The sequence below is a fragment of the Mastacembelus armatus genome, chromosome 10 (genome assembly GCF_900324485.2).
Source record: "Mastacembelus armatus chromosome 10, fMasArm1.2, whole genome shotgun sequence".
Taxonomy (NCBI): domain Eukaryota; kingdom Metazoa; phylum Chordata; class Actinopteri; order Synbranchiformes; family Mastacembelidae; genus Mastacembelus; species Mastacembelus armatus.
In genome coordinates, this window is record NC_046642.1 from 3,633,377 (window position 1) to 3,880,055 (window position 246,679).

At 41.0% G+C, this 246,679-nt stretch overlaps 6 protein-coding genes across 9 annotated transcripts; 2 read left to right on the forward strand and 4 right to left on the reverse strand.

Annotated features, from left to right (window-relative positions):
* Positions 1-109,845: 109,845 nt before the first annotated feature.
* spry1 (sprouty homolog 1, antagonist of FGF signaling (Drosophila)) lies at positions 109,846-114,353 on the reverse strand. Its single transcript, XM_026330660.1, has 2 exons — positions 113,287-114,353; positions 109,846-111,875 (listed from the first exon to the last, which is right to left on the reverse strand). Exon 2 carries the CDS (start codon positions 111,818-111,820, stop codon positions 110,732-110,734), a length of 1,089 nt encoding a protein of 362 aa, XP_026186445.1. The 5' UTR covers positions 111,821-111,875; positions 113,287-114,353; the 3' UTR covers positions 109,846-110,731.
* Positions 114,354-114,966: 613 nt separating this feature from the next.
* Positions 114,967-202,498, reverse strand: afg2a (AFG2 AAA ATPase homolog A). 3 transcript variants are annotated; one of them, XR_003297185.1, is made up of 18 exons: positions 202,287-202,498; positions 201,561-201,685; positions 201,171-201,328; positions 200,418-200,476; positions 199,519-200,166; positions 199,264-199,393; positions 199,058-199,114; positions 198,610-198,733; positions 197,514-197,615; positions 197,058-197,211; positions 187,218-187,372; positions 181,753-181,962; positions 179,918-179,971; positions 179,570-179,649; positions 175,478-175,604; positions 132,594-132,758; positions 115,574-116,415; positions 114,967-115,462 (listed from the first exon to the last, which is right to left on the reverse strand). XR_003297185.1 is itself a non-coding variant. In XM_026330895.1 (17 exons), the coding sequence occupies exons 1-17, from the start codon at positions 202,447-202,449 to the stop codon at positions 116,245-116,247; spliced, it is 2,682 nt and encodes an 893-aa protein (XP_026186680.1). In that variant the 5' UTR covers positions 202,450-202,498; the 3' UTR covers positions 114,967-116,244. The 3 variants fall into 3 exon arrangements, 2 of the variants coding, with proteins under 2 accessions (XP_026186680.1, XP_026186681.1); XM_026330895.1 differs by having other exon boundaries at positions 114,967-116,415; XM_026330896.2 differs by lacking the exons at positions 114,967-115,462; positions 115,574-116,415; positions 132,594-132,758; ... (1 more) ...; positions 179,570-179,649; positions 179,918-179,971 and adding an exon at positions 181,428-181,668.
* Positions 202,499-203,147: 649 nt separating this feature from the next.
* On the forward strand, positions 203,148-212,024 carry nudt6 (nudix (nucleoside diphosphate linked moiety X)-type motif 6). 2 transcript variants are annotated; one of them, XM_026330146.1, is made up of 6 exons: positions 203,148-203,419; positions 204,461-204,664; positions 207,656-207,711; positions 209,281-209,556; positions 210,335-210,389; positions 210,780-212,024. In XM_026330146.1, the coding sequence occupies exons 1-6, from the start codon at positions 203,170-203,172 to the stop codon at positions 211,151-211,153; spliced, it is 1,215 nt and encodes a 404-aa protein (XP_026185931.1). In that variant the 5' UTR covers positions 203,148-203,169; the 3' UTR covers positions 211,154-212,024. The 2 variants fall into 2 exon arrangements, with proteins under 2 accessions (XP_026185931.1, XP_026185932.1); XM_026330147.1 differs by lacking the exon at positions 209,281-209,556.
* fgf2 (fibroblast growth factor 2) lies at positions 209,741-217,863 on the reverse strand. Its single transcript, XM_026330148.2, has 3 exons — positions 217,235-217,863; positions 214,614-214,717; positions 209,741-212,323 (listed from the first exon to the last, which is right to left on the reverse strand). Exons 1-3 carry the CDS (start codon positions 217,410-217,412, stop codon positions 212,138-212,140), a joined length of 468 nt encoding a protein of 155 aa, XP_026185933.1. The 5' UTR covers positions 217,413-217,863; the 3' UTR covers positions 209,741-212,137.
* A 3,129-nt stretch (positions 217,864-220,992) lies between these two features.
* Positions 220,993-225,026, reverse strand: bbs12 (Bardet-Biedl syndrome 12). The gene is made up of 2 exons (XM_026330145.1): positions 224,956-225,026; positions 220,993-223,176 (listed from the first exon to the last, which is right to left on the reverse strand). The coding sequence occupies exon 2, from the start codon at positions 223,160-223,162 to the stop codon at positions 221,261-221,263; it is 1,902 nt and encodes a 633-aa protein (XP_026185930.1). The 5' UTR covers positions 223,163-223,176; positions 224,956-225,026; the 3' UTR covers positions 220,993-221,260.
* A 115-nt stretch (positions 225,027-225,141) lies between these two features.
* Positions 225,142-227,406, forward strand: cetn4 (centrin 4). Its single transcript, XM_026330354.1, has 5 exons — positions 225,142-225,283; positions 225,534-225,689; positions 225,793-225,921; positions 226,209-226,346; positions 227,132-227,406. The coding sequence occupies exons 1-5, from the start codon at positions 225,281-225,283 to the stop codon at positions 227,219-227,221; spliced, it is 516 nt and encodes a 171-aa protein (XP_026186139.1). The 5' UTR covers positions 225,142-225,280; the 3' UTR covers positions 227,222-227,406.
* Positions 227,407-246,679: the final 19,273 nt, after the last annotated feature.

Consider the following 246,679-nt stretch of genomic DNA (forward strand, 5'->3'; position numbering starts at 1 on the left):
AAACGGTGAAGATGAAACAAATACATTCTCTGAGTTTAAGTGATGTCAAGTAAGAGATCTTAAAATGAAAGAGACAGGCTAAGACTGCCACATTATATCCGGAGTGTATGCTGTTCAGCTGCGTTCTGCACATGAACACGTGGAGAAAACTGGCACACACTCTACCCTTTCAGCTCTGTCTGGCTTCTGCCAGTATTTAAATTTGTTTTGTAAAGAGTGCCTAACAGATTTGACCTGGTTCCACTTTGCAGCAGATGTTAATCGGCATTTACTGGTACGATATCCAGACCTCACTGGATATCAGTTTTCATAACGTATACCGCACAACAGAGTTGGATATTGATGGATCAAATTCTAGGTGGCAGCTCTGGGTCAAATCAATCATTTTTATTCATCCAGCACTAAAATGAGATAAAAAGAAATCACTGTTAGGGGAAATCAGCAGTGCTGCCAGAAAGAACCTTTGGCTCCAAATACTAAAATTTAACACAAGTGAGATTAGCCACGCTAGCCGAATTTCTCTGAGGACATCCCAGTGTAACAACACTGTTAAATTCCAATAGTGAAATTATTTTAAAGTTTAAATGTAGGATATTTAATCCAAATAAATACAAAAGAAAGAGATTGGATGCAACATGACCCCACACGGTAAGGAAATGTCTGAATAAGCAGAGAACTCAGAACATGCACATCAGTACCAGCAGTGAAAAACAATGGGTCAGTGCTTCTGACTTGGCACAAGCATCATCTATGGAAACTGGTCTTTTAGTGACAGATCAGACTCTGGAAGAAGTTGACCTTAGACAGTCCATGATGAAAACCACTGCTCACAAAACTACAAGACTAAACTTTGCTAAAGGGCAGGAAAAAAGCAGCAGGACTACTGGCTGTACATTCACTGGTCAGATGAAACCTAAATAAATAATATTTGTTTGGATCAGATGGATTCATGTGTGCCATTGATCTGGCCAGAACCACCACCAATGACCTCATAGTGCCAGCTATGAAACATGGAGCTGCAGATGACATGAAACTGTATGAGTGTCAAAGGTGGAGGATAGAGATCAATAGGGGGCAGGTGAAGTCAAATTCATATAAGATCGATAAAATAAAATCGTGAAAAGATCGCTCCCACTTTTAGCAGCAGAGGAATTTTCCAACATGATGATAATCTTGAAAGAGCTTTTAAAGAAAAAAAGATTAGGAACATATGACTCCGGACCTGAATCCAGTGAAACACCTTTGTGGTATTTAGAAACAGTAGGAAAACAAAACCCCTCCAGCAAGGAGCTGCTGAAAAGAAACATCTGTGAAGAACAGCAGAACATCTCTCCACAGATTTGTGGACTGAGATCATTCATGTCTAGAACTGACCGTCATCAACGCTAAAGGTAGAAGTAGAGCGTGTTAGCATGCATTAACTCAAATAAGATCAACCACAGATCTGCTAGCATCGCTGCAAAGTTGTTGGAAAATATGCAGCAAGGTCGTAAAAAAACAAACAAAAAGTTTCCTCTCAGTTTTTTCTTTCTTTTGCAGCCTAATGAGCATCACAGCTTTGTTAGCATGGACTTCTTGTCTTGTGTTAATTTACCTCAGAGACACATTTGCAACTGAAACTCCAAGTTGCTACACAGTTGCTACAGTATTAGTAATGGCTGCTGGCTCGGGAGTCTTGTTGTAGACATTCACCTAGCAGCATTCAAATCACTGGCCGAGCTTTTGTGTGTCACACTAAATCCTAAAAGTAGCTGCTATTCAGCACAACCAGTGCATGACTCTTCAAATCTGGACTGCCCTAAATGTGAATTCAGCCTGACCTGGCAACCCTGAACTTCTCCTCACATCTCTTTGTCTTCCTCTCTCCTCATTAGCACCGAGCCTACTCGTTATTGAGAGAGACACACTTCGTTCTGTTTTCTTCGAAGTCAGGCGCACTCTGTCTTTATGCCTGTTTCTGCCATGCACAGACAAATAATGACACACATGTTGCTAAACAGGCAGGCAGGAGTCTGACCTCATTAGAAACCATGGCAGCCAGCCAGGGGAGAATCTGTCGATGAATGACCAAGATGAACTGCTGAGGGAGCAGGGTGGACTGATCTGCAGAGTGGCACGAGGACACCTAAGAGTTCATCCCTGCTGTGTTAGAGCTATACTTCATTCACACAAGGCCTAGGATGGATATAAATATTATATAAATTACAGCATCAACAGTGGAAGACAACTTTAACTCCTGTCTTGTTTTGTCTACAGCTGCCTTGCTATGTCTGATTTCAGGTAGGATGATACAGTTATTTTGACCCAAACTCAAATACAACAGCTCTGTCTTTTATTTGGTGCATGCATTCATGGTCCCCAGAGGATACATCTGCAAAGTAAGTCTGCAGTCCCCTGACATGAGGCTATCATTTGAGGTTTATGTGAAATGTCTCAATAACAAATGAATGGATCGCTATGAAATTGAGTTCAGATATGCATGTGACCCTGTGATCAGACTGGGGGATCCCTAAGCTTCAAATGTGGCTTGTGACTAAATATCTGGAAAAATAACAGCAGTCCCATCAGGCTGCAGTGGAAAATTCTGCGTTTAGAATAAATATTAGCATGCTAACAGGTGAAGCTAAGATGATTAGCATGTGAATCCTGGTAAACATCAGTATGTTCACATTGTGATTGTCAGCGTGTTAGTATTTAGCTGAAAGCCTTGTTGTTTTGTCTCTTTAAAATCTGCCTTTTGAACATCGGTGAGAGAGATTTCTATGTAAACAGAAATAAATATCAAAGGACAGCTCAACACAAAAACTACAAAAATACAAATGAAGCAATAAAAACCATGAAGTGCAATTAAAGGCAAATGCAAAATTTCCCTCCTTCCTTTACTTACTTCCACAAATGTAGTAACATAATGTTTTATGTTGTCCATCCTCTATCTTATCAATGTTGTTCCCGTTCAGCACTAAAACCTTTGTTAATATGCAACATGCTCAAAACAACAAACACCAAAACCGAAGGCCCCTCTGTCAGACTCTAGCTTCCATCCATGTCACCACTCTTTTCATGGCTTTCAACAGGAGCGTGTACACATTAGCAGCTTGTGAAAAATATTGTTTCCGTCTTTCTTCCCCCCATTTGCCATTTTCAGTTTGCAAGTTACTGAATGTTATAGTCAATCATTCACAGGCAAATAATTTCTGTGTTGTTTTCCGGATTTATGACAGAAGTTGCCCTCAGCGGTGCGGCTGTGCTATATTCAACAGATATTTTACAAGTCCTCTTCTAAATAAATAGAACAGTTATGGAGTCTGGAGGGTCAACATGCTGCTAGACATCGCAAATGATAGATTACATTTGCACTACAAGGATGTATTGGCTTTTCACTGCTGTCAGAATATGTCCAGCTGAATGCATTACAAAGCCTTATGGTGAAATCACTCAAATTCCAGCCAAGGTCCACAGACAGATTAACATATAAATGAAACTACAGGCAAGATCCTGCCCTTCATTTCCTTCCTGATTATGCCATTGAGGTGCAGTCAGAGAGGTTTGGGGGAGGAGACAGCCCAGTGTCTCCTGGAATGGCTTTAAAGAATTGGTCTCATTGACAACAGAGAACATTGTGCTAAATTTGTGGGATGAATCACATATTTATGGCTGATAATTTATGAAAACACTTGTTTACTTCCTAAATAAACTCTTTCAGGTGGTTTTCATTTTATTTAAATGCCTTTTGGAATTAAAGATATTTTACAAGTGAAAGAGATGAACATGCAGTGTCTGAAAAAAAATCTCCCATTAGACAAACTCATTTAATCAGTTATCACCAGACCTAATTAGTCTGCCCATACACCAGCTTTTAAACTCACACACATTCGTTCCTCAACCAAAGTTGACTCAACCAGTAACCTCCAAAAATGCGGTGCTGTAAACAGCGAGCACATCCAGCAAACCTGCTGTGTACTGTAATTGCATCTTACACTAAAAGAGATGTTGCTATTTTCATCAGCACACTTGTGTAAGTAAACAATGTTTAGCAGATCTACATAAAACAACAATATCATGGTATGTGTTAAGTAAAATATGGGGTGTTTGACTGGTAGTAATCCAATCCCAAATGAGAAACACAGGTCACAGGCCTGTCGGAGACACAAACCAACAGGTTCAATGACTCGTTGGTCAAAAAATAGGACAGTAAAACTCACACAGCAGATTTTGACCTCGGCTGAGGCCTTGTCTCTTTCCAACAGCCATCTTGTTTTTCTTCTTGTGTTTTTCCTAATCCCAACCATAGGTCCTAACCTTAAATAAATAGTTTTAAAGCATCAGTGCAAAGCATAATATATTTTACAAAAAAAAAAAAAAATCAACTATATCACTGACTTATTTTCAATATTTTCAAAGCTTGTTTTGGCACAGACAGAGCAAGGAATTTGGAAAATATGAGATTTCTGCCACACTGCCACACACACACACACACACACACACACACACGTTTGTTTCTGGAATTGTTATATGGGTAATTTTGGACGACGGTACCAAACAATCGTGTCCGGACACGTGCAGTATGGTGCCTATCAGATTCCTCTGTTCTTCTGGCTACAAGCTGATACTTAGCCTGATAAATAATCAGTCTGGAAAAAAGAGCTGGGAGTAAATCTGGCAGGGTCCTGACATGTTGGCAACTAAAGTCAAAGAACTTGCTTGGAAAAGAAAGGAAATTGCTAAAGACATTGGAAAAGAAGAAGAAACTTTCACTCCTTTGGTCCATTCAGCAAATAGGCACCACTGGTTCCAGTCAGCAGCTGCCTGTTTTAAAGGCCAATGACAATAATAACAAAAATTACATATCAAAAATGGTGTAATTGCACCAAAAACATCTCCAGGTGGTGGTAATCTTCCTGGCTTTTGAGATCAGGGTCGAAGGCAGAGATCATGATAAAAGGTTTAGAAAAGACTCTGTAAGCCCATTTTGGTCATGTTCAATACCTTGCAGAACCAGCAAAGAGCAGAGTGACCAAGCTGCACTGAATGAGTCACTGGATAAAGGTAAGGGGCTGCAGAAGGCCCTCAGAGAGCGGACCACCCACTCATGCCCCCCATTAAGACAGCTCGGTCTTCTTGCACATCAACACCCCCACAGCAATTTACTGCTCGGCTCGCATGGAGGGAGAATGAATAGTGAATGGCAGAGAATCCTTAATGAGATGCGGGTCAATGAAATGTCAAAACAGGACAAAGAATGAAAAAATGAACAAATGAGCGGCCTAAAAATGCCCCCTCCTTTGACACCGTCAGAGAGAAAATATGAACTACATGAAACTACCCACATACTTTTTTGTTCTGTTCATCTCCTTTTCAAATCTCAAACTCCATTATGTGTTTTTATATTTGCATGTAAGAAAATGTGTTTTTTTAAATGGAGATGTGCTGGATGTGTATCTGCACCAGTGGGGGATTTTATTTATTTTGTTCTTATTTGTGTGGGACATTTTCATTTAAAATGGCTTTTTAATATTCAACTTATGTGTTAAAATAAGAACATGGATAGAGATCATCCATACATTCCTAATTAGGGTCACAGGGATCTTGCTGGATCCTATCCCAGCTCTCTCTGGGTGAAAGGCAGGGGTACACCCTGGACAGTCACTCAGATACAGTATCCATTCATTCACAGCCTATATAACCTACAGTATGTGAGTTCTGAGTGCACAGAAAGCCCACTGGGCCATGATCACACCTCATTTATTCAACTCAGTGACCTGTGTCAGAGTTACGTCTGTCACACAATGTGTCCTTGTTTAATTCATTGCACCTTCACCATTGTGTTTCCTTCTGGCATGAGAGAGCTTGGCAAGAGAGAGCAGATAGAATATAGGTCACGCTGTACAATGAGATGAGTTTAGAGCATCCTATGAGACAAACGCAGCATTCAGCCGGCCTTGTACTACCACCGGAAATCATTACGGGGCACATCAGCACCCACCTGTGTGTTAGCCTACATCCACTTCCTGTTATGTGACAATACTGTGAGAAAATCTGATGACAGGTAATTAAACTGCATTTTTCATTGCTATGCAAGAGAGATTTTAAAGACATTTTATAAAAAAGATAAATTGTAACGTTCTTGGTAACCAATCGTCTCATGCACCATTACATAGGAACAGTTGGTGTTGAGCTACTTAACTGCAGGAGTAATTCATTGTTGAGCTTTTGCATCTTTAACGTGTATTTAAAATTGAATAAAGACACTAAAAAAAAAAAAAAAACATTTCTACAATTTCATCAACCTCTTGTTTGTTGTACTACATCTCTAATTTATAACCACCTCCAGGTTATGTATTTAGTACCTCTTAAAGTATTAATTTCAACATGGTAATAAAGAACTTACTGCCAGAGGCCTTAAAAACAGCTCATCTATTTAGTAAAAAATTAAAAACCATCAGCAGTCAGCTGGGGCAATTTAACTGCAAGCTGCTGAATGTCTTTAGTAACCTGCTCTTTATTTTCTACTTGTTTTATATCACATTTGGTCTACCTTTTGTTCAACCTGAGTCTCAGTTTAATTTTAACAACACATGTGATACCTGAGTTAACTTGCAATTTCCCTGAGCTCATGCACATTAAACCACATAGTAATAGCAGGTTATATATATATATATATATATATATATTATATATATATATTATATATATATATATATATATATATATATGATCATGACTTTCTATATTCCCTCTTTAAAACTGAAAGTCTAAACTCACTACATCCTGACATTAGTAGCTTTGTTTTCTAACTGATACTAAAATAATAAGCAATGCAAAATGTATGAAACTGGTGAGCTCTCAACAAATACCTGATGTTGACTGTATTTTTCAATTATTTTTTTTATTTCTTCGTAAATATACATGCTCAGATCATTTAGTAGTCAGTTTGTTAAGCTCTTAAAATCCCCAACTGGCCTGGAAAACATTAAAACCAATAATAAATCTATGTACAGACATAACATTGTTGTTGTCTTCAGCTATTGGAAAGCTTGAACATGTTTATGGACTTTTCTTGAGAATTGATTGGAAAAACAGAACAACACCATCTTCATCCTCTAAAGGAATTCCATCCAAAGCTTCTGGCTTTATGGATCAGTGTCAGATAACACCGAATGTATTTAGGACAAATCCACATGTGAACAGCACACATCTGCAAGAATGGACAAACGCTGATTGTGTTAGAGGTTTTACCTGTTTCCTGGAGCTCTGAAATAAATCTGGAACATCTTTGAAGCTACAACCTGTATTTTCAAAATAAAACCCACAGTAACTTGACAGATTAGTGTCAGTCTGATGAAGATACTCTGCTGCTAGAGTAAAGTGATGGCACTAACACTTCAACTTTGAACACTGTTGACAGTATGCTGTATGCTGACCTCTGTAGTATACTGTTTTGGTTGATGGGAACCATTTTATCCACTGGCCTTGCAAATTGAATTTCCCTCAGGACAATAACTGGTATTGCCTCTTGTAGCTGATGAGCACGCAGGCTGACTCTGGAGGCACGAACTGATCTGTGCGCTCCACTGATCATTGATTTCTGTTTTGCTGAGTCTTTCCTGAGAAGCTTTTACAGTTTTCTTCAAGGAGATTGTTTCCATCATTTTGCCCGTCACAGTGAAATAAGAATTTAAGACTAAAATGTCAATACTGCGTCCCATTACGTCCACATGTGGATGAATCACTTCCAGACGCACAATTCGCATTAGAGTTTTATATCTGTCTTTACAGCTTTAATCGCTTTTTATTGCTTTGTCTGTATTTTTATACTGCTACAAAGTCTCTTTCTTTTTATGTATTAATCTCATTTTAATTTCTCAATTCTCTTCTTTTAAACAGTCTAAGTGCCAATAAAGCCCCAGTACAGCTGACATCTGTCAGGATGTACATAGTCTGATGAAGTGGGTGTGAGCAGCACCACCTCACTTCCTACAGTGAGTCAGTCTGGGGTGAAAAATGTCAGTAAACTGTTTCACATGGTTTGTTTTCCTCTCAGAGTGTGACTGAGGCCACAGATCACAGGGTAGGCTTAAACAGCAGCATGTGGCTCCACAGCTTCATTGCTGGAAAGTCTCATCATAAACCTGATGGTTTACTTTTAATTAATAATATGTATTATTAATAGTAATATTATAGTGATATTTCCTCTTTTGCTAAAGCAGAAAACAGTATGCTAATGGGAGAATGCTAACGTTGATTGCTCTGGGTGTGTCTCATTCATTCATCTACCGCTTCCTTTCTCTGTCGGATCATTACGGCTCGTTAAAGACGGGGGTAGGGATGGAGGCTCAGGATGGGGGTGGGGTTCACAGGTGCAGCCAAACTGGGCTGTGCCTTGGTTAATGGTGTCCTCTGATCAATTATGGCCCGGCTGAGGCATGGTGTCTATACATATTTCATGACCATCAGCGGATGCGAGCCAGGCTGCCTAAACCTCTCACCCTCCACCCACACCCACACCCACACACACACACACACACACACACACACACACACAAGTACACCAGCAGTCAGACTCCCCTCCCAGCCCAGATTAAAGAGAGGCTGCACTTGTTAGCACCCAGTGCCGGTTAGATCTAGACAGGAAAGTCGGGTGCCACAGCAGGGCGCCTGACCAGCATCACCTCAAGGTGTTGGAAGCTTCTGATTCCTATTTGTCTTTGTCTGCAGCTCATGCTCTGTCTGCAGAGGGTGTGCATGTGTTAGAACCATACAGACACATGGCAAAGTTTGAATCAATGGGATGTGAAGCCTGAGCTGCAGGTTGTACATTATTCTGATCATTTTGTGTTTAGAACGGAGGTGGATTTTTGTCAAATATCTTTTTCATATTTCGGTGTATTTTTCTGTCTATTAAATATACACCGTCTGCTCTTCTATGTTTTTAGATTTCTGCAGCTATACGTTCTAATCCATTATCAATAAATCTATGTTGTTCTACCATTTTCTCCTTTTTACTGCAGTTTTCCCAGATTACCATTACTGCCATGATTAAATATCTGAAGCCTCTTGTGTAATCAAACAGAACTACTGTGGATGGAAGCCATTTTGGTTGATAGGTGCAAGGGCCCTACAATTACGGTGGTGGGGGCTGGTAGAGAGAAGTGGCTGCTGAAGGCTATTAGCAACCAGTTGGTAATGCTCTGTAGTCTGTCTGCACACACCCTGCTTAATACAGTTTGTGTAAAATGAACCACTTTAGTTGTATTCAGTGATATAAGGAAGCATTGCTAAAAAGGATTCTGATGGTTTCAAATGGAGCGTTGGTTCTTTCACGACATATCTGACGTACTAAAGATGACAACAGGAATATATTCCTGCAACTTTGATTTTATGAATCGAAACTGATTGAATGGAATTTGCATCTCACTTATTAAATGTAAGATGGTTTTCTGATTTAAAGAGAATAAAAAAATATATACATATATATATGGTAACATTAGAACTGAGGACACAAACTGTTATTATAGAAAAAACTCCAGGCTGATGTTATTTGATGAGACTTGACATATGGACTTGTAGCACTGCGCTTTATCTTGTAGCAGACTTTAAATTGGTGCACTCACAAAAGAATCTCGCCTTAAATTGCTAAGCTCAGTGTGTCCTGATCAGACACATCAAAGTGTCTGCTAGACCTGTAAGGAGGCTGTTTAAAACCCCCATAAATCCTTTTTCTGCTCTTGATAGGAAAGTTTGATGCATGGATTCATCAATTGTTAAACCTGAAATTCCAGCCTTTGAGGGGGAGAGAAGAGACTGATGGCTGGCTGCTCGTGTGCTCAGTTATGTTGGAAAGGATACAAGCACTCGACTACTGTAGTGTTTTTAGAACAGAAATTTCTTTTATTTTGGAAAAAAGTGGAAAACTTTGCCATGACGTGCTATTACAAAGCAGACTTTGCATTGTCTTTCTAAACGATGCTGTGGTAATTTGCTCAAAACAAAACTTTGCTCTGCACTCTGTGCTCCTGAGGGCAAGAATCAGCTCTTTAGTGGCGAAATAATTTCTGCAGCTTTAATAGGATTTTGAAATGCACAAGCCATTGCACATTAGGGTCTTTTAGGCCCAGTCATAATGCAAGCCTCTTTTGCGAGGACACAGAGGATCCATCCTCATGCTGTTTACAGGGTGTTTACTGATGGTTTCCAGGGATAGGCCACCCTGTTGGAAGGAAGACAACAGAAAGAGAGTCCCTAAAGAAGGTTTTCCTTCTGCTGTCAGTCCTCCAGCATGGTGTCATGTCCCTGGTAGCCTCTGATAATTGCTCCCCAGTCATTCAGATCTCTCATCAGCATGGACTCGCTGCTCTGATACAAGTGTTTGGCTGTGTCTGACGTGTTGTTGCTAACGTTGTGCTGAAAAGTAACTGATTGCTATGACATTAGTCACCACAAAACACTGACCACAGCATATCAACATGCAAATGTCAAAAATTCTTCAAATAGCTTTCTTTTGAATAGTCAGTATGACAAAAAGCAGAAAGCTACAGTATACAGATCTCCATTCAGTCTCCACAGCAAGAAATGTTGCTGTTGATTATCCATTACTTCTATTGACATCCCGTACATGTTGTAAATACTTGCGTACTAATGGATCTTTAGTTTTCTATATGTCAAAGCAACAATATCTCTTTGAGTTGTTTATCCCAGCTTTGAATGCAGCCTACAGAAACGTTACAGTGACATGTTTACTCGACCGGTGTCGTCCTGGGAGCAATAAATACGCCTTTCCCACAGCAAAACATCCTTTTTTGTCTCCATCTTTGATGCTACACACTCCCTGCTGTGGTATTTCTGCACAACAACCAGACATTATCAAAATGTCCCTTTTTTCAAGTTAATGGGGTTTGTGTTTTTTTTTTTTTTTTTGTGCATCAGGTAAAGCAGGATCTTGTTCTGGAAAGGTGGAAATAAATATAAGCCAAATCTATTCGCCATTCACTCCCTGCAATCAAGGAGATTTACACAATAAATCTGCAGTTCACTGACAAGCTTCCACACCTACTTGTCAGATGTGACACCTGTGTTGTATTTTGAAAGCTGAGACCCGCAGACTTCTGTGAAGGACTCTCACTGATGTTAGGACGACATGCTGCAGGTCAGTTTGTGTTCAGCCCAAAGCGTACAGGGGTCAGAAGTTCATTCTGGCAGTTCCAAAATACTTCTCAAAGGCAGTTCACAGGTTTTGTTTATAGCCCAAATGATAGGCTTTGTTCTGACATATTTGCTTTATGGAGACTGAGGATGTTTTTCCTGCCTTGCAACCTATTGGAGAAAAACTGTAAAGGCACCTCACAGAAAGTGTTTAAATCAATTCACATATGTCCTTGTTTCTTATTTAATAACTGTCTGGTGTTTAGAACTTCAGGATAATACTTTATCTACTTCCATCCATCAACAAAACAGCAACCTAACCAGACTAAAACAACACTAACAAACCAAAATGAGCTTAATATTGTGTCTAGTAGCAGGATGAAAGGCTACCCACAGGGACATGACATGTAACAGTCACTGCTCTTTAGCTTGAGTTGTTCTGGTTGTCTTTGGGCTTTATTTTTCCAAAAGAAATTTAATTTGTTTTTAAAAACAACTGCTAAGCCAACCTGCCCAGGGTGCACCCCTGCCTTTCGCCCTAAAGGAGCTAGGATGGGCTCCAGCTGATCCCTGTGACCCTGACTAGGAATAAGCATGTATGGATAACGGACGGATGGATAACTGCTAAGCAAGAATGTATGTAGGGTCCAGCTGTAGATGAATGTATGGTTGGGGGGTTTAGCTATATCCTGGCAAGGCTTAGAGAAAAGTTCATGGGAAAAAACTGTGATTATCCTGATTTGCACAAAAAATAAACATACCAGCAGCTGTCACACTGGACATTCTCCATGGACTGGCTAGCACAAATGTAGCGTACAACTGTGGACTGTATGTGTGTGCATATGTTTCTACATGCACTTCCTGTCATAGTCATTTGCCATTAGGTTTAATCACAGCCAAATAATAAAGCCACAAAACTGCATTTGACTAATGAAATTATTCAGAAGGTCAGTGAAGAAAGATTTACTGACAGTTCAAGAAGACCTGTTAAATCTTAAGAAACATAATGTAATTTAAATTGGTTGTAGCAAATCCTGTTAGCATTGATCATGAGGAGAAGAGAGCCATAACGTAATTGTTCAAATCTCTCTGTCTTTGCCCCATTAGCATCAGCCTCACAGCTACTTCCTTAACTTCATAATCTCACCAGGCACATCGGACAAATAAACTGCACCTCCTGCTCTTGAAAAGCAGTTGAAAATTCATGTCAGCACAGACATTACATCGTGCCAATGCAAGTAAAGCACAGTGCTAGAAAAAAGGAAAACCAAACTTTCAGTATAAATTTTTGCCAAATTCAGAATAGTTTCTGCCACCTCCTTTTAGCAGTGTTATGTAAATATCAGCAGCTTGGCACAGTGAGGAACAGTCTCCATTTAGACAGCTTTAAATCACTGCAGAGGAGGAGGCTGCACTAAAACTATGTATTTAAAACAGTGCACGTCAATCCTCAACCAATAAAAATGATGAAGGTGTTTGTATGGCACATGCTGCATGTGTGTCATAATATTGTTACTTCTGCCAAGTGTAAAAAACCTGATTTATTTTGAAATGTCTGGTAATTACGCCGAGGTTCCTTCATGTGGATGAACTGAACATGCACAAAAAATAAATATTTACACAAAATAAAAGTTCACCTACCTGGTGAGCGAATTAAGAGCCAGGAAGCTGCCTACTGAGCTTGACTCAATATAAGAAGCTCTCACTTTCTAAAAGTAGTGCATGATATTTGCAAAGTGTGGCGGCTGAGCCTAATTAAAAGCCAAATGGTTTGGATGCACTCTTAGATCAGCATGTAGGACTGAAGGTAAACAACATGATACAATTCAATTAAAATACAATGTCAACAACTGCTTGTACTAAATCTATTCTATGGTTTGGCAGGCACAATATTATCATCATGAAAGTGAAAAACCTTGTTTAGCCAGAGTAACTCAGAGGTTAAACAAGGAAGGAGGCACTTGCTTGACAGGTGAGGTGCCTTGAAACACTCAGGTTAGATCTGGAAGGAAGTCTGTGTGAACCACGAGTGATTCCTCCTCCTTTTAAAAGCCGTTCTATCACCCAAAGCTTTTTTTTTTTAGAAGTCAAGTAATGTCAATTCTGTTGCAGCCCACTATCACAAATTTAGCTCAAGGGACTTTAGAATCTTTACAGCATATTACACCCTCTGTCCTTGGGCCCTCGAACAGGATAAGGATAAATCTTTTAAAGGGGGGAAAGCTGAAGAAGAGCAAGTGAGGAGATCTTTGGAGACAGACAGACGACTAATAGATGTCCTGTGTACACAAATATCTCTTTGTATAAAGTCCATTCTCCTTTACAGTTAATGAGTTGATAATGGTGTGGTTTTTTTACAAAGGTTATGGGGTCCCCAGGGTGGCAGAGCATAGTGTTTCCATTAAGCTTGGTCTATCGGTCACTCCTCCTTGTGTCCTCGCCCTCTGTCTCTCGAGGGAGGCACTCCAGATGCTCCCATGGGGCTTATTTACCAAAACTGGCATTGAATTGGCTTGTGGCGTTGCATTCAAGTCCCCTTATTGTACTTAAGTGGAGCTGCTTGCTGAGACCCAAGCTACTCTTCCTGCAAGCCAGAGAATGTGGGGGACAATACAGAGAAATCAAATTCTCTGAGATGAAGACAAATGGAAAAATTGAATGAGAAACAGAAATATGGATGGAGAGACTCAAGAAATAAGATATCTTTTTAATAGAGGTGCAAGTAGAGTGTCTGTGCATGTACAAGTGTTCTCAAGTGTGTGTGTGTGTGTGTGTGCGTGTGTGTGTGTGTGTGTGTGTGTGTGCTGGATGGTTTAGGAAAGAGAAAATCTTTTAGCTCCGTTTTAGCACCATTATGCTACGTGGTTAAGGCCTATAATAGGTACTACTTTCCTGTCTAGCTCTGTATTTGTAAAATAACTGTTGTTACAATCGCAGAAAGGTGTAAGAACCAAATATCCAAATATCTGTGTACAGTTTAGAGCTCACTGTTTTCAGGTTTACTAAAAAACAACTTTGGAAATGCACCAGTGTTTATTGATGGACTGCTAAAAACGAGTAAAGATTAAGATTTTAAAAGTAAATGAAGCAAGAATCTGGGCATAAAGTGTAAATCAAATAGATTTTGCAACAGGATCCTAACGCTAAACATTTTATTGATCATTTTCTTTATTTTCTATCATTTGATGCTTTTTGTAACTACAAGATAGACTTAATGGATTATATCTTCTCTCAGCAGAAAACACAAAAAAATCTAATTCAGGAAAACACTGCTTTAAATATTGTGGGTACTTTAGATATTGTGGGTACTTTAGATATTGTGGGTAGTGTGAGGTCCTTCACATTTATAACCCTCTAAAAGCTGAACCCTTAAATCTTAGCTTTTAATAGGTGTGGTCCACAGTATGTGCATGAGAGCAGTGTGACACAGACACAGTGATTTACAGGCTGCAGTCAGAGACTTGTCATAAAAGGAGATTAGAGTCCTCCCCTGGTCCTACCTCAGAACTGTGAATGAGGAACGAAGTGCTGTCTGTCTGCAGATAAACAGGGGAACGCCGCTGTGGTGACTGCCAAAGTGCCACATCTGTCGTAGGGCTAACCAGAAGGTGGTGGCACAGGACACTGGGGGAGAATGTGATTTTGTTTTGTTGTGGCTCAGAGTGAAGAGATCATGCAAATCTTTAACCATCTATCTATTTGCATCTTTTCAGTGAACGCTTTGCCTTCCCTACATGATGAGTTTAGCAATACCCTACTTCTCATTCACACCCAGGGGCTTTGCAATACAATTAGTTTGTCTTCTTTGTCTGTTGAGCAGCTGCACTACAGCAGGTGGTGGGTGAGTGTTTTTCTAAAGTACACTTCAATTATGTTTTTTTTTTTCCCCCCAGTAAGAAATATTTGCTGTCCCTCTGCAGAATGAACAATCATGCTATAGATCCATATGTTCAGGTTTATTTAACAGCAACTGCTACCAGTCATCATTTGTACTTTTGATTGATTGGACCTCTAACTTAATGGCAAATTGTTCAACCAAGCAATGTTGTAATATCCAGACCAGCACTGATAAAGTGATACATGCACTGGTCCAGTTAAATAACTACAGTACCTGCAAGGAAATATTGATGAAAACATAAAAAAATAAATAAATCAACAACAGAACGCTCTATTTTAAATTATGAATTAAACCACAACACTAAGAAACACCAATATAGGTGACAAATTATGATATTGTATTGCTTTTCCCTCGGGTCTACAACAGCACTTTCCTAATAGTGAAAGCACAAACTGAAGCACCAAAAGCATCAATAAAAGCTCAGTCTGAGCAGAGAAGAAAAAAAACAAAACACACACCCTTGAGACAGAGCAAGACCATAGCGGATTATATTGAGCTAACACTTATTGAGAAGAGCCTACAGCGTCTGAAGAGGAAAGAGTCTGATGTCTTTCTCCAGGGCTCCTGAACAGGATGCTGCGTGTACTGTATCTGGGATTCAAACCTGTAACCTTTTCACTAATGGAGCATTGTTGCCAGCTATTGGACCAACCCCACAGACATAGAGGTCTTTGCATTTATTTCCTAGGAGTCATTGGATTGACATTCATATCAGACATCCACTGGGGGGGGGGTAGTCAATGGTGTCAACAGGGCCTCAAATGGCAGACCAATGCTGGGAAGTATAACCGATGCAAAACAATAAAAAAGATCAATGCACTGCTGCACAATTTAAAATTTTTATCTCTTTTTATATTTTTTATTACACAATGGATGGGTTTTTAAATGACATCCAATCTGGACAAAAACACATTTGTAAATCTATACAAAAAGACGAAACAGATCACAGACAGAACCTTGTTGATTGACTTGTGTTCTCTCATAATAAAGGTTCCCAATAATGGCTCTGTACTTTCCAGCTGAGTAATTCTGCCATTGTTGACAGACAATTAGGAACCCTGGCAGTTTGCTTCCTGTTGGTAATTGCTATAGCAAGAGCAAGTTGTGACAAATTGTAAAGGACAAAATAGTAATTGCTGTGCAGGTGAATTCAGGTAAGAGCTGATCACTAATTTTGCAGAATAAATAAAGCCTCTCTCATGGAATGGAGAGGAAGGTGAGGAGCCAAGGAGGTATTAAGACAATAATTTTACAAAGTACGGGTTGTTTTATCTTCGGTCTGCTGGGGACGCCCAAAAGAGCAAAAGCGGATTGTCTAACGATACAATGGGCAGCAACATGCACTGAATTTGAATCATTTCAAATGCTGATGGGGATTTAGTTGTACAGAAAGCAATAATGGGTGATGTTAATGTTAACTCGATCAATAAAAGCCCAACAACTCAATCTGATGCATCCCAGTAGGACTGTTATCTTACTTCTCTTATTGCTTTTCTAAGGTTCAGAGGTCAATACTGCTGAATCCCCACAGACAGATCTATGTCCCAATATTTCTGAGCAAGAAGATTGTCCTGTTAGAGAAGATTTTACAGAAGAAGTGCACCTGCAATGAAGTTCAGAAGTTACTGAGCCTCCAACATTCAGCACCTGTTGGAAACACAGACGTTCATTACGCTTTTATTATTACCAACCGTAAAACAGCTGCATCTTAACAAGTCAGTCACAATAAAGAAAACAAGACTTCTGTAAAATTTGCCACCAAACACTAAACAAATATTACATTGTATTTTACCAAAATGCTCAAGCAGATATTATATAATGTGAAGATATAATTTATAATGTATATTTATAATATATAATAGCAAATGTCTAAAGAACCTATGCAGAGGAGGCTGGTATGTGGAACCATGGGTTTTAGAGGCTTGCAGGGAAGCACGCACACACACACACACACACCACCTATATCTCAATAATGCATAGTGTAGACCTGCATGTCAAGCAAGCTGATTAGCTGATCTAGCATCCTGCTGGGATGTTTTTTCTGTCTTTGAAATTCCTTCAGAGTCAGGTCATGCATTTCATGTTTGCTCAACGTGACACCGATTCCTAGTGGACACGTATGTAATACCCTGTGCAACAATCTGATTTTGAGCAATATCCTCGAGCGCCACAGGCTAAGTTGTTATACGTACAGCTGCTTTATGGTACAATTGCTCTTCACAGCAGTAACTTCACATAAAACAAGCTCCTGAAATCTTCTACACCAGGTGTCTGGTGCACATGAAGTGATTTGTATTATTCCACCATGAGCCTCAGCAGCAGCAGCAGCAGCAGCAGCAGCAGCAGCAGCAGCAGCAGCAGCAGCAGCAGTTCGCATTAAACAGCAGATGAACTATGGTGCAGTGTCTGATTGACAGATGATCTTTAGAAAGTGCAGTGCAGGAACGCCACAGCACTTAAGGAAACACCGAGGGAAAAACTCATTAAAATGCCAGGTCTAGAAACAAAGGCAGGAGAGAAAAAATACCATTATCAGAAAACTTGGAAAGGTCAACTCGTACACTTTATCCCCATTTGCGCTGCAATTGACCAGTTGAGGATTCTCATATCATCACTGCAGCAGGAGAAAATGGCATTAGGTTTAGTGCAATGGGCTGCTTTTGCAACATATTTGGCTCTGCCACACAACAGCAGTGAAGTCATGATCACAGTTCAAGGTTGTGTTGAAACTCCACAGCTGGACCGTATTTCGTATTACTACAGAGGATGATGGAGATGTCTGATGTCATTTAGGAGGAGAAAGGGAGGCGGTGGGATACGAAAGACAAGTGAAATGAGGCGTAAGTTTGCGGTCAGTGATATACCCAAATGAGGAGTGTATAACTGCATGATGGGATGTGAGAAAAATTCCTGACAAGGGAAAAAAAAGGACGAGTGCATAAGAGGGCATGTAAAGATAGATCGGTGTTATATGAGACCTCTTGCCTTGAACTTCTATCATTAAACTCAGAAACATCCTTTTGAACTTGAATCCAGGGTAGACAAGTAGAGCAGAAAGCATGGGGATAGATTTCTGTAATGATCAGCATTAGCATATCGCTGCCAAAGTTTAAAAGAGTTTCTCCTTTGGTCTTGGTGAGTTTCATTTTTGTTTTATTGTAACTGAAGGATCATGAGGTTTCTTCTCTGTCCAAATAATTGTTTGTATGTTTTTTTTTTTAAACACAAATTCAAGTGAGGCCAACTTTAATCAAACGCTCAGCCCCAAAGCTCGATACACTGAGATATGGCTGATGGGTCCTTGTTTACCAGTCCAACATAGCCTGTGGCAATTCCAGATGTTTGCTGGGTGTCCCCCAGAGTGAGAGAGGCAACATGACCCCACAGAAACCAGTAAATCCAGGCAAATGGTGATTACATACAGTATATTGCAAACTGTGGCTCAACCTTGTAAGCTGTTGCCCTCCTGACACAAAGTTCCACTCATTTGGAAAATATCAAAGTAAGTCTTTCCTGTAGCAGTGGAAATGGATGATGGGGTTGGAGCATGTGCTGACTGATTGCAACACTATATCATGTGGAAAGATCACTATATCACATCTGTGTGCAACCACCAGGAGCCTTTTTTCACCGACTGTGTGACCTGACGGGGAAAAACCTACAAGCCTTTCCAGGCTTTTTGCAGCAGAGCAAAGACGAAAGCAACGATATTAAATCTGACTTAAATTGAATGTGATGACAAGCTGCATCAATGAAAAAAGTACGAAGAAGAAATAATTTAAGTTATTCATTGAAGAAGAATTTAGGGAATAAAAGGACTGAGTAAACCCATTTGGATTTATTAAGTAGAAGTGATGAAGGTGATGTGAGGAAAAGAAATCTATCTGATTAAAAATGAATCTGGTGACATGCTGAGACGGTGATTAAAGAACATTCGAAGTGTTTTCTCAGAAAGGAGTTGCACTGACAATTAATCAGTTTCATTAATATTATTAAAAGCTGACATTCTTTCCACACATCGCTTCTCTCCAACAGTGACAGAAAATAAAAATTAAATTGGAAACGTGTCAAAGTTGGAAGTCAAAGGTTCAGAAAACTAAGGCATGCTGTAGAATTCATACTCTGCACATGTGGCAGTACAAATATACAGTGGGTACAGAAAGTATTCAGACCCCTTTAAATTTTTCACTCTTTGTGTCATTGCAGCCATTTGCCAAAATCAAAAAAGTTCATTTTATTTCTCATTAATGTACACTCAGCACCCCATCTTGACAGAAAAAAACAGAAATGTAGAAATTTTTGCAAATTTATTAAAAAAGAAAAACTGAAATATCACATGGTCATAAGTATTCAGACCCTGTGCTCAGTATTGAGTAGAAGCACCCTTTAGAGCTAGTACAGCCATGAGTCTTCTTGGGAATGATGCAACAAGTTTTTCACACCTGGATTTGGGGATCCTCTGCCATTCTTCCTTGCAGATCCTCTCCAGTTCTGTCAGGTTGGAAGGTGAACGTTGGTGGACAGCCATTTTCAGGTCTCTCCAGAGATGCTCAATTGGTTTTAGGTCAGGGCTCTGGCTGGGCCAGTCAAGAACGGTCACAGAGTTGTTCCGAAGCCACTCCTTTGTTATTTTAGCTGTGTGCTTAGGGTCATTGTCCTGTTGAAAGGTGAACCTTCGGCCCAGTCTGAGGTCCTGAGCACTCTGGAAGAGGTTTTCTTCCAGGATATCTCTGTACTTGGCCGCATTCATCTTTCTTTCAATTGCAACCAGTCGTCCTGTCCCTGCAGCTGAAAAACACCCCCACAACATGATGCTCCCACCACCATGTTTCACTGTAGGGATTGTATTGGGCAGGTGATGAGCAGTGCCTGGTTTTCTCTACACATACCGCTTAGAATTAAAAGCCAAAAAGTTCAATCTTGGTCTCATCAGACCAGAGAATCTTATTTCTCATAGTCTGGGAGTCCTTCATGTGTTTTTTGGCAAACTCTATGTGGGCTTTCATGTGTCTTGCACTGAGGAGAGGCTTCCGTCGGGCCACTCTGCCATAAAGCCCCGACTGGTGGAGGGCTGCAGTGATAGTTGACTTTGTGGAACTTTCTCCCATCTCCCTACTGCATCTCTGGAGCTCAGCCACAGTGATCTTTGGGTTCTTCTTTACCTCTCACCAAGGCTCTTCCCCCACGATTGCTCAGTTTGGCTGGACGGCCAGGTCTAGGAAGAGTTCTGGTCGTCCCAAACTTTTTTCATTAGAGGATTATGGAGGCCACTGTGCTCTTAGGAACCTTGAGTGCTGCAGAAATTCTTTTGTAACTTTGGCCAGATATGTGCCTTGCCACAATTCTGTCTCTGAGCTCCTTGGGCAGTTCCTTCGACCTCATGGTTCTCATTTGCTCTGACATGCACTGTGAGCTGTAAGGTCTTATATAGACAGGTGTGTGCCTTTCCTAATCGAGTCCAATCAGTTTAATTAAACACAGCTGGACTCCAATGAAGGAGCAGAACCATCTCAAGGAGGATCAGAAGAAATGGACAGCATGTGAGTTAAATATGAGTGTCACTGCAAAGGGTCTGAATACTTATGACCATGTGATATTTCAGTTTTTCTTTTTTAATAAATTTGCAAAAATGTCTACATTTCTGTTTTTTTCTGTCAAGATGGGGTGCTGAGTGTACATTAATGAGAAATAAAATGAACTTTTTGGATTTTGGCAAATGGCTGCAATGACACAAAGAGTGAAAAATTTTAAGGGGTCTGAATACTTTCCGTACCCACTGTAGTGCCTTGCCTTGACAATGCAGCAGGTGCTTGGACCTACTGTTGTCAGTCAGGACAAGTAAGGTTTCGTTAAACAGCCTGGGGTCAGCATGGCGAGGCCTTCGGCTCCTACCCAATATTGTGGTGGGGCCACGTGTTTTGTTTGGACTCTGCTGGAAAATGACGACGACGGGCAAATCGTCGCCGCGTGAGATGACAAAGAAACTACATGATGTTATCATGATGAAAACATCATCTCTCTATTGTCAGTCATAAAGTTATCCAGTTACTGTAATTTGCATCATTAGAGAAATTAGGGAATTTGATTTACTGTAATCAAGTAAAAGTGAACTCAAACTGGTTTCTTCTTCTTGTTTAAAGTAGGTGCTAAATACCAGCTTAAGAAGAAACGTAAAACAAACATTTAGTCAAACCGGTTACATTTTTAAAATGAGCCAATATTTACATTTGGAATATGTTCAGGCTGTGATTAAAAAAAGCCAATAACAACCAGCGAGTCCTGTGGAGAAGGTCCCATTAGCACCACTATTCTCCCCGAACCTTCTCATTCATCACTGTGACATTTGTGTCGAACTCATCTGAGTGGCAGTTGCTCATTATCCCAGCATGCAACATGCCATTTAAAGATAAGACACAATTATACACTGCACACAACGAGTTACTGAGGATCTTTCTACGAGCCTGACAAAGCCATTTTTGTGTAATCGGTATATTTTGACTGACTATTAATATCTCAACACCTGCCAAATGATATGTTTACATTAATTAAAAGAGCTATTAACACCGCGAATGAACCGAGCACGTGAGGGTTGTTGTTAACGTCAGCGTCATCCTAATGTGGTCACGACAGGCCCAGATGGTGAGGTCTGTTAGAGATAGGCTTTTCACTATCTGTCTTGCCCTCACTGAGCCTGGTGGGCACTGCTGTCCCTCACAAAAGCTTTACAGCACAAAAGGCTTCACTTCACACCTTGTGTGAAACAAGCCACCATCAGTGCCCTTGGCTACAAGACATTACAGAGCAGTGAGACTGCCTGGCGAGAGAGTTTGCAACCTGTTTGACACATTTCTGTGTGGGTGTAATTGCATTGCCTGTTTCCCTGTTGTTTGATTTCGGAAAAATGCCAGAACTCCCCCAATTAAACCCAGAGCGACTCTGTTGTGTGGTGTTTTAGTCTCTGCCTCTCCTTTTCTAGTTATTCCCCAGCCTCCACCTCTCCCGTTGGCTCAAGTTGGTTAGTAATGCGTGGACAACAGGGATCCAGACAAATTCCATCAGCTCACAGCTTGGCGCATCCAAAAGCCTCTCTGCTCTCAAGATGATTTCCAAGGCACTGTTGTCAGTTAGTAAAATATTTGTCTCCACATACTGGCCCATAAAACCTGCAAATCCTGACCTACAAAAGCAAAACGGGCTTTTGTGTTTTATTTTTTTCCCGGCCCCTTTCCCAGATTCTTTTGATTGCAGCACTTTGCATGAACCCAAATCAGATGACTGAGAATTTGAAAAATGTAGAAAGATGCACAATTAATTGTTATCCTGTCGGCTCTTTGATAACAGTATGTTCCTTCAGGCTCTGGGAATAGCATGAGCACACTAGATGAACTTTTAATGAGTTTATTAAGAATTAATATTTGAATACATTAAAAAACTTCCCTCTCATTTTTTTCAAACTCAGCCATATGGACAGTCTTTATCACTGTGCTGCTGCAATGCTGCAGTCCAGTCATTACATGTCCATGTACTTAAACAAATGTTCAAGGACAAAACATGACACTAATGTCAAAGAATTAAGGCCGCTGCATATTTACTGCATATAGAAAGAAAAACTGAGATACAGATCAGCAACAATGTTAAATGAAATGTTAAATTATGAGTTTGAGATTCGCTCACTTATTTCTGTTTCCTTATACTGACAGCATTTACATAATTTTGCAAAGATCTTGAGTGCAAACAACCAAGTGTCAAAAACCATTCACTTCAGCCTCTGAGGTATTTTCCATTCTTTCATGAGACCAGCATGGCATGATGTGCAGCATTACAGCTGAGCCTCACAAAATATGGAGCTGGTCTGGTCTGGTCTGGTCTAAGGTCATTTACTAACAGCCTCAAATTTAAGTCTTTGTGGTTTAAAACACAAAAAAACTGAATAAAATAATGGTCACAGGTCTATCACTGCAGACAAAGGCAATCTACAGGTCCAGTGAGATAATTATACTGTAGTACGAAGGTAATGACAAAGCTGGCTCTTGGATACCGGGCCCTTGCCAGACTTTAATTTCTTACAGGGGTGTGTGCCACAGTGGAAGCTGGGGCAAATGTTATTCTGCATGGATCCACTGATCACACAGACATGCTGGACCAAGCTGTTTCTAATTAGGAAGCACAAAGACACTCACTCCCCAAACCTGTCCAGTCCAAGGAAAGTTTGGCATCCAGAAACCTCAATGAAAAGGATTCCATTGCCAACCGTGGAGCTCAGGACCCAGTCTGGAATTTTTTGGGCAGAGAAGGATAAAGACTTGAGGCTGCACTGGTGTTACTGGTCCTGGTCTCAGGTCTGTGTGATGTTAGAGGGTGTGGTGTGCAGGATGCTTTACTCTATATACTCTGTATACTCTCTCAGGCCAGCGTGTGCCATAGGGTGGTCCAACAGCTGCTACCTTTCAAAACAAAGCACTTTAAATGCAGTTCTCCTGCAGAGACCATGGTCATATAATTGACAGGAAGTGGATGTAAGACAGTCAGAATAAATGAATAATTTAACTCCATGGTGCAGGAGAGCTGTCATGCAGTTGCCATCAGTCACTGACATGTTAATAACAAAGAGACACGGTCAAAGAGGCCAAGAATATACTGCATCATTGTAATTCAAGTCCAGGTATATGAGAGAAACATGTTGACCCTATATATAAAATTATATATCACCACATGTTCTACAGTACAAAAGATCCAAATATAAGCAAGAGAACAGGATATGTAGTAGTTTATTGCTGTTGTCCTCATAGTGCTGTCACATGTTTCCATGTTTTTGTGGTATGATGGTTTCTGATCATTATTAAAGCTATAGTTCATTCAGCAGACGTGCATTGTACCATACTGACTATAGGGTGTTTCTTTACGGGCACATACTGCACAGCAATATCAGTGCTTCTTAGGTTTAGGCAGTGAGTTGTAGTTTTTAATATATATCACCTCTTAGACATTATTATTTATTTAAGAATGGAATCAATACAATTATAAGCTTCTTATTTAGAATTACAGGTTAAACTTGTACAAATACATGCTACAGGAAAAAAACTTTAAATATATATTTGCAGCTAACAAACTTTTTAAAAGTTAATTAAAGAGCAGTCGTCCGAGCACAAGTAGGGTCATGTTATAAACATGAGTCATGTCATGGGTGGAAATAAAATTTTTCCCTTCACAAGTTAGGTTTATATTTCATGATATTTTGTAAATATCTTTCTTTAATTAAGAAATACTTTGTGGTATCCAAATAAAACAATCTCAGTATGCAACATCACTCTTAAAGGCATCTTAATCTGTGACAAGTGAAACATATTGATCAAAACAAGCTGCAGATGTGGTCTACACATAAAATAATTGATGCTCTTGGAATATCTCTCTTTGAGGAAGGCCTGTGCCACCCTGCTGAAACTCCATGAGTCAAAGATTAAACTGCAAAAGATGAAAAAAACTCATCATCATTCAAAGGAGCTGCCACAATGTCATACCCTTGAGAGACTGAAATGATTACTGCATGTGGCCCGCGCATCATTGGCAGGCGTTTGCTGACAATAGCAGGAACAAAGACCTTGCAGACGGCCAGAGTGGTCTTTGACTCTCCTTTTCCATTACCGCATGGCAGTGGTCCAATCCCACAATGCAGCTCAGGCCCATCCACACAGGCAGGGTCTGTTTACAGTGCATGGACATGCAGCCCAAGAGGATGTGTACAGTAGTTGTGGGCAGCAATTGTGGCCGATAGCTGTGTGTGATTATATCTCGATGTTATGTCGAAGTGCAGAAAAGTGTAGGAGTGTATCATGTTGCTCCATTTGGTGCAATCAAACACAAGGAGCCGGACCCTCCACACAACAAAGCAATGCCTTTCAACAGAAAACAGAGCCAGGGCCCACAGAGGCTGACACTGTGGCCCTGAAGTGAATTATGAGTAATGTGCTGCATTAGATGTGGTACGTTTGTGAGTTGCAGTTGTGTCACTGTGGCTTCACACTGTGGGGTGTGACCCAGTACACTGTAAATATTGACAGAAGACTAATCCCAATGACAGGGTGGCCTGGTTAAAGAAACAGGCTCCAAAGTTTTAAAGATACCAAACTCCTCTTAGCTCAAACACTCTTAACGTTAATGTTGCAAATGAGTGTTGAAAATTTAACATAGTTCTTTTAGAAAAATTACCACTTTTAAATTTTTTAGTTAAATGTCAGGCAGTCTGCTCCACTAGGTTTTCTCTTTCTTAATTGACTGTGTGAGACACCCGTTATCCTGACCACACGGGTTCGCCTCAGAAAATATTCATTGTATTACAAAGTGATATAAAACATTCATAAACAATCCCTGGCTGAACTCTGAGTCTTCAGCACTAAAGGCTGCTGAGCAGTAGTTTATAATGCATCCTGAAGGACTGGGGTTCTTTCATCTTTGAACTCTTCTAGCAAATCTGACTGAGCATACTAATATGCCTAATTAACATATTTGGTTAAAGGCAGGACATAAAACACAGCAAGACAGAATTAGACATTAGTGCTGCTAAAAAGTCAAGAAGATTTAGTGTTTTAAAACGCGATTTGGTATATAAAGAGCACATACCTTCAAGTTAATAAATTGAGGGCCTTTAGTTTGTGCCATCTAATGACTGCAGGTTAAACCTGATCGCTATGAGGTCACTGACTCCTTGTACCATCACTTATCAAAATAACCCCTTGGCCACTATCTTACAAAGTCCTAAACAGATTTGCAGCAGTGTGACTTGATGTAGTGGATGTGAGCAGTGTTAAAGTGGGAAAAGCAAAGGAAAGTAATCTGGAAAAGAGATGGACAACAGACTAGTGTCTGGGATATTAAGGCAGCAAAGTAACTGAAGCTGAAGCTGAAGCTGAGACATTTTACCTGAAGATCCGAAAACACAACCGGTACAATTTTTATAAGACAACAACAGCAGCTTTCATTGGCCCCTGTGTGCCTGTTTCAAATGCCAAAAGTTAAGTCTTACTCAGATGACATTGTCTCAGTTATTTTTTCATAGACTAAATAGTACTCCTTTGTTTTTAGTGTGCCTTCACATTAAGACACACATGATTAACAAAACATCTAATCTATGAGGACTGTCCCAATGGGATAACTCAGATTTCCGTATCCAGTATATTCGGAAATCAAAGACAACAGCTGATGCAGGCAACAGGAATTTGTTGTGAACAGTGTGTAATCAGTCACTGTGAAACACTCTGTCCTGTATTTCAGTACTTACACAGTGCAGTCAGCAGCCTGACACTGTGGGTGATTCAGCAGCACATCAAAAACTACAGCTGCAGGGAGAGTGATCAGTCACCAACAGCGAAGTGGTCGAGCATAAAATGAGAAAGGTATACAGTCGGCCTTTCAGACCAGCAGTCACATATAGTTTGACTTAAGTGCTTCACAGCTTCACTACATCAGCAGTCAGTGCTCCACTCAGAATTACCGGTTTATAAATACTCATTTCTATGTGAGCTGGGAGGCTACTGTCCATGAAAGAGGAAAATTCAAGCAAAGTTCTGGTTTGACCAACATGCAGGTGACAGCAGTATTTGTTACAGTTCCTACTTTCTAAAGGTGCATTCATGTGATTTTTTTTTTTTTTGCTGGAGAGTTTTGTTAAAGTTTTGCATTTGCTTAGTGCTCATTTCACACACTCACACTCTATGTGGAGAAATTTGTGAGTTAGTGCTTTGCTCATGAACACTTCAACATGTGGACAGTAGAGCCAGAGCTCGAGCTGCCAGCTACTGGTTCTTATCGCCCAGTGCAAATCCTGTCGCAACTTGTCCTTTTGTTGCATGCAAATGATAAATGAATATAAACTGTATCACTCTCCTTCAAGCTCAGGCTGCAGCATCTTGTGAAGCCCCAGAGATGCAGAGAACCAATCCTCCTCTGCTCCTTTCCTTTGTGAAGACAATGCTAAGTCAGACCGACACAGACACTATAGCAGCCACAGGGCCTTAACTTCAGCAGCTGACACAAGCTAGAGAGCAGCTATTATGCCTCGGGGGGACAATCCTTCCCCCAACAGGGGAGAGCAGCCTCAGTAAGGATAGTGAGACATTAGCAACTGTCAAGATGGAGTGCCGATCCAGGCACAGTAGCAAATGGAGTGAGAGGAAAGTAATTCAGACTGACATGTGATGATGTGCCTGGCAAAGTGTCTCTTTCTGTGCAAGTGATATAAAGACTGGTGTCAAAGTCGGTCACGTCAGTTTCTTTGGCCAGGGTTTAAGTTGGCAATATTCAGTGGAAACGTGCCTTTGGGTCTGTCACTACGTGAGTTTTCTGATTTGTCTTCAAAACCCATAGAAGGTACATAGTTAAGTGTAAGTGGCATAATCGGACCCTGGGTGTGTTTAATGTACAGTGTACAACTCTGGGCTGATTTATTTCTGAGCAATAGTCCAACCATTACAGTGGAATAAGTCTATATTTATAATGATCTATTCCTCCGTCCTTCTTAGAAATACACCAGGGGAGACTGCACAGTCAAGACTCTGTCTTCTGCCTGGATGTGCATTTAGGTAATTAAAAAATTCAAGGACTGAGCTCACACAGCAGTCTAATTCCTGAGTCAGAGAGAAGCCTTTGGTCTCGGCAGTGAGATGTTTTAATGAAAGACACCGATTTATTGATAACAGGCTAATTAGCTTCAGTTACATGGCGATCAACTGAAGTGTATTGCTGTGATAAAACCTGTGCAGAGTTGATGTTGGTTTTATTAAATAAACGTCAACTAATTACATATTTTGGCATAAATAAAGTGACGACGACTAATGTCAGGTGGGATTCCTCTCTAACCCTCTACAGGTCATATACGTCACTGCCCCCAGGAAATATTCAACACAACCAAAAGGGCTTGTTCTTTAGCAATATTTCCAGCTTCTACAGTGACTCCACCCCACAAATCAAACAAGATTCCTCAGTTAATCACTGGGTTTTAGAGGTGCTGAGTGAGAGAATTAAACATTTGAATGAGTTTTTGTTTTGGCCGTTACGTGTCACGTTATTAATATTCCCACTTGGTTTTTTCAACATAAAGTCACATTTTTTCTGCCACTTCATTGGTTCTAAATGCTACAGGTTTACTTTCCCACTCAACGAAGATAGATGTGAAACTTTTTATAGGAAAAGTACAGAACTTTCACAGTGGAACCCTGCACTACCTAAATTACTGATCCAACCCCGGATCCCTAATAATTATCCAAGTAAGAAAATGAAAACCCCCGACTCACTTGCCATGCACAGAGCATATGTCGTAGGGTTTGCATTTGAAGGTATAGTGCTCATTTCAGTCCCTTTCATTAAACTGGGCAGGCAAGAAGTCTTCATATTGCTGCTCACATCAAACACTCATACAGCAGGTGACTTTATTCACTATTCCACTGCCCTTGAAAATTCTATTATAGAAATCCATTTGTTGGACTGAAATGACTTATTCCCTCTGCAGAGCTGGTCAGACCAACACACATGCAGGGTTGCCCAAGCAGACGTAATGACAGGCAAAGTGGCAGGTCAGCACCTCAACTTCCCTGCAGAGAGGTCACAATGAAGACGGCGACGCTTCTTCAGACGCTGGTTGTCGACAGACATGAAAATCAATATGATCTGACAAACAATGGAAGAGTCACAGTCGACTGAACAACACACTGGAAACAAGCTAAAAGCAGGTCCTTAGCATAGTGTAGGCTTGTTTCATTAAAGCTTAGACACTATCAATTAGGTATAAAAATATAGCTTCTAATTACACATACTGGATCTGTCACCTGTTTCCTTTGGGGTTGGCCGTGTTAAAGGGACTGTGGATTTAAAACAGGAGCTTCATTCATAAAATAGCTCCTGTTACATTTACAAGGTCAAAGTCTGATCTGTCCTGTTTTTATTTGGCAATACCACTTAAAGGCTATTACCCAGCATGCCAAGACCATCTCTCAGAAAACCCACAATGCATTTCAAGAGCCCAATAAGTTTGATTTACACAGGAATGCTACAAACGTAATGGAAACGTCAGACAGATTTATTTTGATAGATTTAATACCTAACAAGGCACCTGTTTACCTTCTTTTAATCTTTTAGGGATCCTGGGAAACTCATTCCTTTTAAAACAATATGGCCTATCAGCTAAAAGGCTTTCACTTGCTGCACAAAGGGCTAGCAAACAGGCCCAGGTTAGGATATGTGTCAGGATGGAAAACAAGCCATGAAGTCTGAGGAACTGTCTATAGATTTCTGTGAATAAAACTACATTAAACTACATTAGATCAAGATAAAGGTATAAAAATCTCTAACAACTGTGGCCTCAATAATTATGAAACAATAAGGCCTTTGTATTAGAGTGCAAAGGAAGCAAAAGGCATATGACAGTCCACGTGCCTGATGGCATTTAAAGGAGCATGAGGAAAAAGATTTACAACTGTTTGCACAGAAATCCAAGCAATACATCTGGTGAACACAAGGCACTACTCATACAGTGTCTACGGTGAAGCACATTGGTGTCAGCATCATGCTAGGGAGGCTTCTCAGGACCAGGGACAGTGAGACTATTCACAACTGAGAGACTGATGAATGCAGCAAATACAGTGAGGTCCTGCCCCAGGATGCAGGAGACTGTGGCAGTGGTTCACCTTTCAGCCTGACAGTCACCCAGAGCATATAACCAAGACAACACCCAGTATGTCTCTGACTGTTGTTGAAGGGCCCAGAACAAAGCCTTAAGATGGCCTGTAAACAGCTACTCAGTAACTCAATGTTTGGATTATTGAGGTCTAATAAATGTGTTCAGTGCACGTCCTTCCTAGTTTTTAAACATTTTAAAACCTGTACTGTTTACATCCATGCTTCCTAGCTTGCAGTCTTCTTCCTTCTCAGCTATTCTTTTGAATATTAATGATATACAAATGAAAAGAAAAGACAACAATGTTCATATCATTCACCAAGTGTTTTATGATCTTCAACCATCAGGCAGCACAAAGTTCATATGCTACATGTTTGACTTCTACTTTGAGGAATATGACCTGAGGGATTTAAACTGCATACCTGTGGCATTATCACATAAATAAACTTCCATTCTCTCAGTCTAGTTGATACAACTCAAATCGTCATTGCCTCACATTGTCTCCAGTATGTGTAGTAGGCTCCTACTGACCCATATAAATAGGACTGATGTACGCTGATAAATCGGCTTAGTTCATGAGCATTTTCTGTGGCTCCAACACTAGACAAAACCTCAAGAAGAAGAACAAACAAGTCTAAGTCAAGTGAATGAGTGGACACCAAGCGAAGAAAAATCCCTGCCCCTGCTTTTGGACACAAAACAACAAATCTATAAAATGTTCATCTTAAGATGTTTCTATTCTTTCAGGATGTACTTGACTTCTGCGTAACTTTCTCTGAGGTCTGTTGTGTTACATTCAGTGTCCCTATGATGGCTGCACTTTTTGATATTGGTTGATATATGAATGACTTAGACACCGAGTTGTCATCGTCAGCATGTCAACCTGAACACCAACCCGGTTTTTAAACAGTAATATCAGACAGTCGAAGCAGGAAAAATATTTCACTGCAATCTGGTGGCACCAGTTTGATTCCAGGAAGCAATCTCACTACCAACTTCCTAATGTCACATAAATATTAGTCAAAGAGAAAATGGCAGAGGCAGCAGTGAGTCATGGGTGATATTTCACTCAGGGACTCTCACGCTTGTTTAACATGGTTATCCAGGCTTGACACCCACTCACACACGACTATATTAGCCTATAATGTTAAACCATGCCACTGACACCCTGTCACATTATGTAACTGTGAACTGTCAGGACTAATTCAAATGTTCGACTGCTGTGCTGCTTTTATTAAAGCACAGTATGCTGTCGTTCTACAAGATCAGTGACTTTACTGTGCAGGAGAGCAGGAAACGTCACTGCGGCCCCTCTCCACGTGTAGCTGAAGAACTTGGCGCACGCAGATCCACAATATTGAAGATTTACGTATGATATGACAGACTGGAATTAGTCAAGAGCAGCACTAGCGTGATGTGGATGTCTGTTTCTAATTACACAGTCTATTCTTGCCATCACTGCTTTAAGAAAGAAAAATATTTGATGATCTCACTCTGTCAGGCGGGGGATCTTATTTTCTTGTTTTCCTTTTCCTGGTCTTTTTGGATTTTTTTTTTTTTGTTCTTTACCTGTTTGTTTTGTTTATGACCGACAGGTAGTTTGAATCATCACGTGATTGACTGGTCTCACGGCTGCTCAGCTAATCCACCCTGAGGCTGGTCCTTCTCTCTGATTGTTAAATGCTAAATTGGCTCTAAGAACCAGTTTCCTGAACCAGAGACCAATTTTTAGCCCCTGACTGTTTAAAGCAGCACACAGTCAGTCCTCTTAGTCAACTGCTGCTCACGTGTGCTCATGATGATGATGATGATGATGATGATGATGCACTGCAATGAAAAGACTCCAGTGGGTTCGAGGTTTTTTTGTTTTTTTTAAATGCATCCATGTATTTTTCTACACATGAAAAGACAAAAACGTTCCAGACATATTACTACTGGCCCTGCCACTCAGACCACTGGTTCCTACTGAGAACTAAATATTTCATTTTATAAAGACGCCAGATAGAGCAGAAAAAAAGAAATAACAGCTGAAGACGACAGACCTGAGTGAAATCATTCACTTTGAGCAAATGAAGCTGGAGGCTGATGTCTGTGAATCTGATCATGTCAGACACTGTATATTAAGACACCAGTCGTATTATTATTTTTGGGTGACATGGATGTCACAGACGTTATTATCAGAGAGTCCTCTCTCTGTCCACAATCTAAAGCTGCAGTTTTTATAAACAGATTCTTCAGCAGTAGTTTATCACCGAACACGTTCGCTGGTGAGTTTTATTGTCCTGCACTGACTGCAGTGGAGAGAAACACATTACATTTAATCACATTACATTTCTGGCAATAAAGTTCTCTGATATTATCCAAAGGTTTATAAAATACTGGCTGTCGATATTTCTGGTCATGCAATATTAAGACTGACATTGATGTTTGCTCAGTGATATTGGCTGTTCTCTATTATTTCGTCCAGCACACCTCAACCTGGAGGTTTGTGTCCATTCCTCAGTCTGTTCTCTGCACATCCTCCCTTTTCATTCTCCTCAGCGAGTGCAAAGCTTCATGTTAAACCCTTTATTACTGTAGCTGTGCTTTGTAACATTTGCTTGAGATGATAAAAAGCCAGGTCATTTAATTTACTAGAGATACAGAACAAAGTGAATTGCAAATTGAACAAGCTAATTAACAAAAGTCAGCAGCACAAGCTTTTCCACAACCAATATGATTACTGCCAACAAGTTTCCATACAAAGCAACCATGACCTTGCATTAATGAATTTCAGCCTGTCTGCTATTATCATCTTTAAGAGGCCGTATTCAAAAGGCTCCGCTGATTATAATGAGGCACTAAGTAAAGATTTAGAGGAGTCCTATCTTATTCAGTCTTGGAGAACACTTCATTCTTGACTGAGAGCAGCAGCACTGTGAGTCAGCCTTATTTTCCTCCTCTGCCTGTGTAATGGAATCAAACTGGGGTGAGATAATGCCTGAGTTGGCAGTCAGGCACAGCGCCCACATCCTCCAGTACAGGAAGCCAGCAGCAGTAAGAGCGGTGCACTTTTGCCACCTGCTGGTTCGGGGAGAAAATGAAGCTCAGATACATGTCAGACTGACAGCTCCTGACCACTTGGCTGTTCACAAATGTCAGAAAAGGCCACGGCATCCTCTTGGATGAGCAGTCACATTTACCGCAGTTTCTCTCCAAGGCATTTGTCTCTCTCATACACTCACACTCACAAATCCACCTCCTGTGTCCATCCACAGCCCTGTGCTTCCAGAGGTTAAATGCCTTTCTTAAGGGGAAACTGGCAGTATTTCCTGTGTACTACTGTAAATTACACTGCAGCAGTTCAGGGGATTTAAACAGCAAGATCCATTTTCTACCCCTTATAGCCTCCTATTCCATCCATCCATCCATTATCTATACTCACTTAGTCCTTAACCAGGGTCCCAGGGATCTGCTGGAGTCTATCCCAGCTCTCTTTGGGTGAAAGGCAGGGGTCCACCCTGGACAGGTCACCAGTCCATCACAGGGCCACATAGAGACAAACAACCTCACACACTCACACTCACTCCTATGGGCAATTTAGAGTCACCAATCAACCTGACATACATGTTTTTGGACTGTGGGAGGAAACCAGAGTACCTGGAGAAAACCCACACAAGCACAGGGAGAACATGCAGACTCCACACAGAAAGGTCTCTGATGGGTTTCAAACCTGGAACTTCTTTACTGTGAGGCAACAGTGCTAGCCACTAACCCACCGTGCTGCTTAGCCTCCTATTCCAGCTACATGAAATGTGCCTGTCATTATAGCAGACCTGATGTACTGGATCCTAAATGTAGCATTTAGAAATCAGAATTAGTCAAATGAAATTTGTCGTATTACCAGAACAATTTTAGGCTAATTATTTAAGAAATTTGCGTAGCCTGAGGTGTGCTGGGTAAAAACTGAAAATGTGAAGCCATAAAGACCAGTTATCCCACTGGACATTTTTCCCTTTTCAAACAATTTATCGTATTTTACATACAAAAGAAATGAGAGAAAATTGAATTGAAAACATTACACAGATGCCCAGAATAGGTTTCAGTAAGACTGCACTGCAGACAAAATAACCAAATCTAATGTAACGTGTCCTTTCTGATGGGTTTAATCCCACAGAGAAACGTGACTAATATCAGAGAGTCTGTCCCAAACTGTATATATGTGTGTGAATCTATATGTTATTCACGGATTATTTACAGGGGAAGACAGCAGAACGTTTGAGAACTTTAACTACAAATATTACTGGTGTAAACAAAGGTCAGTCAGTGTGGAAGTGACTGAAGACTCCAGTCAGGTGTTTTTGACATTTTTTGACTATGAGGTAAAGAGCCCTGCTAGAATTTATGGGCCCTTTAACAATAACTCAGCATGTTCCTGAGGCAGTCAGGGTGCTACACATGGTGTCTCGATCGGGCCTTTAGGTGCATTTTGAGTAAGTAGACCTTTACTTTAGTATTTTTAATTTTTAAAGGATGTTAAATGTCTTATATTTTAACTGCAACTGCAGCTACTGCTTGTATACGAACAAATTAAATTATAATTACAGGCTACCCAGCAGGACTTAAACATTTAGATGTTTCTTACACATTCATCAATGATTCAGTATTATAAAACGGAACAACTCTTTTATTATTTAAAAGATCTTGTTAATACTTGCATGCTCTTACATATTTTACTACACAACATTCACGTAATGAAGTATTTTTACACTTATTGTTACTATTTTTGAGGGCTGTTTGTTCTTATATGAATGTACTTGACCACAGTATAAATACATCCATGGCTTTGAAGCGGGATGGCAAAAATCAATCATTCTGCTGCAGCAGTCATTAGTGTAAAAAGTAACAGTGAGTAAAGACTACAGCCCTGACAGGAGAGAGTCAGTGGGAGACAGAAAATTGTCTGAGTGCAAAGATTAAACTAAATCTGTCTGCATGTCCATAATCTTAACATCAAGTCTAAGGTTTGCAAGAATCTCTCTAAAAGAAAGTGAGGAAGACACTTAAAACCACAAAGGTGCTTCTTTCAGTAAAGTCATCACAGCGTCTCCTATTGATCCACTGTAGCTATACTCTTGCTGCACACACAGTTGCTCAAATGTTTTTGTCCCTGAAGCGATAAAAGCAACTAATCTGAAATCAAAATTAACATATTATTTTTCCTGCACTAGCGCTGATGACCTAGCCTCTGGAAAGGTGATACTGAAAAGTAATTTTCTCTGAACCACAGACTAAGACCAATTTATTCTTAGATGTCTCACTGATTTAAAAACAGATTTACATGTACACCTGAATGAATCTTTTAAGTAGTATTTGTAATGTTCATTATGGGACTAAGTACAGACTGCTGTGGTGCGTGATACATGACGTCATGTATTTATCAAAATATACTCTAACTTATCATTTATAGGAATCAATCAATAATCACCACATTGCCTTTAAACGTTGTTCTCTACAAATCTGAAACGTGTGCAGCTTGTGAGCCATTAAATCAGAAGAGGGCGCTGTTTCATCTGACCAGGTAGAGCTAAAGGTTGTTTCTGGACACGATGTTGAAAGGACTGAGACTGATGGGAAATTATGTGCAGTATGTTTTCCATTTTTTGTCAGAACATACAAAAGAAATAACGTGGTGAAGGATAAAGGGGGCTAAGGAGAAACACCACCTCAGAGGGGAAATGACAGATGACAGTAAATGTGTTTAAGAAACTCATTCATCAGTTAAACCGCATGCAACCTGTGACGGGGGTTGTAAGAACACAGAGATTTCCTTTAAAGTTAAAAGGCTTGGACCGCTGTTCTAGGTTACGCTAGCAATTAAATGACCTTTGCCCCAATTTCTGACATAATCAGGAGCAGATTCTGGGACTGTGAAGAAGCCAAAATAGATTCTAGCCTCAGTCCATCTCCCAGCCTCTGTCTCTGCTCTCTAATCACACACACAGCAGAAAGGTCACACGTTGGAGTGTAGTCGCATTCTGCAGCTGAGACAGTTATTTCCGCCTGTCATTCTCCGAGGACTAGCGGCCTCTAAAACCCTGTGGGAGCGCTCTGTGGAGCCGGGGGCACGTCAGCAGGGTTTGAGGCTGGCTCCAGCAGCCCCCCAGGGGAACGGCTTGATTAATTGAGCTGGCAGATTTATGATGGGGGCTGGCAACTCCTCAGGATGTGTGTGTATACCTGTAAGTGTGTGTCTAAATCGCTGTGTATGTCTGATTGCTTGTATGTTTTTGTGTGTCCCTGAATATTTGGTCATTTGTGGGCATCTTCTGTGTGCAGATGTGTCTATTCATGTCTGTACGTAAAGTGTGTATTTTAGAACAGTTGAGTGCTTCTGAATGTCTGACTGTGTGTGTTTCTGCCTATAAATGTCTGAATTACACGTGTGTGTGTGTGTGTGTGTGTGTGTGTGTCCATTCACATCAGTTTCAGTGTTTGTGCATGTGTTTGGAAAAAGGTTTTCTCTATCTGCCTCTATAATTGCAGCTTCCAGGATCAGAGCGGCATGGGGTAACCTGGCTGTCAGAGCCAGCAGACCTTAGCATTCCCACCGGGGTGAGTCTGGGGTCTGCTGTCCAGTCACAACTCAGCAGAGCTGCCTGCAGGATTGATGTGCAGTATGTTGGCTAGTCTGCAGCCAAAACATCATCAGGACCTCTCTCTGACTTCACATTCTTCACCCAGCAGACAGTAGGGGGCTTCTTTCAAATGAACTTGGATTAAAAACTCAGTGCTGTGTTATCCACAGAGGACGATTACAGCATGTGAACAGTATACAGGAAGTTTGAAGGAAAAAAAAAATTATTTTAGGTTTAGTTTTGAATATTTTCTAACGATATATAAGGTTTAAAACTGGAGAACTTCACAGGAGTTTATAATGTTGTGGAAACCATGTGGGCACAAATCTGAAGCACTAAACCTCATTTATTTGCCAGTGTGTTACTACTTCTAGTAAAACACACAGACATCCAATTTGCTTTTGCACTGTGTGAAATGTTCCAGTTACCAACATCTGCATTAATCAGTTTGTTCAAAGCTTCTTCACACATTTCACCAGCATAACGTTAGTGCCGCTTCTTTGTTTATTCATCAGACGACCACTTTCCATACCATCAATGGAATTGCTAAAAAAAAAAAAATTACATTATGTATAGATTTATCTTTTATTGCATCATTACCCCTGTTTCTCAAATCAAAGCTTCAGTCTCTCAGACTAAGAAATGGAGTTGGAGGAGTGACTGGACACACGCACACACACACACACACACACACACATACACACATCAAGCGCCTCTGGAAAAATTCCTCAAATTTTTGCTGGGATTTTAAAAGTGATAACTATTACTGGAGAGTTTAGCTGGTCAGTGTGGTGAAGAACCTGTGCAGCACTATCAAAATTACTCAGCCTTGGATTTGAGACTTTTTTTTTTTTGACATGGTCTTATATACATACTAAGCATAGGTTGTCTCAGCTATATCTGCTATGCTACTGACTACACAAAAAACTACACATTCAGAGCTGGACAGGAACTGGAAAGCTTCATCCCAAGAGACTCCATGGCCTTTTTGGGAAAACAGTCCCCCTGACATTCATTAGTCACTGTTTCTCAGCAGCAGCCATTTAGTAAACATCTTAAATTGTCCCATAACTTTGATAAATACTCCTATACAATGTGCTCAACTTGAATGCCACATGTCACCTTGCAATAGTTTGCATGTGACCCAGTGCAAAAGTTAAATCCCTATATGGTAATTTACACCTTCTCCCTGTTGAAGTAGCACAAGTTCCCCGAATTAGCCCATAACATGACACACTGTGCACAAATTCCCCACCATAAATTTTAACAGCAGTATGTAAAACATTTCATTTCCTGTTCTTCATCTCTGGGCTCAGCGTAAAGACAAACACACTCTAAATCTCCTATAATATATCTGAACAAGCTGAAGTTGTCTTTCACCCGCTGAATAAATGTAGTCAGTGTGAACTGGATGTTGTAGCAGTCATTCCTGAGGTGAATGTTGTTTACAGATGTTAGTCAGATCTGTAAAACATTTACTGAGTTGTATTTTTAGTATATCTTTGCATGGCTGGATTAATCTGATAGGAGGCCACAGGGCAAAGGTTGTTGTTGGGCCCCCAGTCATTTCCCTCCTACTGCCTTCTGTGCATTTTAGTTCTGCTGCCTGCAAATCTTTCAGAAAGATCCATGAGATGAGCTTATAATTCAGCATCTGCCTTCACTGCTATTATACTGATGTATAAAATTATAGAGGTTTCCTAACAAATAAACAATTCATTAAATTATTCCTGGATTTGTGGGTTTGGATGCATTTCAGATAAGAGCGTGTACAGTTTCCTAAAATACAAACACAAAGATATTATTCTAGGATGATGAGTCGGTCTTTGTATATTCTGTGACAGTGTTTTGGTCATGTTTAACACAGAATATAAACTGTCATTTCTTTTATTATGAAACTCATTTTAGTCTCACCCTTAAAGAGGCATTTTTCTTTCTAACCATGCAAACTCAGCAGACACCAGCAGAGGCCAGTATAGTAACAGTAAATGCAAACAAGGAGCCAGCTCACACGTGCTCACCGATACACGTGATCAGCATTTCTGTAACACATTGTTAGAGTCAACACTTCTCCAACTAAACATGGGAGAAAATAGCGGCATGTCTCAGGATGATGAGCTCCCTTGCAGCCTAATTTAGGCCCATATCAGACTCAGTGAGCGACTTAACCACTTACTATAAAAGGCATGAAAAGCACAGATGCACTGCAGATAAATTTTTAAAAAAAGGGAAAATTAGGAACAAATATTTACACCAATGACTAATTTCATTCAATAAAAAATAATATGCATCTTCAGTTTCTGAGCTGAGTCTTCAGTGACCTCCTCTTGGCAGACATTTAACAGTTCAGCCTGACACATGAGAGAAATCTGGGAGTGTAATGCAGAAAAGGCCCCTGTACCTTAGAGCATTGTTCTTTTCAAACTTGACATCAAAGCGCGGAGCTTCGACAGGAGATGCGTTTTCCTTCCTTCAGCTGTGTTATCGTTTATGATCGATATCAAACAGACGCACCACATAAATCAAACACAAGCAGGCCCAAATCTCTTTCAAGTACCAACAATCTCCACCGCTCTAAAACAATACACAAACTGTAGCTGTGTGTGTTTGCCAAGAGCAAGGAAGTCAGGAAGTATTGGCCAAACATACGCGTTCTGTAAATAGATGGGGCTTAGTGCCCAGCACACACACACACACATATATATATAATACAGACACCAAACACAACCAGCTGCGCACACACACACACACACACACACACACACACACAGATGGAGTCACTTGTGTCCACATGCACAGACAGGCAGCACATTTCCCCCCCAGAAAGATTCACACAAACACAAATGAGCTCGTTCCTGCACGCAAATGTGTGGCTATTCACTCATATTCACGCTGAAAAACATCTGAGGCAAACAGGCTGACACTCTATCTCAGTGCTGAACATCCAGTCTGTTCACACAGGAGGGGGCTCTGAAGTGCCCCCTGATGGTGTCTTATCAAACTGCAAGAAGTAGAGAAGATGCCTGATGTAATCACTCACTAAAGGATGTTAGTCCAGTCCAGTTCTTCACCTTCCACAACATTTCTTACAGTCGTTATGTGGCAAAAGGCCAAAACGCTTATAGTTTTAGATATCAAACAATGAATTTAAACTGACCATGATTTGTGGTTGAAAGCTTCAAAAAGTTCAGAATTATTTGTCAACATGTAGAAATTAAGTGATACAAGAGATTTCTTTTGCATCATCTGGGGCTCAGGAGGTAGAACAGGTAGACCAGGAACTGAAGGGTTAGGAGTTAATCCCTGGCTTCTCTAGCCCACATGTCCAAGGGTCACTGGGCAGGACACTAAACTTCAAGTTGGTGGCTGCTCCACCTGTGGGTGAGTGAATGAGCAATAGTGTAAAAGTGCTACACAAGTGGAAGACCATGTCTCTCTCTACAGAAATTGCAAAGTTAAAGAAATGACATTCGAACTTCAGGTATTTAACATTGGACTTAGGTGAGATGCACTTTGTAAAATAAAAGGTCTCATTGTGAGGACGGCCTAGAGATCAGGATGGCAACCATGAACTACAACACATCCAGAGCGGTTCATGTCCTTCGTTGTCATTTCTCCGTCAGGTCTCCCTGTAGAGGCAAATGTTGTTTGCATTAAATAACGCTACAGGTGTCAGATGCACAAATAGTAGTGGAGTTTTCCTCTGAGATGACACTGAATAGAAAAGTTCAAGTACGGTACTCAAGTAAATGTTCTGCCAGCTGATTCATTTCCACCAGTGGTGACACTGATGGTGGATGTACACTAGACTTTTAAGCCTGCTACTTACGGGACGTGAGGACACTGTGTCCCCCTGAGTATTTCCAGCATTGTGTACAGTACACTTTCCTCGTATTGTAAACTCACAGTGGAGCGGCTTACTGGTGGAACACTCCCAGGCTGTTCCCAGTGAAAAGGAAATGGCATTTCCTCAGGACATCTCTCCAGATCCCTTCAAGGACATGACAGTGGAGAGGATTGTTTTGTTTTATGTTCTCGGAGATAACTGAAAATTGTCTGTTTTGTTTATGTTCACTTCCCCGCACCGTTTGGTCACAAAGCTCCTCCGCACCCTGCCTGGAGCAACCGTCGTCCCCTGCCGCCAGGACTGTTTGTTTTTTGAACCACTATCTTTTGTTGGTGGTGGATTTTGTTTTTCAGACAGTGCTCAGAAGGGAAATTTGTTCAGTTTGTATCTACAAAAGTATGTTTGAGAGAGTGAGCTCTTATCTCGAGTCCTCCTGAGGGCAGGAAGCCCCTGGCTGAGAGGAAAGGCTACTGCTAATGTAATGTAGTGTACGCTGTGAAGAGATGGCATCAGGAGGAAGGGCAGGGTAACCCTTCAGTGTCAGGAGCACAGACCAAGATTAGCAACAGGTTAAAACCTGCATCTTCCTCAGAGGAAATTAAAAAATAGTTTCTCTCATATGTTCAGGCATCTGAATGGCTCCCTGCTTGGGATGCTCCCCGATTGTGTAGCTAACATGCTTTGTTATGTTCAAGTGTTTCCAATTCAAATTACACTTTTGGGGATGTCCATGTTTGTCTTTTGTTTTTCCCATGTTCTCATCTTGGCCTCTTGTTGTGCCTGTTTAGAAACCATCACTGCACCATACTCCTCAGTGTAGGTCCAGCTGCTTCTACCAGACAGATGTTTGTTTGTGCCACCTGGAAGCTGCCCCACTGGCTGCTGAACGACAGCTCAGGTTATTTTTCTAGGACCCTTTTCACATCCAGAGAGCTGCAGGAGTCAATTCCTCTGCTGCTGTGTTTCTTTTCAAACAATCAAATCAACATTTAGTGTTAAGAGAATCACACTGGAATGTCTGCATGTGTCTGTAGTTCTGCTCATGCATGATTACACACGTTTACTACTCCCAGTTGAAGATCTGGTCCGATGTATCAATCGACACTCGTTATTGTAAGTGGTAAAATATTGTGGTCTTAGTGTCGGCCCCTGGATAAATGATGTGGATCAATTGATCTGTTGTGGCGAGCACTAACAGGAGCAGCCAAAAAAAAAAAAATATATATATATATATATATATATATATATATGTAAGTGGTGAATACTACATACATCACAGATTGCATAAGATTTGCACTGTCTAACTCTGCCCTGAAGGTTTGCAGTGTGTCACTATTTGAATTCAATTTGCAAACTCACCACAGGGACAAGTGTTTGTTTGAGAGGTGCTATAAGGGCAAGGCACAGAAAAAAAAAATGTTGCTTGCCTAACCACAATTTCTATTCAACCACAATGGTAATTACATCAATTTGTTACATGACTAGAAGCAGCGATGTGGGGGATTTCCTACATCTTTGCTAACAAATGATTACACTATGAGTCACTAAAATACAGTATATTTAAACAACACAAAGTAGATTATTACTGTGCCCTGTGCTCATTGTTTGGGTTGTGCAGCCTGCAACTTTGTTTCATTCATTTGCACTGCAAATCAACATTTTTCTAGCTGCAGCATGCAACTGTTTTCAATTAAGGATTTTCGTTAAACCCACTTACAAACAGTTAGTGAAAGTAGCATGTTCTTCTGCCCTAACTGGCAAAAACAAATCACAGCTAACGCTATGCCTGTGCTCTACTAATACTTGTGACCATGTGAAAACATGTACTAATAATAAAATTAACAATAATAATAATAATAACAATTCTTTGGATCTCATTAGGGTTTTCGGCAGAAGTCACAGGTGAGTATGTTAAAGCTGTTGTATTCTGGAAAGCTGTGCTGGCAGCTTCCTGCTAACATATTTGGCTGTCGGAAAGGAGCATATGGGAAATGACAAACCCGTTTGAGATCACCGTGCTCTCGCTACATATCTTTGTCAGACATCCAGCATTTCAGCATATGGCTTTTGTAAGCACATTTAAAGAATCCTGCCAGAGTAAAATTAAACTGTGCAAACATTCCCATGTGTAGGATATGCACTTACTGAATTTGTTTTATTTAACCTTTACATGACCAAAAATGTTGACTCCTATAGACCGAGGGCGGTTACAGAGAATGGGAAAGATGCTTTCACAAAGAAAAGCTTTTATAGTTTTATATAATTATAGAATTAACCTATGGCTGTGTTGGAGTGGAAGAAGTGGTGCTTGTGACATTGCCTTGTAGGTTAGGACTGCAGTATCCCAGGGTATGCAATTGATTTTTTTTTTTTAAATCAATTTTTAGGTTAAGTAATAAAGCACTCATCATCTACTCTACTTAAAAAATGTGTTTAAAAAAGCAGTTACTTGATAAATCTACTGGAAGAAATGATGAAACCGTGAAAACAGGGCCGAAGAACAAATTTAGTGATAAGAAATCAGAAAACAATAAGGTAAAAATGATCTAAAACCAAAATAGGAAAGCTGGATTCACACAAGTATAGCAAAGCATTGCCAGTGTTACACACACAGTAAAAGTGGATTAAAATACAGGGCTGGTGAACAGACGGTGTGGAAGAGGAACCTACAGTCTAATGCGAAACAGCAACAAAATAAATGATCTGAAACACATTTGTTTCTATGACTGCTGCTTTCAGACCACTCTGTGCAAGTTAAACTGCTCGGGCCTCCTTGGTGGGCCAGGCACTTGTGGGCTTCCGTGCAATAAATAAACTAAATGACCTCATGTGTAAGTCTCCATTAGGGTTGAAGCACAGAAGGCCCTTCATAGAAGCCCTGTACAAAGCAAACATACAAATAGGATGCTACCAAACTAATGCTTACACATGTGAGAAAGCCTTGTGCAGCCCAATGCACATATGTCTTAGTACCAAGTCTGTTCCATGCTACTGACTAAACATGCAAGCAAATGCTCAAGGCTACATGTTAATGGGTAAAATACTAACCAAGTACGACGGCAAACCTAAACTGAACACAAGGTGTGTATTTTAGATTGTGATACCATAATGACACAGTGTACGGAGCACGTTATGCCAACAGTCACAGCAGGCTCCACTGCATTTGCAGCTCAGTCACTTGGGTTGCTTTTTTCTTTGTTGTTGGATGATTATAAAGCAGGTTTGTCTGTGTGTCTTTGCATGAAGCTACTGGATAATCATGTGACGAGGGAATTAATTTTATTGTCCTTTGGACAGAAAGACAAGACTTTGTGCAGACAGAAGCCTCTTGGCCCTGCATAGATCCCCGCCCAGAGGATCCTGGGAGTTCCGCTGCGATCAGGAATCATTGTCACAGTTCAAAGCAGATGCCGAAGCCAAATCTTAAGCAAGGACTTAAAGGGACAGTGGGGGGTGAGTCTTTTGGGTAGCTGTCATGGTCATTATCTTGGGGACTCCACACACACACACACACACACACCACCACCTCTCCTAAACACACACATAAACTAACCTTGCAACCACACACACACACACACACATCTGCAGCTGGCCCACCCAGTCGTCCCCATGTTCTCAGCTTTTTGAAGTTGAATCTGGAAATATTCCCAAAAAAAGTGGAGGGAGATGGCTAGAGCGAGGTGGAGGATTAAAAGGTGATAGAGAAAAGAGCAGAGGCTCTTTAATTCAAGAAATCCTTGATCTCTCCCCCCTCCCCTCTGCTGAGAGTGATACTTCATGAAACACGCAGACAATGGCTCAGTGGAAGAAGTCACCCTTAATTCTCCTTTTGATCATCCAGAAGCCTTTGTGTCGCTGGGCTCCTTACACATTCCTTCCTTTTTGTGCTGGTGCTCTAAGTTGGGAATGATTAGTGTCTGTGGATAAATCCCCTCATTTCATTCTCCCTCTACGGGGATGCTGCTACTCCAACAGTCAGCTTTACCATAAAGCTCCACAGTAAATTCAAGTTACTTTCAATGGTGGGCAGTCACAGCTTTCCCTTTTTTTAAATCAATCAGTAATCATTTGTCAGTGTGCTGGCAATTAATAATTAATTGAACATAAGATTTGCATAACACTAACATTCGATGAGAAAAACCAATCACCACTATCAGCGCTTTCCCTTTACTACTGCATAAGTACTAATGAACTATATCTTTATTATCATCAAAGGACATGAAACCTAACATCCAACTGTTCATTACCGATTTGTTTCCTCTCAGAATGTTCATTTCAGGTGTTCATTGCCTGTCATGGTCTGTGATTTCTCAAAAAGATGATACACAGACACCAAATCCACCTCTTTGCTGCAGGTCATGAGGGCGGGAGCAGATGGCTGTTGTGAGCAGAAGGAAATCAGGCCGCAGATCTTTGCATGCTGAGAAAGAAACTGAGCAGCAAATCAGCATATTGTTCACTATCACTGTGTTGACCCCTATGTTCTAAAGATAGACCATCAGAAGTGCGTGTGCGTATATGAATGGATTGACACGCGCATACCAACATACGCGTGCACCCCTGCCTTGCCGTAACTGTGTGTGGTAGATTTCGAGGAGGAACGCAGTTGCCTCAGATCACTCTAACCACTTCCTCCTTTATCTGCAACAGCTCCTCGGTGAGGTCGAGATAACAGCCTGGATCTGATGCTTTGATGCTCTTCCCCTTCTGACAGCACTAAACAAGGGGGAAACCCAGATGTTGTGCCCCTGAGCCTTCCGTCTCAAAACTTATCTTCAGCCGAGTGATGTGGGACCATCACTGAGATCAAATCATTAATTAACATCTTTTTGTTCACAGTGTACAGCTGGAGAATTTACACACCGTGGCTCAGCAGAGAGAGAGAGAGAGAGAGAGAGAGAGAGAGAGAGAGAGACGTCTCCATGGTGTTGATATGAATTTTGCAGTTATACACTGGGGAAGCACAGACACAAATACCAATCATGTGATATCATGGCACACATTTGGCATTTATCACAAGCTTTAAGTGAAGTGAATATCCTTCACTTTGCTTGGATCTCATCACTTGGCCGTTGCATAATGCATATAGAAAGTTCATTGGACATGCCAAAGCATGTCCAGGCCTGCAGGGTGTTACTCTGAGTGCTATCGAGTTCATGTCCAAAATGCCATCTACGTGAAAACACTCGGGGAGGTGCACACTATGTCTCCGAGTCGAAAAGTAATCTCTCTTATAATTAAAGGATTAGAAAACATCAAACCAAAGGTGTCGCAGTCAAGAAAGGATATCTACTAACTGCACGACTTCACATCTGGCTTCCAAAAAAAAAAAAGCTATGAATTTAAATGGTAATGATGCAACAACACTTTGTACTAAAAATGGAACATGAGTGACAAAAAAAAAAAAAAAAAAATCATCCTTATCCCTGAATGCTGGACTTCAGACTGTCTTTCTCCAACGGGAGATATGACAGTGTTTATAATGAAACCATGTGCAGCTTAGATCCCTGAGGACAGTACTCTGTTTACTCTGATTCTTTCACTGCGCCTTTGGTTCAACATTCATACAAAATAAACAAATGAGAAAAAAATAAGTTTCATTTTCTAAACAGTAAATGTGACTGGTCTTCACCAAACTATTTTCATTTATATTTCATACATTTCCTTTTTGTGTTATTATTGCTTTAATAATAATATATGGTTTTGTACCTCTTAAAAAATGTAGATGGATCAGTTTCCTTTAAATGTTGATAATGAGGAAGACTGAATATGACAAGTGGGAGATTTGAGTCCTGAATGATGCTAAAGCCTAAAGGGAACTGCAAACCTGACAGGTAATGCTCTGAGTTTGAATCACCCCTTCGACATTACATTTGGTATTTTGATAATATGAAAGTGCTGATTTGTGTGCTTTTAAGTGTAAAATAAATAAGTTGCATTAAAATGCAATTCTAGTATAAGTATATAATCAGGTATAGAATACTCTGAAGCTCATTATATAGTAGGCTTTTATAAAACAGACCTTATTGACCTGACAACAGCAGAACATGTCAAAGTCAGCCAGACGATAAATGTTCGCCCCAATCCTGTGGTTCCCAAACTTTTCCTACAGGCCCACCCGTTTTTAGATTAGGGATTTATCCATGAGAATTTGAACGTAGTATAACATCTTATATTTGATACCCCTGCCTTCCTCTAAAATCTCGACTACTGCAAGTCGCAGCCGTGGTTGCGGCCTTCATAAACTCCTGTCAGTCAAATCCCAAGTAGTGCCAGTAGGTGGCCGGACAGAAAGACAGACAGAAGCACCGAGATGTTAAACAAACATTTCAAACCACAGAGGGAGCGAGAGACGGGCAATCGGAGAGACAGGCAGGGTGAGAGCAGCTGGGAGGCAGGGTGGGACAGCTGTGTTCTTCCGGAATGTTCTGTTATTTCCAGATCAGGAGTTCCCTTTTGAACTTAACCAAACTCTGCGCTTTCATGGGGAGCTGCCTGCAGGCCCTTCTACCTCCACAGCAGGCTTTTGTGTGCGCCTGCCGTCCCTCAACCCCTTTATAGTCTTGCGATATTGGTTTAGGAACAAAAGCGGCTGGTTAATTCAATAGAGCACCTTTCCCAATAAACCGGCTGAGCGCTCTTGCTGTGTGTGGCAAGCTGCACTGCATGTTGCTGTTTTCATTGTGTCACCACCACTGAAGATAAATGAGAAGCTCCCAGATGGAGAGGCAAGGGGACTGCGTATGAAAGTAGGAAATATTACACTCAGAGGGAAGCACAGAGGACTTCACCAACTGGAAGTTTCTGACAAATAGTATTTACTCTGGAATTATACCTCAGCTGGAATTTCATTAAGAGGCATTAAAGGGTGTAAATAAAAGAAGAGATGTGTCCACACAGAGTGCTAAATCTTCAAACATACAGTTCAGTTTGGCATTGCAGGCCATTTTCTTTGCACTGAACTGTCAGTGGATTTGGATCATGGTTAAATCTCTTCTTCTGCTCTATCTTTGCATTGGAAAACTACAAACCTGTGCATTACAGCCATCATCTGGTGAGGAGTGAAACAGGCAGCCCATTGGTAAATTTACAGTTAGTTATTATTAATATAAAGACACATTTAGAGGAAGAGGTGCATTTCAGTGAGGTTTCCCTGTACCTAAATGAAATGACTGGTGTTGGATTTGCATTTAGTTAGGGTTAGGCAATGAATGGTCAAGGTCAAGATCATCATCATCACAAGAGGTGATGTAAACCTGAACACATCATCAGTGTATCACAGGGCTAACACACCTACAGGCAATTTAGAGTCACCACACAACCTAACCAGCATGTCTTTGGATGAACCCAGAGTACCCGGAGAAAACCCACGCAGACAGGGGGAGAACATTCAAACTTCATACTATTAAAGACACACAACTTTGGCATTGGCTGTAAATCTCAAGGTGTGGAAGTCTGGTGCCTGTGCATGTAGGATCTGTGTGCGTTTGCAAGATGAGCGTGTATGACATGGTGTCACCGAGGTCATTAGCAATACGACAGTGTTGGGACACTGACGACAGGCTGGTGAAAGCTGTGTTTTGCTGAACTGTCAGCAGCAGTTAGTTACTGGAGCTGGAGACCTTCTCTTTTCAGTCTTTATCCACCTGCTTCGACTACAGTCACACCATCAATGGCCATTACCTGTTGTTATCAGGCCCCTAGTGGGTTAGTAAGGGTCTTCAGCACATGGACATCCAGCTTTAAGGACAGATGAAATAACTACCTACTAAAGTATCAGCGCTGATTATAAGGATTTAACACAGGAAGTGAGTAACCGCGTCCCGTTTGAAAAGCTGTGTGTTGTATCATCCACTAAGAACTTCTCCCTGTGCAGACTGTGTCACTCTTCAGACCACATCGGGACAATAAACGTGAGATTGATTTATGTGCAGCATAATGAGCAAGCCTCGGTGGCACTGGCTGATAGTATGTGTATGTATGTGATGTGTTGTGATAACGTGTTTCATTCTTCTTTTTACTAAAAGTGCTGCTGGAGTTTTTGCCCCGACATTGGTGTCTGTGCAGGTATCTCTCCTCAGGTCTCCACTTCCTCTCTCCTTTGCTAAACTTGTTACTTCGCTCCAAGCTAACACTTGTCACAGGTGGGAGCCAGTTTGACAGGCCCTGACACTCAAAGTGCTTTGAGGATCAAGATGACAGTTTCCCAATGAGAGCTTTTTACTGGCGTGGGGAGCAATAACATGAAAAAAAGTGCTGCCGGCTGTCAGAGGCTGTAAATGGTGATTTTGTTTCACTTCCCTATGTTTTCTTTCCAGAATCAAAGCCTCATTGAACCCTGTCCAAAACCAGCATGTTTGGCCCTGCCATGAGGAAAGACAGCCATGTTATTTATTTCTTAGCTAGAGGTTGTACTTAGGGAGGTGTTCATAGTGCTTCACATGCCACATTGTGGCTTTTCTGCAGCGACTGGCTCCACCGTTGTGCACTGCCATCGGCCTCTGTTGCGGGCAGGGTTAATTAATGCAGTTGGAATGTAACGAGTGTTGCTTGTCAGCCAAGCACATGCCCGCTGGCATTTTATCAGCATGTCATGTTAATGAAATACGGTGCATGTTGGGATTGCTCAATTTCCATTTCAACTTTTAAACTTTGTCTGGCTCCAGCTAATGATGTAAGAGTTAAATCGAGCATTAAAGTCATTGAGAGGCTGCAGCAAAAACCACCAACACACTCTGATACTGTTTTGAAGTTTCTCAAACACATGCACATATAAGGTTAAGAACAGCTATTGTTCACGAGGGAGGGCTTAAACTCTTTCTGTGTGGATACAAATTCGCTATCACGGTTTGGAGACTGTCTTGAGGTCATACCTTATGAGGAGTCAAATGACAGATCACATCAATACAATGTTTTCTAATTTGATCAGAATAAATCTGCCACTGCAACCTTAGTTTACATTCACAATAAAGTAACCACTGATAAATTACTGTAAAATTTCATTATGGTCAATGTTACCTTGTCAGGTCAAGGACAGGTTAGGTTTAAGAGAAGGTTCTACAGTTCAGGCAAAGGTCACAGATTTAGATATTTAATTGCTTATTTTGCTTTTTGACACAAAAATTTAGGAGTCGCATGAACAGCTAGGATCACAAAGTAAAAGTGTCTTCTGCAGATTTCTACGTGCCTTTTTAAGAACTGCAATGCTTTGAAAAATTGGATCGATGAATTAAGATGTACAGCTTTGATTTCAGTATTTTGAATGTGATGTTTGAAAGGAGGCTGAAAAGACCAGAAAGTTAAAATGTCCTTCAGGAAAATCCAGAAAATGTGTTGTTTTTCTTCACTGGCAAACGTTTAGTAAATGAATAGGCTTTGATTTTTCAGTCATTGTGTCACTGTAAATGCATGAAAGTCAACTGATTACAAATGTGCATGCAAACACATATTTTAGCTCTTACGTGAAGATACTTTAGGCAACAAAACTACTGCATGTACATACAAGTGATAACTACAAAAATAAGATACTTGTGCAGAACTTTTTATAACAGAATTACAAAGTGTTAGAGCACAATCTGCTTTCATCTTTCTTCATTGACCTGTGATGTTTGATCCAAACTAAACACTGTAGTTATTTGACTGCCTCCTCTTTCTTTACTCTGAACATTTACAAGTCATGTCATGCCACTGGTCCCATTATTACTCCTAAATAAAGAAGCCTGTCGCAGATTGCTTCTGTGCAGCTACTCGGTGTTTGGTTTCTTCCTCTGGGCTCTGCAGTTGTCAGAAGCATTTCCTACTGTGCAGAGACAAACTCATTTAACAGCCCATGAGAAGTGCCCTCCTCTCTGTATGAACAACAAAAAGGATCCAACATGTCTCATCAGATGCTTTTATTTGCTTATTGCCATGGCAATATAAAGTTGTTTACACCCTTAAGCGCACACACACACAAAAACACACACACACACACACACACACACACACACACACACACACACACACACACAATGTGTGTATGCAACTTCCTTACACTCAGTTGGATCTTATTCGGTTGAATAAACTAGTTAAAACCAATGCACCATACACTACCGTGTTTATTATTTAGCCAATCAGCATTGGTACGAACTTTAGTTGATAAATACATTTATTATTTAAAACCATTTCCCCTGACTGTAAACAAATCTTTCACATGCCAGATTTAAACCTTTTCCACTGCCAATCTAATTTCCTTGAATGAAGATTCCAGTTGCCAATACCTAATCACCAACTAATTTTTCAGGTGAAAGAAAATTGCCAGTGCTTGCCAGACCTCTGCATAAACAAATCACTATCTTAGTGTTAGTGTTGCATATAGCTGTGTACATACAAAAGCCAACATGTAAAATATCTGTGTGTTTATCTCTAATATTGTTGTTATATGAGCGACTTGTACAGAGAGACAAACATGACAGAGTCTGTGAGAAAGGAGCAAATGTCATTCATAACAGTGAATTGTTTGGATGCCACTGTGAAACACCTGAAAGCAAAGAGAGCCATGGAAAAATATTTCTGTGTAAACCATCGGACACCACTAACAATGGTTGCTATGTAAACCATGCTCAGCATGTTTACAAAATGTGTGGCTGTTTTCAAAGTCAGTCAAGTTTGAAATATGACGGATGATACGTATGTTTTGTCTTTGTACTTCATAAAAGACACTGTCAACACCCTTTCATTAACTTTACAGTTTGTCATATGTTTCCAAAATAAAACTGTCTGCAAAACAAAATTCTCATTATTTTTCAAATACATAAAGCTGTCCAGTGACACGCACTGGATATGTTGCTAACATACCACAAATGACTGAACCAATGCAGGATCAGATTGTACATGTCATGATCAGAAGCTTAACTTTTCATGCTAACATCCATCCACCACACAGTAGATATAATATTTCTGATATGTTTTGATGCATGCATGCTAAAATATCAGCCCTCTCCATGTCTCTGGCTATTAAAGAGTTGCTACCAGACTAAAGTGTGTTCACAATAGTATATTCTTTCTGAGAAGCTGACTTTTATCAGTGCAGCTTTCACTCTGCAGTGGTGATTTATTCCCTTAGCTGGTTTTGTCAATCACAACCAGTGCCACAAGTGTACTTGCAGCTCCCATGATGCCTCTGGGCATTTCCCTTTCATTGGCTGGTGAAGGCAGGGAGGTTGATGGCTGAGGACACAATGGGGCTCTGACAGGCTCCTTTTCTGATGGCCTCATGTGCCTTGTCGGTTGTGATAAGTTGCTTGAATAAAGAAGAACAGAGGCACAGCTGAGCATGCTAATAGAGTAATTGTGGCGGGATTTCAGATGAGGGCCGGAAACCTACCGGCTCTATCGGAAAATTCTTCACACCCCCCTCAACCCCAACTCACACCACACTTCTACAGCTCCTCTCACCATCCAGCCTTCCCCTCCACCAACAGTCTTCCCTATCAGCTTTGCCAAGGGCATGCAGAGTTATTTTAACCAGTTGATTTCCCAACAGAATGACCAACACACCCCCTCCAGCTCCCCTTTACTTAATATCCCTGCAACAATATGAAGAAAAAGAAAAAAGCCTTTGTATTAACAAGTCCAGAAGTGCAGACAAAACACGTCTGTGAACACAGCACAGCTTTCACACATTAAGAAATCTGTCCTCGGTCCGGAGGCATTTGATAGTTTCATTTCGGCATGGATCCCAGAGGGGCCCGAGTGCAGCTGCTTCCATTCTGCTCGTCTATTTTGGAGAGAGAAAGGCAGGCAGGCAGGCCTGTCACAGCAGCCATATGAAGTCTGTTGCTTAAAAACAAGCAGAGGTCTAAAGGTTACGTCTCCAGAACAATAACCATGACCACTTTCTGTTGACCTCTACATTTCACCCTGAATCTAACATGAAGACAATGCAGTATAATCTCACAATATGTCATCCTGCCTCTATGTGCATCTTAACTGGTTTGTTTATTTACTTGCAAATATGTGCAGAGATTTTCAACAACAGCTTCCTTCTAATTTTCTTGTGGTTGCTGAGAAATATTTAAAAAGGAAAATAGACTTTTTTCTGCTACCAACCTCCAAGAAGTTTGTTCAGTACTATAAATTTCCCTTTGAACAATTCAGATTTACATTTCTTGAAATTATACAACATACAGTATCATGGTGCTGCCTTTTCTAAAATGCTGTCTTGTTTTAGAAAAGTGTTTTAGAAAACAACGCCTCACTGCCAATTAAGAGCTTCAGCTTGATGAAGTCTTTTCAGAGTAATCCCTAAATTCCTAAACAAACAAACAAACATTGTTTAACCAGAAAGGGCCTTAAGCCTCTCTGCTCAGAGTGATTATGGTTTATGAACCTGGTCACTTTCTGTACTTGCACAATGTAGAGAGATGATGCTAGACCCAAAAAGGCTCAGGGACTACCTCTAACTGTCAAAACATGAAAGTAAATGGATAAAAACTATTTAGTATTTAGTGTTAAATACACCTAAAGTAATGACTGTAGAAAAACTGTCAACTGGTTGTTATTGCTGGACTGTTTTCGGCACATGCTCTCCCCGGCTGTCTGTCACAGGAGTAACCAGAGCCCGAAATCTTTAACGTGAGCAAACAAACATCTCTAAAATGTAGATGGGAAGTCACGTGTGCAGCCTCTGTCCCAAACTGTTGATACAATCTGCTCTCTGTGCCATCTAATTCCCGGATGCCGGATCATCCTGTCCTCCAAATCTCCCCAAATCCCACAGACAGTGGTCCCTGAGAGGCCGTGTTTACCCTGGGCCGCTGGTCACGGCAGCCTCGGCCCCCCCTCCTCACCCCCCACCCATTTTCTCCCGCACGACACAGTCACGCACTCATCAGTTAATGCTGAACATCTGGAAGGATTAGCAATGTCAGGCCAATCAGAGTTGAGCTGACAGATCCCAATGAAATGCCATTCTGCAGCTGCACTCGGCATTCAAGTGCTTTCGGATTCCCATTTGTCCTCCTCTCTTTCCTCTCCTGTCTTTTCTCTTTCCACAGCTCCTCTCTCCTCCTTTCATACTTTCCTCTTTCCTTTCCTCATTCTGATCTACGATCCCTTCTTCTGCCTGCTTGTCGAGTAAATCATCTCGCATAAATTACAATTGGAATAAATTGCAAAACAAAAAGTCAGCGATAGAAAAAAAATGAAATATATGCAGGGTACATTTGAGAGCATAACATCAGGCGTTCAGTGTTCCTTCCCATTTAACACTGATCTACTCTAAAGGCAGATTATTAGACACAAGGACAAGTAAATAAGGAAGAGACAGAAAACAAGACAGAAAAGGGAAGTGGGGTCAAGGCATCACCTGCTCCAAATGTTTGCAGCTATAAATCTTTTGTATTCTAGAAGATGAATAAACACAAAGTGCAACACAAACTTTCTACCCAAGTGTAGGACTAGAAAAAATACAAATCATAGCAAGTTTTGATTATTATTAAGCTTTAAAAAAAATCACTTTGGACCCTAACGAGCACAATGTACTGGGCAAACAAGGAAAACAAAAATTATTATTTTTAAAACCAGTGGTTAGAGCAACTACAGCTCCATGCTTAATAATATTACACTGTGTTTAGTACTGGACTGATAGATATGTAACTTACTTTGGTCTGCTGATTGAATTTGCACCTTCTCCCTCTACAAAATATTAACAAAAGCCTCATATCCAGCATACAAACTTCTAGACATCAGTCCATATAAGCTAATTTTGTTAAACAAGGACCTTCTGTCCAAGAAGTTCTCTGTTTATTTAAAATCACTGCTAGAAGTCTCTTACTGTGGATATTTCTAAGGCTGATAAACAAATACATCTTTCCTGATGAGATCTCTCTGACGTTCGTCTACCCTGCTTGTGATGAACTCACATGAGATCAAGTTGCTGGAATGCACCAGAGTCTTGGTTGTACTGGGACTAATCGTAGGGGTTTGCTGAGCCTCACATGGACACACGGGGCTCGCATCTGATCCCAAACAGCTGCTTAGCAGACAGGGCCTGCAAACTGAGTATGCCCCATCCAAAAACCCTGCTCCAGGCACATTTGAAAAACATTGCTCTGACCCACTGAAGGTCTTGACCCCGCAGTAAATGCATTTTGGCATATTTGGTTTGGAAAAGCACCTGTCTTCTCACTGGGTGTTTTCAGAGTGAGTTATTTTCAGCAAACCAGCATTCCTTTGTGTTTGCAGCAGACATCTTGAAGAAAACAAAAAAAATAGCATCTTTTCTGATTAAACAAATTCACACAAAGGAAAAATTTCAAGGTTTCAAGGTTTTCTTTTCTTCCATTCGTGTCACGTATGAAACTCATCAGCGCTAAAATCGTGCACAGTGTGACAGAAAATCAAGATGCACCTGAGAATTCACAAAGCTAATGTAGCAGCACCGGCCGGATCATATGTAAAGGCACTTAATGCAGTCATGATTCAGTTCTGATCTCAGAGGGTTACTACTGAGGTCGTGAAACTGAATCCGTCAAAGCGATAATACTGTCGGGTGAGTGTTGATTTCCTGTTGTTGTCATCTGGCAGCCATTTCACATGAAGATAATTAAAGAAATTAGCCACCATGTGGAATGTTTTCTCTTGACAGAGTGAGAGGGAAGCCTTCCAGGAGTTCTCTCAGTCCCTGATTCATAGTTCCTGACTGGGCCCTCAAAACACACACACACACACACACACACACACACACACACACACACACACACACTTTATCCCTCAGTTTTACAACCCCTATCTTTCCTTCTTTGCTTCTTTTTTTTTTCTCTCTCTCTTCTAGATCACACACCATGTATGTGCACACATGCTCACAGACACACAAAAGCCAGAGCTCCCTCCAAACTGAACCAGATGTTTTGCATTAAAAGCAGCAAAGCTCTCCTCTAAAACCCCTTCACTGGAGAGTACAGTCAGGCTCATTAGTCTTCTATATTTACTTCTGTTTGTCTTTTGTCCATCCATTCCCATTACTGGACTGGAATTCACTCGCTTGATGCTCACTTATGAAATAATAAGAACTTTTACATTCAAGTTTTATTTATATATAAAAAAAAAAAATACCGATACTTCATCTACTGTAAAGGAGCGAAGTGCTTTGCTAGTCTCCACTTTTACGTTGCTGCCATAACACCTGCAGGATGCAGCCTGGTGTCACTGCCACATATGACATGGCCTGAAAAAGGCTGATCACAAACTGCTCATCTGCTCTAAAAAAGAATAAAGCTACTCTAATGTTCACCAGGTTTTATATATGTAGAGTTACCATCGCCTACATTAGATCACTTGCTATATTTTTTTATTGCCATTATGCCATTAGTGTCACCTTGAAAACAGCTCTCGTCTAGTCCAGTCCAAAGCAACAGGTACAAATCGTGTATCGCTGTAAATACCTGTGAGCCTGTGTGTGTTTTGTTTCACACTTATGTTCCTCTTTTATTTTATCTAACAGCTACAGTCTCCTAATATGGCCCCATCTTTAGGTCTCTTGCAGTTTTATTGCACCATTAATACACACTGAATGTCCCCTTTATAAAAATCCAAACCCAAACCACATGACTGGTGAAGTGTTTTTATATGTGACCTACAGCTTTGGTGATATTTATACGATTTTTGCTGCAGATGTCAAGTTTTCATTATCTGAGGGAATAATGTTGAAAAGACGAAGGCTGCCCGGTTTAAAAGATAGCAAGTGCACTTCAGATGAACCTGGCTGAGACAGTAGGCAACATTTTTCACTCTGCCATTCCTCACGTACAGTATGTAAACACAAGTGTCCCAATATGATGTTATCTCAATGTGAAAACACACACATACCATGGCTTTGAATGGTGTTTTAATGCCTGACAGGGCTGTAAAATCTGAGCCCACCTCCCTGCAGAGCTGGTGCTGCCCATCCAAAGTCCTACTTGCTGGGTGATAAACCCGATACAGGAAGTGTTCCCAAACTAGCCTCATCTTTTCTCAAAACCATCCTGCACCTCCTGACTCCTACTGCTCGGCCCCCCAACACTCTACTCCCACTTCCTGATGATGACAGGCTGGTTCCTCTCCTGACATTCCAGCACCACTCCCCGTACCCCATCCCATCTCGTTTCACTCCTCCCAGCATGCCTTCCTCTCGTGCGCTGTCAGGGCTCCCAAATGAGGCAAGAAGTTTGGATTTATTGTTAAATTAATTTATCGTTATTGGTAAAAGCCATCAACTGCTGATGTCTGTGTAGTGTTTTCTCTCTTGCTTTGATTCCTGTGTAAAGCTTTTAATATCTTTCATCAGGCACAGAATCATTCAAAGAAGCAGAGTGTTTATTACATGTACTGTAACCGAGCGAGGGCACTGACCTACACCACCGTCAAAACGCAATACTAGACTGTTATGGTGATCAGGGAGTTAAGCCTCCTTCTATTGTTGCACACACAGTAAGTCAATCTGGATAAAAGTGTGACTTAAATTGATGAAAGATACATGATTATTATTACAAATCCAAGTGAAGGGATCTTTGGTTGGACACGGAGGTGGGGGTTAATGGAAGTCAGGACATGGTTATGGTTAGAAAAAGAAGGAGAACAGTTTATGAGGCTTTCAACCTCTTAATGTTACGCCAACCTCACTTTTGCTCTAAAGACAAATTGCATTGGAAATATATGGGCCATAAAGCCTGTCAAACCTCGGTGCATGTGTGGCAAAGCATGAAAACGTGCCATAAAAGGAAACAAAAAAAAATAAAAACAACATAAAAAAGAACAGAAAAATTGGTCGATGTCTGGTTGTGTGCCATGTGTCTGTGAGAAGGAGACAGGGGCTGGGGAGCCTGCACCGTATGTGCATTTATAACGCACATATTAGGTGGTTTAACGGGTATCACGGTTACAGCGGCGGCAGTTCATGATCAGCTCACACTCTCTCTGCTGTTGTGGAAAAACCTTAGAAGCATTTTTTTTTTATATTAATTTAGGCTTCGATTCATCTTTTTGTGGTTTTTTATGACCCATGGCACACTGAAACTTCTAACAAAGCTAATACTTTCAAGCACAATGTGCCTGCTACCAGGAAAATAAGCCTCCCTTTCTTCATTGTGAAAAATGTAATTTTGTGGCTACACTTTGTGACAAAGACATGCTCTGCAGCCTTTTAATAACATCGATGCCTCCGTCTGGTCCCATGCAATTTTGCAGGTGTTCTCTTAGTCACTAAGTACAAATGTGAAGCCAACCATGATAGTGTGCATGATGGTGTAATGTTCTGTTTAGAAAACCGCTGTCTTGCACACAGGACTGTGGTTCTATGCTAGTTCTAGTATTATCTATACAATCTAAGACACTTATGTGAAATAACTGACTGTTATTGTTAGAAACATAAAGTGTCACTAACGCGATAAACCAGTTAATATTCTTTTGCTGTTTGCTGTTTCTTCAGGACGTGAACATACTTGACATTGTTTTGCCGTTTTTTTCTTTGTTTGTGTAGCTTCTTAAGGAAGAACAATTGGCTGCGAATCAACAAGACTTAACACAGATACCTGGAAGTGTTCTGCAAAGAGCTCTAGAGAGAACATGCTTGAAAGAATTTCAGTATTAACTGACAAAGGTTTATTGGATCTTGTTACCATATTGTATTTCTGCACCCGAACATGTCAGAGAAAGGAACTCTAATTTAAATATATTTGATGTATCATGGTGGTGGATCTATAAATGTGTTTTCTACTGCAGATGAAGTTTTATATGGTTTTTGAAAGTCCTGGCGATAGGTGTGTTTGGTCAGTGGATTAGTGAGCTCTTAGGATGGTGAAGGAGGTTATGGAGAGGAAGTGAATGCAAAGCTTGAAAACTGTATCAAAGGAGACTGGTGTTGGGTTTCCCATCAGCCGAGTTTGCTAGCATAAGCCTCTCCTTTTCCAGTTCAAGGGTCAGAGTTCATACAGCAGGCCTGGGGCCCCCGAAATGAGGTGGCTGGAGAGAGGTGAGGGGGACATCCTGGGCGTAACATCCATGAAAAGGTCACTAAGGAAGTAGATTGCCATAATTTATCTCATTAAAACCATTCACTCATTTTATAGTTTGCAGTTCTGGATGGATACCCAATTCAACAAATGTCTGGATATTGAAACAGGATGAAAAAAAGTAACAGATCTCCAAAAATCCTCTAAATTTAGGACTTCCATGAGTTTACCACCACACCTAAGAAATGTCGCACTTTCTACAGTTTGTCTAAATGGCAACTATCTCCTTAAACTTCTTTTGTGTCGTCCTAGACAATATACAGGACAGAATAATTACTGACTGGACACTAGATAACACAAAAAGCCATTGCCTTCCTGATACACAACCATTTGAATGACTTAAGGTCAACGTCATAGCGGAATGTACCCTCTGCTGAAGAGGTTAACAAGGCAGTTTGGTCATTATGGTCATTATTTGTGCAGAAGGAGCAGCAGTCCCACTCCTTGAAAACTACCTTTAAATTACAGAGCTGATGCAGATCCATTTTCAGAACCACCTAAAGGCAAGCCGAGCGACTGAATGTGGTCGTAGAGTTCTGGGTGTGTTTGCTTTGCAATTAATCGAGACACTTTCTGTTTACAGTCGTGTCATAAACTACTACAGTCAATGGTGGTAACTGCATACAGTTTGTAGTAATTTGTCACAATTTAACAGTACATATTGTCTGTGGGCAGCTATATCTGCTGTTTTTTAGTTGTCGGATGTATGGACTGACATTTTGCTATCAGCTGTCACGTACCGGTTTAAGTCATTTCTACAGGTCTTTGAAGACGGTGCAACTTGCCAGGTTAGTCAGATGTTTTATCACCATTCCTTAAATCTATAATTTGCACTCATTTAAAGCACTTGATGTTTCCTGACTGTATCAGCCAACTGGCAACTCTTCTCCGCTCTGAACACTGCGCAAAATGTACATCTTAACATGAGCTTTGATGTTTTATGTACCCTTAAAATCCTCCTTCTTCATCTTCTTAGAGTCCTTTTAAAAATCTTCATTTGGGATGGATTACTTTCATTTGTTTCAATGGAGTTTTTTCTAATTAAAATAATTACTCTCGACATCATCACTTACTGCATTTTCTTACTAATTTGGCAGCAGACACAATGTCCCAGTGAGGCACTTACACATATATGTATATATTATATATATTATTCAGCAAAGCTGCCTGTCTGTCCTCCAGGGATCCTCTCAAACACGTCTTACCTCTTCCCCATTCCACACCCTCCGTTCATCCCCTTCTATTAACACCATCCACTCCTATCAACACTCCCCTGAGCAATGGGGAATGGGTCATATAAAGGAAACCAGGAGTCTTTTTATATCTGTTTATTGTTAGTGTTAGCAGCCATTTATGACTCCACTGGCTCCAGTGACGTGGGATACGGGGCACAGGCAGAGCAGGCCGTCTCCTCTAAACTATTCAGCGTCTTGTAACCTTGAAGCCTTTTCCTTTTTACTGCCATTAAACTGTGTCTGGGAGTAAACCCCCCCCATGTGGGCCTTGGCGGTAATGAGGCTCCTTCTGCAAGACTTAAAGTGATCCAGGGTGTCAGAGTGGGGCTTTTTTTTGGAAAACGTTCTAACACACTTTCTGACTAGTTCATTTAGCCGATGGTGGGTCTCTGGTAATTACACCAACTGGAGAGTGAACTGTGCATATTGCAGTGCTAATGATAAGGCCATGTTAATAGATGGGACTATCAGGGGAAACGTATTGTGATTAGCTTGATCAAAGAAATAGAACGAGTCTCTGTTTTAAACTGCATTAAAAACACCCAAAAAACTCAAAGCTGTGTTGCTGCTTAACTGGACGACGGCCCCATAGATTTTGAATTAAAAATATTCAAGCTGTAGCTTGATATTCCACCTACTCACAAGTAGACACAAGATATAAAGCAGTAACTAACTATATCGGATCGCTTCTAGTAAAATTAATAAATGGCTTTTGAAATAAATTACCTGTTTAAAAGTTATTTCAGACGTGAAAGGGAAGTCATGGCATAGATGTAGTTTCAGAGGAAGTAGTTGTAAAACCTTTATTGATGTTTCACTGTTAGAATAGTTAAAATCTTTGGACAGAAGGCCCTGGTTTAGAAAATAATCTGGATTTTGGACTGAAAACATCAGTAAACCAGTAAATTAGTCCACCTCTTAGGATAATAAGGCAAACCCTGCAAACAGGCTAATAATCCACAAACATCTATACCTCAGCTTCACCAACGGTTTCATTAAGCGTGACAGCCATCAGTGGAAAAACACAATAACAATCATCAAACTGAAGCTGTGGTGTGATTTTCTGTCATTTTCACCTGTTCTTTACTCACATTAAATGCTCCCCATCCTCTTTCTTTATCTGAAATGGATTCGTGACCCCTCATGTCGCCCTCACAACATCAGCATGACCACGTCTGCATGCCGTGACATGCAGGACTCTCAGCTAAATCAGGTTTATACCCCAACACTTCCCCCTTCTTTATTCTCTGGAAGCTTCACTCAAAGGGAATCCAGCCTGAGAACGGTGGTTTTCACTAAACAGATCTGCAGCAGAAAAACACTATTAATGGTACCAGCATAATCCAGAGAATGAGGACAGTTTTCTTGATTTAACTCTCCTGTGTAAATATCAGTAAATAGAGCAATTTGTTGAGTGCGAGTTCAGTGAAACTGCCCACACAGGAAGCTAACTAGAAAGAAAAGTCAAAACTTCTGGCAAGAGGCACTTAGATCAAGTCTCATTACAGTAAATACTGGGTGCAAGGAAGAACTTTAAAATCAGTTTCAAAGATGGAGATTAAAATAAAGAATTAATTTAATGTTCTTTGATTGAGTTGTTTTCAGCATTGCTTCACTGCACACTGGCAGGCACAAGCGTAAAACGTTTTTCTGTTTTGCAAACGCCGCCCTGAAGAAAAATAAGCATGACCATGATGAAATGACCATGTGAGCCAAAGTACAATGAACTTTTTTTTTTTTTTTTGAATACTTCATGCAAAGGCAGAAATACTATTTCAGCTGTTGCATTTATTGAACTCAGCATCTTCGTGTTTGCTTTTCCAGAACTCACTCTCCGACATGAGTTCACAGCACAAACCTATTATAAGCTCCTCCGTGCTGACTCTTCCAGCCGCTCATGAACTGCCTTAGAACTGTACTATCGCACTAGTAATGTTTAACCAGCGTGTGGCAATTTTACACTGACAGAGGGGCCAGATATTGAGTTGTTCATTAAAAGCACCAAATTGATTATTTCCTTCCTGTTGTTTGCTTGTCATACAGGGCTTTCGGGTTTACTTCCGACCCTGAGCTAACACAATGACCTTATCTAGCAAGGGAACTGATTGTGTAACCATTGCCCTCCAGTTATCGCTGTACCATGGCCAAAGTTAATAGCCGCTTCCCTTCTTTTCTTGGAATCAGCACTATCTGCAAGGTATTTGCCAGACAGTATTGGAACCAGCGGCCTGTTTGTGAAATAAGATATTAATTCAAAAGGAGCAGGTATAGCTCTGAGAAAACTATGGTAGAAGTAACTCTGAATGACTTGTTTAGACATGATTCAGAGCTAAGCATGCTAGGTGCTAATGCTAATTCAGCAATTGAAAGGAGGCAGGAGGAGGAAACTTGTGGGAATTTTGAAGTAAATATAGTTTAAATAACTGCCAGACTGGATATATAATGTCCTTTATATTTCTTCTGAAGCAGGTATTTGTATTGGTGGGAACAGGTGTATTGTACAGGTCCCCATGCATTATTGCTGAGTATCAAAGCAAACAACCACACCTTTTGTACAGGTCATTCAGCTGTGTTAACCATACATGGAATACACTCACCAGTAATGTGTAAATAATTTCTGCTCTGTGTGTGTGTGTGTGTGTGTGTGTGTGTGTGTGTGTGTTATAATGCAGATTAAAGGCTAGTGTGTCATCCCTGGCAAGTCCTCCTCCCTGTGCTGAACAGGTAAAGTGCTGAAGCGTTCAGCCATGGTAAGTATTTCAAAGTGTTTCAGATGCCAAACAGTGATTAATATCAGTCGCATTATTAGGTTTCACTGGTTGCTTGTATGAGTGTGTGCATGCACGTTTGTGTGCTTGGTGGAATTCAATGCTGTAACATCAACAATATCTAAATTTGTAAGAACAAGGCAGGAGATAAGGGAACTGAAAAGCGGTAGAAGATAAAAGTGAAGCATGCCTTAAGTAAGATGTGTTTGTTTCTCCCATAAGAAACAAACAAAGAAAGCAGTCTTGTCTGCAGACCTGTACGTTCCTACATACAGAAACTGAACACAACCTTTAGAGGGTGCATAGTAGCATACAAAGTCAACGGAAAGATTTGATTGATTAGATGCAGACAGGCACTAGTTTACACAAGGTGACATTAGGTGAAATGAAAATGTTTGTGTTATCCATCCATCCATCATCTACCTTTTATCCTGGTATACGCAGGGGGGCTGGCATTAGGAGAGAGGTGGGGTCCACCCTGGGCAGATTATCAGTTTGTCACAGGAGAACATGCAGACTCCACACAGAAAGACCTCAGGAACCTTCTTGCTGTGCAGCTAAAGCACCACACTGCCATGCCGCCTCTTTGTAATGTTTCAACTTTAGTGAAAAATTAGCTCAAGACCCTGAACTGTATGACTCTACTTCAGACATGTATGAAGACGAGCAGAGAAAGAAAAGACCTGGAGTGAATATAACAGGAAAAACAAGATATACTGGCAGTTTTCGTTTTGAAATAGTTTGAAATAGATGAACAGTCACCCACATAACACCATCAGGTAGAAGTGTAGTGATGTGTATACACAGATACATGAATCATAACCATGTCCAGGCAGGAGGATGTACCACACACCAACCTAAAAATAGCTTCAGATATGCATCACTGCACATCTTGCAGGCAGGCAATCATGTCACAGTCTTTCATATACGGTCATATGTGGCATTTACTGCAAACAGGAGAGTTTTATTCCTCACTTTAGTCTTTAAGGCAGAACCTCCTTCAGATAAGTACCCTGTTAAATCTGCACCAACCCTGCTGCCTGACAGACAAACTCAGGGAACCCATGACTCACTTGCTGATGTTCCCTAACCTGCGAGCTCCACAGCTCATTCAAATGCAAAAACTAAGTCAACAAGTAAGAGCAACAAAATAAACCCATAAATGATTGCACTATGCCAGGTCTCCTTAAACTGACATAGCAAGTTATGATTTCTCGACGTAGTAACACTAAACCTTATTCAGTGTTTTATTTGGAAAATCTCTCTTATATCTGTGATCTGCCCCATTTATGCATAAGGAGCTGACAGGGGCGAGTGTTTGTGTTTCTCAGAAATCCAAAGTGTACTGCAGTGGTTAGTTCATGACTCATCTGAACTAATTTGACCATGGGATGAGAAATAATAACGAGTTAAAAGGCGCTCTAATAGAAAAACCTCACACAAACGTTCAGCACTTGTTTCCAGTTCTGGTGAGTAAACCCTGGTGCCAAGCACCACTGAGTCAACGTCCTTGGCAAGACAAGTAGGTCCTGAAATGAGCAGTCACTTTAACATGACTCTGTTCTTTTCCTCAGGAGAAATCCTGACCTCAGTCACATTAAACAAAAATGTTTTGTGTTTGACTCAGGCAGGAATTAGGCTGAGTTGTTTAATAGTTTATAAAAAAAACAAATTTGCTTTAACATTCACAGTTACTCCTGCTCAAATTATTCTAATTTCCATCATTACTTTAAATACAGGAGTGTGTTACATGCTTTGTGGGGACTGTCTTAACTTCACCACTGCTCGTTCAGCTTGTGAGTCAGCAACTGTAGTTTATATCTTGGGCTCATGCTGAGTCACTTCATGTGCAGTAAGAAAGTGCTCACTGTCTGTGATGTAAACATAATGAATATAAATATGCACAGTAGTAAAGACCATGTCCTCGTAAGGAGATTTGTTTGTGTGCCAAATAATGACTAATTGTGAGAGTCAATATTTGTCACATGTGTCTCAAAGAAATTGTGTCAGCACATCTTGACTACAAATGCACAAGAGCCTGTAAATCTAGTGCCTTTAGAGACTAATAATAACAAATTTATCTTTGGCGATTGCGTTTCATGGATCTGTGTGATGTAAACCACACCAAAAGCCGTCATTAATGCCGTATTTTCGTGGTAGATATAAAGTGCGGGACTTGAAAGCTGCTCATTATTCCATATTTACACATGGCTCTTTGTAGTGCACTCCACAGAAGCTTTCCATTTAAACTTGAAATTCATCAGAAAGTTTCCCTACATCTCTCATCTTGTGGGAACTACTATAATAATGAGTCTCACACCATAATGGCTTTTGTAGTGATTGGTAGTTTCTTTTGAAACTCCGGGCGGGATGGAAGCATTCTTGGTCATTAACACATTTTAGCGTCTGCATACCATACCTACAAGCGTGTTTGCACACTGGTTGATGTTTCAAAGAAAATAATGAAGAAATTAGTCCATTTGTTGCAGATTAGGACCTCCAGTGGAAGTGACAATGTAAAAGTATTCATTTGATGAACTTGGTGTGTGTGTTTTTTGGCCAGATTTTGATTCAGACTGAAATATCCCTGCAGGATTAGGGTGAACTGCCATGAAACCTGCTGCGGGCTTTACAGTGAGCGGTGCCTAGAAGATAAATCCAAATTAAGGGCAAAACGTACTGACTAATATTTTTGTTTAGTTGCCTGTAGTGTTAACTAGCAAACACTGCCTGTAGTGAACATGCTAAACACATCGGTGAGCATCAGCATTTAAGTGTAGTCACTATGACCATGTTAGCAGGCTTATGTTAGCATTTAGCTAAAAGCACCACTGTGCATGAGTAGTTTCCCAGAGTTCCTGGCTGTAGACATTCAGTCTTGCTCAGCTTTTGTTGGTGATTTCTCTTGCTGCATTGAGTACCTCTGTACATTTCAACACAGACATTAAAGCCAAAGGCCACACCCAAGCTAACAGTGCAGGACATTAAATTCATTTAACATCTATTTTCCTGTCCATAAGTCAGGCCTGTCACAGCCTTTAGAAATAATGAGCACTTGCAATAAACGCACTCAAGATATTTTGCATGCTGAGCTTACATCCGGTGAAAAAGAATATTATGTCTGATGCTAAATTTTCATTAGCACAATAGTAACTGGCAGCACAGCACCAATATAATAACACAGTAAGGGGGGGTGACATAAATCTGTCACACCAGCTAAAATGGATGGGCCCTGGCCGGAGGGAGCAAACCTGACCTAAATTAGTGGAGGAGGGTTTGCAGGGGGTTGTATTGGTATACACCCTCAGACATGACAGGGGAGGGAGGAAGGACTGTTTGTGTCCTTCTGCGGAGTTTCCCCATGTGAGGGTGTCAGTGAGGCCCAGGGAAGGCCCCCAGCTCAGCCTCCCACTCCCATCACATCCCTCCATAGATCCTCTTCTGGCTCCAGGCTGCCTCTCAGTCTGATTAATAGCCACTGGAGGCGTCCAACGATGCCTGATAACCCACCCCCCACCCACCAACCACAGGAACAGAAGAGCTCGTAACGAGCCAGCTCTCTCTTTCTGCTCCTCGGGTACTAAGGGAAGCCAATTAAGCACATCTTAAACCTCAGGAGTGGTGACAACTGGTCTGGGCCTCTGGCTGAGCGCCACACTGTGACAGTGGTGTGCCCTCAGAGGACGCCGCAGCACATTTAACTTTGAATCGAAAGCCTCAGGTTAAAGGTCAGGGTTGCTTGTGTGTCTCTCTCAGGGACACAGAGCTGCATTTCTAAGCTAATTAGTTAATCAATTTGTTTTCCACGAGGACTCCTCATTAATGCAGCCAAAACAATCATTTTCCAAACAATTCAACAACCGCAAATGCCCACCCTTCCCCCTGGCCCCTCCAGCTTGCTGAGATTTTGTTCCCATGCTCTTCCAGACAGCAGGGACAAGAAATAAGGAATTGCTGAAAAGGAGAAGGGGGTTCATCTGTTCCAGACAGGGACACAAGCTTATCCCAGCAGCTTTTTTCTTTCTTTCTTTTTTTTTTTTTTCCAACTTGATGGCCACCGTTACAGGTGATCAAAAGACTGAAGCCTAGGAATAGGGCTTAGTGCACAGCAGTGCGGCCAAAGGGATTGCTTCCTGGTGATTTGTAAGCAGGAAAAGACTTCTGACATGAAAGACAGCTTAAACAGCAGAGGAATAACAATAAACCAGCTGTAAAATGCTTCTTGTTGCAGCTGAATTGATGCAGAGGGTGGCTCCCACAACTATTTTTCTCTTGCTTTTTTTGTGGGTGTCTGGCATTTCCTACCGAGCCATTTCTACAGTCACATGGACACAACAAAAGGCTACATCTGAGGGGGTGGGGTGCCTGGGGTCTTAGGGGTAAAGAGATGCTTTGTGTTGGGGATATTGTGAAATCAGATGACTCTCATTTCTTTTCACTGAAGCTATGTTCGAAATTTGGTCGTTTTCTTTGCCATGAAAAAAAAGTGCAGCTTCTCTATAGACAGATTAATCCCAAAATGGAATTTTAATGGATTAGTTGATTATAAATGAAAAAAGAGATGCTCTAAATGTAACAGATGTTGTGCACGTGGACCTACTTACGTATTAACTGAGAGCCTCTGTTGATATTATGTTAGTCTAAGATTGTTCAGGTTTACGTTTCATATATTTCTAACTTTATTTTCACAAGATTTCTGTCTATTAAGTGCAGTTTGATTGTTTGTAGTTGATGCGTGTTGTTATTTGGATTTAGCCATATTGATTACTGTTGTTAATCTGCTACCTCATACCAAACTCTGACAAAAAAGCCCATGTTAATTCCCAGAGGCTGGTTCACCAGTGGGTAGCATTAGCAAGGCTTCCTGACAACGGTGGAGTTACCAGAAGACACACTTTCCATCTACCAGCCCGCCCACTGAACGCACAGAGGAAATTAATATCAAACTTTTTTTTGTCAGCCAAGTAATGAAATAAAATACAAATTCATAAAACTCCAACAACTCTTTATGTACATTTTTGTTGATGTTCCAAAAAAAAACATGAAATGCATCTCTTCCTGTACACTGTCATTTCCTGGAAAGCATTGAATAACGTGTATTATTACTGTAAAGAAATAAAGGAGGTCGGATATGCAGCAAATCAGAGCAGGAAGGATTTCACCTCCTGTATGACAGCTGCTGAAAATAACTTGTTAGTACTGGAAAACCTCAGGTCTGGCTAGAGAGACAGATGTGGCATGTTAGTGTATTTCATGACAGAGGTTTAGGCTGACGCCTGAGCCACTGGTCATGTTCAAAAGCAATGTCAGGACAGGGAGGAGGGAGGGAAAAAAAAAGAAAATGAATGAGGATAAACTTCCTATGAGAGGAATGTGGCTGCTACCCATCACAGCTGGAATCTGCAGGGTCACATACCAGGGGAATGGTAAATATTTAACATTTAATTTCCTTGCTGTAAGGTAGACCGGACACAGAGTACAGCCAACGACTCCATAATAGAGAGGGCCTAAAACACATAGGTGAGGACTCGTGGGGGAAAAAAGTATAAACTGAAGAGAGGTTGTTAAAATATTTAGGCAAATTTCCCAGATTCTCTGGACTAAAATTCTACAGTGTCAATATTGATGGTATTTTTAATAACGTATGGCAGGAAAAGGCTCACAGCCGTGGAAACCATACACTTTTGTGTATAACGCGTGTTAATGCAGCAAAACTGTGGCCACTTTTAATATTAGCATCCTCGTTAAACGGCCACTTTGCAAGGATCATATTGCTGCTGCCCATTGAAATGAATCTTACGATAAAATGGACAAAGAGCAAAGAGCAAAACAAACTGAAGCCTTTCCCAGTGTTTCTACAGACCAGGCTTCCAAGATGGCTGCTGCACACACACACACACACACACTCTCTCTTTCCTGCTACATGGCCTTGCCTTACGTTATGAAGAGCCTATTGTGCTGTAACCTAGTTTCCTAACAGATGATTCGTAGTCTGTCAGAGCAAGATCTGAAGTGTACATAGCGGAGGGAGACGGTCAAATGACAGACTTGTCCGTATCCTTGTTCAGACAAAAGGAAAGCTAAGAACCCAGCCCTGAAGGCACAGCAGAGTGAGAGCAACTTGACAAGTTTTTTTTTCCTCTCTCTCTCTCTTTTCAGTCATCTGGCAGGAATCCTTTTAATATCAGGTGCTGCAGTCTTGGGATATCGATATCAGCGAGGCTGGCTTCAAAGCTTTTATTTGGCTTTGTGCATATTTACCTTAACCCATGCCACTGAGGAAGATCTGTGTTTAGTCTACGCCGAGGAATAAACTCATGGACAAGAACATCTTTGTTTCATTGAAAAGATTTAATATTTATATGGAGATCACAATATTACTGCTCATTTCTCTCAGCGACTCCAACTATGACATAAGCTCTTATCAAAAAGGGGACACATCTTAACCCTCTTGTAAGAGTAAGGGCTTTGTTGTGGGCTTCCAAAGTTATTTGTTTAGTAAATGTGTGGTTTATATCCTGTAAATGTTACCTTTCAATACAGGCATGATAAGTCTTATCACATGGCTTACAAACTTCCTTTTTTCTTTAAACACAGCTTTAAAGCTTCATTATCTTAGCATGCTAACATTTCCCAATCGGTGCTAAATAGCTATCCCATCAGGGATCAGGATTATGGGATTGTGATCAGCTTTGCTCATGTGTTTGGGGGACAAAATCCAGTAGCAGGTGCCGAAACAGAACTTTAACAGGGAGCGTAAATGCTTTTGGATCCAGAGTACTGCCAGTGTGGAAACGGAACAGTCATGGAAGTGAGAGGAAGGAGGTATGACTGTGTCTGGACTCCCTCACAGATATGCCTCCAGACTGTTTAGTTGACTCACTGGATGACGCAGGCTCCAGCATAGCTTTGCTTTACTTCCTGGAAGTTGAGCACTGGGGTTGCCTTGAAATTACTAAGAAGACCATCATCATCATCATCATCATCATCATCAGCATCATACTCCCAGTCATGGAAATGGTGAAACAGACGTTGATTCCTCACAGCCGGCTACATCTTGCACTAAAAATGTGAAACATCTGGACCTTATTTTCAAATACGGCTTATTTAGAAAATGTGGTTGGTTACTTTGGCACAGTGACTTTCTATAAATATTCAGCTGCTATGAGCATTCAGAAAAAGTCATTTGAAGAGAGAAGGGATTTGAATGTGCCAACATCGCAGGTGCTTGACACCATGTTCCATATTTTACAACTCACTGATGAGAAACTACAAGCTAAAAGTATTGTACAGTACAACATTAGAGGAATACATTATCAAAATCAGTCCAAGACAAATATCTAAACTGACAACATTTAGCTTGAGAAAAGAATATTCTTTCCAGATATTTGTGAATTTCGTGTCTTCAAAACTTTAGAAGCAACAATAAATTCTGCATGTCAGCTTTGATGGAGTTTTTGCTATAACCCTTCCCCTCCACATGGCACATAATGAGACGCAGCTCGCTTTGCATCTTGTCCATTCGATTCCTCATGCCAAACAGTGTCAACACGTTTGTCAGACAAGCAAACGAAAATCAGCTGAGCACTGCATCTTATCTAGTGCACTACTCTTCTAGTCCACCTAGCACTTTGGTCCAGGCTAAAATATCTCAACATGAAATCTTGTCAATGTGCCCACTGTTCCCCTGACTTTTACTCTGTGCACCATGAGGATGACACTTGTGAATCTGCCTCCTAATTCCTATTTTTTTTAATGTAAGACAATAAACAAGAACGCTAAAAGGAGGTTCCTGATGGATATGAAACCTCATTCACAAGAAAAAAAAAAAAAAAAAAAAAAAAAAATGGTGTCAAACTGGGATTTGTCTCCCACACTTGTGCAATTGTACACTGGAGGCATCATGTTTATGTGGCCATAGCTGCTCCAAGGGGATTGGCTCAGGCCGCATCGCAGTGCTTGCAGCCCAACAGCTGGGAATGGCCTCTCACTCTGACAAGACATGCCGTTCCTATGACAAATACCCATAGCGCACCAGTAACATGTGTCTCCCACCCCAGTGAGTCCCCCCACCCCACCCCCCATGCACATACACACAAACACACACACAAAGCTGCACAGTGTACTTAATGAATAGCACACTTGAGGCTGCAGGGGTTTTTGCAGGAACAGTGAAGGGGGAAAAACAGCCCCTGGTGACCTCTGAGGGCCATCTGAGATAATAAATCCATGACCCTGAGTTCCGGAGTGCTATGGGCAAGGTCGGGGTGGCAAATTTCCCACTTCCACAATATCAGATGTTAACGGTAATTCCTTTTAGCCAATGTGTAATGGCACAGGAATGTCTTCTCCCCAGTCTCATCTAGGGCTGGCGGAATCTGTTGAAAATGTGTGACAGCTGTGAAAGTTGGCCAGCCCTGGCCTGTGAATGTATAAGATCTGGATGTGATTCAGGACCGAGGGGTGCAGGGTGAGGTGGGGTGTTCCTCTACTCTCCTCCTCTTCTTCTAATGCCCTTTGCTCCAGTGCAACCCTGCTCTTGATGTTTTCTCCTCTTCTATTACCCCCCCACCCCAGCAGGAGGAGGAGTGGCCCGGCAAAACATTCCCATTCATTAAGTAGGAGGAATAAATTAATGAATCTGGGTACGTTTAATGTAATGTAATTACTGGAGGTTAGTATGTCCTAAAATGTCTGGCCGTACCCCTTATGTATTTGATAAGTTCTGTGACTGAGAAAGTATACTTGTATTTTTCAGCTCACTGAATTTTAAAATCGCAGGCTGCAGGGTCTCCACAAGAGGGAGCTGTTTGGTCATCAGGTATTTGTCAGGCTAACAGGAATTTAGCTGGCTCGGCCACAGAAAGTCTTTAAGGTGCTAGCCGAAGACTTTTGTGTCAACGCCGTAAAAGCTGGACTCACGAGAAAGTCAGAGGAAACTTTTTCGAGATATGTATCAGGTGAGCAACCTTCATAAGACTAATTAGGACACCATCTTAGAACGCTGTATTGCTTTTTCTTCATGCATCTGTGCATCAGAACATTGATGTTGCTAAAAAAAAAAAAAAAAGCTTTAAAGACTAAATACATATCTCAGGTCTAAGCTGCTCCTGGTTAGGTCCTACATGTTGGACTAGACTGAAGGTCCTAATAGTTGCGGCAACTGGTTTCAGGTGCTTTTATTGAAAATCTATGTCCCGCCTAAAAACTACAGTCATACACATCACAGGCCATACGGTTCCATGGGTGCAGTTTCAACCTGCTTTCTCGAACAACAGCGCAGCCACACGTGACCTGTAAGATTTAATGGGTGATGTACCTGGCTGGGCAAAAAAAATAATAATAATAAAAAGTTGATTAAGGAAGAGCATCTCTAAGTCCCGGTTGTGGTGTTGCTGTGAGAAGGTTTATTGAGCAGTTGTGGTTGAGCTGTGAGCAATTGATTCAGAATCATTGTTCTGAATCAGAGTTATATGTAAACACGCTTCAAAGTTTCATTTAAAACCAGTGTCAAAATGATCACATGAATGTTTTTCAAAGGTTGGGTGTTTCCTAAAATAAAATCTTTTAGCCTGTCAACTGGCTGCACCAAAAGGCTCAGGACAACATGTGGACGTCACCTTACATAGAAAATAAAATGCTTTCCCATTTGTTGCAGTTTCTCAAGCTCCTCAACAGACAGCTGTTGCCATCTGCACATCTGAAAAGAGGAAAAGCTTGGGGACGAAACAGGGGGAGGAGATGTTTTGTTGGACCGTCGCAGATTCCACAGCGATTAGGAGCACCTTCTCTTCTCTCCACAAAATGTCTTAAAAAGCAAAGTTGAGGATTACTAATTGGATTAAATGGAGCCCATATTGCACTTCTCACTGGTGCAGAGCACATAATCTGCCCATTTAGGGATGATTAGGTCAACAGAGTTATCTCACCTTTCATTTAACACTGAACGTCTGGGGCTTGAACAAACTAAGCATTTAGGAGGCAGGGAGGCTCTAATGAAAGATGTTGCTGAGTTTCATTGCATTATGGGAAATGTAGTACCCAATGATTTGGCAGCCTAACAGTTACTAAAGGTCAGGATATTTTGGTCTCTTCTTCAGTTTCTCTTTTCCAAATCTGTTTGTTGTGAGATCCTCAACTTTACAGCAGTGCAACAATAACCTGCTGGAGTATCCCTATAAAAGTGGGATTAATTCAACATTAGTCTTTTTTTTAAAGAGTTAAAAGTAGTAGAAAGACTTTGTAGTGAATTTAATTAGAACAGCAAATGCAAAAATGTTTATCCTCCGACTGTGATTTTTTTTTTTTGATTGCATTGTTATTATTGGAATTACTTGATTTTTTTTTTTTACTAAAATACTTTCCCTACTGTTTGGATAATGTTCATTTTTATTTACTTGTGAGCCACATCAAAGACAATATTCCACCCTTGGCAGAGTGAGAGGATAATAGGAGAGGAGAGGAGCTTGGCGCATTATGGGAAGTCCCCCTGTGGTCTAGGCCTATAGCTGCATAACTAAGGGATAGTTCAGGGTCACCTGAGCCAGCCCTAACTATAAGCTTTGTCAAAAAGGAAGGTTTTAAGTCTAGCCTTAAAGGTATAGAGGGTGTCTGCCTCCTGAACCCAGACCAGGAAATGGTTCCACAGGAGAGGAGTTTGATAGCTAAAGGCTCTGCCTCCCATTTTACTTTTGGAAACTCTGGGAAACACAAGTAGACCTACACTCTGAGAGCAAAGTGCTCAATTGGGATGACATGGTACTATGAGGTCTTTAAGGTATGAAGGAGCTTCTGGATTTTACAAAGAACCACTGAAGAGAAGCTAAACTAGGAGAAATATGATCTCTTGCTAGTTCAGTAGCACTCTGCCCACCATGCCCCATCCCTGGACACTGAAGATTTATAACCACTACTTTTGTTCCTTCTCATCCTTTACAAGTACATGGAAGAACCCAGTTGCAGCAACTGTCAAACTGTCAGTGGAGCTGTAGGACATGGCACCGGTGCAGCCCTCTACCCAACATGCCCCACTGTCATCATCACCAAGAGGCAGGATTGTGTGTGTGTGTGGGGATAGCAGATAGTATTTCTCCTGGGCCAAAAGCCGCTTCCCAGACAGGGAGCTCTTTGTTGCCCCCTCTAAGAACAGCTTTCACTTTGCAATTGTGAAGGTAATTCCAGAGCTGTGCCCCATGAGTTTTCTTCTCCCCACCCAGAATTGTGACCTGCAATCAGAAAAACCTTTCAGACATGGTCTCCCGGTTGTCCGTTCTCAGTGAGTGCACAACTAATGATAGCATTACATTACTAAAGAAAGACGTTAAAATTACTAGGTGGGGTGGGGGGACTGGTGTGGAAGAACTTGTTAAATGCAGGTTCTGTTGCCTGTTTGATTACTCAAGAAGAGACTAGATAATTTATCCCGATTTATAAAACATGTCGAGGGCCAGCTCCAGGGCAACACAAACATCAAAATGTCAATTCTCCAGCAATCAACACATCAATATCTACTGTGACATGGGTAGATTCAACAACAAGGACTGTTTCATTCCCACTGAATATGGAGCCCGGTCTTCTGTTTACAAAGTAAAATGCAGATTTCCAGTATATACACTGACAAACTCCTTGAAGAGTTAAAAAATTAAATACATAAATGAAACAGAAATAGGACGCATAGAAGAGTCTTCTACTTACAGTAGCAGCAAGTGGGCACACCACCCAGAAAATTTTAAACTCAGTAACTATGGCTGAACCACGTCACCACCTCAACCCACCCCACAGACCAACAAGACGTCATTTGGGTCTGAGGGGTGCACAGTTTGCTGATCCCATTTCACGTTATTTTAGATTTAGCTCTTTCTATCATTTGGGCCACATACATACATGTGACACTGCAGCTTTAAAAGCAAAGACTCCACAAGGCTCAGTCAAACTGATGAGAGGGAGGATCCCAAATTCATTTTCTATTGTACAGTTTCTGCATTCAACATCGAGTTTAATTAAAGTCAGTGAGACAGGACGGTGCACAAAGTTTTGTTTTTAGATCATCATTTCAAATATGAGGAAGATATGAAAGAACAGAAATTTAGAGAAGATTTCTTAATGAACCCAATAAGGCAAAAGTAATTTTATATAAATATAAAATCAGAAAATATTCATTTTTAAACTTATATATGATTCTCATAAACAACACATCAGGAGACCTGAATCATCATGTGTTGATTTTAAGGCAAAATAATCACATATGGGACGAGACCACCCCTGTTCAAGGATAGTCTTTATGTTTAGCTGAAGAACAACTGAGCCATGGCAACAGAACAAAATCCACCTTCTGATCATAAAGGCCAGTTCATGGTTTCCATTTGTCCCCAGGTGGACAATACTACATTCAGGACTCTGCACAGACATGTTCCACAAATGTGCACAAGAAACTCTGATGGAAGCTTCCTGCCAGCAAGAGGAAATACATAGATTTGTTTGTTGTATTTGGCTACAACATTAAAAAGAAATAATAAAAACAAAGAGAATTATGTGAATTAATAAGAATACTTGTCCGTTGCGCACACACACACACACTGTGCACAGTCTGTGCCGACTCAAACCTTGGGATGTGTATTGTTGTCCACGGTCCACACAGACACTCATGGACTTGGACTTGGAAGACTTGGGGGTACAATAATTAACCTATCAAGAAACACCCTCATAGTGAAGGGGACTCTATATGTTCTGAAAACCTTATGCATAGGAGACAGGAAAAAAGAGAAGATAGTGGACTAAGAGGAAATGTGAGCCACCAAAACTCCCACTATCACCCCCATGGCTGCCACTCCTTTGCACTTTGCCTCAGTGTGCTCCTCTCCTTCCCATTGAGGATGCATTCCTGGCGCACCACACCCAAGATCATTGTAACGAAAATTCCTGTGCCTTTGCCAAAAGGATCCAGTTGCCGCTAAGCCCTTTGCAGAGCATCACCTGATCCCGAAGCCGGCGGAGGTTCGGGCAGCAGCCTCGCCAATAGCTGGCAATGTTTAAAACATGGTCTGCGTTTGTGTGTGTGTATGAGGATTAGTAACAGTCAGTAATGGCTCAAAATCCATCTGCTGATCAAATATTTGATGACACTCTCACTTCCCTCGATTCATATCCACATCTTCGTCCTCTAATACGCTCCTCTCTTCAAGTTCTCATTATCTTTCCAGGAATTTCTCCCATACGTGATCATTGCAGCGTCACAGGAATATTTGGTTACTGAAGGTGTGGTGGCTATGAGCCTCACACTCTGCACCAGTAGACTGAATTTAAGTTTACTCTATTGTCAGACTCAGAATTAGTCACAAGAGTAAAAGTGTCAGCTGATTCATAAAATAAGAAAACTCCGCTGCACACGCTTAGGAGCTGAAAAATACATCTCACTGTTTTCCAGAAGTTCTAATCATTCAGAAGGATAAAACTAAAACAAACACACCACAAAATAGAGTTTAATCATTTCCTCTGGTGAGCCTGCATTGTCTCAGAGCATTATCATCAAACCACAGAGGAAAGATATGTTCCATATGATTTCAGATCCAACCCACAAAGAGAGCAAAAAAAAAAAAACTTGTGTATTTTTGTATCTATAAAACCAGGCTGCTCCTATTACAAGAGTCTTTTTGAGCAGGAACCTGATCTGGAAGTTCAGACCCAGCACTGAACAGAGTAGACTGATACAGGGCTCAATGTGGGAGTGGAAAGAAATTTGCTCTTTTTCAACAAACTTTTGTTCTCTTTTTATGTCTGGGAATTCCCACAACCATGACAGGTTTTATTCCTGGCCATTAGACCCCTCGCAGGAATTTAATGCCTTGCTCAGAGGCATCTGGGCAGCAGTGGTTAAACCCATCCAGTATACATGCTTCAGTTTTCTGGACTGTTGTGGAAGATGGACGTGGCAACAATTAATGGTAGCTTGTTGAGTAGTAACAATACAAGGTTTAAATGAGTGTTATCCCTTGAAAAGAAGAACAAGAGCGTGAAGGACTGAAAGAAAATAATCAAAAAAATTATTTGGTAACGGTTTTAATAAGACACAGATTTACTAAAGCAGGCAGATCAACAGAAAAATTATTTATTGTCACTACTTTCTGGCATTTGCAGCTGACCTTTTAAGATCTGCAGTCCTTTTTTCCAACAACTAATCAAATATCACAGTGACTCAACACTTTGTACTTTCATAACAAACCGCTAAGTGACAGACAACAAGAGGAGAACAAGGAGGAAGTCCAGTTTGAGTAGTAGAGTAATATATTTCAGGCTTATCAGATGAAACACAACTGCTAAGCATCATATAAAGCAGAGTTAACTAGCCACCACTGTTGTCTCTCAGTTTTCACAATTGCAAGGTAAACAGAAGATTTCTTCTGTTGTCAGGCATTAAGACACATATCTCATAACCACAGCATCTGTGATTCAGTTCCAGCTGAGCGGCCTGTTGCATGTCTGCTCCCTCCCGCTCTCTGCATTTCTTCTGCATTCACCAAAAGAGGAAAAACATGTTCTTGTTTGGGAGTAACTAAGGAAGGTGCATATTCCATTACTTGATTAAATGAGCCTGAGGTTAGGAGGTTGAAATTTTTGATATATTTGAATCAACTGTGTCTCCTAAAAGTTACAATCATATGTTACTAATCTGTTTCCCCAGCTATGCGATGGTGGCAATACGATCACTGGACATGTAGTGTTTGTAGGTTACTACTTTTTTTTTTTTAATGAATCAGGCACTACATTAATAATGGTAACTGAAGACGCCAGGAGGAAGTGTACAAATGCACAACTGTCCAGAGTTTGCATCCACAGCTGTATCTGTGGTTAAGGTGAGGGAAAGACTAGTTTTGATGGAGTGCACCCCTCTGTGCTGGATACTGAAATGTAAAGACTGTATCTGAGTGGAAAAGAAAAGCTTCGGATAGATGTTTTGCAAACAATCAAAAATAATCTAGTCACAATTAAATTTCATTGAAAAAAAATATTTGCTATTGCAAATAGGCAAGGTCAGTCTGAGCATTGCCTACTAACTGGTCACATATACAAACATGACCCCCGTTATACATTTGCATAATTAGTCAAATGTAAGAAATCATTCACCATCATCCGGCAGGTTTGAATGGCAGTAATTTAAAACGCCAACTTTAAATTTCCGCTTTGGTGTCAGTGCCTACACTGGTCACACGTGGAGATAAGAGTCAGACACACTAATTCCTCCATCCACAGTAGCCTCAACAGACGAAAATGCAATGCAGACACAATTCAGGTTGTGGTTGAGCTGTGAGTAACTTGTATAACCCACAGCTGGAAACAACAGGCTCAGGCCTGCTCTCTGGGAGATGTCAAAGCCATTCTAAGATACGCAGGAGTAGATTTTATCAGTATATGTATAGAAATGAGAGACTAAAGGGACTTTCTTTTCTTTCAGGTCTGTCTTTTCCACCATGTACCAACACACACTTCCTTCATCTTGTATGAGAGGTTTTCGTAAAAGATACTTTCGTCATCACATGGCAGGGAATGCTCCTGCTTGGAAATACAGCATATCTGATTTCTGCTTACCAGTGCTGATGAGCCAAAAAGCATGTTCCAAATCTTGATTTAAAACAAGCGTACTGCTAAAAGCTTGGAGGAAATCACTAATGAAGACTTGGCAGAAGGTAGCCACCTATATAGCACCCTCACATGAATGTTACATGAGCTTTTAATTTACAGCATTAAAACATGCTATGACTGCATTACTATTTACCTTTCCATATCCGATAGCCCCGGCTGGTTGCCATGGGGTTTCACTCATATCCAATCCCGGCCCCTTTGGCACACACTCTTATCTCTGTTTAAATATCCGGTTACTTCCCCCTCTGGTCTCAGGCACATAGAGACATGTCATTAAGAGCAGTATCTCTTCCCAACCTAGGCTTCCTTCCTGTGCGCATGGTGACGGATTGATTTTCTCCGGTAGGGATCCACTGCAAAAAATATTCATCTAAACATGCTATTTAATTAAAGACTGGATCTTAAAATGGCTTTTTTTTTTTTTCTTACTACAGGAAGAAAAACAGACAAAAAGAAAACAAGATGATTTCACTTTTCTGCAGCTGTTTCCAGAAGATTCTTATGCCAAGTGACATCATCTTGCGATCAATGCAGCGATCAGCCATGTTACCACTTTTTCCGATAACTTTCTTTAGTAAGGGAAGTTGCACTGGAAACAAAATCGTGTTGCACTACCAAAACTGTTTAATTAAATGAAATGGTTCTAAAGTGGAATTAAAGCTTCTATAGCTTTTATTGTCCTCAAGAGGAGACTCTGAAATTAATTTAAAGTTGGAATCAGTAATGTACTGAACTGTTGTTTTTTTCTAATTGTATGTTATTGTAGCCATCTGGAAGGCACATGCATCATGCTTGAAGACATTTTTTCTACTGTGAAAACTACAATTGTGAGATCAGATTTGTTTTAGTGGTTTCAATGGCTAGGGAGGCCAACACTATCTAATTATATATTTACCATCCATGCATCCATCCATGCATCCATCCATGCATCCATCCATGCATCATCCATGCATCATCCATGCATCATCCATGCATCATCCATGCATCCATCCATGCATCCATCCATGCATCCATCCATGCATCCATCCATGCATCCAACCATGCATCCAACCATGCATCCAACCATGCATCCAACCATGCATCCATCCTTGCTTATTCCTGTTTAGGGTCATGGGGATCTGCTGGATCACCATGAAAACCATATTTTCAAATATGCAAGTTGTCCAATGATATTTTCAGTGCATACCAAAAAACAAACAAACAAAAAAAAACTTAAAAATAAAACAAATACTAGATCATGTTCAAGTTCTCAAAAAAATTGCCAGTGTTTTTAACCCAATGGAGGTTGCACTGTTGTGCTTTGATGTTTTGACTTACAGATGTGTTCAGGACATGAACAATAAAATCCTTGAGCTGAACTGTGCTGATCTATCAGCTTCCAAAGAAGCTTTTTGACAAGTCACATATGCACTTGCGGTGAAAAAAGGGTGTTGATATGCTCCAACCTAATCTACCTCCAATGCATCTCTTCCAATGTCTGAATTAGATAAATCTGTACCAAAACTTCCTGCAACTCTCCGAAATTGGCAATACAAGCTTGCCACTAACAAATAATGTAAACAGCTCAGCTCATAAATCCTTAACCAACTTAACAATTGAATTTGAATCAGAAAAGTGATTTGTAATTTTCACAATAACAACTATTTTTTTTACAGTGGAGTCTGGGGTCTGTGGCTTGGCCTCAGCTCTCCAGAGCAGCCCTTGGTACCCACAGGGGGTCAAATCTCCCTCCACTGTTTCTGGAAGAACAGAAGCTTTTAAGACAGGCCTACCCTCGGTATCTTTACAAATCAATGGAAGCACTTCCTCCATCCTTGTTCTCCACATGCTCAAAGGACGTATCGATTACAGTAATATACGTAATACGTTCCCATGTTTCTTGGCTGCTTGTAAATATGCAACTTGATTTTTGGATTTCTAACATTAAGAGGTGAGGCCTGAAGGGGTTTAAACTTAATTTTAAGGGAACATTTTTCATGCTTTACCAAAATCCCTGGTCATGGTTATGGAACAGTCTTAGCAGTGTGGGGATAAATGCACAAGGGTTGTACTTAAAGTCATAACGCGTACAGCTGTGGGGTTGTGAACGCCCCAAAAGGACACATTTGTCTTGAGGTATAAAATTTTCTTTCAGCAACCGTGCTCTCCCACAGGTTTCATCATGATCATGTTACACATTCTAGCCATGAACACATAGGGAGGGGGCTGACTTTTGCACGTCTTTATCGTAAATATGTTTGTCCATTGTACAGATGTCCTGAAGTTGAACTCTTTGGGAGAGTAAACAGAGGGGGGACAAACTATGCAGGCCTTTCCTTCTCTTTCAGCTGCACTAATGATGTTGTGCTGGACTACAGCTGTTTCTTCATGGCAGGTGTGCAAGTGGGAGCAACAGCAAACTGCACTCGGCCCGGATCGGTGGAATGCCAAAATCAAGACGGAAGGAGAGGAGACGGGGCGCATAGCGAGGCGGAGAAACAAATATCCACACAAGATACAGCTCCCCAAGCTCCCAGCAAGCTGCATACAATATTCAATTGAGAATTTCCCCTCAACACCTGGCCACCAGCATAAGTAGGATATTGATGTGGGTCCCGCGCCAGAGGCCCACAGCTTGACTCATTTGAAATCCTCTGGCGATTTCATGCGGTATTTAGCCGAATGCTGGACAAGAATTCGTCTGGAGTTCCTTCCTGAGACTGGGGACCTCGCCAGTATGTCTTGAATATGCACTGCACTGGTCTGGACCACGAGGAATGGCCCCGAGATCATTTCCTGTTCTGACCTCTACCGGATCAGGAGCAGTGAACGGAAAATATGCGCCGAATATTTGTAGTGTGGATTGAAGGAAATCACTGTGGAAATTACTACAAGGATATTGTAAGGCCGTATGCAATTTTTTATAGTTTGAGGTGTGGCTGTGATATTTTTATTCAGGCATGCAATTTATGCAAATTCATGAAAAGTTCAGATCTGAGTCAAGTGTAAAAATATTGATATTATGTAATCGCAGAAATTCAACCTGCTGTGTTTTACCTCTACTGCAGATAATCTGATTTGCCTCTCATGATCTGTTTCATACATTATATCATTCAGAGAAGATAAATAAATTACTTTACGCACATCCCATATATAGGTGCCATTCTAATTAGCCTAACCCTTGATAGTATCATTGTGTATGATTGTTTTGTGCTTAACAAGTCGACACTGTTAAGGGTTTTTGCTCCTCTAATGGCTGATTGATTTCACCTGTTCCCCTGTTGAAACATACCAGCCAACTGGCTGTGGGTAATATTTTAGGATGTGGCACTGGATTCAGGGATGTATTGTAAGACTGACCTGATGAAATTGGATCGAACAGGCGTTATCTTTCTATAGTGAACACATTATATCATTAACATCATTCTCATCTCTTTTATGGTTTGGTATTTGACAAAAAACAGATGCAAACACAGAAGTTCCCAGTGAATCTATGCAAAATGCTGCGTTTCTTATTCCACCTGATGACATTTGTTGCTTCTCCATCTTTCTTTCCAGTCTCATACCTTCCACTCGATCTTAAAGGAGTAAAAGCTTAGAAAATAAATCTTTGAATATTGCTTTTGGGTAGGAAGTGAGACCAGAGTGAGACCTCTGTTCTCTCTCGACTAGCACCTCTAGCTAATATTAAAGCCGGGGCCATACGTGGTAAATATTAGCTTTTCTCTACCGTGTTGACAGTGTGTGCTTTTCCATACACACACAGAACAAAGGTCTGCCATACTGCACACCCACCTGGGAACTCAGATGGGAAAGAGTGGAGGTAGGTGTTCATTGCTTAACAGTGGTGGCTTTTCATTGTGTGACTTATGATTATGCAGTTGAAAGGCCCCCTGAGACCGGATGTGTAATGTTGATAATGGGAACAGGAGGCTCGTTCTGCTGCTGTGTATATAACAGCCAGATAAATACCTTAAAGTGGAAATTTTCTAGATTCTCTTTTAATGTTCTCTCCATTTTTGTTACTTAAGGGCTCACAGAGTGGGTGATGTGTTGTTTCTTTTACTTTCAGCAAATAATTTGCATTTCTTTAAGTTATTATTCTGTTCATCCCATATGGACATTAATAAGTAAGTGTAAATGCTCCATTTTAGTGGTTATAGGTTGGCACCCTACTGGTTCAAGTAGGCTTGTTTATTTAGTTTTACCCTATATATGTTTATTGTTTTAAATCAGTGTCACTGGCTGATGTTCAGTGTGGACCTGTATTGTCTAAATTAATTATTTGCAGCTGAAACCAAAAGTGACCAAACACAAATATCTGATATATTCAGTCAAAGCTGAAGTCTGATCACAAGTCTAATGGACATGTCCAGTGACACACAATGAAACACACAATTCCCTGTACACTGCAGCCTGACGTCTACCACATGACCCAACGATGAGTTTAGGGTTTAAAATTGTATCATAACTGATGGAAATAATGTCCAAAACAAAAATAACAAGACGAAGGTTGTTACAAAAGGTGATGAGTAAAAATGTAAAATGTTACTTTAACATGAAAACACTCACACTAGTGAATTTAGAAGTGTTTGGCTGACATTAACTCCAGCCCACTTTCAAGCCCCTCATCCAACTCTTGCCACACATACACATGCATGGATGCCCACAAACACATAAAATAGCTTTCCCTGTCTATTCAGGTGTTTTACTTACCTACCTGAAACACTTTGGCTCAGAAAACAGGAGAAGCTCAGTCAGAGCTTTTTTTTCCAGCTGAAAATGTAAACTCAAATCTAAAAGAAAGAGAGACACTTTCCCTAACCAGCGATTTTCTTACATTAAGCAAAACACAGCCAGAATATGCAGAGCGAGCATTCATCGTTCAGGTGTTAGCAAACAAACTGTCCCAGCATGCTCCTTGGCTCAGATCATAGGGAAGGTCAGAAGTCAGTTGTTAAAAAGAGCCAAATAGCAGCAGCAGAGGTCCTATCAGACTGGCAGTGCCTCCCCTCCCCTCCTCTCCTCCCCACCTCCTTCTCTTCCCTCTTTGGCCTGCCAGTGTGGTTTGCCTTGGCTGACTGATAATAAGAGACACAAAAATCCTCTTATCCCCCTCTTTTTCTCTCCACTGAAATGAGTCACTTCCTTGCCAGGGCCTCGGTTGCTGGACCACCGCCAGGAGATACCCTTCTATTTATTGCCCCATTTGCACCCCAGAAGAGAGGAGCCTGGGAAGGCATTTTGAGAGGAGTCTACATACACACACACACACACACACACACACACACGCACACACACACACAAACAAACACTGAGGCTCTCATTGTGCATACACACACACACACAAATCCACCAGCACATCCACATGAAGAGACACACACATACAGAGAAAAGCCAAGCCTGCTCAGGCACACACACACACACAGACACACACACTTCCTGGCCTGGTTTTTAAGCATCCGACAGGACCCAGAACATGTTCTCCTTGGATTCCACAATTGATGTTTGCGTCCCTCCCCCAGTGCTGCTTGCCTGCCTCCCTTTAAGGTCTCCGTTTTCCGTGACGTTTCACCAGGAGCCAGGAAGATTTATGTCCATTTCCCGGCATTTTTCAGAAGGAAAGGGCCTCAGTTTTTCTGACCACACGTACAACACACAAACAGTTTTTCATGATAAAAACAGACAGACCAAAAGCTGTAGCTTTGCTGTAGCTGGCTAAAAGTATACACAAAGACATCTTATGATCAGAGTTTCCTGAGATATGCACAAAGCCAGGTATATTATGGTGGATGTAATGTGCAGCTGTGCACAAGCTCAAATTCAGATTTTATACAGAAATCCCTTTTTCCTGCACATACAAGGAACATGCTACCTGGGTCAATTAATCCTTTCATGGAGAGCTTTAGTCATTGCACACAGACACACACACACACACACAATAAAACACACATTTACTTAACTCTCACATACAAGCAGATACATACACACACACAGTCTTACACAGTCACACACAGGATCCTTGTGAATCCAAAACATTCCTTTCAGCTCAAGTTCAGGCACATCCCCTAATAGAGGGGTTTGCACTTTTATTCATAGGCCCTTCTTTGGAATATGGCTGCTTTATAACTATCAGTCTAAGACTTGTTGGGCCTTTTTTTTTTTTTTTTTTTTTAACTACACTACATTGTCCTTCCAGCATTGCTTTGGAACGCGGAGGACTGTGATTTAAATGGCTTTTGAGTACTCCTAATCCACCGGAGGCACATAAGTCACACAAAGGTAGCTCCGAAAGGCTGGGCAAATTCCACTAAGCAAAAAGGAAGTCTTAAATCCCAGCTTCATTTAAATGCCATGGAAGTGACTTATTAATGGAATGATTTTGACCCGACTGTGTATAAATGGCCTTTATTGAGCTTGATGGCTTCAGGTTGTTGGAAATAAAACTAATACGATGTGACAAAGGATGTGGACAAAGAAATTCTCTAGGTTTCTTTGCTATTGTCCGAGGTGAAAGAGAAGGAAAGGTGTTTCCAGACTAGGTAGAAAAGGCCACTCTGCAAGGACAAAGAAGCAACAGGCATGTAGCTATCAAGGATTTAATAATATTTGTTTGTATGCATTTTAAAAGAAAGTTACAAGAAGTTTTTTGTTTTCGTCTCTATGTAATGAAACAAGAAATATTTACCAATGACTTTTTATTCCAAGGCATGAAGGGACTAAACTAATCTTCTAGTTAGCTAATTGGGCAGCTAATGCCTGTTGATTTTTGAGTGGTAAATGCTGTTGATGCTAAAGTGTGCACAGCTGAACTGCCGTACACATGACAGGCAGGTCTTGTTGAGAATAATGGGTCTATGCCAAATAATCACAGTCTGTTTGCTGACATTAGCTGGTTATTAAAATGCAAAGCATATGTAGAAGGTTGGTTTTGGCTGCTGGGCAGTAGCCAGCTCTCTACTACTCAGCTTGTGTTGTTTACAAAGATGTTTAAAAAAAAAATTTCCTTAACAAATGTATTTAAATTCTAACATATATTCTATATAAACACGTTGTATAAAACAGCATAGTGTAACAAAATCACAGAAAACAACAGCGTATTTCTGGCACAGTCAACAAAGCTTTACCTACACCAGCACAAAACCATCAATTTCTCCTTCAATGATCGCTCAATAACACAAAGAATTTATTTATCTCTAGTGATTGATACATGATCAAAGTCTAGGCACCACCACAGGGTGCTGACTGTCCTGAGGGTGAAGCTGTAAAAACATCAGCACTGAAAAGCTTTAAGTGAAAAGCTCTATGAGAGCTAGTTTTTAGGTCTAAAAACCAAATAAGACAAGAGGGGATGGGGCCGACAGCAGGGGAGGTGGAAGTGGAGGTGGCAGGAGAGAAAGAGAAACATGCATTTTTTATTTTGCACTTTCTTTCAGTTATGGAATCCATTAAAATCAACTTCCCATTCTGCTGAGATAAGATCAGTTCAGTCAACACTTCTCTGGTGGCTGGAGGGAGTAAATATGTGGGCTGGACTTAGGGTAACACGGGCAGTAATGGCAGCATGTTTTTTCTTTACCTTACCATGAGGCCCAGAGTGATCCACTGCTGAAAGGAGCACAGCTCCATGGTGTTAGTGTAGCTGAGGCCTGAGGTGACTTACAACTAGACTGGTAATGCAGAAATGAATCATATAGATTGTCATCTGTACATTTGCCATGTTTAAAACTAGAATTAAATGTAAAAAACTTCCATACATCTAAAAAACTTCCATAGATCTGTGATGGACTGGTGACCTGTCCAGGGTGGACCCCTGCCTTCCACCCAAAGAAAGCTGGGATAGGCTCCAGCAGATCCCTGGGACCCTGGTTAGGATAGATTTACTTTACACCACATCTTTACAAAACTGTCATATACTGTCAAAACTGGGGCAGTTGTGGCCTAATGGATAGGGAGTTGGACTTGTAACCTGAAAATTGCAGGTTCGAGTCTCAGGTCCAGCAGGAATTGTTATTGAGTGAATAGCCAGCACCCATGACTGAGGTGAGACCCTTGAGCAAGGCACCAGACCCCCAACTGCTCCTTGGCTGGCTGCCCACCACTCTCTGGGTGTGTGCTCACTGTTTGGATTCATATTTGCTCAAATACTGTTATTTCTATGACTCTAGTGCAGTGAAGCAGCCTTACAATCAAGCACAAGAAGATCAAACCTACAAGCTAAAACTGGTGAAGTTCAGCATCATTTTATATCATCTGGGCTAAAATTTCTGTAAAGCTCAATCTCAATCAGCTTTAAATGCTTTGATAAGATTTGTGACAGCATGTTGTTAAGATGCACAGTATGTAGTCACGTATAGTATATTAATGCCCTACTGCAAACTGTCTCTCCCCCTGTTGAGACCTAGAGACAAGACAGTAAGCATAAACATTCACTGAGCCTCTGTGATGCTTTCCAAGTGCTTGAACAGCTCAGTCCCTCTTAAAATAATTACACCTGAAAGGCAGAGATCCATCCCAACTGGTCCAGTCTGGAAATTACCCTCAGATAGGCACACACACACAGAAAGAGGTAACATTTGTAAGCCATTATGGCTTTCTTTTTTCTCCTTCCTCCCCTGCCTCCTCTTCATCTTTAAGCCGTTTGCTCTGTGGATGTTGGTGATGTAGGATATGGTTGGCGGACACAGCATTGTCCATACCAATGTGAGTATGTTTGTGTGTTAACGTTTAGCCCTATGTGAATTCAAAAATGCAAAATGTGCTTTGATGCAAATTCAGTGTAATGTAATGTTACCGTTGCTACAGTTCTTTAGGGAAACTTTGAAACTACCTACAAGTAAATTACAGTTAATTCCCTTATGGACAGTGTCAGGTGACAAAGTTAGAGCAGTTTTAGACTTCTGGTCATCACTTCTATTGATTATTATAACACTGTGCTCATGAAGGTAGTTGCTGAAATCTGGAAATGGCACAATCACTGAAAATAGATCTATTGGTGTGAATGTTCAGTCATGTATTTAGAACAGGAAATAAGGCCAAACTGTAAAATTACAATGTACGATGCCCATTAAGTATCATCGCAGTTTACAGCTTTACTTTCTGGTTCAGTTTTGACATGCCATACTTCCAGGAATTGAGCACGCTCACAGTCTTCCTGAACAAAGTGTTACCTTAGCTGGACAAACCTATAATCTTGGTCCAGTCAACCTATTCTTACTGATGCTGTGGCGCTGCAAGATCTGAGCAGTTAAACTGATGAATACAATGTGATCAATACGGCCAAATAAATTTAACTAATAACATCTCAACAGCTGGAGCTGCAAATTTAAACCCTAATTCATAATAAACTACATTTCCCACTCTAAATCACTCCAGCATGACATGTAGCATCAATGTTAGATGAATTTAGCAACAGTGAGATTTGTTCCCAGTTGCAAAAGCAAAGCAATGTGAATGCTTGAGCTCAGATTCATGCCTCTAACTAGCACCTGCAACAGCCACTAAGGGTGATGGGTATTGTATTATTTAAAACCATTTTGCCCAATCAAACTGTTACTATCCGTAACACATAGTATGATTAAATAATCCAGAAGATGAACAAACATTAGGTTATCTTTCAAAGAAATCATTCAGATGCTCGTTCACGGAGGAGAAAATACTTCCAGAGCCAGCTGCCGTGCAGTATTTTTAGCATTCTTTAATGAAGGGTTTCCTTTAATCCCGTAAATTGTACGGTTTACTGGGTTACATGCTAATACAGTCAAAATACTCTCCATTGGAAACAACCAGAATTAGATTAATAGTTTGCTAAAATAAAGCAGACTGTTGTGCTCAGCCCTTTTCATGGCAACTGTTCTAGTAAAAGTGAATCATACAGGTTTACGCTGTCGGCCGAGGCTTGGTGCAGTCCAAGCTGCTGTTATTGTGAAGGCCTGCAATACAGAGCTAGTTAATGTTTACCCAGAAAATATGTAATTGCAGACTTCCCCCTAATAAACTGTTCCAGTATGCAGACCACAAGCCTCCTCCTGTAACATTATTATTATCTGCAGGCCTTGGGACTGACTCCCTCTTTCTTTCTTTCTGCCTCTTACACACAAACAGACACATAAAAATCATACACACATCTTGAAATATGGAAATAATACAAGCAACTTTAAAAACAGCTTGAAAAAAATTCCTCATTCCAAAGATTTGTCCGTTTTAAGCTCCACAACCCTGACGTGAAGCTAAAACAAGCTCAGATTTATGATTGTGGATGAGGTTCTGGTAACAGGCTAACCAGAAGTCAGTACAACTAAATGACAGACAGTCCTTTGCACCAATCAAGTGAAAGAGTGCGATCTAATCTGCAGTTAGTGATAAATAAATTCATATTGCACAAATTACGCACTTTGAACTCTGCCTAATGAAACGTTACAGCAAGCGAGGGTAGAGTCCTGGTGCAGGACTGCAAAATGCAGCCAGACAATATTACCACACACTGCCTCCTGCTCAGGTTCCTTCAGTAAAGAAGAAACGTAAAATACATTTCCTGTTGTATTTTATTACTTTATGGATTCATCAATCACACTGATAGACAAGGAGGAAGTTCAGCAGCCAACAGTGCTGACATTTCTAGTTTTAGTTTTTGGACTCCATGTATAGATGAAGATGGATCAGCTGAGCTCTTTGGATTTTATATTTGTACAGTTTATGTCAAACCGTGTGGTCCGTTTGGGAATATACCTACTTGCTGTCTTTCACAGACTTAGATAAAAAGGTCAGTAGCGTGTGGGCACAGTTACGCCTTTCCTCAGAGTCTAAAACACACCTTTAAAAAAAAAAAAAAAAACAAGAACCACTTTGTGCATTAGTGGGCTTTAAATGTTGGAAAGGATATTTTTGAGACTGTCCACCCCCTAAAAACAACCTCATAAGTTGTTTCTTCAAGCAACTCATGTTTACCTTTTATTGTTAGGCTACGTCTACTGGTCATAAGTGTACAGGAGTAAAGGAGGAAGTCAGGCGATGTAGTATAAAGATTGAGAGTCCATATAGGGAGGAGGTTAGGATGGATGTGCTTAGCATGTTTATACCTTAAAGTGACCGTTCCATAACCATAATTGTGTATTAATGACTGTAACTGTGATGACAAACCTACATGGAGGGTTAGGCTGAAGGCTTGTTGGTGTGTTTTGGCCCTCAGAGGGAACAAGGTTTGCCATTTCCCCTGTTTCCAGTCAGGTGTCTTGTATTTAACACGCAGGCATGAAAGTGGTACAGAATGGGTCTTTTTATGTACCTGCAGACACACACGTTTTCCCACTAACTACTTTAATACACAGACATTTTTGCACTTACTTTTAAAAAATAAAATAAAATAATGCACCCGACTAGTGGGAGAGCTAAAAATACTTAATACTTTAATTTGAGATTATCACAGCGGCATCATTTCGTAGATATGAGCCAAGCCACAATAGGTGAATGTAGTCACCAAAGTCAACAGTAGAGCAGCTTGTCTGTGGAAGAATAAGCCCCTTTAACTGTAGCATCATTAGTTTATGACCACAGGACTGAAACCTTCTTTTTCCTCACTGAGGTTTCTGGCTGACATAAGTTTGTCTATGTTGGTGACACTTGTGTTGCCTGGAGAAAATCCCATTGTGTGTAACGGGGAAAATACAATAACAAGATTCCTTTCTTCATTCCTGAAACAACACATTTTGCAGATATATGGGCTTTCCATGACAGCAGAAATGACTCTTACACACCCCCTCAACAGGCTTAGCTTCACCCAGCAGCTCTGGACCAATGTTAATATTCAGGTCAGAGAAAAGAGTAACTACCCATTTCCAGCCACAACTGTAATTTTTTTCACCACAAAGTAACACTGGATGTCCCAGTTGAGGCTGAGGTTGGCTGACGTCGCTTACATTCATGATTACCATCTGTAACATGTCTTTAAAGGACCATTTGGGATGGAATTATTCTATGCTGGATTATTTTTGCATTCTGCTTTGGCTTTTTGTCATGATGGAGCACATACTGTAGCCGGTTCCTTCATTTTCCTCTGCTTTTCACAGGACATGTTGGTTTCTGCTCTGTTTTCACTGAAGTACGATTGGGCATCTGCCTCCAAGTCTGCTCACTTTAATATATAGAGACAAACTGCATTAGCTCAGTACCCAAAGCTGTTGTAAATAACCAGGATTCACCCAGGTCATTACTGGGACTCTAACTTGTAGCACACTGCTGTTGATTTGTGGTGCAAAATAAGTAAAAGCATCTGATACACATGTGACTAAAAGTCTTCAATGCCTCTTTCAAAATAATTCAAACTTATTTTAAATGTTATATTTCTGCTTATGATTTCAGCCATGTAGCAGAAGAACTGCATCACTAAATAGCAGACACAGAAAGTCAACGCCAACACGAGGTTGTCTAGACAGCAGAATAAAGCCGAATGTCACTGCTAGATAACAAAAATGCCTCCCAAGGCTGAGAGCCTATAACCACAACAAAGGCTCATTGTACAGCTGATTATTAAACAGATCAAATGAAGACATGTATTTTTTAAAATGACACAAAATACACGAAACACCAAAGTCAGTAAGATTTTTCTTCTGTCTGTAACAAATATGATTCCAGTCCATTTCATAATGTGACGTTTCACTGTGCAACAAAGCGATGGATTGATGAGCTAACTGACTGCCATTCCTGGGGCCATGGTGCTATTCTGGCTGACAGTCAATCATCATTATCGGTACTCTCAAATGGAGATGAAAACATAAGCCGTCCAAGCTAAACGGTCACATAAGCTCCTGTGTTGATTGCAGCAGTTATAATTTACTGTAGTATCACACTCTACTCACATACTGCAAATGCTTAATGCAAAACCTTAAATCCACCTTAAGGCAGAAACTTGTGTCTCTAGAATATTAATGCGGTTTGTAGCTTTGCCCATCTTTTCAACTTGTTTTGATAGCAGTAGCCTCACTAAAGTCAATCTGGAAACATGGCTCCATCACAAGAACAATGTCTGATCTTTCTGGTAACATGAACAGCCAACAGTTCAGCCTCGCTATCCAAAGCACTTTATTTGGAGGTACAACCAAAAGTGAGCACACACTGAATGCTCCTTCTGTTCCAGGAATGGTGGCCAAGACTATGGATGCAAGACCACAGTTGTAATGAACTGGAATTATCTTTTAATACAAGGAGGAAATTACAAAATTGATGGTCCATACGAGCTTTGGCAACTATCTATTTAAAAAAGCTAAAGAAGAAGCAGTGGAGCAGGGCAGGTGAGGATCATAATAAATCACAGGTTTAACCAAATGGCTTATAATGCCAAAGTCAAATTCAGTCACTGAAGCATAAGGGAGCGAGGTGGGAGTGTTTTTCTCTTCTCTCCCTGTGGGAAAAAAAAGGGGCTCAGGACATGCTGGCATCCCACAAAACACTGAAAGGGGGTGGAGGTAGAGGTGGTGGTGGTGGTGGAGGTTTCTTTCTTTTCCCCCCCTTCCTCTAAATCCTCACTGCCTCATTGCACTGAGCTCCACCCCTTCCGTGAGCCAGGCGGTGGTCAAGGAGTGTGTGTATGTGTGTGTGTGTGTAGAAAATGTGTTGCGGGGGGGGGGGGGTGCTCTCATTGAAGCCGAATGGAGTGGAACCTCTCACATTGTCTCCCCCTTCCCCATCACAGCCTCAGCCCGTTTCCCTCGTCTTTTCTCCAAGGACAAAGAATGCCCTGAATGCCTGGCGTCTCCTGCAGTGTCAGATAACTAAAGGATAGGTGGAGTGCTGTAAGGCCCAAGGAAGAAGAGGAGGTGGACGAAGAAAAAGACTAATCAGAGGAAGTAGTGGTTGATTTGATTATTTATTAGCTAACTAACTGGTAATTGGCCATTACCTTCCAAGATGACCCATATCATTTATTTTCTACCATTAAACAAATAAAGAAACTAAATTACTAGCTTGTGTTCATGTTAGCATGCTAATATATGCTAATTAATAACATCCAGTATTAAAGCACTCAAAGTAAAGCTGGGGCTAATGGAAATGTCATTAGGTTTGCAGGTAGGCAATTTGGACACAAAGTAAATTTTGGTACAATGATGACCCAAGGAAAAAAAAAAAAAAAAAAACTTAAGGGGTCACCAAATCTGTTCTGAGGGGGATATGAATTTGCACACTCAATTTTATAAGAAGCCATTTAGTAGTTATTAAGACATTTCACTCAAAAATACAAATGCCAGTGTGGTGCTAGAGAAAAAAAAATTAGGAGAATAAAATTAATGTATCACTAAAGTCAGCATAGGATTCATCCTCTGGGACCATGAACACACAAAGACAAGTTTTTATTCGTGCAGATTTAAGATTAAAATGTCACTCTATACCTTCCTACTTTCTTCTGTAATTCAAGTGTGCTTTTGTTGCTTTTGGTGAGAAGTTGGTGCGTATTTGCATATGAGATTGGTGTTTGGAGTTGTTGTCTCATGATGATCACATGATCTAACTATTTGGATTTGAAAGAACTGAACTGGCACAATCTTCTTTAGAGTTGATTGGGACTTAATGGTTTTATTTCTTAATTTCATCCTCCAAAATGAAATTCAATAACTCACTGTTGTTTCCTGCACTGAGCAGGAATTGTTTACTGGCAAAGCTTAAATACGTATTTAACATTTGCCAAAGCGGTCTTATGAAACTGCAAGTGCGGTTTGAAATTATGTCCTGTGAGGTTTGACATTCACATTTACAAACACACACACACACACACACTGTAACTCTCCATTTCACATGCACACACCCACTGAGACACACTGCAGCTCTGTCATACAGTGAAAGTAATGGGTGACTGTGCTAATTACTGCAGTGCTCCAAAACAAGAACAGCTTAGGCTCACAACCACATAAAATCATCTTATTCCACAAGCACCACATACAAAAGAGACCATCCATCAAACTGTCATACTGCCCTCATTCTCTTCCAAAGGTAGGAAGTGAAACTCTCACACACTGTGAGACGTATGACTTCATCCTCACAGCACATCATTTATTACAGGCCACAGTTCACGAAGACACAAAGACAGGCTTGAATCAAATAATTTGGTTTGTTTTAATCTGGTCGGTGCACCGGACAGGCGGGTCTTATTACATCAGGATAACTTGATTTGTTCCAAACACTCTGTCGGCCACAGGAGAGCAAATGATTTGATGTTCAGAATGGCTTAAGTTACTGGTACTACTCGAATATGCCAGTGTGGGAGAAAAAAAAAAAAAAAAAAACTCAAACCATCTGGTGCTGTTCATACTGTATATCAAAACAAAAGGCAAGAACCATTTGGATGTGCTTTTTTCATGCATGTAATCAGATCTATCAGAAACTATGCATAAGATGTTCATTGCTTTTACAGTATCTGCAAATTCACTGCATCTGCAAACAACAACCAATTTGGATCAATTACAAGTAAATCATGTGTGTGTGTGCATGTTCACAATTTGAAGCAACTGGAGTTTTTATTATTGTAGTGTTGTAGTTTATTATTACAGTCACACACAGAGGAACTTACTCATCCAGAGTATTGTTTATGAGAGCGGTTGTATGTTGTTTTCAGTGGCTGAGGAAGAACTTTCTAAGGTCTGAGGAAATAATTGTGATAATGTCATCAGGGTTATCTCGACTCTCAACAATCCAGTGCTAGAAACCACAGACATGTCGAGTTTGAACAACATGGACATTCACATGGCAGGGAAGAACAGCAATAGGACGCTCCTGGATGCATTATGGGATATGTAGGTTCAGGGCACAAAAAGTCACACTCCTGCTAATGATTGCTTTAAAATTTGTTTCAGAAATCCCACAGCTTTATGCAAGAGCGATACTAAATTGATGGTGTACCACTTTTAGTGGCATCACTGAAAAAGCAATGGTAAGTGGTGTCTAATAATTAAGAACAATGCACATTGTTTATGGTATAATTCAAGTCTAAAATAACACTGAATCTTCAATTAGCTTGTAAAATTCTACTTAGGGACTCAATTGAGGTTTGAACAAAAATTCTTATCTCAGTAGTGAACTACAGTCATTTGTTTCAAGTTCTTGCCGGAGCTCTGAACCAGTCATGCACCACCAGGTGGCATCGTGCAGACTCCACTGGTTTTGGTACCATTTGGCATGATACCACCAACAGGCTCTGACCAGCAGAGATAGGATGAAGGTTTGGCTGAGTACTGATGACTGGCAAGATATGCAACTGCTTTGCAAATGGCCCATTCTACAGAGGAAAACTACAGCAACTATGCCACAGTGTGAAGTTGAACCGAAGTGAAGCAGACTTTTTTTTTTTTAGTAAACCAAAATTTCTTTCATCTGTTGATCAAGAGCATAGTGGGCTTGAGATATGAGGGGGCTGAAAAGACTCAGCTAAATAAATGTTTCTATTATATGGAATTATTATTTTGCAAAAAGATTTTTTTTTTTGCCAAATGAAAGAAAATTTCATTACAAGTGAAGTAAAAAGCAGCTGCAATAAGAGACAATGACAGACATATGGATGCAGCAGACACATGGTGTTTGTATTGAGAAATAATCAGGCTTCTCTTTTTTCTACTCTTACTGACATGAGATATGATCTGCAGGATGGAGAGGAAAAGCAGGGGGAGCAGTTTAGAGCCAGAAATTAAATGTGCATGTGTGTGTATGTGTACACAATGAGACACAGTCCCACAGCTTATTGTAAGTAAGTTTTTGTCCTGTTTAAATCAGATTCAGATTGGACTGGAAAAAAAAGGCTGAAAATCTCATAATATTACCTCAGGTCCTGTGCTACACCTCCAACCTATCAAATACGCAAAGTACTTAAATCAAATGACTGGAAAATGCACTTTGAACTTAGCCCCTGGCAGAGGTCCCATTCAAGCAGAAATGTAAAAGTTCCTGTCCTTGAAGAGGCCCCTGTTCGGGGGTGTCCCCATAAAAAGGCTTAAAGCTGGTTACAGCAGCTTGGAAAGAAGCCCATAGATGGCCCAACAAGCCTCACCCAGCATTATTTCCTACCAGCCCCTTTGTTTAGTGAAGCCTTTTTTTTTGGCAGGGTTCCTATTGCAGCGCTCGACTTCCCATTGAGAAAACAAGACACCCCCCCCCCCCCTCCCCACAGTGCACCCCCAACCAGCACTGAGCATGGCACTCGCAACTCAGCTCTGCACTTGAAACCCCAGACTTTTAGCCACCGTGTTTTCTTTAACAAAAATCAATCAACAATTGTTTATTCATGCTGTATTTGCTTCTTTCCTAATAACGTCACATGCAAGCTGACTGCATATTTATCACTGGTACTTTTATTAGAGCTACTGTCATTATTAGAGCTTATCAGTGTAAATTAGGCAGCACCTACTGGTTATTGTTTTCACTGCTTTTTATGGATGGGCCATGTAAAAGTTCACTATTGTTTTATTGTTGGGGTAATTTATCAGTCTTCCAAGAGTTAATGGTTTCCTTTTCTATCTTAACAGCTTGTAAAAACAAAAACAAAAAAAAACTGCAGCTCTTAATGAAGTCTGAGCACAATTTATAGTTAACTGATCATTTTAAGTTTCACTCTATTTCCACACAAATTACCCTAAAAGGTTCTGTAAATAATTTTATTGAATCAGCTTTATTCTTCCCTCATGAACATTTCTGAGCAAAAATGACTCTTGGACATCGGATGGAGTCATTTGAAGTAAATGAGCCACGGGGTTAAAACAGGTTGGCATGGCTCGGCATGTCGGTCACAGTCCACAAGCAGAGCACAGTAGCACCTTCCACGTTGCCCAGCTGCCTGTCAGCAGCTACATTAAGCCATTACACAAGTGTGGAAACCACCCCCATGGCTGGCCCACACCAGCACACATCCGCTTAGGGATACATACCATAATTATCCCCCCACTTCATACTCATCTCCCCTGGCAACTGCACTCATACAGCCCAAATAGCAAGGGATAATTCATTACTTTGGTGGAGGGAAGTTGGTTGCCTGTAATGACACCAATTTCCCTGACCTAAACACTGTAATAGGACCTCTCGGTACACTGGTGAGGAAATGGCTGCAATTGAGGCTCTTCCACTTCCTAGCAACCGAGGCTCAGACCTACAATTTGAAAGGGGAAATGCTTTGCATTACCTGTGCCCTGCAGCTTGAAATGCAGCCTAATGAAGGCGAAATTGTACAAATTCAGCAGACTCAGGGGGGAGGCAACAAAAGTGGAAGCATGTGTCAAATGGGTTTTCTCATTAATTCGGTGGCTGCCTATCGGCTAAATTAGAGCCAACCGGAATTTGCCTGGTCGCACAATCAGGAAAGACTAGAGGGGAAACAAACACAGGCTGCCTGTTCGGGCCCTGCTGGACACAGAGAGGAGGAGGTGGGGGGGGGAAGGTGGCAGAGGTGAAGAGGAGGAGGAATGGGTTCACTCACTACCCTTCCAAAGACTAGAGTCCAATATTTAACAGAAAACTGCAAGAGTTAGTGTTTTGGAAGACTGACCTGGGTCAGATAATATTAGCAAACTGGATTTACGATGTGGTATATGCTGCTATGGTGCCAGATGGAGAGGGTGCACCAGGCTGGACAATATAAGGAGTGCAAGAAAATTCAGACAAGAACAGGGAATGTTTCTAAAATTGTCAAGACAAAACACAGTTTGCATTTTTAAAAAAACCATCCAACAGAGACTCAGTAGCTACAATGAGCATATTTACAGAATCTGCATTTTTTTAGTGTCACCTAAATAACAAACACATGTCGTCTCACTTAGCTGTAGTGGGACATTTACTCATTCACCACAGCAAAACAGAAAAGCTAAGAAAATGATTGATAAATACACCCATTGCAAATTCAGAACTATTCTTGACTCTTTGGATTTTTCAGAAAACCTTTATCAGGTTATTGTCTAATACAGTCAACTTCACCAGCTTCAATAGGATCTATAATCTGAAAACTCTGAAACACCAAACAGCATCTGTATACGTAGCAGCACAGCCACAGCACTGGAAACTAAATTCTCCTCCACAGCTGTATGCACACTGAGCACAGGCATACTCTCCCGATTCATCGTTACCTCAAGAAACCCCACAAAACACAGGCTGGCCCCGCTTTAGGCCTGGATCACATCTCCATGCTGCTATTGGTTGGCTCCTAATAAAAGCAATGCTGTTTCTACCTCCTCGCCTGTTGGAAAGCCTACCTGTGGGATGAGGTATGGATGTAGACGTCAGATTGGTCAGGAGATAATGTTATCTGGCTGATCTTCAGTCAGGAAGGATGAGGCCAAATGCTCAACAGGGCCAGAGCAGCCTTCCAAAGATGGACTGGTGAGCAGATGGAGACCAAGAAAGTTCATCTTTCTCCCGCCAGTGTCCAAGTGAACTGCCTCACCCTCCCAAAATCTGCAGAGGAAAGATGGTCCAAAGCAGAAAACTCACATGCTGGAACTAATTGTTTGTTTCATTTGTTTGGAGGTGCAAATTAGTTGTTTAACTACAGCATCTTTAGTGCAACAGTCAAAATGTCATAGTAGTTCTCTGCTATAAAGAAATAAATAAACTATTTAGACTCACATGTAGAGCAATAACCAAACAGTTCTGTCCTTCTTTTAAATGATGTAGCACAAACTGAGCAGCATTTACTAAAAAAAAAATACACACAAGACAAAACATTGACAAACATTATCAGTTAAACTAACTTCAGGGTGTTTTCCGGTCCTGTGGGTGCAACCGTTCTCCAAACTGTTTCTGAGATCTTCAAAGTTGCAAAGGTCTGGTGGGCCTTCAAGGTCTGGAGTCAATCTCATGCCCATTTTTTAAATCATCAACAGGTGCAACTGTTGCCTATGAAACTAAGAATCACTGGGAAAACATGGCCCCCAAATCCAGCCGGCTGTTGACGGATAAGAAGCAGCATTTTCACATAAGCCTAATGTTGTCCATTATTACTCCACTCACGTGTTAATGTCAGGCCATATTCCTTCCTGAATTTGAATTTGCATTTCCTGCTAAAACAGGAAGTCAGGTGGAGGGGCAGGGGGTGGGACCTAACACACTGAGCAATCAATTTAACCCAATGGGGGTCAGCTTGGGAAAGACAGGATCTTTGATTTGGTTGAAAATTGCACTCCTTTGTTGTTTGTTTATGTCATGTATGCCATTTCCATTTATTTTTATTTAAATTTATGTTAATACTGTAATTTTCTCTCTGCTCCCATATGTAAAGAACCTTTTTAATGCAGGTTACGGTTCTAAGGGGCTGAAGGAAAGTTTAACTTGTGATACATTCACCAAATATGGCCTAAGCTATTTTTAGATTTAGTCTCTGGCACTACATAACATGCCAGTCACATATACATGCAACTACTTTTCAAACTGAGTCTCTTATTGTCAACATTAGGGCAAACTGTATAATTAATATACTTTTAAAACTTCATTGTCGGTGCCAATTAAAGTAAGGCTAATATTTTTATTCATATGTTTAAGCAACTCAAAGCACTGGGACATGTTAGTGGTGGACATGTATCACTAATATACCCTAAGTGTGCAAGGGTTTTTAGTTTTGTTACCCTAATTGGTGCATAGGTCCTAGTCATGCAACGTTGTTCCAAAATAAGCATAAAAAAATTACATATTTTAGGAAACTTAGCATGACTGGACCAAAGTTTGCGTTGCAGTGTTTTATGCAGAAAATAATGAGTTCCTCTTTTGCATTTCCATTCACAGTCAGACCACTCTGTGCCACTCTGAGAAGTGGGTCAGACCAGCAGAGGACCCACCACCAGTCACTTTTGGCTGCTTCAAGTCACGTCACATAAACAATGGCACTTCATGGGGAGAGGCTCGTCTTCCTTCCTGCCTGGCTTCCTGTCGATCGTTCTGCCTGACTTGGCAAACTCAATGTGTCTTACCCCCTTCTCCTCCACCTCTCCAGCCCATCACCCATCCCTCATCCATGGAGCAGACCTTCCTCCCTCCCTTCTGAGCCAGACAGCCAAGTTGGTCAAAACTGAGGGTGGAAGGAAGAAACTGTGACAAAGAAGAAATGATAAAAGACGGCAGCTACAAGAGGCTTCTATGGAAGTGTAACATACCAAGTCAACAAGCAGGGTCTATTGACATGTAGATAGTGGTGGTGGCAGGGTGTGAAGGTATTGAATGTACTGTTTGGCACCTACAGTGCACTAAACTTTTAACCCCGCCCACGACCTCCAGCTCCTTTCTAATGCAGGCCCCTGTGACCAGATTGATGATAGCGGTGCACTTCCTCTGCAGGGAGCACGACCTTTGGTTGAATAATAGCTGACCGTTGATTAGCTTGTCTCATTAACATTCAAGACCAGCTGTCATTGCTTTTGTGCTTCCAGTCTGGAAAATGATGAATTGCTAAATTATTAAATTCTGCTTGAGGCAAGAATTTACACATAGGAGAGTATGAAATCACCAACCATAAAAGGAAATGTCTGCACTTCTTTATTTTGAATTGGACTCTCTACGTTTTCATTCAGATATTTGTTTTTGCTTTGTTTTGCTTTGCTTTGTCTTGTTTAGTTGTTGCCTTGGCGAGCTTGGGTCTTTCTGAGCCTGTATGAAGGTGGAATTGTATTCTTGCTGTTTTTTTATTGCACAATGTGTCATGTGAAATAAAAACTATATTGTCTTATGAAAGCATTGTGCTGAAACATGTACATGAATTTGTCTGTTGAGACATGAGGTGACAGTTTTACAGACTTTACATTTATTCCTGCAAAAACATTTCCATTAAATCAGCTTCGTAATAATCGGTGTCGTTTAAACAAACAGATGTTTCTGGAGAGGAAAAGTGATGCCCACAGTGGGAAACAAAGTCAAAACCAATTTATGGTTCAATTAAAAATCCTTTAATTAATCTGGGATGGTATTTTATAACATTACACAAATACACACTGGCAGACAGACCTTGCTTACTGAATCATTGTGTCAGATTAAAAACACACATTGACAGATTTGTCAAGTCAATCTCAACAGTTTGGTTCAATCTATGACTTTGCAAGTTTGCCGTTCACTTTTATGAGCTGTTAATTCTTAAGAGTGTTTATGAGATGTACTTCCTGAGGATGCAAGATACCCTTATCTGTTTTATGGACCTATTTAGGTCAATACTAAATCAACATGTCTGCTACGGAGTCAGAGAAGAGCTGCAACCTTTAGCACAATGAGTTACAATTTCATCTAATCAGGACGATATATTGCCGTTTTAATGACATCCTGAAAACCTTGTTATCTGCGACTTGGATTGCAGATAGTGGATGGAAAGTCATTAAGTCCAAAGAATACCTGAGAGTAACATGACTGACATGATCAGCCTCCACGTCCTCAGACACGGGGGGGAAAACTGAAGAGCACTTGCAGAACAGACAGCCAGTCCAATTTGTGTCAGTGTTCAGTGTTTGAGCCCTCCAGAGTCTTTACCTACGTGTAAAGTTTATTTATCCAAAGATGCAAAACGTTGCCTGTCTGCTGTTATTGTCTGTCTGCTTCCACTTAAACTCCTGCGCCAGAAATTATATTTAACAATTTTAGTCTTTATACTTTATATCCTGGTTTCTAACAATTAAAGAAAAGTCCTACAAAGTTACAGCTCGTGCACCCAGGGGGCTTCGTTCTCATCATCAGAACATACAAAGTCAGTTAGCCTGTCAGCCTGTGCAACACAACAGTTCACCAACCTTAAAATAATCACACGGTAAAACACAGTGCATGGAAAAGACGTGGAACAAAATGAGGGCAGTGATATACACAGGGTTTTTTTTTAACTGCAGGCACCCAGCCCACCTTCAGTGGGAGCTCTTTTATAGTTGCACCTGTATAGTGTGGTGGGGGTTAGTCTGGGGGCTTGATGTGGGTGCACCGTGTTCTCTACTCCCTCAGGAAAGGAAAGAATTAGACGAGGCCTTTGTTGTCTACACCTCATATATATTTTAATGGCACAAATACAAGAGAGCCACCTGACTCACCCCCACACCCCCCAAAAATCAATCTTGGCAGAACATCTCTGATATTCCTGTAAAAACAAATTGAGCGTTTGATTGTGGCCAAACTTGAACGTGGTTGTGAGCATGCGCTGCTGCGTTGTTCTAAAGATGAGGCACTTCCAGACAGCTGGTTTCACTTTTTTGTTCACTCTCTCTTCCTCCCTCATTTTCCTTTTGTTTGACCAAAGTGTTCCTCTTTTGATTCATCCTGAGTAATAGTGTGAGATTCACAGGGCAGCTGAAGTTTCCTTTCAACTTCTCACATAGCCTCCACAGCTGGCTGTCCTCTGAGCAGGACCCTGGAACAGATGCAGACGAAAAGCAATGGGTCCTTGCGTGACAGCTACTTTTTCCATCTGTGTTGCAGTGCAGTGCTGTTGGGCCTGTCAAAGCAGAAGCAATGAGCAAGAATTAAGAATCGGTGCACATCCAGGTGCTAACAACATTTCCAGCAAGTTTAGGGAACCCAAAGTGACTTTTACATTGTGAGCGCACTCATTTATTTGCTTATTGCTGTAAATGCCACTGCCAGAGGATCAATATAGTGTTATCTAATCTAATTTAGTTTTATATCACCACCCACCAAGCACCAAACGCTGCTAAAGTTGGTCTGTAATAGACAAGCTCACCTGCATAGACTGCAGTCACTTGTGAATACCTCTGTTAATGTTCTGTATGCAGTACCAACGTTCTTTATTCTGTTTTATATTCTAAATAAAAGATTCTAAACGTTCATTAAATCTTGAATAATAGGAATAAAATTAATATTTCATTGTATGAAAATATTCTCTATATAAATAAACTTATTAAGTTTACAAGTATATCAGTGTTAAACAAGATCATTTGACAATACTATGTTTTTACTAATTCATCCATTTAGAAATGTTAGAAACCAGAAACATTATCAGGAATCACTGTGTTCTTTAGTCCAGTCCTTATAGGCCAGAACATGACAGCAGGAAGATTAACATGTCCTGAAAAATATCTGGAAAAATAGTTTAGGATAAAAAGTTAAAATTTCCTCTTTTATGGTGCCAAACCTTCCTGAGGTCTCTCTCTGTCAAGAAGGCAGAATGAAACATTTTATCAGCTGCTGATTTACTCCTCTAAAATCTGGAAAGATTAGACCAGCCTGCACAGTAGTCTACAACAACAACTTTGGGTTGCAAGGAAAATTACTTTGGAAATTTGGGTCCTAGGAGAGAGTTTGGAAACCACTGAAGCATTGTATCTGTTCCACAGGATGGTGTGCAGGATTGCGTATCTGCGTACTATATACTCTGAATATATAATGGTCAACATCCAGCCCCGGTTCTCTACACTGAAAGTGCTTTGTGTGGCGAATAGCAGCCTTCAGACCTCAGCAACTTAAGACAGGCACACACAACACTTTGGCTGAGCAGTGATGTGGAAAAGAATTTCTCCTGGTGGTACAACAGCAATTCTGTATACTCCCTTAGAGCCCGCACACATACTATAAGTTGCCAATCATGCCAGACTTGACCATGTCAGACCCTAACCCTGAGCTGTGATTGACAGAACTGATTCTATGCAGGGTGTGGTCTCAAAGAGTCAAGCTGGGCTGTATTATGGAGGGACGTACTTAATAAGATCTACAGCAGGGAAAGTGCCTGCCCTTAAGGTCCAATTTCCCCTCTGGCATAATACCACCATTGAAGGCAATGGAGGTAGAATCACACCTCTTGCAGAGTTTGAAATTGAAATGTAAAACATCAAGCAGAGTGGGGATAGGAATGATTGAAATCTATGTGTTTTTTATTGGAGCAAGGACGTTGCAAAATAGCACCAGAGAAACAAGAGTTCTGAGTGTCAGGGCAGACTATTCATTTCACTACTTTACAGCTCTTTCTTATTTATCATCACATGCTGCTTTTACTTTAACAGGACTCCTCAAAACTGCATCCCCCAGTTCCAAAGACCAGGAAGAACAAATGCATTAAAAATAAGATGAAAAGGGGCAGATTCAATGATCCAGCTCTGTAATTCCTTGACACATTTTTAGACCCCTGTGCTTGAGCGTAAACCTAAAATCAACAACAGATAAGCCTTTTCTGTGCTCTTTTGCTTTGATCTTGAGGTTCCCCCCTTCCAGCATGGGAGGCAGGGGTTGTTTCTCCTAAGCTTCCTGTTCAGGACCCCCTCCTCCCCAGCGCTTGGATTTGGGGCTGGGGACCCTGGAGGGAAGAGAGGGAGGAGTGCAAGGTTCCTGTGAAGCATATGCCTTCAAACTTTCCAGAGGACCTGATTCGTTTACTGCAGTAGAGTAATAGTAAACAGCCAGTAACACGATTATTAAAAGTATTTTTTAAAGAACCTGATACAGAGCTATGGACATCTGTTCTGACCAGCCTCCATTTATTTGAACTGCTGGATGAAAAATGACTTGCATCTGTGTTGGCATGGTTGTGCTAAGGCAGGTCTTATTTGGACTGAAGTTCTTAAAAGGAGGTAAAAACATGTTGAATCCTTTAAGCGTGTTTTTATATTCATAATGTGTGATAAATAAAAATATCCAAGTATTTTACGGAAAAGCTGCCACTTACATTTTACATCACACCCGAACAATATTCTGGTCAATTTGAAACTAACTTTTTTTAAACTTTACTGGGTAATTATGTCCTATAGATCAATATGAAATTAAAAAGTGGAATATTTCATTTAATTTACATACATTAAATGCCTCAAGTGCAAAATGTAGGGAAGAAGAACTAGAAGAGGGAGCAACATGAGGTCAGCTCCTTTATGGAGGTAATCAGAGTTGTCTTCCTGTCTATTCTGCCTCTATTCACAGCCTGCCCCTCATTCCCAAACTGAAACTGGACACCAAGGGTTTTGTTATGGGTTTACAGCTCCAGAGCACAAGGAGACAAACAGGGGAAAAAAAATGCTGCACTTCCCCTGGAGTTGTCGCACCGCTGTAAAACTGACACTAACGTTAGAAAGATAGTTTACATAAAAGCTAGACTTGACTTTTTCTGACTGTGGTTCTTTGGACAGTCGTAGCTGGGTTGCCGAGCCTTGTGTTAAAACCAATTAAAGTAGTTTGTGGGGTTGTATAACTGAAGAGGACAACCATGGTGGAGAAACAGCCAAAGATGTGAATGTTCCTCGTGTACTCTTGTTGTTTTGGGAAATGTACCCAGTTTTATTGTGAATCAATTAGGAGCCAAGAATAATAATAAATAAATACAAGCAGTACTACAACCAGACATGGAATGCATTGAAATCCCACCAGCGTCCATTTATTTACCAATTGTAAAGATAAAAATACACATATAAGATGATTTTTGCCTCCTAAATAGTCCAAAATAGTTTTTTGGGTATATTTTACAGTCACATCAAGCTTTGGAAAGAAAACAGTTGATGATTAAATCAGTTTGTCTCAGAGAATTTGTACATTTTGGTGAATTTTTGCTATTGATCAATAGAATTGACTAAAAACTATTGCAGAGATGTGGTGCAGAATAAATTGATGGATGAATAAATTGAAATTCACTGTCCTGCTTGTGGTTGTGGCCTTTTACTGTTAGAATCCAACTGGTGGTTTCCATTAAAACGGTTTTTAAGCTGAGTAGAAAAGGAGAAAAAGATGGAGAAACTTATGAGTCTGTGCCTCTCTCAGACCAGACCTGAATATTTGTTAGGAACATGGGTCTTAAAAAGGTCCAAAACCAGGTCCAAATATCTCAGGGAGCCCACCTGTCAGCCGACCACACAGGAGACTCAAAGGTCCAGTGATAGTGCAGGAGATTAAAGCCTATTTATCTGTGTCTGGGGAGGCTCTTAAGAGTGTGGGGTCATCAGGAAATGAAGGAGAAGGAGGGTCTGGGGGGGTCGAAGGGTGACCAAACCGGCAACTGGGAGGTTAACCATCGTACCGGGGATGGGAGAGAGGCTTCTGTGGGAGGGAGGGTTGTAACTTCCACCCAGTGGCTGGCTGACTGACGGAAAAAAAAGAAAGTCCTTCATGACCCCCACCCTGTTGCCCCCCAGCTGAGAAGAGCAGGACAGGACTAAAGCCCCCCATTGTTGTCCCCTCACACAGGATCACCAAAGCCCCAGCAGTATGAGAAGAGGGGGTAGGCGGAGCGGGGTTGGAGAAAGGATGGGGCTGGTATGGAAGAGGGTGAGTATGGTGTGTGTGTGTGTTTGTATGTGTGTGTGTGTGTGTGTGTGTGTGTGTGTGTGTTGGGGGGTGGGGCTCAAACACAATCGTGTGATAGGACTTGGCCCTATCTAATCAAGGGCAGGAGGTCACTTCCGAACAACTGGGCAATAAAAGATTATTTCCAGCCACATAACAGAGGAGCCGTTGGAGCAGAGGAGGGGGGAGAAAGAGAGCAGGAGCGAGAGCAGAAGGGGGGAAGGGTGGCTGTCTGAGAGGAGAGGAAGTGAATTGAAAAAAGCCAGCAGACGGGAACCATCTGTCTGGATGCATAGTCTAATCTCAATAAAAAAAAAAAGGGGGGGGGGGTGAGGATAAAGAAATACCAAGCTTCCTCTTCTTCCCCTAAACACATACTCAAACATATCAATCCACCTGTGTTCAAGCGATCTATCAAATGTGCATTTGTGATGCTTTTTGTTGTCTTTGGTTGGATATCAAAGGGAGAACAGAACAAAAGTGGTTGTAGGGGGCCTGGAATGCAGCAAACACACAAAACTGTCCCTCGGGGCTGTTAAAGAGGAACAAGGATGTGATCTTGTCAGAGTTAGGCTATGTGAGGAAAAGTTAAAGCAGCTCTGGGTGAACAGGACACGCACTGTTTGTATCACAAATGTTCTGCAACATGGAGGCTGGACTCTTGTGGACTGGCAGCCTATTTTTTATTTGAAGAGGTGATTTTTATGTATGTCATATCCCCGACTATAAACTGCAGTCTCTTGATACCTCTCGAGCATATTTGGGGATCAAATCTAGCTACTCTTGACGACTGGCAGTTTCCAGCAACAGTCTCCAATAAGAGCAACACTGAGACAAACACCCTGCTGATTTAATTACCAAGCAGAATACAGAATCACAAGTTAGTCCACTGGGGCCTGGGAGAGCTGGCAAAGACTTTTGCACTAATTTTGCAGGAAGGAAGTGACACTTTGCATACTGATGAGTCAGTCGTGCTGATGAAATAAGACTCATTGATCAAAGAGAGAAAATCTGTGGTACAAATAACACCTGGATATTAATTACAAACGAATGACTAAATGAATGCCTAGGATTGTGTATTGATCCGTTGGCCTCCTCCTTCTTCATCTTCATCATCATCATCCCCTCCACTGGCCTTTGTCCACAGAAGTGCAGACAAAGACAAGAGACAGGAAGGGGGCCTGAGGAAAAACTGTTGTATCAGATATCCAGTCATGCTGCATAGATAGAGCAGGTAAAGACCAGGATCCGGTGGGTGGTTGTGTGGTAGGGTGGGTGTGTGTACCCAGGAGCAAATGCTTAAGAAGCTCAAGCCCCAGTGAAACACCTCCATCTCGAATAACTCTCGACACCTGATAAAACACTGGGTCATGCCTACAGGCCCTTTATGGATCCTGAGGAGAAAAGAGGGTGCTAAATGACGGTCCGTCCTCACACGGTGCTCTTCCCCAAACAGGAAGCGGCTGGTTGCTATAGTTACTAAATGTGGTTTTTAACATACACTAGACACATAACACCTCGTCTCTTATCTCTTTGTTGTTCTTTTAGTTTTATTTGCCTATTTCATGCTTTTGCTTCCACCTAAAGTTACTGAGATGAATTTGAAATTAGTTTGTGCTGCTAAAGCACCGAAACTTACACTTGAAAACACAGCTTGTGTTGTTGCATAATATCCCAGTTTCTTGGATAACCCACAGACCTCAACAGTTTTCACGAGCACTATCTCTTCAGAGGAAAATAGTCCCACATGAAAACTGTTGACAGTGAGGTCAGTGAATTATCCATAATTACCTCAACTTGGTTTCTGGAAAGACACATTTGATTTTTTAGATGTATTTTACTGCTAAATATCTGGTTTTTTCTCATTTTGGTGAACCAGTTCTTATAACAAATACTACTACGATAGTGTTGTATCTTATTTCCCTTGTATTTTTCAGGAATTACCTCATCCCTGGATCTATTTCCTACATGAACTAGTTCTGTACCACTTCATGTTTACCTTCTTCCAAAGGTGGCTGCGTGGAGCTCTCTGAGAGCCACAAAGCCTGTTGGCCTTTTCTGTCAAGCCAAGCCAAGAACAGTCTTTATAATAGGATCTCTGTTAGGTGAGAATATTGCATGTCCACGCTGAGGGGATTTTCATGTTTAAAGGTAAATTGGAGGATTACATGTTCCTCTGTGGGTTGAGAAAATTCTCCAAACCAGATCCTTTCAAAACCTGTTAAATAAACTCCATGGTGCATGGTGGTCGAGGCAAACACAAGGCTGCCTTTCTTTTTTATTTTTACTAAGATGTTTACATTTTAGATATACAAGGTTTCCCCGCTACAACAGCAGTATTTTTCTGGTATTTTAGACATAGTGAATTATAGTAGTGACTTTATCAGGACCTGCACTCAGATGTTTTATGGCTATCTAATATTTCTCTAATGTCATTTTAATCCTGCGGAGGCTGAGTGTGGATGTTGGAGCAGTTTCTAAACACATCAACTCTCACATGTGTCTCCAGCACACCAAGATCATCCAAAACCAAATATCTGAGGAGATAACTTCCATAAACTTTGGTCATCATGCTGAAGTCCAAAAAAACTGCCTTCCTTTCCAAAATCCACCACCCCCACGTTTCCCCTGATTGCTAATTTCTATTTATATGCCATGAGGGGAAATAATGAAAACCAGATGAGAAGGCGGAGGAAAGCTGAAGCAGGCCTTTTGGTGATGAATGCTGTGGAGGAGGATGACTGTTTATACAGTATCCTGCTTCACCACTGCTGTGCCGGCAGCGGTGCCCTGGCTAAGAAAAGGACTGCCCCGTAGGATGTGTGGGTTGGAGGTTCCACCATGACTCACTTGGTAGTCATGCGTGTTTGTACTTGTATGGCCCCAAAAAACCCAAAGCTGTTGCAAGGGACCCGCCAAGCCTGACAACTCTAAATAGCATTACGTGGGTGTGTGGAGCAGCTAAATTTACTCTGAAACAAGTGCAAAGAAGGGGGAGGAGGAGGAGGGTGGGGGGGTTGTGACCATTTGTACCATCGAATTACTTAATAGTGACTCAGATTTCACTTTTTTCACAGTGGAGTGGTACTCCTGCGATGAGTAAAATGTGACGCAGATGGAGAGAGGTTCACGTGGCAGGGTAACTAAAAAGAAATAGTCACAGCTCCTAAAATGTTATTTTAGACACCTCTGCTGATTAGAGCAGAGATTTAAAAGACGTGTTAAGGGCTTAACAGAGCCAGGTTCTGGAAATGGGTGGGACTAGGATCTGTTTCCTTTTTTGGCTTAGGCTGGAAAATATCAAGTAAACACTGTCTTCCTGTTCACTGCCTCTTGAATACAGTTTAGAGCTCATTTACCCCCCCCCCGATCCATACAGGAGAACTATAGTGTGACCTACAGGAAAAAAAAAAAAAAGAGGCCTCCTATTGTTTCCGATCCCCCACAGCCAGGAGCAAATGGGGTTCAAGTTGCAGCTCTGAAAGGTAACAGGAAATTGACAAATAGCTAATCCACTTTTAACTATTCAGGGCAACAAAAGGTACATTTCACCTTAAAGCGACTGAAAAGCACATTAAGTGCAGTGGGCTCATTTAGAGCAATGGCTCATCTAATGCAAACTGCTGACAAACTGGAATAAGACTGATTGCTAGTCAGCCATAGCAAATGTCTGCTCAGCTTAATGGCAGAAGCAACAAGATAGTCCCTTTGTGTAGCTAATGGTAAACATGGGGTCACATGTTTACCATTAGCTCTTTATTGGTGAATTATTATTTAGACTAAATCGGTTTTTCCTTATTACTGCTACAGATTTAACTGTGGGCTTCCAGCTTATGCTAAAGCAGGAGATTCATATTCCTGTTTAGCAAAGGTCTGAATCCCAGGATCCCAGACGTGTTGCATGCAGTACCTGAGTGCAGCATTATAGACACACTTCTGTTGTTTTCCTGCCAGTGCTGCAGCTTTCCAAACCTAAGCCACAATATATTTTTTCCTTTGTCTCAGAGAATTTCCTGGTTGCAGTTTGTGTTTCCCGAGCTGTTATTTCTGGCTGACCGACCAACTTTCAAAGTGATGATCTCATCCCCTGGGGGCCCAGAGATGGAGGTGTAGGTGGGGGTCAGTATATGGTGTTGGGGGTTGGGTCAGCAGACTTTAAAAGTGATAAATTTAGTGACAAAAAGATCTGGCCAAATGGGAGAGTGCAGATGCGGGTGGGGGGTTGGATTTGCCCCTGTCGTTGCCTTTACCACACCATAAAAGCCCAACATTGATAGCCCTGGTTTATTATCTTTGAACAGGTGGCCCCAGCTACTTGTAATAGTCGCTTTTATTTCTCAGGGCACACACTGCTGGGCTCTGCAACGTGGAGACCATTTGGGAGTTGGGGAACATCCTGATCTGAACAAGGGAATAAACTACAGCACATAGTTTTGTGGTGACTTACTGGCTGGTGAGTGGGTTTAGGAGAGCTACTTCCTGTGAGCATAACTCATGGAAATGTGGAGGCTCTGTTGATGCTAGCAGCTTTGGGGCTAATTGTGTCAATGACCTGCATTGTTTAGCTTTCAAGGTTACCGAGGAGAATCACCGCAAAGAAGCTTTCCAAGAATGTAAACAGTTGCATTCAGAGCTACAAGCTGTTTCTACTCATTGCAGAAAATTTTACCAGGAATCACACACACCCTCACACACACACATACACACGACAGGGATTTGCTGTTCACCGGTGAACTCTGACTCAAGAACACAGAACTACATTCCCTTAAAATCTGTCAATCAGAGCTTTCATTCCTCAAACTGGGTACCGTTTCTCAATCAAGACACCAGACAGTGCTATTTTTTCATTAATTAATATATTTTCTGCATTAAAGTTAACATAGTTTTCTTTTGTGCCACCCTTTAATTTTTCAGTAAGTATTTGATATTTTGTTATATTCAGACATGAGTAAATTTAAGACTGTCTCTTGCAATAAATATCATAAAATAATAGAGCTTCACATAATAAATATTTTTTACAACAAAAAAATGTTTTAACAGACATTTTTCTTTTTAAAAAATAGCCAGAATTCCTCTTATGGATTTGAGCATACAATTTACACAAAAAGAAAAAAAACAAGGGAGTATGCCACAGAATGTGTATGTAGAGTCCAGACGGGTGGAAGGACAGAAACATATCCAAGTGGAGAAAAGAAATACTATGAGATGGATGTGCTTTTGTTAATGCAACATGAGCATAGGAACCACGGTTTTAGTGTGGTAGCAACCAATATATTCAAACATACCTGCTCGCTATGAATACCAGGTAACAGCTACATAATTGCCCTACAATAGATCGTCCTTCACAGATTTGGTGAGAGGCAGCTTCCCACTGGGGACACAGACCCAGAGGAAACCACCTGCCTAAAACGGAAGAAAAACTTTTTCATATATATATGTATATAAAAAAATAGTGTTAATGAGGAACTGAGGATAGACATAGAAACAGTTAAGGCAAACACTGGTCTGTAAAAACATGGTCCTGATCCAGAAAAAATAAAAATAATTGAGTGGTTTTCATTACTCCTTTGCTTAGCTCCTTAGGGTTCCGCATGAAGGATGACAGGTGGGTGGGAGTGTTTGATAAACATTAATTTGTGACTATCATCATCATTATCACTGTCATCATACGATCCACATCAAGTGTCTCCCACGCACACGCAATCACAAACACACAGGGGCGATCAGGAAGGTTTTTCCTGGGTCTGTGGGGCCCAGTTCTCCAGTTTGCAATAGACAGTGTTGGAGTTCTTGCAGCGGCAGCCAGGCCTGTTAACCCGGTCGTAGCAGCCCTGGCACACCTTCAGACACCCCTTGACGGGTGGGTAACATAGCAGACAGGGGAAGAGTACCGACATTAATCCCATGCACAGGAAACGAGAGCAGCAGTGGGAACGTGACAACGAGCAGGGGTGGTCAGCACATGAGTCCCCCTCATCGTCGTTGGAGCAGTGGTAGAAGATGCCCTTAACCAGGCACATGCAAGTGCCATGCTCCAGCGCGCTCTCAGCAGAGCAGAGGCACTGGCCGTTGCATGCCAGGCATGAGGGCAGGCTCCTGGGAGCCGTGCAGTCGCTGCACTTGCACTTCCCACAGCGCTCGCAGATGAACTGGTGCCCGGCAGCAGCCACCACCCCGTTGCCAGCGCCAGAAAAGTCTGATTTCCCTTTGCCCAGTGGCTTGAGTGGAGCCTCTAGTGAAGGCTGCTGGATGTGAGGTCCCTGCTGGGGCTGTGAAAGGGCCTTCGGTTTGGGCTGAGTCCGAACAGGTCGCTCTGCTCGGTGGTGGTGCTGTAAGCTCATACTAGGCCTGGTAGCGGGCGAGCGTGCCAAGAGTCCCTGCTCAGAGGAGGCACTGCTGTTGCTCCCTGAACTGGCGGCACTTCCTGTGCTAGTGGAACGGCTGAGCCCCGGGGCCCGGGACCCGCCGTACTGCTGTCCTCCGGTCACAACCACCACACCACCCCCAACGTGATGGTGGTGACCTGATGGCCGGTGCTCATAATTGTTGTTCACATTGACGAGGATGACCTCGTGAGTCCTTTCTTGCTTTTCCTGTGGCCTGGGGGGCATGCGGGGTGCAGGGGGCCTCCGTACCACTGAGGGCCCCTCGGTGTACTCGTTGTTGGAGCGAATGGCCTTGATTTGGTCCAGGGAGAGAATGGCAGCATGCTGGAGCTCCCGCTCGTAATCCGACCTCTGCCGGCTCTCTAGGGAAGGCTGCTGGATCACCACTAATGAACCGCCGGGGCCATGTTGACTTTGGAGCTCCATCTGGGGGGATCACCACTTCCGACATTCACCGTGGACTTGGCATGCATCGGAAAACCTGCCAGGGAGGGTGGAGAGAGGCCGGGGAGAGACAAAGGAGAGGCAGGGAGGGAGGAGACATCATCAGACAGAGCCAAAACATGGCCTAACTGGCAAACACACACTTTTCTGATGGAAGAGGGGTTAACATAGTTCCCAGACAAATTCAAGAAAACCAAACAACCTGAAAAACAACAGTATAACAATTTAGCTGCAGCTCAACAACAACACTGATTATTACCTAGAGTGAAATAAGTAATAGGCCTGTGCTTAAATGAATCCAGAGTTGCTGTTTTCATCCTGTCAACAGGACAATATGTCACTTTTGATCCCGTTAAGTGAAGCAACACGGGAAAAAGTTGACTATTAAAAAGACTTTTTGTACCGTCTTCTCCAATAGGCACACATCTAAACTTCAGCAGACCCTACAAATACTTCCCCTCTTCATTTACATTTGTATGACTAGTTAACATTTAAATGCACCACGGCGACGAAATGAGGACACGATCCAAGGAACTAAATGTGCTGCCTCACTTAGTATTCTATTACTACACCAAAAAGGATTTCAGGGGGGGACAAAAGTACAAAAAACAGTTCCAACAAAATACAGACGTGTAGTTGAGAAACAAACCAAGCGCTGAAAGTTATCAGATTCAAACTTTAGCGCAGTTCTTTGGCGTTGATTTGACGCAAACTATTTGCCTAATACAGGCTATGTGTTTATGCGATAAACACGGGGAGGAATTTGGGTTGGAGCCTTCGGGATGTTATGAAGCAACGACGACCTGTGCACGAGGCCAAAACCTACAGTTTGCCCAAACATAAAGGCTGCTGCCCCGTGAAGCACGTACCAAACCTCACATGGACAAACGCAGCAACCTGCGCCAGAACCACCGATTTTGTTGCTTTTGCGCTTTGCAAATAAACCAAACTCTCATTATTCATGATAGTCTGGGTGTCATGGAGCGCACTATGAATAGGATTATCCGCACAGAGCCTGGTCACGGGAGAAGTCGTCGTGCGCAATAATAAAGGCAGGATCCTATAAAACCCACAGAGACGGAGAGCGAGAGACATTACAGGACGCATCCAAATAGACGGGGGAAACTTTATGAATGAAAACAACCGCCGTGGGGGAGGGGTGTTTGTTACAGCACTGCCACGGAAGGACACGGGTATGGAAATCCATCAATTTCATCATCTGATCGCGATGGATTTAACCCGCTGCGGGTGTTTTACGGTACCAACACATGGAAAACGACACGGAAAGTCCTGGTGCTTTGTGCACCAGTGTAGCAAAACATTTCTAACACTGCAGCGGAGCGTACGGAGTCGCTACGCACGCAGCTACGGTGCAACAAATAGCCAAGCGTAACATTAAACATGAAATGCAAAACAAGAGTAAAGCAGTGAGTGAGGATGAGACGTACCTATATGCAACCATCCATAACGTCGAATCCATCAACCAGCCTGTCGAAACTCCATCAACAAGAAGGGCAATGTCCTGATAATCCAAGTGCGAGTGTATCCCTGTGCGTTATTCCCTTGTCTTGGTTAGTTGTGAGAAAAGTTCAGCGCGGGCTGCGCATGCATTCGCCCCAGGACAACGCAAAGTAAATCCACGGCGTAATTCTGGAGAGCTGCTGCGAACTTTAAGCAACACAACCCAGTTATAGAAGTCCCGTAGGAACTGTTGCAAAATAACAACAGCGCAAAAGCGTTTCGGGGGAAATAAAATCAAAAGACAGATTCAGCTTGTATCCAAAAACCGATCCTGTTCTCGCTCCTGCACAGAGCTGAGCTCGAGCTCTGGGCTGTTGCGTACAGTTGCAGGGAATCTGCGCTCTGGTGGAAAAAGCGTCGCCGGGTCGCTGACGGTGGTGCCCTGTCTCCAGCTCTGCGGGCCTGTTCAGCACTGAATGAATGGAGACGCGGGGCTCAGTGTTTGCTCAATAAGCCAACTCCCATTGGCCATTCACTCCACTGAAAAAGGATACATCGCATCCGCTCCTGATTCATTGGGCAGATGTAGATGGCCAATGGCCGGGCGAGAGCGATGTGTGCACCAGTTAAGGTGGAACGGCTTTTTATTCTGCGTTGGCTGCAATGAGGGGGCTCAGGAAAGGAAAAGACTACGAGTTTCTCCTCTTGTGGGTTATGAATAATGATGTGAATAATCTTTAACGTGACTAAAACAGTGTAACAAACAAGACACTTGTTTATATTCTTGCTGATTCGTCATTTTGAGTTCAGAGGTCATGTTTTCCTACAAGTCACTCAGCGACAAATAAAAGCTCGATCATTATTTAATCATTTTTCCTCTTTCTGAACTGAAACAGCACATAGGCCCGTATCATAAAATCTATTCTGAGCGCTGTGTCTATAGCTGAGAGCCTATTTCTACTAATAATCATGTCACAGTAAAGACACTGCAATGTTATTATAGTGATCACAGTCATGCAGCTCATGGTTAAGATATAACACAAGGAAGAAAACCTACAGCTCTAATCATCTAATCGATGATATTAGAAACGGCTCCTGGTGCTTTTTAACATGCGACTGATCCTCTGGTGACTCATGTTTATTAATAAAGTCATGAAAAGAAGAAATTAAATGATTGATTAAAAGTGTCTCCTAAACAGGAGCCTGGGGACTTTCAGTGATCGGGCAAAGTTGTTATTTTCTATAGCGTTCACCGTTCACGACAACCAGGTGTATTAACTGAAACCCAAAGTTGATAAAGCTTCACTTGGGCTTCATTACAAGACCAAAGCCCTATTTTTAAACGACAACTGTGAGTTTACGGACAATTCCGGGAGGGAGACATCCTCTCAGGAATCTTCCCATTACGCACTTACGCATGTCACCAGAGGAACGAAGACGCAGGGTGATGAGTCTGCAGCCTGAGTAACCCTGGTGTGGACATTTCCCCATCATTTGATGGGTTTCAAAGGTAGATTTCTTTGGATGGGGGAGGTGGAGGTGGTGGCTGGAGATTTTCGCTAGTCCCGGACCACCTTAAGAAGAAAGCAGTCCTGCAGCCGGAGGAAAGACACCCCACCCCACCCCCCTCATTCATGCCACCCCCTCCACTCTGTTCTTGACTGTCTGGTTTGATTGGTGTCGCGGATGCGCTGCATCCGGATCCACGAGAAAAGGAAGTTCAATACAAAGTCAATTTATCCTATTCAAATGGAAAAATCAATAGATGAACGACCCCGGTGCCACTCCGGGTCAGCAGATGCTTAAAAAAGAACAGGAGAAAAGGCCGAGCAGAGCGAAGGGACTGCTGAAGTGACGCTGTGGCGCAGTAGACTAAAGTTGTTTAAGCTGGGTGTTAAAATTCAGCTTCTTGGTGCTAGAGCAAATCCTGTTAGACAACAGATGGCCGCCTGGATCCCTGCTCTCAGTGGTCGGAAGTGCGGACCGAAATCTCACGATTACAGCAATTAGCAGATTTTCCATGGATGCATGTGATGAATATTCCAGCCGCGGCTGCTTTTTTCGCCCCGTTGATATAAAACAGTGGTTATCCCATACAAAGGGGGGTTCAAGAACCATAATGGGTCTTGAACGGGGTCCACGAGGTCTCCACAGGCTGCACCTCTAATTAACACAATTGATAGTGTTAGTGTGGGAGGAACACGTGTTTTCAAACTGACTTATTTCTCTATGGGTGTGAGGTCGAATCTGTTTTTTCTGCAAACATTAAAAAACCTGAGCAGAAGCTGCAGCTCTTCCAGCTCCTACAAGGCCATAATGTTCCCCCATAGAGACACAGCGGCACTGAAAACAAGAGAAAAATGGAAATACAGAGTAAAAAGTGACAAGTGCATGGAAAGTCTTCAAACCCAGTGAAAATCTGATCACAGCAAAGTGAATTTCTGCACTGAATAAGAATGTCTTTAACAGACTCAACCAGAAAGGACATTTTTTGCTAAAATCTGTGTATTAAACAGCCTTTTCTGCTGTAACCTCAGTATCTACCACTTTAATTCACCACTTTTCCTTTTTCCTGCAATGTTCTTCTGCTCTGAAAAAGACAATGAATATATAAATAATGTTTTTAATACATTACTATAATTTTATATGATCAAATATTAAACCAGCCAAAAAATAATATTAGAGCATTTTTGGGAACTACTTTTCTGTCTGGGATGATGGTTTCTAAACGTAAAAAAAAAATTATTACATTTCCTCTAATCAAATCTTGATCAGCAGCTAGTTGGCACAGTGCGGGGAGAATTTACCAATATTCAGCTGGACATGTCAGTTTCTTATCATGTTAGTAACCTGTCCGGCCGACCGGGGCAGCTGAAATACCATACTTTTAAGATATTACAAAGAAAATGAGTTCCTAAGTTTTGACTCTGTCCATAGCAGTGTGGTCAGAAGAAGCTGTGTTGCCGCTGATAGCTGATATACGACTGGATGAGAGAGTCTGGGATCCGGGGCTTCACAGTGTTCAGGGCACTTTCGAAGTGTCTGGCCTCGATGTGCTGAGCTTTGATGTCCTCTTGTAGGGCGAGGAGGGCGGCCTCTCTGCATACTGCAGTTATCTGGGACAGGAAACAGACACAGATATTCAACTGTCAGGCGGCGACGTCCAAACGCTGAACACCACTGAATCATGTGAGCAGCCACAGTTACAGGCCCATCGACTTCAACCATAATGCCTATAACACAGTTCAACAGCAGTGGGGGCAAGACGACATTTGATCCTCTAAGGAAATAACGACAGAGGATTATCATCTAAAGGACTAAAGTACAATGTCTATTTATTAAAATTATCGTATGAAAAAGGTGGAACAAGAGTTTAAGGAGGTCTTAAAAAGAAATATAGTCATATGAAATGTAATGGTGGACACATCTTACAAGTTAGCAGGAGCTGACAGTTACATTAATGTCATGAGTAGAAATTATACCTAAATTTTTCAGAGACCAAATACAGACTATTATAGAAACTACCCATGAACTTTAGTAGAACTTTTAATTTTCTACAACTAGACTGCAGCTGTGAATAAGGTTCAGAATTTAAAATGGTTGCATGCTCCTGCAGTATACTGTAGTCACTTTACCTGGTATTTATTTATTTATCCAGCGATGTCCATATACTGTACATACCCATAGGCACATATTGTACACACTTATAGTTTTTGTAGCTTTATAGTTTTATTCCACTCAGTATTTGTTAATATTTTAGGTTTTTATTTATCTCACATCTTTGCTACTTCTGGCACTTTGCTGTATACTTGTACTTTGCTGTTGCAACAATGCAATTTCAGTTTTCTTATCTTATCTTATCTTAGTTAACCTACTATTTTAACTGTACTGCAATGTAACAATACTTTGGTAGATAAAACTGCCCCGGCCCTTTAACTCAACTAACACATTTATTTCTGCCTCCAGATCAGCTCTTTCAATGAAAAATGTCTGTTTAACCAACATTTTCTGAGCTGCCATGCTGAAACTGTAAATACAGTAGTCCTCCTGCAGCACTGATGCAATTACACAACGGCTGACATGGAGGAGTGCTGACGTCAGAGCGGGTGACCTTTGGGAGACATTCTGCACAAGCCAGAGGAGTGACTCACTTCCGAATCGGTGGCGATGGCTGATGAAGGCCAGGCACCTTCCCCAGCAGTGCCACCCTCCTCTCTTCCTAGAAGTATAACTTCGTTCTGAGCCAGCGTGGCTCACACAACTCTCTGCACCAACAGCCTCATAAAAAACTACTTGTCGGTACAACCGCTGATGATGTCTGCTGGGAGAAACCGTTGGCTGTTTAACATGCACTGTATGCTGCACTGTCCCTTCACACTGGATGCACCATCCTGCTGTTTTGCACAATGTGCATAAATAAACAACTGCTGTGAAACTAAATCACTGCCAACTGTCAGCAAGTGATGTCAACAGATTGAGAAGTTCTGCCTTTACATTAATGAAAAAATGCTACACAGGCTTTTTAGTTACAATAGAGCTAATTATTGTCACCTTTTATTAAAAAACTCACCTAATAAAAAATACTAGTTATTGATTAATTAAACAATGGTGTCTATCAAGGCACAGTGCTGTTTTTAATATGGAGAATTATGATAAAGATAAAGCAGAATCTTGGATGTCCATGGAAAATAAAAGCTTTTGTTTCTATTATTCCCTTGGGTCTGCTGGACCCAGCTTGAAGTAGCTACTGTTCGCAGCCTGCTAGGTTAGTAGACTTATGAGTGTGAACATGAAAAAAGGGTCAGGGATGTTACTAAGCTTTCAAGTACAGTGTCAAAATTGCAAATTGTCAGGTTGCTTGGTTTTGGATGTAGCAAAGACAGACCAAAGGACATTTAGCCTACACAGTCGTTCATGTCTGAAGTTGACAGTGTGTGATGGTAAAGGGGCAGAGTCTGATTCCAAAAGTCCAGATTCCATTTTTACCATCAATATGTTTAAAATATATATATATATATTCAAAAACATCAGTAAGATGACATCATCTGAAACAGATATTATATATGGACACAGAGGAGACAGGAAAAAACAAAGAGAAGGTTGCCAACATGATGGCCATGGCTTCTTTCAAGGCTAGAGAGTCAAATGAGGGGAGATGGCTGTTTGCTCGTGCTCCGGCTCAGCTAGCATGCTCGGCTCAGGACAGGTGCTTTGCAGATGTCAGGATGTGAGGCTCATTTTCCCCATTCTTCTTCTGTTTCAAGCCAATAAGCAACATGATTTAGGCAGGGTAAACACACAGGGCTGGGTTAATTTTGTATGAGGGCTTCCCATCATTCAGGTAATTTGGCCTGTCACTAATAATGATGCAAAACAATGAGGCCATGTATCCCAGTTCCCTGTTTACAAATGCAGTGAGGGCGAGCGAGGTCGGAAAGGAGTCGCTGAGAGAGAACGAGACACATGCCACATGCTGAACAATGTGATTTACTGTAATTTCCAAGCAACATCCATAAACAGGAACCGACAAACGTTGCGGCACAATCAAACTGTAATTTCTTATTTACGTTCAAACCTGACTTACAGGATATGTTAGACTCCCCGTGTCTCAATCTCACTATTCAACGGTTAATGATTAGCTGGTTGTTTACTTCTACACCATAGCTCAGGTTTATTAAGAAAGGGAAAAAATGTCTGAAGCTGCCGTGAAGTACACGGATGTGGCATGTACACACACACATGCACTTATACACACACACACATGCACTTACATACACACACGCACACACACAGGACCCTACATTCATGCTTACTGGGTTTATGAGCTAGCCTGTGAAGGAGATCAACAAGCCAGTGTTTCCTGCTGTGTGTTTGCCTGCGCAGGCCTTGAAAAAAATATAAAGCCACAAAGGCAAACAAGGCGAGCAAAAGAGCCAGTTTGTTTGTAAACGTGAAGGCATTTCTAGACCGGAGCCAAAAGTCCCACGCTGACCCCCCCTCAAGCACCACCTTGATACCCCTAAATGCACCCACCCGTCCCTTAAAATGCAACCTACCACCCCTTAAAGACGGGCCTCCCGGGCTTCAGACAGGGAAAAAGAGGAGGAAGGAGGAAACTGCAAATGCACAGAAATAAGATGTGTGTGCTTGTGTGTCTGTGGAGTGTGTGTGTGTTTGTGGGGGTGTGTGTGTGTGAGGGGGTGCAAAGAGTGCTGACTTGTGGCAGGCCAAATAAATTACAGATCTCTCTCTCTCTTTTTTTTAAATTTTATTGCAACGCAGGCTTTATTTTTCATTCCGTTCATAAATTATGTCAGCAATCACTTAAATATATGGAGAGGGCGAACGCCGAGTTCCTGGAGGTGGCACGTAGCCAGGCGACGCTAGGCAAAGCAAATGAGGAAAAAAAAAAAAAAAAAAAAGAGTAATCATCAAGAGATTCTCAGTTTGGAGACGAGGTAAAACTTGCTGACTCAAGATGACTCAAAAGTCGGCCTGATACTGAGTCAAAGAGAGGGGTTTTGATGACAAAGCAGAAAATGTTTGAAGCAACAAATTGTAAGCTGTTCTGCTTCAAGTTAAACAGAAGTGCCTGTAACAAATTTCTGAAACAGTCACTGAATCGTGGTCTTGAATTTATTCATTCAGCAGATGTTTTCCGGATGATACAGACATTCTTGGTAACACCAAACTGCTCATACTGTAAATCTCCAAGGATCCTCTCAGTATCATGAGACAGGTCTGCTGGGATCTAGACTCTGTGTGTCAGTAGACCTGGTATCAGAAAGAATCCAAACATAGCAGTCATCTTATGGAAGAATACGTATTTCTGGAAAAATGACCCAATGTCATTCAAGGGCTTGTTCTGGATCCAGTCCAAAAAGGCGGACCCCATCAGACCTCTACCTCACGCAGTTGAAACTGGGAGCCACCTGTCACAGCCAGTCCTGTACTGATGACCACTGAGAGGCTGCAGTGAGTAACTAAGGCAGCTGATGCCTTGCTCAAAGGCACACTAAAAACAGGGTTATGGGCAAAACACATGACGTCATCTGACCAGTGACACTGGTGGCAGGTTAATAATGCACACTTTCTGGAGGCTAAAGTCCTTGTACCACCGCCACCACCAGCAGAAATGTTGGGAATCCTTGTGTCATTCATTCCACCATAATTAAATGTCAGCAGAGCCTCTCAAACCACAGAGCTTTTAAATGGGTCACTGGAAAAGTGATAGATAGACTATTGGTGCTCCCACCACATCCTTCTTTCCACATATTCCTCTAATGACAAGTTTCCCCCTGGTGATTCTCAAACCAAGGCTCATATGAATCAACATCCAAACACACACACACACACACACACATTTCTACACACTAACACTTACATAAGGATGAATGCAAAACGATGCAGGCGATTTATCACTTCTCTACAGAATTGACAGGAAAAGTCATTTAAATCTCTGTTTGAACTTCAAGTGGACTGCAGGCTTCTCCCAGACTAGACAAAGCACTGAAGAAAAACCTTCCGCAATGTTGTCGACGTATCGAGAGACAGGTATTAAAAGTAATCAAGTAAATCAATGAACCAACTCAGTGACCACAGCAATTTTATTCACTTCTACTGAATATAAAGTTACAGCAAAGAGTATCAATAGTGTTTCATATTTTGATTCAGATGTTTGGATATTAAACTCTATAACTACTGACTTCATTAATAGTCCTAAATCACTTATTTATGTATTGGTAAGAAGCCATTTATATGACCTTTTGGGTCACCGAACCCCCCTTTGACCATGTTCCAGGAAATAACTGCAGGGCATCTGGACCAAAATCCATCTAGTAACAACTCATTAACATTTACACCTGCAGACTCGATGGACCACTGTACACAAATCCCTTTATTAAAAACTCACTACCCTTTGTGGCTCCATTACTGGCAAATATTTGCTCTCAGCTCATTAACAAAAGTACAAAAAGACATGATTTTTAATGACTTTTGAAATGACATGAATTGTTTGTTAGAAAGTTGGAGCCAATATGCTTTATTAATATATTAATAAATATTCAAAACTTTGTGTTTTATTGGTGATTTTAAGTAGTAAACTTAGGGGCATTTATTCAGGATTATTACATAGACTCGGTAGTTTCACTTACATTTTATTTAATCATTAATAAAGCACAATGGATCTAACTTATCAATACGCCAGAAATGACAGATGCAAATAACATCCTTAACAGCAACATTATTCTTAAAGTTTGAAAGATTAGTAATGATTAAATAACAATAAAAAAAAAACTAAAAACCCCTTAAGAAACTATACCTTACTCTATCAACTTTGCATCAGTTTAAAGTTCTAGTGCTGTGACAGCTGAAGTCTGAGGGTTTCAGTCAGTGAAGCCATTTTAATGGGGTTAGGACACGAGGACGTGCATGTGCCATGCAGGGGCTCAGGCCTGCAGGCCCTCCAGCCATTTGGGTGCCACAACAGGAAACCTTAGATTCAACAGCGACTCTCATGCTCCACTGGTCACTGCACTGCCCTTCGCTTTGTAGCCACAACTACACACTATTTCATGCAGCTTGAATGCACACGAGCTATACCGTGTTGGACATACGTACTGTGGGTAAAGTGATATACTACAGCACATCCAGCTCTCTATGTGAGGTCCTGTTGTCCTTGTAAGACAAGACAACACCAAACTTTCATGACTCCGGAGAGAACGTTAGGCCGGAGCAGCAAACGGTAACAATATATAGCAAAGAATAACAGAATATAAATAAGAACATAGCGAAGTGGGGGTTAAAGAAACACACCTGACACTCTTCAGCACTGGCACATGTCAGGCAAAAATACATGAGAGGAATAAAAACTAAAAGGAACTAAAACTAAAAATGGGCAGCATCAAAATTCAAACAGATGTACAATACCTCCGAAATAAAGGCTCAAAATAAGGTCACAACACACAGGGTACATAACATGTGAAAAGTGTCCTGGTGGTAAAACTAATGGTGCTACAGAGGAACATAAGCAGAGCACAGTTAGTGTATGCATTGTGAAGAGGAGCACAGAACTTGCAAACCCCAAACACAGCCTGGAACACCTCTAAAATCTTTCACAAAATAACTATTCAAAGCCAAAGTCTCTCTGCACTGTTTCCCCAGAGGAGGTGAGAAGGGGCAAGTGCCATGAGACAACCTGTTCAGGGCGACAGAAATAAACCCTTCTCAAGAGGTGGAAGAGGAGAAAAAAAAAAAAACCTTGAAACTGGCAGCACATACCAACGTTCTCAGGTCAAATCTGTCTGGTGTACTTTTCGCTTCCTACTTCAACAAAGGCGCTCAGTGAGTGTATCAGACGGACTTAATGAAGGGCTTGTTAGTCGGGCTACCGGCAGCAGATCCACTAGACCCAGAGTGTGTGTGTTTACTATCAATCCACCCTTGTGTCTACAGTGGGCTACATCCAGTCCTCCCCACCTCCCTCCTCCTGCCTCACCCCCCTCCCTCACATACAAACGGACACATTTACAGGAACAAGCTGCCTCCCCTCGTCACCCACCTCCTCCCTGCCTCCCATAAAACCTCTCCTCCATCAATCCACCATACTCTGTAGTACACACACACACACACTGAACAGACATACAGTAAGATATACTGAACGTTACATGCACATAGATAAAAAAAAATCAAGCTAAACAGATATGTATAATCACACATTCATGTACATACACACACCCATCACCACATACTTACATGTGCTATATATGCATACATGCCTCATGCAAACATGCACAATCTTTCATGGGGAACTACTGCACAGAGCAAACACATGTCCGTTTGCTTAATTAGCAGCTCACCATTTAACACAGATATCACTAACAGCTTATTGTGATGCTTTTATGGTTTAGCTTTTAGCTGAAAGGCAAAAAAACAAAAAAACAAAAATAAAATCGAATGCAGCCACTATAATCAATATTCAGTGGGATTCTGCAACTACTGTATTACTGAGGGAATTAAATGATAGATCAAGTGTTGTGCAAGCACAGTGCCGCCACTTGCGTAGTACTTACATTTTTATAATTTTAATGTGCAGTTGTTGACAAACAAACAAGGAAAACAGCAAATCTTTACATCTGAGGAGTTAGAATTAACAAATATGTGGCGTTTTTTTCTGAAAGACTGATTTGAAAGATTAACTGATTATATATATATATATATATATATATATATATATATATATATATGTTGAACCCCATGGTGAATCATCGAGAAGTAATTTTGGTTCTCCTGCGCACAAAATGAAAAAAAAAAATGAAAATGATACAGTAAGTAGCATATTGCTTAACTTGACGCCAACAGAAACACATAAGAAAAGAGTTTCAGTTGGCTAAGCTTTGGCCAAACCCAAAGTAAAGCAACATTACAAAAACAACAGCGTGGATTTGAGAAGTTTAACTGAATACACAGATGCTTGGAGCACAGTCCCACACACGTAAATTATTGGACAGGTGATATCGAATGTCAGAGATATTGGTTCTAATATGATGCTTATGCATATATTAACCTTAATGACACCCCAGCACCATCACCCCTTCATGTAATAAAAGAAGCCATCCAGTTTTCAGAGAGCAAAATATATAAAGGCAAAAGACATCGGGGGTGCAAAGCCTAAAGTCTCAGCCAGAAATCAAATGTTTCATCCTCCAAAAATGGCAAAGAATAAGCGTCTACAGTGACATGCCCCTGCCAAGAGAAACAAGGCCCGACCATAGGCTGCCTGTGAAACCTATTTATTTATTATATTACAAGAGGGAGGTGAGGTTAATCAAGAAGGAGGAGTCACGTGGGCAGGAAGGGGGAGAACGGAAACATGGCACATGATCATAAATAGAGTGGAGTGTGTGAACCGTAGATGAACATGCACATGCTTGTGCTCTGGCAGAGGAATTCGGTCTGATGATGAAAGTGCGATCGTGGGCCTTTTCCTCAGCCTATGTCTCAGCTGAGACAACAGAGATAAAGAGGGGCAGATATCAGCAAACACAAACGTCTGTATGCTCGAGCAGAAACGTGCAGGGTTGAAGAAACTGTCTATAACTTTAATATTGCTATAGTATGTTCTAACAGTAATTTCACACTGCTGTTTGTATGGTCTACTTAGTCAAAATCAAATACCTTACAATAAAATACACTGATTTAGTTTCTTCATTAGTTGTAATCTATTAATCCATTAAATTGCAGCTTTATGTGACAGTTACACTGGTTACACTGTGTGTGTGTGTGTGTGTGTGTGTGTTGCACAGTTCTTTCGCTACTAGCATCGCCTGGTTCCTGGATCAAAGTTGTATTTTTGATACTTTTGTGTATTTTTGTCCAATTTCTTTTTGCCATTAACTTAAACTTAAAGACAAACAGGTGGTTCTTTGGCTTCGTATAGTACGATGAGGAATCTGCGCTGAGGAAATGCAAATGTTGTGACAGTAAAGACTCAGTGTGAGACATATTTTCTAGCCACGCAGGAAATGTTTCTGATCAAAGTGGAGGGGACTCTGTTACTCCATGACTCACTGGTAATGTAAGTGACAGGCTGACTTTTACACCGAAACCCCCTACGAAAGCTGCCTAATAACTTCCATGTCAGGCGACAAAGTGTTATTGTTTTAGGCCCCTACACACTGTATGTTTTGCAAAGGCTGATGAGGGACAGCACCTGTGTTGGGGCTACACAACCTATGGTTGTCTGTGTGTGTGCGTGTGTGTGTGTGTGTTTGGGGGGGGGTAATAGTTGGGCCTTGCATTTAAGGGCATATTTGTCCTTGCCCCTTAATCAGGTGAATGAAAGCTCCACATTCCCTAGTCTTGGGGAGGCAGGGATGGCATATTTACCAAACACACCCACACTGAAGGGACCTGGAGACTCAGCTATGTGTGTGTGTGTGTGTGTGTATGTGTGTGTGGTAATGTCAAAGTCGGTAAAACTCCACCTGTGTGAGGGCTCCACTGAAATGTTCTTTTTTTTCTGTTTACTCCATAAAACACACAGTACCTGCATACATGCAGTAAGTGTTCACATAATACAAGTGTGAACAGCGTAGAAATACTGTGTCATACAACATCTAATCTACTCAGGACCTGGAAAAAGCTTCTTTTTGATCACAGAGCAGCCTGTGGATTATTCAGAGTAACTATGATCTTTTAACTGGACACTAATATTGCTGATGAATTCTAATACTTTAAGCAAAACAAACATGGGTCTAGAGGCAGAAATCTCAAAACAGGCTAAATGCAACTAAGATTTTAGCTCTTAGTGGCTTTTGCTTTGAGACGTCAGAGATCTTCTTTAGACCTGAACCAGACCAACACCTCTAAAATAACTTTATAGTTCATCTACACTATCCACCATGAGCTACTGGTTATGTCAGCCCAAGTAAGGCTATCCATATTTATATTCAATCAGAAAATATATACAAATTCAAGGTTTTATTCATGAAAAATATGTTTTAGATGTTCTTTATTAAATGCACATAGGCATTAAATATCATGTCAGTATCCCAGAATCAACACGCTCTGGGTAAAATAAACATTTTAGAGCTAAACTGTCCACTTATATAAGAGAAACTGAATTAATGGTGTGTCTGTGATCGTGTGTGTGTCTTTCTTGGCTCCACTGTCATTTTCTATTTTTATTAGCTACTTTCAGGAGCCTCCACTTTGCCCTTTCTCTTTGACTTTTGCCACCCACTTATATTTTCCAGCTTGCCCCAGGGACAAAGAACAACTGGCATGTCAGAGGACTCATATCTACTAGAAAAAATTCAATTTGCACTCACCATGTACTTGCAGAAGAACCACATGGGGATTTTATATATAAAAAGTAAAACGAGGGCCAGTTGGAGCCATTTCCCTCTCAGCCATCATTGGCTTTTGCAAACCACCACAGCCTGCTGGCTGAAGTGGAGAGGGAAATCTTTTCTTTTTGTAACCTTTATTTAACCTGCACTGTCGACTAAGAGCAACATATCCACAATGACATGAGGCAAAAGGGTCACAGGAGAGGAAGTGACGCAAAGTGTTTCACGCTTACAGAGTTACAGAGGTGTGAAAGCCTTTTTCCCTTGCAGCCTTTGTTGAGTTGTTGACTGTTTTCCATGTCTTTTTTCTGAGTGGCAGTGAGGCTGCTTCTGTGGTCAGCCACACAGAATAAAATACTCACACACACTCGACTAGAGGTTAAACCATATTTTGGAAAAAATCAATGCCGACTTCAAATACACACATTCCACCCAAGCTGCCATTTGATGATAATAGCAGATCTTTTCTTCTTCTAGAGCCCTGGTGTAGATCGGCCCCATACAGTGTGTATATAACTATTATTCGAACAGCAACACGTTTTGTTGATGCACTTTTTTGTGTCTGTGTCCCTGGTGATAAAAATCTTTGCAGCAACAACAAATACCTGGTCATAAATCAGACAAACGACACGCACAGCCAGAGGAGAAACAGCCACGACCACAACAGGTGTTAAGAGGAAACCATCTGTTTTCCTGTGAGGGTGGTTTTGCTGTGTGTGCGTGTGGGTTGTGGCGTGTGTGTGTGAGTATTATTAGACAAGGCATTATTTGTGATCAAATTCTTTTATGTCTTTTCATCATCGAAAACAACCCTCTGCAAAACCACATATCTGCTTAGGCTTTTCTTTTAAAAGATAGGATTTAACAAAAAAATCACTTTGTCCTTTAGCTGATGCAAAAATGCATGACTTCTTAATCAAGTCGCAACTTAACATGTTGACTTTGTTGACAAGAAGCTGCAGAGGTGCTCAGTAATCTAGAAAGGGATAATATTAAGCATCACAAGCAGAGCATTGACGTCAAGCCAGCCTGTTGATCTGCCTGATTTGTATGCCCTGCAGTGGAACAGACTTGTCCTGCCAGTGCGAAAAAAAAAAAAAAATAGAGTTAAGAAAACAATTGCGCCAGTGAGTTTGAATGGCTGTCAGCCAAGCGTCTCAGACACCTGGCCACGGACCAAACAGCTCTCCCCCTGTTGGAGGGAAAAGACCCACCGCTATGGAGGTCGCGGTCGGTCAAAGGCATCTGTGACTGAACACAAAGTTATTCTGATATGGCTGAATGCTGCAGCTTGAGGTTTTATTAAAATGCCTCAACAACCGCCCTCCACTTCTATGGAGATGGATGTTACGACACTGTGCGGGAGGGCAGGCGGTGGGGTTGGCACTGCGACATCAGCTCAACCTGTTCTGCATCTAAACAGCAACTTCCAGTTCTGTTCTCCCTGCGCTCATGCTAGGAAATCCTGATTTTTCTTCTTTATTTCAACAACTTGTCAACATGTACCAACTGCTCTTTGCTGTGGTGTTTTCACACAGCACTTCCTGGAGGTCACCTGTCAATCAGACACCACAGGGAGGTCTGTAACATCTGCTGTTAATGAAGTTTCTGTAAGTTGTGTACTCAGTGACTATCATTACTTGTTTTAATGACTCAGTTCCTTTCCTGTTGATTCCAAACAAACCATTCAGCGGAAAACGGGGTTTTTCCAGGGAAAGAAGACCTCGGTGCAAACAGAAATAGTTTCTTTAACTGGTCAACCAAGAGTAAGAAAGACTAGAAAAATAAACATTTATCAGTGATAACTGTATGTTTTCACTAGTTTCTGGGCTGGAGACTCTAATCCAAATCATCTTTCAAAGAGCCAGCCTTTGTGTTATCCTCATAACTGAACTGCTCTTTTGCTTTACCTCATTATTCTTTCTGATATCATGTTTCTGTAGTTTTCTGTGCTACAGGCAGTTTATTTTTCCCTAATCAATCACTAGCAAGTGATGTAAACATCTTTATTCCGGTTCCTAGACTTACAACAACCGACACAGTACCAATCTCATTTACACAGTTTTATTAAGATTATTTCTCTAGTCTCAGTGATCCTTCTGAGTTTGTTTGGACTTACATCATATCATTATCATATCAATACACACACAGAAAACAAAAAGCACTCTATCAAACCTATAAGGACCTCAGTTTTTCAGTAGGGCTACAAACTGAGCCTGAAACTGACTTGATGCCTGTGACAGCGTGCAATAAATCTTTCAGGTCTTTTCCTGTCAGGGCTTGATCATAAATAGAAAAAACAACAAGAGATATGACGCAGCATCGCACCTTTCTTCAGGAGCAAGTTAAGCTCTCCTCCTTCGTGACAACACCACGATTACAGTATCAAATGTTGCTTCTGTTTGGAGAAGGGATGGAGAGCCGGCAGCAATTTTCTGGGCTGAGTTGTGATGTGAAGGTGTTTGCTGTGTGTGTGTGTGTGTGTGTGTGTGTGTGTGTGTGTGTGTGTGTGTGTGTTTGATGGAGGGTTTAGTGGGGAGGTGTGAGTTGGAAAAGCAGATGTCACTCTGGGCAGGTAGGAAGACAGGTGATTTTAACAACTTCTAGCTCCAAGCTGACAACAACTGCATCCTCCTGCATGACCCCTGACCTCCTCCTCCTGACCCTGGCCCCCCTTCTAAAAGCCAGTCTGAAATGGCAGGAATGTAATTAAAGTCACAGCGTCAGGTAGTCTAGTGCATTTTAAAAGACCAGAGGTGCATGGCTAAATGATCAGAAACATTCACATCAAAAGATCACAAGTATTTTTACATGTCAGTTGCACATTGCAGCAGCGTCAGTGCAGACCTACACACTGTCGTGCACCGTAAGACTATAAATGATCGATCAATCAATACAGTCGACTCTGGAGTGCTTCATCTCTCCACGTATTATGACTGCTTCAAATTTTAGAGGGGAACAGAGAGAATCATGGTAGCAAAGAGCACTAGCAGGACACAACAAAGAAAACTACTACTATTACTCCTGGAGCATAATTTAATTGCATATGCTCAGTGTGAACTAGGGAAGCTGAGACTGCAACACACAACACTCCAGACCAAATCTCTTAAAGCTTCATGATGACACCTGCTGCAGCTGACAGGATTTGTCACGCAACTGCAAAGCCTCCATAGGGCCAGGTGACAGACAGGGAGAGATGGAAATGCAATCTAAGAAAGCAAGCGAGAACATGAACGCGTCAGTGTACACTATAAGGTATGAAAATTGAAAGTGGACTCTGCTTAGTGGCCTCCAGCTTCAATAAGCATCTTGCTATAATTTATGAGGCCCCCCCTTCGTCCAACTCGCTCTCTGATAGCGTGGGCTTGACGTACGGCTGACCGATGCTCGCCGGCTGGGGCTCACCCAGCTGCCTACTGCATTAAAAGTTAGCGTACCAAGTGAAATAACATGGCTCAGTGCTCTGTCACACAGAGATGGAGAGTTCCAGCTATTCTCAATGTCCACACCAAAGAGAACGCTCATTCCACCCAGTTATATAAGTTTTCATATTTTCCAGAGGCTCTGCAGTAGAGGAGCTCACTGTCATTAAAAGAGTTTCCATATCCAAATATAACAAATAATATATATTACTGAATAATACTGCATTTTGTAAACAACATAAGCCTACAGGCTTCAGCTGTTATTTTACTAAGTCACAGGATTAAGACCAATGTTTGGTATCAATTTAGATAAACACCAATTCCACAACATAGGAAACACAATAATGAACAACTTTCTGTAAGTGATGTTCTCATATTCATGTCTATTATTGTATCTCAACATATATATCTACAGGGCATTTTTGCATTTGTTGGTGAGATTCATGTGTTTGCTGTTTATAATTTTTAAAATAACATCTTAAAATAATAAAAAGTCAATAACATAAATCTTGGGTGACGACTTGATTTTAAAAATGCTGGTTGCAGTGTAAACTTGCTGTAGTTTAGGATGTTACTGCTGTCTTTCAGTCAGAGTCCCTCACATATACAGTATGTCACTATCTATTACCAAACACAGAAGGTCAACATTGCAAGACTATCTCATTTACTGTAAACACTGATGACCAGTGTCTTCCTGAAGCAGGAAATACAAACAGTTTTAGATTTGTGTGAGGAAATAATCCAGGTGAAAATACAAAAATCTGCATTTTTTTAGTAAAAAAATATAATTAATAATATAATATAATAATATATTATAATAATATAATATATATATAATATAATTCATCGCCTTTCAACTTAAAAACAGTTTCTCTATCATGCTGAAACATATGATATATTACAGCCAAATGCTGTAAATGCATGTGGCTTGATGTTAAAACTTCAGAGCGAGTAGAGCAGCCAGTCAAGATGTGACGGTCACATGCAGTGTGTTTGGACATTCGCGTGTTTATTTACTTGTTGATTTCTTGCATTTGTCCCTTGGTGCACCTTTCTTGTAAACACAGCATTATCTCCTGTACTGCGTTGCTGTGTTATCTGTATCCTGTTTTTTCTCAAACTTCCCCTCTGTGATCAGGCGAGTTTAAAGTTTCATCTAATCTAATTTGATCTATACCGTTGGTATGTAAAATATAATAAGTACACAGGTGAGACTTTGCTTTTTTTCCACCTGTGAACTCTTATCAGCTCGACTGTGGCATGTCTTTGAATTTTTGTGGGGTTTCAAGAACTCGGTGGCAAGTGACTGCAAACCTCCATTCCACAGATGAGACACTATATGAGAAACCCCGATGTCAAACCCAACACCTGATAGTGGGGGATTGGTTTCTTTCTGCATACCTCCTCCAGGTGTATGCCTGCTTTAGGCTGCTTTTTTGGGTGGGGGCTGCCAAGTGAAGAATCAAGGGAGAGCATGTACTTTCAGGATATGAAGAGGCCCTACAGATAACCTCAGACTGCCCTCGAGAGGATCAACATGTCAGAAGAAAAGACGGAAACACCTCAACACCTTGCTGTCGTGATAAGACACAGAACTGATAAAATGTTCTTTGAAGATGCTGACATAAAGGTGTGTACACTTCCATGTTTAAAAATGTTACAGCACCTGTTTTCAAATTTATTTCTCTGCAGTATTAAAGATTTCCATATCACAAGGTGTCATCAGTCCAAAAAATCTAAGATATTCCATTAAAAATTGCTGAAAACACCATTTGGGATGTTTCTTTGCTTGATAAGTCAATAAATCAACTACTGATATAATCACTGACTGTTTATTAACTTATCAATCGTTTCAGGACTAAAGCAAACAAATGTCATCAGACTGAGGTTCCTGTTGTTCAACTGTTAAAATGACTCATGTGCAAAAACACCTGACATCACTTAAAGTTAAAAACTCAAAGGCTTCATAGAGTAGGTCTCTTTGACTCCCCAAATCCCGACTTGAAATTCATATTCAGTCTAATCAGGTGTTAACACACACCGGATTCAGACAGGTTACGCGTAAATCTATTTTCTAATGTCCCAACAATCCAAAAGCAATAAAGACATTTTGGTGTGACCAAAAGGACCAGTGATGCTTTAGCTTTGGCAAATAAGTAGATGTTAAAGTATCTGTGGAGGTGTCTCCCTCTAGGTCAAAACAAACTTGGCTGCTGCACTATCTCCAGCAAAGACCACATCCTCAGTGTATGGCAGCACTCACACACACGTCACACAGCAGGAGAAAAGTGAGAAAACCGAAATCTGTGTCTGAATCGTTTAAAAACGTCTGTTTGTCACAAACCAGCATGTCATTTCTATCATGTCTGTAACCCTCGGAGCCTAAATACGCAGCAGGGGTTTACATTCAGATGGAAAGATATACGGTGCATCTTGTGTTTGGAATGCTTTGTTTTTCTTTCTTTCAAAGACAAACACATTCATTCTTTCAAAACTGTGCACTTTTTCCTAAAATGTCTTATTCGAGTCCTAGAGGACAGTAGCAGCTTCTCCGCTGAAGACAATGAGAATCACGCGGCAGACGAACGCAGAGAGACAAATCTGTCACACAAAGGAGTGTCTGTACGATTACTCCCAGTCCCCTGTGAAATCACAAGGGGTGAGGTGTGACACAGTACAGACACAACACAGACACAACATGGAAAAGCACAGTAACATCCCTCTGAGATGCAGACCACACTCTCGATTTCTTTTTTGTCTGTCGATAGGAGCCAAAAGGTAAACATCTTAACTTGGGAATGCAGGGTTGAAATCCTTGATCTGAGTATTGAACCTGATGTTTAATCTGGGGGTTTATTATCTCAATTTGAGTTGACAAAGATGATGTCTGAAAAGTTGTTTGAAATCTGTGTGTGAAAACTAGAAGGCTTCCTGATTTCAGCAATAAGTAAACAAATAATTATAAATCATGTAATTTTTTTTTTTCATCCTCTGGTACTTATAGCAGAAAACATAACGCACCTCTGCTCCAGAATACTTGCTGGTCTGAGTCACCAGGTCTTCGAGAGACACATTATGGGCCACGGGCATGTTACGGAACTGAAGAGAAAATATCTCCCGTCGGGTTGCAGCATCTGGAAGAGGCACGTAGACGATTCGGTCGAGCCGGCCCGGACGCATCAGAGCCTGTGGGACGGAAAGAAAACAGTCGGCGTCTGCTGCACCATCATATTTCATACACTGTCGCACGTCTGTCAGTGAACATCCAGACAGTGAAGAGATCACATCACTGCCCTGTGTAGAAAAGGACAGAGTTGACTTTATACGCTGAGGACACTTAGATCCTTTAAGGTGTGTAAAACAGTGGTATCACAGCAGCAGACAGAAAGAAGCAACAGCTTCAGCGACAGGCTGTGGGTGCAAGCAAGAGTTCTGCTGCCATCAGACTCCTGACACTACGTTTGTCACTGTTTGTTTTACAGAATGACTGACTCGCATTACTGTGTTATTCTCACATTATTAATATTATCATTATTATTATTAATATGGAAACCATGGCTCTGACCTTTAACCTGTTTACTGCCTTCTTGTGAAGTTCACTTCTTGCATTGATCGTACGGCTCTTTAGTTGGGACCTTGAACCACATACCAAAAATGCAAACTGTGAAATTTTCATTTCCACTTCTAGTCAGAGTGGAGACAATGTTATCAGATAAACTTCCACTTCCTACAGATCACATCTCCATGACCCCAAAACAGTCCTTGAGCACCCAAAGCTGCTGTTGTCTCGCTTGTCAGACGTCATTAAGTGGCAGGCGCCTCTCAAACACAGACAGGACGACGGACAGAGAAATATGTGCTGTCTCCATTTGCTCCTGAGCCAGGTCGTGACAAGCATACCATAGTCTACTGTGAGAGCCTGTAGTGGTTTGGGTTGGTTATCTAAGCATCCAGCCAATTGAAAATAGCTGAATATAATTCACTCAGCATGAATTAGAATTTAATTTTATCAATGAAATGAAGAATCAGGAGAACAGCAACTGGACCTGACAGTTTCATTGTTGTTGTTCACCCCAGACTCAGTGAGGCCTGGCTGTAAAGATGGTAGAGCTCCTGGCTGAGGGCCAGACAGGCCACAGCGGGACTAAACCCTGGCCAGCACAGACGAGGCAGGAGACCCACACAGACGCAAGCCATGCAGGATGTCATGTCAGGAGTGATCAGTGAAGGTTGGAGGGACTGGACCAGCAGCCTTTGAACTCTTGCTTACGCAGCCATCGCACTACTATTCCTGCTACTCTACATGCACCACATGCATCTCCCAAGCCTGACAGCCTCCTTGTTTCTTTTATACACACTGACTGTGAACAATTACAGTCATCCTGTTTGTTTGATGAGTAACACAAGACAATCTTTCATTTGGGATAATGATGGGATTAAACCAAATTCCCAGAAGGGACACCCACAGAACAATGTGGGTAGTTGGGTCACATTTTCAGAATGTTAATGAATTTGATTATTTAATAATTTAACATTTGCTTGTGTACGTTTCTTAAAAAGTCAGATAAAATAATTTAATTATAGCAACTTGGGATTTTCCGTCAAGAAGCCAATAAATAATGAGATGTTATTAAAGTGACCAAATAAGGAACAACTGAGTGCATCAACCACAACATGAAGACTGGTAGTGAGACTGTTTTCTCAATAGTGTCTCAACGGTCAATAATAAACTTCGAAACCTCAACCATAAAAAAAACAAAGTTTGTTTCATTGCCGTATTTAATATGTTATGACACACACCATCAAATATTCTTTGCATGTCGCATTTTAAGTCCATCTGCTTGCAAAGAATGCTTGATGCAACTTTATGTTTTTTTTTTATGGTCTGCTGTGTTTCCACTCCGGATAACCAATTCCTATTTAGTGGGCTGGGAATTACTGCACAGTTTTCCTGCCTTTTATCAGTTGCTTTTTTGTTTTCCTGTGTATGTGTATGGAGTATGAGAGGATGGAAACTACAGACAAAAACTAGTGGCTACCCTCAGGTAACCACAACACAGCCATGGCTGACAAAGAACCAATGGATCATGGGAGACAATGTTCTTGTTTTTCAGGTCTTTGGATTCTTCTACAATTGAGGGGAGAATCTAGCTGTGGGTGATGGAGTCACTGTGAATCGGATGGAGAGAAATTACATCACTGTGATTCAAAGCTGGGAAGGATTGGCTGTTAGGGAGACCTGCTGTTAGATGGATGAAGGTTTGGCCAGCACAGACAAGTCCAAGACTTGAGACTTGTGGAATTTGATAAGATGTATCTGGCATAACAACTATAAAACATGTGAGACTTAATGTGCTGTCACAATCCTTTTCACAGGTTAGTGGATACTGGAGGTTTATGTGTCTACAGGAGGGGAGACTGTTGCAGTGGGGATTGCAGTGCCTGGTTGTTTATCACAGCAGGTCCAGCCAGTCAGGGCAATGCGTATTGCAGAGGACATGCCAGGGACACTTCCTGAGTTGCTCTCCCTGGAAGTATCTGGTGACTACATGCCAACACAAACCTGCTGACCCCTGGCTAAATAAGTCACACAGACAGACCCTCCCCTGCACTCTGACAGACAAATCCACATATCTACAAGCACACATAAATGCACAGTTCTGGAAAACGCTCTTTGGTTCAGTCTTTTTAAATTTGCAAATTTTGCAAAGATGGTGCCTATTACTGCATCAGTTGTTAATTCTCTCTGCACAAATAATGGAGAAGTGGCCACGGCTTCCAGGCTCTCAGGTTCCAAGGGTTTCAAGGCACTCCCAAAAAACAGAGCCGACCCTCAGCTTTGAGACTGCTAAACTCATCTGACTGCCCTGGAGGGGAAGAAAGGCTTTTTTCTTTCCTCTCAGCAAGAGCAGGGGCCCATCAATCACTTAACAAGATACACTTCCTGTTCTCAAGGATCCGGGGGTGGGGGTAGGAGAGTAGGAGAAGGAGGAGGTTGAAGGAGAAGAGGAGGAGGGGGACCCTAAAAAGACAAATACTTGGCTTGGCATGTCGGGCAAGCGTTGAAGGCCTCTTTTTGTAACAGCATCATTCCACCTGAAGTCTTGTCTTGACTGGCAGAAGGCAAGAGAAGAAGGAGGGAGCCAAGGAGAAAAGAGAGGACAAAAACAGTCAGACCAAGGAACCCAGACAACCCACTTGAAAGGACTACAGCACCCAAAACCCTACAAATAAACACAGATAAGTGGCGTGGGAGACAGCAAACTGCCGTTGACTGCCTGATGAAATACAGTTGGATAAATTCTCTGTTGTTCCAACATGGGACTGCATAACAGACTGCATGTACCTCGCTGCACCACTGACATGATAGTCCTAATGAGCCATTAGTCATTAGAAATGTCCCTAGGTAATAATACCAATTAGCTTTCATTCAACAATGAAGCCTTTTTACACCACCACTGTGCTCTACCCTGCACGGCACCACCAAACACCTGACGGCGAGAAAGTTTTGTAAAACAAGTCGGGCCTATGGTGGATCAGTCAAGCTGATCAAAACACACAAAGAGAGAAAACAGAGAGAAAGAAGAGAGAAAAAAAAAACTCATCCGCTCTCTCTGCGCCAAGTTTCACTGCCGATAACAACAGTAATCATTCCAGGCAGTGCAATCCTCCTCAAGAAGTGATTACCCCCTAATGACAGACGACTTCCTATCTGGGAAGGCCGGTACCTCTCCCTAACCAGTGAGGAATGTCGGGAATCTTCTCCTTGGAGCATTGTTACTGAGCACATTCTTGGCCCACATCAATCTGACCTGCTCTGAGCTAAGTCTACAAACTGTTTACAAACGGACGCCCCCGCAATTCACGTGTCTTATTCTTATATGGCAGCTTAGGTATGGTGTGGCTAATAGAAGATCAGATCTGCTTTGTAGTTCACACTGCCTTCACATCAAATGGAAAACGAAAGCAAACACCAGGTTCATGATACTGAACATGATGAGTAAGTTCTTCCAGGCACATCTGGTGAAATCTCTCTTTCCTTTAAAAAAAAAAAACTTTCTGTTGGTACTTTTTTCCAGGGTGCAGGATGATAGCAGGCTGTCTGGGTTAATAAGTGGCTTGCCTGGAGAGATATGAGTTGACTTTGTTCCTGCCTGAAGGTATTTGCTGTATGTGGTTTCCTAACCTGTCAGTCTGCAATCCTCCGAGGCCTTGGTGAGTCATACTGACTCAGAGGTGGGCCTCTCTAGATTTATGCACAACTCAGACCAAACAATAAATGCAGAGCATCACAGGTGATGGAGGTCTAATTCTAGAGTTCATATTTGGGAAATGAATACAAGGCACAGGATAAACCGATAAACGCTACCTGTTTTCTGGTTATTTCAGTCTTTTAGGTATCATAGATATACTAAAAATAGGTTTGCTGGTAATTTAGTAAAAGTATCTACAAAAATTTAAGATGTGACAGCCAGTGGATGACAAGGATGTTCCCTGATGAGAAGCCTATCCTCTTCAGGAGGAAGCCAAGTTTTAAAGACAAAAGGCTTAAACTGTTTACAGACTTGGCCCACATGAATGAAGACCCAGGATGGTTTCTTCTCCGGAGTGGGAGTGAGTTTGTTTCATAGAACCTTTCTGAACCTGCACATACAGAACTACAGGCTCACATTTAAAAATCATAAGCAGTGCAATGTTTAGACCTTTGCCAGCCTTTGTGAACCGTTTGCTCATTTGACAAATCCCTCTGAAACCTTTATTGATTATGAAACATTCATCCATGGGAAGACGGTACGACACCTCTGACTTATGCTGTTTTTCCATCTTGTGTAACATGAAAGCTATTTTTCTCCTGCAGAACCTTCAGTTGAGGTTTAACAGGTGACAACAGCAGATGTTTAACGCTGTGCTCTGTGTGCACCCACGACCTGACGTTCATTTTACATGAATACATTTGTATTACTGATGCATATTATTATTCAGCTTCCACTACATAAATCTATCTGTTTTTACATTTGGTGAGAAGTCCAGGAGCTTTTTGGAGACTAACCCCTGTGCCGTTATTTTGAGGTAAACCAGAATTGGATTTTGTAAACTGTATCTAGATTCAACAGACCAAAATGGGCTTGTTGCAAAAAAAAATGCTCTCAAGTGTATGACAACATTCTTGAACTTCATTTCATCCCTCTGCTGTATGTCACAGCACAGCACAGACTCTCAACCCTGTTTGGTTTTTCGGTTCTTTCAAATCCCACATTTATCGACTTGTAACTAAACTCTCTCCTGAAGAGTTGTGCGCACTACATCTTTTTAAAAAGATGACATAATTTTGGATGAGGCCATGGCTGTGTTCAGAGGGACCCTGGCCCTGCTTCATGTCAGCCCTGATTTTGATGAGGGACAGGATCAGAGGAAGAACAGAGTGGAGAGAAAGAGTAAATCAAAGAGAGAGGAGGGAATAGCAGAGCAGAGATAGAGGGATATGAGTGAAGGGGATAGAGTGAGCGAGCAACAGAAAGATAGAGAGAGAGAGTGAGAGAGAGCAGAGTTGGCAAGCAGTCAAAACATGAGATGCTTTCACTCTGGTTTTTACCCTTGAGTCAAACTTGCATCCGGCAGGCGAGGCCACCGTGTCCAAGAACCAAATAACTCTGTCGCTCTTCACCCCTTACAATCCCACATATTCTGGGATAAACATCCATAGATTGTTTTCCTACAAAATGCAATCCACAAGACCGGCCCTTTTTATTAAAACAAAGACATCTAGTTTTGGAAGAACATTTTTTTACACTTTTAATTTAAACTTGTTTTCCTCCGTGTTGTCTGGACTAAGAATAACTGCTCCACACCTTTATCCTAACAGCATCACAGCAACATGAATGTGTGATACATTTTGTTTTAACACAATGTGTGTCAAAGTACAGAGCACAAAGAATGACCCATAAAGTGCTGAACGGCCTGGCCCCTGAATATATATCTGACACGTTTCTATGTTGTCGACCAGACAGAATTCTCCAAATTCCCAGAATTCATTCCAAATCAAGCGACAAAAACAGCCTGCCAGTGGATTTGCAATTAGGTTTGTGTGCACGTACGCATGATTTACTAATGTTTGTCACTGTAAAGCTCTATGAATTGCTTATGTATAAGACTGTGCTTTATAAATGATATTGACTATAATTCTTGGCTACTTCCAAAATCTGGGAACACAGCAACATCACAGTAACAAAGTCCTACTGGGGAAGATTTGTAATCTGTTAATGTCTTATGAAGATTTCTGGCATAACAATTTGAGCATTTGCCTTTCAAATAAGTTTGGCTCCTCTACGCCTTGGTTTAAAACTGTTTGTGTTTCTTGTCCTGTCACAAATCCTCTTAGTAAAGTTAATGTGTTCCCACATCTCACCAGATAATCTGCTCATTACTGGTGACAACAGAAACACTTAACTGTAAAGTACTGAAACTTTCCTTTAACATGTAACTAAACCTGCGTTTGTGTTCCTCCTTACTGTAAAGAACTTTCACATTACATGTTTTAGTATGTGTGGGCACAGAAGATGACAGAACAGCATGTGTGTGTGTGTGTGTGTGTGTGTGTGTGTGGACAGTGTTGCTGAGCATAGGGTCAATACAGGAATAGATGTGACACCTCTTTTACCTTTTATGGCATGTCTGTGTGTTTGAGGGTCATAATCATATGGAGACCAGGTGAAGTGTCTAAGTCAGTGTGGAACATGGGTGGCGATGTGTTCAGGGGCACTGGTTAATAGCAGCTGTGTTGCTCTCCTTTAGGGGCCTGGGGTGGAGAGGGAGGGGGGGAGCCTTAGGGCTTCAATAAAGTCCCAGAATCTGTCAAAACAACCCTGACTGGCCTGTCCTCACACCTCAGCAAAAATAAAAATGGCCCCTGCCAAAAAAGAAGACTTTATTTTGACATAAGTAGGTGTGCACAGTATGTGTGTGTGTGTGTGTGTGTGTGTGTGTGTGTGCACACAGTGTGTGTGTGCGTCTGAAGGGTTGCCCACCAGGAAAAAAACAAGGTGAAGAAAAGCAGAGGAAATTAGACTGAGGCCATGTTGAAATGTCGACTCATAGGAGCAGAAACTAAAAAAAGCAGCAAACTGGCTGCCATAAAATACATGTATGTTTGTTTTACAAAGAGGCGTTTCCTGTGAGCTGTCCACAGTTCACAGTTTAAATCTATGGGACCTTGCGTTCGGTGTAAACTCGCCAGCTCTGGTTTCCATAATCCGCTTCAGAGCCTGCGGGCACACTCCGAAATCCCTCGTCATGTTGCCGACAAATCAGCAGAAGCAAACCAGCGACTCACGTTTTCCGTTTATATGACCAATCACTCCAAGCTTCCAGTACCACTATCACCATTACTACTGTCTCCCCATGCTATGGTGCTTGTATTCCTCTGGTATGTATGTGTTAATATGTACAAGGATGAATGTAGAACATTCTGAGCTAGTAACGTAAAAAGACCTCATGTCATCTAACAAGCCAACTACAACTAGACAATAACATCAGTGGTGTGTGTATGTGCATATATGCTCTCATTAGGCCTGGTGCCATTCAGACGGCTCCTAACATGCAACCCTGAGTGCTTTGTGTTTCTCTGACAGCCCTTGTCATCCTCTTCTTGTAGTAGTGGGACAGAGAAAAGAGATTATTACTCTGAAGAAACTGACAGAGCCAGAGGGCTGAGATTCGTCTGGCACTCAAAGCAGTTTTTAAGGACTATACTAGTGTTTTCGCACATTTTAGCCCATTTGCTCCAAATAATGAGACTGTAAGACTTTAAGATAACTATGCATCTATTTTTTAAATAAAAAAACCCATATGCAAAGAAATAAACCTTTAAAGTGGCACACCGTTCTTTTACCTTATCAATACATTATTTCTTTAGGCTGCATGATGCTGCACTCCAGAATGTAAACTCAAACATGTATCTCTGTTATTTTGCAGCCCTGGATCACAGCACATATTGCGGCTGTAGCAGGATGGGAGAAAAGAGGTGAGTTGTGTGTAGCCTAAATATCAAAGTTCAAATACAGATTCTGATGTGTATTTGCAGTCGAGTACCACTTTGGTACAATAAAAACTCAAACCAAAATCGACACCAGCATCACCATCACACCTGCACTGTTATCACAGCCTCTATCATTTCTACTGCCATCATCATTTATCATCATCACGCAGGTCAGTGTTGGTAGAGGCCACCAACAACTCCTCTAAAGCTTCCCTCTGCTATGCACAGAGGCTTCATAGGTGCCATCACACACACACACACACACACACACACACACACACACACACACACACACACAGACTTGAATGCACACATATGCTGCCACTCACAGATACTTACAAAAGAGACAAATGTAAACAGGCACGTTGCTGAGTGACAGAGCCAACTCGGCCGGATCAGTTTCCACTTCCGTGAAATCTAAACATTAGCTTGTTTACCCTCATCCTGAGCTGAGACTGGGCCCGGGTGAGAGAGTGGAGTGTGTGTCTCTACATGTAGGTGTGTGTCTGTGTCCAGAGAGACAGAAAATAGGGGACATGTTAGCAGAGTGAGACTATATCTCAGGCTGGTGTAAGATGGAGAAGGAAAAAAGACGAGATGCTGTTTTCCTCTTTCACCCGACTAAACCCTGCATCATTCTGTCAGTCATGACAGCTTTTACACAGCTGTCAGCAGAGGACACGATGATGTGTGTGTTATATTCTTAATTGAATGTTTTTGTATTTCTGTCTGGGGTAAAAAAGCAATTCAAAGACAAAGTGACAGTAATATCTTGGTACCATACAATCACTGCAGTGTATCTGACTGGTCAACACAGGGCGTTGCCACTGATGAGACAAACACTGTCCTAACTTTGTTTCACAGAGCCCCCTGCATCAGCACCACCACCACTACATCACCACTGCTGTGTCCTCATTCCAATGAATGATGGGCCTACATTTCCTCATGTTGGTCTAAACACAGCTATACTGATTAATCACTACAGCACAATCAAATACTGCATTCATTAGCTAAAAAGAAACTCATTCCAAACACTTCAACGGCTTTCCAAAACAAATAATCAAAGTTTGTGACTCTACTTAAACATAGTTCAACCGTATCTGATTTTACGTCCTACTGCACCGCATCACAAAAAACTATGAGCTGTACGCTAAATGCAATCTACAAGATCAGAGCAATTAGCCACCTACTGCAGGAGATAACAAGGAAAGCGAGGAGGAGGAAGGAGGGGGAAAAAAAATCCCCCACCCAGCATGTGAAAACCTGTGTCAGATTTCACCACAGACAAGGTCACCCCCTCTTGGTCTTGCCTCAGTGCTCTGGCTTGGTAACTGGATCCGATGCAGGATGGCGACAAACCTGTTTTTGTCACAGCAGAGGTGCCCACTTGGTTTACATGCCCATTGTGTTTAGCACACTTTTACATTTTCATTTTGCCCGTGTTTTTCTTTTCCTGTGAACCTTTAACATACGTGTGAAGAAATTCAAGGAGTTGTGTGTAACTATGCACAGCTGCGAACACCCCTTCAAACACTCCACACGTGCATACAAACATGGGAAAAAAAAAAAAAAAAAAAGCTTGTCCCAATTCCAGAGCCAAAGCATCATCATTGGTGTTATGCTGCACAGCCAAGTTAACACTTGGTATGTTTGTAATTGTGCTGCCTATGAAACTGCACAGTAATCCCTTCCAGCTGCCTCCCTCACTCACCCATCCACCCTCCTCTTCCTCCTCCTCTCTCCCCTTTCAGAGAAACTGTAGCTGCAGCTCTGAGTATGTTTTCCATGGGCCCTGGTGGATTCATCCTGTTGACAGCGCCAAGCCTTTTATGCATCGAAAACACAGTATTCCCTTTCAGGTGGAGAGACGATGGAAGGGAGAAGGGGAGATGGGTTGTGGGAGGTGGTGATGGGGGACAGCCAAGGACGATCCCCGCAACGGGCTTCAAACTTCAAAATCTTGGTCCTCATCTCTTCATAAAAAAAAGAGCGAGAGACAGACAGTGAGAAGGGAGGGTATGAGGGATGAAGAGAAGAAGGGGAGGCAGGAGAGGAGGAGGGAAGGAAGAAAAAAAACAACAACAGCACAAAGGAGTGCGTAATTAAGACAGGAAATGGGAGAAGAGAGGAGGGCTCTGGGGGCTTTCAGAAAGAGGCTGGCCTGGGTCGCTTTTCCAGAGAGCGGAGGAGTGGGGCCGATACCCGAGCCGTCTGAATGGAAATCAGATAATCTGTTAACACAAGGCATGGCCCAGATCCTGCCTGCAGACTGACATGGATAGGCCAGTTCCTGTTCCAATCCACTGCAGTGGCACAAAGTGTTGCCAAGGCAACCAGCTGTTCCAGCCAAACTTTGCCTCTCTCCGAGCCGGCGGCAAAAACGACAGGTGGGGCTGTGAGGCGGGTAGAAGCAGCACTGAGGCGCTTGTGAAAACACAAAGCTAGCTCAATACTGAGACGACATGGGGGTAGGAACTTAACACCATGAAAACTAAATGCTGCTGAATCCTGCCAGGGACCGAGAAGATGGTCTCTTCCTTTAATCGGTTCGCCCACTATCGAAAGGTTAATGGGCATGTAAAGCTTATTCCACTTATTCCTCCTGTGGCATTTATGCAAGTCTTTGACATATTTGTTTTGAACATCATGGACTTGCTTGTGCGTATTCTCATTTAAACTTCTACTGAAGAAATAGACAGAATCCACAGTCACAAGCTGTGCTGTGGATTATTCTGTGTAACAGGGACAGCGTGTTCTTGAACGGTGGTTTAAACACCTCATGTAGGAATAAAAATGCAATTTGGCCCCATTGTATTAAGCACATGTCTTGGAGAAGAATACTTAAAAACATAGTAAATATGGGTAAACTGACTCTTTACTTTGAGATTCAGTATTGGTGCCAATCTCATTAAGCAGATCAAGTATTGGCCATAACCTGACAAGTCCATATAAATACAGTGCGTACATTATAAACATTAATTGTTCTGCTGCCAGTTACATTCCTTCAGTCACGACCTGCTGCCAGTTCAGTTTTTAGGAGCACAGCCGCATTTGGCCTCATGCTGCCATATATAAAAATAATCCCAATGCTTAACACAGAGCGAAGTATGCAGAGTTTTAATGTGGAGAAATGCTAGTACTGGAGTTCAGATATTAGAATCAGTACTGCAAGAGAATAATTTGGATGGTGCATTCCTATCTTTGACACTTCAGACCAATGAAGCTGTTTTCCTGCCTCTGCTATGCTAAAATGATCAATGCAGGGTCCTGTTGCCAAAGTGCCACATTACCACATCTGGCTGACTGATCACATTTTTAACACGTCTTCTATGAGCGAATTCAAACCCAATTCCAGGCTGGAACGCTGGAAACAGCTTTCTCAGCCAAATGCAACAGTCTCCCCTTTCCACATTTCCCCAAATAGTAGATTTTACAACTTTATGCTCATTTACATTTTTGTGTGCTTTGTCACAGTACCGTTCGCTGCTCTTCTAAAAACAGGGCTAAAAACGGACTGATCTACCCAACAGTAGTGTGGGTCCCAATGAAGTGTTAGGATCAAACTGTCCCCACAGTGCCATAAAACTCTTATTTACAATGGCCTGAACAACTTTATATATTCCCCTGGAGGTGAGCAGGAGGCCATGGCTCTAAATCAAGACTGGTTAAAGGTAGCCATTTCAACTCTTTCAATTTACACCGCATTCATATTTTAACAGCAGTGAATTAACAAGAGGGAACAAATCTCTGGCAGGTCCCACCACTTGACCCACATTGATTCCCAACCTCGCCTTTGATTATCAAATATCTGCACAGGGGGACATGTGAAAAATAAAACACACCTCCTACAGGACCTTCACCTCTGCTGCCAGAGCCAGGTGGTGCAACATGCAGCGGCGTACCGCAACTCAAACTTCCCCTTCCTCTTGGGGGGAAGCCATTTTATTGTGTTCCACTGAGATAATTGCCAATCCTTTAAATGAAAGGGTTTTCTCAGTGCTCTGGTAATTACTAGATACGCAGCAAGGGTCTGGTGAAGGAGGGGGGAGGTGGAAGGGAAAAAAAAAGAGAAGAAAACATGACAGGCAGGTATTAAAATCCAATGGGTGGGGCAGGAAGGAAGTCGAGAGAGGGATGTGTTGAAACAGAGAGAATGAGGGAGGGCTGGAGGGAGGGAGCCATGCTGTGCTGCTGTAGCCTCCGTTTGGGGTTGAGGAAGGACATGTTTATGGTCTGGGCCGTTTTTTTTTTTTTTTTTGATCTGGTAGAGCAATCCTGTGCCAAAGACACATCTGCTCCTGGGCAATCCTTCGCCGTAATATGGTGATTTATGTGGTGATCACTAACCCCTTTTCTTAAATCATTGATCTTTTTTTAAGAACTTCCCATCAAATTTGGAGAAGCTGAGCTGAGCAGAATAATTCTTTCAGACAGTGCAAATTACATACTGCGCTTCCTATACGCTGCATTGAGGAATGTCTCTCAGTGATGATGGAGACATTGCAAACCAAAGCAAACTGTAACTGCACATTCAGTTATACACCTCAAAGGTTTCAGGATACACTGGCACAGTTTCACAGCACAGTTCTGCGAATCATCTCAGGTAAACAGATGAGGGCCAGAAGAATAATTGTGGGTTACAGCTGGTAGGATTGCATACTTATTAACTTCTTCTGCTTCACAGTTAGTTAAAAATAAATAAAAACAAACGTTGGTGTCTAAGTTGACATGGCAGCACAGATGAACAATAAACAAACATTAAAAAGCTTCTGCAGCAATGTAAGAAAGAATGTGCATCTTAAAAGGTGTTGAATGAGAGCATAAACTAGCATGTTCCTTCCTGTTAAGGCCTGTTTGTGATGTACTGCCTGTCCTGAAAATATAGTATGAATGTCTTCCCCTTAAGAACAGACTGAAAACTGTAGCAAAATGCAACCATGCTGATTGGATGATTTCACACTAGCGCTGATAAAATTCACTATCACTGATTAATTCTGCACAATCGAACTGCAGTGCGGTTCGGTTTGTATAAGGTTATGGCTTGTTACAGTTAAGCAGTGAGCTGTGACGTAGTCAAATGACGTGATTGTCCACATCTCAAAAAATGTATTCTCCTCTCTGTCATAATTTAATTCTGAATCTTCTTATTTTCCCTGTGTATATTTTAATAAACAGGACAAAGAGGTAAGAAAAGGGTTTACTGCATTGTCATTGTGTATATCCCACAAACACTCCTCTTGTTTGACAACTTTCAATGATTATTTCTAAACAAAACCAAAACACAATAGCTTCACTCACATTTGAAATATCATTGGATTACCAACAGGGAAAAGTGGGGAACCGCCCTGGGGCCCCAAACCACCAGGGGTCCCACATAAAGAGGGAATTTTCACCACAATGTACAATAAAAACAAGGGGTGGTTCTGCTTTGTATGCTTATGCTGTGGCCATGGTTTGAATAGGGGACTTGATCTGCAAAGTGTGCATCAGCCACTGAGCAGTAGAGTTTTCCAAGTTCATTTAGATCCTACAGTGCAGTGTAGAGTCTATCTATACCTATCAAATGATCTTTTTACATGGCATCAGGTACCATTTACACACGTTCCCCTATGGTCCACGACCCTGGAGAATGGCCCGTCAGATGCCCAGATAGGCCTGTCAAAGAATTGCCTGTTGAGGTCCTGCTAGAAAAAGGTGTGCTCAGGGCTTGTTATGTGACGCAGAGGGGAGACGGGCCAGAGGAAGGTGAAAGGAGGAGTGTAAGGTGGGAGGTCAAGGTGCACAACAAAGGCCCCTGTCAAATCAGGAGGGCCCATCAGCTAAGTGTGTTTTCCTGCAATTTGAGAAAGTGGATTCTGGTCAAATTGGTGTCCTCTTGAGTTGCAATTGCATGAGTTATTTGACCAGGGGAAAAGAGGGAAGGAATGAGGTGAGGTCGGAGGTGTGTATGAAGGGACTTGTACTCCCTTAATTGATACTTTCAGCGCTTCCAAAAACAGTAAAACCCCTAGTATTGCTGAACAGCAGCATTCCAGGTCAGACTGGCTGTCTCCATGGCGACAGCCGAGGGGGGGGGGGGGGGTGGCTTCCATTTGTGGACGAGACTGGATCCTGGAAAATGGATACGGACTGACAGGTCAGCGCCACAAACCACATGACATACTGCAGCCACAAGGTCACTGGACTGAGACAGCTTATGCATCCCTCACTCACGCAAAGAGGGTCAATGGCCATCACAGCCATGGATATACTGTACATACTGAGAGCCAACATGGTGGACGGTTATAGTTCACAGTATCAGTGCTATGGCGTCTGCAGCTGCCTCAGTCAACTGATAGACCAGCACAACTAAACTAGTTTCCTTACACTTTCCTCTTAAATAAAATAGATTGCGCAAAAACATGACAAACACCCAGCCCAGTGTGCCAATGTGAATGCAGATAATGCTTCATATCCTATAGACAAATACAGCGAAACAAGATAACACCTGTACAATCTGGGACCACCTAAACCTATTGGTTTTGTAGGCGTATGTGGGCTAAGCAGCTCAAGCAAATGCCAGCGACATAAAAAAAAAAAAGAAATCCGAAAATGAATCAACCAAAGAGAGCTGACCCATTGACAGGAGGCATTTAGAGAACTCAGTAATAATTGAATTATACGCAGTCCTATCTATTCAGTCAACTCAGCAACGCCCTGTTTGTAGAGACATATATCCTTCCTTTTACAAGGGGATATTATTTTACAGTCTTCTGACCTTGGGTACACGATGTGAAATACAACACCGCCCACCAGTCTATTTCTGTATTTGTCTTACAGTAAGCTGCCGGTAATTGAATCATGCTCTCCAGGACCGGTAGACATGAATGGTGCAGACACAGCCGTTAAGAACAAGGCAGAATCTTGCGGCCACCGTGTTTAGGTTGTGTGACTGAAATCATGTTTGTTTCTCCTTTGCTTTGTTTTAATTACTGGAACTGACAGGATTTGCATGACGAGTTCAGTTCTTCAACACTGGCAATCAGGTGATCCGTATTAAAACTTTGTATTAGATGTTTTTACATCTCATTCATGAATGAACTTGTTGATTTGGCTCGTTAGAATCCGAAAGATCAACTACTTGACTGACACAAATGGTAATCCTTTCAGAGCAACAGAAGTCTGCTGCACCATTGAGAGAAGGTCAATCTTAGCCAGTGTATTTGACATTTTTCATGACTTGTGCCTTTATGACACAGTGATGTTTGACAGATTGCACCCAAACAGAAGAAGTAAAAAAAAGAACCAAAAAGTGGTCTATCAATTTTCCAGTTGCTTTGTGCATCTGGAAGAATGAGCTGGTGAAAGTACAGCTTGCCTGCCTTGACTCCTGTCATGTCTGCTCTGTAAGAAATCCACAAACTAACCGCACCTCTGGTTGTGTAACAACTCCGGATCTAGGTGATTCCCTTTGGCACGAACACAACAACCCTCAGTTTCTAAAGATAGATAAACTGGTCTTTTTTCATGCTGTCAACTGCTTAATCTCAAAACTAACAAGACACAAACTGAAAGTCACTGGCTTTCCAGCAACAAGTCTCCAGCTTAATGACCAGATCAACTGCGCTACCCAAGAATTAAAACATTATTGTTTATTCAGAAGGTAGTTACGTCATTGTCCCTCTTAGTTTGTCAGTAGGATTTCTCACATCTCCATGAAATTTGTCAGGGGAAAGACATAGCTGTGAGGTCGTCAAGGTGATGGGTGGAAATGTGGTCTGCACAAGTCAAAGTCTTCCTCAGCCAGGTGAGCTGGATTATACAGCTCCTCATTACGGCAAATGCCCAGCACTGCTGTTAAAAGACTGCATGAACAATTCCTCTTAAGGCTGCTGAGAACCATGCTGCAGCAGTTTATCAATCACAACAAAATGTTCTCTGCTGTCTGCCATCTGCTTGCAATTTTGTGTAAAATCCATTCTAAGAGCAAAGGTCTTCAGAGATAAGGATCTTTTGGGCAAAACTTTCTCAGATGAGGGTCTCATTTGTGACGATTATCTATATTTATGTCCTCTGTAGTCTGGTTAAGTAGTTTGTTAAAAACCCTGTTTGGAAAGAGCATTTACAGTAATACATTTTGAGCTGACTTGACTTGGGGGGTCCTCAGGATGTGAAGGACTGAAAAGTGGCGCTATCACATAGTCGGTGTGCGTTCAGGTTTAGCAGGCTGTTGCAGTCCGGGTTGTGATTAGGGCTTTGATAAGGCATTGTTGATGGGCTGTGGAAAAGCGCTTTATCACTGGAGCATAATAGCGTGCATAAAAGCCATGAACCTGCACTGAATAAATATGAGGCTGCACACACCCACATAAAAGACAAATGTGTGTGCACGCACACACGTGCACACACGTACACACGCTGTACTTGCAGCACCTTTGCTGCAGATTATCTCTGTGAAAGAATGGCGGGATCTAGGAGCTTTTTTTCCTTCTCTTACCCTCTTTCTCTCTTTCCCTGTGTGTGTGTGTGTGTGTGTGTGTGTTGTCTCCATGTCTCCCCACACACCTTCTCTCTCTCTTTTTTACCTCCCTTTCCTATCTCTTCCCACCTTTTCTCCTGCTATATTCCTCCCTCTGTCTGTCTGTTTCGCCTTCCATGCCTGAGTGCAAGGTGAGGATCACAAAAGGAACACCTGGCAAACACGGATGTGGTCCTCCTCGTCTCATTGTCACACACACACCCCCCCCCCCCCCCCCCCCCCCCCCCCCCCTTCATTCCTCCCCCTCCTCCTTCCTCTGTTGACGCCCTTTTCAAAGAGGCACTCGCAAGAATGGCATACAAGGCTTTGAGCAGGAGGACGAAGGAGGAAGAGGAGGAGGAGGAGGTGCCCCCCCAAACACCATACCACTGCTCACTCCCTTCATGTCCCCCTCCCTCCCCAGCTCGCCTTTCACACGGCAGGAAGTGCTATTCAGACCCGGAGCTGCATGTACATGTCCCTCTCAACCAGTAACACCTCGCTTTTTCTCTCCCTCTCTCTCTGTGAGTTGCACATATGTAGTATGAGTGTGAAAGACAGAGACGGAGAATAAGAGAAGAGAGAGGACAGAGAGGAATGAGAAAGACAGAGTTTGTGGTTAATCTTGTTCTGACTGTCCTGATAAAACTTGAAAACCCATGTGACCCATGTGAACTTTCCCAGTGTTCAACTTTTAAACTATTTTTGGGAAATTTACAAGAATACATTTCACGTTCTCTGGGGTCACAACTTGTTCAACACAAGCAGAGGCAAGAAAACTTTCCGTTGAGATAAATTCAATTTAAAAACAACACAAAAGATTGAATTATGATGCTTTCATTTCTATCTCTGCTCCACTCTGACAGTTTAATGGCTTAACAAACAGAGAAGCCTTCACCTTGAATTCACTGTGTACAGCCACCAGTCTGACTGAGGCTCCATATATCTTATTATGACTGTCATATATCTGATAAAAAACCTGAAAACACACAGGTTCCCAAGAATCACCTTCACTCCTTAAATTTAAACGCTGCTTTGTGTTTTGGGCCGGGTTCCACATTACCTGGGGAATTTAACATGTGCTCTGCAGGGTCACACAAACTTTATATTAAATAAACTAATGAGAAACAGAAGATCGTGCTTATATTTTAGATCTTATAATAGCAGAAAGCCTTCTGGATTTCAATGTTTGGCTGAGACACTAGTTCAGGCCTACATCTTGTTATGGCTTTCACTCATTATGTGTGGTAAAACATGAGAGGCACTTTGGCACACATACAGGATCTTCATTGTTTGATTTTAAAACAAGTCCTAATCAAGCAGGCGACTGTATTCACATATATGGGATTCTGTCCTGCTGTTTGGTCTTTAAGAATAAAAGCTGGTAAAGCAAATGTGTGACTTTTCTCTAAGCAGTGATAACTCTGTGGCGATGCAATAACTCAACGTGACATCTGTCTGGCTGCTGATGTTTTCACATGGGAAATGCTTTCTCTGAATTCACTAAAACATGTAAAGCATTTTCAGCAGGGCCAGAAATATTTTTTAGTTTGGATGCTTTTGAATTTCACAAGACATGACAAAACACTTCAAGAAAAGGGCTATTGTTCCTGCTCTTTCAAAGAAAAACAAATCAGGACCTGACCATCAGCAGCTTCACATGATTAAACTCCTTTCATGGTTCTATACAGGAACTACTATGGTTGCAGGTCTGAAAAAAGACCTTCAATTTGCTCTCAGTCTATTTTAGAGTCAGAATGTTGTTCTGGTTCCATTCCACCCCTCTGTCCAACCATAGATATTAAAGTTATCACAGTGACTCATTAGCAGCAGATAACCTGCATGTGCTGAGCAGAGGGCCATGCAGGTAAGGGGAGTGATCCGTTTATTATGATGGATTGTGCATGTGTGTCTGCGTGCGTACGTCTCCTCATACCTGACACTGAAGAGTACACACATGCAGCGGGCAGAAGGGTAAGAGGCTAAACTGCCGATGTTCTTTTTCCTTCAGATAAAACTGCCGTCAGACGAAATGTTGGTGAATCTCACTTCACTGGATTGATGTTTATAGTTAAATGATTCATGTTTTTGGTCATGTCTTTAATTAAGCAGTAAAGTCAATAGAGGCTTTTAGAGCTTCTGCACTCAAACCAAGCTGTATGCCTTGACTCTCTGCGTGAATTTATTGCCTCTCTTGTGGACTGCATTGATCTGCTTTACACTTTCATGTTATTTTTCTTTTCTTCTTGTTTTATTCCTATAATTGAGCCCATTCTGATACTTTGCATTGTCCAGCTCTGTTGTGGAGTTTACAGTCTACATTGGGACATTTGGGAAAGTTGCAGCACTTACCCAGGAGTATTTTTCCTCCAGTCAGTTTCCTGAATTTTTAGAATGGAAGAGAACATTTCTGTTATTATTCCATCTGGCTTTCTTCCTTCTCTTTCTGCTCAGTACAGGGGCCTCTCGAAGTCAGGTTAATAGCCAACAGAGGCTATTAATGCCACTTCAACTGCCAATATGTATTTCCACTGTAAAATTAATGTCAATCCATAGCATGTACACACACCCACAGCAAATATAATAAAGCCTGCAATGTGACAACTACAGCCACCCAGAACACTCTTTGCCATCTAACTTCCTGTTTACACAGGAAATAAAGCACTGCTTGTAAAATAAAGAGGGGCAGATACAAAAAGCAGGAGGTTGGACCTGCGGATGGGTTGGTTGTGTGTGTGTGTGTGCGTGTGCGTGTGCGCATATATGGTACACAAGTACACGAGTGTGCTCACAAGTGACTACATGCTTGCTTCAGGAAGACTGTGACAGTTTTACTGTGCTGTCAAGTATTTATAACCTACAACCTTTTTAGAGCCCCTAACCCAGGACCCAGCCTGCCTCTGTCTGAGCCCCTCACCACAGCAGGCCTCTGCTGCACTGTAACTCCACAGCACTTCAGACCTTGTAAATCTCTCACTGAGGGGAGTACAATATGTGTGTATGACGTTCCAACTCCTGCTATGACAACAGACGAGCCATCACAGTCTTAAGAGCAGCTATTTGCCTGTCAGACTTAATCTTGGCTCGCAGTTCGACTGGAGGTGGCTTTTACTGTCTGTCAAGAAGACGGGAAAGAAAAAAAAAAAAAGAAAAAAAAAAAAAGGAGTGCAGCAAATATTTCAGGGGTGGAAAGTGGTGCATACCATAAATAGCTTGACTTTCACAGCTAGGAATCCCATTTACAGTGGGAGGCATGCTTTTTTCTTTTTTGGTCTGTGTGCGGAAATGACTATTTATGTGCCAAACACTATGATGTATAATTTGAGAGATCTGGTTTCAAACCTTGCGCTCTTGCAATTTAGATAATATAATACTTGCTCTCTTATATCCTGTGGGTTGTTTAGTTTCAATGACACCATCGAACATACCTTCTCTCTCTTTTTAACCTTTGCTCCTTCCTCCCCAGAAGGCCACAAGGTGCCATAACTGCATCTGACATCTTTATGAAAGAAATTACATAAATCAGTTCATTGAAACATATCCATTTTGTGGTGTCAGCAAAGTCAATATATTTCATGCAACACTCTATAAGCTCTAGTTACACTGACTATGCACTTTAGAGTCTTTTTGTTCAATGAAGAAACTCAGGATATTCTGAGTAAGAAGAGGTCAGTAAAATGACTAGTATGAGCTGCTTAAGACATTATCTCCGATATCTGTGCAGCAGACTTGAATTTGACATCTTTCCTGTATCATCTCTATCCACACACTAATGTCCCAGAGCGAAATAATGAAACGGTAAAAAAAAAAAAAAAGTGAAAATAGCAAAACTGTTTCTCAGGCAAAGGTGTGCACTGTGTGTGAAGAGGAGCGTGCAAACTGCTTTTCCAGTTATCTGCTGCATCTCAGTACTTCTCAAAGGGACTGCTCACAGTAATTCATCCACGCTGACAGCCATATGGTATACTGCTCTGTTCCACAAACACTCTTAAAGCATGGAGCCACCAATAAAGGGGAAAATGAAAAAGCATATCCTGACAGGGCTTCTTTTGTGCTGTCTCAATAAGAATGCAAACATTTTCAGACATGCTGGCAGCAAAACACACATAAATATTAAAACCCTGATTGAAATATGGATTCACAAATGTTTCTTCCCAAAAAACTGACAGTGGTCCCTGTGTGTCTAATTTGACCATACTTGTAAAATTTGTACCTATCAAGTAACATTTGCCTATCTAACCACCGCTTCCAACTGTGTTTGGGCATATGTGGAGGGTAATTGCACTGTTGGTTAAGTGACAGTTTCAGGGAAATGGAGCAGCATGTGTTGCCACCAACAGAGGTGGAATACAGAGCACATATTTGCCAGTTGAAATAATATGGCAAGAAAGGTGGGGGGTGGTGGGTGGGCTGAGTCAATTAAATTATAGACTTTGGTCGGAGAAAGGACAGACAAGAGAAGTATTGCTTTAATTCAATTTGGATGGCATGGCATTCCTGGGGTTGTATGTCAGAAAATCGTACTATGTGGCTGTAGGTGGCTTGTGCAGAGACAGCCTCATTCCACTGAGCAATTATAAAACTGCACAGAGCTTAAGCTTTAACATAAATCTCTTAAAACCAGTCAAAGTGCCCTGTAAAGGGTCTATCTACATTAATGATGACATTAATAATGAATTGAGACAAGAAAAAGGCGAATCATTATACTAGATTCAAGACTGCATAGATAATATATTGAAAACAAATCTTTCATTGTATAATTTTTATATTTTATATAATTTCATTCTGAAATATCATTTATAGCTGCTGGTTATAACATAAACTTTCTGTGGCTAAATTGTATTTTGTACTATCACACTCGTATATTAAAAAAAAGGTTCACACACATTGGTTTCTACTTAAAAAAGTAGCTGCTGCACTGACATATTGATATATAAATGCTTTTATAATGTAATGAAGTTTTTTGTCTGTCGAATCTTAATTATATGCTGCACTCTAACATTAAATCGTTCTCTGCTCTTATTGGCCAATGTATAATGTATGGATATTACAAGCAGGGTTGGTCATTCCTTTGAGAATGAGAATCCTGACCAATCATTTTACTTTGCCTAAACAAAACCTGCTAACCTGCCTACTTCCTGTGTGCACACACTCTGCCCATGCACTCAACACGTGAGCCAAATGTGTCCCACAAAGCATTGCAGCAGACATGTTGCCACTATGTTTATTTAGCCACAGCTAGCAACAAACAGAAAACCGTATTCAAGAAAGCTACAACTAAAATGAAGTTGGAGGCTCGAGAAGTAAAAGCAGAATGAATAATTGTAATAGGCAGTGCATGTTGATGTGTTGTGGAGGAGTGGCACTGGAGAGAGGTCAGAACCAAAAAGGTTGGATTTCTTTGCTTGTCTATTTTCAAAATCAAGCCTCCTCTTGCTGTTTTATCCAGGATCACCTACCCTGCCTTTATTTAACATGCTCTTTTAGTTGTCACAACAGAGAGATTGAAGCACCTTTACCGTAGCTGGCATCCTGAGTGAGTTTGAGTCGAGCTCTGCAACACAAGTTTTCACATGCTAGTATTTTTATGTTTTTAGCTTGGGGTCATGGGAGGGTCAGATGTCAAACTAAGTGCTTCCTGAAGTTACCATGTGCACACCAAGTCAGTGTCACCTATAAATCACATTTGACTAAATGCCTAAATGCACTCCACTGCAATCTAATGGGAGGAGAGGTGAATATAAGCTCATGGTATTATATTACTGTACATTTGGGTCACTTTGCTGAGCCTCTTCCCCACCTAAGTATTGTACCCTGACACCTTACAATGTAGTTTCATGCCCAGAACGTAAATCTTGCTGAGGTCTGGTTACAAATGTGACAACACAGGTAAGAATTTTTCATGTGATCATCATCATCATACATGATACAGAGGTACCAAAGTGAAAAAATAGCTTGATTATCCAAATTCAGGAAAGTGCTTGTTAGAAGGAAGTTACTACATGCAAACCTGACAGGAAATTAACTACACCTATAAAATATGTGGTTTGAGTTGATCATAAACATGCCTAATTAAGAGCGCTATTTGCAGATCTTGATTTCCTTTCCTGGGGCTACATGTCGACATTATGCAGTAGTCAATCTGCGAATAGTTGGAACCGCAAAAACGTTTACCACGTCACTTGAGGCAAACTCAACCAATAATGGCTTGCTCAAAATAGAAAGGAAAAATCCATCACAGAAATCCACTCTGGCAAAGAAGGATGTATCATATTGGAGTATTTTTTGTATCACTTTTTCAGCTGATACAATTTTAGCAGGAACATGTGGTGACACATAGCTGATCTTCAATAAAAATGCCAGCTGATTTTGATGAGAGCTATTCATGTTTTACCTGCTTTCATTTACAGTGTAAAGTAGCATGAAGGTCTGAACTGTTGTGGTTGCAGCTTACCATAAATGCTCCTGTAGTATGTATGGAAACACACAGGCAGAGGACTCTGGGATTCCTTACAGGATGAAAAAATCCTTTAAAGAATCCCAGAAATATTTGACAAATATAAATTAAGGTCATTAAAATTAATTTCAGTTACAAGAGCTGACTTCAATAAAAGAAACAAATAAATTAAGTTGTTTCATATAAATAGTTTCTTTACAGATTTTTAACCCTAAAATGTGCTCAAATTCAGTTGCTGGGTCTGATCCTGAAGCCCACAGTGTCATAATTGATTTCCCCACCCACCACCATTACTACCCCCTGAAATCCACAACCCCTCCTCCCTAATGTTTATCCACTAATTGGGCCACTTCCTGAGACAGAGGCCAAACAGGGAAGGGAAGAATGCATGGCAAAAGGCCACTCAGACAAGCTAGCGTCAGCGTAAGAGGGTGGGGGGTGGGAGAGATTGATGAGGGCAAAACATAGAGAACAAAACAGATATACAGATGTTTTCTTTATCTTTTTCTTTCAGGGGGAGGGGCCAAGCCCTCTGTTCATGATATAACATTTCATATTCCACATGAGCACTTCTTTGCACAGCAGATCAGCAGCTCATGCAGCTTGTGATGTTTGCCATTGGTGCTCTGTATTAAATGTGATGCTAGCCTTTGAATTTTGACTGTCACCCCATGCTCCTTGACAAAACACTGATTTTAATGGGCAGAAAACACAGGCTGACAAATGGGAGAGTTCATGCTCGTTTTTATCCGGATTGACCATCTATGAGCTGGGGTTCGTTTGATGTGCTGGCCCTTTGAAGATTGCCTAAAGGGTCTATTGGTGTTTTCCTGGGGTTAGACGTTGAACCCCCACAGCATTTAGGACTTCTCAGGCCAGTTAAGGGATGCCAGATGAGTATAGTCATATGACATCAACACTCTTGTATATGTGAGAATGCACCAGAGCCACCAGGGTGCATTGCAGTTACTAAAAATGCATTGTCATAGCTTAAAAAAATAAGGATATTATGAGTTAGATTCTGAGTTAATATCATGATCGGTCCAGCCTCTTGACAGGACTAGTGCCTTGATCTTTCAAAAAAACCTGGAAGCCTCATATCATACAATATGCTAATATTCCATGGCTAGTCCACATAAGAAATGCACTTCATTTATCCTATTGGTAGGAATCACTGTGATTCCACAGCTCTGAAAATCTATCAGAGTGACCGGGGTCGAGAATACGCCATGCTGTTAGTGCGCAGGCCGGAAAAAGGTCACAAGGTGGCGAACTGGACAGGGAAGACTAAAATGCAGCTGGACTGGTGAGAATAACTGTGAATAAACAGACCAGGCTAATCAAGGAAGGAGGAGAGAGGGGGGTGGATGTTGGGTTAGTTGGTTAAGGCAGACACAAACCCTTTCCTGTTGTCTTAAATAGAAACCAAGGGAGCACTATCTCCACCAAACTTCCTACGCTAATAGCTCCTGGTGACTCAGAGAACACTGAGTAACTGTCCTTTCAGAAAGTGAACGGTGTACTACAGGGGTGCACAACTGTAAAATCTCAAAACACTGGACTGGACCCTGGACTACCTGGTCCCTCTTACCAACAATTTTATTACCATGTATAAAATAAATTTGGGCATGGATGATAAATACATAAAAAAGATATTTATCAACCAGCAACTGCCCAGAAAGGTTTTGTGTATGTGTATAAATTCGAACTCAAGAGGGAATCACATGCACTTCATACATATTTCAGTTCAAGTTATCTAAGGACTGGTCTCCTGACCAATTTCAAATAATATATATATTATTATTAAACAATGAAGTTGTTTGTTTGGAAAGCAAAATGTAGACATGATGTAAAGGAAAAAATAATAATCAATAAAGGGAATCAAATATAAGCCAAACTGCGGGAGGTGCGTGACATTCTGTTGCTGTCCCCGGTTTATTGGCAGATGTAGTCCTACAGTCTGCAGGTGGTGTTCAACAGCCCTATTCCTGGCCAATGGCACTCCAAAACAGGATGTCTGAAACTCCCCAGGCTTGGGACTTCCTCTCCCGGAGCGCCACAGCCCAGAGTTCATCCAGCTCCCAGCCCAGAGGAACGGATTACAGATCTGGCACGTGAAACAGTCTGCTGCTCAAAACTGAACACCACCTCCTCCCCTTCTCTGGCCCAGTCCCCTCTTTAACAATTTAAAAGTACAGAAATAGTCCCCCTGGTGCTTTTCCAGAGGAAGGAGCTCTTTTTCTACTTGCTCGGTTTTGCGTCAGTGAGGGCATCAAGAGTGCACCCTCCACACCGTTCATGAAACTGGGCTCTGACAGCCAATGTGCCAAACTAAACCCAATGTGCTTTTCCAAACCGCAAAAAAAGAGATATTCAACCTTGACATGAATCACAAAGGAGTGTAAAGTTCACAAAGCGGATGTGCGTAACTCTTGTGATTGAAAAGGAGACACAGAGCTCCCTAAACATAAACCTCATGATTCACATTTATCTGCATCAGGGTCACAAGAAGAGAAGATGAAGCATAGGGTTTTATGATTTTACCACGCCGTCACTACTTCCTGTTTGTTAAACGGATACCATGCAATATCACTGGGCTTGTAAACTGCAAATGTTTGGCATAGGTTTGAAAGACATACCCTTCCTTATTCCTCTCTCACACACACACACACACACACACACACACACACACACACACACACAAATCTGCTAGCACTTCTAGTGCTGCTAGCAGTTTAAGGCCTTGCAGCTGTGGAAGCTGTGTTCATAAGCATGAGCTGTGTTAATACCATTAGCAAAGATAGATGAAAGATAAATTTGCCTTTGAAGGCGTGGATGAAGTGGGGAGGAGGGGAGTCTAGAATAAACGTAGCCACATTAGAGGAGAAAAGCAGTCTGCTGGGGACTGAAGGGCAGGTTGGGAGCATTAGCAGTATCCTCTGGGCCTATACAGGCAGGATTCTTGAATTATCCCCATCCATACCACCCACCCATTTTGGATCCCAGTGACTTCATTAAGATGGCACGCTGTTTTGCCAATGTGGTTCCAATTGTGCCCAAACCATACAAAAACCCCGCAGGAAATGCAGCTGGGTGACAGGCCGTCCAAAAATAAAGAGGCAGTGAAACAAGGAGTAAGGACGTGTATGTGGGGTGAGGGCTGAGGAAAATAAAATACATGAGGCAACGCAGAAGGGGTGGGGGGCATGATTAATGATGCCGACACTTTGAAGACAGGAGGACACCTGGCGACCATCTTGTCTCTGTGGGCCCTGGACAGACGGTAATGCTTTAGTGTGTAGGAATTAGGCCCTACGCATCTCCAGGCTTTAGCACGGAACCTCTGGCCAGATGGGGACTAAATCTGGGGATTGCAGAAGACTCAAAGAATGAGACACGACTGCCGGCTTGAACTCCAGTGGAGTCTCTGTTGACTTGGCAGCATGCTTAGAGAATGATGGATAGTAGACTAGTCTGTGAGCTAGTTCACTTCCCTTATTGACTATGATTGTGTCAAATCCCTCCCATACGGCTGTGCTTGGGAAGACTAATGAAGTGCTTGGACTATGTGTGTTTTCCAGAAAGGATACTGTACATTTCCTGCCTTTGCCAATCCACAAACAGTCATTGTTACATAGTGCCTTGCAAACAACAAATATCAGATGTGAAAAAACTCTGCTAACTGCACGAAGTTAAATGTACAAGTGTAAAAACTCTGTATGAATAAGTATTCCACATACTGGTCAGTTAACATGCCTTTTGTGGTAAACATCCTTGTTTAAACATCATAAATACTGCAGGATGTTTAAGTATCATTAACAGAAACATTTCCCATCTGAGCTTCCACCTTCCCCTGAGCTTCAGTTCAAAACTTTGCAGGATACATACAACGATGTCCTCCCATTTTCCCCACAAAGACTCTAAAACTACATTTGTTGAATGCCACCTAGCAAAATTTCAGTTTCCCAAGCCAAAGACGGTAATAACAAAGTCTTGACAGGAAAAGTGGCGACACAAAGCTAGACTTGGAGCTGAGGATGGCCTGGAGGCTCAGTTAGAGCTATCAGACCCAACAGGCGGGAAGATGTGGGGGAGCTGGGATTGTGCTAGTGGAAGCAACATGAAGTGTCTTTTCTGAAGGTCATCTTTGTAAGTAATTGGCCACAGTTAAGCATCTCCATTGTGGACCCTGAGGCCTGAACCGCTAGCAACATTGTCATTACCGGGCTCCCTTTGAAGATGCCCGAGATCGAGCTTGACGATTTGTTACGCTCTTTATACTATTTCTGGAGAAGTCCACTATAGCTGCTGGTGACAAACCATTTCTAATGACTACTCTGCCCTGTTTGATGAATTCCTGAGCTGTTGGACTTTGATGTGTAGATGTTTTGGATAGTACACGAATGGCTAAAACAAATCTCCTTAATTAAACAGGCCAATCAATAAATTTAGCTGTTGCTCTTTTAATAATGATTTTATTTAATCATATAATTGAGTGTGTATTCTGCAGTACTCCTGTTTGATTAGCAAGCAGTTAGAATTAAAGGTGTAGGATTGGGTATATGATTGGAATGAGTGCTATTCTATGTTGAATTTAGTATTTATTGAGTTCTATAGAGTTTCTGTCTACAGGTCCAGGGACTGCAGCTGGAAAGAGGCTAGTAACCTGCTGGTGGGATCTGCTCATGGCTTGCAATTTACACAGGACTTTTGTGCAGGGTTCGTCGTAAATTCTGTTGAAACAAATTAAGGTTCAACAGTGTGAAAATGAATTATGCTACAATAAAACGTCTACACTCGCACTTAAAGAAACAGTGAACACTGGCAAGTGGCTGACTCAGGTCCTGTAGAAAGAACAAGCAGTCCATGTACATGTGTCGTGACCGGGTCTCTATAAATATACATATGTTGGGCCAATACCCACAAAACATGCCACAAGAAAGAATGGCCCTTTGCAGTGGGTGCAGCGGAGAAGGCAGCAGGCCTGGAGCTCCGCTTCAAGCAGGTCTCAAATCAGCACTTAGGGAGAGCAAAACATATGTTAGCTATGTTATGGTTAGAATTAGCATCCCTGGTTTTCAACGGATGTGGGTTTGATCCCTTTGGCCTCCAGGCTCAATCAAGTCAATCTAAAATTAGTGGGCTGCCTCTCTTTTCCGGAAGACGCATAATTCCCCCTTGATTGTGGAGAAGAAAAACACTAGAAAAAGCAAACATTGTTAGGAACGTGGAGAGTGGAGTGGGTGAGCCCACAGTTTGGACGCGGCACAGTCATGCTGTCACTGAAAATAGTGACAGGTGCAGTGACCAGCAGTTGCCAATAAACACATTCATACTAAAAATACACTGAACAGAGTGGGAAAGCTTTGGGTCAGCCTCTCAAGCTGTGTATGTCGCTGTGGGCAAACCTTTTGCAATGCCAGGGAACTGAACGCTAAAACCTAAAATTATATGACTACTTTGCTTTGGCCTTTGTTAGAGGAGCTATTTCTAATATGGAGCAGGGGTGTCTGCTAATACCAGTAGCAAAATAAAAAAGCTCCTTAATTTAAACTCACGGTAAAAATCTAGTCTACATTTCCAAAGACATGAGAATATATTGGACAGTGGGATGTAATGTGGTCTGTTTGCTTGGTTTGGATTTCTTTGTGTATGTTGCTTTTTTGTAAAGACATCAATAGCTTACCAGCAAGCAATCACTGATTTTAGAACTTTTCAACCTCTAGGTTTGAACATGTAGCCAGGACCTACTTTGATTGGGGAAATTGCTGAACAATCATATTATGAAGAGCTAGATCTAAGTATCATGTAGATCAGACTACAGAGGGAAACAAAAAAACACTGCAGCCTTGGCTGCTGATGTCACTGGAAGTGGTTTTTTTTGCCTTCTAAAAATCAGAGAACTGACACAAGAAATATATTATGCTTCGCTATCCTGTTTTGTACATTTCCTGAAATCCAAGGTGTAGCGTACAGGAAAAATCCAGTTTGAGAGTGAAGGTCAGCCTTCAGAGTTTGAGGTCTGGAAAAACCATTAGGTGGATTGGAAGGGAAGAGACAAGGTCTAAGTTACTTCCTCTCTTTTTCTTTTCTCTCCATCTTTTGAGAAAAGGGTTGGGTGGAGGGGGGCTTTATCCTCCTTGGAGTGTCGCACCGGTCACTGCAGGGAAGGAAATAACGACTAGAGGATCCAGGATGCATTTGTGTATTGTGACAGAACGAGGCAACTGCTGATGCATCTGGTGCCCTATGGTTACAGGGTCATGCTGAAGTATCTGTTGTGTTTTCTTGTGTGTTCCTTTTTTGTCTATCACAAACAATGAATTAAATAGGTTCCCACAAAGTTAGCAAAAATAACTGGAGAAAACACATTTCTTCCCAAAACAGAACTTTTCTTGTAAGTAGGCCTTATATGTGTGTATGTGTGTGTGAGGATATCATGAGGGTTCATGTACGGTGGTTACACAACAGTCTGAAGTGCAAAGTTGCCAGGAGGTGTTAGGTAATCACCTTTAAAACAATGAGCAAGAAATAGAATCAGGAAGTTGAGCTTTATATAAAACAGGCAAGGCCCCTTTTTCAGTCCCCGCTGATAAGATTTTATGTCACACTGACTTTATTTTCTCACTCAAGAATAAATAATGAAACCTTTCAGGTTCTTCATGTCAGAAACAATGTCCACAGATTTGCTTTAATCACCCAGCACCAGTGGAGGGAAACGTTAGGAGAACCTTTGGAGTCTATGGATCACTTTGTTGTCTGTTTGGATCCATTTTGCCAACAAAAAAAAAGACAATTCCTTGTGTAACATCATTTTACAGTAAAAGCACAAGTGCTCTGGGTCACTTTACTAAATGAACACCTTTACTCTGGATTCATTTTACAAATACAGGCCTCGGTCTTTTGTGAGCCCACTGTTCACAAGAGCCCTGTGGCTTTCCTCAGGTACTCAACGTTTCCTTACAGCCTTCCAAAGCAAGCGTATTGGTTAACCACCCAAATCACTTGAGCATAATGCAATCTCCGATTCACAGCACACAAAATGCATTGGCTGCAATCCACGGAACCTAATCCAGAAAAGGGGAAACATTTCTGCAACAGACTCTTGTTGAAAACTTCTAATGAATAGTTTCTCATCTATTCTGCATGATGTGGACTCCTCATTTTTCCAAATTCCCCCAGTTTGAGCTTTATTGTTTTCCTCATTCCAAACTACCAACAAGGGAGAGTGGTAGACAGACAGTGCTGCCTCTGTGCACATGCACGGTCTAAACACAGAAGGCAGCTGTCCTGGAATGTGCAGTGGCGTACAAGCAAGCTCTGAAATTATGGCCCTGGCCATTGCTAAAGAAAATAAAATTGATGCAATCTTTAGAGCATGCAGCTTTTAATTATTGGCTTCCGTCTCCTAATTGGTTTCTCTTCGTTTCCCTCCTCCTTAATTCGGGATTGGACCAATTGGCCGTGCTGCATTTAGTGTGCTTTGTTTGTCTTGAGAGAAACTGTACACCGTAATCAAGGCACAAAATGAACGTTTTCAATGGCAGCACAGGCAAAGCGGTGCACAGAACAGTCAGCTTCATTCTGTTTTTAGTTTTTTCCTTTTTTAAGGAACTATATATATGTACATCTACAGACTGTAGGACCAACCAGAGGAAAATCCTTGTGTTATGCAATAAGCATACTCTGTTCTGAGAATGCGAAGAATGAGGACATTATTTGGGTTCAGTGCAAAGACACCGTATTGCATTCTTTATATCCAGCTTTTTGTTTTTCAAAAGGTCTGAGAGGAGGAAAACCCTAAATTCCATCATTTCCAACCTTATTAGCAATCAGAATGTCAAGGTCAAAGGTCAGACCTACAGACATAAGAAAATGGGAGATACAGTAATATACAAGAAATACTGCCTGTTGAACGAAAACTAATAATTTCAGCACTTCCTCTGTACTTTTATCACTTTAGTCGTCTTTATATGTGTTGCACATACGTACATGTATTTAACACAAGTGGGAGAATTAATAACGCCTCAGTCATGCAGACGTCCGTTTTTCGCCTATTCAGTAAGTGCTCTCCATAATGGCTTGTGGAAAGTACATTATCTGAACGCAAATGTTTACCTATGACCTAACAACCAAGTCATGTTTATTGCATGCAACAAAAGCTAACTGTGAGCGAACACAGAGGAGATGAGAGAGCTAAAGCTTAGTGCAATATGTTTATAGCAGGGTATGTGGTCTTTTAGTGATTTTGTGTCAGAACGCTGACATGTAAACACTCCCACTTTCCATTCAAGGTGCGTGAGCGTGTGGGACACAGGTAAGTCAATGCTGGACATCTCTCAGTTGTTAATTGTGTTGAACTAACTTGGAATGAGATTAGAGTTAAACAAAATAGCTGGAAAGCAACTGCAAAATTGTTGAAGCAAACAAGAGGGGATGCACTGCTGGTTGCAAAACATGCTTGGTTTGATAACACCAGAAAACTACTGCTGGACATTGAGTAGGCTGGAGAGATAAGTGTGGGAAAGGAAAAGAAAAAAAATACAGAATTGGAAAGCGAGGACAGAGGAAAAGGAGATAAAAGCAGGGAAACGAGAGCAACTGACGGCTTACAGCACAGGCTTTCAGGAGCAATCATTTGAGGTCAGGGACAGGTCTGGTTGCCTGGCACCAGTGGATTCTCTCTCTCACATACACACACACACATTCCCTGTGTCATCCTGTCCCATGTTTACTGTTTCCACCCACCAACAAACACATCTCTTTGTTACTGGGGCAACTTGAAGAAATTCACTCCTGCACAGAAATCACATTCTCCACAGTGAAGAGGTCAGGCCCGAGGTCACTCCTCGACTGAAACATCCCATCAAATTACCGAACAAAGCCGACAAGTAATATAATGTTGTTTTTTTACTTGGTGAACTTTAGTTAATAAAAGTATTCTGAGCATTAAAGAATATTTTTAACTGTACTGTGTAACTTGGATTTCCTTTTTCTCCTCCACAGGCTACATATTAATAATGTAGGTTGCTGGAAATATCAACTTATTGACCTCTGACAGTTGCGTCAAGGCCCTAAAACGCCAAATATTTTTCACTTGTGCAAACTGGCTTACAGCTAAATGCACTTCAGTGATTGCACCTTGTAATTTAAAACTTATTTCTAATCTAATACATAATTATACTAATCATTTGTCCACTAACACTAACTAAAAAGTATCTAAAGAAAGTTTCAAGGTGTCCTCGTATTTCACTGGCAGCTCAGCTCTGCATGTGTTTAATTGTGTGCACGTATCTCCCTGAAGCTGGAATAGATGCAAATGCAACAAACATATGACTCCATTTCTGGAAAGCAAAACAACATAGCAAGCGTGACGCTGGGCTCTATTAAGCATTTGAGGGCGTAACATAATTCCATGCAACATTTAGCAGTGAATCAAGACACAGATCGCCCATGGATGTAAGTAGTGCCTGAATTATGAAGGGCAGAAAATAGGGGAGGCAGAGCGGGAGAGAAGATGATGGAGATATGAGAGGAACAGGGTGAGGGACGCAGTGAAGAAGACAGAATGAAGAGTTCTTCCATTTTGTTTTCTGTCTGTAACCAGCAGGTTTAATGCTCTAACGTTCCTCTCTCTCTCTGTTTACAATTACTGTGCCGCGAATGAATCTTCCACGAATGACTGCTCAACTGGCAGCCCTGACTAGTCAGGAACAAGGGAGCTATTAGTGGAGGAACTGAGGAAGGAAGGAAGAGGGGAAAGCCAAAGGAAAGGCAGTCCAGCTCAGAGGCCCAGTGAGGGAGAGAAGGGGGGTATGGGGGGCCAGAGGAAAGGCTTAGAGGAGACAAGGAGGGAGGGAGGGAGGGAGGGAGGGGAGCAGTGCAGAGGGATCAGTGGAGTTATACAGCAGAGAGAGAAGGGTGATAAAGAATCGGGGCTGAGCCATGACTCCCTGAGGCGATCTGTTCAGCAAAAGCAAAGATCCCAGAGGAGGAGGAAGAGGAGGAGGTGAAAGACTGTAGCATCTCCTCATCCCAACCCGCCAGCAAGAAAAGAACATGAAAGAGATTAGTTCTGGGGTCTGGCCTGGAGGACAGTGGACCAGGCATTCTTTCATTTCTCAGGCAACAGGATTTAGGACGGTACCTCCCCATGGCCTCTTGACACAAGAAAAACACGAGGCATTTTGTGGGTGTGACACTCACAAACTCCTTGCACCCCCCATCTGACCCAAGTCAAGGCTTTTCCATGGATAGGAGGGCTTCTGGGGACTTCTTGACAGCCATAAACTACACTGACTTCAGAGGTGACAAGCAGGGCAAAAAGAAGCATTGCTACCTTTTCCCCCCAACACCTACACCTACACATACACAAACACACAAAGGTGCAGTCCCAAACCCAAGAAAGAGCCAGTCATTCCTCAAGCAGAGCCAGTGAAAGAGGAAATGAAGTGACACTGCACCGTCATCCTCTTTCCAACGTATCTGCCAAGTCTTTGCTGTTGGGCTGCAGGGCCTCAAAGATCCACGTGTCTCTCTCACTTCGCTGTACAGGAACTGTGTTCTTTAAAATCATCAACTAATTGATTTTAGTTTTCAAAGGAGACATTCAAGTCCACTCATCACGTAATGTTGAATACAAAGACCAAGAGGGTGCTACAAGCCAGAAGGATTTAGTATGCACTTCCAGGTTCCAGTGGATCAGTCTGGACCAAAGCAAAGAAACACTTCTTCAAGTCAAATACTCTCTCTTTTAATCTATATGACATTTTGATATCAAGCGTGATCACTGTTGCTGACTGAAGCGTAATGGACACACATGTTGTCCCGTCATCTTTGAGAAGATGCAGCAAATAATAGCTCATTTGTTTTGCCATTCTCCAAACATGGCACTGCACCTTGTTGGAGTGAACAAAAATGGAGCACAAACCTGTTTTTTCTCCTCCTCCACTAACTCCCATTTCAACCCCCCCCCCAAAAAAACTTACACCTTATCCACTTGTAAGCAGCTCTTAATGTAGTGATCCACAGAGCAGAGAGCCTGGCTCAGGGGGCTTCTGCAGGGGATATTTGGAACATACAAAGGGGGTATTATTTGTTTCACCACCAGTTGCCCCCCTACCAGCTTCTATTCTGTATGTGGGTCCGACTGTATCCTCATGGTGGTGAATGATGACCCCTTTCTCTCTGGCTAGTATACAGAACTGAGAAAGACCAAGCCAGCTAGCTGGTGTCCTTTCAGGTGGCACATGTTACATTACCTAACAATCATCCTGTTAAACAATTTCATATTTCTTGAGTGGGGTATTTTATTCAAAGGTGAAATCAGATCAGATTACTGCGTGTAATGTTTCAAGGTAGAATGTGGGGTCTTAGTCCTAAAAACAAATAACTGTGACTGTCTTTGGAATATGTCATATTTATAGTCATGCACATCATCCAGCACCAGCCATTGTCAGTCTGCCACATCATCGTAATCTTGACTGGGCCACCATGTGGCTCTGTACTAACTGAGCATCTGCAATGAAACTGGAACAGACCGATTTGAACGGGGAGGCTGGTCAGCAATCGATTGGATGCCGCGATGTAGGAGAGACCGTGTACTTAGTGTGCCTATTAAGGGTGAACAAAATGGATGTAGTGCGACCATGGTGTATGTGATTTGTTATAATATCTATGCTCATTGATCTGTAACAATGCCCACAAGTGTTACTAAATCCAACCACATGTTAAAAGCACAGCCAACTCAGTTTAAACAGTATAGAAGAATCTGAAATATACCAGAGATGAACAGAAGACAAAACAAATATACAAAAAGATAAAGTAACATTAAAAAAACACACATGAAAAGAGGAAACTGTACTAGCTCTCCAGCAGTACTGCAGGAGGAGGGCTAGTAGCATTTATGAGAATAAACGAGATTTCCTGAACTGAGAGCATTCCAAGGGCGCCGGTGGTCTCAGCTTGCCAAGAGGCAAGACGACACATGCTGGAGATGTCTGCCAGGTAGCAGAGCACAAAGAGCCCTCATTTCCTCCCTAACCCTCCCTCACTCCCTCCTCTCCACACAACCCCCCTCAACACACACACACACACACTCACACCTCCCTGCACCATCCTCATGTCTTTTTCTCTCTTGCTCAACAATCAGAGGAGTAGTTGGTAAAAGTGCAGAGTGTCCATCAATTTCTAAGCATGGTCACGTCCACGTAGAGAGCATTTCTTCCTGAAACAGACGTTGTTACGTATGAAACGTAACATTTCCCTCTTGTCAACTCTTAAATTTACTGCATGTACTTTTTATAGTTTATGTGGATAAAATCTCCTTCCAACAGTTTCAAAATGGATTTTCTACCGCAGGTATTATTATATTACATCAGAACAGAAACCCCTTTAATGTTACAAGAAGGTCTTCTGTCACTTTCTTCCACTGAGTAAAATCATTTGAGTCTACATAACCAGAGTTAGTCTGGTCATGCAGGTTTTTCTCAGATTCTAGGCTTTTCGTGGCTGTATTCTTGGATGCATACACACGTGTAAGCTGATACTAATACAGCCCTTGAAGTTTGATACTTGCCTGGGGATCCTGCACCACACACACACACACACACACACACACACACACACAACTTCCCAGAGCTCATCCATCCCTAGGTGGTATCCCATTACTTGCTTGCAAAGACACAGACACACACTTTTTATTTTCTTTCTGCACTATAGCTTCATTAAGCCACAAGTGAAAACTCTTACTATGCCATCTCATTACTGCATCTTAGAAACATAACCAGGGGAGGAAATACTTTGAATTCTCTGAAAACAGTGAGATAGTGAGGGAAGAATATTTAAGCAGAGGCTAACGCTAAAGATGTATGCATGTTCTGGATGAAAACAGTTAAAAAGCAAGATTAAGTGAGAAAAACGAGAAAACAACATTTAACAGAAAGACACTAATAACAGTGTGGATAATATCGACAGTTCAGCTCAGCTTCAGCGAGACATCCTGTACTGCAGCACTGAGGCCCTATTCACAACGGTGTAGTCAGGAAAAAACAGTGAATAAGCCCTAATCCTTTAAGACAGCACCAACAGCGATCCCAGCAAAGCTTGGGAGATGATAACGTCAGTCCAACACAAAATAAAATATGGCCTGTTTTGACTGGCTGGCTTATAGCTGCTCTTTTAGCTAAGGGTTGTTTCCTGTTGAGGTGAGGCCTGGCTCAGGTGGAGGGTTTGCCAAAGAAAAGGCAAAACAAAAGGTATTCACGGAGTGAAACTCTGAGGAGCGAGGCCGCATAACAAAGATGGAAATGTTTTGAGTGTTGAAGGGAGGCTTTCTTCACTTAAGTCATAACGTACTGTCTTTATGGAAGAAGGAATTAAGAACTATTCATATGAGTCAAGACACACAAACAAAAGCACACTAGTGTTTTCGATTAGTCGATGAATCAATAAACTTTGGATGAAAACTTTTCTTAAGGCTGAGAATGAACACTGAAATGCACTTTTAAGACAAAATGTAGAAAATGTTTTTGAAATGTTTGCAGAGAAAGTTTTAATGTGATGAAAGATGCCTCTGTCTGGTGAGGATGAAACACAGTAGCTTTGAAATGGGCCTTGAGGTGTTTTGTCAACAACCATTTTCGAGAATAAACTCTGTATTAATCATTTTTTGTCAAATAGCAATTTCGATTTTATATGACGGTGAATTGACTAAACAAGCAATTTGAAAACACTACTTGGGATGTCATATTTGACCATGTATGAAGTCCGACATCATTTTCTTTAATATGATTTATAACTTATATGACATGTTCTCTGCAGTCATGAAGTGGGAAACCCCACCATTCTGGTTCACCAGCCAGGTGATAACAAAAGCGTAAATCTTTCGCAAAACATCAGTGATTAAAATCTGGGACACCAGCATGCAAGCACAGATGAATAGAAAGCCACAAACACACATAGAGGCACTGATGTGAGCTGTAAATGTAAATAAGACAGAAAAACAGGGTTTGGTTTTGGAGGAGGATATCAAAGCTCCTCTTAGCTAATGCCTGAATATTTACCAAGTGGCCCACTAATTACAGCCTGGTGGAATTTAACTGTGATTACAATTAGCAACGTCCAGACTAGCTAGGAAAGCACTGACAGATGTTCAGGCTGCTCAAACTGGCCCAATGTGAGGTATTTACTTTGTATGAGTCCGGCTACATCCCAGTCGGTCACAGAAGATTTTTCAAATTAGTGCAGCTTTTACGAAAATGCTCCATATACTTGTTAATACGAGGACAGGAGGACTAAGAGGAGGCAGTGCAACCATCTGAAATCACACTGAACTGTAGAAGGAACATATGATCCATTCATTAGATATAAATGGTGATTTTTTTATGGGTGTTGAAATAGAAATAAAAAAAAATATATACTGTAAAAAAAGGCATGAGTACACTTTTAAACCGTGACCCTGAAAGAGTCACATGTTGCACAATTACAGTGCTAGATTGTGTTACTGGAAGTATGTTAGGACACAAGACCACAAGTCCACGAATGCTCGTAAAATATGTCAGAAGGCCCTATGCTTTATGCTTCAGTGTCATACATCGTGCCACAGAGCTACATTTCACTGAATTACAAAAATAGTTAGAGAGTCAACAACAGTACAGGCTATAAAATAAAATGAAACATTTAGTGACATCTGTCCTGATATTGTCAGCCACGAAGAAAATTGGCAACATCTGACAGCCAATTTAAAGTGACTGCAATAAGCTGTCCACAGTGAGGACTGAACCCTTAACTGCAGAGGTTTATTACTTTATCCACTCAGCAGCCTGGAGGCCTTCATTTCTAACACTTTGTATTTTTAAATCTGCAGAAATGGTCAGTTTTGCACATAATTGTCAAAAACACTGACCCAAGTCAAGTTTGGCACCATCTCCTGTTCAGAAGCCACATTACAGCACAACAGGCTGATTTTCAGAGGGAGGAGTCTGTACACATGATGAGACAAGAAAATACAGAAACTCAGTTGACAGAGAAAACAAGACCATCTGTTCATTAGAACAACAACGACAGGAACGACAATTAATAATAAAGGATGTTTAGTATTCTATAAAATGATAATTAGATCATTAAAAATGTTGCTGCACAAATTAAGGACTAACTATAAAATTGCTTGATTTTGTGTCATAACTTGTTTACCCTTAAGGTTTATTTAAATTGTATTAGTGCAGCCACACTCAGTTGACTCTGCTTATTTTTACTGTGTTGCAGCCAAATTTGCAAAGTAAAAACTAAATAATTAAGGCAAAGCTAACTTTCATGGTTTCTAGAAAAATCAGGCAAACAGCATTCTCAGGAAGGAAGGTGGTTACAACCGTTTATTTGTTGTCATTCCTCTAACATGGTAACATGCCCGGGGAGTTGTTGATGATTCAAACCCATTCTGGCACATTTTCATCCACAACAAGGTGAGTTAAATAAGCAGACAATACTGTGGGAGGAAATTTGTAAGTGGGTGGGCCAGTGTTAGACCTGCAGAAACATGATCTGACTGTTATATTTATAAAATAATATTTAAAGCACTTGGGTCCTGAGGATGTGATCTCGTGTTCTCAAGCAAATACTGGCAAACCAGTGAAATCACAACTGTAACTGTAGACAACCAGATGAATAGGATGATGGCAGTTGCTGAATTATAAGCTGGAGTCGTATTTGCTGTCACTGTATTATGCACAATGCAGCCAGGTTAAATGCAAATGTAGTGAGGCTCTTATACACATCCAATCTATTCTATCGCCTAATTCCATTGCTTCTGTTTTGTTTTGGCCCCTTGATCTGATAAGAGCCCAGTTGGTAACTTCTGGTCCCAAACAAAGAGCCATCTGCTAGTAATCTTCCCCACTGTAAGTAGCCCTGCCTGCTGATAGCATGGATGACGCCTAGTGCACGTTAGGGTAAACAGAAAGGCCATTCAGTGAAACAACAAACGTTGTCTTTCCTGAGCAATAACCCACCTATGGATTCACAAAACAAACAAACTGGAAAAGGAAAAACAAAAAGCTAAAGGTGTTTTTTTTTTTTTTTTTTGTTTTTTTTTTTTTTTGACAAACTACAAATAGTGAAAGGGACAACTTGTATGAGCGTGTGTGTGTGTGTGTGTGTGTGTGTGTGAGGGTGGGTGTGTGTGTGTGTGTGTGTGTGTTTACAGGTATGTGTACAAACATTTAGGTGCCTCACAAACTAAGTGCTGGGGGCTTTTCCTACTGAACTGGCTGGATAAATATTCCTGGTGGTGCTAATCAATCACCACAGAGTGGTCACAGCAGGTCAGAGGTGGGCCTGGGTGATTGGCACAATACAAAGGAAAGAGGAAGTAAGATTAAGGTGGTTGAGGTGGAAGGAGGTGTGTGTGTGTGTGTGTGTGTGTGTGCGTTGAGGGGGGGGGCAGAGAAAGAGAAACAAATTACTCTGGTTTGGCTGCAGTTAAAGTGAGAATGTGCATCACACTTATCACTTGCCATACACAGATGAGAGGAAGTACTTTGTGTGCCTGTGTGAAAAAAAAAAAAAATCTGTTACCTGTTGTTCTGCAGTTATTAGGATATGATTCAGCTGCATTAGTCACATTGTGTCTGGCCACTGGTCGTGTTTGTCAGTGTCTGTGAAGCTGAAGCTGACGCAGTGAACGTGCGACAGGACAGGATGTGCTGCACGAGGTAATGTTCAGCATTATTAAAAATGCTGTTCATGTCTGATGAGCACAATGGACGCTGAGTCAGAAGGGAACAAGGAAAATGATATCAGGCAAATATAAAACAGCATGGACAGAAATAGTAATGACAATAGTATCACAACACGATATGATTATACCATCTCAATGGTAATAAGGACTTAGCCCTAATAATATAGCAATTTTAGAGTAAGCGATGACAATTTGGATTTGAAAAGTGATTAAAACAGGATCAGAACCTGACCACATATTATACTGAGGTTGTTCACTCATTCACTGTCTTATTTATACTTTACAGACTTTATTCTGACACTGAGAAAATGCTTCCCAACTCCAAACAACCTCATTCTGACTCAGAAGCACCTTGATAAGAAACAGGAAGTCTTGCTGTCGTGTGGCAGCAGTTGAAAGATGGACAGCAGGTCTGCTCCTTTCAAACCAAACAGGACTTTCTCCCCTCTCTTCCTCTCACCGTGTCCATCAAACAGCTGAGGCCCCCAGGAGTCTCCTCTACTCCACCAACAACTGACAATGACTCCACTGACATCTGAGTGTCCCATTAATCTTCATTTGTCCCATCTTATCCTGCTGTTGGCATGGTAATGCCACCCAACCCCGGTGTGAACTGACACCATCAGTGGTGGTGAAGGGGTAGTAAAGGTAAAGGAAAGTGGGACTGCATGGGTCATTCAAATGACTTAACAACCACACCCACACACACACACACACACACACACACACACACACACACACACACACACACCCACACACACACACACACACACACACACACACACACACACACTGCAGGGGATGCGGACAGGACGGTGTAATCTGATTTCTCAGCTGCCCAGGAGACCACTTCCTGAGAGGCAGGGCAGCTCGTGGAGGGACGCCTGGGGTTTCCCATCTGTCCACCCAGGGGCTTGACCCCCTTCCTACTCTGCGGCCACAGATATATTCATGCAAACTCTCAGGCTGTTTTTAAGCCTCTGCACCAGCAAAAAAGTTTGAAATGAGATGGCAACCAGCTGCAGAGGTGGAGGAAGTTGTTCTTATTCGTTCACCACAGCAATGGATCAATTCTCTGCAAGTGGGATAGAAATGTGGAGGGGTTGGAGTGTCTGGGGAGGGGGTATGCAGAGGCTTTGTCCAAGGAATATATCCAAGTGCCAAATGCTTTGCAGTGAGAATTTGCCAGTTTACATGAAACAACTACAGTTGTGCCGACTCCTGGTGCTATTTTCTACATGTATGTGACGCTGATTACATCAGATGATTATTATGTTTAGATGTAGTAGAAAGAAGACAAAGAATAAAAATTGATCATTACATGTATCAGCTGAAAGAACAAGGGAATAGCAAATAAACATAGACAGAGGAGATATGTAATATTATTTCAAGCTATTAAGATTATCACTGTTCATAAAAAGCCATAATTTAATAAAGATCCTGTATCAAACCATGAATGTACAATGTGAAAAGCATATGTTAAGTCATTTACATTTACATGTATCTGTAACTTGCCACAGGTAAAATGGAAAAACTATGGCAAAAGATAAAAACAAACATCCTTCAGTTTCATTCATACTTGCAAACTTAACATTAAAAACTAGTGTTCACATTTCGTTTGTCTTGAGGTACGAAGCCTGTGAGTTAATTCAACAGAAACCATCCTCAATACTCGACAGTCGACAGTAAAACTACTTTTACTGAAATTACCCTTTAGGTTTTCATGCTCTTATTGTTAATTACTATTAATAATAATAATTAGTTGAACCTAGTGACAGACTTGGTACTATTACAGTATTTCATGCAAAGTAGTGGAGGACTCAAAGAGGAAAAAAACAAGGGAAAGACAGAGGCAGAAGGTTGGCTGAGTAGGTGCTGCAACATTTTCCTTTCCCTTGTCTTTTCAGACAAGGCACAGACTCAGTCTGTGATTAGCACTCAGGAAATTTCATTAGGACAGAGATTGGTGGATAGGAGACCAATCCACAGAGGAAAGCTTCTGTGGGTGGAAAGAAAAAGAGAAAGAGATAACAGGGTAGAAAATGGAAAATGGAGCAGGGACAGAGGAATGATGAATGTTAGATAACTGCTATGGAAGACAAGAGACAGGAAGAAGAGACAAAGGTTTTACTTCCATGTAGAGTCGGTTTCAAATAGATGAAACTGCAGCAGCTGTCAAATGTTCATTAAATGATTCCGACACATTAATGCACCTACTTTAACCACTGGTTAAAATCCTGATCCAAACCGTTACAGTAGATAAGCTTAAAATTTCAATATGACAAAACTAATATGGTATAAAACAGTTGGGGTAAATGTGAACTTGTCATATGGATTAAAGTCACGGTTTTCACAAGACAAGAGCAAGTGCCAGCTGAAAGATGGAAAACTGCTAATGTTGCTTCATGTTTTGTACATTGCTCTGTTAAAAGATTCCTGCTAGCAGCTCTGTGAGATCAGGAGTCAGGAGATCTAAAATCATTAGGGTTCATTGTCTGGGCAGTATGGATATCTGTGTGTCAATTCATCCAGTAGTTAAGATATTTCACTATAAACAAGACAGTCAAGCTCCTGATGGCCCCTGCAGAGAAGGTTGGGTATCTCCACAATTATTCCAAGTTTGTACCAAAAATCGTGACTGTTCATCAAATGTTAGTTGAGATATTTCAGGCTAGACTAGCAAACTGACACCGTCATCCCGAAGGCCATACCGCAAGGACTGATAAAACAGATTTAATAAGACACTGTCAGCATCAGCGTAGAGAATGAGATCCAAAATGGAAGCAGCTACTGAAACCCTGCACTAGAGAAAAGATTGTATGAGTGCAAACACACTTTCTATGCAAACGGTTTTCTATGGCGTCCTGTTCGCACTAGGTCGTGGTGTAAGGAAAAGCTCCAAATATATTTCAGAAAAATGCTCCTTAACCTAAAGAAGTTCATCCTCTGTAGCATCAAATTCAACTGTATGAAATCAACACAGCGACAGCATCTAAACAGGAGAGAGTTGAAGATGGTGAAGTCCGGACCGCGTGACCTTTAACCTTATCAATCATGTACAACGGTGGAAGGGAGGGAGCAGAGGAGACAAGGAGACGTACACACACAACATCTCCTCAACCTTATCAATCACAGACCAAAGAGGAGGAAAGAGAGATAAAGACAGACGGCGTCTGTTTACCTTATCGATCATGTCGGGCCGGTTGGTGGCAGCCAGCACTGTGACGTCTCGGAGCTGCTCGATGCCGTCCATCTCTGTCAGGAGCTGAGCGAGAACCCGGTCACCTACCCCTCCAGAGGCCGAGGAGCTGAGGGGTGGATGAGAACATAAGACAGATGAGTTGACAGGATGGAGAGCGAAGGAAACAGAGATGAGATCGATGTGTAGACGGGCGGCTGGATTGAAAGATGGACAAGCGTTAATTCTAATGTATTAGAATTAGTCAAAAACTGGGGAAAAGAATATCATTGATGGTATAAAGTGATTAATTCCAGCTAGATGACTGATGGCTGGGAGGAAAGATATTGTCACTGATACTGTGAAGGACTGAAGATGAAAACAAAAGAAATATGTATAGAAAATAAATCAGGGAAATATTGGGAAAAAACAAATAACAGAAATGAGCGTGTGATGAATGAATGAGTGGATTAATGATAAAAACACGGTGCAGGATCCAAGTTCCTGCTCTCAGGATTACAACACATGCCTTTAAACTTTCTCATTGCCACTAATATTTACAATATTATGCAATGATGAAAAGTGGCCAGTTCTTGAATACTTGTAGGGAACTTTTGCATAGTTTCAGTGACACTCTGTTAGCAGATTCTTTCATTAGTGCAATTCCTCTCAAAAAGACTTTGGCAGCAAGAGTGAGCTCTCCTGCCAATGACGTCTTACTGAAGCGAAGTGAAAACAACGCAGCAGAAAACAGGACACCTCTTTCAAATAAAGCAGCTGCTCTTTAGACAAAGCCAACAAATATTGTTTGGACTTGTAAATGCAGTGTCTGTCTTCTGCCAATTTGGCAAAGTTTGGAAATGCTGATGCGTATCTCACCCGGGTTTCATCAAATTCATCATTTCACAAAACGTGGAAGACGACAATGAACCATGAGTTCAGTACTGCAGTGTCAGACAGCAGCGCTCTTCAAACTCGGTTATTAAAACAAAGTAAATCACTGTTAGCTTCGCTGTGTATCTGTGGCCATGCTGATTGATGCATGTGTCACGTTGAGCTGAACTCTAAAAAAAACATGTGTTATTTAAGAGCGATCTAACATCTGGTGGCTTAACTTTGCTGCAGCGATGTACTGGTGTACTGCGGCATCAAGTGCTGGGTGTGACTGCAAGTGCAACCGAGAACACTTCTCACCACAACACTCGCAGCGTCTTGAAGCATGTGGTGTGGTGCGAAACAGGCAGAAGTGTCAGCAAAACACGGCTTTTCATCCTGGTGTTAAATTGCTCTTTCTTTGTCATGGTGTGAATGTTTGTGTGTCTCTATGCGTCAGCCTGTGATAGATGTCCCACCTCTCGCCCAACGTCTCCTGTGACCTGAAACCCCACAGGATAAGCAGTATAGATGAATGCCTGTGTTTGTCACTACTATCGGTGACCACAGGTGTCGTCAACCCAACCCAGATTGGAGTCTATCACTCCCAGGAAGAACCCTCAGCTGTCCTACTACACTACAGGAGCTGAGAAAATATATTTATTATTGTCAACCAAATCTAATAAAGAATAACTGACAATGACAGTGATTTCTTAAAACAGACACTGGCCCTTGACATTTTCTGCAAATATTTCTCAAACAGGAGTAAACAGTGCATTTCATGGGGATGATGGATTTTAAGCCATAGATTAGTCCACATTCTTTTTTACCAGAGTGAGTATTTACAGGCAGCAGGAGGGTGAACCATATACTAGACTGAGCCAAACTACAGTGCCCACATTCATGGTAATGAAGGCACATGTCACACAGGGGAACAGTGTGGCTCATTGATGTGTTTTGAAGAGTTTGTGGAAAACAATGGTGCTCTACTAGCAGAGGAATAAGCTACGTCAGGCTTTGGCTACAACTGCGATGATTTTTGTGAGATTTGTTGACAAGTGAAAAACAATAATAACATAGAATACTGCCAGCCCTGTCCTTTAAGAAACTCATCACTGTGTTAGACACTGCATTACAAGGTGGTTATTTTCCATAGCTCAGTGCAGACAGCCACCATTTCCAGCTCAAACACACACACAGTCTCTGTTGACAGGGCCAGCGGAAGTGCCAGACATCATTAGCAGACACAAGGCTGCAGAGCAACACAAAGGAGCTCTGTCACTGAAATATGAAGGGGGAGGCAGGGAGAGGGAAATAAAGTTTGGGTGAGGGGAGACGGCGAAGAGAAAAGGATGGTGGGAAAGCAGGACAGGGTGATGAACTGGAGAAAGGGAAGGGGTACGAGGGAGAATATGAGGTGAAAAAGTAGAGAGGATGTGAAGAAAAACTACACGACAGGGAGAAAGAAAAGGAGGAAAGAAAAAGGTTGGATGGGATGAAATAGAAAGAGAGAGAGGGATGAGAGAAAAGGTGCAATGAAAAGCAAACATTTCTGCCTTCCAGTGAAATGTGTCTGTTTAAACCCAGTTTTGTTCATTATGTTTATTATCTTCGCTTCTCTGAGGATTGAACATAAGAGATTCTTCCTTTAATTAGACAACAGTGTTTTTGATTTGTCATCTGTCAATCAATCCCTGCCTCTCTCTCTTAAGCTGTTCGTATTTATCTCCTCTATCCTCTGTCTCTTCGTTCTCTACCAGTGTGGCAAACAGGCTGACTGCTTCTCATCTCCTGTCCCAGGACAGAAAGAAACACACACACACACTGTACACAACAGCGCCAAGGCTTGGTTGTGACGGTTTTGAATTCTTGCTGACGTGCGTGAGTCACTTCACTCATTAAACCTGGCAGGAAGTGAAGACCAATAAATAACCTTTATAGATCTGTGTTAAGTGCATTTTTAGAATGGCGAGTGGCCTGGAGGCAGAGCTCCAGCCTCATGTCGATCACAGCTCTCTCACCGAGCTGTGTTAGTGGTGAAAGGCTGGGTGTAGTCACAGTCGGTCCTCGCAGAGTGCATTCGCAAAATTGAACATCAAGATAAGGAGAGGGACGCTCAATCATAGTGTAAACGCAGAGAGAACTCGACAGTCCCACTGGCAGAGAGCTGATTGATGAGGACAGGTTGAAATAGAGTCGCTTCCTGAACACTGGAAATGAGTCAAGGCTGCACCAAACAAGTATGAAAACTCGGCTCCAGACTTTGGAAAATGGTCTGAAGTTCTGTAACGTGTGGTCAAAATGGAAGACTGCTCATTAAAAATAGCTAAAGACTGAATACTGACTGTATAAAACACATAAAATTAATCTGACAATATCTTGCCATGTACTTACTGTGGTTTTAGTAGCATCAACCACATGTGTGTTTTGAAAAGGCATAAGTTCTTCTAATATTCTAGTAAGATTAGAATAGAAAAAGATTTTTACAAATATAACTTTGCTGTTCTTCTTGATCTGCGTCACATTAACAGAAACAAAGATGTCAAAATGTTATGCTTAGACGTCTTACAAAAGTTATAAGGATGACTCGTTGGCCTTTCTGTGCTCCCACGTACAACGTTCAGTTCCATCATATGGTTTACCAGGAAGCACGCTGCATATTTGGCCTTCCCCATCTGCTGTGGAAGGGCACAATGAAGGGTTTGTGCGTCTCCGGCCTGAGTCCTCTGTCCGCCCCCCCATCCTCCTTCCTTTAAGCCACAGATGTTCCCAGTGCCATCCCACTAAAGCGCCTCCGGACAAGACTGTGTTCTGTGCTCGCCAGTAGCAAGAAGCCGCAAAAGTCTAAGAGGACTCCATGGGAACTGAGTGGCTGGCTTTGATAGTGCAGCCATACAAACTCTCTTTGGGATGTTTGCTCCATCTATTCATAAGTGAATCTTTGTGAGAAATGTGTGGACAGGCTGAATTCAAGCAGACCGCAGCGATGACTGTGTATTTGTCATCACTGGACAATGAATGACCACAGCGCTGAAAATAGTAAACACTGGACAGAAGCAGCAGTCAACAATGATCAATTATCCAAGGAACGTTGAGGGAGGAAATGCATATTTATAACATGGGAAGGAACTGTCTTTGCCATTATTTCTGTAGTCTTACTGCATCTTTTTTTTCTAGCTCCAGACCTCTTTCTACGCCAACATGAACAGGAACATACTGTACCTTCCTCGTTCGCTGGCAAGAGCATCAATCTCATCAAAGAAGACGATGGAAGGAGCGACGGCCCTCGCCTTCCGAAACACCTGCAAGCAGCGTCAGCAACAATGTAGAAGAAAACAGGACAAATCAGGAGCAATGAATCAACCTCAGCCAGAAGTGCACACAAACATACACAGGAAACACAGCACTAGTTAATGCCATACGTGACATGTCCGGCCATCCGCTCATTACATAAACTACTAAAAATATTCAAACTACAATTTGAACAGTGTGGTAGAGTTAAGTGACCAAGACACTTCACTTCATCGACTCTAAACCATGTCATTGTAATAATCCAGTAAGGGACGTTACCTCTCTTACAGCTCTTTCAGACTCCCCAACGTACTTGCTCAGTAATTCTGGCCCCTGCAAGAAAAGATGGGAATGGTAATAAAGTGAAAAGACATGACAACATGAAATGTTTAAGACAAAAGTACTGAACTGTTTCCTACAGGTGATTGTTGAGTTTATTAAAGTGCTGATAAATAACTGCAATCATCACCAGGGCTGCCACGACTGATCACGGTTGTGCCTTGCGAGTATCACCTGGTGGTGGTGTGTGTAGATGTTTGCAAGCAGCAGGAACACAAAACACACAGGTAGTTACTGGTAACCAGTTAGTATTTACAGAATGAGTCTCACCCAAATAATTATTTTATGTGTCTGTTGTCTGAGAACAGAAATAAACAAACGTCAATCGACAGCTACGCTGCTGTGTGTTGAAACCTTTCACTGATGCTGCATGTTGCTTTCACAAACTACCTGTGTTCTTCAGATTGAACTGGCTTAGTGTGGACGTTGTCTACAAATACCCTGCCGCTACTACTGCACCCAACAATTACTACCATCACAAATTTTATTCCCATTACTACTTCTGAATCTCTTCCTCCCTCTTCTCTTCTGATTTGAACTTTTTACTCCTTCACTCAGAAGCAGATAAACATCCACTCAACCCTCAGAAAGAACTTCCTCCCCTGCAATCCACCCTTTCAACACTTCTGGGCTGACGGAGGAGACGACACTTAACTCCCAGCCCCTTTGTCTCCTGCAGTAAGTGTGGAGGTTGACTCATTAATCCCAGGTTCCTCTCTGTGGCAGCGCCAAGGCCTGGACATGGTGAGTTTAAAACTATTGACACTGTAGAGATGCAAGCTGTGTTTGTGCCGAGTGTGTGTTTGTGCGCATGAATTCATCTGCGGATGTGAGTGTGTTTGAGTGGTTGCAGTGGGAGGAAACTGAAATTGACAAGATGATAATAGGGCTTATTCACACAGAGGAAACAGGCTGAGCCTTAAAGTATCCACATTTAAATGTGGATAACGTATCTATGTCAAAGCAACTGCTGCACTGGAAAAACCTGATACTGTTATTGCAGATGCTGGAGAGCAGATTTCAACAGGGGGACAGGATGTTTCTTAGCATTTTCATAGAACAAATACACTTCCCCATGACACGGAACCTGCTTCACAAGATTATAGTAAAGCCCTTAAGTCTTAAGTCTCATCTTTGTATCAAACACAATAAATACTTCAGCAATGACTACAAGTAAAAGCGAAAACATTTAACGTATGCATTTGTGACAACGGAAGTGACTTTAAGGGAATTTGCATAAACGCTCAGTCTAAAGCTGTTCTGGATAAGCACAGATGTTGAGGAGTCAAGTAAGTGAAGAAAGTAAGTGTGTAACCATTTAATGAAAACCTCACTGTTAAAAACAACAAACAAAGCTACATTTAACAACAGCAGGTCACAGCAACATTTGCTTAATGAAGCTGGTTGAGAGCTTCTGTCGAAGCTTCCTGTCTCACATGGCAACAGCTTTGAAAATATTCACTGATAAACAATTCAACAAGCTGATCAATCAATATCTGTCAGCCAGGTCTGGATGGGTGGGAGGCACGGGTGACAGTCATGGTGGCAGAGAGGATGGGGGTGATGAATGAGAGGGGACAAACACCAGGTCAAAGGTCAGACAAAGAAACTCTCTGCACAGGAAGGTAGGCAGTCAGACCGCATCCAGGCCTGCAGAGACCGTCTTTCAACCCAGCCCAGTATAATCTGTACTGTCAAAGAGTCAATGCAAAGTGTAAAACTTTACAGGTGTTATGGAGGAAAAGGTGACCAGGTCAACTAGAGTCTCTACTTACTTTAATAGCCAGAAAGTTAAGCCCACTTTCATTAGCCAGAGCCTTGGCTATCATGGTCTTGGAGCAGCCTGGGGGCCCGTAGAGCAGGACTCCTTTAGGTGGTTGGATGCCCATACGGATGAAGGCCTCGGGGTGCCTCAGAGGCCACTCAACGGCCTGCTTCAGTTTCAGCTTCACCTCCTCCATCCCACCTACATCCGACCAGCGAACCTGGATTTAGGAAATGATAAGATCAATTTAGAATTGTGTTCTTCAATAAACTAAACAATAAACATCTTTTTCAATTACAATGACCTTGCAATGATGTGGAAATCCAGTATCGGCATCCATTATACATAAGTATTTGTTGTTTCCCAGAATGAATTACTATGACTTATTATTTTTGAGACAACATCGTGATGAACAGGGAAACTGTAGTCAGTAATAAGAAATAATAATAAAAGATGGAAAAAAAGAAGAAAAACAATAAGTAGCAGTAGAAAAAGTAGAATACTTCAGTGACTAATCAGTCACAATAAACTGTACAGCAGTTCAACAGAAAGCATCATATGTATTTATCTTTAATAAACGATCACCATGCCTTTAAAAAGGCTTTACGTCACTTGGGTTCGTTCGTACCACAGAGTTGTAAACTGTGGCTGCCTCAACACAAACACAACAGTCAATGCAACAGTCCAAATGAACTCTGACTCTACACTGATGTTACAGATGTTCTCATGTAACCGATGCACACGGGTGACCTTTCATACTTTCTGTCCACCCAAGTAAACGGCAAAGAACTGTGAGTTCTTTCAGACTGATGGCGGGGTCAGGGGGAGGGGAGAAGAGAGAAATATAAAAGCATATTTGGAAGGAGATGGAGAACCTGAGGGCTGAGTAAGGGAGACTCTGAATGGAGAGAACAACAACAGAGGGAGTTGGCTAACAGCTGCCTGTCTGACAGATGGAGGGAGGGAGAGAATCCGGCAGCGAACAACCGGAGGAGATAAAGCAGATAAGGAGGAGAAACCCTCATCCAAATCCCCTTCTCTCATACTTCTTGTCTCTTTTCTGCATTATCCCTTCATCCCTCTTTCTCACTCCTAGCTTAAATATTTTCCTCATCTGTCTTTTTTTCATAATGGCCCCTTTCTCGTTCTGTTTCTTATCTGTCTTATCTGCTGCGTTTCTTCCTTTCTCCCCACACTTGGCTTTCTCCAATTACGTTTACATGAACCAAAGAAACAACGTTACTGGGCAAAATCATTAAGCAGGAATTTGTACATTATGTGTGCACGCATTGCTGTGAACTGGTTACTGTGAACTGTGCATAGGCCACATGCACCTTATTCTGATACTTTGGGACATTGCTTTTATCAGTGTACCATCTTTTCCCCCTCAGCCAAGCATCACAACTTCTCCTTAATATTTTTGACTTTTTTTTCAAAAGTATTTCTGCATTTCAACAATTTTTTGCACATAAATGGAAAATATGTGTAAAAACATGAACATGAAGATGCTTTTTTTTTTTTTTTTAAATGTCATTAGAAACCTGGTTCTGTGTATATGCATTTATGATAATAGAGGTTCTACTAATCCTCAGATCATTAAAATTAGGTTCCTTAATTAGACAACATTAAAGAGACCAGATTTAGTGCTGCAGCAATTGGCTGATTAATCAGTTAGTTAAATAACAGTCAATCTTGATGACTGATAAATCCTATTTCCTAGTTCCTGGTTTTCCCTGATCATTTACTGTGGACTGAATTTCTCTGGGTTCTGGACTGATGGTGGAACAAAAATAATCTAAACATTGTGGGCTTGGGTTCTGATGGATACTGTTCATTTTATAGACTAAATCGTTAGTCGGTAAAATAATCCTTAGTTGTCCTCATCAGATTACTGCAGAATGTCACATGTCCATGTAACTACAGTGTTCATCCACCTTCCTACCATCTATGTCCCTCACATCTTTCTGTGTATCTGTCTAATCTCTACTGAACTCGCTTTCTTCTCACTATCATCTCATCTTTCAGTCTCTACATTAAATAACGCTGCTTTCCTTTCTCTCTTCTCACATCCTCTCTATGATTTCCTCCTCCCTTTCTCTCACATGCTCATCCCCCCACCCATTACCCTCCTCCCTCTGCTCCCCATCCAGAGGTAACAGATCCCAGGCCACCGGCGCCGTCTCCGGGGAATGAAGCACCTAATGGAAACCTGGCGTCTGGCCACAGAAATACCGAACAATTTATGGACAGAGTCGAGCAGGAGAGAGGAAAGGACAGAGCGAGGGGAGTGAGGGGAGTGTTGTAGAGATGAGGAGATAGTCCGGAAGCAGGCGAGCAAACCAGAACGCCTATTTCAAGGCCCAGAGATGAATAAAATGAAAAAAGCTGAGATAAAAGCAAACTGTAAAATAGGTTTACAGACAGAGAAACGGAGGAATCAGGAGGGTGGGTAAAGAAACAAGGAAAGACGTTTTGTGTTTGAAACTACAGAAGCAATAATTTTATGGACAGTGCAATATGTTAAAGCCTATTTAGACTTGGCTGGATGATTATTATTACACATCATATTTTACTTTCCATTCAACTGCATGTAAGTGGTGCAAATCTAACATTTTTGAGCTGGCTGTTTTTCAGGATTACTTTTGCTTCTAACTTCTTTCATGGTGCATTCAACTTTTAATATTTCACTTAAAAAACAAAAAACATGGAGAGAGGCCCAGGGATTTGTAGTGTTTGTGTTTATAAAAAAACTACATTTTCAAAACTCTCTGCCTGTAGCTGCATTATTATAATTAAACGGTACAGTTTCAATGAAAAAAATGAAATGCTCTGTAATCAATAGGCTGAAACCATGAGTCAACTGAAAATATTTTTCCTAATGGGTGTAACAGGCCTCGTGACATGCGACATGTCAGATCTACCAAACATAAGTAAAAATTTAAGACTTGTGACACGACAGCTTTTACCAAAATAATAGGAAATGTCTCTATGTGGTAAACAGGGGTAGACAATACGGTGGAGCCAGTCCTGTCTCATCAGGCACAGAACAACATCACATAGTCTTAGAATGACCTACAATCTAATCCCGCTATCTGAACCAGATTTGTGGTTTTGGGGATTTAAAGGCCTCCAGCATCTTCTTTTCCCGGCATCATCCTCCAACCTGCCAATCATCTGAACACAAATCAATTACTTGCCCTTTGTCTCAAAGCAGCAGATGTGCAATACAACACTTTAAAGTCTCATCTTACCCCTTAGTGTTTGGTTAAGTGTCTGTAGACTTGCTGGAGTCATTGGAAGTAAGAACAATATAAAAGTAACTTTAATTGCAAGATGCTTTTTGTCACAAATGAGGTGTCTGTGGAATCTGAATGCAAAGTTTTGACTCACACTTTGCTGTGCTGTTTTTCCCCCCGTCTTCACTCCCTCCTTTGCTGTTCAAGACCCAGTTATTATCTTTTACTGTTGTTTTCTGAACTTTATAAGGGGCCTAGCAGGCTCTGGCCCTTTGATGGGATGGAAAGGGGAGTGGGGGGGGGGAGACTTCTCTCTCACACACACATAAATAAATGGGCTTGTTATACAGTTGGCAAATGAAAATATTAAAGGATGACTGCACGGTGGAAGATGATAAAGAAAAAATGTGCTGGGTAAACAGGAAAGACAAAGAATGTCTTGTCATCAAACAAAGGATTAAGAATGTACTGTCAATTTATGTATATGTAAATATAATGTAAATCAAGAGGCATAAGCTGTAAAATTTAAGTCTCTGGATACGTGATCTGAGAAGGTTTCCATGGAACCCGAGGCGTGTATTCATCCGGCACCACTGGAAGTTTCTTATATAAAATGGATTAGAAACAAATGTTTGCACTCATGTGGATATAATCAAGTCCGGGGCTCTGCGGCTGGCCTTTCAGCTGAGCTGCGCTAGGGGGAAAAAAAAGGATCCAAACTCACTGCTCTCTCTTGTTTCCAGGAACCGGCCGCAAGGACCGAGCGTCTCTGGGTGAGCTCAGTGCAGAGTGTTGAGAGAGAGAGAAGAGGAGAGGAGAGGCAGGAGGGGGTGAAGGGATAGGAAGGACATTTCTTCTTCTCCTCTTACTCTTTTTTTTGTTTTTTTTTTTTGGTTGCTGGCTATAACCGTCAGCGACCCGATCTGCTTTCAATTACCGGTAGAGGATGATGTTAGCCCTCTTCCTGTCCGTTATGTCTTGCACATGCAAAGTCCAAAACATCCTGGAGTCTCACCACTGTCCTCTCATCTTTCCTTCCCCTCCCTCCCCCCATTTCACTCCCTCTTTATCCATTTACCGAGAGCAAAGTGATTCATCTCCATTGCAGAGGAGGGTTAGATGGCCAAGGGGTCATTTCCAGTCTTCCTCAGCCTGACCCCATCCTTTAAGTGTTGGTGATTCAGTGGTTAGTGGTCCAAGAAGTAGTTAAGGGATGTTCTGAATGTGCATTAGAGGTAAAAAGGAGACATGGTTGCTATGGATGAGTTTTTACTTGTGGTGAAAAGTGGTGACGTTTTCGGGTTATAAATTTGCTTCGTACTGTAAATGAATCAAAAGGCCGTATGGGGTAAAGTCTGATTCCTCTTGGGGCCATTGCAAGGCTAAATTACAAACGCTGATTACAAACATAGGATCCAATACAGATTCTGTCAGTAAAGATGATGCCATAAACCAGGCAGGCATGTGAAGGGAGGGTCTCTACAATCTACGCGTCTCTTGATTGTTTTTTTTTTTATTTTTTCTTACGTGACTTGAGTTCTCTATGACATGTAGCACGCAGCTCCAGTTGAAATGGGACCAAATAGTCCTCCTTTCTTCTCGCTCTTGTTTTCCTACAGGCTGGGGAACATTCCAGGACTCAGGCTGACTGTATCTCAAGCTGAGATGGAGACGCTCACTCACTCTTTTCTCTTTAAGTCACTGTTTACCTGCTTTAGCAAGACATCAGTTATTGGTGGCAGAAAGCTGTGGCCAAGTCTTTGTCCTCTGCATTGTTGCTTCTTTAGGTGGTCGCCCTATTAAATGTATGTATTAGTTAGCTACTGCATCATCAGCAAGTCTGCTCGGGTAGTCTGCTCATGTTGCAACTCACTTAAGAAGTGGATTGTGCGATTCTTGTGATACTGTGATGCTGCTAATATGCATATTCTACTTGTTTACAATGCGTACATCTTTTGAAGAGCTGGATTCCTTGAATTCCTCTTCTCTTTTTTTTGCCTCTATTTTTGCTCCGTCACTTTTCTAATTGTCACTGAACGGTCAAACTAAATTTGCAGTTGTTACCAAACTTTCTCCAGAACGTGAGTGTAAAGGACATTTCTTTGAATGCTCACTAACTGTGCAAACCAAATTATGTTGACAGCTTTAAACAGAGAAAGAGCAGGTGCACAAATGAGCAGAAAGCATGAATGAATGAAAGCAAGAGGCAGGGATTGGTAATCGACAGAGCTTACAGTACCTTGGGGACATCGATAGCAACCTCCCTCATGGCGCTGGGCTTCACAATGGACATGGCCCACTGCAGGTCTTGTAGGGTGACTGTCACTGTCCCCATCAACTGCTGGTCTGATGGTTGGTGGGAGCTTCTCAGTGCTTGCTTTAGTGCATGCAAACCTGTAGAAATAAAACATATGAATAAATTCAGACCTTAGCAAACATTTAGGAAGAACTAATATAGCTATGTCATGGCTTATAGAGATGGAAAGAATCAGTGTTGAAGTATATATTTAAAAAAGTGCCAAAGGACAGGTAAATCTTAAACAACAAAAGACTGTGATTTGAGGCATAAAAGGGATGTGAAGCTGGTGTTTGGTTGCCTGAAAAATGCTAGGGCTTGAGGGTTTTCATTCCAAACCCACATGCGCTCAGTCCAACTTTTCACTCACAACATTCAGGCTTGTACATGCTTCTGATGATACACACCTAGCAAATGTAAATCTCAAAATGAACGCTAATTCCCCCTTTGATGGAGAAAATAATTGGAATGACTGGGTAGAAAAGAGAGGAGGCCGAAGGGAAGGGAAGTGTAATTGAAGTGCTTAAGGTTTGAATAACCTCAGTTCTTCTTCTGCATCTCAACGACAATAAAACAGCAAAACAAACAGTGACGTGTCAATATAAAGAAGGAGTCTTTGTTAGGCCTTGCAGAGGGCTCACAGCAAATTGATCCTGGCACACACAGCTCTGAAATATACAAAAGTGATGAATGAGTACACACATACAACATATTCTTTAAAGAGCAGAAGGCATGTGCAGTTATTCACATGAAAGTTTATCAAGCGTGCATGCTCTTCCTGCATCATGCTAGCAGAAATGCAAGACTGAGCAGTCGGTATACTCGGTGGGAGGCCCGTCCCTGCAGAGGTGAAACATCTGTCTGATGTTTTACTTAAAGGAGCCATATTTTAGCATATTTGTTTCTTATCTGTGATATGAAAATGTCAGATTTCCACAGAGAGACGTGTGTATCAGGGTCATAGCTACACAGAAACGTAATTCCTGAATCCGACCACAGTGACAGCGAAGAGGATGTTCTCTTGTTTTCGTGCCTTATTATGGTCAAAATAAAAGGACAACTTTTGGATGTGCTGGTCATCACAGGAGGCTGCTAACATCCACAACTCTGCTGAGAACACCAGGCAAGTGCACACATCTTTTTCTGCTTGTAATTTCCTTCAATTTATGTTGTCGTATAAGTAGATCTGGATGCAATACTGCATGCAATCATCACTGAATAGGCAGAGAAGAATGTGTGAGAAAGATTAAAAAAAAAAAAAAAAAAATGCACGGCTACAACAACACAGAAATACACCATGTGCACATCAGCTTGCACCCAGCTGTGCACATTTAACCCCTACAGGTGGCAGGAAGGATATTCTGTGCCTGAACAACACACTAAATGTGAGCAATGATTAGTAGTTACAAAACCAACCCACAACCACGTTTCTAACTCCAGAGTTGGGTAACAGTACATTAGACAACTATTTCCAATGCACATGTGTACATATCACACAGACACACACACAGACACACACACATAAACTCCTGGCTTCCTCTTCTGAGCTAAAGAGGGGGCTCTGGGCAGGAGTTGAGGTGGTGAGTGCTGGAGGGGAACGGACGTGGTCCAGGGCTGGGGGCGAGGGAGCAGACAAGAGGGGATTTACGATCAGACAAGACTGCATCCTGTTTATATTTTCCAGGACCCATCCGACTAGACGAGGGACAGACAGACAGAGGAAGAGAGAGGAAGAAAAGAAGGAGAAACACAATTAATGCAAGCAGGTTTATATTCCATGAGTACACCACGTTGAGGTCAATCTGTTCCCCAGTCCTGGCTCTCAGTGTGTGATGTCTTTCACTCTCCCCGTCCACCCGCCCTTCTTCTTGCTCTCAATCCCCAGAGGTCTAAACATCCCATTATTCCACCTGGCTGTTGCTTCAGCTCTTCATCTGAATTAATGCTTCAGATCGGGGCTGCTTAGACTGCACAAAAACATCTGGCCAGAGTGGAAGGGACGAGGCAAGACAGGACAGGATGTGGAAGGAAGCCGGAGCGAGGAGGGAGATGAGAAGCACCAGCCACAACACCATATGCACTAAACCCAAACCATCAGCCGCCTGCCCTGTGAAGGTGGAGGGCCTCAGGCTCCTCTACGACTAGTTATTGAGCTTTCCATGCAACAGAAATTAAACTTATCAGCAAAAAATATATATGCACTTAAAATGTTTATATCATATCGGTGAATGTTAATAAAATGGTTTCTAAATCAAGATAGAAAAACTGAAAAACTTTACAAACACAAAAACACATGCGGCTTGATATGAAAGAGGACTAGCATGTGTAGGTCTTCTGCAAAGGGAAGATGCATTATTAGAGTAAACATTTTTCATTGGCTTTTTCCATAACAACTTTGGTGCTGAAGTGTTGCATAGTATACAAAAAATATGTCTCGATTTAAATCCTTAATCCAGGGCCTAAGGTTTACAGTTTACTGCTCTATGCACAGACTGACAGCAGGTTTAAAGGGTCCAGTCAACTGCATGGCTGCACACAGGCCTCAAGGACTGAAAAGTGCAGCTGACAAATGTTTAATAAATATTTCACCAAGAATTATCTGAAAATGTCTAGAGTGAATCTAGCGCTTTGCCAGCACTAATGAAAAGGTTCACAGAGAAATAGTCTAACCAGAGGGAAACGAGGTTCATAAGCCGCAGAGCTGTGAGTCCAGCCTGGACACCCAGAGGGCAGCGGAAACTTGATTCAACGATGTGACTTTAACGTTTTGCTTTAGGGATTCTCTCTCCTGACTGCTCTTGGCTGACTCCAAGCACACATTTGGTTTAGTTATGAAAACATCCGATGGGAAGGGAGGAGGAAAAAAGAGGCAACACAACACAATTTAATCTGAACCTTATGTGGACTCATTTTCTTCTTTCTCTCTTGCACTCCGTTCCAAAATGCTTCAAAATTGCCAGAAAGCTAGTGGGAATTCAAGAGAAAAAGGGGCCCTGTAAATGTCCAAGAATGCACATTTGCAAAACATCACACCGGGGCCCAAGCTAGGTATGGAAGAGAGGGAAGAACTCATTTTACAGGGCTGAAGCTGGACGGGGAGTGCACAGGACAACGGTTATTTGTGGTATTTCCAACAGGAATGGTCTTCATTATGTGGGTCCTAAACAGACCTTACTCCAAAATCAAAACATTCTCTTCAGGGGTCAATTCCACTTCAAAACATTATCCTCAGTGACACTTCAGTTTGCGATGACACTGCAAGCAACTTCAAGAGAAGACACAAACCCTAATATCCTCACAGGCTTGGTCACAGACATGAAGTCTCATGGATCAATTGATTCATGACTCAAACTCTAGCAGAGGCCAAGGCATCTTGAAATGAGACAGTTATAAACTAACCACAACAAGTCTTAGCCTCTGCCCAAGTAATTATAAAGACACTGACACTTATTAGTAATGTATTAAATCCTTCACAGACGTTACTGCAATCCTAAATAACAGCCCTGCAACAAAGACTTCAGCACAGGGACAAGAGCCAGTTCCAGGAGTTTTTGATGGCTCTGTATTGGTAATGGATGCTCCAACTGTCAAAAACACCAAACCTAGCCAAATGATTGAAACAACAATGAACCACAGAGTGCACCACAGCCAGCAGCCTCAGTGAATAGTATGTCAACATGCATCAGCTAGTGATGTGATTGGACCTGATCTGGGTCAATTTCCCCCATTTCAGCAACACGTCTTAGTACAAAACTGCATTTTAACTGCAGTATTTTCTTCATAGTGTGTTTAAGAAGAGACACTTCAAATCCTGTCCAAACCTAGAGCCTGGACACTAAATGAACCCAGCAGGAACAGCATCAGCCAATCTTTGCTCATCACAGATATTTTGGTATTGGAACGTATGTCAGTGAGGAAGTAAGCAGCCACTGCACTACAGCAATGACAACGATACCTTTACAGTATTCAGACACATCATCTCTATTAGTTCTTCCACTGTTCTTGAAGGTAAAAAATGTAAGCAATCATTATTACATATATCTTGACTGAAAAACAATAATAGTGATGTACTGTGCAGCTGTATCATGTAGGACAACTGAACAAATGTGTGTTTCATTCATGCAAGTGCAAGTGAACTCAGAGCAACATCTGAGACCTGCCCTCAATTTCCAGGGAGGGAAAAAAGGTAATGAACGAATGGAGGTTACGTTCCAGTAGAAGACTTCAAAAGGGAAACCTCACAAAGCTCCATTGTCAGAAACAGCAGATCATCACCCACAGTCCAGGAAGGTGTGTCAAAAGGAGTCCATCTGCACCTCAACAGTGCATTCCACATTTCAACAAGGAGGGACCAGAACTGTGCGTTGTGCTGAACTGTACAGAGCTGCATCGAACACCCACAAGCTTAAGCCGCAGCTCTGCAGCGACGCAGTCCTCAGATGAATTGCGAAATACTTTGGGCATTACACTATTACAAAACCACAGGAACGTCTTCATTACTCGGCCGAGCTTCCGGAACAGTCTTTGCACCTGTATTTACAATACCCAACATCTGCTGCTGGAGCTGAAGCACCGTAATAATATGCACTCTTAAAGAGCACAAACACAGAGAGATGACAAAGACAAATACACATGCTCACACACATACATGGAGCAGAAAATGCTACATAACACACACAGACACACACACACACACACACAGACGTCATTGGGTAAAGGTAAATGCCTGGGTTGAGGAATACAAGCAGCACATTTCCAGATTTTATAAACAGAAGCCTCAAATAAACTTCACATGCTGATCCGACTGATATTTATGTGACCCATCCTGAAATTCCTGAAGTGTCTTTAAAAGGACAGACAAGTTGGAAAAAGGGCTTTATAAGGCGAGGCTGCTGCTGTAAACATCAGCGAGCATTTAGCACTGTTTGGCTCATTTATTCTTCCGCTGCAGAATTTATGTCAAACACAAAAAACACAGCTCATTTTTGCTGTAGTTTTTTCCTCCTCATCTCTACACAGTGGACTAACCTCATTTCCTGCATCTGTCAGTGAAGAAGATCAATAGTCGGTGTTAAGAACACTCAAGTACTGAGTATTTACGTTTGGAGGATTTGCACTAAGCACGTTAGCCAAATCACTTTGCACATTTACCAAGTAAATCATTTTGGCCGTTCAGTCTGAGATGGAGAAGTGGATGCAAAAGATCAAGCCTGATCTTTGTGGTCAAATAACAAGCTAACCAAAAAGCTTTCAGCTGACATGGAGCAGAGTTGTGCGTTTATTATTCCACGCAATCAATTTTACTGGCCCTTTTAGTTCCAGTGGGCTTCCCCTGTTTAGAGAGGGTTGTAAACAGTGGGTCCGGATGTGGCACAAACCAAACAAGCACACACACGCATACACGCTTTGACAAACATGCATATTCTCGCACGCACAAACACACACAGACAGACACACACAATTTGCACTGTTTAGTCTGTGGAAATGAGTCATCTGCTAGCACCAGGATCAGTTGAACAGCAACAGGATGACAGAGAGACACCCAGAGTATGTGAGGCTCCACGAGACCACAAGATAGCTCTCAATGCCACACAAAACACCTAGAGCGATTCATTATGAAAAGCTGTTTTGTATAATCTGCACTGGGCTTGGAACAGGGTCAACTGAGCATTTGTAGAAATAAGATTATAAGAAATCAGGGCCTATAGGGTTATATCAGAGCAAATCCTTTCAGGGATCTTGTGCAAAACCATAAATACAACACCCTCGGATGGCTGTCTCTGTACCTCTACATACTGCGTGCAGACAACAGCCAGCTGTGGCTCTGACTTACTAACATGTTAACAATAACCCTAGTCCACAAATTCTAATTGAATTTGTCTGTCTGCTTGTGACCTCTTGTCACAGGTCTGTGATCATTAAGCCACTGTAATGTTCAGAGGCTGTGTAACGATGGCTGTGTATTGTTTTCTGTATATACTGTAACTCACATGTTGGTCACCTGCGTCTTTACAAAGAACGTCCTCTGCCTGAATCAGACCTGGAGCTGCATTTGTGCAACTAACAACACAAGACTTGTACAATGGCTCGATCTATGTCGACCTGTCCAGTAACAGTGTGCGTGCTGAGACATGCCTGACGTAAAGCCCAGTCAGACGGACGTGACAAGGAGCTACATCGGTTTTTCTTCTGACTGACACGAAGCAGCAGCTCATCTTACTGTGTAAATCATCTGTCAACCAGCAAGAAACTATGATGAAAGCCATGTCCACTTCTGGCACAGTGAAGCTGCTGGAACATGTTCAGAGCAGGAGTGAAGGTCAGTATCCACAACTGAAGAAGACTAGAAGGACAGACGAACTTCAACTGTTATGAAGTTGAAATATAAATTTTGCTACAAACCTCAACAACCCCTGGGCATCAGTCTACAAGCAGCTATCTATGCTGAATGGATCTCAGTCTGCCCCCATGTTGGGACTACATTCACTGCTTCAGCTGAACAATGGAACGCACGGCCAGCAGAGGTCCTCACTGAAAACTCTCCTCCTGCAACACTGAGCAGGGATACAACAAGCAGTGGAAAATTTAAGATGTCTGTGTTTTACTGTGTTCCACTGCAAAACTTAACTAGCAAACAAAAAACTATGACAAAGACACAACGAGAGAACTTGTGCAATATATGAACTATGTGACAAGAGATTCAAAGATACATCAGGTATATTCATTGTTGGTTTAAGTCGCCGTATGGGATTGTCGTCAATCGATTAGAAAATCACCAGGCTAATGCATGCAAAAACTACAAAGACATCGCAGTTTAACACTGATTACACTGACTGCACATGGAGAAATTTTACTTCTAGTCTGGCACAGATCTGTATGTTCTTCAGGGAACAGGATGGACAACAAACTCTGATATTAAATCATTTTGAATTGGAGTCAGAATTTTTAGTTCATGCACAGTTATTTAAAATGTATTAAATTTAGGTAAACATGACTTAGGTAAACATGACGGTGCCTTGTCAATAGTAAGACACACTCCTGTATTTTAGCATTGACCCTGGATTCCCCTGATCAGTGCACATACGGTGAAGCACAGATTTTCCTAATCATTTGCGTGCTCAATGGGGGCTTAAACGGAAATTGAGGTGACCTTGATGAAACAGACTTTAGTGGATGAGGTATGAGCGTGCTGTTGCATTATATTACACTCAAGACTGGACAATCTGTGATCAACCGTAATTAAGAGCTGATTATATAACGCATCTGTCCTCAAGAAATTGTTTCTGGGGTTCAGCACAGCTCGACTGGACAAACAAACTCCTCCCTAATGACATCAAGATTTCCATCCATTCTTATCCACGGACAAACATGCACACACACAAAGAAATAAAAAAAAAAAACACACACACACACACACAAAAACAGCCACTAGGCCTTCTCATCTTTGCCTCTGCCTTTCTCCAGAGATGGAGGCTTATTCTCTGATGTATGAGGAGGCTGATTTTGTCCTAGAGGCCAAAAATAAACACCCCAACAAAACATGCTACTCGTGTGTGTGCGCATCTAAAGCCATGTGTGTGCGTTTCTGCAGCTGTGCAAGGTGAGGATCTTGTGCGTGAACTTAGCGTGTCACAGCCGTCGCAATATCGTACCAACATTTTTATTTTTCAGGAAGCAGCACAGGCTGTACATTCCTGCAGCGACTCATTGTTACCTGAGCAGCAGAAGGAAACAACTGCAGTTCCTACTTGTTGTGTTTCTTTGGCTTTTGTTCCTCTCAATGAAAGTATAAAAGGAAAAAACAGATCAACCTGTGGGTACATGTGTGTGTGTGGACTGTCTGGCTCAATGTGCTGTTTATGTGTGGTGGTAACAAGGATCCTCACACCTAAGTCAAAGTCACACACACACACTTTAGTCAAACTGTTTTGCTTTACACCTTGTATCAATAATTGGTCAATTATTGGTCAGATGTATGTTAAATTGGTAATGAAATGACGGACTCTAAAAGTCGTACACAGCATTTCATTCTTCAGCTTGACTGTTTGGGTTTTACAGCTCATGACTGTTCTCTAAAAATAAATAACCAGTGAGTAAACTAAAGAAAAAGTCTGTCATCTCAAACGTATCTTTGCTCAAGATACAAAACCTTTTGGAAGAGCAGAGAATTTTCACATTTGGATCATTAAACTGTTGATCATTAAATTTGTTCCGACATCCCATCATCTGGCTCACTCATACATTAATTTTAGTACATTAATTTTATATGAACACATGCTAAATACTACAACAGGTCTGCCTAAATAACCGAGGTATCTTAGATAAACAGATAACAGTAAGTGCTATTTGCTACACACATATTTATAGTTTGTACTGGAGCAGACCTCTAATGGCATCATATGTGGATGCAAGAAGATCTGGCAAACAACCTAAAGCCTTTATAGCTGTATTTGTACTTATTTTAACTCACTTGCTTTTTATTTGCATTTCAAGACTGAAAGATCCATCAGAAAAAAATAAAGAGAGCACAAAGCAAGGGCCTGTTTGTCTTGTGATTTGGGTTTGGAGATTTTTGTGGAAGCGAACAGAGTCAAACGGGGTTGGGGAGGTTGTTGTCTCCCTCCGGGGCGTGAGGAGGTTTTGCAGAAAGCACTGCCAGTCACGTCTGGCCCTCTGCGGACAGTAAATCACGCTCTTCAGCGGAGTGCTTCCACACAGCAGCCTTAGCTCCATCCTCAGATGGAAATGCAATACACCACATACCCCAGGCAATGGGACCACCCAGGATGCACACAGGGTCTCACACACACAGAAAGCAAACGTGCATGTGCTCGTGCATCACGCTCACAGCTGCAATCAAGCACCAGATAGATACATATAAGCCAAGATATTTATCCTGAGGATGTGAGGTGGATTGGTTTGTGGCGTTAAGGGTGAGGGGGCAGAGGAATTTCACAACAAGTGGTGGTTTCAGTGGTTTCAAACTCTCTGGGATACAGCTACCACAGAAACTCCTAACTTCCTCTTTGGCAAAAATCAAAGTATAGTTGATCTCTGTTGAAAGGGGCTGCAGGCCTGTCAGAGACCCCAAGAAAACATCGAAAAATAAAAAAAAATAAAAAATCTCCAAAAACTAATTTAGGAAAAAGTAAGTCACTAGAAATTGTGGTTTTGGAAAAGTACAAGCAGTGGTGGATTCGGGACAAAAGAGGGAAAATAATACGAGGCCTAAAATGCTAAATCTCAATAATAAACTGTTATTCGTATGCTATTTGTTTGTTGGTTGGATGCCTCAGCCCATGAGGCAAACCAAACTACTAAAAGATGGTGAGTGAACATTTTTCGGCCGGCTGCCATGTGCGACTTTGTTTTGGTTTCCCAAATTATGTTGGTTTCGGGAAGTGCAAAGAGGCAAGTGACGCAGCAGCAATGTTTCTCTACTGTTTGAGTAGCTGTGGATGTTTCCTCGGTTTCAGTGGCATTTTTATGATACAGATTTCATGACTTAATCACAATCTATGGCTGTGCATCTACTAACAATATCTGTCACAGTCTAGTAAATTTGAATGTGCCAGATTAAAACCTTTACTAAAGATATGATGTATTTACATGTTATTTATTACTGTTTCTTTGAAGGTGTGTTAAAAACAGAATAAGCTGTTACTTTGCTGGTTGAGACATTTTGTATGTGATTGAGCCCAGTGGATTTAAATAGGGGAGAAGATGTTTTAAATTTCAAAGCATTTCAACCTCCTTCGTGACAGCAGGACAGTGTTTACTTGCCTGCTTCTTTGCAAACAGCTGCAAGGTCTGCTCCTACATAACCATGAGCAGCATCCGCCAGCTGCATCAGCTCCTCAGTGGTGGCGCTGCATGGCACCAAACTCAGCTGCTTCTGCAAGATATCTGCACGCTCTGCTGCACCAGGAACTCCCACCTGCCAAAGACACAATCAACACAACAACAGATTGTACAGCAACATGATTTATTTATACGCTGAGTGATTGTGCTGGAATCTTTCAAGGAACTTTCAAAAACCATGAGCCAGCAGAGTACTTCACGACTTCTCCTCAGTAGTTTTCAATGACTGTACAGGCAAAGACAAAGTATCTTCAAGTGTTTATATTTTAAACACAGTGCTTTTTACCACATAGATTCACAACGAGCTAATACAGACTGTCTTTCCAAATTTGAGGCGATTTGCAACCCCCTCCTGCTATAGCGTCTGGTCGTACACACCTCCAGTTCCTTGTCGAAGCGTCCTGGCCGGCGTAGGGCAGGGTCGAGGGCATGGGGCCGGTTTGTGGCCCCCAGGACCAGCAGCTGACCTGAGTGACCCTCCTGCAAAGACATAACAGAAATTGTCAGATACTTAAGAAAGCATAAGAAAGCATAAACATGAAAACATTCACTTTTCTAGTGTTGATATGTGTTTTCAGTTGAGTTGTTCTCCCACTCAACCGTAGTGGCTCTGCAGCGGTTTTTCAAAATAATTAGAAATATAACAGATGATGAATGAATATCGACTGCTACGTTTCAAACACCCACTGCTAAAACATCTGTACTGGCTGTGAAATAACCACAGTAGAAGCAAACTCTTCCTCTTGAACCACCAGTATTAAATTTCCAGGCGCTAACTAAAACATCCTTGTATGAAACTTCATGACCACACACTTGTGATTCTATCCAATGGTCTTCAGCATTTCACTTTTACTTCTAAACCTCAGAGAATTCTTGACTCGTGTCTGACAGTAAACCTGCCTCAGTCCTGTGCTCTTCGGGGTGGTCTGCCTGCAAAATGAGGAATATTTTTTTGTACCTTTCGATAGAGTGGGGAGAACTGAAATAAAGAAAGAATGCTGAGGAGCAGGAAGTGCTTTCTACACATTCCACAAACCAACCAGCACTGAGGACCTTGGATCCTCCGGTTTGGAAAACAGACAGGAGCAGGGAGTTAGTTTAGCTGTGCAATATCACCAACCTTAGGTGATTTCTTTCCCAGGCTACCACTGGGCATGTGTGGAGAGCATTATCTTTTTTCCCCATCTGGCACTGAAAGAGCGTGCAGTGGACAAATGACACCCTAGAGATACAACCCACAATGTCTGAAGGGCCTCCAGCATGCAGTGATGGTTTTTGCATGAAAATCTGCATTTCCAATGAGGACGGAGCCACATTCTGCTGCTGAAAGCCAAGTGGCTGCTGCACCAGCTGCTGTTGGTCAGTGTAAATTCAGACAAACCTACTGCAACCATTCATCAAGAGAAAAGGTTACACAAAAAAAGCCCCGTCATCAGTTTAACCTGAGTATCGGGTTCCTCCTAAGGATACTTACTGATCCAATCCCGTCCATCAGAGTCAGGAGAGAAGCAACAACTCGTTTCTCCACCTCATTCTGAGCTCCCTCTCGCTTTGGACACAAAGCATCCAGCTCATCGATGAAGATGATTGCAGGTTGTCTATTAAAACCAAGAAAGAATGTCAGAAACGTTGAACAGCACTTCTCTGAAAAGTCTTTATAAAGAAACCAAAATAACCAACAAGTACCAAAAAAAAAAAAAAAAAAAATCACAAGCTGATGAAATTCTCACTACATTTTAAAGAAGGATAAACTGATTTTAGACTGTAAGCACCACATTTATATTCTCTTACTGCACAAATATGTATATCATTTGAACTACATATTAAACACATACAAAATAAACACATTAAAAGCAGGTCAACTAAGACATAAGTGTTTTCATATATTGGAAAAAAGTCTGAGTGATAGAATTGATGGGCACCTCTGAGAAGCTTCAGTAAAAATCTGCCTCAGCCTCGCCTCTGTTTCACCATAGAATCTGCAAAAATGGAAGATAACACATCATTTTAAGTGAATCCAACTACTTCGTTATTTAATCAGATCAAGTGCAAAGTTCAAAATAAAATGCCTCATATTTTCTACTGGGACAAAGAAGTGCTGAAGGGTTTTAGAGCAATATGATCATACTTGCTCATGATCTCTGGGCCATTGATCACCATCATGTGAGCGCCAACCTCGTTGGCTATGGCTCGTCCAATCATAGTCTTCCCAGTGCCTGGGGGACCATATAGCAGCACTCCTCGGGGAGGTGGGATCCCTGTACAGAAAACAGCCTGTTCATATTTCTGATGTCAGTGGAGACTGACTCATTTTACAGCACCATTATATAAATATTCAAACTCATCTTTTAATAAATGGCCTTTATCATATTTTTTGACTTACCATAGTTGGAGAACAGTTCAGGATGTTTCAGAGGAAGCTCAATGGTCTCTCTGATGGCATCCAACTGGCTGCTGAGCCCACCAATCATGCTGTATGTGACCTTTGACCTTTTAGCTTCTGCATCTGGATCGTCCTGCCCTGCTCCGTCTCTAAAACTGATTTTAGTGGAGCAGGAGAGGCAGTAGAAGGTGTCAGTACTCTGTGCACCACCAGGGGGAGCTGTGGGGATTTTCCCAGTCTGCTCTGTGTTGAGTGAGTTCTCCAGGCTGACAGCATCCTCCACTGTCAATCCTGCAGGAGGATTCTGGGAGATGTAGGAAGGACTGCATGGAGCAGGGGGCGAGGAGAGAGAAGGTAGGTGGATTGGTCGTCGTGGGGTGCTGGCTGCAGGACCCGGCTCTCCAGGTGTGCCTGGTGTTGTGTCGGTGTTACTTTCATCAACCGTGAGCAGGCTGAACTGCAGAGAAACGTCGGCTGATGTGGAGTCCAGCACAGAGTTTACCACAGGGGTCTCCTCTGTGTCAGGACCCAGTCCTGGTCTCTGGACTGTAACACCGTCCTCTCCTCGTACGCTCTCAACCCGGAGACTGCACGACCGGCCAAAGTAGGTCAGGGAGAGGACATTTCCTGGCAGAACGATGTTCCCAGCTGGCACAAAACAAACCAGGAGAGTTATTCCAGTGCAGCAGTAAGGCACTGGGGCCATCAGTAAGACAGTAAATAAAATACAATTCAAAACCAAACCCAGTGTTTGTCTCCCCCTTTTCTCCAGTGAAGTAAATGCACGTCTTGTCAACAAGAATAAGCTGCATGAATATTATGATGATAATAAAGAGAAAACAGTGAAATATAAAACAACGCAGCAGCATTCAGTGCATATGAGATATCAAATGACGTACCCAGAGATCTCAGGAAGAAGTTCTTGAACTCATCCGTCTGTACTGTGCTGTCTTTTGACCTGAATTAAAATTAGATGCATGTCAGAATAAACTTTGCACATTTGGAAAAGTCTGTAATCAAGTTATAGTGTACATGACAAACAATAACACTGAGATTAGAAAACTCTATAGAGACAACAGCATCATGCAAACAGGAGATATAGAGGGTATGACACATTTTAGCCATGAATGAATTTCATCCAGTAAAATTTACACAGCACAAAACTAGAATTAGAATTACTACAATATCACAATATCACAGCAAGTAACATAAAACCACATATGCATTAAATGAAAAGATATTTAATGGATAAATGAAACAGAAATAAAACACTTATTGGTTATTGATAATTGAACCGTAGCTGCTAAATATAACCAGCAGGTGGCGGCATTCACTTTGAATATAAAATAAAAAGCCCAGGCCACTTAGCAAATGTCCGATAGTTTTTAACAGATATAAAATTAGGACCTTCTTAAAAATATAACAACTTATTAAGGTATAACAAGAAAAGCTTACTATGGCAACATCCATTATTTTAGCAAAATTAAGTTGTATGATGTACAGTCCCAAGAACAGATGACGTCTTGTCACAACATCAAATGGTTAATAATAATAACGAGAAAATATGACAATATATTAATTGAAATACTGACTGTAAAGCTTTACTGTAGAATGGAGGCTTTTAGTTGGTCAGATAATCAGATCACCTTTACCTGCTGGATAAAACAAGCTCTTCAGCCTGAAGCACAGGACCTGTCAACGGGTGCAGCATCACTTCATCTCCAGACTTCACTCTCAGATTGTTCTGGGCACATTTCTGCAGACCAACTTTCCCACCAGGAAACACAGCAACTGGCCATCCCAAACACACCTGACAGAGGACAGAAGAAACACACAGGACCATTAAAGAGACTCAGAGCTGCACTGTTTCACAGCTGGCTAAAGACAGAAGGTCAGAGTTCAGAGGATAGAAACCATCCATGGACTAAAGGTTTAAGAACAGAAACACAAACCAACATCGCTCATTTATTACACGGAGCTGTAAGTAAACAATGCAACAAAATCCCTGCCATCTAAACGAATGAGAATAATGAAGATGATACCTCCTGTTGTCCAGCAGGACCCGTCAGCAGAACTGGTCTTCCGATGCACACACCGGCTGACTTCATTGAACTGAGGCTGAGCTGGGCTAAGGTTAATCTGCAGCTCTTGGGTGTTTTGTCATCAGCTGGGAGGAAGATTAACAGGAACATAACGTGACATTAGTATGTAAAAGCAATAAAACCAACTCAAATGAGTCTCATCTTCCTATTTCAAGTAAGGACAGGATAAATATATACACACGTGGACAAAACTGTTGGTACTCCTCCATTAAAAAAAGATAAAGCCACAACGGTCAGTGAAATAACTTGAAACTACTGACTCTATCATACTGTGTGGGTCAAACCACAGCAGCAGGTGGTATCAGGTTTGTGAGGAAACCTGCCACTTTCATTAGTTCAGTGCAATAAGCTCTGAAAAAAAGTAGTTTAAAAACCTTTAATTGTGAAGAGGCTAAACAACATCTCAGAAACCAGTGCTGCTAAAACCTAAAGCAGGCTGTGATATCTAACCTGTGCACATGTCAAATATGTTCTACACCCAAGGTACTTTAATAATATTTCATGAAAGGCCTGAATGAGCTACATCAGGCAGATTTATTGAAAGGCTTCAGTCTTTTTGGTATAAAAAGTCGGATTTATAAAAACCACCTTCACCTCAATCAGTGGCTCATTGCACCTTCAATGCATTTGCTAAACCCATGCAGCAAATTGCCAACGTTCAGTTACCTTTATCAATGAAATCGATGACAGTGAATGAGTTGATGTTTGCACTTTTGCACTTTGCGCCCCCGTGTCCAGAGGTTTGCAGACTCGAACCCTCCGTCTCTAAGAGCGAACCGTCCCCTTCACCCGCTTTTTTCGATTTGCTTTTATTTTTCTTGGAAGACATTTTAAGGCTGGAAAGCGTCTCCACGTGAAAGTGCCAACATGTGTAAACACGGAGCACTGTTGTAAACTTCCTGGTTAAAGTTCACGCCCGCCCCCCGGTTTACCGTAAAAACTCAAGTCTCCGCGTGAACTTTTATATCGGATGTTATCCTTTTTGTATTCAAGCCACACACATGGATTTCTTCTTTAAAAATACAATAATTAAAAAAATGTTGATTTTATTTGATTTTAAGTGTTACCTATAATATCTATTAAATTATCTCCTAAACGTTAATCGGAATTCCATAAAAAAAACACATATTTTAAGGTTTTTTTTATTGTTATCGTCAAATACAAGCACACTATTCACTATGGTTAAAGATGTGACCAACACTACTAAGTTAAGACCACATATTCGGCGAATAGATAATATGTCAGGGAGCGATATTTATTATTATCTATTGTTATTTTGATGATAACTTCTTTACGGCTGAAAACAAACTTGAGGAAAGCACGTCAAAGAGTCAGAACAAATATCAATCCAGTGCAAAAGTCTATATTTAATATGTCTAAACGGTGAATTTAACATCAGACCTTGAGGGCTGAGGATAAAACTGGAAAATTTCTCTGCAGCAAATCCTCGAGTTGTTTTATCAGAGTATTACGGTATTTATGCAACTTCCCGGGCGGACGTTTACGCAACTGTTCCGTGTGGACTCACATACCGGGTCTAAACGGATCCATGGCTTCCTGTGCTTTTGTTTCCAAACTATCGCAGGTGACAGGAAGGTTTTGCAGCAAAGCGTCTTGTCCCACACGCACGACTGTCCGTGCGTTGACATGCACAGCAACTCGCGCCCAGCTGCACAAAGTGGAAGGGACCAGCGCTCTGGCTGGAAAAGTGGACCGGTTCGGTGGAGTGACGGTGAATCTGGCTGACGCCGGTTTACCGGCGGACATCAGCGAAGGTGCATTCAGCAGATTACTGCAAGGTTTGTTGCCCTAAAGCCTGGCGCACCTGGCCCTGCATCAAGAAGCAGTAATAACCATGCAATGACTCCATTACCCACAAATCATTAACCTGTCTGACCAGAAACTAAGACAGTAGTATAAAATATATAGTGTGAGAAAAGTACAAAACCCTGTGAACCAGAATGAAAAGAAATCTGCATGGAGGTTTGACCTTCAGGGTTTCACAGCTGTTCTTGGTGGCACTTACAGGCCAAATACTGTTTCTTATGTATTGTACTGACATAGACTCTAGTTGACCAGGCTTCAATGTATTGTCAGGTGAATATTAGTTAGGAAAAAACCTTAATATCCATCTATTAAGAGGTGGGGTACACCTTGGACTGATCACTAGTCTATCACAGGGCTGACACACATTCACAGCTACAAGAAATTTAGATGAACTTAACCCCAAACTTCATGTCTTTGGTAGGAAGCCAGAGAAAACATGCAAAGTCTACACAGACCCCAGGTTTGAACAGGACTTGAACCTTCTTGGTGTGAGACAACAGTGCTAACCACTACCCCACATCCCTGCATGAACAAGCACATCCCTGCTAAAATTATTATAATTATTATTATTTATACCTTCATACATCCATTTTTTTTAGCTTTTCTTTTGTTTTACATTTTCACAGTTGAAGCCCAGTAATTAACATCAAAAGGCTCAAAGCAAAGTGTTAAGAGACGGGGCTTTAAAAAAACTAACTGAAAGTTCATGAACATTTCAGAGATCAGCTGGAGAAAGAATGAAACAAGTAGAAATGTTTGTGTTACACTTTAAATAGACAGAGACATTAAAGTAAATTACATATGTTTTTATAACAACTTTCACCAAAGTGTGTTGTTTTTTTTAATCTCATATTTTTTTTAAATATCCCAAATCGCTCAACCATCAAATTAAATGTAATGTTTAAATCTATAACAGTCATTGTTCACATATTTCTGTCTATTATTATTATTGAATAATAACACGAGCACTTCCTGAAAGGTGAAAGTTACCATGTGAAGAATGTACTCAACAGATTGCTTGGTGCAGTGGAAAGCTGAGGGGAAGGTAGCGGTGTGGCTTCGAGTGCCCATCTCACTGAGCCGATGTGCCGCCGCCGCTTCAACTCATGGCTTCACGTTCCACCACGCCAAACACGACCACGCCGTGCTCGCCCTGTGGATGGGAAGAGGGGAAAGCCGGCTGCCTGGGTTTGCAACTCACCAGGTTGGAGTGGCAGGTACAGATTTCTGGGTTTTAGAAATAGTAGTTTGATAAAACCATCAGTCTGCACAAACTGTTGAGTTCTTGTAGTTTGTACTTTTCATGATTTAATGTATTAGCCAGTAACCACTTTAGCATTTAACCAATAAATGACTATTGCAACTTAAATAAATTTACAGTGTAAACCAAATATCTTGACAAACTACATGAGGTCCACACTACATTTTGGCAATAATCTGTGTTTTTAATATCACTGAGTAAACAATAAAATTACGGTAGATAAAAAAATCATATATACATATATATATATATATATATATATGTATATATGAAATGGATTTCGGCTGCCCTCCGCTAAAAGGACTCTGGGGAGAACATCCGATTTTACATCACCTCGGACTGACCGAGCTGACCACAGGCTGCTGGGACCCACAAACCAAACTGCTACTGATATGAAAGCACAGTTTTTACATGATCCCAGCAGTGATGAAACGTCAGGCTCTGAGACTTAATATATGTTTCTTAATATAAAACAGTGCTGCAGGTTTTGGAAATGACAACACACAGCAGAGTGTGATGTTCTTTTTCACCCATAAATAAAACTAAAGATGATTCACAGTACATTACTTTATTATTTTCTCCAAGATGTGGGACTATGTGTGTTTTAACTGTGGCCCATTTCATTGACGTAAATGGAAATTCACTCATCAGGATTGTGAATGAAGTGCAAACAACAACAAAGGAGGAGCTGCTGATCTTTTGTGCTCAGTTTCTGATTATCCACTAGAGGGCAGAGAATATTTTCTACCTCTTTCCAAAGAGTCGTTGCACTTGAAGCATGCCAGAACATGTCCACAGCATCCTTCAGTGAGTAATGGGGCCCAGAATTTCCCTTCTTGTAGCCAGAATTTCCCCCTCACAAACAGTGATGAAACTAAGGTTAAGTATCTGAAATATGCAGCTGTTTAGATACTTGTTTGCTTGCTTACCTTTGTTCATTACAGATGGGAACAGAAAACAATTACACAGTGAACTGGCTGTCAGATAAGTGTCTGATGACGTACCAGAGAGTTTAGTTACAGTTTGAACCTTCACTTGTTTCTTATTGTTGTAGATTTGGCCAACACAGCTATAACTGAGCTGACCTCTGACCCCTCAGGATAAAGCCAGTAACACGAGAAACTGCAGCTCCATTTCAGATTAGACAAATAAATGTCTAGATAAATATTGTGTGTTCCTTCATGGAGCTAGAAGTTTTTAACAAAGGAAGCAAGGAGTGTTTCATGTATTACGTTGTGGCTTGTGGAGCCTCTACTAATTGCATTTTGGATTATTTTCACTCTTTTCAGTGCTGTCTCTCCACATTACCTTGTAATAACTGTACACGTGAAACCAAACTAAACTAAAACTCAGTCCTTTGCATAAACAGATCTGATTTTACTGAGCAGCCTATGGAGCAAAATGGACATCACATACACGCTCTAATTAGGTTTTTGAAATATTATCCGGTTCTTCTGATTAGATAGACTTTTTGATCTTGAGTGATTCTCAATCACAGCAGATCAAATTTCTGTATAAACATTAAAAAGCAAGTCAAGACTACAGAGTAGAGACTACACAACATGTAGCAGATATCAACATACATGGATGGATTAAGAAGAGACATCAAATTCTCAATTTAAGCCACAATAAAAATAGAAATGCCAGAAATTGATCTCAGGCCATTAACAGCTTTCATGCTACTAAACCCACAGTTTCCCTCTGGTGATTGCTTCTGGGTTTTTTATTTCCATATTTCCAATCCCCGTTTTTTTCCTGCTGCTCCTGTTGAGCATTTTGTTTCCTGGACTGAAAGCTACATAATGATAGCCTCCCTTAGCAGCAAGCAGGCCTCCTTCTGTGAAGCGTCATATGGCACAAGGATCAGGGATGACCTCAATTTCCACTTGGAAGGCCAAGTCAGACATTTAAGGGGACCCATCCCTCTTTACGCATCTGTGACATTCATTTAAGGAGGCCCGTCCCGATTGGTCAGAGGGAGCAGCCGGAAAAGAAAGTGGCCTGTTTCCCCTCCTCTTTGTGCTCCTCCTGAGCTGCTAGCAGCAGCAGCAGCACATAGCTGCCTCTCTTAGTCACTACCTGCAGAAAAAATCTTCTCAAACAGAAGAGAAAAATGTTCAATGGTGAAGTGGGATGTCCACATCATTCATAAGTAGAGCTGAGTCACTCAGCCTCTGTTTAGACTCAAGAAAGTCGGGAATTTTGCCTTCCTCCATAAGATTTTTCTATTTTAACCCCTTCTTTCCAATGTAGGGCTGATGTTAGACAGATATAATCATTATATTTATTTATATTACCAAAGGGTTCCATGACTACTTGAGGAAAGTTGTTGCTTGTAGCGGGAACCCACACAGAATTATCACATCTCTTTCTTCTGTTGATGTTTATAGCAGCTCACTGCTTCATTCTCACCAGTCACATCAGCATCGTTTCGGTTTCTGTTTAAATGAAACCTCTGGCAGACTGTGGAGCTTTTAGCAGCAAAGGAGCCAGACATTTCCCACAAATGAGCAAAGAGGAGAGCGACTGCTGGACTTGGAGTACATTTATTGGGTGGTTAGAAACACACCTCCATGTCTGTGTTGTATTTCCAGTTTGTTGTGAATATTGCAGGTGTAAGTCTAGTTGTTGTCTGACGAACACATTTGTCACGACATTGTCTCAGAGTAGGTGCAAATATGTCAGTGGATGACTGGTGCAAATCATCCTCCAAATATGAAGTGGACAAGGCAGCAGTTGTGCTGTCTGAGACTCAGCTCAGGGCTTTTTCCTCGACATGGTGTAAGGGTTATGTTTTGTCCAACCTAATAATTAACTTTGAGCTAGACGGCCAACAAGTCTGCCTTTAAAATGTCCTCACTGCAACTACTTAAGTGCAAAATATGGACCAGTTTATACTAGAGGAAAGTTGTTGCATAATAAGTGACAGTTTTTTCCTCCTGTCTAGGTGCAGTTGTTGATGAGTCCACAGGAAAAGTTCTTGTTGTCCAAGACAGAAACAAGGTACAGCATACCTGTCACTTTACTGTTACATGTTAATTTGCAACACATACAACATATTAATTGAAATAAATGCAACATAAATGTTTTTTTTTTTTTCATGAATTTCTTCATGTTTTTGCTAAAACAATGAGGTCAATAATATATTTACTACTTAACCTCAGAAAGGATAGAATGAGATCAACGAAAACTCTTAATTATCAGGAAATTATGATATGGAAAAAATAAGCCATAGCCACAGAATTGGAATTACTACTAGATACAAATACCAGACAACTTAGCACAGTGACACGTTCCTCAATTAAATGGCATTCATGACTGGTTAACATCATTTTTGGCAGGTACTCTAGTGCAGTTCTCGCTGGGTGAGACAGAAATGTTTTTGAATCCATTGGACTCTGATCCTTCCTTCCTCAATAAATCAACAGTTATGATGCTGCTGCTAAAAATGTCAGTGATTAGTTTTGTTTATTCAGTGAGGTGCATGTTGCTTCTGTTGACCCAAACGTGGGTGAAAATCCTGTCCGACCTTCAGCTTCCCTCATGCTTAACATAGCGCCAAGCAACATTAGCTGACCTCAAGCAAACACGGTGTTTACATGAGCTGAATGCACTCAAACAACTTTTGAGTGTGTGTTTCTGGTTGCTGTCACAGAGCCCTGCTGTAGCGCTCAAGTTATTAGGTTCACTTACAACAGGCCTCTTTTAACACTTGTTTGTTTGCGTTCTCAGCCAAAGTGAGGTTGCCACCAGCGTCAAAATGTGATTGCACAGCGATGCAGCAATTTGGAAAATGTTTTTAGAAATACCAGCCAACACAATTTGATATAAATGAGGCAACAAGTAAAGGCCCTTTCACATTAACTGTTGTTCCAAAAAGCAGCTGTTTGTGTCCTTAATGACTCAACATTATTTTAAGCGGTCTGACTAATCACACATCGCTAATGCAACAAACGTTGAGCTGTCTTAATCTTTAGTAGGAACACCAGGTACTGACGTGCAGAGTCTGAGCCTGTTTAGCACAACACAGCAACGTGAACACACATGTCATCATTAATCGAGCCAAAAGAAAATATTTTACATTTCTGGTGGGAATTATTTTGGGATTTGTTCTTCCCCAACACTATTGTCAATTCAAAGACTGCTTCAAACTAATTTTCTTTGTCTCCTGTAATACTATCGAGCCATGCACATAGCTTTGGTCACACATCAGGTTTTTTGATATGTGTCTTTGAGGGGTTTGCAAACAAAATTCAAATTATTTTCCCACATGAACCCAAAATGGTCTGCAGGAAGCATTAGTGCCACATGTGAAATATGCTACTTTGTGAATTAAAGAAATTTTATTTCTTCCATGACCTTAAATTTGAATGTTCAACAACCCTAATTTCCTTTAGACACATTTATCGTCAGCAGTTTAATAAGACGTCACTCTAGACTGTGGATCATGTGACAGATATTGTTAACACTATAATTGACAGAATTTAAGAAGCTGGACTTACACTGCACATAACCTATAACGTGTCTCAGCCGGGAATCTTGGTGTAATGTATCGTAATGGCTTTTGTCCAGAAACAGAGGGAAACAGTTAGTGGCCTGGAACTGTGGGGAGTGTTTTATCTCTTCCTCTCCTCCTCCTCCCCAACGAGCTGTTTACTGGAAATGGGGCTTTATACAGCAACAGTCTGGCCTTTGGCAAGAGAGCGACTCTGGCAGACAGAGCCAGCTCAGAGCTCACGGGGGACTGCAAACTTCCTGAAAAGAAACCAGGATATTATCACTTTCACATCTGTAAAGACAAGTGAGAGCAAACTGAATGTAAAACCATCCATCGGGGAGATGAATGAGATACTGGATAAGAGAGTTTTATTTTAACCATCACTCAGTGACATTTACAGATTATTTACCTGTAGTCTCTGTGTGGACAGATGTTTACAGTGGTTATCCTTCCAGCAGGTCCTTCTTATTATTATTTTCACATTCAGCTCTGACAGGTTCTGCGAGGATGAGTCTCTTCACACATTAATTAGACTTCCACAAAATTTATTTTATTTCTTTTTAGTAACATTTTAGAAACAACTCCAAAAATAAAAGATAGCACTTTGATAACAGTACAAGTAAATGCTGTAGTGCATCCGTGTTCCCCACAAACAGAGGATTTGCAAAATCAGGAAAATCTAAGATTGCTAAAAAGCATTTCTGAAAACAAGCACAGCACACAAACATCTTTAACTACAAAAATATATGTACAACACTGACCTCATAATTTAACCAGCAGCATACTGTTATTAAATATCAAGGATAAGTGGTGAAACAGTTTAGGAAGACAAACACTTCACTTCCTCCAGAGTCTGGCACTAAATCTAGAACATGAAATGAAAGGATTCTCAGCTCAGAGCATTAAATTCTTCTTTTTACTTCAGATACATAAGACAATCCCAATGAGCATGTGATTTACTAGTGACTGTTTCAATGGCCTTACTTTATGGCCACTAATTTGAAGAACAAGTGATTATTACAGGCTATTACAATGCAGTGTACATGTTGCTATGACTCTACAATACATTTACAGCAGTACTATCTATCGCACTTAATGTTGAATTTGAACCTTGCTCTAAAATTTCAGACAAAGAATGCTTGGAAGTTCCCCGGTGGTCTGTCTGATCCAGGAGAAAATATCGGTGAGTATCACACTCAACAGAGCAAACAACTAATACAGTACATCCTAAGTCCTTTTAGTATTAAATGATACATATACATTCGTTTGATATGTACAAAATAAGGCACGGTATATATGCAAAGAATTATATCTTTCTCCAAAGTCACCCTTAACTCTTTAAAAGCAGCTTTAACATTATGTACATGACCCATCCCAAAAAGCAGCGTCAAACATTTGTCTTTACAAAAAAAAAATATATATATATATATATATATGTATGTATGTATGTATGCATTTTCCCTTTTCCACACAAAGTCTGCAAAGTGACTCTTACAAGAGAACATAAATATGTGTATTTTCTTAGGATCCTCTGAATGCCTCAACATATATTTTGCATGTGAATCTTCCTCAGGTGCCACTGCCGTTCGTGAAGTTTTCGAGGAAACCGGTGTTCGCTCCGAGTTCAGATCTCTGCTCAGCATCCGGCAGCAGCACAACCACCCTGGTGCCTTTGGCATATCGGACATGTACATCATCTGCCGACTCAGCCCGCTCACCTACGACATCAACTTCTGCACTCAGGAGTGTCTGCGCTGCGAGTGGCTGGACCTGGCCCGTCTGACCACGACCAAAGACACCACGCCCATCACCTCTCGCATAGCCAAGCTGCTGCTTCACGGTTTGGAGCAGGGCTTTGACAAGATCGACCTCACCATGGAGGAGCTTCCTGCCGTCTACTCTGGGATGTTTTACCAGCTGTACCACAGGCAGCTTCTGAAATCCTAGCATTATGGCTAGCTACGCTGACACATGGCTGTCGGTGTTTCTCATATTTAAAGTCTATTTACTGCACTCACTACTGTAACTGTTACCATTGAGGAAATATGGTGCAAGAGAATTACAAGAACATTCATTTTGTGGTTCTAAAGGCCGAGGCCACGATGGCACCTGCAAGACTGCAGAGTTTTTTACGGTTTATTCTGTCAACCATGAAGTCAGTGTAGGCAACGGTGGCTGTTGGAAGCTGCATTCATTTAACTGGGAGCAAATAACGTCACAATCAGCTGTGACTGTTGCTAATTAATTAATTAATGCAGTATTAATATCGGCTGCCTAACTAACGTAGCCTACTTGTTAGTTAAGGAAATAAAAAATAAGAACTATTCCTGGTATTATTTTCATTATTGCCTGTCACTGAATGGAATGTCAATCACACACAATTATTGTACCTTGTATTTATACTTTATGCTCCAGTCCCGTGCAACATTACCTTGAATTATTCGAGTGCCAAAAGGGGAATGCAGTTTAACATCATCATCCAGCTAAAATTATCCAAGCATTGTGTGCGTAACTTGTTTAGTTCTTATTTTGTCAAACTAAATCTGATTATCTGTTCAGTCTCTGTTCTCTTCATTACAGTAACTTTCAGAAGCAGACTGAGAAGACATGAATGGTGCTGCTGTGAATCCCACAGCCAGAGGGAGAAGACCTCTATAGATATAAGGAACAGATAATGCTGTGTTCCCGTTCTCTAGCAGTGTGTATGTCCACAGTAAACGTCTGGTTTTACTGGGAAGCAGCCAGATGTGAATGTGTTTAAAAAGTAAAGCTGTATAGTAGCAGACATATTCAGAATAAAAAACATAACAGAACATAACAGTTGAAAAGCATCACAGCTATTTGGGGCAATGTTGATGGAACGCTTTGTCTTCATTGCCGTCACATCTTCTTATCTCTTCGAGACTTTAACATTTCTTGATTGGACTCGCTTTAGCACTTAGCAGACATTGGAAGAAAGAGAATGGCCTTCTGACCTGGTCCGGTTTTGTTTCCAGACTTGTACTGGCCAGTCCGCTTGAGCGCCACATACATGTTCGGGTACTTCCTGGAGCGGTAGGTGTTGTAGTTGTTGCTCTCAAGCCGCTCTAAGAAGTAGCATTCATCTGTTGCTCGTCTCTGAAAACAAAAGACATAAAAATGAACAAAGAAGTGAAGTTTTATTTGCTCTTCATTGCAGTAGAATGAATTCTGCTGGGAATTTAAACTGGGGAGTTGGAGACTGGGAGGATTGAGCTAAGTATTACTGCATATCCCTGCAGTCCCAGTATTATATAATAAGCTGGAAAACAGTAGAAAATAGTGTAATATGGTATAGGGTGTAAGAGAACTGTCATTCTTATTTATAGTAGTTATTTATTTAATATACAGCCTGTTGATGCAAATGGAGAAACCATTTAGTCATGAAGGACATTACAACTTAATGCCACCTTTTTGCTAAAAGTTGGTTTAGAAGGATTTCTGCTCAATGTTTCACACTGAACTCCATATATAAAATGTGAGAAGTTACTTTCTTTGACAACAAATCAAAGAAATAAAGGACCAAAAATGTTCAGTCCAAGAAAAACCTGGATGTGAGACAAATAGAAAAAGTATGAACCAAATCATTTGTGTCTCTTGTGCTTTCATGTTACTGATCCAATGTGCTAAACATTACACCTTGTTAAAATAATGAAGATTAAATACAGAAGCTCTGGCCAATGTCTGTCTCACTGGGCATTAACTGTCCTACACCCTCTCCAACAAGACGCTTTTGTTTTAGTTTCTGTTTTTAGCTCTGAAGCTGCTAGAAGACTTTTTCTTTCAGTTTGTAATATCTGCCCATGGCTACTGTGTTTAATTCATTATGTAAATGCAATAAACAGTTCCAACAAATAATAACAGATCGTATTAGCAGATTGTAGTGTGATATATTCCTGTCAAAAACATATCAGTCAGTTAGATTCAACTTCTAAATAAACTGCGTGCAAGAGGCTCCTGCTGCAATGAGCTAAATCCAAAGAAATAAACAAATATTCATTTTCCTCACCCATAAGACTTAACTTTTATTTTAACACTACACTTGGTAATAAGAAGAAAACGGGTGTTACTGGGATTTTAAATGAGTTCATACATAGAAGTCAAAGCAAAGCACCTTGCATTTCATGGCTTCTCATGGTCACATGACTTAATCACCAAACCACTTCACACTGCAGCTGTAAGCAACAACAGTGGCAAGAGACCAGCACTGGCTATTTGTCGTCAACATCCAGATAAATTTAATTTACGAAAAGAAAAAAAACTTGTAAGGTGCCTCGGAACAGCTGATGACTGCACAACTAAAATCAGCAGATGATCTGGAGGTGACGGTTCAAATGATCTATAACCTCCTGAGCTCTAATAACAAACAGATGCACTGGTGCAGGACAGAAAGAAACAATCCCAGTAAGACTTTTTACAAAAGTCCACTCTTATGTCCTCTCACTCATTTCACCGCGTGTGAACAAAAAGCATTCTCCCATTTTCTTACAGATCAATAGTTGGATGCATAAACATCTTTCTGATTCTGTCTTTTGTCCCTCAGAGCATGTACTGCTTAGTCCCGCACTTCATCACTCAGAAGATCCAAAACAACTTCACAATAAAAGCCTGGACATACTGGTCAGTTGCCTGCTCACATTTCAACAATTTGCAACCATATCTCTGTATTTATTTTTTAACACAGGATAAATTGAAGTTGCTCACATTGTTTCCTTATCAGTCTGGATTCTGTGGTTATGTGGTGCAAAATCAGACTCGAAGCTATATAAAATAATGTGATTTGGATTTGAAGGCTCAAAGCCAAACTTGTCAGCGTTGCCATGTCAGGATTGTGTTGCCCACAGTGGATTGGCTGAGGCAAAACAGACAAATGGTTCAAATGATTAGATTTAAGAGCAGGGCCTCAGCTGGCACCAAACTCTGATCAAAACAAACACGAATGTAGATATGAAATCATTTTTTGTCTCTTTGAATGCCATACATAATAAATTCCATATATCATCACACTTTGGCTTGGACTCATCTAAAGCTGTGGCCTTTTTCATATTATGTGCTGGCTGTGACAAACAAGTGTCAACCTAATTATTTCTCTTCGCTGGGGGAAGATTTTCTTTATTGGAGAAGTGGTAAATATTTGGTTTCCAAAACAGCAGTGACACTCTTCACTGGGGTCAACTGACTGTCCTGCCAACTGGATAACATTTACTGTAGGTGTTTAGTACATAGTGGTAAAAAGTACTCTTGGTAAAGCATACAGTATATATAAAAAAAACTCTTAAAAGCCTTTCAGCAAATACTCTTTGATGATTTCATTGGGCCTCAAAACTCATTGCACAAGAGAAACTATGTAACTTTAGTTCATGGAAAAATGAAAATCCAGCTCACTTACTGCTCCAAACAGTCGTCCATCTCTGTTCATCGCCAGATAACGGTTTGCACAAACTCCTTTGATGACCACCTCCCCCACAGAGGTCGCCTGCAGCTGAAGCTTTACTGAGGAAAAACACAGAGGTTCTTTTGAAATGAGCCAAAGCACAAAGCATTTGTAGTTCGATTGTGGGATGTTTAAAGAAAAAAAAAGTTAAATACTTTGGTTAACACATATCTCTGTGTTTAACTAAAATAACTACATTCCTCCACTAAAATGAAATTAACTGATCATTTATAGGTTAATGTATGAAGTGCTCAGTGGGTTTACTGGAGCCATTTAGCTGCTGTCCAAAAAAAAAAAAACAAAGTTGATGAAAGCAATGAAAGCAGAATATGTTGCTCTTTTTATTGCTATTAATTATTATTTAAAAGAATAGTTTGCTGTTTTGTGTTGTGCTTTCCCTCATGTTTTTGTTCACACTGGCTGACATTGTATTTGCAGTAAGTGAAGGAAACAGCACCAATTGCAACTCACTTCAACCACCGGACAGTAGCACCACAGCTGACAGCAGCCTGCACACACAGCATCTGCTGGCTCTTCACACATGCAACAAAGTCGTCTCCATATTTTATTGTATTTTATTTTATTTTCATACATTGCTTCTTTCCAACAGAGCATATTTTGCATGAAGCCAAACCTCTAAAAAGGAAGCAGTGGCCCTGTAAGGTAAACTAGAGGCCGATCCAGAATTAGTGCACATTAAAGCTTCAACTAGACACACATCTGTCCACAGTTATGTTTTCTGCCTCGATGATTCATGTCCCAGATCAAAGAGGTGTTCTTCCCTAAAAAAAAAAGATAATTGGTCTGAGTGCGCTGTGGTGAGTTTGATGTTTACTGGGTGTAATATGTCCACAGCTATTGTAAATAAAGGAAAACCTTCCCTCGACTGTTCGTGTTTCTGAACTGTGCGGTCCTATTGATAATTGTCCTGGGGTCAGAGATGTAAGGGCGATGATTTGTTTCAGTTTCAGCTGACACTTTTGTCCTCAGAGAGCTTCAGCAGGGGAAGTTACAAATAAAACTAACAACATTAACACAGAAATCCAACATTTCCCATTCTAATTGGCAGGTATATCTGGCTGTCTAAAGCGTTGGCAGGAATATCACAGCTTTAACAAAAGCCCCATTGTTGAAGTGCAGCTCAGGTCACATTTATTCTAAGAAGTCATTAAGGTAAAAAAAAAAAAGAATGATTAATACTGATTTCTGATTTATAACTCATATTGTATACAGTACATTCCCTTCTGAACTTCTGATACTACTAAAAAAAAAAAAAGTATTTCATGCAAACAAATTACATCTTTCTCACGTTATTGCTACAGATGAATGTCTCGTCTGCCTGACTATAAAGGGTACTTTATAGCTCGTCTCTCTCCATATGAGGAATTTGTTTAGTCACACCTGCTTCAAGTGTCAGGCTGTATCTTTACAGGTCTAGCTAAAAATGTTGGCAATAGCGTACCTCTTTGAAACAATGCTCCATTCTCTCATTAGGTGGTGGCTCCATCAGCACGTTCATAAGCCAAAACCTACATCTAACAGCACCAAGAATCGATGAGGACAATTTGCAGCAATTTGAAGGAGTTCTCAGACCTGAGGACTGGAGAGCGGGCCAAACTACCAGATAGGGTCCTAATAATCTTCTATAAGGCATTTATTTTTTTTTTTGTGTCATTTAAAATAATGTATCAGATCAAAAATCAAAAGCAACACGTGTGGGTCTATTAAAAGTGGGACACAAAATAGTGGATGAATAACTTTTATCAGTTTCAACTTAGTGCAGAGAAAAACGTTTGTGTTTTTTTTACCCAAGTGGAAGAGTGCCAACACTTTGAGTCACATCTGTGCTTCCAAACATGTGTTTTCCAAGGAAAAACTCCAATTCCATGTTCCCCCTCCTCCACTCCCACTTACTGATGCAACTTACGATACATGCGTAGCAGTGGGTGATACCGAAGCACGACGGGGTGTCACATCTATCCACTTTAACAGTTTCTAACATATAGAAAAGCATAAAGAAGCTCAAAAGCCTCTCTCACTGTCTAAATAACTATCATCTGACTGATGGTTCAGATGAGTAGTAAGAATGTATTAGCTTTTTTTGTGTAACAATAATATTATTCTCAGATTTATATTACATTTATATTCTGTGCACATGTTTATTGACTATTGACAGGGGACCTTTTAATCAGGAATCTACTTGTGCTGACTTTGAATTCCATGTTGTCCTGTCTTGTGTGACGTAAGCCACACAGTGAGCAGTGTGAATGGCTGTGACTCAGCAGCAGGGATCCACATTAAAAACATCAGGCATCTTCCATCAAAGCTCCCACTGATTAAATACATTTGAGGCTGACTTCTCGTGGGTTATTATATTTTCCAGAAGAAGACCTACACAGAGTTTGGTCGTAGTGTTTACAAGTGGAGAACAAACCTCAGTAAGCTGGAAAATTCACATCGTTCCTCCGTTATTTATTTTTTAATTTCACTCTTACTTCCCTGTTGCATATTTAGGAAAACATAAAGAAGCATTGTGTGCTGAGCAAAGCAAGAAGAAGGGGACTGGAAGCACTTACTGTGGGGGTCGTTCTTCTCCCGGATTCCATCCACTCCTCCGTCAGATCTTATCCTCAAGAAGAAGCCCCCGTTTTTACAGTACAGCCTTTTGGGATCCTTGAAGTTTCCAGGAGGGAAGCCACTACTGCCGCCGTCTTCAGGTGTAGAGGGAAGTGTTGTGATTTCTCCCGTGGCCATCTCCTCTTCTTTTCCCGCTTCCTGGCGACTGCTTCGTCTCTTTCTTGGGCAGCACAGGAGCCTCACCGTGGCCTCAAAGCTCCCTCCAACTTTTCCCTCCTCCCCTCCTTTACAGAGCTTCACACAAACTGGTTCTATTTAACCCCAGAGGTCAGGTCGCTTGAACAACCCCCTCTCAGGGCAGCAAGTGCCCTTTGAGTGCTGTTAATCTGAAGCAAAAGGACTCCTACACAAGCCTTTACCAACAGCAAATTTCTAACTGTACCATTTGTAGCTGCTCGTCTGCTGTTTATGGAGCTGGCAGCTGCTTTGCCAGTGTACTCTGAGCACACTGCTCGGGGGATACATGCAGGTTCCCCCTCTCTTCCACTCTTCTTGTAATGAAGTGTCTAAAGCAGGGCAGCTGGCTTAGATCTGTGTGGAAGGCTTTCCCCTTTGGGCCTCAGTTCGCATGCGCCCTAGGAGCACCAACACACACACACTCACATGCTCACGCCCACTAATGCTCAGTGATTTAACCAACCAACCAAGCAGAAGTCGCGAAGGAGAGGAGGGCAAAGAGGGGGACGTGCAACTTGGACTGTGTCACTGAGATCCCTCAGAGAGCCAAGTACTGCAGCAACCATGTGAACAGAGTCGACGTTTTCATTCATCCAGTCTGTTTATGACCAAGAGAAGAGCCGTAAAAAGAAAGCCAACACAACCAGCGCTGCACTGTTTCACACAGTGCTATTCCTAGGTGAAAAAAAAAAAAACAATCTGAATGTGGAATAAATACCAGCTGGATCTAAAAGCCTACACTGTGAATTACTACTCTCAACTTCATCAGAACCAGCAGAGTACTGCTCTCTTGATTTTAGGACCAACAGGGCCATGCACTTGGCAAAACAGGCAGTCACTGGTCTGGGTTTCTGGGTAACTGTTACCACATCAGAAACTTGGGCTAAATCAGTAGAAAGTCAGCTGTGCTCTTTACTGACATAATGTTGACATATAACCAGACCATTGGAGTGAGACAGGCTGGAGACACGAACACTTGTAGGACTTGTAGGGAGTCAACTCAGGAAAGCAAAAAAAAAAAAAAAGTCCTCCACAAGTATATGAGATGCAATAAAATCATACACATAAATATGCATAATGTACACATTACCCACGATTAAATGCAAAACTTATACGTAGACATACAATGAGCAATGAGAGTGAGCATTATAGATCACAAATCCTTGGGACACATTTCCTGGGACCTTATCAAATCAGGATCACATGATCTATTATTTATGTAGGAAAGGTTTAATGAATGCACATATTATTTTCAGTAATAATCTCAGAGCCATTTACAGCAGTACAATACAGGGTGTATGACCAAGTCAAGCTTATTCTTTTCAGCCACAAACCTGACCTTCAGGCTGTTTAACTATACTGAAGTGCTACTTGAGAACATTTTGATGACCAACAGGAATTTTAAGAGGACCAGTTCTTGTTTTGAAATCTCATACTGAGAGATAAGACAAGACATTGATGTCTAAAGAAACAAAAAAATGAAGTGGACTACAGGAAGAACATGGGAACGATTGTCATTAGAGACAAACAAATATTTAACGTTCACATCTCATATGAGTAGCATAAATACTGTTTAATGTTCTGAGCCTCAGTGATGTCAGTGTCCCTCTAAATGCTCCGTGCAGTGTTTAAAGCTGGTTAAAATAAATCTACCTGATAAACTCAATACTGTATAACTGGAAAACACTGAAAACATTATTCTAACAATTTTTTAAAACATTAGAAAGTTATGTAGATTCAATATATGTAATCACACTTTGCACTAGATAAGAATATAGGGAAAGAGGTGATGGTTTACCTGGTCCTTAATGAACTACATTCACCAGGTACTGCAGTATCCAACACAGCACTAATACAAAGCACCTGGGACAGAAGAACAGACAAAATCACAATAAACACTGATCACTTTAAAATAACAGACCAAAAACAACCTGACAGCTACTTATGACATCCACAGGCAACCTGATGCAGTAAAAACTATTATTTATTATATTATTTTTGTTTTATTTATTATATAAGGAAATCAAATAGCTGAACATTCACACTAGTTTAATTCTACAATTAAAAATATCTGACTTTATTGTTATTGACATTACTTTGAATAATGTGACACTGGCCAAAATTAAATGTACCCTAGAATCCAGTCTAGTAACTAGGAAATAATAGTGGGTCAATGCACCGAACCCTTTATTTTTACATTGTTTTAAAAACTGTGCATGTATCACGCTAGGATTTTTTTCTACACATGCTCGTGATGCAAGTGGCAGACAGTAAAATATACGCTGAGCCTGAATTCTCAGCTGTGTCACCAACTTCGCCATTCTGATTTAATTGTGCATTTATTATGTCATGTCACACTCCACCTTCTCACTGCCAAACCACCGCTAAGTGATGTCTGAGTCAAGCTACTAGTGGCTTCACCGTAAAGCCTTTCTAACGTTTTAATTCTTGTGAACTATTTTTAGACCAACATGAAGATCACACTCTCTGATCTGAGAGGAAATGTAAGGTCTCATGTGTTGTTGCAACTGACAGCTCTGAGATACAGTGCACACAGCAGGAAAAAGTCTGAAGATAACCAAGAGTCTGCTTTAATGTTATGTCAAACATCATTAATACTGGGTAATTTAGATTTGCCACTTTTCTCTTATATTTTCCATTTCTCAGACTGGAACAAAGTTTTTCAGTTAATGCCCTGTAATATTTGTAAACACATTAAAAAGTACTGTAAAAGAAGCATAAATCCCTGGATGAAACAATTTAATGCTAGTCTTGTAGTTTTAGGGTGTGCAACAGTCAGAGCACGGGTGCTTTTCTTTAACATTCCTGTGACCTTTCAGTGATCATGTAGGAGTGGAAATATTAGCTCAGTTCAAAAAAAAAAAAAAGTGAAATAACTTCCGGACCCAACAGGATAACAGGACTTAATAATTGACTTCAACGTTGAATCTGTCTGGAGGCATTCTTTGTCGACTAACTATTCCCATTATGACTGAACAGGTCATAAACCCCACACAGTTGACACACCCACTACGAGCCAAGCCTTAGCAATATAATGGAGCATGGGCAAATTATTGTAATAGAAATGTACCACAACTAAAAAAAGATATTGCCACAACAAAATTCCTCCCATGCTCCATGACAAAGAAATTTAATTGTGGTTTTAGAAAGGTAGTAGTAGTTTTCCATGCCTGAACTGAGCACAGAGAAAGTGTGCACTAGAATAAAGAACTACGGTCAGATGAGTCGGGTCTGGTTAATGATAGAAATAAACTGAATTTTAGGGTATTTCCCCAGGGAAATAATATGGATCCATTGTTATGCATGCACATTATAGAGAGGTGTTTCACTGATATAAACGGGGGTGAACAAAATAATAAAAACACCTGTTAATATAACATAATACACTTCAACTGCACCACAAACTGTATCTTCATCTTGAATCATCATCTCTCTAAAACAGCTTGAATAAAACAGAACAATAGCATCTTCATGAAAGGAGGATTTATTGTAGGAATGTTGTACATAACTAATGTTAGGCTGCGTTGGTTTTAACTTGGTGCATGTAACAAACTGACACTAGACTAAAATGTCATTTAATCATTTGTCTCCCCCATGTGGAAAAGAACAGCATAGCAGTTTTTCACAAAAATACATATTTTTTTAAACCATCCTTTTACTTATTCACTAAAGACAAGGACATTAAATAAAATAAGGTCTGAATGAATCTTTTCCCACCTTCAGAAAGCTGCATACAGTCACATAATCACCATGATGCTGTATGAAGATTATAAAAGCATCAGATTTTCTGATTTTTGGGCTACACCTGTGATGACCTCTGCATCGGTCTGTAGGACCAGGAAAACAACATCTAAGGCTTTCCTCCACACTTCCTGCTTCACACTTAGATTATCATAGATTTTCACTGCGGGTGCTTCGTTGGATTTCACTGACAAGGCAACTACAGTATCTTCCTTTTCTTCCTCCAAGAAAAGTTGTGAGAACTTTGCAGCAATTCCTACATGGCCACTGTAGTCCTGCAGCTGTTGGTTCACTATGGTCCTGGCTTTGATTTTTGAGATTCTTCCAGTGTTAACCATTACAGTGGATACATAATCTATTAAGCCGTCTGCCATGAGCTGCAACACGACACCCCTGTGGTGGTTAGCTGCTGTCCTTGTTTTTAGGACATCACCACTCTTCTCTATACTGTGCTTGACATGGTGCTCCGCTTGAGTTTGAAGGTGATGAATACAAAGCATTTCTGTCACTCCAGCACCAGGCAGGAGGGCTTTGTCTTTCAGAGCATGATGTAAACGATAAGCACAAGCCCAAAACTGGTCCTCTAGGGCCTGCAGCTTGCCCTGCACACAGCTTGTGATGATCACTGTGACCAATCCACTGTTTCCCCCAGTGGAAATATGCACAGCTGTACAATACTTCCTTTCATGGCTGCTGAGGTCCCTCCATATCACAGCCTTCACTCCAGTACCAACACAGTGCTTACTCAACTGGGTGGGATAAGTCACTGGAACAGCTCCTGTTGCATTAGCAAAAGGCTCTAGAACAGAAGCCTTCACTTTATCCACCACAAGTATATGATGTTTACAACAGCACTGAATCACTTTCTCATTAGCAAGCCCACTGACTAGTATCAGGTTCACTTCCAGGTTCAGTAGAATCATCACAACCTTTATCAACCACTTTTCCTCTTTGCTCGAACTTAGCAAAGCCAACGGGTCACTCACATGTTGCATACCTTTTGGTCTACTAAAGCCAAGGTGACAATAGGTATCTGATAAATCTCCAGTAATAAGAGCGACCTTCAGAGGCTGCTCTTTTAAGTGATGAGCAACTGAAGCCTGGTCAGCAGATAAAAGAACAATACAGCCTGGTACAACATCTGCAGACTCCCCTGGTAAACCAGGCAGAACACAAGTCACCACTTTAGTAACGTCAAAGGAAGAAGAGCCCGTATCTTGAGTTTTTGACTGCATTGAGCTGGCTTTTCTAACTAAATTCATTGCATCCATACAACCATGGCTCAAACCCTCTGCAATGTGAGCAATGTCAGGATGTTTAGGCTGAGGAGGAGGTTGTGCTGTGGAGACATTTTCAGACTTGGCCTCACAAAAATGTCTGCTGAGCTTTAGTTTCCTTTGTCCACTGGTGTTTAGAGTTTTGTGATGAACATTTGTTGCCCCCTGCAGGTGGGGAGGTTTCTTTGATGGCAGAAGTCCTAAACCATGAGATGTGGCAATGCAGCTCTCTGACTGAGTACCACCAAGACCCTCAGTTGAGAAGCTAAATTTCCTACAAACATCCAAACATATATCCATCCCTTCAGACATAGCTGAGATTATGTGTGAGACTGAAATTCCTTTCTGAAGGCACTCAAGCGCAGCACGGCTCCATGCACCTGCAAGAAACAGCAGGCATCCTGACCCTGTATGATAGACTTTCTGATGGGCTTGGACTGTCTCATAAACCAGCTGACCCACAGCACATGTCAGCTCCAAGTTCTCAAAGATGCGAAAACAGGAGCACACAAGAGCTGACTCCCCACTCGTGTCATCTTGGATAAATTTGTACTTTTTATTGGGGCCCAAAGAAGAATGTGTGATTCCTGCCAGTGCCGATAGCTTCTGCAGTCCAACATGCTGTCGTTGATTGATAACTGAACTTCCCATCACTTCCGTAGACCCTGAATTGTAAAAAATAAAGGTTTTAGGTTTCTTAACCTCTTACCAGTATGGCAGTTTATTGCTACTTCCTTTGTTATCACTGATGCAACAGCTGCATGCAAAAGTTGTTATAAGTAAATACACCTCCAGCAAAGACACATAAAACGATTTCATAAATTTAAGCAAAATTTATTGTGGGATGTAAAAAAAAAAATTTAAAAAAAAAAGTGAATACTGACTTCTTATCAAGTCAGTATTTACTGCCCAATACTGAGGTGAGGTAGACATCCAGCTGGTATCACACACTGCACATGCTTTAGAGTAGAATAATTTATTGTCCACCATGGTGGAAATTTTCTTCTGGCTCACCAATACATAAAGTATCTCACAGAAGTGAGTACACCCCTCACATTTTTGACATTGCTGACCAGGCTACATTGTAGCAAAGTGGCATTTCTTCAGTGTTGTCACATGAAAAGATATAAATTATTTACAAAAATGTGAGGGGTGTACTCACTTCTGTGAGATACTGTATATGAATAAGAGAAAAAGAACATAAAATTTGATCAGTATATCAGTAGTATGATCAGTATCAATATACTAAAAAAAAAAAAAAAAAAAAAACACTGTAAAACATTAAATCTGTAGGTGATTGACGTGTCAATCCCAGCTGAATTAAGAATATGAGCACATGTGACAAATGACTTTTTAGTAACTGCCTTAGTTGTCAATGGGACCCTGTAGTGCTTCCCAGAGTACAAGAGCTCAAACTGACTGTGGAGAGGATGAGAACTATCTGCAACAATACGTTTGGCTTGACTTAGTGTCCTCTCTCTGTACAGCTTGCTCAGTTGTTTTGGAGGCTTCCCAACAATCTTTCAGTAACCAGCCATGACCTTGGATTTACTATTGTCCCCTTTTCCTTGCCGTACTGTACACCCAGCATGTTTAAGATCTACCCATTGATTTTATAGCAGGTTCAAGTTACAATCATTTCATGGCATGTGTTTCTGGGTGTAGTTCATGCTGTGGATCATTATCCATCCATCCATCCATCCATCATCCACATGCACTTATTCCATATTAGGGTCACGGGGATCTGCCGTAGCCTATCCCAGCTCTCTTTTGGTGTAAGGTAGGGGTACACCCTGGACAGGTCACCAGTCCATCACAGGGCTGGATCATTGTCAGGTTGTAGAAGTCAACCTTTCCCAGCAGATAAAAGACTGCAGGACAACTGCATTCAGAATTTTTGGTTATTTAGTGCAATTGATCCTATTTTCCTCTTCATCTGTGCAGTCGGAGCCAAATAACCACAAACCAGAATGCCACCCCCACACTTAACGGCTGACAGAGAGACAGGGTACCAAGTGCTGCCTTAGCAGGATGCCAAAGTTTAGGCATTTATTACCGTTTCACTCGTTCTGTCTCATGACTTCATGGGATAAAAACTTACACTAAATTAACACTTAATGTGCCAGTCTGTTGCTGCTGAAGTTGTATTTGCTTTGCTTTGGCTTAATAAAACAACTAAATGTGTAAACTTTTGCCTACAACTTCATAACCGTTGTTTTATTTTTATACTTGCAACACAAAAACACCACATTACTAAAATCTGTAATTGACAATAAGAGATAAACAAACCTGCACAACAGCTAAGCTAACAAGCTAGAGGTTTAAAATAAACTTCTGCGTTCAGCCTGACAATAACGAGGCAAACTCCAAGTAAAGCGCAGGACTGTGACCTAAAGACGCAGCTCATACTCATATTTTATCAACCTATAAAGCCACAAACTCACCTTCATTTAACGATTTATGTTACTTGTTGTGTTTCTTCTCCCACTGACCAGCTGCTCCGACTTTAACAATTACCTACTGCGCATGCGTTGTGCAGCCTGGTTGCTTGGAGACAAGAAACGATTTCAACGATTGGTGCATACGCTTATGTCCCACCTATTTATTTTCGTGATTGGCTGATGTACCTACGTCACGACGCTTTGGCTGTTTCTATTGGTTAGCTCTCTTGTCATTTCACGGAAAAACTACAACCGTTGCTGTGTGTTTTGTTGACATCCGATAACCAAATACAGCAAAGCGGTTTTCCTGACTGTATCATCCCTTTAAATGGTAAATCCTCATATAAATGTCTTTACAAATCTTACGATGAATTTGTCTTTACGGGAGACTGTGTGATTTGCCAGGCGAAGCCGTTTATTTTAGCTGAAAACCTGTTTTGTTAGATCTCGTGGACTAGCATGGATGCTAAGTGTAGCTAGCACGATAGTGAAAACTGGCAAAATCTAAAAAAATCATGAGGATATTTTCGCATCTTTCTGCTCCATAAGTCGTCTGATTACCTTCATGTTTGTTTTCTCAGGCTTCAGCTTACAGAAAACCATCTTCCTCGGCGAACACAAAGAAAAAGGCAGGTCCTAAAATTGAACTGACTGAGGAGCAAAAGCAAGAAATTAAAGAGGCTTTTGATCTTTTTGACACAGATGGCACTGGGACTATAGACGTGAAGGAGCTAAAGGTTAGTCCTTCACCTGATGTGACCTGCGTTTTTGATGGTGTGAGTTGTCCCTATAGATCAGCACAGACCCTGGTCTCAGATCTGGTGTGTACCCGTGTCATAGGTCGTCATGAGGGCTCTTGGGTTTGAACCAAAGAAAGAAGAAATCAAGAAGATGATTGCAGACGTTGATAAAGAGGGCTCTGGAACAATTGACTTCAGTGACTTTTTCAGTATGATGACTCTGAAAATGGTGAGTGTATTAAAGTATGTGAGAACCTGAAAACAGTTCAGGGAACTGTAGATCTGTTTTTTGTTTTTGTTTTTTTAAAGCAGCTTATTGCTCTTTAAGACTGCAGAAACACATTTCGTCAGAATCTTTTTCAGTGAAATGCAATGGGTCCTTTTACCTTTTCCTCATAATGGGGCATATTTCAAGCAGATCATCAGGATTTATGCAAACCAGGAGTAGTCTGTTAATGTTTTGTGGTTATAAAGCATCAGTCATTACACTTGTTATGTCGTGGTTATTGTTAATAGAATGAAAAGGACTCCAAAGAAGAAATAATGAAGGCTTTTCGGCTGTTTGATGACGACTGCACAGGCAAAATCTCATTCAGGAATCTGAAGAGAGTTGCCAAGGAGCTGGGTGAAAACCTCACAGATGAAGAATTACAGGTATTGTACTGTGTGGTTCAACACTGGAATCAGTCAGCAACAGCTGCAGCTGACTAAACATTAATCTGTAGAATATTAGTGGATTTAATCATTTGGTCCAGAAAATGACAGCTATCGTACTTTGTAGGTTGATGTTTTATCTTGTTTTACCACATTTGACAAATAACAAATAATAGCAGATAACAATCTGGAAATGAAATGAGCAAAATAATTATTCACTTGAGTTTTCAGCCATAACTTTTTTTTGAGAGAGAGAGAAAGACACAGTGTTCAGGTTTATTAGAGAACTGGAATGTACAACCTCATCAGCACATTTTCTTCCAGTTTCAATGCTTCAGTTTCAGATATTGTAACTTGTGCCCAGAATTTGACAACACTGATGTTAAATACACCGCTCTTACATGGACGATGGTACAGTATGCTTCAGAAAAGCAAACTATGAAACAATTCGTTTTAATTGTAGAATAGCAAAATTCCTTAAAGCAGTGAGTTTACAAGATACTACAGGAAGGTAGAAATAAGTTGACGTCATAGAAAGTATACCATTTTGACTTATCACTATCACTGGTAAATGGTTAATGAAATTGCCAAGCTACAAACAAGACTGATGCACATATTAAAACAGTAATTACTTTGTAGCTTCAGGTCCGTTATTTTTCAGGATGTTGTGCACTGATAGAACCTGTGTGACACGTCATGAGCCGGAGTATTTCTGCTCTGTGAAACATTTTATAACTATTCCTAAGTGATCGTTCAACATTGCTCCATGTTTTTGATCCTTTCAGGAAATGATTGATGAGGCAGACCAAGATGGAGATGGCGAGGTCAGTGAGCAGGAGTTCTTGCGCATAATGAAGAAGACTAACCTTTACTGAGCTTGAGTGTGCCACTGTTGTCCCAGGGACCTTTTTCAGATTTAGGATGGATTATATCAGAATAGTTCACATAGTAGCTTTTTTGACTTAGCCAGATTTGTTTTGGTTGTACATAACAATTTGGACATACTGTCTCTTTGCACAATTTTTTTACAATGAAAAACAAATAAATATATTTCATCAGAGTCGATGTGTCATTTTTTACATTAACCTTATGGTCTCTTGGTATCTGTGTTATATTTAAATTACTTGCGTTTAACATTACGTCCAGGTTTCATGTTTCGGTGACTGAAGCGCATAATAGAAATACACCATTTTACAGTTTATCCCAAGCCTGGGCATTTTGTCTGAAATAGGCCATGGTCATGAAAATCTCTGAAATTAATCTCAGTGTGCTGCAATGCATCCTGCAAAGCACAACATGCCGATAATGGTCAGGGAACAGACAGTGAAAGTCATATGACTAAGTTGCTGCCGACTAACCAGAATTGTGTTACTGTAGACAGAAATGACAAGCGTGAACTTGAGATGAGTAACTCAGTAAAAGTCACTCTCACTTCATGCTTTGACTTACTGAACTAAGACATTGCTGATAGAAGATACAGTAGAAGACAGTCTTACCTACATGTTCCGATCACGTTATAGGAAAGATACTCCTATTGTTTAATTATCATATGCAGCGGATGTCTGGTTTTGGCCAAAACATCATACCTTGGTAAAATAAACAGGATATTGTAATGACGTGTTTTTCCGAGCCACTAGACTTTTGTCTATTATTTTCAGGATGCTTGCCACTGATTGTGAAAGTTCTGCACAACCTGTTCTAGACAGCGAAGGAAGATGGGGCGGAAAATATGAAAAGTCTTGTCCCAAGATGAGATATTCATTTTTCACAAATATTCCACATATTAAATGGTTGTCAGTATAAAAAAGAAACACACTAAGCACACTAAGTACTGAAGGTTTCATAAATCACAACTTTCATCAACTGTCTTCAAACTTGTAATGACGCATGCGATTTTTCTTTTTGAACATGCATGACCCACAGTAATTACCAGAAAATATAAGCATGCCTTCTAAGAGTTCTCTTCAGTTTCTACCAGATTAGTGCCAAATCTAAAATTTCTCATAAATTGCTTTATCTTTTGAGCTGAAACTTGGAATTGCTATAGATGAGGCAAATCAAAAGGCCAGTATTTCAAAGGTTCATTTTATGTTCTGCCTGTGACTCAAATCCATCCACCTTCTAGTAGTTGAAAAGCAAACCACACACCAGGTGAGAGCTGAAACACTCTGCTGCTTTGAGTGGACACAGATGACTGCAAATTGTCACCTAAACGAAAGATGGCTTTCTTCAAAACCTCAGTGTGTCAGACTTTATTTAAAAATTGTACCTCAGCTGCTCTACAGTGAAACTCAAAATATCCAGTTTATTAAAAATGTTGTAGAACGTATTAAAACCATATAGGAGCTTGACTGATAGCAATATTAAAAGGATGGGGCGCTTTACTTACATGAAGAAGTCGTTTTGGAGGAGTAGGTGGTGTTTGAACGGCAGTTTGATTTTAGAAGAAAAACTTTCCAATTGGAGCTGAGTGTTTTTGTACTGTGGCAGTTTCATGGCCTTTAATACCTTCACAGCCCCTCAGCTGAGTGTTATTCCCCTACTGCTGTGGTTCACATCACAGCCTGTTCAATACTCCCACTGCACCGCTGATCTGTTGCTTTACCAATAAAATGATCAATTTCCAAAACAAGTAAGCGTCGCAAGTCTGGCTGCTGCTGGTAAAAGATGATTTGATTATTAACTCTTAAAGGTCAAGAATGTGTCTCACTATTATGTAGGCAACCCATATTTGCAAGCCCCCATTTGACTAAGATGCTGCACACAAACTAATAACTGTCATTGTGCCAAGAAGCAGCAGCAGCAAGTGACTTCTCCAAGTGGTATGTTTGCTTTTAACTTCAGTCTTTTTGGTGAATTAGATTCTATTCTTGGTTTATTAGACATCCAGAAATAGCTGAGTATATATGTGAGTACTGTAGTAATATATTCTATATTTTACCTTTTATAGTTTAATGCAGCCAGTGTGTCTGAGTCTACTAGTATTGTACAGTATGGTACCAGTGGGCTTCCTAAATGTATTAATAGTGGGACTGGTATGTTGATCACAAACCAGTTAGCGTGTTTTATTAGCTTCTTATTCCAGTCTTTATACTAAGAAGTAACTTGTCATTGCAATATGCATGTTATCAAGAGTGAGCTGCCATTTCACCTTTTTGTCTAATTCTTTTGTTCAGATTGGTTTGAAGTGACTGACGTACACCTGAGCTATTCATGTGCCTCACATTTTGATACTGGACCTGTTTGCTCCACGTAGCCAATCACCTGAGAGCATGTGGGTAGATCAGGTGTGCATGACCACAAATAAGATAAAATCAAATTAAAAAAAAAATACATGTAGGCCTTTTTCAGAATTATGTTTATTTTGGTGGACAATTTTTATCTAAGTGTCCTTGTTTTGTATTATGTTGAGTATGTATTTTACAGTAAGAGTCGGAAACACTCAGTTTTCTTAGCTGTAGAATTACTTCAGGAAATTCTCCATAACTACTGTGAAAATTAAAAATTGATTCTGTGGACTCTCGACGTGACAGCTTGTATTTTTAAACCTTCCCAAAAGTATAAAACAAGTGTTTTTGGTTCCAGTTCCAGAGGCTCAGTTTCTGCTTTTTGGCATCAGTGAGGTGACTCAAATTGAACCGGCTGTCTGTCCTTTCATTCAGGTCATTTGGGATTGAGACTCAGTCCTCTTCCCAATAAATTACTGTAGAGTGTGTTTCAACAGGACTGGAATCAGTCAGTCAGATATTTTTCCTAAACAATCTGTGGAATAATATTAGATTAAATCACTTGGTCAAGAAAATGACAGCCGTCGCACTTTAATGTTTTATGTTGTTTTCCTAACACTAAAATCTCACCCACAGTGTCACAGATTCAAACGTCCTGAAAACGAGCTGATTGGTTTCTACACACTAGAAGGTCCATTAAACCAGTGCAGCACAGTCATTTTCTAACACTTTTGTTCAGATAAAGAACAGAAACCGTGTGATCATAAAATCAGATAAGAAACTAAATACGGGCATTAGTTTTGTAAGTGGTTTCAGATCACTTCGATAAGCTGCTGAACAATATATCCATATTTTTTTACAATTCAGCACTATTTATATGTGATCTGTGACGATTGATGTTGGAAAAATAGAAGTCGTAAATAGGGCAGGAAATAAAAAAAAAAAAAGTTTTTAAAAGAGTTTTCCACATCGGCAGCCATGTCTGTTAGAATTAAAATACCACCTGCACTGCACTTTATTTTTAGCTGGAGAAAACAACGTCTACACAACAACTGGAAACTAGCTGCCAAAATACACTGAACCCTACTGTACTGCACCAGATGAAACCTTTAACCTGCATTTTGCCTGTGGTAAAGCCCCATCCTGCAGGTTTTTGTCCCAAACTCAAAATTAAATGTGGATTATAATTAATTATTCACTCAGCAACAATCGGAGAGTTAAGTTTTATATTAAACATAACTACTCGTAAGGTATTTTAATTCTGTAAGGATGACTTTGAAAAATGAATCAATCATTATAAACAAGCTGTGTCATCCATGTTGCGGTACCAGCGAACAGGCGATCCCCCACCCACACCCTCTTTGTTCTCTTCCTGTACACTTACGGTAAGATCATGCTCGCTTTCCTCACTCACTGAAAATCACCCTCTTTTTGCCTGGTGTCTCTATAAACATTGTGAAATAAAAATGATTTCACTATTACATACTTTTACCTTTTTAATGAAGTAAATTAATTTCTGCAATATTCCAATAAATCTTGTGTAGGCCTGTGTATTACATACACACTTTCAGCCTTGCACCCACTCACCCCGCACCCCGAAAATGCAAAAAGTTGACTAAGGAAAGACCGCAATGTAGGAAATCATACTATTGCAAGTGGGAGTAGGAAGTAAAATACATCATTAAGATGGAGTAAACAAATCTGTCTGATGGAGTAATAGTTTTTAAACACATGGCAGGAAAAAAAAAAGAGCCTTAATTTAAAGGTGATGGACATTTCTTTGACTCAAACGCCAGAATTAGAAGTGACATGCATTTTTATTTCGGTTCAACAGTGCAGAGACAAGGTGAACATGCAATGACAAAACAAAAATGACATCATGACAGTGTGACCAAGTGACAACATCAAGTCAAAACAAAAACAAAATGATGGTATTGATGAGCAACAACTGTGGCTGAGGCATGTGCTCTGAGAGAGGAGGATACGCAATAGTGAAATACAGTGTAGTGGAAAACAACAACAACAACATTATATTAAATACAACATTCAACCGTCCTGATGGAGGAGAAGACCAAAATATGGCTCTGGTTGTCTTGAGGTGTGCAGACTATGGGTTTAATCCAAGGAATGACAGGGTTATATAGTAGAACTCACATCAGCACTGTTCTTTCATTGAAACACCAACAGCGAGTCCATTATCAATAGTATGATGGAGCTCTGTTCCCAACTTTATGAAACCTGGAATAAAATTTCATTTTACTGCACATTTTAATTCTTCATTTGACAGCAGTAATATAACGCCTTATGCTTTATTTTTTTAAATGCCAATTTAATTTAAAACCTTCAAACGTTCATTAGTCACAGGACAAATGATAAAAACCGTCTTTCTGAAAGGGAAATACAAAATTTATTTTATGCAGTGCTCCTGAGTGAGAATAAAATCATCCCAGTGAATCAAACAGTGTAGAAAGTCTGTCCTCTCCCCTCCATGTTCCCTGGTCCAGTGCCAACATTACACTGTTCTTCAAAGAACAAACTCTACAGGAACATTTTTAGATCATCTTCAACTAAATCTGACGCTGTGTATTATTGCCTCATTAACTGTATATTACAGTGCAGCTAATCCCCCTCACTGAGAAAGACTGAATGCTCTTATTTGTTAGTGGAAAAGTCTCCTAAATAAATGAATAAACAACACTAGATTCATTTAGAAATATTATTGCAATTGTTCACAATTTTTATTTTATTTAGATTTTTTCCCCCCATGTTTTAGAAAGCAGGCATGTTCACTGTGCTGCATGCGTTTGCAAGAACAATCTGACTCTCCCAGCACTGACCTCATCAGTTTTCGCTCGAATGTAGACTCACTTCAGATCACACTTTTTGCACTGCGTTTAACACTCTGGCTGACCACAAAGAGCAAACTCTCACTGTGTCACATGCCTTCCACTCTGACCTGGAGCTTTAGTCACCACATGCATCAGTACGACGTTTTCGCCGAATTTAATGGAAAAAGCTTGAGCTTTAAAATGCAGATGAGACATAAGTGATTATGTTTCTCCGACATGAACAACTTTTTTATTTTTGTCTGGTGAAAGACTTGGTTGTTAAACAGTTGGTTGTGATTGCATGAAGACAAGTATCCAACGTTTTCTAAAGTTGTTGTAAGTTGTAACTACTGTCTTTATTAATGTATTACTGCAGACGTAAATTCTGATTTAACTAAAGACATTCGTTAGCACCTTATTATATAACAGTACTAAAAAATAAAAACTGCCCGTACACAAACCTACTTTGCTGCGTGATTTGGGACTGGGGCCAGGATTGAGAGAGCTCTAATGACAAAGGCTAAAATAATATTTACAGACATACTCTACATCTGTGACTATTCCGAGTGTGTAAGGTATCTTTATGTAATGGCGATGGTTATGTTTCTCCCTTTCTGTCAATTTTTATTTTGAGAGATTGTCTTCATTGTGAGAAAGCTGCTTAGTAACACTTTTGGTCAGGCTCATACCACAGCTGGGTTAGTAGGGGTTCCTTGATGGCAGCCAGAAGGAAAGTTCTTCTGAATTTTTAAATCTACCTGAGGACACATTTTCCCTTCTGTTTGTGCATCACAGAAGTGACTCCTGATAAGACGGGAGTGTAAGAGTGATGCACCTCTCGGACCTGTCGAAGCCCCCACCCACCGTTTCCCTGACGCTGACAGAGAGAGAGAACAGACAAGAGGGGTTTTCTCTTTCAGTCTCACTCTCACTTCCTCCTCTCTGGTTGCAGAAGACAGATGTAAAGATTGCGTGTGGAGCATGTGTGCCAGCACTGACACACTAAGCTACTTACATGAAGACACTGACTGACGCATGATGTGTCTTGAAATTCCAAAATGCGTAATACAGATGCATGTTGGGAGTATATTCAGTAATATCTCCATCTAAGTCTCTGTAACCTGAAGACACAGGGATGATTAAACCTTGGGTCAGATTAATGAAGAGAGTGGGTGTGTATTCATGAACGTAGACTTAAGGAGCTTTATTCATTTCCCAGTCCTCTTTTCTCTTCATGTCTTATTTTGGAAAGGTCATTCACAAGTACACACCTGCAGTTCATGTGTCGGTGGCTGCAGGGTGGGCTGACTAGTTTCACTATATACTACACTATACTACACAACAAAGAAGACATGATTGTATTTTCCTATCTCAAGAACTAGACACATGAAAACGGCTGTGCAGAGCTGCGTGCCAAGCACAGTCAACAACAGTTGATGCTCTAACTTGTGCGTCAAACGTTATTAAAGCTACGAAGTCCCAACAAATGAAGGAGCATCAACAAATTTGACTGTTGCTCCATCTCTGAGTAGAAGAGTAATAACTGAGCACGTATTTTTATTTTAGTGCGGGTGTGGGTGATCTTTAGCACCAGAATAAAGTTAGAAAATGTATGTGCCATAAGGATTTTAATTACAAACGTGACTGTTCTCTCGCATCGTGGTGGAGACGTTCCTCTTACAACATTTGAGTCTAGAACAGTTTGTGCTTAGAGGTGCAGCAATCAAAGCATTTCACCTGTTTGGTATCAAAAACATCAGACTGTATTACTTCAAATGGAGATTTTGTGCCAGTACATCTACAACGTGTCATTTCTTACTAGTGGACCTGGATAAATTGTAGATTTAGTTAAATTTTTTAACGGGGGTATATTTCTGAGATTAATATATAAACTACAGCTATTTCCTAAGTGAAAGACTTAACCTAAATTATCACACCACACTGTACATCATTGCTGATTCACTCGTAAAGTTTTTCACTGCATGTAACACAAACAGATTATATGAAAATTGGCTCTCGGGCACAGAAATGTCAAAGGCCCCATCTCTGTAGAAGTAAAAATCATGCATTGGCCTCACAATTTGTATCGTCTCACACTTATTTTGCTTCTATTCTGAATCAACTTGTGTCCATTTTCACTAGTTTTGCATCACTTTGTTTTCATTTGGTAACTATTTTTACTTTTGTTATTTCATACTCATTTCACTGACGTCCTAATGAAATGTTAACCATCCCGTCATACTCTCTAGTCTAGGGGCCTGTGCCCAGTAGGCCAGTTCAGTAATCCATCCGTGGCATGCTGTAATAAACCTGGTTGTACTTTGTTGTCAAACTTGAAACAATGTTTGGTGGGAATGCTTTTTTAGACATTTGACTGAAACTAATGACAGCAGTGTTTTTAGTGACTCATGGGACAACTTCCTAAAACAGACGTGCATGAGACAAAACATTTTCTCCCTGTCCCTCCAAAGGGTGTTGGTGTCATGCAGCACTAGAAAGAAATACCTTTTTTGGTTCATGGACGAGGGAAGCAGAAGCCTAAACAAGATATGAGGTTATATTCAAATATGGCCAAAATGCCTTGACTTCTGTTGAGTAGTGGACTTCCTCCTACACAGAGACATAGCCTCTCATCATGTCTCAACATTAATACTTTAAAAGGGTTTCCTGTTGTTGCAAAAGGCTCTTTGAATTTGTGTAGGTGTCCATGATGCGGTGAATACATTCAGGTTGTCTGTACCACACCTACGAAGACTACCTATGACACGACATAGCTGCGGCTCCACTGATTCAGAATGAAAATGGGAAGTGCCGTCTTCCTGTAGTTTCCTGTCGGGTGCACTAAACAAGTTTACGTTCACACACTTGCATCTTTAGGCCCCACGCACGCGCGGCTTGACGCCACTTTCGACTCGTAGTGGTGACTGCCAGTGGAAAAGAAAATTTCATTACTCACACCAGTTTCTGCAGCTTTCCAACTCTGAGCAAGTGGTTTTCCTGTGTCCTCAGGGATAAGTATAAAAGGTAAGCAACACAACCAAACTGCATTTCCAGTAAATCTTCTGAAAAGCAACTTTTGGTGACCTGGTGCCTATTGCTGACAATATGAAGCTGGTTCTTCTTTTCCTCTTCGCAGTCTGCTTCTGCTCATTGGGCAACACGACAACAAATCGGGGAGTGTTGGTACAGAAAAAACTAGAAGAAGTTCTGCGGCAGGTGAATGATGTGAAAGAAAGCCTGGAGGTATGTTCATCTCAGTTTTCTTTTTCACAACTTTGACCATGTGCAGCTGCTTTTATCGTATCTAAACGCTCTGCTCTTGCTTTGTGTCATGCAGAACGCTGAGATGATGGTGAATTCTCCACCACAGAATATTGAGGTAAGCAAAACTAACTTGTATTCAAAATGATGTTGATAGTATGGTCAACGCCACACTTAATATTTGTGGTTGCTTAGTCATTGTTATTGTTCTCCCACTTACTGACTGTCATGCACTGCTACTGTAGGAGTACATCAAATGATGTGTGAAATCACAAAATGGGCAGGGTAACAAAACAACGGCCTGCAAAATTATATTTGTATTGTTTTTGGTTTTTTTTATTCTTTAATATTTTTGGGCAGGTCAGTAAACTAGAAAAACTTTAAATTATTGATTGCTGTAAAATGAAACTGATTCCAGGTGGCTGGCTGTCTACTGTACACTAAGGAAAACAGTTATACCTTCATAAACAAAACATAGTTATTGAACTAAAAACTCTTTCACGCCCACTTAGCTCACACCGAAAATCAAAATGTGTCAAATCAAATTTACCGTTTTTAAATCAAGTATTTGAAATAAGCCTGTTTGACAGAGCGAACATGAAATCTGCAAAAAGTAATGAAGTCTTGAAATTATTAACTAACACTAACTTTAATGTTCGAGTTTCACAGTAAAAATGTTCTGGCTGAACTGTGTCATAAATGAAAGAACAGGCCAATGTACATTTAACTATTGGACAATAATGAAATCGGTGATTTTCCAACCCTAGAAAAATATTGTCCAACAAATTAACTTGAACAAGTAGAAATGAAACTCTTATTTTCACGACTTTAAACGAAAACTGATTAAGATCTAATGCTTTACTTGTAAATTCAGATCGGCTTCCTTCTTGTCAGGCTTATGGTCGTGAGTGAGTCAACCCAAGAGCTTGCTCAGTGTATTTTCTCACAGCTTCCGTTGCACTCAGGTGAAATGTGATGAGTAATCAAGCAGAGAGGAGACAACACCATGATACTTCCTCACGACACTTCACAGGCTCAGAACGTTTTCTAGCATGGCAGAAAATCTCTGACTCAATCTCCTGTCTAAAAACTGGCAAAGTACAACTTATTTCAAAAGATAAGTGATTACAGATTCCTGAGTGGGTGTAGAGCCATTATTTTGTAAACCGCTCTACACATCAATAATTGCACCAGAACCTGTGACTATCAAAGGCAAACGTACCCGTCGTAGGGAATTTCAAAATCAGTAGAAGACGCTAAGTCGGTTGTTATGATTTCTCTTGTTCAGAATTCATCGTTTATTCAATTCAAGCAAACGAGCTATAGTTTGACCCAGGCCAGTTGGGTTCATGAGCATCACACAGTGCAGTGAGTAAACAGAAACAAGGTGTTTCACTTGGAAAAACACTGTCATATCATATCAACATGATCTTCACGATTTCTCAAGGGAAACAATTAAAATACAAAAAAACATCCAAAAGTACTTTTAGGAACAGAAGCTTATCTTTAAAATAGTGGAAACTTTATTTGGTTAAGTTTCAGTTCAGCTAAAAGTGCTATGCTTGTCACTGATTGGAAAGTCAACTGCAACGATAAAGTCATGACATGAAACCAGAAACAGCAGCTTTATTGGAAACATGTTGATGGCAGTGATGGGAGAAGTTTTTTCCCCCCAAATTGGTTCATATGTGGAGATGTAGCACTAAAAATCTAAAACAATTAAAAGTTCCATATTGTTAGGGAAGTAGACCTATGGCAGTCAAAATACAAACTTGTAAATGATCCATATTACTAAGCTTTATTTCCTACTATTGTTCCAGTGTTTTATGTAAAAAAAAAAATACTCCAAGAAAAATCAAGCTGGACTAAAACACATATGTTGGTGTAATATTTATATGTTAATCATTTTTGTCTCGGTTTTGTTTTTCTAACAGGACTGCTGCTGTCTGTCAGCCCTGAAGTGCTTTCAGGCTAACCTGCAGGTGCACTTCAACATCACAGAAAGAAAACAAAGCAAGCTCAACAAAAGCCTCAGGCATCGCCTCACTGTGAGTTAACGGGAAGGGATGGGATGATTTATCAGCCAATATGGCTAAAAATGTACTTCAGGTACAGTGTCAGTGTTTACAATGCCGCACATTTCTAAACACACATTTCTTTAACCCATTTCAGGAGAGTGGTCTGAACTTCTGTAACTCAGGAAGTGCAAAGGTAAGAGAAAATGTTGATGTTTCTCCTAAGTTAAGGCTTCATATTAAAAACCGAGTGTACCAGGTGTTCCACTTGTAGTAGACGTCAATTAATAAGTGACTGTCTTGTTCTCTCTTCAGTCTACATGCCAGGACTGCACCTCCCATCCTAAAGTAAATGTGAACGAATTCCTCAACAGACTGGAGTCTCTTATTCAAAGGGTACGTTTGTTTTTCTATTTGACAATTAAACAAAACAGATGGTCAAGTTTGAAACACAGAATGTCCTTATCGTTTTTAAAAAGCTGTCTGAACATATCATTACATACCACCAATGTGATGATGTGGGTCTATCCAGCATTAATGAAACCTTTTCTCCCTTCAGGCTATAACCAGACTGAGCATAAACTGAGATGAGCAGACGTCGTGACCAAGAACCGACGGTAGAGAAGACACTACGCTGAAAAGATGCTAAAGATGGCAAAGTCTACGTGTTCTAGATGTCTAAATATTTAACTTATTTAATATTTATTTAGATTGTGTTTTTGACCCACTCAAGCTATAATGAATGTTTGAGGAAAGCTGCTCTGCTGCCACCCAGTGGACTTGGCAGCTTTTGATTTGTTTTTTCTTTTTCACTTAAAGTGAAAGTTAATTTATATAATGTAGTTCTCAAAGAATATGAAGTATGTAAAACATTTATACTATGTATGTTTAATTGAAGTAATTGTACCGTTTGGATATATTAAACAGATTACAGCACAGTGCTTTTGGTTTGCTTGGTTCATTTGTAGGACGCTTCTAAAAGTTTGCAGCACAAGTGGATACGCCATCACCAAGAAAATCTTTATCCACTGTACAAGTCTGTTAACCCCCAAAAGGCAACTGATTCACAATATGACGTTCAATTTGCAGTCCCCAGTTTGTGCCACAAACAACTTTTGCTGTGTGTTATTTTTCTATTTTCACATGCACAGTAAAACCAAACAAACATGTGAAACTGAGACTGTAGTTGGATGCTGCACACAGCCTGTAGCTCGTGCAACACAGCAAAGGGAAAGTGGTTTTCAGAAATTTGTACAAGAGAAAAAAGATGGACCTATTTTATTCTCAGCATTAGGTGGCAACATGAAACCTTTCAGCTGATACTAAGCACATGAAAGTAAAATTGTGCTCGCTCTTAGTTTAGTGGTGGTGTTAGAGTCGCATCACAGAAGCGTCCTTGGAAAATAACAGACAGAAAACAGAAAACTATCCTATTGAAATGAAGCTGAAATAAAATTAAAACAGCCTATAGACATTTTGCCTTAATAAAGCAGACATTTGACAATAAACCAAAAAAAAAAAAGGAAACTTTTTATATTTCATTTTACTGAGTATATGGATCTGTCACTGTAAATCTTACATTTAGTTTCTGTAAATTTTAAAAGGGACTCCAGCGCAGCAGAGTGAAATGTGAAATTTTACGAAATGCTACAAGTGATCAAGGCTTCACACCTTTACACCTCAAGAAATATTTTATAGACACTTTGTTGTCTGTGTTTTAGCATTTTTTTAACTTGAAGGACCATCCTATATTTCTACAAATTGGTGCAACAGCAACAGGAGTGTGTGTAATTAATTTCTGATGATGTAACAGAAGGAAATTACTGGTTAGTTTACAAACAGCACTGACCCACCACTAGAGGGCACAATGTCAGAGGATTATTTAGACTGCTTGGATAAAACTGTGCCAATTCACCTCTTGCTGTTCAGACTCCTTTTAAAGTGTGCTGTATTCTTTTGTTAATTTGCAGTTTCATCTTCCTTCTGTCTTTTTCTATTGTTTTTGCATGTAAAGCACTGTGAATTTCCCCGTGTATAAAAAATTTGCAACACAAAAATGTTTAATTAGCTATTCTCAGTCGTTCTTTAATAAATAAAAGAACATAAAACCATCCTTGTGTCACCTGAGGGGAAGGAACAGTGTTTGGGCATTTTGAGAAGAAAACTATCAAAATGTAAAATAACCTTTTCTCTCCATTTTCATTTCACCGTGGTCTTCAAGACCAAACGATGGATGTAGACACCATATGGTTAAATTCTGTGGTGAGAAAGCCACAAAAACACTGCAACAAACAACACATCGGCTACACATCATCAAGGCAATCCAAATACCACTGAACACTCTCACAATGACAGGTGCAGCTGGTTTTCAGCAGGTGTCCTCAGCACAAACACCACTACTCAGGACTTCCCAGATGACGCCGGGGATTTCAGCACACCAACAAGCCTAAATTTTACCAAGATGTATTTCACACATGTGAACAAAGGTTCTTCCATCAATCAAGTCTGTGATGACTTAAAGGCACTAAATAAAAGTTGGTGTATTGCATTACATCAGTAAGAAAGAGTGTGACTGTCATAGCCTGTGCTACTGCAGGGGAGGAAAATGCAAAATTTCAGTGATTTACAAGTAAATGTCACTTATTTCCCTTTGTCCCTTTTCAAATACTTATTTTCCTCCTCTAATGTGTTGCCATTCCATGCGTCCTTTAATATAGAGACACACGACTCATATAAGAAACTGACAAAACTTGTGATAAAGGAGGAAAAAAACTAAAAGTTTACATGTGGACCTCCAGCTTCAATTCTCCTCAGGACAGATTCTGCACCTCAACTGAAGCAAACACTGTTCTTTCAATATAAATGAACTATTATATATATATATATATATATATATATATATATAATAACCTCACAACCACCTCAGATATATATATATATATATATATATATATATATATATATATATATATATGTATCTGAGGTGGTTGTGATCGGACAACCTCGTAATTATATTTTCCCTTTATATATATATATATATATATATATATATATATATTTTTTTTTTTTTTTTTTTTTTTTACTGTATCTGTGCACTTATGGGGGATGCAGCTGATTAACCCTTTAAATCGGTTACCTACAGTGATCACAAATTTTTTGCAACATTTAAAGATCGGTCTGGGATTTTTCTAGTCTGGCCAGCCAGACCCAGTCCTTTCTTAGCGGAAGACTGTGGGTCTGGAACTCCTGCCATAGAGAGGCTTTTACCATGGCCTCAAGCTTTTACCAAGTCCTTAAAAATCTTTCTACATCTGGCTTTTGCTGTTTACTCCGTTCGAAAACTACGCACAGAACCAGTGATAACACTGTGTATTCTCATGTTTTTACAACAAGAATGACATTCACTAGCCTCTCTACTCTACCGTCACATGCTTCGTTTCTCCGATTGGTTTATTCTGCGCCCATTGGCCCACCCCCTGGAATTGGATCTCAACCCAAGAGACTCCAGACTAATTCTTTGTATAAAATAGGAAAAGAGCTAGTCCGGCTGGCCAGGCTAGGATTTTACAGGTCCGTCTTGAGACAATATTGTTTCATCCATACGCAACCTAGATAACGTCAGGATCTGTTCATCAAACTGCAGCTGAAACATATTGTGCAGAAACACACAACTATGGCCCCCTTTACACCACCCATTCTAGGCTCGGGTTTTGAGTTTTCTGCCTCATTATTCTGTAGAACCAGAACAGGGTTATAAACAGAACCAGGTGAAATGCGAGTTGGGGATGGACAAACAACTAAAGACCGATTGAAGATTGATACTAACACGTAATGTGTGCTGTTATAGGCTCTACTGTAAAGTTAAAAATAAAAAGTGCCTCATAAAAACTCATTATTTCTTTATTATGCTCCCTGTATTGATCATAAATGTTCTATAACAAAACTAGTATGATGCATTAAAATCAACACATAACCATTTAAAGCCCTTTGATTGGTTGCGATTTGTGATGATGTGAAATGTAATGATCTGTTTTGAATAAGTGCATATTTAGTGTTTTTGTGACTTTAAGCAGTAAACAGCTCCATTATCTCTGTTTTTTTAAGGGACTCTTAGGAAAGTTTAAGAAAAACATAGTTCAGGATGATTCACTCCAAAACCTGTTCTGCTTTGATCTTGTTCAGAAAAAAACCTGATGATACTATGCTCTAGCAGAATTTTGCACTGAAGTGTGGAATTGCCTTTTTCACAGCTGAAACCACACGGTGCTGAATGCAAAGCAAACCAAGCAGCTGGGCCTGGCAAACATCCTCAACACTGCAGCATGAGGGTTTTTCTATTTAGATCCCTCAGGTTAAAGGTTTTTTCCATAGCAGGTAGTATAAAATGTGTAATATGTGTAAACAGAATTAAAAAAAATATATACATCAACTAGATCATATATTGTCCAAAAGCATGATTGTCAGGAGTCTCATTATACAGTATCATGTTTAGGTGTTAAGCTGCTGGTTGCTCAACCTTCCTCACCCCATTGGCCAAATGTGGATATTTTAGCTCTGCTAACTTCTAGAATAAAAAGAAAATGTACACGAGAAGTTCATCCAGAGTTTTTAGAGTCGTCGCTCATTTCAACACAATAATTCACAGGCTTAGAGCTGACAGAGATTGAAAGTTGCCATTTAGATTAAGGTGGCACTTTTAGACCTAGAACAAGTGGCCATGCACAAGTCAGGAACATAATAATGAAGCAAAAAAAGAAAAAAAAATCCTATTAAAGCTGGTTGGTTCGCTAAACTCGTGTATATTCTATGAAAAGCAAATGTGCACAGGACCAACGAGCGTGTTTTGTGGAGAGGCGGAAAATTATTTGCATAGTGAAGGAAAATCCCCTTCATGACAGCAAAGTAAATGAAGATTGCTCTCCAAAATATCAATGATTAAAAGAAGACATGACCATAACCTCAATAGTGTCGCCACAAGACAAACCTCTGGTAGCAAAAAAAAAAAAAGGTCAGGGTGAAGTCTTTGAAAAGATGCAAAAACAGTAGAGCTGTGGAACAGAGTTCTATGACCTGAGGAAACAAAAGTAAATCTCTGGCAAAATGATGGAAAGAAGTGTGGAGAATAAAACGGAACACTTTATGACCTAAAACACATCACCGCATCTATCAAACATGGTGGTGGTTCATTGACACTGATTTAAAACTGCAAAATAATCTAATGGTCCAGATAGTTATGAGATTTGCAGTATTAACTTCTATTGACCTTAAGTGTGAGTTTTTACAAAGGACGACTACGACGCTTGTCCACATTGTGCTTTAGAAAAATGGTCGTATAATGACTATTATAATGACTATGACTATTGATTATAATGAAGTTTTGTTGTATTACATACAATGACAATAAAGGAATTCTATTCTATTCTATTGACAGGTAAACACTTTCACTCAACTGGCAGGTGGTGCTTGTTTTTACAGTAAAAACTGAATATGTGAAAATAACTAACAATACAGAAATAACAGGTAGTGATTTGATCAAAACTGAACTTATAATCAAATAATCCACAATGTTGATGAAATTTTTCAAGACCAGACTGCACTGGATGCAATTACTCATCGCACCTAAATTACAACCAATTCTCCAACTGTGAACTCAGGTTCCCAGGTTCTAGCTTCTGTGACGAACACCTGTCCTGAATGAGCAAAACTGTGGTGTAACACGTAACTTCTGGTTTGCACCCCTAACCCCATTACCACTGCAAAGCACTCACACCTGACCAGCTTCAGCTGTTTGGGCACGGGATGACACACCAAAAGTAGTGACCTTTGTCAAAACAAACTACTAATTTCATGGCACGTGCTGCTCCGTACCAAGTTAGCCTTTCTGAGTAAACATAAAAGTGCTGCTGATATTAGTGGATAGAACGTAATCAAAGACACAGCCTTCCATGATATTTTAGAAAAACTACATTTTACAACAGTCCATGCAAGAAAAACCAAGAATCTGCCAGACTTGAGTTTTGGATAATCCACAAGTCGTAGCTGCCTCAAATGTGGCTGCAGTGGTGTATGCTAACCAAACCTCCATCTCCACTGACATCACTACTATCACAGAAACTTTTATTTCCTTTCTTTCTAAGTGGTAAAATATGGTCAGAGCTGTGACATTTAGATTTTGGCGCATGAAGTGCAGTTTCTGGGCAGACTGTAATTTGTTGACACCAATCACACAGAAAACGTCACAGGAAGTGAAACATGGACTTTTGCAAAAGGCACAAAAAGATTTCACCTTGATGATGTAAAGTATTTGATCCACTGTTCCCCTCTGCAGATAGAAGATTAAACCTTGACAAGCCAACAATCAATAAAATAAATACTGAGCGCCTTTAGATTCAGAAAACAAACCAACGTTTATCGTTGATCCCAAGCTACAGATGAGGACAGGCCGTCAAATGTCCACACACCAAATTCTGTTTTGTCATCAATGCACTGATTTTAAGAAAAATGAAGACTGTTTCAAACTTATGTGTTGGTGAATTCACAGGAGAAATTAATTAGTACTTGATTGGTTTCAGTTTCTGAAATGTGGATATTTACTTGTATTTCCTTTCTTCTATAACAGTCAAGTTTATATGTTCAGTAAGTCAGAAAACATAATAATGGATGAAGTTATATATTAAACTAAATATTATATATATATATATATATATATATAAAGCAAAGTTTGAAATTTTGTTATCTACATTTTGTTCATGTAGATAACCAAATACTAAATAATTAATGGAAAAGTGCAGGAGGAAATTCCCAAAAATGGACAGAATAATTTACATGCATTGCACTGTAGGTGCTGTGGCAAATGTGACTCATGACTTTTTTGTTTTAGAGCCACTGAGTGTACGAGCCAGAAAGTGTGCCTGTCACAAATGATCTGTTTGTCTCAATGCATATCTAGCAAAAACCACCTCAGGAAAGTATTAAAATGATGTTTTGCAGACAAGTTGATATGCATGAGGCAGCAGGAAAAACGAACAGTGGTTAAAAAAAAAAAAATTTATTTTAAACAACCATGCAACGCAAAGTCTTAGTGACCATCAGGGAGCAAAACAGAAAATCTGCAAAGGTCAAATCTGAGCTGAACCCAGGATTTAAAATGTTGCATCCACTTCAATGTACAACTGATTTTGGTTTTGCTTCACAATAATTTTGGTTACCAAGCCTAAAAAAATTATTCAGATTTGGAAAAGTTCAGAAGGTCAATGTTAGAGAAATTTTACTTTCCAGGCAGGAAAGTAAAATTACTTAAAGGCCGAGTGTTTAAACGTTTAAAGGTATTAAGAGATGGAAACAGCAGGGATGGCCCCACACAGTGACAAATACTGACAAATGCCATGGATAGAAATTTCCCCACCCTCTTTACTCACGTCAAAATCCTGTCATGTTCATTATTTTTGGTCACTCCTGAATAAACCTCTAAACTGAAACCTCACCTGAGAACTAAGAAATAGAAAATGACCATATTCGGCGACTTAAGCAAAAGCTAAAGACTCTGCTACCATCGTTATCTGGGATTATTCAGGGGAATCCCCATGAGAAGTAGCTGCAAGGGAAACCCTTCATTCATTGCTAGTGTGTGTATGACGTAACACACTCACTCACTCACGCACACACAAACTCACACACATTTTTTTTTTTGGAGCAAGCCATGCGTCATGCTCTTTTTCTATTGTTTCTTGCAGCTCAGTTTATGTATGGTGTTACCTGTAATGGGCCCTAGTGAGAGCAGGGCTCAGTGATGCACATGAACATTATTTAAGATAAAATCTGGGTATCCATAGAACTACTCACCCAACTTCAGGCACATTTTATTTTCCTGATAAACTTATATCTAATCAAGCCAATTAAACTTACTGGAATAATAATAATAAAAAAACAAAAACAAACAAACGATTAAAATGTTTGCAACAACAAATCAAACATTTCTCCTAATCTAATCCCCAGAAACATGCATTTCTGTTGAATATTGTTTGAATACACGGCATATATGTGTAGTTCTGTATTTTGATGGATCAATTTTTTTTGTCCATCTTGAAACAAAACTGCCTGTGTCATCTGGACTAGAGATTATTTATTTGCCGTTTCCCTGGTCCCCCTTTCATATAGTGACAGAGGTTTGAAGTGCAATGTCAAAATTGTGACATCAATTACTACCCCAAGTAAAGAGAGGAAAAACACAGCAGAAAAGCTGAAAGTTACACAGGTTTGTGGTCTTGCACGCTGTTGCTCTTGCTGAGCAGAAAGAAGTACTAACCACTGAAGAGAGGAAACCAAACACTGGTTTGTTACTACTCAAAAGTAAAACGCCATGTGTTCTAGAGTACATTTTAAGCAATATCTTGCAAATACGTTTTACACTATTCACAAATATCAAACCAACTTCAAGGTGTAATGGGTCAGAGCTATACATTAGTAACAAAAAACATATTCTCTGTTCAAAATGATTGATAGTGATCTGAGAGGGCACTCTGTGCCCACCTGATCTTTCACTTGAGATTTTACCATGCAGTTGAGGGAAAAATGCAATATGATTAATAGGAAGAACATACCTTTTTCAGCCCACTCACATCTGCTGAACCCTATAAAAGTAAATTGTGATGCACAAGACGACATCACAAGGCACTGATTAACAGAACCACTGTACATCTTCTGAAAGCTTTTCAGTTTAACATGGAGCAGTGTTACAGAATTGCCATCTTGATGTTTCTTCTGACAGGTTATCTCCAAGCAAACCCCATCAAGACGTGCTTCAACATTAACGACCTGCACATCAACTATCTACGTGAAAATGTCAACTGTGTAAGTGTTTTTTGTATTTTTATTTATTTATTTTTTTTATGATGGAAATTTAACATTTCAGTCCATTAAAAGTGGAATGTGTTAGATTTAGAAACTGATTTGGACCAAACAGGTTCAGGTGTTTCAGTAAAGAAGAACTTTAAACTAAATAT

Coding starts and splice junctions, on each gene's coding strand:
- bbs12 (XM_026330145.1), bottom strand. CDS start 223,162: ATGGGAAGTTCAGTTATCAATCAACGACAGCATGTTGGACTGCAGAAG.
- cetn4 (XM_026330354.1), top strand. Junction 225,690..225,792: donor TAGACGTGAAGGAGCTAAAG/GTTAGTCCTTCA, acceptor CCCGTGTCATAG/GTCGTCATGAGGGCTCTTGG. Junction 225,922..226,208: donor GTATGATGACTCTGAAAATG/GTGAGTGTATTA, acceptor TATTGTTAATAG/AATGAAAAGGACTCCAAAGA.
- afg2a (XM_026330895.1), bottom strand. CDS start 202,449: ATGTCTTCCAAGAAAAATAAAAGCAAATCGAAAAAAGCGGGTGAAGGG. Junction 197,212..197,513: donor GCTTCGACAAGGAACTGGAG/GTGTGTACGACC, acceptor TGTCTTTGGCAG/GTGGGAGTTCCTGGTGCAGC. Junction 187,373..197,057: donor AGCTGTTTGCAAAGAAGCAG/GCAAGTAAACAC, acceptor TTATTTCTACAG/GTTTGCATGCACTAAAGCAA.
- fgf2 (XM_026330148.2), bottom strand. CDS start 217,412: ATGGCCACGGGAGAAATCACAACACTTCCCTCTACACCTGAAGACGGC. Junction 214,718..217,234: donor GGAGAAGAACGACCCCCACA/GTAAGTGCTTCC, acceptor GTTTTTCCTCAG/TAAAGCTTCAGCTGCAGGCG. Junction 212,324..214,613: donor ATGGACGACTGTTTGGAGCA/GTAAGTGAGCTG, acceptor TTTTGTTTTCAG/AGACGAGCAACAGATGAATG.
- spry1 (XM_026330660.1), bottom strand. CDS start 111,820: ATGGAGCTCCAAAGTCAACATGGCCCCGGCGGTTCATTAGTGGTGATC.
- nudt6 (XM_026330146.1), top strand. CDS start 203,170: ATGGCTTCCTGTGCTTTTGTTTCCAAACTATCGCAGGTGACAGGAAGG. Junction 207,712..209,280: donor TTGTCCAAGACAGAAACAAG/GTACAGCATACC, acceptor GCTTTTGTCCAG/AAACAGAGGGAAACAGTTAG. Junction 209,557..210,334: donor CCATCGGGGAGATGAATGAG/ATACTGGATAAG, acceptor CTAAAATTTCAG/ACAAAGAATGCTTGGAAGTT.